This window comes from Scomber scombrus, chromosome 10 (genome assembly GCF_963691925.1).
Source record: "Scomber scombrus chromosome 10, fScoSco1.1, whole genome shotgun sequence".
NCBI classification, from domain to species: Eukaryota; Metazoa; Chordata; class Actinopteri; order Scombriformes; family Scombridae; genus Scomber; species Scomber scombrus.
The window spans coordinates 4827032-5072174 of record NC_084979.1 but is presented as its reverse complement, the minus strand read 5'-3'; the positions used below and the strand labels follow the sequence as shown (position 1 = coordinate 5072174).

At 40.2% G+C, this 245143-nt stretch overlaps 6 protein-coding genes across 9 annotated transcripts; all 6 read right to left on the bottom strand.

Moving 5' to 3' along the window:
- Positions 1–41107: 41107 nt before the first annotated feature.
- On the bottom strand, positions 41108–49344 carry si:dkey-32e6.3 (uncharacterized). The gene is made up of 6 exons (XM_062427706.1): positions 49037–49344; positions 47891–48063; positions 46633–46851; positions 43418–43578; positions 43188–43320; positions 41108–42371 (listed from the first exon to the last, which is right to left on the bottom strand). The coding sequence occupies exons 1-6, from the start codon at positions 49311–49313 to the stop codon at positions 42195–42197; spliced, it is 1140 nt and encodes a 379-aa protein (XP_062283690.1). The 5' UTR covers positions 49314–49344; the 3' UTR covers positions 41108–42194.
- Positions 49345–51496: 2152 nt separating this feature from the next.
- Positions 51497–75122, bottom strand: usp19 (ubiquitin specific peptidase 19). 4 transcript variants are annotated; one of them, XM_062426702.1, is made up of 26 exons: positions 74847–75122; positions 73364–73776; positions 67855–67983; positions 67608–67744; positions 66475–67059; positions 64701–65082; positions 64373–64529; positions 63850–63921; positions 63452–63567; positions 62576–62814; positions 62271–62463; positions 60993–61126; positions 60685–60843; positions 60387–60497; positions 60138–60248; positions 59935–60036; positions 59687–59827; positions 59466–59584; positions 59221–59364; positions 58352–58740; positions 58155–58265; positions 57756–57972; positions 57032–57184; positions 56327–56493; positions 56063–56238; positions 51497–51705 (listed from the first exon to the last, which is right to left on the bottom strand). In XM_062426702.1, exons 2-26 carry the CDS (start codon positions 73608–73610, stop codon positions 51565–51567), a joined length of 4632 nt encoding a protein of 1543 aa, XP_062282686.1. In that variant the 5' UTR covers positions 73611–73776; positions 74847–75122; the 3' UTR covers positions 51497–51564. The 4 variants fall into 4 exon arrangements, with proteins under 4 accessions (XP_062282686.1, XP_062282687.1, XP_062282684.1 ...); XM_062426703.1 differs by having other exon boundaries at positions 62576–62808; XM_062426700.1 differs by lacking the exon at positions 51497–51705 and adding an exon at positions 51815–54255.
- Positions 75123–76598: 1476 nt separating this feature from the next.
- On the bottom strand, positions 76599–132044 carry lamb2 (laminin, beta 2 (laminin S)). Its single transcript, XM_062427303.1, has 35 exons — positions 132001–132044; positions 131478–131551; positions 112038–112207; positions 111792–111927; positions 107569–107642; positions 107266–107454; positions 105659–105722; positions 101586–101788; positions 101329–101449; positions 101008–101196; positions 99396–99575; positions 98904–99016; positions 97666–97745; positions 96514–96649; positions 96044–96202; positions 95824–95951; positions 95611–95743; positions 95324–95516; positions 94102–94245; positions 93442–93673; positions 91959–92119; positions 87535–87759; positions 87190–87407; positions 86988–87084; positions 85444–85625; positions 85117–85307; positions 84729–84913; positions 83910–84151; positions 83113–83316; positions 82386–82530; positions 82092–82299; positions 81745–81886; positions 80467–80643; positions 80220–80379; positions 76599–78528 (listed from the first exon to the last, which is right to left on the bottom strand). The coding sequence occupies exons 2-35, from the start codon at positions 131506–131508 to the stop codon at positions 78392–78394; spliced, it is 5349 nt and encodes a 1782-aa protein (XP_062283287.1). The 5' UTR covers positions 131509–131551; positions 132001–132044; the 3' UTR covers positions 76599–78391.
- A 4162-nt stretch (positions 132045–136206) lies between these two features.
- On the bottom strand, positions 136207–191187 carry lamb2l (laminin, beta 2-like). The gene is made up of 35 exons (XM_062426717.1): positions 191072–191187; positions 179339–179418; positions 168586–168755; positions 163431–163566; positions 163166–163239; positions 162582–162770; positions 161729–161792; positions 161206–161408; positions 160881–161001; positions 159725–159913; positions 159065–159244; positions 158799–158911; positions 157946–158025; positions 157583–157739; positions 154727–154867; positions 152807–152968; positions 152553–152674; positions 149831–149951; positions 149057–149246; positions 148805–148948; positions 147565–147796; positions 147316–147479; positions 145724–145948; positions 145219–145433; positions 144989–145085; positions 143440–143812; positions 143164–143348; positions 142814–143061; positions 141770–141985; positions 141514–141658; positions 141169–141376; positions 139801–139942; positions 139536–139712; positions 139194–139359; positions 136207–137414 (listed from the first exon to the last, which is right to left on the bottom strand). Exons 2-35 carry the CDS (start codon positions 179376–179378, stop codon positions 137278–137280), a joined length of 5526 nt encoding a protein of 1841 aa, XP_062282701.1. The 5' UTR covers positions 179379–179418; positions 191072–191187; the 3' UTR covers positions 136207–137277.
- A 30518-nt stretch (positions 191188–221705) lies between these two features.
- Positions 221706–235707, bottom strand: si:rp71-17i16.5 (phosphatidylinositol 4,5-bisphosphate 3-kinase catalytic subunit gamma isoform). Its single transcript, XM_062426590.1, has 12 exons — positions 235486–235707; positions 233298–234490; positions 231305–231971; positions 230800–230865; positions 229728–229947; positions 226281–226375; positions 224588–224731; positions 224414–224504; positions 223729–223859; positions 223311–223422; positions 223068–223225; positions 221706–222077 (listed from the first exon to the last, which is right to left on the bottom strand). The coding sequence occupies exons 1-12, from the start codon at positions 235705–235707 to the stop codon at positions 221820–221822; spliced, it is 3357 nt and encodes a 1118-aa protein (XP_062282574.1). The 3' UTR covers positions 221706–221819.
- Positions 235708–241945: 6238 nt separating this feature from the next.
- LOC133987280 (melanopsin) lies at positions 241946–243091 on the bottom strand. Its single transcript, XM_062426589.1, has one exon. The coding sequence runs from the start codon at positions 243089–243091 to the stop codon at positions 241946–241948; it is 1146 nt and encodes a 381-aa protein (XP_062282573.1).
- Positions 243092–245143: the final 2052 nt, after the last annotated feature.

Genomic DNA, 245143 nt, shown 5'->3' with positions numbered 1-245143 from the left:
ATAAGATGTCTAAGTAGACCCTGTCTCAAGACAATCTCAAAGGTAAATGCAAGTTCCCTGTGTCCACATTTATTTAAGTGTTCATAATTCCAATGGAAGATCAAAAGTTGAAGAATTGACCTATTCTTATTAACACAGTGTACACATCAATTAAGCTCAGTAATCAGTAGTGACGACTTTCTATGATATTACTGTGCGGCGGTACCCATATAAATCATTACCTTGATCAACTCAGCCTAGTCTCTGCTGAGAAAAAGGCACCACTGGCACATCAGTTTGATATTTCTTCAAAAAGGTCTGGGAGACATGTAAAACTGTAGCTTGGCCAAGATAAGTGGATTTTTCAAGGCTGGTTCTATTGTGTCAAAGGATGCCGCTCCAGGGTTCGGGAGTTCTTTCTTCTCACCGCATTCATATTCTTGTGTATTGATGGCCAGACTGCAAGAGATGTGCTTAGATAACTATCCCCCAGCGACATTTCTTGTAAAATAATCACCTAGAACAGCTAGAAGTGTGTCACCATTATTACTGCCCTACATATTACCTTGGTGATAATTGAAACAGTATCAAAACTTGAGAAAGTACTAATAAATCCAACATTGACTTACTTTGACATATTTCAGTAAGTCCTTCAGACTTTAAAAGAAAATCAGCACGAAATGGACCTTCTTATCGTTTGAGACGAGGTCTCTTAATGAAATCTGCCAATCCCAATGTAACACATCATGTCCTTCCACATTTTAAAGAGATAGAGATTATGAAGTCAATGGAACATTAACTTCATAATCACATTGAGGACACTTTGAGGCCTAAAATTCAGATTGGATTTGAGATTTTTTAAGACTTTTTAAGGACCCATGGAAATTCTGGTCAATGTCGAAATATCTTATGAGTTTGTAAATGGCCTGTGTCGAGACTAGTACGGCATTTAATGATCTAATTGAGCTGTTGCATTATATAATACCAGTAAGTTAAAGAGTACACACTGTTCTCCTGATGCTCAGCTGCAAGAGATTATTATACGTTCTGGTTATCAGCTGTGAACGGCGCCGTGTTAGAGCGTGGATAGCAGATGTGACTGTGACCAAGACTCCCTGGGGTGCTCTGTCCCTACTAGTAACACATGCTGACAGCCTAATGCAGTGAGCTAACTACACAATGATGACTAAATGCAAGGAGTCAAACGAGTAGTGGAAGGGGGAGAAATAAAGTACATTGTCTCTTAAGGGATTGAAAATATGTAAATGTAACCCAGTGGAATGAAATGACCAACTTAAAATGCATGATTAACTCTTTCATGTAGAGTTAACATGCAGCTGATACTGTGTCCTACTCTGACTCTGAATATAGATATATGTTTACGTTAAAATCCTGCCTACAGCAGCCTTAAATATAATGAGCGCTTGAGAAAACTGTAACAATCAAGAAGGTCTATCGAATTAAATGCAACATACTAACATGGGAATACCATAATGGGCTTCGGGAGAAAGGTTGATGGATGTGTGTAGTAACAACTACAACCCCATGGGGCTCTCATCTCTGCTTGTTAGCAACAAACAATGCCAGCTAACTGCAGGTAAATTAGTCTGAGCTACAACACAATCAATTCATACATACATACATATAAGTACAGTAACCATTATTTAGTTTTGTGGGCGAAATAAGGGTTAAAGGCTAATGGATTTTGCACAGCTAATCAGATGAAGATTGAGGAGCTATGACCTAAAGTATCTGCTATGAACAGTAAAGAAAAAACATATGCAGAGCATGAAGTGAATGGCAAAAAACCCCCAATCAAATCGGCACAAATTTAGTCTACACCAGATACTTTTTTTTAGCATGAAACCAAAATAGGAAGTTTACTGTTATCCTGGGACTTGGCTTTTGTAATAAACTGGCGCACTGTACAAAGAGGAACCTCGCAGAAGTTGGCCTGAGGGTCTTTACTATGACAGGAAATATAATGATCAGCTGGGAGTCTTCCCATGAGGCAATGGGAACATCAGTGGCACGCTGATAAACATCTCCAGGGGATACTGTCACTATATTCCTACCAAAGTCATTAAGCTACTGCTGCTGCTCATGATGACGGTGAGGACAGCTGGAACGGCTGCTTTATGAAGGTATAAAAATGTCACATATGAGCAATTATTCAAAATGAAAATCGCTCAAGACTGACATGTTGGTTGACTTCAGACTTAAAACACCAACATCTTCCATGTGTAGAATCACATAGTCAATACTAGCATTTTAGCATTCAGTGGGTCAATGCAGCAAAAGAGTGATTTACTTATCAATATATCCATTGTGATTAAATGGCTTATTTTACCATAAGGACATCTCTCCCTGTAGCTTATTAAACAGCTACTTTTCAAAAACATCATTTGTAACTCAATATTGCATTAAAGGAATTGACAGGCTTTATTTTAAAAGGTACTTCAGCATAGCTAGACTGTAAAAGAGCTGTAGCTAGTCCTCCTGGCTACAGTACAACACAGAGCTGTAACCACTGATCCATAAATAAATCACGCCTGATTGCAGCTAAGCCTTTAGCCAGCAATGAGAAGTTAATTACAGGGAGGATGTCTGTGCCATTAAAAAGTTTCTGATCTAGCCTGACTGAGTGTTTCTCAAGCTTGACAAGATGACGGTATGTCTGTATGACAATGGGACACAGCAGGCAGATGTCCACAGAAAAAAAAAAAAAGTCAAAATAATTGGGATTTGAATTAGAACTCGGTGATGTTGATGTCTAAAATGTCTGGCTGTTACAGATTAGTCATAGCCAAACACGTAGGTGTAACTACATGACACAAGTATTTTAGAGCAGATCCGGAACTTGGCAAGGTGTGTTCAGAAAATGCCAACATCAATGTCTCTTTGGATTAGTGTTAAAGAGCCTTTTTGAATCTGCTTACTGCATATAAAAAAGTGAGTACACCCCTGTGCAATATTACTTATTATTAGACATGGCAGGACTTTAAATGTTTAAAATTGTACATAACTTGTATACTTGATTATTTTTCTTTCTTACTTATTAAAAGTCTCACTAGGGACTGGAGTTGGAAACTAGCTATCTCTGTATGCAGCACATCAGTGTTTCAACTTGTTTCTAATGAGTGGAAGTGATACTATGTTAACTTGCATTATCCCTATCAAATAAACTAATTAAAATAAAGTAAAATGAATAAAGGGTGAAGTGTGGGGTATTTTATTTGTGATTACAAAGAGGTTAGATGGACTTAAATGATAATACAGGCCTAAAAGTACAACCTCAATGCAGCAAAAGTGAGTGCATCAGTGGTTACACCTGTGACCATTGATACAAACATGATTGTGACTTCCAATTAATAATCGCCTGAACAAGTGATTACAGTGATTAGGAGGTACAGGAACACCCACACTACCAATAACAGAAGGCACAGTGACCCTGCTTGAAAAACGATGGCATACACAATTTGCTGTTTACGCAACCTTGCATTGAACAACTGATGGACAAGTGCGTCTAACTTGGCACGAGGATTATCTGTGGAAATTGGTGTTTCAGTGCTCAGACAGTTCAAAAGACATTGCATGAAGTCAACTTCTATGGACGACATCCAACAAGAAAACCGTTGCTCACGAAATGGCTCAAAACTGCAAGACTAAACTTTGCCAAAGAACATGAAAGACGTCTGATGAATGTTGGCAGGACAGTGTTGGTCAGACGAAACCAAAATAAATGAGTTTGGATCAGATGGGATTCAGCATGTTTGGCATGGACCTGGCCAAGACTACCACAGTGACTGCATAATGTTGATGGTGAAACCTGAAGGTCGTAGTGTGCTGATATGGGGCTGCATGTATAAATGTTACTATGAACTCAAGTTCGAATACCCAAATACTAAATGAAAAGATGACTTCTAGTCTCAAGAATGCTGGCAGGAGATGAATTTTCTAACATGGCAATGATCCAAACACACGTAGGAGTTTTTTAAAGAAGAAAAAAGCTACAACCTGTCCCCTGACCTGACTCCAATAGAACACCTTTAGAATATTTTAAAGAGGAAGATAGGGCTATAAAACCCTTCCAACAAAAAGCAGCTAAAAAGAATCATCTGTAAAGAATGACAAAACATCTCTCCACAGATTTGGGCAAGACTGGTATTATCCAATCTGTCACCAAAAATAAAGACAGGCATACAAAATATTAGAAAATAAAAGAATGGAGTCTCACTCATGAAGAATGTACTGACTTCAACCACTGATTGTATTTCCAGCTGTTAACAGTTCTTATGGAGCACTGTGTTCTCTTTCTTATCTCTATATGAAGCAATAATTAGTACGTTTGGCTCTGTTGGTAACAAAAAAATGACATTGGGTCTCCCGCAGTTAGCGTCGGCTGTATCAAACCAAATAGATAATACATGTACCTGGTACCAACAGAATTATATTAAGTCTCCCACAGCCAACTTCAGTTGGTGGTTCAGTTGGTCACAGAAATTTCTCACAAAGCATAAACCCATGAATTATGAAAACAAGTCATTAATAATTAATGTCAAACAAATTACAATTGATCAACACAGAAACATTCCAATGTAATTTTTTTCTTTTTGTGTTTATTTTTGCCCGATTCAAGATGTGTCATACTTCAATGAAAAGTCTGTTCTCACTACACTATGGGCTTCAAGTTTCCACATTACATTTGTGAAAGTTGCATAGTGGACTATGATTGGCTAGATGTGTGTAATGATGTCAGAAAATCCAAGTACATGCCTGAAACTTAGATTTAAGTTGAGCACAGAGAAACCTTTTGCCTTCAGTAGATGAATGTGAAAGCAAATCTCTACATCATTCTGCACAGAAAAGCTCAAACATCCAACTGAAGTAATTAATAAGCAAAATGCATTTTTAATGTAGGGGGACTTTAATATCCAATAAAAATACTGTTGTTTTAAACTATGGAGAGCCCCAGGGATCATGGGATTTTTTTGTGTGTAAACAGTTCACCAATCCGAGTATGATGTTTCCCAATCTGTTACCTCATTTTATTAACCTGTTTACACCAATTCCATATTATATTTGTTCTCCCACATGACCCCTGTGGGGCTCTGTACCAAACAAACACCAAAGGGTTTTTTTTGTGTTTGTTTTGTTGTTTTTATCCCTCATACTTTCCCATAGTCATATAATTCAAGAACAGAGGACAAGAGTATAGTAATAGCCAAGGAAAAACACCTGTTTGGTGCTGAGTTTTTGCCAATTCCTGTGAACAACAACTAACAGAATGGATTACTGAAAACATTAGTACCATCAAGATGTGCCCACTGGCTGCAGTCAGTGTTCAGATAAAGCCATGTAATAAACTAAAGATGGACACACTGCTAAGTTTGGCAAACTTTCTAATTCAACCAACAAGAGCACAATGTTTCTATTTCTGTGACTGATGTTTTTCACAATCACAAAAATAAAAACATGATTACTTTCAGTTTTCAGTGATATCAGTAATCTCTTTAATCCTTAATCGGAAAGTACTGAGAGCATTTTGCTTTTATTGCAAATTCTTATCATGGGAATGACTCAGAGAGAGATTTGTCTCGCTGATGTGTATATGTTAAAGAAGAAGATTTCAGGCAAAGCTGATGAGCTGATGAGATCACACTCAAGTGACTTTCCCTTGATAGAAACCCTGGTACGAGCAGTAAAAATCTCATCCTGGCTCAGGTGCGGGTGCTCGTATTCATGTTGAAAAAGGAAGGTGATGTAACAATATAGAAAAAAATGTCCCTGTATGTATGTAAATGTATAGATTCATGTGTTCTATTAATGAAAGATGAAATTGAAACGGTGATAGTGAGGAGTAAGTGGAGAAGTAAGTGGAAAAGAAAGACAGAGATTATTCAGGTGGTGAGATAATGATTGATAATAATTGCTTAAAATCAGAATGCCGGTGAACAACGCTGTGGCTTGATGGGTATCTTCACCCTGCTCATGTCTTCCAAATGTTATTTCTTCATACTAATGGGACCCAAGGTGCATCTTTAATTACAGTGCAGTGAATGATGTGAATTTCAATCGCAGATTAACTCTGAAATAACACTGAAAGATAGCAGAAGTCATGAACCAATTACAGCCTTTGAGTTACAAATGCAGCACATACATGCAGGAGCTTTTACAATCAGTACACGATGTCACAATCAATTTAAAAAATCTAATTTCAAGCCTATCAAATTGCATCAACTGGTATTTCAATTTTAGGGAGAAGTAGCTTGTCAGTTGAAATCAATAAAAGAAAGAAAAAGGAACAGGGATTGTATATTGAAGATATGCAAATCAGTTTGGTAGAAGCACAGATGACAACTGCATCTTTTAGTAGAGTATAAGATCATTGAAGCATGGCACATGATAATAAAATGTATGTAGACCTAGCAAAGATTGTAACTCATAAATCATGTCACTTCACCTCTTTTCACTCTGCCAACCTTAAGATAAAAGGTTTCACAATCTAAACTGTCCAAACACCTTCATTATTACACCTGAGTGAGAACTTGGTTGGATTTGCAGTGTATTGCGCACCAACATTTGATGAGGCCAAGTGACTGAGAGAATAGTTTTAACTCTTACATACAGTTTGGGTCAAATTTCACCCGTTTTGACATTTAACAGCTGTAAAAACAGCCCAAATATTTTTTTTTGATGTGTGATAGTAGGTGTTTTTACTCCAAAAATCAAGGTTTAATCAAACACTTATTCATCAGTCAGATTGGCTATCTGTGTTCAACATTTGGTAGACACTTTTTATGAGGGGATTCTTAGACTGGGTCAAAATTGACCTGGAACATACTGCCAGAGTGTAGAATATGAACAGTATATAAGGGTTAAGGTTGATGTGCTTTAACAAACTAGTTCACTCAATGTGTTGCCCAACCACATCTGAAGGCAAATGTGTTAGTAGTTGTTCCAGATTGCAACACTCAAAGGCAAAAAAATCTGCCACCACTGAAAAAAGGTGAGATGTAACAATCATTCAAATGGGAATAACAGCACACATTTTTTGATAGTCTATCCTCGAAGGCATTCATAGATTTGCACTTGTGGGTACACCCGAAAAACAGCAGAAGCAGTTGGGTGATGAATGAAAAAGAGAGCTTGAGATAGAAGTTCAAACCCTGCTTATATTTTCACATCAACAATCCTGGCCAATTGCTGTTGGATTGTCATTTCCGGAAAGCCACAAAGAATTGTCAGATGCGACGAATCCAAGAACCACCGACCTCTTTACTAAGCCGAGATGCCATTCCCTCTTGTACTGACGAAAAAAGTCCCACATCCAAGTCCTTTTAAGAAGCTGTTCATGTTCAACATTACCTACTTTGCACAACACGATGGAAGATGAAGGATTCTCCGATGAAATTAAATAATAGAAGAAAACCAGCTGCTTGTGTGTCCTCACTTTGCCACAGTTAGTCCTTGCTTTGCCTTTCGCGAGACGCTCTAAGTCTAAGTGACAGAAAAGGTCTACAAGCACACAGAGGAACATTTTGTTTGTGAAGTGACTCTTGTTGTTTCATCATTCATTCATAGTTACAGTAATATGACAAGCACAAAAGGTTGGAACATTGAGATATAGTTAAGAGGGTGGCCTGAGTTTGGCTTGGCGTACTTCACAAAATGTATAGATAATCCTAACCCTAGCACTGTTTAGAATATAACCATTACAAATCATTGTTCATCAAAGAAAACAAGAATAAAGCAATGAAGAGTGTTCAGAAGATGTCTTCACTGATGATGATCTCTTGGGGTTCTTTCATTAATGGCCTTAAAGTCCTCTACACTCCCAAGGTCACTGCAAGTCAAATGATCAAATCTCCCACCATCTGTCTCTTCAGAAGCTCTAATCCTCCTTTCGCCCAGCCACAGCTTCACAGCGTTCCACTTATTTTCCCAACTGCTAGCGGATTTTTAAATGAAGCAGAGCTTGGAGAACAGAAAGCAAATGCCCTGGGAAAGGCATGTACACGCTTCTTTGGACAGAGCAAGAAGCTTAGAGGTTTAGGAAGGAGGTTTAGCTATTTAAAGGAGTGCTTATGAACTTTTTGAAACTAAATAAATCATAGGAGAAGCAGGCTTTCTACTTGGCGGTTTTACAACAATATCCCAAAGGAAAGGAAGAAAGTAAAAAAAGTTGCCTGCATGCAGTTCTTACAATGAGTTTCTGGCAAATAGCTGAGATTTCCTTTTTTACTGATACCTCCTAAACCAAGCCAAAACACATGTAGTTAGGTACAATGGTGACTCTTAATTGAGTGTCTATGGAGCGCCCTGGTGGTCGAGTGGTTAGAGCGCATGCCATATAATCGCAGCGTCCCTGTTTCGAATCTGGCCAGGGACCCATGCTGCAGGTCATTCCCTTCTTTCTCTCTCCCTGTTTCCTGTTGGCCTCTCTGCCAGACTGTCTGAATAAAGGCATTAAAAACTGCCTTTTCTTTGTCCATTCTTTGGGCATGATTGGAAGACTTGGAAGATGCCAAGTCATGGTTATCTTGTCACATAATGACACTTTGGCACATGTCTCCCTGCAGGGCGCGTTCAGCTCTGTTACTTCAGGCAATTGCATGCCTTGTTGCGCTCAGCATGTTAGGCTGTAGTTTGTTGTTTTGTCTCGTTTAAAGCTGCTACAGTAAGTTAAATATGTCTTGCCTTGTCGGATTGATGAACAGCGCTTGAAACTCCCTTTTCCTCCACACCCTTCCGATGTCAGAACTAGGAGAACAATTTGGCAACTTTCTGGAAACCAGCAAACTGAGAAGCACATCCACTTAACGCACAGATTGATCAGTTGTGGAGAAGCATTTTGAAAGCATTTTGCCCTCATCTTTCAAGCTCTTTTCCCATTCCTCACACAATTTCCTCTGTCTAATCACGAATGTACTATCAAGTGCATCAGCACAAATGCCATCGAGGAAACGACTGTCTGCATTCGCCCCACGATCAAGTGCGGCAATGACACATCGGATGAACTGGTTTCATTTCAAGTTTCATACTCCAGTAAATGAGCAGAACCACGTCACTTTTACAAAGTAGTTGAGAATTAGACCACATGGGTTGCATCCACATTAACAACAAAGTGAACAAAGTACGTGTTAGTTCACATTCAGCCAAGAAACTAACACAAATAACAAAGGAGAAGGGTGAATGATACCTCATATCTAAGTTTACATAATCAGCAGGTGTACTAAAGTATTTTTATTAGGCTTGTATTATAGTATGTTAGAAAAACTGTTGTTTTCATATATTGCTGCCTGTCTATCCATGTGTTAATGACATTGTTCCTGCTGTAAAACATTAAAGATCTACGCATGTGAGCCATCAAATGGGGTAAGATCACACTGATCATAGTCATCAGAAACCAATGGAACATCAAACGCTCTGTTCAATTTATGTTATTTTCCCCCAGTGTTTGTCTTACTAATGTACCGAAGCTTTGCAGCATTAGATATTATAATGTGTGAAACACACCATCTTTTAAACATATTACGCATGCAGAGGTATTGATAGACAAGGCTAATCAGACACCCTTGAGAGACAAAGTGTCCTACGTCAGCTGACTCATGCCAGCAGATCATCTCTAAAACAAGATGAGTGCCAACCTCTAGAGACATCTTGTGCAGCAAAAAGGTCAAATATGTTTATGTTTCACTTCCCACAATTCAAAGCTGGAGAGCCTCTCCATGCAGAAACTGTGAAGTGCGTTGAGACAGGCGCATAATCACAGCAGCTGCTGTGCTTGCTTCACCCTCTGCTATGAATACTTAAAAAGCCTTTTAATTTCCTCTTAGATGTTTCATAATGGATGCTGTTTTCTAATGAACTGAACAATATATTTAAAGCCAAGCCCACCCCAATCCCCAAATAGTTTATGACAGCGTTTGACGGTGGCCTGCCACCCTCTCCTCCACCCCAGCTGGTTGCTGCAGCCCAGACCCAGTGTAAAAGTTTGATGCTGCTTGTCGTTCATAATTTAAACCTGACATGCTCTGTGCTCCAGTTTCCCAACTTCCACCTCTTCCTCCCAGTACTTTCCAGTCATATCTCGATTTAAAAGAGAACTTATTATACTTTTAATTATAACTATTCTAATTATGTTAATTAGATTGTTCAATGTTCATCTGTTTCAATCTGCAGATGTCGGTAAACCTATGGTCTCATCCATATTATTATAGATTAGCATACTAGACTAACAGTCTTACTTATTTCGGAACTGAACTCACTCCCTGCACTCGTGGCTCCGCTGTAAATGACCCCTGAGGACACAACTGAAACTGTTGGCGCCAATTCATTTAGAAAGAGCAACGGCTCAGTGTGGATCCTCCAACACTGAGCCGGCCTGCCAAGGGTGTAAATTCATAACTCAGTGAGCCAGTGATGGACAGATATTTGGGGTTATGGCCGGTCCAGCCAAAAAGAAATGTCACTAAGTAGAAATGTAGCCAAGTAGATTAAATGATGTAATGCAAACATATGTTCAACTGCAAAGTCATGAAAGTGCACTTACATAAATTGTTGTATTTGAAATACTATTTGATTTGTTCCACATCTACATAATGTTGCACTGAGGAATATGATATATGATGTTTATTAGTATAAAATTTACTGGAAGGCAGTTTTCCAACTCTAAGAACTCTTTGCTTGTTAAAGCATGGCTTAGCAATTTATAACAGATTATAACCTTGCCCATTAATGAGCTCCTGATTTCAGACAGAGGTAAACAAAAGTAGCTTCTAATTTCTAGATGACAGTCGTTGATTTTGCCTGAATGGACGACGATGGCAGATTTTATCAGCTGTACTTTAGCTAGCTGACATTGGCAAATAAGGTTAGCATTTGACTCTGTAGTTAGCTAACATTAGCAAATAATGTTAGCACTGTGGCAAATTCTTCAAGCAACATTTTATAAGATTGTGCTATGGTTCAGATGCTGAATGCACTTAAAGCTTTTTTACACATTTTTTTGTTTAGGTTAAAATGCTATTAATAAGGTAATGGCACTCTAAAATGTTAGAGAGATCCACCAGGCATAGAAATTAATCATTTTTCCATTCTCAAAAAATTCTGTGAAAACTTTGACCAATCATATCATTCGGTCCAAATCTGTTGTCTGTTGTGGATCCATGGCATTATAATACATCCATGATCCACGGAGATAGCCGTAAACAGACAGTAGCGACTGACAGTGACCGACAAAAGCCAGTGTGCTTCATTACAGACTTACAGTACCAGTCAAATGTTTGGACCCACTTTTTAAACAAAAATCAAGCAAGCACTTGTGTGTCTTCCCATCCCGTATTACCCAAATTGGCTGGGAAGCTCAATAGCATCAATCCTCTCAGGCTGCAGGACTTTTGATCAAAGACATGTTTGATCAAATGAGATGATGAGAGGGAAAAAATATCACTTTGGCTCACACAGATCTTATGTTAGTTACATAATCTGACCATGTCTGAGTACTATTGCAGCAACTGGTTATGTGAGTCTGATTCAGAGGCTCAGTCTTGGTCGATAAAAGTGTGTGTGTGTGGTTGTGTTGTCTGTTTTGGAAAATTAGTAGGTATTGTGTATGTCAGGTATGGTTTAGGGAAACAATGTATTTTCTGCTAATGAAGTATCAACTTGTGTGCCATGATGATGTTTTGTTGTTATGCACATTATGTGAACAAGATGCTAAGTGCATCTTCATGATAACAGTGAGCGGCTTCTGCCACTGTCTACATTGTTTGAATAATTATGACTTGAGTTGTGTACTGTAGCAGATTTTATTCATAGAGCTAGGGACAGAGGACAAAGTTTTTATTTTTAATGTAATGCTATATGTAAGAACATTATTCGCTGATGTTTCACTATTAGAACCATGTTTTTGGTGTCCTATAAACCCATGTGGACTTTATGATGAACAGAAACATCATATTCTGTAGCAACCAAACGGTAAATGGTAAATGGACTGTACTCATATAGCTCTCATGTACTGTTGTCACAGCTATCGGGAATAATTCGGGGTTAAGTATCTTGCCCAAGGACACATTGACATGCAGACTGGAGGAGTCGGGAATCAAACTGACGATCTTCTGATTGGTGTACGACTGGCTCTACCTCCTGAGCCACAGCTGCCCTATCATATGTGTCATTAAAAAAAAAAAGTGCAATTATACAAATTACCCATAAGCCTCAAGCAATGGGCCTTCTCTGTCAGATGACGAGCCTGACAATCATTTTCTCTATCTGGCTAGTCAGCAGGATTATGATGTCTCACTTTGCCAAGCTGTAGTCTACTCAAATCATAAAAATGTCTTTTCCCTGTTCAGGAACTACAGGGATAATATGCTCATGTGCTCCTGCTATGTTTTAACAGGTGGTACTGTTGGGTGTGTAGGTGTCATGCCATATACAAGATAATAAATACTGAGGCTCATTCAGAGCCAGCTGTCATTGCAGTCCGAGCCTGTCCGGCTAAATTCAGCATCTTCTCCTGGAATCTTACATGGAAACTATACAGACTGCATTAAAAGCCTCTAAAAAAAACTTAAGATTATCTCCTGTGGGGCTACATTAAAAACATTTGTGTTGAGCTGTTAATACTCTATGAAGTGTTAAATTGGATCCAATCGTTACACAGTGAATCATCCCTCTAACACAACCAGGAGGGTTTGATAGGTCCCTGCTTTTTTTTTTAGAATTGTCGTTCCAGCTATTTTCATTGCTTTCATCGCTCCATTCCAATATATCCCAGCGCTGCGCTAATACAATAATACTACTATTATGATATGGCTCAGGCAGATTGGCAATAACTGCTTCACTGAAGCAATATTGTGAATGCAGAGGGAACAGAACTGAGACTCCCAAATACCAGCTGAGGTACCCCTGCAACATAGTCTGGGCAATAACAATATAAGTTGGATTGAACAGTTTTATGCTGTAACATCAATGCAAGACAAACATGGCATGAATATTGATAACAAATAACATTTGTTTCAAGCAACCAGTACTATGTCAGAAAGATGAAGCCAGTATGGAAGTTGAAGGTCCACTACCACTGAAAATATGAAAATACAACTTCTGAAGGGTTTGCTTAGTAGATATCCATTAGTAATATAAAGTTGTTTGATAGGTAGGATAAGCATGACTGTAACGTATTGTAAAATAGACCATACATTTTCACCAATGACTTCACTAAGTATGATCTTTTAGTTTGACCACTTCACACAATTTACCAAGCTATCTATAGCCAAACATGATCAGCCCATAACCCCCAATGCTTAAGAATACACGTTTCTCCTTCGCCAACTTCAATACCTAACCAGCTGGTCCAAACCCTTTCTAAATAATGTAATATCACCAGAATAACCATCTTTACATCTTATTGTATGTATACACCTTCCCATTCACTTGAATGAGAAAGTTGACAGTAACAGTCAAAGAAAAACTTTGAGTGGTACTGTATATGTCAACTGCTGTAAAAACAATGAATGAATGATTGATTGATTGATTGATTAATTGAAAACTGGAACTGATTTGTGTTCTAAGTGTCCGATTGCAAAAAGTGGAAAAATGATACTATGAGATACAGACCAAAAGGCTCAGCATGGCACTTCCTTCAAACCACATCTGGGACTGTGTGCACTCTCCGCAACAATTAATGTATACATACCAGTGTCCTGCAAGTTACTGAACATTAGTACTTAGGTACTTCTCTCAAAAGTAATTGAATTACTTAGGCCTTCAAATTAAGCATTAGTATACAAGCCAGCAGTGTAAAATGAAATAGTTTCTCAGACATTGACATGACAGTAATTTCTTATTATGATAGGCCTAATTAAATACAAGTGATAAAAGTTATTGACAAAAACAGAAACAGAGTGAGGTTTATACTTTGCAACCTTACATTCACCAACTGGAGACATCTCCTTCAATAATGGTCTAGCATTTTCAGCGACAAAAAGAGAAAATAAAAAAGGTTTCCATGTATTGCTACTCAGAATGGAGAGATAATCAGCTTTCTATTGGGCACTGGACAGAGTGGCTGCATTATGTTTATTCTCCTAACTATTGGAAACCGATTTAGAGTTCCTATCCCTGTCGCTCCTGATTTGAGGTACTCAGCTACTTCAGTTTCAGCAGTGGCATTAGTGTCCTCCTCACCCTCTTCAAATAAAAAGAACCCCTCTTTTTCTCTTCAAGCACTGTGTTGTCTTGTGTTGTCCCTGGTTGCTGCTCCTACTCTGGAACATGTTTTCGGCTCTCTGCTACCAACACTTGCCTTTGCCAGGTCCTTCCGCTCAACTCCACTCAACAGTCTGAACTCGCATAGTGTGACAGCAGCCAAGAGAGCAACTTAATGTTCAAATGTGCAAATTTTGTTTAGACTGCCTGAAATAAATGACACTTAGAAAAAAAGGTTATATTATGGTATATTGCATTATACATTATAAGCATAGTTTATTTGTATAACATATACAAGACACACACAATGTATTTTAATTGAATGCAAAAGCTGGGTAGGTCTTGCACATATATTGTATTTCTTTATAGCTCGTAGGCTGTGCAGGTTGATTGGGATGTTCTTAGACAGCATACACGTATAGGTAACATCACATTTACATATACACCCATACATTAATAAAAAGGCAATTTATTAAATTAAAGATAAATGCAAATGAAAACAGCTCTTACCTGGACAATTGCATCCAGTTGGCCAACAATTGCCCGCTCCATGCAGAATGTCCAGTGCCACAGTACTCTTGGAGAAAATGATGCTACCCAGTTGTGCAAAGTATTAGTAGCCTAATTGTCAATAACATCTCCGAGGCCACCGTGGTCCGACTCATCTTATTCTGCAGCCCTGCGCAATTTTTTGGTAGCGTGCCTGTAAATTGCTTTCATTTCAGGTTTTGATGTCAGCCACTTATCCACATCAGCGCATGACACAAGGTTAAACGTGTGTGATGCGGATCTCTAAAGTGGACGTAAAGAAACTGCGTCATCGACATTGTTGGTGGAACTAATCAGCCGCATTCGCTATTGAGAGTCCAGCACTCAGGTGGCTGGTACATTAAAGCCATGACGAAATTGGAGCCCGTCTGTGACAGATGGTGTTACTTTGAAGGACGGGTCATAGGATGAGCGAATGTTATCTATCGCACTTGCAATATTGTCCTACATATGCCGACCCTTGAATCTTATCCAGTGCTGCTCTCCAATGTTGGAGATGCCTAGAAAACCTTTATGATGCACAATTTGAATGTCTGCTGGAGTAGAGATGTGCTCTAAACCCTCCGATGTCTTTTTGAGCTCAGCCTCAAAGACGGTGCACGGTTTTTTTTATAATTCTGAGAGTAACATGCCAAGTTTACAAGCCGGCACACGAAACATACAGGGGGGTCTCGGAGAGCAGTTGTCAGGATATGAAGCTATGTGAGAGATACCATTTTCCTCACATGAAACAGATTTGGTTTCAGAGTTACAAATTCAAATCTCTCATATTTTCAGTGCTTATGAATGAGTAAATGCCTAATTCCAATTATCTCTTCCACCTTTAAAATATTAGCAATGAAAAAGTAGGCATGAATGACACAGGGGGGGGAAAGTTTGTCATCCCTAACTGGCCAATATGAGCAGCAAGAACTTCAAATAAAATCCCTTTGTAAAACATCCTGAGGTACGGTGCTATATGCTGAAATGTGAATGGGGTTCTGGGCTCAGTCATCCCATTCTTCATAGAGCCTGAGTCACTGCCAGACAACAATTCAATACAGGAACCAGTGACTGTAAACAGAGGGTGGTGAGTTTCAATAGAGATCCCAGCAACTGACGTGAAAAAAAATCATTCAGTGTACCAGTGCACACACGCTGTACACATACGCACACAAAAGCAGATATTATAGACACATTCACACATATATACACATACAAGCATACTGAGCCGTATTATGCCCAGAAAAGAACAGAAAACTGTGGAGGGGATGTTCAAAGCAGAGGCAGACAGGGAGGAGAAAGAAGGAGTAGGAGAGATATGACAGAATGGCTGAAAGAAAAAAAAGATAAAGGAAGATAAAGAAACAAAGGATTATAAGGGAATAGAAGTGACAGAATAAAAATACAGGAAAGGAAGAGCGCTGGTGATAAACACAAAGTAGGGAGAGAGGACAGTCACAGTCAATGAGGCTTGCAAGAGCAAAGAAAAATGTGTTTACATGGAAATTATAGCAACGCACACTGACACTGGCAGACTAAGTGAGAGTGTTTCTCTGTAGTGCACGTTTCCCATCAGTCCCACTAAAAGCAACAGCAGGACCAGTTGGTAGAGATGCCCCTGAGGTTAACCGTCCAATCAGTCGCTCCACTACCTGTCTCCACGGAGACAGCTAAAATGACATCATCAGGGGTGGGGGGGTAACACAAACTGATAAGCGACCACGTCACCAGTGTCGTAACCCGCAGGGTACATACAGGACTGTGTGTGTGTGTTCTGTTGCTTATTTCACTTCAGTTTATGCCATTTAATCTCCTAGATTTAATCCTCTTTGTCCAGCTTTCAGTTTCTTTCTCTCCTTGTGACAACTGATTAATAATAGCTTCTAGAGAACTGCAAAGTTTGAAAAAGAAATGAAATATCTCGCTTACAAACAAAAAGAACACAAAACTACAATCAATGACATTACATAGTTAGATTGAATGATGATTCATAGTAATGATGCACTGACTAATAATAGTGATCTTCATTAGTCAGTATCATGCCAATGACTTTTATTACAACCACAGTGACTGTTATGCTAGTTCGAAACTCAGAGTGACAATTAATTGTGACTAATATTTGATTCAACAAAGAAAAGTTCAACATAAGGTTGAGCGATATGGCGAAAATATCATATCACGATATTTTCAGGCAGGATCACAATCGAAGATCTTATCATGATTCTTTTTTATGTTTGTTTACTATTTTACAAGATTTTTAAAAACATTATTCTCGATCACATAATAACAGAAATGTGTCTTAGGTTAAGGGCTCACAAACCACATAAAAACATGTATCGATGAAAGACTCACACAAAATGACATTAAAACAGAGCAGGTGTGCAAAGCTGCTGTGGATTTCACCACCAAACTGGAGATACAGTACAGTATGAGGCACTCGCCATGTAGGTTGTGTTATCTGTTAGCCTCGTGCTAGCAGAGGCAAAAACGCATGAAAATATATCAGTTTTTCCAGATACCCGGCTAGGTTTGTACATGCCCTCAGACACTGACTCTATAACCTGCAGTTAACTTCTCTCTGACGGTTTACACAGGTCGGGTTAATCAGTCTGTTTTGCCATCAGTACTGTCTCTCCACTGCTGGCGTCGTCCATCACTTTCAAATCTAGAAATGCTCCAGCACTCATGTGTCATACTAACCTGCACTAAAAGCATGACCTTTTCCTTACTGCAGTGGGATCTGACACATTTTCTAATTAATACCCAGAGGTGGACTAGTCTGAGGGGACCATGCACCGGAGCAGATTAAGTGAGGAAATGTCATAATTCCAATGTTGTGAAAACTTGCCAAATATAATGATACTAAATTGTAAACTCGCAGGAAGTATGTTCACTAATTATGTGAACTTTTGATTTTATTGATATTTTATTCCAGAATAATATACTAAAGTCCCACAATATGTTCAAGATGTCTTCAGCTCTCCCAATTTGGCTTCAACATATGGTCTACAGACTATTCATGACTCAGTATGAATTATGATGAGTTACAAAAAAGAATCACTGCTTTGTAAAACTGCTTTGTTGCCCAATTATCAACATTCATCTGTCTGCTACTAACACAAACTCTGTCTCTATTTCTAACATGCATACACGTCCAGTCCTACAGATACAAGCTGTATCCCACCTGCACAGACAAGGTGGTTCAATATTAGGCTTGTGCCTGTATTCAGACTAGGTCATCATAATTATGGACATCATCATGTCTATATATGGACTTATCATATGATACATAGACATGACCGTAAAAGGCTATTCATGTCACATTGGCTAAGCAAGCAGTGTCCTCCATTCCTCACTGTGTACGTCCTGAGTGGAGACTGCAGAAGTGAGCAGCGCTGCTTATATGGAATTAAAGGTAAATAACTCTGTTCTGGCCCTCTGTTCTGGTGTGTGTTTTTACTGAAGTGTAGGACCCACTCTCCAATCCCACCCCCCAGCCCCCTTGCATCATTATGCAATTATATTATCATTATATCAGTGGTATAAAATGATCTTCAAATGACAATAACATTGTTTATCGCGATTATTTCTGAGACAATATATCGTCCAATAAAAGTAGTTATCATGTCAGGCTTCACTCCAACTGAGGGCGTTTCTAAAATGTACTGTCCATCTGACTATAGCACGTATGTTGCTTTTGCAGTAAACTCAGCTATTGTTGTGTATCTTTGCAAAATGGAGTACACAGCAGGCTGTGCTTACCCACCTTAATCATGACACGAAACCATCTAAGAAGTAATGTGAGGAGGCATTTTGGATCCTCCTCTGTAAATGGAAAAATCTTGTATAAAAGCTAAAGCTGTTTGCTGACTTTCAAGATAAAATGTCTCAGTCGAGGCAGTGGAGGAACGGTGTTCATTCCACAACGGTGTTTAGAATAAGGCTACGATCTGAACGATGTCTGTGTTATTTCATATTAATGGCCGAACTGGAAGCCTCAGTGTGTGTGTTCAGAATGATGTTTGATTTAGCACACCATAAAAAAACAGCATGTACATACATCTGCCTGTCATGTCCATCTGTTTATTTAGTCATGCTAGACTTGGATCTTAATCTACAGCGGGACTGAGGTCATAGATCACACACGCACACGCTGGGCTACAGATAATACCAATGCATGACTGGTTTAATTGGAATAGGGAGGGGGGGGGATGCTGGCTGGGTTTGATATTTCCTATAAATCCCTATAGTTGGAGGGTTCAGAGTCTTCATGCTGCAGCTATGTGCCCAGTCGATGGGCTGCCCATCAACTATTAAATTGATGGGCAGGCTTTTATATTTATTTATTTCATTTTAACACTCTCACCCGTGCAGTAATATTGAGTGATGCGTCTCCCTGCAGAGAGGAGAGAGAGAGAGAGTGAAGCCCAGAGCTCATATTGCATCTGAAGTTTTTCTCAGAACGCAGCAGAGTACTGGTCTGGTCAGAGGTAAGACAGAGGAGACGCAGGGAGAGAAACATAGAAGAGACAGTAACTTCCGCTAAGCAACCAGGGGAAAATAATGAAGTAGGTCAGATTGCTAAAAAAAAAAAAAAAAAAAAAGGAGGGAGAAAAGATTTGGGTTGGTGGGTGATGAATAGAGAGAAGACGTATTGAGACGTTAAAAGTGTTAGAGCGGATGTGTCTGTTGTAAACATACACAGAGGTAGATCAGCAGATGTGGGAGCTGCCATCGACGGCCGTTTTTCTTCCGCTGAGACAGGTTGCCTGGTAACAAGACTTAAACAACTCAAAAATGAATAGAGCAGAAAGGTGATGAGGTTTTTTTGAAGAGGTAAAAACTCGAAAAACCTCGAAAACTTGTTTCTGCTTTATTAGATCCGACAATGAGAAGAATGACAGGACGGATGGCAGTGCGTGTGCGTGTATGTGTGTGTGTGTGTGTGTGTGTGTGTGTGTGTGTGTGTGTGTGTGTGTGTGTGTGTGTGTGCCTTTGTCCATGAAACCACGACAACAATCCGGCCAGATTAACGACCGCTTTACTGCTCTCTCACGGTCGCACAGCTCTGTCACAGGGCGCGCTCCTCTCGGCCTTACAAGCGTGTGTTTGTCGAGGAGAAGACCGACTAAATGAAGTGAACACCTGTCAGCTGATGATCAAACAGAGGCAGCTATTGTGGCTGAATGCTGCTCAGTGAGGAGTTGCACTTAGGAATACTGAACAAAGATAAAATATCAGTTATGGCAGAATATTGATTATAAAAATATAATCAGTGTTGGAGAGTAACTAGTTCCATGTAACGTAATTTAATTACAAAATAAATGTAAGTGTAATCTATTACAATTACTGATGAAAATGTTGATGATTACAAAGGAGGTTACATCTGAAGCTTTTGAGATTTTTGCTCAGGAGGGTTTTTTCCTCATTTTTTAATATTTAACATGTTACTGAATATATTAATGGCTGTTTTTAATTCTTTGAAATCATTTTTTTAAATATTTAATAAATAAATCATGACGTGGGCTTATATGGAGCACACATGGGCTTAAATGGTTTCACAGTACCAATTAAACCCTCTTTATTCATCAAATATCTTTATTTTATATTCTAAAATCTACACGAACTAATGAATACATTTTCAAATGAGAGATAAATCTTGCTTCATAAGAAATGATCTCTCTTATAAATCATGTCAGAATCCATGAAAAACAGCTGAACTTAGATTATGGTGCTTAATGGGAACACTTACCCTAACAGCTGAAAACATTGGTTAGAAAATTACAAAAGTAATCAAATCTACTAAGTTACATTACTTTGATTAAGTCACTGAAATAGTTACGTTATTTATTACATTTTAAATGGGTAACTCTTAATCTGTAACCTATTACATTTCCAAAGTAACCTCCCCAACCCTAATGATAAGGTAGAATGCATGCATCTTTCAGGCTACACTTCTGCAGCTGCAATGTGCAAATGCTGGCTTATTAAAAACGTATTATTATTAAAAGCGATTTAAAAATCTATTTAAAGCTACCCTTACCTTTGTTACATTTTGTTTAGGTTAAAATGCTATTAATAAGGTAATGGCACTCTAAAATGTTAGAGAGACCCACCAGACATAGAAACTAATCATTATTCCATTCTCATAATATTCTGTGAAAACTCTGACCAATCGGGGTCAGAGTCTCAAGCGGGGGTGGGACATAGGAGGGAGGAGGGGTTGTTGCTGTTCAAGTTTTTTCAAAGTGCTGTGTGAAATGTAAGAAAGGTAAGAGTCAGTTTAACTGCAGTGTTTCTGACCAAAATTGAAAAAATATTTTAATCCTATAAAATAAATGAATGTGATCAGCACCATAAAGAATACCCCCACAGCGACTACAATCACATAGACTGAACATCATGATATATGCAATACTGGCATTAAAATAAAATGTTTTAAAACTCTTTGGTCCATAATTTCCTGTGTTATATGTGTCAGAGACTTTTGGTCCAATCTACAGGCTACATTAGGCAGCAAACCCACCACAGAGAGCCAGTCAGGAAGATTTAGAAGAAAAACTGCGTGGCGATGAGGATGAAACAGGGCTAGCTGATTGTAAAGCAACGCAGCTCTGTGTCCAGTGTCATCTAGCTAGTGTCAGGTCTATTATATCTCTTTGTGTATTTGAAAGATGATAAGATTCACCCTCTATGTTCTGCATGAAAGGGGCCCATTAAAGGTTAGCTGCACTGGGGCCTCACCTGTTTGCATTACAATGTGATCTGTGGCTGAATGTGATCTAGATATGTGGACCACAAACTTGTAGCAACCACTGTCACAAACAGTTTATTCATGGAGACAAAATAAAGATTAGATAAAATCTTGTAGATGCTCGTTGTTGATGTTTTTCAATAATTCAAACCAGTCTGTCAGAGTCAATTTCAAAAGAAAACTTTAAAAAGTTCTAATTGTGACACACATATTTGCTTTGTAGACTTTCCTTCATGGTGTACTTAACATGACTCAACACTGGAATGCAGACACCATAATTAACCAGATCAGAGTCTAGAGTCTCTTCTGTAAAAATCACAATTTCAATATGAAAGCCCGTCAAAACAATAACTTTCCATTCTGATGAATTCATTCCAGAAGTACAAAAAGAAACTCAACCCACATTAAAGCTCTGTTTCATCATCATCTATTGTTTTTCTGTGTATTCATGCTAATACACACATCACCTTTTTTTTCTTCTTTTTTTTTTTACCACTCTACTGTTAATTCGAGCGAGCGTGTGCAGTTTTGTGTACGGAATTAAACTGGTCACCAGTCAGTGTGTCACAGCCCAGCACTGTTCTCATCTGGTTTTTTCGAACACACCAATTTGTTTAGTAATTGCTTCCCTCTGCTATCTGATTGAGATTTCCCTCCCTGCAGCTGCTGTTTCACATTTTCTCACATTCAAACATTTAACAGGCAAGAAACACTATTACTACATGGGTCTTGTTTTTGTAGTTTACGCCATGAAAAAGTACAAATAATTAGTTTATAACATCATTTCTACTCAGATTATATAAGCTACTTTATTTAGAGGTAAAAGTAAAAGCAAGTGGAGTTTAAATGTTGGTAATATTCTCTAATTGCACAGGAAAAGTGTGACTCAGGCCAGTACTGTGGGTCAAAGTTGAACCAGGAAGTCGTGCTGTAAACTGTGATGTCTGATACAACAGACTATTTACAGCAATCATTTTTTACCATTGACCTTCGTTTTGCCATCTAGATACTGGATTGCTCAACTGATCATATGACACTCCCAGATTTCAACATTTCACTTGATAAGACAACTGTAAAAGAAGCAAATGTACAAATTGTAATAAATTAGAACTACCCTTTAACTTCTAACTTAGGAATTAAACTAAAAATTTCTCATCACTCTAAAAGCCCCAGATGAGAGTTAATTCAAGAACATATCAGCAATGGCTCCTTCCACTTTATTTTACATCAAGGGGAGAGAGGCAATTAGGTTCAACCATGAGCCACATTTTCCCAGCACTGTATATTAATGGGACCGATGTTGTACAGATACAGTGAAACTCACATTTTTGATATGCTTTTGTTTGTATAAAACAGTTTTAGAGTTGTATCTGAGGGGAAATGTTGTAGCTGATGCGGACGTACTGTTATTGCCACAAATCTGTTTTGGTCAGATAGGAAAAATGATGTCATGTACTAGAGCCCGACCGATATATATCTGTCAGCCGATATTATCAGCCCATACAGACCTATCACAGACATCTGTATCAGTGAAAATGTTGTCTGATATGTGCTGATTTCTTTTAAAGTTATATAGGCAACCTTTTATGCATATTTGACCTGTTTTCTTAATTCAAATTTAACATATGCATATGTAACTGTTTTAGTCTACTGATGTCATGTTATACAATAAGGTTGTCAAACTGTAAAATATCATACCTTCATTGCTTTACATTTGAGGGATCATTACAAACAAATGTGTGTCTATCTATACTAATATCAATATATTGGCCAATATATTGATATTAGTATTTTTGTTGCTTTTATATAATTTGAAATGACATTTGCACCATTTTTTACCAAAAGTAAGACTGAATGCTGCTGAAAATGTCAAATGGTGTAACCACAAAATAATGATTAATATTAAACATGTTATCCACCTACAGTGTATTTAAGTGGACGTATACAAATAATTACTTCATTTAACGTTTTACGATTTACGTGATTCCCCAGATTAAATGTAATATTTAGTACAACTGTATTCCATTACCTTTATTTAATATAAAAAGTTATAATGTAAGATCATGCCAAACTAGTTGATATGGTGTTTTATTGAGAATTTAGCATTTTTAAGCAGGTTGAATTATTTGGTACAAAGTTTTTATGGTTACACCACTTAGACATTTTTGCCATAATCCTCTAATATATTCTCTCAAAATGGATTAAAAGCAGAAATTTTATGTTGGATCTACACACAAAGAATGTGTGCAAGTTATTCATACGTTATTTTCACATTTTAACCCCTTTAAATTTGACTAAACCACATGGACATAAAAAAACCTCATTGACCCATAAGCGTAAGGGATTTAAATGACCCATGTGTTTACATCGTTATCTACTATATTTATTAAGGGTCATGTAAAAGATTTGATGTCATTTATAAAAGGGTTTCAGTTTTTGTTAGAGGGACGAATATTTTTGTCAGAGGGCCTGATTTGGCCCACGGGTCGCTATTTGCCGACCACTGTTTTACATGATCCACCCGACCTCTTGATTGAGCGGAGACAAGACATTATGCAGTTGGTGTGTATATTTAAGTGTGTATGTAGCTACAGGACGCTTGTGCAGCATTCATGGCCAACAGCAGTACTGAGTCATGGTGGAACAGAAGCTTTAAGAGGCTTTTCACAGCGGGACAGCGCATAGAAGAGGTGGAGCTCAGCAAACTGTTTCCTTCTTCTACTCCCCTGCTTCTTTTGTAAATCTCCTCCTCTGTCCACTCTCTCCCTCACTGTAAACAGTTGTTTCCTCTTAATCCTGCTGTCCGTATCTGTCACTGTGCATCGCTCTCCCTCTTTCTCTCTCTCTCTTCCTTTGCAGCACAACGGGGCATTTGGGGACTTGCTGTGCCATTCAGCTGAATCTCCCCCCACCCAGCCCCAGTAGTTTCCCAGCAGACGCCGCTTTCTTCCTTAAATAGATAGAGAAGAAGACGCAGAGGGAGGAAGGGAAGGAGGGAGAGTAGAGACGATGGAAGACAGAGAATAAACACAGACAAGGCCAGTTGGGGGTATGGTGAGGGGGGTATGATAAGAGTAGATGAAAAACAGAGGAATGAGTGGGCTGTAGAGTAGTAAAAGAAAATCATGGGAGATGGGGGAAAAAATGTATGTGCTAAAATGATATCTTGCTGGCAAAGTGTATGTTGACTAATGTGCACTGTGGCAGTAAAAAGCACAATGTAATAAAGTAACTAACATGAGGTAAGAGAAGGATGGCAGCGCTCAGAGACGGAGATGGAGAGCAAGGACATGATATTAAAACAGAAGTAAGGCTGATAAAGTTGGCGTTACACTCGTCCCTGTGGACTTATTTAAATATAGAGACACCATTGTATTAGTGTGAATGTCATCCGTGGAGTTTCATGAGGGAGAAAAAGAGTTACATCATTCTTTTATTACAAATTTGCTTTGACCTAGTAAACGTTTACTGAAGAGTGCGGCCGAGCGTTTCTTATTTAACCAAGAACAAAGTGAAGCTGGTTTCACATGAACTCTTGCCCTTTCACAAATGTAGCACACAGCAGCTTTCGGATTTCTTTCTTCAGCTCAGACTTCAGCTTTGTTCCACCTGAGAAATGTTGCCAAAGTATGACAATTATTAACCAAACTGGATGCTGAGGAATTAACTTATGCTTTTATTTCTAGCAGGTTAGATTACTGCAAACCCAAAAAGTCTATGAAGAAACTACAACTCAACAACGCAGCCATATCAAAAAGACAATTTTAGCTGACTTGCGCTGGCTTCCTGTTTCTTTTCAAATGAATTTTAAGCTCCTTATAATCACCTACAAAGCTCTAAATGACATAGCGCCTTCATACGTCTCTGAATTTTTAGTATCGTATCCTGAGATCCTCCACAGCTGATCTATTGATCGTGCCCAAAGCGCTCCATAAACAAGGTGCTGAAGCTGCCTTCATGATTTATTAACCAAAACTGTAGAACATCATGGCCGGTGTTCTGAAAATAGAACCTACCTCTCAGAACGACCTACCTACACGATGTGCACAGTTCACAGAGGACCCACCCATAATTGTAACCTACCCTGGAGAGTCTATCTTGCCAAAGTGGATCTACAGGATAGTCTATCGTCTTGCCGAAGTGGATCAACAGGTAAATTAAATTAAATGTATAAAATTTGCAAGAAAAAACCCTGAATGTGTCTCATAAATATATGCCTGACAGTATGTGCTACCCATGGTTTAAGCACAATATAATGGGCAGTACGTCATTCTGATAGATATTTCCTACCTGACAGTATGTGCTACCCAAGGTTTTAGCACAATCTACCCATGGTTTTAGCACAATATAATGGGTAGTAGGTTATTCTGATAGATATTTCCAGCATGACAGGATGCGCTACCCTACTTGACGGAATGAGTTACCATGATTTCTTTAGGGTAGGTTATCCTGAGCGGGTAGGTCAGTTTATCAATCTTGTCTGAAAGCCTGACCTACTGGTAGGTCATCCTGAGGAGGTAGGTCAACTTTTCAGAACACTGGATCTACCATACAGGCAATCTGGGCAGGTCCCCAGGGGGCCTTGAGCAGAGAGGGGTCCTCAATGATTGGTCTGGCTCTACAAAAAATATGACACAAGACATGAGCCATTCTCTTAACGTTGGTAATTATGGTCACTGTCAGAAACCTAGTATGTCCAAAACTAAATATGGAGTTACTAGGTTTCCCTGGGACATTTTTAAAAAAGAATCTGTTTTTATCTTGTGTTTTATACTTGTTTTTATTTAGTTTCATTTTTTAAAAATCAGTTTAACTTTTATCTCTTCTTATATATATGTCTTTTTATTTTTACGTCATTACGTCACCGTATACGTCGCTGCTTTCCCATAAAGACTTGTGCCAACTTTGAGCAACAATAATACAAAGAAGAAGAAGAAACAACAACAACGATGGCAGACTACGCCTTTTTACAGCTGTTGCTCCTGGCTCGCATCCAAACCCGGCAGATACAACGTATTTGTGCCGCTCGACAGGATTGAGATGGTTGTTAGTCTTTGTTGTAAGCTAACGTTAGCCGGCATAGCACAGCTAACTCACAACGCAAATATGTATGAATTTCACCATCAGTCAAATGTTCAAGGGATAAATTCACTCCTCATCTATTCACCACTATGCGGTCTTGTTTGTTGTGGTTGGTCTCAATAACCCTGCCCATTAAGCACTGGCCCAGAACCAGCACTGGAACTGCTTTGGTGGAAAGGGGGTATTTGAGCTGCATTTTATGTATGAAAGGTGCTAAATAAATGAAGTTATTACAGTATGTTGACTATTATTAGCAGGGGATTTTCCCTGTCAGTAAAAAAAGCAAAAAGTATTAAAAAAAAGTATATTCCATTAGAGCTAGCTTCACAGTGTAGCATTCAGGCCCAGTCAAAACAATGTAGCTTGGCTAGCCTGCAACATTTAGCTAGCGCCAGTCGCACGTGTAAAATGGTGGCTGTTGTATGTGGATGAAAAGGGGGGGGGGTTGACTGTTGGAAGTCAAAGACCTCATATTTAAGTTTATGTCCTGGTTGTTCCAACAGTTATTTGATTAATTGTTCGTACCGTCTCTATTACTGCTGGAAATTGTTGCACTAATTGCAGCTAGCAGTTGTAGCTCACTAGCTGTAGCTTACTAGCTGTACTCACACATGGGCACAATCAGATATTACAATGACTTTGTACTTGTGAGCCAGAAGAGTAAAGTCCATTTAATGTCCAATACGACTGATTTGGACATTTGCGTTCACACATACAGCTCTTCCGGGTAATATCTCGACAATTTTAGGGTTGCAGTGCATGTGTGGGTTGAGATTAAATCATTAGCTGCTGTGATTCCATTGTTATTCACTTACTACTCTATTAATTATTTTTTAGACAAGATTAAAAAAAAGGCATCCAAGTTATATCCCACTTAAAGCTGGGGACAGACCTGACGATCTAAGCTACAAAGCCGTCCAACAATCCAAATGTGAATACAGCTTAACATATTTTAAGTCACTTCAGTCTGAAAGAATATTGAATGATCTCTTCAGAGGTGACAAGAACAGCCTACAGCACGTCGTTAAAGCGGCCAGTAAGATTTAAACTGATTGATGTGTCTACAATGTTCAGATAGAGAGCTATTTCAAAAGGCTCGAGTCGTTTTAGAGAGTCCCTCTTTATCCTTTGTATGGAGGCTTTGACTTTCTCCCCTCCAGATTTCCAAATGCAGATCTAACAGGGTGAGAAATTCTTTAGTCTCTTATTCCATCAAACTGTTAAATGCTCAGGATGAGTCAGCTGATGATCAGTCTTCCAGATAATTATTGGTGGGTGATGATGGGTGACCTTAGATGATTGGGTGGGACGATAATGAATGTGCTCCAGATTATGCTGTCACTGATTTATGCAGTTTTATGTGAGCTTGTGTGGTGGGATTTACTTGAATTTTACATATTGTAACATGTTTTACATTCAAGTCTATGCGGTCACATGATAACACTTCAGTCAGTTCCATTTGCAGATGAAGACAATGGGATGCTGTTGAAAAAGTGTATCTTTGGGTTGAGAATATTTTGTTGCATGTGATTTATCTTGTTCCTATGATGTCAATTGTCCAGACATACAGTACTGTGTAAAGGTTTTAGGCACTTTAGATGTTTAGATTCTTAGTCATTATGCAGTAGCATCAGGGAGGCATCTGAAAGGCCCCAAATTTATTCTACAGCATGACAACGATGCCAAAAGGCCTATCATCAGTGACAACAAGAACAAGGAGTCCTGCAACAGATGGTTTGGCCCCCACTCAGTTCTGATCTCAACATCATGGAGTCTGTCTGAGATTACATGAGGAGACAGAAGCAGCTCAGATGCCAAAATCCACAGAAGAAGAACTGTGAACAACTTTTCCAAGAAGCAGGAACAATTGACCTGCCAGGTATCTGAAAAACTGTGTGCAGGTGTATTAAAGAGTACTGCTGCTGTTTTAAAGGAAAAGCTATTAATGGCTTCTTCTTTTTTTTTAAAAGTATCCTTCATTCACTTTACTTTTAGTGCCTAAAACGTTTGCACAGTACTGTGGCCTAGCTCTGTCCAAAAGTTATAAAATCTGAATCCCAGCACCTCTGAAGCTCAATAATTAATAATGTCCTAATAATATCCTGTTTATTTAAACCATACAAAAACCAAGTGTTAAAACAGCAATTTCTATTATATGAAATCCAACAGATAGATAAATATGGATATTTTCCAAAATAAATGAATCACAACATCTAATCACAAAGCATACCTTACAATCCTTTGATTCACATATATCTCCCATCTATCAATAGCAACTAACCCAGACTTAAAAGGCCTTAATGCTTCTGCCCCTTCATTAGCAGTCTTACATTTTATTGTCCATATAACTGAAGTAATGTTTTATTGACATGGGAATTTTTTTAAGTTAGTATTCACTTGAGGTTACTTGAGCAAGGAGAATAAAGGCTGTGTTGTAAACGTCTGTATTAATAATTCCACGTGGTAGATTGCATTTTTGGGGTCTTAGAAAATCAGTTCATTATTTGGCTACGGTTTGTTCCTGCAGGGGTCAGAGTGGTAACTGAAAACTTGTAGATGGAACTGAGAGTATGAATTATGAGTGCAAAAGAAGGGGGCGGCAGGGAGATGTTGAACACTGGTTTACTCCCAAAGTCGTGTCAGGTGGCTTCAAGTACACCTTCGTCAATGCTACCTGCTGCTCTGAATTGCAATCCACAGTGTTATAGCTGATTCAATATGTGCATATTTCTTTAATTACTGTGTGTGTCAATGTTGTCATTTTCATCTTGGGGAGTTCATTGCAGACTAATAGGGTATATAGGTTTTTAACAGACACATGTGACCAAACCATTGCAAACAGCTGACAAAAAGGTACCCCTTGGACAATGGGGCAAAAATGGCTCCTATTCAGTCCTATTAGAATTGCTCGGCTGGCGCATATGCCAAAAAAAGTTTCTAGCTTCTGGGTTTGCTTCTGCGTAATACAGCCCACTGAATATTTGCAGTAGTGTTTAACTGACTTGCCCCACCTACGAGTTACCAAACAGCCCACAGACTTTAGATTGTGATGATGTCACAATTGCTTTTTTCAGCTGAAGGAACGTTTTACAAATATAAAACCTCCATGGACCAAAGATTCATAATAGAAAGGGTCATAATTGAGCTTGTCTGCTGTTCGAGGTGTCCTGTCAACAGTTTTACAGACATCTCTTTTGGTGGTCTATGGGGAAAATGCTTTTGGGCTGCACAATCCAGCTCTTGTAATACATCCATGCTGCTGAAGTACCATCAAACAAACACAAGCTGTTGGACTTTCATTCTCTGCCTTCCTTTCTTCCTGGCCCTCTAAGTCTGACCCACAGATTTCCAGTGGCTCTTAGAGGCTGCCAATCATCTCCAAGATGTGTGAGAACAGGACCTCATGGGCCAGTAATGAAGTGTCAAGGAGGTGATGGACTTAATGAGTAAGAGAGCCAAATAAGGAAAGAGAGATAGAGGGGTACAAACTGATGAAAGCAGCACTTTGCTCGCTGCATACAGAATGGCTCTGGGGCTGAATGCCAAAGAGATTTTTTCCTCACACTTCTTCGCAGAGTATCAATTAATCTGCAGTGAATTACACCGTCTGCATTACAATCATTACACTCAAAGACGGCGTGTTCTCCGTAGACGAATGTGACAGGTCGAAAAGGCAAAGACCTTCAGGCGGTCACACTTGGGTTCTTGGAGAGTGTGATAGGCCCTTTTTTTCTGACAGAAGAGTGGATTCATCAAAAATAATCTTTCACAGCTCTGGTTAGTGTGCTTATTGAGTCGAAGTCCATATTTTTTATGACAAATCTGAGTCCCCTGTGTCAACTTTTCAACCTCCCCTGATACAAGACCTCATATCAAAGCCAATGTTTCTGGTGGTAGCAATCACATGGAGCGATCGAGCAGCAATCAGTCTCCATGAGCTGCCGTATCTCGGCGCCTGTGGCAAACTTGAAATAATACCCGCTATTCCATGTGGCAGCAGTCACACAAAAGCAATCCCACAGCCGACGGCTTTGACTCTGTGCTTCTGGCAAACACAAAAGTGGAAGCAATCATACGAAATAATCAAATGACTGTGTCTCTGCTGAGCCGGATTCTCTCTGCACTTTTAAACAGTCAGCGCTGAACTAATAGCACTTTAAGCCATTACAGTAATTATTTCATTAAACCCTCCCTTTTTCCTCTACATTGCCCCCGGCGTGTTTTCCGCTCATTTGAGCCTGACACTTATTTTCCTTTAAAACATACTGCGCTGTTGTCAGTGCTTCAAGACATATGATCATATGATTTCTTTTTTCTTTGCTGCTAATCGATTATTGGTGTGCAGGTTTTTTACTGTAATTGGTTGACTCTGATTTTCTGTTTCTTTTATAATGGATCATTAAAATCAACCACAATTATTTTACCTCATACAGATGTTGGATGTCACATTCATCTACTCCTGATTGACTCAGGGTTAGAGTGAATATTTATTATTATCATTACTGCAGTGATTTTAAAACGAATAACTATACATTACTTTTCCAGATTCCCGATCAGGGGAAAAGACAGTTGTACAAATGTTTAAATGTCCCTGTTATAAAGTGCAAGAAAGAAAGACCATCCGCCCCCAAAACAGAGATCTAGTGAACATAAGAGTTCCATTACAAAAAAACAGATTTATTTACATCCTGTCTCAGATTTCAGGGCATCAAGCATGTGAAATTGCTCAGAGGAGGAGGAAGTTTTAGGAAGTTTTAAAATCACATTTACTCTCTTTCACCTTCATGGACAGTTTCCACATCACACTTGTGGAAGTTGCACATTGGACCATGATCGGCTTCAAACTAGTTATGATGTCACAAATCCTGCTCCTACATCCACGTCTTAAATTTAGAATTTAAAGGAGCAGAAATTTTCAGCAGATTAATTAAAAACAGCCTTCTCGTGTCAAACTGCACTTTCATCATTCTGCACAGTGAAGCTCAAACCTCCAAGTTAAGTAGCTATGAGTAAAACATATTTTTGAGTGGAGGAGGACTTTAAAAGCAGACTTTAACCTGGTCGAAGCAAATTTTAAGACTATTTTATCTCAGTTTTTGCTCTGTATGGAAAAACTAATTTGCAAAACAAGCATAAATATTGAAATATGCATAATGTTGTTGAAAGATTTCAAATATCAATGTGTGTTTCATCTATACTGCCCAGCCTTATCACACAAAATGCTGCATGGAGCTGGGGATCAACCACGGTCTTAGGTGAACCCTGCCAGGTTTCGGGCTTGTTATTCAAAACACACACTGCTGTTGCTGCAGGAAATAAAGAATTTGTTTTTTACCCCCAGAGGACATACCTCTGTTCCCAATATATCAATGGGATGTAAAACAACTACACACCAACATGTTTCTCCGAACTGCACTGTCTTCCAACACTACTGTAATAAGAACCCAGCAACCCCTCCTCAGCTGTACCGGGTCAATGAACCTAATGAGGGGAATCATGTAAACTATAAAATGTAATTAAACAATAATACGGCTGCTGCCATCACACATACACACACACACACATACACACCTGCCTCTGCCTCTGTGTCTTTAAGAGAAACCTGGAGCCACATGCTGTACTAAGAGCTGTTTTAATTAACATGGCAGCGGCCTGCTGACATGTGGACCGGCCTCAAGGAGGAACAGGTTCACACACACACAGTACAGTCTGCATCTTCACAGGTGGAAGATCATCATGAGGAAATGAGGTCATTACTCTTCATCTGCATCTTTTAGTCCCTTTACACCTTCCATTATAATGCATCTCGTACCCAGATATTATGTACGTATGATTAAACCTGATTACATTTACACCTGGTGTTAATATGTGTCTCCAGTGTCCACATTAAGATCTGATCTCTCTGTTCTGCTCAAACAGCCAAACGTCACATCTCCTCTCGTTTGCGCAGGTCCAAAAAAGCAAGCGGGGGAAGAAACCGTTTTGTCTTGACTCCATGCACAAGAGCCTTGATTATCCACAGCTTTCTTGCTGTTTTCTTGCAAGTAGCTTAGCTTGATAACTGGCTAGTGGCTGCTAGTGGCATTGGTTTCAAACAGTTGCATGTGATTACAAATTTCTATCCATGTAGTTGTTGTATGTGGACTGACAACACAATTGCACTTAAACTGGTGCACAATGCATCTCTGACCACCTACAGGTGTGGTTTGGCTGATTGGATAACAATCTGTCCCCAATGCATCTTGGGTGCATGTACACCTGTACTTTCATCTGATCACCCAAAACATATGTAAATGCAATTTGCAAAGAGGGCTTTTATTTCTTTCCTATGTCCTTACTTCATCTTAGTCTCATTACAATCAAAAACATGGTAATTAAAGCACCAGTGTGTATAATTTAGTGGCATCTAGTGGTGAGGTTGCAGATTGCAAACAAATGAATACCGCTCTCCTTCTAAGTAGAACCTACGACAACCACAAAACTTAAGAAAAACGTGACAGGCCTTTTCTAGAGTCAGTGTTTAGTTTGTCTGTTCAGGGCTACAAACACTGCAGTACACATGGCGAGCTCTGTGGAAGAAGATCCGCTCCCGATGTAGATATAAAGGACTCATTCTAAGCAGACGAAAACACAACAGTTATTATTTTCATGGGATTATACACTGAGTAAAACACATTTTATGAATATTATATTACATTTTTTCAAAGTCCGTTCCACTAGACACCGCTAAATTCTACACACTGCACCTTTAAACTGGAGATCTGTTCCCTGCTTTCACTGTATATTTGCTATTTTCTCTACATATATCTCGTGTGTTTTAGTCCTCTTTCCATTTCTCTCTCTCCCCCTCCCCAGCGTTGGCAGGCTGGATCTCTGAACTGTCCACTGTAAGCATTGCACTTAATCCTCTGATGGGAAAATTGGCTCAGTTCCATTTTCATCCACCAGGTTAATGTCAGTCGCTGGCTGGTGTGTGTGTGTGTGTGTGTGTCTCATATCTGTCCCACACATACCAACTTAATCGCATTTAAAGACATTTTGTACTGCACACTCATGCAATAACTCCATCCTCCAGAGTCCAGCAGCCTCATTTATAAAAGCATGTGCAGAACAAGGTCTAAACGTGTCTGCAGGAACAAGAACATTAGTATTTATCAAACACACCTTTTTTACTAAATGAATAGTGATACACATGATTTACATCCATCTGCTCGTGCACGTACGCATTCATTTACATACCGAGACGCCCCCCAGAACGCCTCGCATGGTCAATCACACCCCTCTAAAAGTGCCAGCGGGCCTTAATGTAGAGTTATATTACATGCTGTGGGAAATAGCAACTGAGACAAAGACAAAGGACATCACACAAAATGAGATAGTGCAGCGTCCCAGGAGTGTGCGTCCGTGAAGGCTTCCCAGCATACACTGCAGCAATTGTCTCATTTTTATATTGTTACTGGTGTTTTACATTGTGTTCTAAAACCTTTCACTGTTTCCACACTTTATTTGTTGTTAATTAATTAGTACACATGTCTGCAGTTAGGGTTTAAGTGGCGTGCATACATTTGCCAAGTTCTCTTTAATATTGCATAAATAGATGTTGAGAGCTGAAACAACTGGTTGCTTAATGAGCTATATAAGACTATGTAAGTCTCTCTAAATATACACCCTTTTAAATAATGAATTAGTCAGTTTAAAGATTTCTCAAGGAGAAAAAAAAACAAACAAATCCTCAGGTTCCTGCATTTCAAATATCAATATTTCTGATTTTCTCTGTTTAATGTGATTCTAAACTGAACATTTACAAGTGTTGGACTGTTGCTCAGACGAAAAAAGGACTGATGGACCTTTTCTTATGACTTGTTGATATTTTACAGACTAAATGATGAATTGATTTATCAAAATAAATAAATAACTGAAAGAATAATTGATAAAAGTTATTGTTAGTTGCAGCCCTATAGTGATTTATTGCCATTGCTTCCTCCAAAATAAAGTATTTTCAATGTTTAATAGCTGAGTAAACTGTAGGTTGCTGCAGTACTGAATGAGATAAACTGAACTATTTCATTTGATACATCTAAATAGAATGGGGACAGGGGAAACAATGACTTCACTTTATAGGTTGGTCACATAACAAATTGCAATGCCTCTGCAGTGTAATTTATGGGTTATGAATTAGATGTTTAATTGTTGAACTATTAGGGAGCAACAATGAATTATTAGTTCCTCTTGATAAGACATGAGCTCCCCTGTAAACATGGTTTGTGGGGAGTTATTGAACATATACTACTTTTACCACGCATTTCTATTTTTCTGTATCTTCATCATCATGGATCATGTATAAAGTCGGGTTATTGTTGATCTACGATCACTAATTCACTCAGTCTGTACATTACTCCACATTTACCTGCTTTGTAATCAGCATACACATATATCAGATATGTCAAAAATGTATCCCCTCTGATAAAAAAGAAAAAAAAAGAAAGAAAAGTGAGCTTCTCTGAAAGCTATGGGATAGTCCATACCATGGTGTGGTTAAATGAGTTCAAACTAACGATGCCAACATGTAACAGTTCATAATTAATGCTGATTGATCACAGTGTTATTAACAGATATCTTACAGGGAGCAGTGCTGAATAGAAACAATGAGATTATAATAATGATTTACTTATTTTAAAACAGAGATGTTCAACTTCAGGAACAACAATCTATTAAATATGAATGACAGGATGACAGTTTGTGTATCTGTCACTTAGAAACTGCTTTACCCACAATTACAGCTGGGAGTTTGTTATTAGTCTGGGTCAGGAGCGGCTCAAAATGTGTGTGAATTCTTAAGCACGTGAAGAAGCAGAACAATTAGATTCGTAGATTCGATGTCTATTATTGAGCATGGTTTAAACACAAAACTGTGTAAACATTAATTAAGCCCTAAAGCTGATGCTTTCCGGGGACAAATTACAGTCAGTTCAACAGCAGAACAAGCTTCAATTCCTAGATAGCAAACGCTACGTGCAACAAATAGGGATGCAATTAAAAGATACGAGTCACACTGTTTTCTATATATATATATATCGGCATGAAATGACCAGAAAATGATGGCATAATAGAGAAATATCAGGAAAAATAAAGTGAACAATAAGAAAAGAAAACAACAGCAGAAGTGGAGTCATTCACCCTGAGAACCAAACACATTTCTGCTGTTGTCTAGTGGAGATAGTCCAGCTTCCAGACTGTGCCTCTGCTTGTGGGCTCTCACCCGTGATTTGAACTTTGGTATAAATTCACCAAGTAAAGTAGGCGGCTCAATTGTTTTTGCAGCACAAGTTGAATGCAGGGACAAAGATCTTTAAACACTCATAAGAAGAAACGCATTTCCTCCTCCTGACAGAACTGATGGCTAATTAAAATGATTAAAGGATAAGACAAACGAATTTCATGTGCTTATGTGATTTGAAAAAACACTGTCACGCCTTTTAAATTCATCTCTTCATATCGATCAAGCCATTGTGCCAAGTAAAACATCAACAAGCTAATTTCATACATCAATAATCTCGTACTCAGACAGCCCATATGTCTTTTTGTCCCTCACTCCTTGTGCACCGGTGAAGGTGAAAGAAGCAGCGCTAACCTTCCTGGTGAGTCCTGATTGAAGGTGGCATTTTGCTGGCACGATAAGAGCTGCCACTGCACTACCCTTCACTCCTGAATCCTGCAAGACAGGCCCAGTCGCTGCATGTCAGCTGTAATCCTCATTATGCAAATTACAATCACAGCAAGTTAAGGAGCTATCACTGCAGGTCTGATAAGGGGGAGAAAAAATGTAAGCACCGACACAGGGAGAAAGCGGAAGAGAGGAAGGGAGGAGAGGTGTGCTGAACAAGTTGGAATCTGTTAGAGGAGCAAACAACCTCTTTGGTAAAAACAGACAGGGAGCGCTTTAAACTGTAGGATGCTTCTTTTCTTTAAAGAGCAGCCGCATCATTCCATAGGAGGAGGAGGAGGAGGAGGAAGAGGAGGAGGAGGACTCTCTCCACCTGGAGACACACACTCAACTCTGTGAACCCAGAGAGCAAAAAAAGTTGAGGATGCTTTAGCCCAGTGGTCTCCAACCCTGCTACTGTAGAGCTACTGCCCTGCATGTTTTAGGTATCTCCTCACTCTAACACACCTGATTCTAATAATTAACTCGTTATCAAGCAGCTGAAGCTTGTCAAAGGGTTTGATAACAGGTTCATAAATAGAAGCAGGTGTGTTAGAGTAGAGAGATACCTAAAACATGCAGGGTTGGCCATGCGTTGGAGACCACTGCTTAAGTGCAAAAAACACAGATATCTGCGCATCCAGATGTTGGGCAGCGCAGCAGATTACACCGGCTTGTCTAGAAAAAGGCGCCTCTTTCAACATCTGCATGGATTTGCCCTGAAACCTCTCCCCTAAATCCTTGAATCTGCACCAAAAATCACGCAACGCGCACGAAAAGCTCTGCACTCCATCGCCACCTTCACTCAATCCTACGCAGACGCAAAGTCTCTGCAGTTGATATCATTTCCTTATCCAAACTTACAGAAACAAAATCCATTAGATGAAGAGTCTTGTGTACTGACCTGGTGGGATTCTAATACTGTGTTTGATCCTGTTCCACCATTTTTAACGCCACATCTGCATCATTAGACTTTAGACACAAGTCCATATCTCTCCGCAACGCCCAACAACAATGAGAGCATCTCGGCCAACATAGAACATGTGCACGCAGCTCAGCACCGATACTGCATCAGACTGGCCACGATGTACCCGCTTTAAATAAACGCAGAGAGGTGGAAAGTTTGGGTGAGAGAAGTCCTTACCTCGGTGTCCAGCTGTGGAATGCAGGGTGCAGTCAGCAGTGCGTCGGAGCTCACCGGAGTAGGTCCGCGTAAATGTTTGGACACGACATCTTTAAGCAGAACAACTGGTGGGAACCTCTCTCCTAATGTGTTCCTGTTTCAGTAAAAGCATCCAGAAGAGAGCAACAGTAAGCATCGTCCTCCTTCCACTGACTCTACATCTCCCCCCCACTTCTCTTTACGTCTCCTCCCTTCGCTCACCAGTGCGCATTTACGCAATCCCGAAACATCGCCAACTCCTGCGTTCAACTGTTTCCCGCTGTCCCTCCACTATCCACCAAGTGACAACACCCGACTCAACACCTTTGTGAGTGTGATATTTCAACACACTCCCCCCCGCTGCTTATGTTCTGCTTTGGTTTCAGGTTGATCACGGCTCTAAACACCAGTGTCAGGTAAGTCCAGACTCACCTGAAGGTGAAGGAAGCTGCTTGTTAAAGTTGAGGGGGGCTCCAGAAGCTCCGCTGCTGCCCTCATGTGGATTTGAGGGAACTCTCGACCTCCACTTGAAACCACTGAAACACAGTTTAAACGGCGCTATACTGTAGAACTTCATTTCCAATGGTCATGAAAAAGCACAGATGATAAATAAGATGTTCAGTATCATAAAGGCACCTACACAAAATGATGAACATGGTACTTATGCAGTGATTCTATAGTTACCACATGTGGAACTGTGTTGTAATAATAAAAGAGAATAGGGGAGAACGGGGTTGGTTGTCACACGAGTTGTTTGTCACATTCATCAGATCTATGTCCCTAGAGGGCGCTGTTAAAACATGTTGGTACTGAACGTTTCAGTATTTAGGTGAGATGTTACTTCCAAGCTCATTTCTAGCTACGCCAAAACATGTGGTTGTTAGCTTTGCTGGTAGCAAAAAATCCCAGTTGGGGATGTTTGTTGAATTCTCTTCAGAGCTGGTTGTCACATGTTGGTGTGATATATCTAGTTCTTTCTTTCTTTAAAATAGCAAAATGAGCAGGAACTTTAGGACACTATAGGCTTCAATTACAAATTAAAAGAAAATCTATTCAGTACACGGTTTATGAGGAATTCAAAGGATAGTAAAAAGTGTGACTACCAACCCCGTTCTCCCCTATTCTAGAGGAATACATTAATCTGTAAAACGTACACATTTTATATTATGACAAAAAAGGTTTTGTTCCAGTTCCCACCCTCATCAAATGCCACCAAATGTTAAGTCAATAGCAGCAGCTCCACAATCATCCATCTCAATCAACCTGACACACACCCCCAAGACTTGTCACACGTTAATGTATCTGACCTCTGCCATCACGAAGGGGTCAATTACACAAGTGTTGCAGGAGAGTAGGATTAGAAACACCTCATCAAGACCTTCAAATGTTCCCGTCAAGGCCCCCCGTGTTGCATTTTTAATCTCATGCCAACCTACAGACGGAGGAGGCTTTTTATCTCACAAGCTCTTATCGTATATTTTTCTGCCTCCGCTCTGTATTTTCAGTCGAGGTAGCTCCAGGTAGCTGCAGGGGTGCTGATAAATGTGGTTAAGTCAAAGATGATAAGATTTGCTTTGAAATACCAGTAATAAGCATATTATAGATATTTTTAATGTTCATCAAAACACAGCAAAGCAGACTAGTTTATGTGTTTGGCCTTCTGCACCTTTTCTAATTAATCCCCAATGGATCTGACCTGGTCTCATACACATCAATCAATATCCATTTTATGGTCTGTGCACACCATACTGCACTAAAGACTAAAGAAGAGTATGATCATCCATTACTGTTAAAAAAATAGTCCCACTTTTAACTCAAATTTGTCAGAAAACTGATGATTGTGACAGGAAGAATACAAGAAATATGTCTTACATGACTGCCACCAAAATAAGTCAGATCTTTGTATGATCTCTTACAAAATAACCCCAAATTCGTATGCCACTTTCACATAAGAATTCATGCTCATGCTAAGTTATAAAATGAAAAGATGTGTAAAGTGTTGAAAACCCATATTGCTGAATATAGAACCACTATAAGATCTTAAACCATGAATTATCCAGTAGAATCATCCTATTTCCTCTCTAAGATATACTGCTTTTAAAGAGGTATCACTCCCCCAGAGAGGAGGTAACTTGGACATTTAATTTACTTAATCAAAGAATTGTAATGTAAAAATCTCTCGTAAATCAGGCATGTCCAAACTATTCCATAAAGGGCCGTGTGCCTGCAGGTTTTTGTTTCAACCAATCAAGAGCACACATGATTCGACCAATCAGTTATCTGAAGACTGAGATAATTGGTTAAATGAGTCAAGCCTGGTGTGCTCCTGATTGGTTGGAATGAAAACCTGCAGCTACATGAACCTTTATAGAACAGTTTGGACCTTCCCAACCTAAATACAAGAGGAATGCATATGGAGGCGCAGTATGCAACACTTTTTCTTACTATCTATGTATGACCTGTATCTGAAAACCTATAATAATACATTTTCCCATATATTCTGTCTATGTTAAAAGGAACCGAATCAATTTAACTTACAGTGTCACATTAATACATTAACAATCAGCGTATGTTGTGCGTTTTAGTTGTAATTATGTGAAACGACACCACGTTTAACAAAAAACCTAAAGATTTATTTAACATCAGAAAAATAAAAAGATGGAAAAAAACAAGTTTTATTCATAACAAAAACTTCAAGTTATGATGTGATGCGCATTCAAACGCAGCATAGATGGTAACCGTGTGACCTCAATGCACAGTAATAGTACAGTATATTAGGATTGCTTTGGCTCAGGTTTCATGAGTTTCAGTGTGCACACATCTCAATGCAAAGAGCTAAATTGACTTGAAATCTTACACTTAATCACAAACAGCTGTCCTCATATACAAAGTGCAAAAAAACTAAATTGCTTCAAAATCACAAAGTACAGTGATGTAGTGTACAGATCACTGAGTCCTGCAGCATTTCTCATTACTTTATAGTACTGCAGATTAATGTAACACTGCATTACAGATCTTTAAACTAACAAGTGATCTCGTTGGTGGATACAGAACTGAATAAGTTAACATACTGTGAATTCATCATTTTGCCTTGTATGAATGCAGCATTTACCGTAAAGTCTAGACTATATTTACAGTAACAAAAACTGTAATTAACAGTTTTTCCTCATTTTTCCGATACTCGGATATATCTTCTGTATGATATATTACCTTATTTGGTATAAAAGCTTTTATTCTGTGTGAGATTTTGCTGTCAGAATTAGCACCACAGCATTTTGTGTGGCATTTTTACACTTTGAAACTTTGTGCAAACGGAGATAAAGCCATCATAATCGACCGTAATCTTACCCGCCGACAACAAAGCTTTCCGACCCCGCTTTGCCTTTGCATTTTTTTCAAAGCAGCACTTGCACTTTATCTTCTTCCATAGAGCCTGAGCTCCATACACAATAACAAAAAAAAGATTACCTCTGAGTATTTCTTTCCTTTAGATTAGTGACATTTATTTGCATTCAACTGGTCTCGCTACAATTGACCTGAGGAAAACATAGCAATAAAAATCTCCCTGCAAGCATAATAAATATATATTTATATATATATATACTGAAAACCCTCAAGCTAAAATCATCATAACTTCAAATTCAATATTATTATGCTTCACACAAAAAGGTGCTTTCAAAAACATAAAAACTGGAGTAAATAACTCAGTATGAACGCTTCCCAAACCCGTGTTCAACCTAATGATACGCCTCAGTGCTCATCTGTTCTGACTAATGCAATCGTAAAGTGCCTAATGGATATGGATATCGCTCTCACCTGGTCACCGGAAATGATATGTATGGTCATAAATGTAATGTGTTGTCATTTGACATTACCGGCGATGTTAGAAGCTGTTTAAAGCTCAAAGGTTGAGCCATTACCCTGTCACCTTCTGACTGTAATGCCTTCATAATGTGTTTTACGGAGCGCTTTCGAAGTAAGTTAAGCAGTCGTACTCAGAAATCCAGATGTTGTTTCGGTCATCTGGAAATATTCAAGTATTACCTTTCAGTTGTGAGTGCATGTAAACAGTGGAGTCAACAACCGAGATAAGAAGAAATGTTTTTTCCGAAGTGCGTCGATGACGAACGAGGAGCTAAAACCCGGTGGATTCTACTCGCTAGATACAAAATGCAACCCTTCCCTTCAAGGGTTTTTTTTTTACCATATCTGACACCAATTTAAATTTCAGAGCGTTAGGGTAATTATCTTGTGATTAGTCACAGAGACTTTGCAGCAATCACAGAGTCTGGCCTGCCCACTTTGCTGCTTAATTAAATCAAAGACAATTTTTGTCTTTTTGTGGCGATGCACCTTAGGACAGCGGACTATAATCTAATTCTGAAGAGCACTTTGATTTGATCATTGCTGTCCCAGAGTAGATAATTAGACCGTGTGGTATTTAACCATTTGAGATATATTTAAATCCTATTTATCTAGCTGCCTCTAAAAGTACATTATATTTGGTTTGGAAATTGTCTAGAATATTTCATCTTTAGATAATAACTGATTCTGCTACACCTGCCTTCTTATTCAAGTAACCTTCCTCCACATGTAGCCTTCACCCAGGACTTCACCCTGTGAGTTAAATAGTTCTACCTACACTCTACTGTTCTGTTTCTGCATTGTCTGTCTGCATTGGGATTGCAGTGTATGGGTTATTGGTACCCAGAGTAGAGTTTGTCAGAGAGACAAACCGACGTACAGGAAGGTGGGGGTTGAATGGTGGGTTAGCCTGCCCCCTGCTGGAGATTCCTCTCATAGTTTTCCTGGCAGATGCGGATGCGCTCAGTGAAGTAGTTTGGGTCAGAAATGGCTCGGAGCAGGTCGTTCTGGACCAAGGTGATGTCGTAGAGTTCGGAGGTGCTGGCTGTACGAGTGTTAGCGCCACCTGGGTCCACGAAAACCTGAGATACACACACACAGAGAGAGAAAGCAGAGAGAGGGGGGTTTATATGTTATTTAGCTATTTGGAGTTCTGAAAACATCTGTATCGGAAGCTACTTTATTGTAACTGGTTACAATTCTAAGAAATGGCTGATAATTAATAATAATACCATCTCTAAATAGCCCAAGAAACTGACGGAGATACATATACACACACAACAGTTTAGAAGTAATTATACCTATCCAAACACAAATTATGATCAACTATTAATATATAGTGAGTGTTCTGATAAACCAATTGCTGTAAAGATATTTTCATAAGAACACTACAATACAGAAACACATCCATCAGAACATTATTGACTTTGACACGTCAAAAAGGTACAACTCAGTCTGTCACAATGAAGTCAACTCATTGTAGATTGCCACTAATTGGTACAGAAACCTCTTGTTCCTTTTGTTGGTTGGACATCTCATTCTCCAATCAATGGGACTTAATATTTGCCAAAGACAAAGACGCTCAATGCATAATCAATACGGCAAAGAAAGAGGGCAAGAGGTGAGAAACCCCTGTGTGTGGGCCGTCCAGTTACCACTGACAGAGTTGCAGTTTCAGCTCATATGCAGATCTAGTGCGATGCTAAAAAAATGTAAATGATCTGTTTCTAACTAACCAATCAGGATCTGATCTATGGGTATTTCAGATGTTGTCATTGAGGCTAAAATAGATCCATTTCCAATAGATGCATGTAAATGTATTAAGCAAGAAATTTAAATTATCATTGTTGTAATTTGTGCCGTTCGTATTGATGCCACTTTGAAAGAGTTGACAGTACCTTGGGTTGAACTATTGTATCTTCGTCATTCTGCCGTATGTTGTCATCTATGAAGATGTGTTGAATGTGCTGGTCGAAGGGGTCGACCCACAGCGGCTTCCCCCCGCGGATGGAGAAAGTATTACTCGCCCACCTGGACGGAGAAACAGGGAAGCAGAAAGAAATTGGATGGAGAGACGAAGGCCACAAAACCCCACATTAAATGTTGGCTTAAGGAGATTAGTTTGTACCAGTCAAAGTGGTCCTGGAAGCCTCCCAGGCCCTGCACCGAGCTCAAATACTGGTACAGGCCTCTTTCTCCGTCGCGGGTCGACACGCGGTCCTCTGCTCGGGTTAGGACGATTGCTCTCTTGTCGCAGCGGATCTTGCCCGGAGTCAAATTCACACTTAACTGAAGCAAGAAGAGTCAGAGAGAGAGAGAAAGAACAGCTCTGAACCTTTGCTGCAAGCATGAAACCAAAAGACACTGCTGGGGAATTATTTTGTCATTATTCGAGCTGCGCACTATTAGTCGACCATCCATTCATTGATAAGAAGACCAAGTCATTAGTTGGTTAATGGTGGAGAAAAAACCCTTCAAACTCCATTTGGGAACTGTGCCTTGGCAAAATAGGGCTTTTTAAGGACTTTGTCATTTAAAACGACGGATACAGGAAGTGGCAACACCTGTCTGAGGGCAACCAATGGCATAACTTCATCACTCAGTCAGTGGCCTGGTTCCTCTGGAAATAATCTGCACTTTTTTACCGGTAAACTAGGACTGGGCAATTATGGCAAAAATCAAAATCACGATGAATTGAACTTTTAACCTCGATTACGATTAAGGAACGATTATCTCCACCCTTGATGAACAATGATGTATTTTCACCGTTTCTTTTGTTTTGTATTTTACACTGCTGCCCTCACACATGAGGATCTTTAGGGAGTGAAAATAATGATGTTTTAAGGTGTGACGCTGTGTTTAATGTCTAGTTTACTTGATTAGAACTATGTAAAGATCATGGTTTGGGTTCAAATGATCACTGGAGACAAGTTTTCAAATTCCTTAAAGATATGCAACCTTTACTGTCATGGCAACAGTGAACACCACGATTAATTGACATGAGCAAGATTAAGTCGATTAGAGTTTCTAAATGTCACAGGACTGAAGAAAGTAACTCCATCTCCTTGCTAGTTGTTCTAACACATTCACTGTCATTACCTGATGGCTCGCTTTGTGTGTGCGCTTGTAAAATATAGATTTTAAAGGCTCATTATAACATTATTTGTATTTCTTTGTAATGTAGCACCATGTTAACAATGTTATACAAACATTCTTTCTCAGTCCTGGAACTCAAACCATTTTTTAATGCCCCAGGAAGTACATATTTGAATAGTTAAATTAATATGATAAACGTGTGATGAATAGTTGACTAATGGCTGAAACTAATAGGACAATATTCAGTCAATAGGGCCTCTGGAAGACCTACATTGACCTAAATTCATTATTATATCGGCAAAAAATCATAACCTTGTGCCAACTACATAAATAATAACCACCGTTCTGTAGCTTTATGATAAATAGTGAGAATACTCTACACATAAAAGCACTAATTGACACTTTGATTGTGACAGTTAAGATAGTGGATAAATTATACTTTGCTCCATACTTTAGTGTATACTATGTTGAATATAATCTAAAGATGTTGAGCCTACTAGTGGTGTTTATCCCATAACATGATGTAGATGGCAGCTCACATCCATTAACTCACACTGGGTCTGTTTTCTCATTGAAATACACACAGTGAGGAGTTACTGGTATTCTGTTATATTGTGATAGGATTGAAAGTGTTGCCATGTAAGAAACTCTACACCACCATGTTCCTGCATTTAAAATTAGTTTTAAAAAGTAACATTAATAATTGGTAGTATCTGAGTGCTTTTACTTTGAAGGAGCTGTGGTGCATGAATACTAACCCCAACGTACCTACAGTCAGAGTTTTAATGGGTACTGTTCTGTTATCTCTGTTCTCTTCACTTAAAATTGGAAATGAACCCCTAAAATGTCAGTGTTCAGCTTTACTTAGGCATCAGTCTCTAACACTTGACCTTCAGTTGCATCCGAGGCAGGAAAACAACCAACTAAGTTTCGGAAACTTCACAATTAGGCCACATGACGCCTCCGGATTGATTTTACCCCCCGCTCTCTCTCCGTCTAAACGAGTAGATGAATCGCATCTGACAGGTGACCAAGTAAGACCTCCGCTGTGATCTCCTCCTGACGGCCCCGCTGTGCCTGACAGGTTTCACTTTCTCACATCTCTTCCACTTCTCTCACTTCATCTGTCCATTTCACTCTTCACTTTTCTCTCAAAAATCAATACGTTCCACTCCAGAAAGCTAACAGGTACAAAACCCCTCTGGCAGGAGTTGGGGGGGGGGGGGGGGGGAGTCGAGGGAATGCGTACACTTGTGATTTGTGTGTATGTGTTAGGACAGAGGGTCGTGGTCTGCTATATAACCCCTATGGACCATTGTTTCAACACACACACACACACACACTGTATAATGAGGTCCCCTAAAACAGTGCCTCTCACATTTTTTCCCTCATCAAGGACCCCTAACTTGACATAAATGAGACCACAGACCCTCATCAAGTAAGCTTTTTGTATTTAGATGTATTATTGTGTGTTATTAATAGTCACAAATCCTGTCATTGTGTTACTTATGGATGGAATTATTGTGAAAATTAATTACCCCCCTCTTGTTTGTCTACCAAATAACCCCCCCAAAGGCCCCCGGACCCCACCTTGCAAGCCACTGTGCTAAAACAAGTTGAGCTACCAACTGTGAACACTGCAACCATTGATCATTTTAAAATGTTTAATTAAAAGTGTGACCAATTTGCATGGAAGATTAAAATGAAGTACTTCAAGCTGTACGTGTCACATCAAAATAGAGCATTACCTCAGAACAATGCTGGAGGGGATGAGGCTTGGTGGGAGACCACACGCATATCAGAATATACCAAAATGTGCAATATATTACATATTACCAGATGATTGGGACCATTGGTTTTTGACAGCTGCATTGATTTTTCTTTCTAAATTTTGTGCAGAATTTGGGTCGACTCTGGTTTTGTATCAAAGTAGCAGATCATCTGGCTCTCCCATGAATAATGGTTTCCCAATAGCTACATCCCCACAAGATATTTTAAAAGAAAGGCAGTGATGTGTAGATGGAGTCTGCTCAGGGACTACTGACAAATAAATAACTAATAAACAAATGCTTTATCATGGTGGCATAAGTTGTTGATTCTTGTACAAAAAAGAAAGTTGAATAAGAACACAAATAACCTGACTCTTCTGTACTACATTATGGGTGTGGTTTGATCACATTTGACTGAAATAATTCGATTTATTCATTTGTCCTGGCTCAGTTATAAATAAGTGTGATTGTATTTTACCTTCAGATCAGGCAGATCAGGGAACAGTGGATGAGCCCCTTTGCTCAGCGCTCTGGATACAGCCTTCAGCACGCGAGGTAGGTCGCTTCCGAACGTACGGAACAAGATGGCGAACTCCCTCTCTTCCTGCACCAGGTCTTTGAGCAGCTGGAAGAAGGAAGGGAGGATCCAGTGGTACAGTCGACCGTCTTCACCCTTTACCGACAGCTCTGTGTCTCCCTGTGGGGATAATACACACAGTCGGTTACACACACTGTAACTGCATTAAACGGTTAAACTGGTGTGCAGGAAGTGTAACAGACTGGACTGTAGATTGATGTAATCATGAAAAGCATCAATCAAGTAAACAAACTTACTGGCAGCATGCACAGGAAAGTATGACAGTTAAAGAGAGGCCTGGCTGAAAAAAACTAAATAGATTCAGAAATTGAAACCTCCCATAGGATTGAATCTAAGTTTAAATGTTAAATGAAACATATCTGAAATAAATATGCAGTAGTAAGGATGCAATATACACAACCAATCAGAAGTTTGGACACACTTTCTCCAAACTTTTGATTGATGTGAATGAAAGAAATTTGCACAAAAAAAAAAGGAAATCTTATTTATTACATTATTGTATCCACAAAGATACTCTGACTTTTAAACACTGATTTCCAAGCATGAAGTGAAGTCTAAAGCCAGCATGAGGTTTATTCTGACAGCTGTAAAGAAAATGGAATATCTAATGTATTTTGTTTTTCTATGAAAGAATAAAAAAAGATTTACAAAATCTTCTATGCTGTAAAGCTGCAGCTGAGATGACAATAATATGGCTTTTTAGGGAGCTAGCTGTAGTTAAAAAGAGCATTATTAGCTTGTGTGAGAAGTCGCTTGAATGGAAAGAAACTAAACTCAGTAGAACAATGTATGACAGTGCTTAACTTGTTGCATAAATCAGGTCTATGTTTGTGTATTTATGGATTTTACAGGTTAAGCAGACATGAGATGATTGCACTATTTAAATTGTCCATCCATATTTAAATTAATTCTGTTATTACAGTCAGATAAGAGCAAAAGTTAGAAGTAAATATAAGCCTTCTTGAAGTAATTTATGTTGCACTGTCCTGTCAGGCGCAACTGTTTTGTCATTGTTTTTATTCATACTTCATACCATGTAAATGTCTCGACTCAATCAGAAACAGAAATAGATGACTAATATTTATACAAGCAGTGTCTATCTGTCTTTCTTGTCCATTCCATCTTATAGGATGCTTACCTTGACGTCCTCAGGCCAGCGCAGCAGATCCAGATGTTCGTCCAGGACCCCGCGGAAACGCCGGCCAGCAGCAGAGGTGAAGCCAGGTATCCGTCCGAACTGTGAGTAGTAACTAACAGCGCCTTCACACGGTGGGAGCAGGGAGGGAGAGTCACTCAGCCATTCCCACTTTCCTGTAAAGAGGTGAGAAGTTCATGTGAATATTTTAAAATTGGGGAAAAACTAAATATTTGGCTACAGATTGCAATGAGTGGATGAGTTTGTTTCCAGGGTAGTAGTGCGGTATCCTGGTGAGACCTGTAGATGATAAACTTTAATATATCATGCAGTAGAATTCAAATGCAGTTGTGTAGTCAAATATAGTAACATACATAGCCAAATCCTGTGCAATTACACCCAGTTTTAGTTATGTAAGAGTCACTGCAACCAATGAAGAACGGCAACCTGTGAAAAATATGCATGATGATGACATTAAAAGGGGTTTAAGGCAAATTTTTGGACACCTTTGATGAAGTATTGTCACATCAGTTACGTACATCCAACACACAGATGATTCAAATGTTTAGAATAAGGTAAATAAATAAGGAAAAAACTAGAATAAGAGAAGTTTTTCAACAGTTAGTGTAAAAACTAAGTTAAAATAGATTAAAAAGTAATCAAATAAATAGAAAAATTAAATAAAATGTAATTAAAGAGATCTGGATTTAATAAAAGTTGGATTTATACTAGGTATACAGGTAGGTTTATAGGTATATGAAGATGAATATTTGAAAATTGCCCAAAAACATTTTAACGCTTCAGAAATGTCTCCATGGGGAATAGTCAATTTAATATTCACGTCTATATTATAATAAACACATGACAGAATATGACTTTAAACCTTTGACCTGGTTCAACTGTATCTGACCTGAGTCTCGTCATAAGTGACACACCAGTGATGTATTTCCTTTCAGTAACAGCTCCACTGTTTGATTGTTTGGCGGCTTGTTGCTACTCGTATGTTCAATAAAAGCAGGAATTCTGTATCTTTTAGAGGGAACTCTGCGTGTTTACCACCTCCACACCACAGGGACAATAACTTCCACGTATCACCTGACTCGACGCACCTATATAGATACTGAAAAGTGTAACAGAGTGAGAGCTCACCTTGTTGACTCATCTTCCCCCAGGTAACTGTAGTGAGGAAATAGTCCAGGGCAGCTACGGTCCCCTGACCCGTCACAGCGTCCGACACAAGTATGGTGTTATTGAGGTCGACATGAAGGACTAACTTTCTCCTCCTGTCGTTATTTGAAGCCCAAAGCCCCCGAGGGACTTTCACTGCTGGCTCCCCTGTACTGCACGCTGGCTCGGGGATATCGCTACTGTTCGTCCCGTCGTGCTCCTCAGCTCGTCGGCCGCTTTTTCCACCGAACTCCGCCATGAGAGAGAAAGCGATACAACAGACGAGTTATTAGTGTGAAAATAATTCAACTACTGAATTAACCGGCTGAGCTGTCTGACTCATGCTTATTTACTTCCTCATTCGCCAGGCCATCTTCTTCTTCAGCAAGAACATTGCAAGGCGGGCTAACGAGCGCCCCCCGCCGGTGCTGTGAAGTACTGCACATTGAAGGGATTTCCACTCTCCACACAGGCTTTAAGGCCATAAGACTTATTCTGGTTGGTTAAGCATCAGTTTGAAATTTGGGAAAGCTATGATTCTGTGTCCCCGCCAACAAGGAATATGCATCAACACTGACAATACAAATGTAATTTGGCTTCATTAAGTCAAAGGTCAGTTTAACCTGCTAAAATGCCCAGAAAATCAACCACGATTTAAAAAAATAAATTAGGAATATGTATGGTGTAAGCATATTTTTACTGATATAATACAGATACTAAAAACTACACCTTGACGCATCACCACTAAATACAAGGCTAGGTTAAAAAAATGCTTTAGTCACCTCAAGAGAAGTCTTTCTTATCGTATATATTTCTGTGGTACTGAATCCCAAACCCAAAGGTTCCTACTGATGTCATAATTCTTTACAAAAAGGTGACATATATATCTTAGATTAGGTCTTTTCATGTTTGTTTTTTTTAAAGGCAAACCAGCTGGGCAATGTGGTTTTTGGCAAGCATAACTATAATAGGAGTGCAGTATGTAGTAAGGACTATTTTTGGCAGCGGATTAATACACATTTGGGACTAATTATTTCATTGTTGGTTTTGTTCTTTTCATGGGATTTGTTGGCAGTAAAGATATATAGAATGCTGCCAAAAGTATTTTAGTTTTTATTGCTCTTGCTGGTAGCATACTGACCCACTACCCAAAAAAAACAAACTAGGAAATTAGGCTAATTACCACCAAATAGTGACGCTGGGGCATCACCATACAACCTGTGTGGTTGTAACACGTGACACCAAAGTGCAGAAAAATGGTTCATCCTGTCCAATAAACTGTAAAACACTGTTGTCAGCGTTTCTCAAAATTGTTTTTATTTATATTAACCATTTATATGTATCCACAGCAGCATTCTTAATGATCCCCACTTTATATACGCAGTTTATTACAAAGGAGGGGAGGGGTGAGACCGGACAACTCACGCAAAACAGAAATAATGAAATGTAGCAAAGATTCAAGGAGAAGGAAGGGGTTGGGGGTATGTAACAGGGGCTGGGGTTACAGCCCGTATGAACATGCAGTCATGCACATTTCAGTTTATACTGAAGCCTTTGACGATTGCATCCACAGGATCATATATCTAAACAAGTACAAAAAAAAAAAAAAGTACGCTAAAGCAACAGAAGCCAAATGAAGTTCATAAAGCGACAAAAGACCAAAAAAAAAACCCTGTGCCCTCTGTTTTTTAAAAAGTTCCCATTTTACATTGTTTTTATCAGTTGCTACAATTCCAATCCAACTTACTGAATACCTTGCCACACAAAAAAAAAAAAAAAAAAGTCAATACCTCAAAAAACACAAAAAAACCCCAAAAGATTTACACACATTACAACAATCTTCACTCAAACTCCCCGAAATTTACCCTATAATTTACCGCAGTTTGCTCGATAACGAGAATTTTAGCCAGGTCTGGTCGAGGTTAGCAGTGAGGTTTTTAAAAATTATTTTTTAGCTTCAAAACCAGACTGCAAGGTGCGTTGAAGCCTGGCAGGCACATCGCCCAACTCTGCTGAGGCAGGTTGAAGATGAACTCCTTTAGCAGCAGCTTACCGTGAGCCGCTAAACAGGAGCTCAGAGATTATGTGTGTGAGTGAATAGAGAACTACATACAGCTTGTTAAGTCTTTATCCATGGGTAAGTAGATTTATGCGACTATATATCGATGATGTGTGTGTGTTCGTGGATGTCTAGTTAGTACTGAGTACACATCTAAATGTGCGTCTGAAGGTCTTTCATAAGTGAGTGCAGTCAAGTCCACCCCCCACCCCCCCAAAAAGACCACCTCCAGATCTCCTAACATTGCACCGTTATTCTGACACCCAAGTCAGATGTAAATAAATGAGCACTGATGTGTCTTTTTTAGCTGTAGCTTCCAGCTACTCAGCTAATCTTCCTTGTGGGGTCGTTGGTCGGTTCACATCCACCTGGGACACCCCCACCCTCTCCCACCCCTCCGCCTCCGGGTCGCCAGCTCTCGTCAGGATTCCCCTTCGGTTCCGGATCGTGACTAGTCCACCTCCTCCATGTTGCTGTAGGATGGCGCAGCGCACTCTCCGGAGTGGGCGTAGAGGTCAGAGGGCACCTCCGAAGTCAACGTAGGTGGCCCTTCAGGATCCAGGTCGCTCCCGAATAGTGACTGGCTAGAGGCCTGTAAAATAAACCAGTGTTGACAATAAATCATGCTAGTTTAGTCATCAGGGAGATTTCATGGTGAAGATTAAAAAAAGAAAAAAGAAAAAAAGTGAAAAAGTCTCTGAACAGATGAACATTTTATTTCCAAAATGCTTTATATATTAGAAAGCAGCATTTTGTTTGAGGCATCTAGATACATTATTGCAGGAAGATTAAAACAGGTCATGATTTTTATTCTTATTACAGTACTTGCAACAAGTATATTACAGATAGACCATTATTTTCTCACAAAATATAGATCATGGTTTAACTTCCCAATTTACATAGCTAACACACTGTTTCATCTTCAGTCAGGTCCGTTTCTGTCAAGTTGATTTAAGGAAAACTCGACAGCGCTTCGATGTTAAAAACAAGTACAGTTTGTGCTGAAAGCTGCTTTTTCCTGTTAATCAAACTGTGCTGCTGTTTACATTGCCTACTGGGAGATTTTCATATTTTCAAGTTCTTCACCATAGTTAAACCCTTCAAAAGTAATGTGGGTTGAACTACACTTTTAGACTGACTTCAGCGTTGCATATATATCTGAATCAAGTGTACACAGTCTGTTGATGCGCTCAGCTATGCCGAAAAAGCATTTAAGGCAAAACAGGTCCACTCTGCGCTGCCTACACACCAGAATTTTTTTCCTGAGACCCGCATCACATTTACACACACACACACACACACCCACAATCACTCCCAACAGCTGCAGCAGAGCAAAGAAATTATCCATGAAACAGTTTAGTTGCAGAAAGTGAAGACGACCTTAAAAAAAACAAAAAACAGTTAAAACATTTATAATTTAACTTCTAACATTCTACCCTAAAATCAACTAGAATTTTAAAGATTTTGTATGTAATAAATAAAGAATATGTTAAAGTACTTCACAATATGGTAACTGTATTAGTTAAACATCTAAAAAGCCCCAAAACTGCCCATAATCAAGAACTCTGGTGCTTTCTGCTCACATTTAAACTCTTCTATACATTCAGAGGTGGACGGTTATTCCATAGTTATTAATCACAAACCTCTAGTTGAACTTGGCTGTGACGAGACTGCATCATCATTAAGCTTTGTCAGATTTTTTAAAAAGACAGAAAAACATGTCACCTTTTACTACAATTCACAACTCATCCTGAGAATTTCACCTCGCTATGGCTTTAAAATGGTACACAAGCAAAATACACTGACATTTCAATAACATAACATTAAAAAAAAAAAAAAAACATATTGGAGGGAAATAAAATAAAATTACATGAGCAACAAAAAACAAAAAAACACCTAAGTGAACAACAGTACATATTGCTGGCTGGAAAGAAAACGCTATTTGAAACGTGTGTTCTATTCAAAGATGGAAAAAAGGCAACAAAGATTGGTCGCACCCAAAAAAAAAGAAAAAAGATTCTCTTTCATGATACAATATTTGAAATGCATCACTCTTCGTCTCATATATACTCTCAAGAGTGTAGTGCGATAAATATAATAGATGTCTGACAGTGGCTTCATCTGTAGCTTTAGAGCTAAAGTTTCTGTTTATACTGGCATCCAATCTGTCATAATATATTGATTATCAGCATATAAGCATTTGATATTATTACTACACAACTATATAGCATATTTGACTTAAATCTCAACTAAATGTCCGCTTATTAGCTTTTTTTTTTTCTTAAGTCAAGTTTCTGTCAAACTACTGTTTCGAGGTCAAGTATGAACTATTGTGCGAGGTTAGTGTGATGAGTGTGGGTGATTAAGGCTGTCCCAGCTGATCGCCTGAGAATCGTTGTTGAAAACGTGACGCTAAAAACTGCAAACTTGTTGAAAAGCGTGCACACTTACGCGCACGCTGGAAGCAAGAGTTAATCATATATATGCATAGAGGCAATGTAGTGAATAGCTGACATTCAGGTTACAGGTACTGTGTGCTGATCCAAGCACTCTACTGTTGCTTTAACTACGAGTTTGTGGGTAAGAGTTAGGATTCAGAGGATCTTTTTGCTGTCAGTTGTTCACTTTGGACTCTCAGTCCATATGAAATAATGTCCAAAGTATTTTTAAAAAGGATCAAGTTGTCAAGTTAAAGTGTTGTAGTGTTGTTTTACTAACTGAAGATTGATGGATGACTCTCTTAAAGTGGAGCGTGTTACCATACCAATCTAAACCTGACCTGCCTTTTCTCTAGTTTCATATCTGACCTCTCTTTGTTTGATTATCACCCAACAAGTGGCTAAGCAGCCGCTGCTCATGTCCAGTTAGATTTGTAAAGAAGAGGATAAACCAAATTGACAATGAGAGCGAACGCGGCCGCCAAGGTGCCCAGAATAAAATATCGCACGCAGTCGTCGTCGGGATATTCCGACATCCTCCGCCAGCGGTTGCGTCGTCGTGCCGGCCCTTCTGCTCTGTCTTGGTCTTCTTCTCTGTTCCTCTGCGTTTGGCGCCTCCGCTGCAGCCCAGAGCGGAACAGTCCGCGGGCGCCTTCATCGAAGCCTTCCTCTTCTTCCTCCAGTTCTTGCCATATTAGAGAGGCCTGCGATTGGCGGAAACCTGGTGTCAGCTTCTGGGAAAAAGGCCTTGGTCTAACAAATACTGTGATTTACAATTTTTAGCTTTTAGATTTTTTAGCTGATCTGGCTCACAAGTTTTAAATCAACCGGGATGATTAGTTAGAGACAAGCCTTCTCAATTGATAGCTCAACGACAAAATAAGACAGTTTGAGAGGTTTTTTTTCAGAAAGAAGAAATTCACATAAGCACAAGATCATCTTCATTGTGCTCACCAAGCTCTTTCTTGCCAAACCTCATGAAAATATATCCACATTTTACTCATAATGTGTAAAACATATCAGAGGAAACAGTTGGAAGTGTATGGTGTGTTGACTTAAAGGTAACCAATGTGAAAAGTGCTCCCTTTTATAAACACTACAGCATTTCTTTCATTTCTGTAGACAGGGAAAGATCTCTCTGGATACAGAAATTAAAAATTGTACCTTAATAGAAGCAAGAGTCAGAAAGTAGAGACATCAAGAGTAAATCCTGCTCTGAAGTGTTAAATCAACTGGCCCAACCCATGAGATCCCCCCTCGGCCCACAGACTTTACATTGTGATGACATCACAGATTTTTAAATCAATTTTCTTGGCTCGAGGAAAGTTTTACAAATATGAAACCTCCATGGATCAAAAATTCATAAAAGAAAGAGTCATAATTGAGCTTGTCTGCAGTTCAAGGTGTCCTGTCGGCAGTTTTACAGACATCTCTTTTACAACTGTGGTCTATGGGGAAAATTCTTTTTGGGCCACTGGGGAGAATAAATTGGCTGATGGGCACGATCCATACCACTCGCAGTCGCCATCTTTCTCGGCTCAGCTGCCTGTTCAACCAGCAAAGAGTGACCCCTGGTGACGTGTGCTGTACACTACAACACATCGCCTCAATACAGCATCTTGATGGAAAGAGGAGCCTCTGTATTTTTGACAGTATTAAAAATGACACCTTCACAATTTCCCTGGTTTACCATAATACCGTGATACCACCCAAGTCTAATCTGTATCTAATCTTCTCAAGTCAATCACCTGTTGCAAAACACCAACACTGTGTTTTTCAGTTTGATCATCAGTCAGGTTTAAAACACCAAAAAGAAATCCTTACATGTGATTAAGAAGAAGCAGCGCACTCTGCTGAAGTTACTAAATGTCACAAGACGCTAATGCTGCCTGACAGCTGAACTTTGTTAGGTTGAGATTAAGAGACATCTCAGAGACGGATCTATCCATTATGAAGCCACTGTGCTTTAGTTATTAAGCATCTCAGAGTACACGCTCTTGTCGAGACTAATTGAGAAGAAGCGCTTGTACTTGGACGCTGTTAACACGCAGGCTTCTCTCGCAGGACTGAAAATTCCTCATTAGCGTCTGACGCATTTGACTTTGAAGTATTTGCTGAGTTCAAATATACATTTTACTTCATCTGCTTAAGGGTCTCGGTGTCTGGTGGAGTATTTGGGTTCATTTCTCAACATGGCGAGTTCACCCTCATCCTAATTGGATGTATCTACAAATTGTCAATTCACTGGTGAGCATCCCAGAACTTCACATTAAATTTCACCCTTTATACAGCAAATGTTGAACCTGTGACTGCACTGCAACACTTTACACTTCTTTTTTTCCTTTTAATGTCACCTTTAACCTTTTAAACTGAGTACTGATCACCAGAATGGTTGTGTTTGGAACAATATTGTTAAAAGGTAGGGGTCGACTTTTCGCCCGAAGGTTAAAAATAAAAGCTTGTGTAAAATCTGAGGCAGCTTCTGGTCTCTTATTAGTGCGGCGCCCTCACCTGGCTGGCAGTGGCTCCCGCGGCGGTGGGCGACTCGGCTCCGACGGGCCTGAGGAAGCGCGGCGGCCTCTCCACGGGGGAGTTTCGCCGTCGGTAGAACAGGACGTAGGCGTAGCGGGTCACCACCTGGCTCTCCTCCACCATCGTCACGGTGCTGTCGTCGAACAGACGCCAGCCTGTACGGAGAAGAGAAGGTTGGTAACGGGTTGTATAACAGAGGCGGAGTGGAGCACTTCATTCAAGCTTCATTGACTGCACACTCACCAACATCGCTGCGCTGGCTGTTCTTATCACTGGGCAGGCGAGCGTAAGCCGTGTAGTGGCCTCCTATCATTCCTCCATAGTGGTTGATGACTGCATACAAGTCATAGATGGGGGGGTGCTGCATCTCGTCCTTCTGGCCAATACAGAACTTACTCAGATCCAGGTTCCTGCAGGACAAGACAACATTATAGGCTGTAAATTCTACATTCTACTTACAGTAAAGTGTAGAAAATAAGATTTGTTTAATTTATTGCATATAAAAGAAAAAAAAACAACATAATACATGCAGAATTTTTGAGATTAGGAAAAGAGAAGTGTGTAGGAGGAGCCAACAAAACCCATAAGAGTTTGTCAGGTGGCCATCCTATATACATACAACATAAAAACCTAAGAGTAAAGAAATACAGACTAATACATACAAAAGCTAAACAAAAAAAATTAAAGTGAGGAGTTACAGGTGTAATGAGAAAGTTGACAATTTACTGATGCATAGAATATGATCATGAAAGTGGTTATTATGTTATGGTTAATTTCCTAAATGATTTTAGACTGTTGGCATTTCTAATGTGACCTGGTTGCAACAGAGAGGAGCTCTGAATCTAACTGAAAATATGAAAAAAGTTGTTGTGGAAACGGTGCGGTGGAGATTATTGGTGATAAAGATGAATAAGTATTTGATGGATGTGTTACTGTGGAGCATTTTACCTGACGGGGAAGTCGACCATGTCGTTGATCTTGTCCCTCCAGATGAAGCTCCTGAAGGAGAAGCGTTTAAGCTGGATGATCAGAACGTTGGGCAGACGCCACAGCAGCAGCTGCTTGGAGGCCTCGCGGTGTTGCTGGCACTTTGGACAGTACCTTTAAAATCAGAGAGCACATACAGACCTATGCAGTCAAAAGTATAATATATATTATTTTTTTAATGCAAAACTAACAAATATATCTTTGGGTTTTGAACTCTTGCATGGACAAAACATTTGACATTCATCATCTTATGCTATGTGAAATTGTAATGGTTGTTTTTCACTAATAAATAACATTTTATAGATTCATCCATCAGTCATGAAAATATCCAGTAGTTCCAGCCTTAAAATAAACATTTGCGCTCATTCTTTCAATTATTATCACCTTTAAATCATGATCAACAGATGTCAGCACAGTCTGTTTTGAGCTCTTTTCCTATTGTTTGCTCATATTATGTCTCACATAGAGAAAGACTCGATTAAAGTTATTTTGTAGGTCAATTTTTAGAAGTTTCTGTGTTATCATTTAAGATTTATGGAAGTTGATCCAGAGTTCTACTACGACTCTGGACAGTGAGGAATAAGCACAAAGTCAACAGAAATATAAAGATACTGTTGCATAATTTGTAACAGAACCACTTCTTGAATGCACCTCCATTATCCAATCACAAAGTAAGGATCCCTACCACGCCTCTTCTGGAGCCAGCACCTCAGGCTTTGTGAAGAGGTTGAGGCACTGCTCCAGGGTGAAGTGTCCCGCTCTGGCCGTCTCGCTCAGTGAGCCGGGGTCTTCCTCGTACTCCAGTTCCTTGGAGCTCACCAAGACGTACTCCTTTAGACGCTCGTTGTTCTTCCACACCAGCTCCAGGATGGCGTCTTCGGGGAGGTCCGCCAGCGGGTCCTCTGCAGAGGGCGAAAAAAACAGAACAATGTTGGTGTGCTGGACTTGAAGTACACAGCAAAACAGGTAATATCCTATATGGATTTTTTTTAAAACATTGAAAAACTTACTACACCTTGCAATATAATGACCAAATATGAAAACTGAATGGTTAAAAATGCAGGGAACAGAATGCTAATTGTACCTTTCTCATCTAGCCTTTGTTCCTTGTTGTTAGAATCCAGCAGAGTGATGTAGAACTGACTGGCGTGACCTGATGCTGCTTCACTTGGATGCTGGTACCCAGCTACAGCAGCTGGAAAGAGGCAGTAAGAAGAAGAGATCAGAGGATGTAGAGAGAAAAGAGTAGCTGTAAGAGAAAGACTGAAGCGTTCTTTCCACCTTCTGGCCGCACCGCCTTCTCACAGGACGTCTCTTTTTCAGCGTGGGGGTCCAGAGAGGAGGAAGCGGAGGAGGCCGGCTCAGAGAATCCTGAATCCGTAGTCCGCGTGGTGGAGAGGGAGGTCTGGGAGGAGGAGAGAGGTTCTGACTCACCAGAGTGGAGCGCTGAGGCTTGGGCGCACTCTGCCTGGGATTCGGGCGGCGCGGAGTGACTCTCCAGATCCGAGTCGACCGCTGCCCCCGTTCCGCTTCCGCCCATGGCTTCGTCCCCTGAGCCGGGACCCTCGGGAGAGCCTGCTGCCATCGGGGGCAGGTCTCCCCGGCACTGGGATGTTTCGGGGGATGTCCTGCCTGACTGGAAAGGAGGCTGGAACACGTTGACGGAAAACCTGCACAGAGAGAGATATACATTAATAACTCAAGTCAAAACCAAGTCATCTTGATCTCAAGATCTTACACATAAAATACTGCTTATATAACTTCTAAATTCTATATATATCAGCACATATTGGACAACATATACGCCAATACCAATATATCTGTGATAGGTCAATAATATGGGTTAATCAATATATCAGTGAGGCTCTACTACAGGCGGCTCTAACGTGCTTACTAATGCAGCAATGAGCCAACAAATACACAGGACAAGAAGAAGACTGTTAGCAAATGGCTGTGACCTTTACATAAAATAACTCAAGCACTTAATGAGACAACGCCGACATTTTCAAGTGCCATCCAATTTTTATAACAAGGTGTCCAAATGAGGGTGAGTCAAAGCAAATATCTTACTCAGCTCTCCTAACAATGAACTGAGTGGATAATGTAATATTTCTACATCATAATGAAGAGCAGTCGGGCTTTCTGCGTACCTGGAGAAACCCTCTAGTAGCTGGGTGAGGCGGGCGTAGGACAGTCGGGATTCTGGCACGCTGACCAGGAAGGGCAGGCCCACGTTCTCTGTGTTGGGTCGACACAGACCCTTGTGATTGGGCCAGTGTGTCCTCTGACACGCTCTATGAACACACGAGTTAAAAGGTTCATTAAAAAGTTCATACATTTCATTTGAGAACAACACAATTCCTCATTAAAAAAGCATTTTTCTAGCATCACTCACTGATTACAGTAGCCGACACGATAGCACCGGGTGCACCGCTTCAGCTTGTCCTCCTCGGACACCGGAGGCTTTAGGCAGGCGGCACACTTTGAAATGGGGATGATGGGGACCTGGAGTCTCTGTAGGGCAAACGGAGATAAAAGAAAGCACTTTTAATACATCTGTTAACACTGGATTTAAACACATGTTCCAGATTTGTTTTTTGTTTTTTTTTAAATCACCTGCTGTACTCGGAGCAGCACCACTCTTTCCTTGGCCAAGTCTTTGGAAAGCACCTCGAAACAGAACAGCGTGTCAGAGGAGGACACTCTGTCCAGGGAATGGGACGGCAGGAACATGCGCTCGAAGCGGTTCTTCCCCACCTGAGAGGGTACAAAAAATGAGTCCAATGTTCAGTCCAATCTAATCAGACATTTTTTTTTGCATTTTTTTACAGTGTGAAACGCTTAATATGCAAAATATATCTGACCTCTGCCAGTCTGAGGTTCTCTGGTTTGACCCTCACACTCCTGGAGATGGCTTCAAGGACTTCGGCAGTGCTGGAGTTCTCCTTGCTCACGCTCACCAAAAACTGACACACACACAAAAAACATATAAGTCAGATATCTTTACATATTCTTTCCAATCATTACATAGTTAAAGGAGAATAAAAGCATTTTTTAACATCTTTACCTTGATGGGTTTTTTATGAGGTTCCTTCGCAAAGTAGAAAACTGACAGCACTTTTTGTTTCTGGGGCAGGGGGACGGGCAGGTAGAGGAAGGGGTCAAAGGTGATGGACACCTGAAGAAGATAGAGGAAGGAAAGAGAGGGTTAAAGCAAGTAGATTAGTCATCACCTGAAGCAAGGTAAAAAAATAAAAAGCATTTATTATGATGTACTTTTTAGGAAAAAACATGGTGGAAAGGTATAGAGTGTTACCTTGGAGCATGTGGGGCAGACCAGCTTGGATTTGAACTGGCCTTGGAAGAGGTCTACTATAAAGGAGTCGTTTCTCATCTTGTGCCTCTGCCATGCCTCCTCCGCCACCACCTGCACCAACACACAAAAAACCCCACCACCAGACCAAAGTTAAACTACACTGTGATTGAAATAAGTGTTATTTCAGTCATAAATATCTAAGTAAAGTGTTTATTTTAAACTTTCTTTTTGTTATTTTTCACTCAACACACTACCACGGCCCGTTTCCAGGTGCCCCGTAGTTAAGAATAACACTTACTTCATCCAGCCGACCGTCGGAGTCCACAGTCTCTGTGTACGGTTTATTCTGGATGCGGTTCAAGTCCTCGTGGAGCCCGTCCAGCAAGAAAGCCATGAACTCCTGGGCATCGTGCTGGGCGTAACCTGTAAACTGACTGGCTTTACTGGCCACAATTGCCTGTGAATTGAATAAAGAAAAGGAGGAGATACTCATCATATACTCCTGGCTATATTCAGCATGAACAAGCCTCACCTAAACTGAGAGTGACTGTTGAATATTTGAGGGTCACTGACACAGAACTTCTCAGGGTTGTGATGCTTGGGTACCTTGAGTTTGGAGGGTTGGAAGGCGTGATGTGTTCCTTTCCAAAGCGCCCTGAGCAGCACAGCGAAGCCGATAGCGAGCCTGCCTCCTGTTCCCAGAGGATTATTGCAGTTGATTTCTGCCTCAAATGCTCGATCTGCAGGGACACACAACGTATGAGTGTGAGGATAATGGAAGCAGGAGTCAGAGGTGAATCAGCAGCGACACAAACTTAACCTAAATTATCTTAGAATGACTTCATGTGGATGATTATGGAGACAAGACAAAAGCAGGAGCTCCTCCTTGTGTTTACTAGTGGTTATTGCTAAATGAATGTAAGAAATATATACTACAGCTCTTGTTTGTATGTTTTAAATGTGCTTAGTCACATCTCCTATTACCTCATCCTTAACATTCCAAACATGTCAAATCCCAACATCAAACTGCCTTATTGTATTCGGTAAGTAGGTGACCTACATTTTGCTGTAATTGCTCCACAGCCTGAACTGCTTGTATTGCAGAAAGTGAAAACCTGGCTTATGAAGATAAAACTAGTGGAAGTCATTAAAGTTTCCCCTGTGGGCCACTTTGTGTCCATGTTAGCAGAACCTGAGACTATAAGTCTACAAGCAGAAGCAGCCAATATAACCAGAATTAATACAGCAGCATTACCTTTGGTTCTAAGCTCTAATACAAATTATCAACTCAACAGGGGGCTGTCTGGTCGTAGCATGAAACCATAACAACATTAAGAGTTTAATTCATGTGATTAAAATGGCTTTACTATATCCAGTCTCTAACTAATCTCAATTTATTATATTAAGGTCCAGGTGCTCCTCTGTTGCTCTGGTTTGCTGTATGAACATAATGATTAACAATATGATTATTATGATACTGTCTATTATATATAAAAATAAAGATGCCATTATTTTTATTATCATCACCACCACCATTATAATTAGTAGTATTATTATCATCATTATCATCATCGTCATTTTTATATTTATTAACATCATCATCATGATTACATTGTTGCTCAACATATAGTCTCCATTACCATACTCATTTATCATTATTATAATATCTGTACTATTATTATTATTATTATTATTATAATAAACCACAGACTTGTTAAAACATCCTACCACACACACACACAACTTGAAACATCTTTCTCTACACCATCTAACTATCTTATATTATGTCATCCGTCTGTCTATGCAATGTTATTTCACCATTAAAGTTTAAATAAAAAAAGAAAGGAGTGAGGTGCAGATACACTGTTCAAATCCAGTATTTACCGTGGAAGTAATCCCTGAGTTCTCTGGTGTTGGACAGGGACTGGATGACACTGTTCATGAAGCAGGTGTTACCCAGGTTGACCAATCCTGTAAAACCCGGCAGACAGACCTTCTTCTCCTCCTCTTCTTCATGACGCTCGTTGCTGGCAGGAGGTGCGTGGGTCATGGGCTGCACCATGCAGGTAGGCTTAGGCTGAAGACGGCAAACACACACAAAGATTTTCACCTTCACTTCTGTCTAGCAGCTGTTAAAATACATTCCTCACTCTATCCATCGCTTCCCAAAAAACCTCAACTGGACTCACCGCCGTAACAGCGGGCTCCGACTTGGTGATGGCGACATGCTCGGAGACGGTGCGAGGACCCACGGTGTCCAGGCCCCCGTCCTCCACTCTGGGCGAGGTTTTGGGAGCCTTGGGTTTCTCCTCTCCCACCCTCGGGGGCTCGTCCTTGGCCGGGAGGCTGTGCTGGCTGCTGCCTGGCTGGCTTTTATCCATGCAGGCGGGACTGGAGGGCACCGCGACTTTGGCGCCACCCACTGCACCTTAAACAGAGGAGAATGCAGCTTGTGGTTAGAAGATGAAGGTCAGATAAGGAGAATTTGGACAGAAATGAACGTGAATGTTCAATACCTTTTCATGAAGACAGATGACTTTTGAATAACATTATTAAATTCACATAATTTGGAATCATTAAAGAGGATATTTAAAGTCATTACTGTTGAGTGTGAGTGCTGATAGATCATGTGGTTTATGCTGACTTGTATGTAACCAGCTGACTGTCACTATAATTATTTCCCAGTTCCATATTCTTTCCAGGAAACTCTATGTGAAAGTATAAGGACCTGTAAAATAAACTAAAACTTCTCTTTACTCATTTTGAACCTCTTCTTTTGCCCTCAGTGGCATTCAACACAGGGTTCACACACTCTGCAGGTCACATGAGGTTAGTAGGGCAGACTGGCACTCATATCTACTTACTGGTTAAGTTACAGAGTACAAATTCCTGTCTTTGAAATCTTGTCTAAAAGCACACACACACAGTAAACACACAAATAAATAACGTAAACAGTGACAAGAGTATGACTTATTGAGACTGAGGATGTCACATTTGTCCTCATGTCACACATCAATCTATATCTACAGTATGTAGTTTGAACAAATAGAAGCTTGGCAGCAGACCTTGTGTGGCAGGGGCCTCCAGACCCCCCCAGCGCTGGCTGCGTCTCTTCTTCAGGGTGATGTCCAGTCGGGACGGGGTGAAGGAGTAGCTGCACTGTTCAGGTTGGATCAGGTTCCTGAAGCCGGGAGACAGAAAAATATACACAGTTTACATAAAAAGACAAAGAGTTCATAAAACTGTGGTCAGTGTTGCAATTTCCCACATTTATCATTTTCCAGTAATGTGACGCATGATAAGTTGTCTATAAATAAATGTTTAACTACTCACATTCAGGTCATGCATTTAAACCAATAACTAGAAACACGTCAGAAGTAAACATGAAAATTCCGCTATCCCACACTGCCCATTTATTCAATATATTTAAATGATACTACTTGAGACGACTGGCAGCACTTACCTGAGTTTGACTTGCCACTTGAAGACTGTGTTTGGTCCACAGTCTGAATGAAGCCGCAGAAAGTTGGTATCACTGTAAAAAGATAAAAGGAAGAAAAATCTCCATCATTCACTTTGTATGTTGAGTGTCAAAGTAGCATTTCCATCCTTTATATGTAGTATTGGTGCGTTCCGCTTGTACTCAGAAATTGGAATTTCAAAGTTCCCAGTCACAAATTTGTGCACTGGAATGGTCCCTGAAGTTGGAAGAACCTCACCAGACCCCAATAACCTTCCCCACTCAATAACAGTGTGAAAGTCGTAGCAAAATCTTGTTTATTAGCAGTTTTGTCTCATTTGTGTCTCATTAAATCAGTCGTACACACAGCACTGTCCAACTTCTATCAGTAGACATGTTGCTGTGCTGTTCGTATGCTCAAAATAAAGTGTAAAGCCTTTTTAATTAACTGGTATTGCTATCAATGACTAACCTGGCAACAACTAGTTTTCTAACTCCTTGAACCTTGAACCTTGTAAACTGGTACCTTGTCTGGAAGATGAGGGTGAAGTCCTGTTCCCTGAAGATGACCCGGGCTGTGTCCCTGCAGATCCCCTTCATGTAAACGTTGACCACCATCAGGTCCGTGCCCTTCTCGTACGAGTCGTTCTTCACTAACTGCAGGTTGACCATCGGCTCCGGGGCTGCAGGGAGTTATCGGAGGTGTCAAACAGGCTCATTTTAACTGCTGAATACAATCAATGCTACAAACACTGACTGACTTTGGTATTTCTACACTGTTCATAGATTGTGTGTCAATCTGGGGGTACAATTTTACAGTCAGACAATCCAACCGCAAAACCTTCTCGACTGACCTTCCTGTTGTTTCATTTCCAGAGGTGGCTCCTCTTTCGACTGGTCCCGCTTCTCCTCTCCGTCACAGCTGCCCTGCTTCTGTGTTAGACCGGGTTCAGCGGCGGTGACGGCCGGTGCTGAATCCGCCTCTCTCGATCCCGGCTGCTGGATGCAGGTGACGGCGTCCCGCTCCGATTCCTGCTCCGCGGGCTTTTTCTCCGTCTCGGAGTCAGTTCTATCTCGCTGCCTTTCCGGAGAAGCGGAGTCGGCTTGTTTGTCGAAGGTGACGGATTTGAGGCGGTCGCTGGTGCTGACGGGAGCTGCCGGTTGGCTTTCGGTGCTGCTTGTGGTTGTTTCAGACCTGCGCTCGGTGACTGGAGATTGCTTCTGCTTCTCTGGCTCCTGAATGAGAAAAGACAAAAGATATTTGACATGAGGAGAATGCTATAGTGTGCACAGTACATAAATAAGATAAGTTACCATTTAGGTAATTCTAAGAAAGGAAGCAGTTGTTTATTTGCTGTTTGAGCTTTCTAATAGTTGGATTAGTGAGTGACTGGTATTCAGCTACATTTTTGATTTACTTGGGAGAATCTACGTATTCTTCTGCTATACATTTCCTTTCCTGTAACTGTTTCACAAGAAAAGCCCGCCGGTTCATCAGTGGAAAGCTAGATTAACACGGCTCTGATGTGACTGACAGTAACCAAGATGCATTCAAATAAACCAGTACAAACAGGAACCTACATGATAAACTACACTACAAACCACAAAGATTCAATTAGAAGCTACAGAAAAAAGACTGAGAATAGCGACAGAGGTGTAAAACCAACACAGAGTTTATCTGCAGATACAGTGAGGGAGGGGGTTTGCTGTTTCTCATTATGTTTAATGAGATAAAGTCTTAGGTGTTTTGCAAACTCAGCAGAATCTTGCAGAGCCCACATAGGTCAGATGGTGTTCCTGGCTGTAGGTGTGCTGTACTTTATCATTCACAATAACACTGCTATCATTTTTAATGATAGCAAAAATGTATTCTGTTCCAACTTGCTGATATAATGACGTCATGCCCTTACACACAGCAACAACGAGCATGATGACTGAAAAAGAAACTAACATTGGTACCAGCTCTGTGGTGGAGATGTTTGTTCCAAAAAAGGGGAGTGACGCCAGTGGTGTGGAAGTGGTTTGGTTATAAAAGATAAGAAGAGCTAGTGGACTGTAACAACTAAAGGGACTAATACAGCAAAGTCATTTCACCACCTCATGCAGAAACGACCAGGAAATCCCACCAGGAGAATATCATTATTACACAAATACACTGAAATATCCTGATGTTATTTCAAATCACATTGATGGTTCCATACTGCATTCTTTGTGCGTATAATCATCATTACTTTCATTGATATTGTTATTAGTTTATTTTGATTTGATTAAGTGAGAACAAAGGAAAAAGAAGAAATTTGCCAGTAACGCTGTTATTCTAGCTGGCAACTTTAAGACACTGAATTATCCAAGTCATAATTAAAACTGCAGCTCTTGCAATGTAATTTAGAAACTACAGATTAAATCAGTCAGCTCCATTTAAATCCGATTTTGTAATTGTACTAGATTTTTTGTTTTGTCTGGTTTAGCTTCAGATAATCATAATGTACTGTGTCATCCCAAAATATAACATCTTTGATACAGGGCCTAATTAAATATAACAAATAAAGTAAATAAAAATAATAAATTAAAAAACATTAACATTCAACACAAAAGCTGGTGCGACAGATGTGTAACATCTTTTCTCACCTGAGTTTTGTTGCTATGGCTGTCATCATCAGCAGCAGCAGCAGCAGCAGCAGGTTTATGTTCCTGCTCGCTGCCTAACCTCTCTGCTTTGTTTTCTCCATCTCTGTGTTGTGTCTGTGGGCTCCGACCAGCGGGCGGGTGTGTGTGTGAATCTCTACCGTTAGCTGCTGTAGACTTGACTGTGTGCGTGTGTCTGTCAGGAGACAGTGACTTAGCCTCCGCCGCCGCAGTCTTGGGCAGCCGTGAAATGGCGCGCTTGGCGCTGGGTTCCTGAGCCTGCTGGTCTGTTTTGGTGACCGCGACGGGCTTGCTGGTGACGGTTGAGTCGTCCCCACCTCCGCTTTTCACCCCTGCGGAGGCCTTGTCGCCCGGTTTGTTTTTGAGGCAGCGCTTGACGCCACGCTCAGCTTTGCCGCCACGCCTCGGCTCGCCGTGTGCGGGCGAGGAGGGAGGCTGAGGCTGTAGTTGTGGCTGTGAGGGGGTGGGTTTGGGTTTCTCTAATGTCTGCGAGGAAAAAGGCTTCGTCTCCTGCTCCTTTATGTTTTTGGTCTCTGTGGGTGGCGCCTCCTTCTCCTTCTTGTTTGACTGAAACAGAGCAGACAAAAAAAGTAACATTAAAAGATCTGAATGCCACTTATGTGCCACTCATACGTAGGGGTGGATATTGAGAGTATTTCATTGATACTATCACTCTTACAGTCTGGTTTTGTTTAAGTAACAAAAAAACGATGAATTTAGAAAAAGTAATATAACTTCCTAATACTTTTATTGCTTCTACAACTGCAAAGTCAGTACTTAAACTCATCTCCCAAGAAACTAATCTAGTGGTTAAGGTTAGAGGTTAGGCAAGTAATAGTGATGGTTAGGGATAAATCTCCAGAAAATGAATGGAAGTCTATGTAATGTCCCCAAAAGTGACCATGGTCCGATGTGTGTGTGAGTGTGTGTGTATTGGAGGAGCTCAGCCCTGCCCTCAGTCAAAGACAGTTATCCCTACTCATAACTAACACATGATACAATATAATGCCAAAATACTACAATTAACAATACAGATGAATATACAGATGTACGCCTATCAGAACAAACAGGATCATCTGCTTCTGTGAACTTCCTTTAAGAAGTACATGCCTCACCTTTAAACAAGGCCAGGTGTGAAAGGGAATCCTCTTGTGCATAACGAGCAGCAGGAAACCTCCCTTCTCCTTGTACTGGACTCTGCTGCACGAGGCCTCGATCTCCTCCTGCAGCTGGCAGCTCCACTGCCGTCCATCTGATAGGACAACACATGCATACAGGCATTATTAGACTGATACGATCGACATAAACATCGTAATATATTCATTTGAGTTTCTGCTGCATGCGTTACTACATGCCACTTACCTGGGAAGCACACGTTGCAGTGTGTGTCGGTGAAGGTTGTGTTGATATCCTCTATCCTCTGCACCCCCTCCCCACAGCGCAGTTTGACAATCACCTCGTTGGCATTCTGCTTCCAGTCCACAAACACATCTGGAAGAAAAAAAAAAGGAACATTAAGTCACATTAAACCGAAGGAGGAAATTGAAATATGCACTTCCTCTTTCCACTATGATCATAATATTTATTACACAATCTACTGGCTGTGCAAAATTGCCGCTGTAAATCCTTAAAATATCAATGAAAAGACAAAGTAGTTGACCCCATCTGGCAAATATGGACACAGGGAAGGAAGAAATCTACAGCGCACAAGAGGAGGCGAGTACTAGCGGTGAACATACCATATATGTGCTACCCTGATAGAATATAGACACGTGTGCTGAAAAGCACCTGCTCGCACATTCACCAGGGCCCATACCACTGCACTCATGTGCTCAAGTGGGTCAGTCCGTAGCACTCATGCAATGAATTCAGCAAACGCAGAAGCAACATCTAAAATTATCTGAGCCATGCAGACTGTATGCAGAATCAACTATTACATGAAAGCAACAAAATACACTATTGAACCACACACACACTTTGAAAGGCAGATTCAAATGCAGAAAAATAATCCAACTATGAAAATCAAAGTAATCCGCTGTGATACCATTTTTCATAGTGGCCTCAGAGTTGCGGTAGTGTTTCAAAATAAAACGTCATCCCTGAAAGAGAGAGCTCCAGATTTCCCCGCTAGCCAAGAAGTGGCATATGGATCGTGCGTGCGCTCGTATTCCTATTTTGTCTACAACAACAACTAGAGAGCCGACCTCTCCTTATTCACTCAACCTCTCTCTACCTCCAGTCCCCTCCTCTCTCTCTTTCTCTCTCTCTCTCTCTCTCTCTCCCTCTCTTAATCATTCCAGGAAAGGTCACAAGCAACACCCAATCCCTTCCAGCTGGTGACAGTTGTATTGCCAGTGAAGACACGCCACAGTGTGCTCTCATGACGGACGGGACATTGTGTAGACGTTCATGATAGTAACCCCAATGCAAAAGTTCATGGACACTTATGAAGATTCACATTTATTACAGGGAGTCAAATCAGTCCTTTATATTCTTGTTGTGTTAGTACAAGAACAAATGCAAAACTATTACAATGGACTTTACATTTCTATCTCTTTTAATGGAAACTGTATTTGAATAATACGATTTTTTTCCATAGTAGTGCACATAAGGAAAGAACGATTTTACTATAATAATCATTACTGCAATGACCAACAATGGACACAACATGGCGCCATTAACACCTAATGCACCCAAGTATGGTTACATTAAAATTTGTGCACTCATCCTATTTTTAAAAACATATTCATCTATGCATTAACAAAGAGAACCCTGCCGTGTAAAACATTGATTTTAATTGTTTCCTATAGTGTTTTATATACTATCTAATGTGGGAGGTAACTACTGTGGAGGGGCCAAAGCCTAGTTAACAGCCAAATACAATTAATGCCTCATTAGAGTAAGTACGCAATAATTACATAAGTGCATTTTAAAGCAATCATAATGACTCCACTCTCAATTAAGTCTTCAAATGTACTGTAAACCCATTAGATTCATTACACCACATATGGTTAATGAAAGAATATGAGTATCAAATCTTAACTAGTATATTAATGTATACAATTTCTAATGATAATAATTTGCCTGTCAAGCCAAATCATTACTAATACCTCTAATTATAATAATAATTCCTACTGTGAGAAGTGTTTTATACTGCCTGAGGTGTGTGAGCAGAGATGGTGTTGGCAGGTATTGAGAAGGATGGTGCAGAGGCAGAGAAAAGAGAGAGAGAGTCAGGGCGATCTCGTGACCTTGACAAAGCCGAGATTCCCAGATTAGGGCGTAACACTCTCTCAGATAGTGTTACACTTCAGCCAACAACATCAGCTGAGAAACTACAGCGGCATCATAAAGCATAGATGCCCCCAAACAAAGAAGAGTGTTCACTTATAGCACTGACCAATCAAGACACAGCTTACTTCCTGTTTCCAGTAACCAATACAGCAATACATTTACCAGAAGGCCACTAAAATGGACTTACATTTTCATGAATATTGAACATTGCATTAAGGAGGTAGCCATCACTTTGTGTGTCCACTGAGTGGCGCCAGAGAACACATGGTCTCACAAGGATTAAAATAAATAAAACATCATTGTGGCATGCGCAAAAGTTTTGGGACCCTACATGGTCAGTACTTTGTTAGACCCCCTGGCCTTTTGTAGCCTGCTAAAAGTCTTTGAATTCTTACATTTTTGGGATTTCCTCCAATTCTTCCTAGCAAAAGCCTTCCAGTATTGTTGGGCCATCTTGCATGCACAGCTCTTTTTAAGATTTACCCAAAGATTTTCAATAATGTAGAAGTCAGTGGACAATGAGGTCCATTCCAAAACCTTCAGCTTGCGTCTCTTGGAAGTCGTCCATGGTAGATTTCAAAGTATATTCAGGGTCATTACACTGTTATAGAAGCCATTCTGTCTCAGCTTTGGATTTTTTTTATTTATTTTTTTACACATGGTGCAGTGGGCTTCCAGAATTTGTTGGAATTTAGCGGAATCCATTCTTCCCTCCACCTGTGCAATATTTCCTTGGCCTCTGGCTGCAACATGATAGATCCACCCCTATGCTTAACAGTTGGCAAGGTGTACTTTTCATGAGTAGTTTTATCTCCTAACATACCTTTGCTGATTGTGGGCACAGGTAACTTTTTCCTTCTACTGAAACTTCCCTCAAGGTTTTGTTTGTGCAATCATCTCTGTCACCCTGTCAACTGTTAACCACCAGTTCTATATCTGCTAAATCTTCCTGCAGGGTTTTTTAGTCAAATGCAGGTTTTGATTTGCCTTTCTGACTAGTACACATGCACTTTTCTCTGAAAGTTTCCTTGGTCTTCTAGATCTCATCTTGCCCTCCGCAGCTGTCCTAAACTACCATCTCCTAATTACATTTTGCACTGAGAAAACTGAAAGCAGACAACTCTTTCCTGTCTTGTAGTCTTACTCTGCATTGGGGACATCGATAACTTTGATTTTCAGAGTCTTACACTTAGAGGAACCCAGGGTTGCTGAGTCAGAGTATTTTTAAAGCTTTGAAACTGGCACCAGTTGACATTTCCTAATGACAACTGTTGACATGCCTCAGGCCTAACCAGCTGATTAAGGTCTGACACTTTGTCAAAAGAATCTGAGACTTTGGAACTCTTCGATGCCTGAACCTTTGCACACGCCACAATGATGTTTTTATTAATTTGTGTTCAAATGACATAAAAAGTAACTATGCATTAATGTTTGCTGAAAATATTATGTTGTTTTTATATCCTGTCCAGACTATCCAGTCTTGTTGACAGGTGTGTTGGTGGAGTGAACACATTTTAAAAAGGAAAAAGAGAACACATGCACACTGTTTTTACTTGCTCATTAAAGATACATTTTAATAAATACTATACATTGTATTTATTAAAAAGGTATATACCTGAAGAAGATGAGTATTAAACAGTATCTTTATTGAGCAAGTGAAGACAGCATACAGGTGTTCTCTTTTCCTTTTAAATACATCTTTTCAATTAAAGAAATTAACAAAATATGTTATTTGTCAAGGGGTGCCTGACCTTTTGCATACATCTGGATTGGTACTTGGATGAACCAGTGTCAGGAATATTAGTAAGGTGAAGCAACTCAATTACAGTTTTTTTTAGTTATTTCATCATTTACATCTCAAACCTGTAATGATTCCTGTAGAGGAGAAATAAATTTAGCATTTGAACACCTGTGGGGATTAGCAAGCAGATTTGTTTCTGCAACTAAGTAGCACCAAGTGTTCAGGGAGGCAGACGTGTTGGAACAAAGACACGTTTACATGTTTCTTATTCTTATTTAAAAAATAACAATAAAAATCATCTGAATGGAAACTTCAATTAATTTACATATTTTGCCACAAGTGCTACAATGAAAGGAATGAATGTGTATAGAGGAAAGCTGTGGTCCACATCCACACACACACACACACACACACACGTAAAATGCTGACTGAAACAAATATTTTCAATGATACGCACCTAACCTCCAACAATAAATATAAAGTATAGTATGCACAGAGGCCAGCTCATACAAACAAGCTTTCAGGCAGCAGCATAGATTGAAAGAACGTATTAAAATCTAAAGCAAAATAAAAATATTGCTAATCTTTCGATATAACAAGAGACTGCGTGTTTTATTTTACACAGTGGTGATCACACATGACTGTAAAATGAAACACGGTGGTGGTATGGCATATACCAAGAACTCCTCCTGAGTAACCGTACCAAAGTGTGTCTTTGTGTTATGTGAAGGATATTTTGACAGCTCAATACGGGGAAATTGCTGCATTCTCATATAAAACTATCCCAAATCATAAATGTGTCAATGAATGACAACAGGATTTACCACCAGCCATAAAACACTCAACACTGTGATCTCTGTCTAGACACATTTCTCAATAATGAACCATTCACAGGTATTGCATTAGCACCTGGGATTAATTAACTGGTTGCAGGTTTCAGTTACCTGCATTATTTACAATATGAGATCTTAATATATGGAAACTATAACTAAATAGGAGGGGTTGTTCATCCAACACTGCACAGACCTGAAATCTGAGAGCTGCAACATGTGTCAACAATGTGTCAGTTTCATTTTCATCATGCCTTAGAGCAAAACAGTGAAGCAAACAAATCTCAAGTATGTATGATGATTTGACGCCTACACAACATGTATAGAAACCTCCTCTTCTCTACCTTGAGGCTACCGTAGCCACGACTAGCGCAACACACAATCGAGTCAAGATGTTATGTGGGTGATGAAGGCGGCTTTGACAAGGAAGATGAATGCTTGGAATAAAAGCGTTTTATTGACTATGTTCATTATCTATGATATAAAACCCCTTTTCTCACACAGTCATTAAAATACAAAGTGTGCATTCTGGTAATCTATTTGCTGACTTCACTAATGTTTAGCACTGAAACTGAGAGCATTGACAAACAGAAACAAGCAATGTGCTGCTCTACATTACGCTGTCCCATGTTACATTTCCATTAGAGTTAAGTATTTAGATCCCTTTGAGACAGGGCTGTTTGTGACAGTTTACAGCCTGTCATGCTGTTAATGTGTACAATACTGCTGCTAAAACTGTCAAATGGTATTATTAACCCCTGTGCTTCCCCCTGTACTTCTCCTACTAAAAAAAACTATTTTCAAACAGGCCTCTTCACTTTAGTGTGTTTCAAACTGCAATAACTGAAATGCACAACTATATTTGCACCATGTACTACACTGAATGATGTATAATACCTATAATGTGATGTGGTTATAAGATGTTATTCCACCAGGTAACCATTTAACCCAACAAATAATCTGTTCATTCATCAGCAACAAATGTTTTATTGGTTGCCCCACTTACCTTTCTTCACCTCTGCAATAACTCCATCAGCTGCTGCTGCAGCTGCTGCTGCTGCAGCTGCTGCTGCCGCCCTCTTGGCCTCTCTGCTCTCCTGGTTTGCCCTGTCCTTCTGCTTCTTCTTACTAGTACTGGAGGTCAGCTCTGAGCTGTTGTCCCTACCACCGCCTCCCCTCTGCTGATGCTGAGACCCTCCGCGACGGCCTGCCGTCTCACTACCAGCCACGCCGCTGCCACCGCTGCTGGCCATCTTCAGGCACTTGGCACTAACAGGCCGCCCGTCCCCGGAATCACTACCGCTGCTGGGGTCTGGATCTGAGGTGTGCCTCTTCCTACCTGGCCCGGCTATCTTGGCGATGATCCTGGTCTGAAATCTCCCAGAACAGAATCAGGAAGGCTAGGAGGGGAAGGGGAACCTGAGGAAGAGAAGAGAGACAGAGACAATTATGGGGAGGAGACATTAACAGCAGTATTCATGATTGTCTTGCCTAACTATGTATCTACCAGTGAGTAAAGTTTAATAATACAAATCTGGCTTGTTTGTAACATGCACACAAACACACAGGGGCAGAGTGTTTCCCAGCTTATATGCATAACCAGAGGCGCGTTTTATCAACTTCCACCAGGTTGAATGAGAAGTAAACACTCATCTCGTCCAAAAGGAAGCACACTGCACTGACGTTAAGCCTTGTCTCGTTTCCTTAACATAGCATACATGACAAGCAGCTAGCGGAGGTAGTCAGATGACAAACAAAGGACAACGGCTAAATCAGCCATTTTTACCCGGCGACCGGTACAACACGTTAACTACAGATATGCTTGCTGTTCATTAGCCAGCTAACAAGCTTAACAACGCGGCTTCACGTCTCCAGAGTTGTTAGCATGTTAAAGTGCTACGTTAGCCAGTTGACTGCAGAGGTTCGTTTATTTTAAGGAACACGTGTTTGGGGCTGTCATGTGCCTCTCGATATGAGACACCCACAACAGTCTGTGTAGCCTTAACCTAACGTTGTTTTTAGTCATGTCAACATCATGTATTAGTAGTAGCGAATTAGCTTTAGTTAATCATATTGTATACACAACATTGATGTAGTGTAACATTGGTTGGAAGGGTAGCGAGGGGTTAATACAATCCTTGATAGGTATACTGTACACTGTATAGAAGTCAACTGTTTTGACTTCGTAGACAACAAACAAACAGATTCAGAGTGCATATTCTGCTTGTAGTTAACCGGTAAAATCACCACACCTGATCTCCAATTCCTGTCTCCTAGCAGAGCGCAAGGAAGGTGAAACAATCAAACGCTCCTTCGAGTAGCTAACGCTAATGTCATTAGCCACACACCGGCTAACGCTAGCTGGTACGAAACGGTCGATACGGCTTCCTACTGTAAACAAACAACTCAGGCGTGACATCTCGTGACATTCGACGACAACCTGCGTTTAAAACACCACATTCATATTTCATTAAAAGGAGATACTGAACTGAATTTCGATCCGTGCACACAATGGCCGAGCGGCTCCTTCTCCTGCTTCTCCCGGCGGCTAAGCTCCTTCACGGCCGCGTAGTCCACGGTGTTTCTGGAAGTTTCTCTCCTTTATCCGGGACCCATTTCGGATAACTTTGAGCAAGTTAGTTTAATGGTTCAAATACAAGACAACAATTGAAAAAAAACTCCTCAGTTTCTTGGTGTCATTCGGCCTCTGCGGGTCGGATCCTACTTTGTTTGGAACAACACACACTGCTGCCCGGCCGAAGTGCGCGCACTGGTCACTTCCTGTGCGCGTTCACGTGATCTGTAGCTCTATCTCTCGCTCCCTCCCTCTCTCGCTCTCTCTCACACCGACTCTCTCTCACACACACACACACACTCACTGACTCTCCCACTCTCTCACTCTCTCTCTCTCTCTCTCTCTCTCTTTCACACACACGCACGCACGCACGCACACACGCACACACACACACACACACACACACACACATACACAATATTGACCGTTTTACAATTTATACAATACATTCAAATCAAACTGAAACAAATAATTTGGTATACAATTATACATTATATCGTTTCTATACCCAAAGTCCTAGGGGCCTCAGACCAAGGCTCCAGAAAGCCTCTGATTGTCTGTTGGCAATTACTTTATGGTAATTTGATTAATGACAAATTTGCACATTGTGGATGTCAGCAATATGTACAATATGTACGTATGTGCCAACATGTTTCCACAACAGAGACTGTCCTCTTGTATCATCTGATATCCACTCATATGACAACACTTTATATGGCCCTTTATTTCCACAGATATTCTTTTGAACCCTCTGGTGCCAAGCCATAGCCATTATACATCATATATTTTTAGACAGGGACCCTGTCCCAAATGGCACCTGTGTCATCCCCTTAGTCTGCACTAAAGTGATGTTGACAGTGATGGTGCAGACCTGTGGTGTCCCCTGCTGTTGTTGTGTCCTTCTCCTATTTCAAACTCCTGTGGTAGAGCATGACTCCACACATCTCATCACCTGAGAAATAAATCACTTTACTTAAAACAGTCTCGCACATTTCTCTGTGTATCGTTTCATGGTTATATTTTATATCAGGGCGCCATATTGCAATAATATGTTTAAGAAATTGCTCATTTATGTTTGAACTTCACCCCTGTGAGGTGTGCAAGTGTTTCCTTGCTTTCTTTTACCTCAGCCTTTCATTGGGTGTAAAATAATATTAATGAAGGAGGTGACTGTTGATTTCAAGTACACTGAGAAAGATTATCATTATTTATTTGCGACAAAAAGCTCCCACTCAGAAAAGGCATTTGACAAAAATGATTAATTAAAACTTGTTAAATTGATCGACATACTGAACAGACACTCAGTAACAAAAGTACAAGTCCTCTGCCAACTCTGTGTCTTTGTTGTGGTGTTGGTCTTGCTCTGACCTGTCACTCTGCTCTTAATACTGTCATTCACAATGATCAGTCATTACTAAAGAGATGCATAACACCTGCAAAGCAGCTTTGTCAAAGGGCACATCAAGGACTCAACAACACAACACAAAAATAGAAAATAAGACATCTTAAATTGGTGCAGACCCTGAATGAACACATGCACAATTATAGCACTGCAAGGTTAGAAAATAAGATATATCAAGCATGGTCTTAAATAGATCCCACTGCATGTACAGTATAAATCTTGACTCTCGAAAACTTGGTCAAAGACGCCACTTCGACAAAGATGTTAAGTTATCAAACCTTTATTCACAAAACTGTACACTGTAAAACTTTACACAAGCTTCTTTTGGTATTTTTTTTTACTTTGGCAATTAAGTTCTCAAAACCATGTGGCTGCCAGCTGATAGGGGGACAGTTTGTTGGTTTGTTACATTTCCTAAAACACAAATTGTCATGCAAAGAGTACATGAGTACATTTCCAACATACTGGCATATTATAAGGCACAATTAAACACTGTATTTTACATACTGTATTGTATGTCACATCTGCAGATCTTTTATTTTATGTCACAGTATATTTGATAAACATTCACAATCTGTCCAAAGGTTGAAAAAAAACAAACAATGCCAGTGCCTTTAAAGCTAACCAATTAGCATGTTAAATCTCGTTTGTTAAATTTTTACAGAAACTGAAATGTCAATGCCAAGTTGTGGTTTTACAAGGGATTGTCTTGTACCTCTGCTGGTTGCCTGGCAACCTCCTAGGTCCAAGAAGTCAGATACATAACCTTTTAATTAGTAACATGTAGAGATGCTGGTAGGCATATTTTTTTTTAAACCTTGGACTGAGCCAGGCTAGCTGTTTCCCCCTGATTCCAGTCTTTATGCTAAGCTAAGCTAACTGTCTCCTGCCTTTAGCTTCATATTGAACAAATAAATTGGATAACCTAAATCAAATAAGTTTATCTCCTTAACGGATCACTGTAGAGTATGTTTGACTCAGCTTTTCAGGCTACACCAAGGCCTTTTATTTAACCAGTTTCATGTCAATTCATCTGACAGTTCATTTATTCACTTTGAACCAGCATGAACCTACAGTGCCATTTCACTAGCTTTACTGCTAGCTCACATTATTCCTGTGTATTATTGATGAATAGCCATCCTCCTACTCCAGGCAGAGGTGGTTTGTAGGCAGGTTTACATTTATTGGCTTAGCAGAGACAAACAACTTGATTTATTTTCACATGAAAATATAATTTGTTTCTCTGTTAAAATGTAAAGGCAGACATCATAAAAAAAATAAAAACTGAAAAAGAGAAATCCTTTGATTCCTAGCACCACAATGTGTAGGTTTTGTTTTCTGAAAATCCTAAATTTAAAAAATCCATACAAATATGTTAACACTGTTCTTCTCTTCATTGTTACTGAAAAGCCTTAAAACTATACAGAGACTAGACCTGATCATCTTAACTTTTTATTCATTTTTTGTTCTCATGCATTCAAATATTGATGTTTCCTGCTGCAAGAAGACACTGTCCACTGCAGTTTAAATGGGGTCCTAGAGATGAGCACAGCTCAGCATATGTTTCCAGTAGTAACAGAGTTAATAGAAAAATGCAAAGAAAATCGTACGACCTGCTGATTATGCAACAGAGTCCCTCTAAGTAAACAATACATGGTTAAACTACCAATAGTTGGCACTGCATTATTTCCACCCACATCTGTGTATAATTGATTGTTCTAATATATAATTTTGATTGATTGATTTATATTTAAGATACAAATTTAAACACAGATACATTTCCAGATTCATTTGAAACTTTAAACAAATATAATGTGCACAAATTAACGTAAAATATGTGATATCAGACAACCTTTATATGTTCAGTCCTTGATTTTTTTGCCATTTTAAATACTTATGTATATGAAAGACAGTGTGCACATCCTACAAAATGTGCAAAAATAATTTGAAAAACCAGCCAATCCTAATCTTTAATTAGAGTCTATTGTCGGAGTTACTGTATGTGGAAGAAACGGCAGAACGACGATGAAACCTGTTTCCATATGACATGGCACGTGTTACTGGCACGTGTTGTAGATCTGGATTTGCTTGTTGATGTCATTGAGGATGCCTTTCATCTTTCCCTCCAAGCCGTCCAACTGACGAGCTTTCCCCTCCAACTTCTTCTGGTTCTCCTCATAGTTCTTCTCTAGCTCTGTGGGAAACAGAACATTTTAGGATCGGTTACACATATACGCATTAACAGAATTTGGAGCCACTGTAAGTCATCTTGAATTACACAAATTGATCTGGTTGAAGCTATTGATCAGTAAATTCAGTAAAATAGACTGAGGGAAGACTTTGGCCTGTCTGAAACCATTTTTAACTGGTTTACCTTCTATCCCTCAGGCAGAGAGCTCTTTGCCATTGACTATTGTGAGGTTCCTCAAGGATCAAGTTCAGGGATACTACTTCTTAAACTAAATACACCTACTTTGTGGTGTCTTGCTAGAGAGACATGCTAGTTTTACATAGTTATGTTGATGACACACTGTTTTATGTGGTTGTGTCTCTTGATGTCATAGCCCTTTTTCCAGATGTATTTTACAGCTCATCCATCCATTTTCTGCCACTTATCCCAGGCTGGGTTGTGTTGGCATCCATGGGATCCCAAGTGGTTCCCATGCCAGAAGAGATATATAATCCCTCCAGCGTGTATTAGATCTGCCCCAGGGTCTCCTCCCAGTTGGACGAAAACTTTTAAAGGGAGGCGTCCAGGAGTCATCTTGACTAGGTTCACAAACCACCTCGATTGACACTTTTCGATGTGAAGGAACAGCAGCTCTACCCCTAGCCTCTCCTGGATGCCTGAGCTCCTAACGCTATCTCTGAGGCTGAGGCCAGACACTCTCCAGAGGAAACTCATTTTTGCTGCTTGTATCCGCAGTCTCATTCTTTTGGTCACCACCCAAAACTCATGACCATAGGTGAGGGATGGAACATAGATCGACTGGTAAATTGAGAGTTTCACCCTCAGGCTTAATTAGGATAAAACTGAAATATTACACTGGTTATTTATATTCTCTATGACTTCCCTTGACCCAACAGGCAAAAAACATTATCATCTCTGACTCAGAATTACACTGATGGGGTAAGTCTCAAAAACCTAGCTTTTTATGGTCTAAATAAATCTTCCTGTCATTTCTTTCTCTAAATGATACAGAGAGACTAATGCACACCATTATATCTAGCAGACTATTGTAATGTTCTCCCATCTGGTCTGATTTTAAAATTCTCCTACTTGTTTTTGATCACTTTGTGGTCTTGCACCAGCCTATTTGTCTGACATGGGTCTTTGGATTCTCTCTCGCTCGAGTCTTTTAGTTGTTCCAAAGAGCAGGAGCGGTTTTTAATTTTCATGCTACGGGCTGCTGGAGCTGCTTTTGTTTAGAATGTTTAATGACTATTATGTAATTTAGATAATGAGGCAACCTGCTCAACCCAGTATGTATACAATGTAATGCAATGCATGAATAAACAATTGAAGTGGAGCGATGTTTATACTTCTGATTAAATGTTTTACTGCCATTTATTCATTTTACTTTGTAGTGTCTTATCAATTCACTATTATATCCATTTTTCATGTGGATTAGTCTCAAATTGCTTGTTAGTCACCTGTAAAGTACTTTGAAATATGCTAATCTGCATGAAAGGCACCATACTAATACAGTTTGAGTCTAGACTTGAAACTATAGCTTCAATATTCAATTAGTAGCTGCTCTTCTTTCACTATCCATGTTGCAGGAATTGTTTCTTAATTAAAAACCAATAGTGTTCTTACTTCAACCACATAAACCCCCTTCTATCACTTCATTCACACATAAATATATAGACATGGATAAGCACCTGCTAGTCTCTGCAGCTTGTTCTGGGCATCTCTTAGTAGTTCCTTTGCTTCATCTCTGAGGCTCTCGGCCTTCTTCTTGGCGTCCTGTACAGCTTTGGCCTTGGTGTCGACCCGCTGTTGCACCTCATGGTATTTATCTGTCAGTTGGCCGTCTAGTATCTGAGAATAAAGATGGGGGAGAGTTTATTGCAGATAGTTGAGTATGCTTTTTATGAGGCACGCTCATTCAGAGACACACAGACATACCTGCTTGGCTTCCTTTGCCTTGTCTCGTGCCATGGTGGCTGTCTCTTCGGCTCTGGCTGCTGCCATGCTGTTGTTTGCACGCTTGGTCTTCAGGGCATTGATCTCCCGTCCCAGTGTGCCCAGACGGTCCATGGCCTCATTTAGGTCCTTCTCACTGTTTGATGTCTCTGACTCAATCTGAGTAAGGCATGTACAAGCAAGTGAATTCTAATCCTTCTGAAATAATATCATCTCACAAAGTTTGCTTTTGTTGGATATAAGTACCATGTTATTATTCAGGGGTGTGATCTTTAAAATGTTGTCCTGGATGTTCATGTAATGACCAACTTGTATGCATGTGATTTGAATACACATTAACAATTTTCAACATATTTTAGAAGAATCAATACAGTTCTAGCACTAGCCTGTCTACCCTTTGTTACAATATGTTGTTGTATGAAAAATTATTTGAGCCATTTGGTACCAGAAATCCTTCAAACTCTCCATTAACCAATTTTTTGGACACTTGGGATCAGTGGAAGCTGTAAACACAACATTGACGTATAATTGCCTTCTAAAATCGATATTGCGAATACATTTGCGAACAGTTGCTAATTTATACAACAAGGGCAACATTAACATTAATCCAGAGTCATGTTTCTGGCTGTTTGGTGAATGTAAGTCCAACGCTGACTCTTCTTTTAGCTATGTTTTAGTTTTTTTTTACCAATTCTTTAAAGGAAGAATCTTTCTCTTTAGCTGCTAAATGCTACATTTTACTAGCTAATTGCTTACTGTTTCAGTCTGCTGTTTGGTGCTTTCTTGCTAGTGTATAGTGGCTTTATCACAGCTTTTGACTGAGCTCACAGCTGTGTCTGAAAATGATGCTGTTGAAAGCATGTATGAGTGAACTAAAACAGTAATGTAAGGGTCATAATGCAAATAAAAGAAAAAGAACTGAAAGATGCTAAAATGCGCCATAGAGATGTAGAGTTAAGCAATCATTCTCTATGGGTTCATCACTACAAGCATCTTCTTTAGGATATACATCATTGTATCCATTGCAAATATTTAAAAAAAATACTGCTTATAACAACTAAAGTCACATTTTCACAACAGATAATAACCTAGACATCCATCACATACATCTAGTGAATGGGTAACACGTATATCACCACTTAAAACAGTGTTCTTTTGGCTGGAAAACCAACTTATAGCCTACAAATATAAATAAATGTTATTCTATTGCTCAGTTAACCTCTATTTTGCCTCATGTTTGTTGGCTTCTTTTTTGGTTACCTGTACCAGCCGGTCCTCAGTCTCCCGTATGTCATTTCTGGCTCTTTTTATGGCCTTCTCTGCTGACGTCTGAGCCGTCTTAGCATCCACCAAGGCCTGTTTCACTGTCTCTGCTGTGGTCTTCACCCCCTCAGAACGATGCCTTAACAAGAATATAGTGTTATTGATAGGACATTGTTTAACAGAGGACACATCAGCATAAAATTGACTACAAACGATTGAGAGTATATTTTAGGTAGAAGGAGGGAAGGTTCCATTATCTCATCTCCTGTATCTCTGCCGTGTTGAATGTGTGCCATTTACAGCTGCCAATGCATCTGCTTTACGCCTGACTCTATTCCAACTACCTTGCCCTCTTGGCATCCAGCAGCAGCTGTTCTGCCTTGCGGACATCATCCTGCGTCTTCGCCAAGATGGCATCCACACTGGAAAGGCTGCTAACCCGCTCTTTGATTTCATCAGCAAGATGTCGGATCTGGAGAGGTGAAGCAGGGATGGAGAGCTCCAGCACGTGGTTGGCTACTGCCTCAATACTGTCGGGGTCTGCGCCCTCCTCTGATAGAGAGACATGAAAAGTGTCGGGGTTAGAAAAAGGGTTGTTCTTCGTGAAGTTGTAAATATAATGTAGGTGTCAGACTTACGAGTGAGGAATTCTCTGATCTGTTTGATGAGGTCTCTCAGGTCATTGTTGGAGCGCTCCACTTTGTTCTTGGTGGCTGTGGCTTTGTCCAGAGCTGCCTGAGCTTTACCTTTGGCCTCCTCTGCCTTGGTCTTAGCCTCTGCCACCTGAGTGAAAGGCAGAAATGTTTATAAAGGACATTATTTACCCAAGCTATTGCCTATATTTAGTCTAGTCTTAATGTGTCTATGTGTCCCACAATGCAGCTGCATTGCCCATTCCAAACACACAGGCAGGGTAATTTCAAGAGTGTAACGTCTCCATTCTGAGAGGTTTGGTCTATGATGTAGTCTGTAGTCTAGTTTTTCAGGTGAATTACAGTGAACAACGATGGATTTGAATTAGTGTTAAACTACATTATAATATGGTCGTGTATGTAACATCATAACAAGTTCAACTCTGACAAAAATGTAATTAAAAAACACTCCATAAAGAATTGCTTTGTAGAGTCAGGAGGGAACATAAAACACTTGCAAATGAGATTCAGCCCTAGAGTCTTGCTGCATTCCATTCTGCTCTAATGAGAAGTGGACAAAAAGCTTTCTTCCAGCCACCTCTACAATGATTTTCTCCCTGTATGACTGTTTCATATTGGTGCAAGGAGGTAGCTCTAGAAAAATGTACCAGACACAGTATATGTGATATATTTGAAGTCCAAAAGTATAGTATCTCCTCATGTGTTTTCACACCTTGGTAAAGAGTCCCTCCACCTCTACCATCGCTTTGTTCAGCTCCTTGTCTGCATGTTTGGCTCTCTCCAGGGCGTTGTCAGCAGCTGCCACGGCACCGTTACAGTTCAGACCTCCACAATGACGGTTACCGTCATCATCCCGGCAACCTGCACCCCCGCACGGACTCTCCCCGCAGGGAGCATCGCCTGGAGCACCGCAAACCTGATGGGACATGTGCACAAAATTATCATAATTAAAGTGTGTATGTGTATGACTGAAACACTTCACTCCAATATATAAAATAAACATCCCATGAAAAATATCATTTTGGTAAAGACAGCATGTGAAATTGTTATAGAGTGACAAGCAACCAGCCAGCTGAAGCTATTTTTCCATTTCCATTTGGGTCCAGATACAATATACATAGATAGGCTGAAACAACTGTCCAAGTATCAAAGTGTTTATAGTGAATGCTAATTTGCAACACCTTTTCTTAGAAGGGCTTTTGTGAAAGTAAGAGATTCAAATAGTAAAAAGAGTAAAAAAAATAGGTAAATCAAATACAATACAGCACAGGATAAAAAGAGGGTAAGCAAAGTAAAACATTCTACACAGTACAATAAAATACACATGAAACCAGGATTTGGTGAGTCTCTTAAAAGTTGGGAAGACTACAGCAAAAGTTACTCCAAATTTTTGAATCTATAGACCATACATAATTGTATTAAATGATTAGTTAATTATCTCTCTGCCTTTATAAAACTGTACACATGCATGGAAACTTTATCAGAGTTCTATGAAGAACGAGATCAAACCTTCTCATTGATCTTCTTCACATCCAGGCCCTGTGATCTGGTGTTGAGATCTACCAGCGCGCGCTTGTTAGCCGCATTTTTCCGGTTGAAGTCGTCTTTCTTGGCGGTGATGAGGCGCTCGGTGCGGCGGCGGGTGTCTGCGGATTGGCTGACTGTGCTGGGCCTGGTGGTGGTTGATTCATTGGCTCGCCGCTCCGCATCACGAGACCTGTTGTAGGAGCTGCGGATGCTGTCGTACGCACCTGCAGGAAAAAGGGAGGAAGAAAAGCAAATTTTCACTAAACCCGTTGTCAGTTAGATTAAAGTGTTGTTTGGAGTAAATTTGGGGATTGTTAAATCAATATGCGTTTCTTCTTGTTCCTGCAGTTGAATGTTTAAGCTTCACTGTGTAGAATGGTGTATTGGTGCATTAACAGTCTCATTGTAAAGGGGCGGAGCCTACGAGCATGATTTGTGACATCACAACCAGCTTGGAAGCCTCCAGTTTAAGCCCCAGTGTCCAACAGTTAAACTTCTGAGATAAAGTATTTTTGCATATTCATAGATCCTGAACTTTTTAATGAGGGAGAAGGAGTATATGCCATTTTAAGGATTTTAATGTGGTAATTATACTTTTTGTTTTTAAACCACCACTTTCAAACTGAGTATTCTTACATATCTTAATACATGTCTGGAGGGGATCTTTAAGGACTACCTTTTTGAATCAGGGAAAGAGGATTAGGAATAATGATGCTTTGTGTGAAGTTTAAATGGAGCAGAATATGTAAGGGGGTGAAATATTAAATAATGCAGATGGTTAAAGACAACACTTTGTCTCACCTAGGAAGTTGGAGTTTTTTAGGATATCCAGTTGCCGATGTAGCTGGTCTGAAGTGAGGTTTAGTTCTTTGGCCTCTCTCTCCAGAGCGCTGAGCTCCTTGCTCGCCTCAGAGTTGCTGTCTTGGACGATGGTCAGGTCTCCTTCAAGTCGGTTCAATGTGTCAGTGGTGTCACCAATCTGTGTTCTACGGGACAAGAAGTTTGTTGCAGGGGATGCAAATTGTAATTCTGTTGTGAATAAAAATGTACTTTCATGGATAAATTGAGTAAATCTGCAACGGGGATGAAGTTACAGTTTCCTCAAGTGCCATTGACTTGATACTACTGAAATAGTCAGCGAGATTTTTTTTATTCAAACAACGTTAAAAGCAGTGGGATGTAATAGTACCTAAGATCTTCAATAAGCTCCATCAGAGTAGCAACGGCTGCAACAGTGGCATTGCGTGCGTTGACAATGTCCCGAGCTTGTGCCAGTTTCTCCTCCAGGTCCCTGAAGGCCTTCTCATAGGCCCCAGTAAGCCCAGTGGTCTGAATCTCATGGGCACGCTCAGCCAGAGACTTAGTACGCACTGCCAGGTCCTGGCGATGAGACAGATGATATGTATTGTGAACAGAAGGCTTACGGTTGACTCTTTGCCAATCAGAATATTGAATATTTCACATTTGGTTTTCTGCAGATTGAGGATCAGACCTCCTCCTCTACATGAAACTGCACCTGCACTATGCGATCCCAGTCCCCAAAGCACTGGTGACAGGGCTGGCAGTTGGGGAACTGGCCAGAAAAGCCTCTGGCACACTGGTCACAGCGGACACCTGACACCCCCTGCTGGCAAACACAGTGGCCCGTCACCCGGTTGCACTGAGAGGTCTCAATGCCACGCCAGTCACAGTCACAAGCTGGGAGGAGAGAAGAGGAGAACAGTTAATATGATATGACAGAACCTATAGTTAATGCATTATTTTTGCACAAGCCTAAATTCTAGTATATATGATACATTAAACATCTTGAATGCAATGAATAATTTCAAAAATGTATTTATTTTCAAAATAACTGTGTTACTCTGAAAAAGATAATATTATAACACTTTGAAAGGCACATGAATGGAAGTACAAAACTGCTTTGAAAGTTTCGCCTGGTGTTTTTTCTGGTGTAGAATATTTCCCTCTTAAAGTAGTCATTAATATATCATATAATTACTACAGTCAGCACTGGACCACAGGCGTTGCCATGGAGTCTCATCTGTATTTCTGGGGCTTAAATTTGATTTTTTTTTCTTCTTTTTTTTAAGCGGACATATCCACCTAATGTTGGCTATAAACCCACACATACACCACCTGTGCAATCTAATGCAATTCAATTTAGCAGCTCATTCATACATTTTCAGTTTTTGTCTTCTTTATATTTAGTATTGAGGGTGTAGAGTGTTTTTTGTGTAAGTGCAACTGTTCTTAACATTAACACAGCACCTCATGTGCGTATGGATAATATATTAGGAACACTTTTAATATAATGCACTCCAGTACAGCAGTAGAAGTTATGGCAGAGCTGTTGTGTTAGGTTGCATCAGATTGCAAATATTGTTCCTAATAAAATGCTCCATGAGTGTAAATCCCACCAGCTCTGCTCCACTAGAGCAAATGAAAGAACTGCGTCGCTAGCTAGCCAAACACACTTAGCAACAGGCTTTTTAGCTAGCTACCTAACTTGCTTCATAAACACCAACCAGTGCAAGTAAAGTTATACATCCCCACATACTGTGCGCTAAAGTCGTAGCATACAAGCTCTTATAACAGTAGCTAAAGCAATTTAAAGTGGCACCCCAACTTTGTTTGACGTTTTTAGTTGAAATTAAGAGAAAATATTATTGCACACACAGACAAAATGTCAAGAATGACGCAATAAAGTCAGACATATTTCTAGTCTGGTCTTTATGAAGAGAAAGGACATGTGTGTCATAGTGTCTGTGAACTTCTAATTAGCTCTTAATTGTGTATTAATAACCACAAACCAGTTGTGGAACATTGAACATAAGCTGCGTTACCTGGTTGGTAACCTGGCTCTGGTGTTAGCTAAATGTCATTAGGAGCACCTGCTGAACTCAATGTGTTCATTAACAATTCTTCTTTATGTCTTTAATGATTTTTGCACAGTTCAGAGATGTACTGAGCAGCTGGAGTTTTTTTTGTGGTGCCTCTGGTGTTCATAACAGCTACTAGACTGTTTCCTAAGAGCTTGCATTATATCTTCATGTTTCTAACCTCTGCACTGTGTGCTGGGGTCTCCCCAGTAGTTCTCCTGGCAGTCTGTGCAGGTCTTCCCTCCAAATCCATCCCGACACTGACACTGACCTGTAAACTGCATGACAGAAAGTGGAACAATAGAAATATGGCACATCAATTAGTGTCAGTGAGTATGAGAACATTTTTTCCACTTTGAGTACAATGACTTCGGTTCCCTTACCTCGTTACATGAGGAGGTGACAGAGTTGTTGGGGTCACAGGCGCACGTTTCACAACCCTTTCCACTGGCCAGGTTCCAGTGGTTGGGAGCGCAATGGTCGCATGTCAGACCTATAACATTAGGTAGACACTGGCACTGGCCTGAGGCTCGCTGGCACACACACTCCTCACGTTCCATACACTGACTGCGTTCAGTGCCCAGGAAGTTACATATACATTCTGATGGGGGACATGGGCAAAAAAGAAGCACATTGTCAGCATGGTATTGAAATCCCGTGCGTAGTTGGATCTGTAAGAAGCACATTAACATATAATAAAATGCTTTCTCGATGAACACGTTACTCACTCCTGCAGTTGCGTCGGGATGCGTCCCCGAAATAGCCGCTCTTACAGATGCCACAGTTGGGGCCTTCGCTGTTGTAGAGGCATTTCCTGCACTCTCCCTTCTGTCTGTCGCAAGCGTCCATGTCTGACATGTCTATGTTGTTGTTGCACTGGCACGGCTGGCAGCGCCCTCCCTGCTGAGAGGGGTTGCCATAGTAACCGGGGGCACATTCCTCACATCTGGCACCTGAATTGAGAGAAAAAGCAAGTAGGAAAGGATAAGTTACAATGAGAAAGGAAGGAGAATATACCATAATTGACGACTAATGGTTCTGCCAAGTGTGCATGAAGTGCCCGTAAGAATATCCAAAGCTGTTTTTAGGGTGTTGTAGCATAACATCAGTAGCATCAACATCTAATCTCTGTTTTATAATGTAATGAGAACCCTATTCATGTATAAACGGTCACCAGATTTTACCCAGACCAAGGTTAAACTGTTTTCAGTGGACAGGTCCATTGAAACAAACATGTTTAACACTTATCAGTTTTGTTAATCATCACTCAGTGGGGTTTGGTTAACCAGCTGTGATTAGGTGTTAAGTGTCATCACACCCATAGTGGATTATACATATAAGTAACCAGTGATTCCCAAACTTTAAGGCTGACGTACTCTCGAAACCTGTCAGATGAGCTACATCAACACCACCCGTAGCTCTCCAAAAGTGTTCCTTTGAATGGATAAACTTATTCAACACTTCTAATTATATAAAACTAGCACAGTGCTCATTCAAAATGTGCCTGTTTGGAACGGGCCCGACTGCCCAGCCTCCAGTTTCGTTAATTCAACCAATAGAAACATGTGTACTATTGATGTGAACGAGTTGACACACCAGTAAGAAAGAAACTAAAATTCTATTATACACAGATGTCATAAATAATAATTGCTCTAATGGTAAATAAATGTTTTTTTTGCCTTTAAAACATAAAATACATAATAGAGAGCTTTAGAAAAAAATTAGATTCTTAAAATAAAGTCAGTTGATTGTATTGGGCTCTACGATTGTTTATTTTCTGTGCCTTTCTGTTTGGATTTGAGTGTCTCGTAGTGGTGTTTCACAATGGTCACAGTCTCGGAACATATGAGACATACTGGTTTTGAACTGCTTGGGGGGGAAAGAACATGGGAGAGTCCTTCCATTCTTGATCAAAAGCTCTGTCGACTTTTATCTTTTTAGAGAATTCCATGAAATTACTTTTTTTCTGACTCGCTTATTTCGCCGACTGCAGTCTGTCATCTTGCCTCTCCCTTGTGTGTGCTACTGTGTGTATCTCACTCGCTGACTGAGTTACAATGCTTGTGGGAATGCACAAATTTGATTGGCTGAGTAGCATCTAATGAGATGATTTACAATGCGTGCAACATTTTTACCAAATCATTCTTTCTGCTCTACAATCTGTCCACACTGCAGAAGTACAACACAGTAACAATAACAGTCAGGGGGGCCACTGCAGCCTTTTCCCAGCGAGCCACTCGTTAGGCTTTTTTTCCTCTAATTGGCTCTCCTTTATGTTCCATTCAAAAGAAGAAATACCTGGCATATTTGTGTCCGGCAGGAAGGAGCGCAGAAGGAAATTAGAGAAAGAAGGAATGAGAGGGTGGGTAGGGCTGCACTGATAGAGTAAAAGTTCAAGTGCAGGAAGGATTAGATGAAAGAAATAGAAAAAAAAGAGAAAGTTAGATGGAGGGGAGGGATAAAGAGAGAGGGGAAGTAACAAGCAGGAGTGGCAGTGAATAAAAGGAGGGACATTTGTGTGGAAAGTAAATATAGTCTTACATTTTTAGAGTCAACTACCTCTGTCTTCCTGTACTTCCCTGTTTACTTTAAAGTTTAAAAGTGATGTTTGTGCACTTATTATAGCTGTATGGAATCTTTCTCTCTTTGGGAAAGAACAGTCCAACCACCTTCCAAAATCATTCATTCAGATGGGCCATTAAACCTACTCCAAGCAGAGGAGACAGAAACTGACCAGACTCAGAGTCAAGCAACACCTGCATACAAACCTTTCTCATCATTTTCTCCCTTTTTACCTTTACCTTGGTGCAAGTGTGGGACAGAAATGCTTACTACATCATTTTAGACACAATTTCTCAATAATAAATGATGCTTCTGGGTCAGGTCCTTGAATAGGGAACATTTACACAGAAATGGTTCAAATTTTAAAATGATTTAACCCTTGTTATGTTACGTTGAGCCTCACAACGTCTTGTGGTCACTTGATTTTAGGGCAAATTAGGAAAGCATTTAAATGGATTAGAGCCAGACCGATTTATCGGTCAGCCGATATTAACGGCTGATATCAACCTATTATAAATATACCAGTATCGCTGAATATGTTGTCCGATATTGTTTTTAAATTTTTAAAGTTATATAAACGGCATTTTCTGTATATTTGATCCTTTATCTGAATACAAGTTTAATATATAAATGTGTTTTTTTATTCCAATATATTGATATCGGATGTTTTTTTGCTTCCTAATACAGTATGTGTATCGCATCGGCCCAAAAATCCAGTATCGGTCTGGCCCTAAAATGGATATGATGTTTTTTTTGTTTTTTTTTGCCAAGTCTCAAGTGTCAGAGTGAAGTCAGCCAGAGTGGAGGGTAGGGTAGGTGGGAAATGGTGGAGGAGAAGCACGGGGGTCAACCATCATTACTCACGCTTAAATATGGTCGCCCCGGAGCGTTTAACAATCCCTGTGCCAGTAGAGTAGTACAAGGGAGGGAGGAAATGACACAAGTTACTATTACCAGAGCCCATCAGGAAACAGTGTTGTCACCTTGTTATGCAAGGTAGAAGATTGGAGTTTTATTATTTAACTTTTAGACCTGATCTGAAGCTTAAAAATACTGTTGGTGACTGACTCAGTGTGTCAGCTGGAGGAATCACATTTTTTCAGAGTGCAACTTGTTAGAACACTTTGCTTCACTTATGTTAGTTAACATCTAAGACTTACATACACCATATCATTTGTTTTTTTGGTTGTGGGACTGTAGTTTGTACCATTTTGGTAGAATGGCCCATATACTAACCTTTATATCTTTATAATATACTGTTTTTGAAGTTATAATGCAATCAATGCACTTAACTGTTTTATAAAAAGCAAAATTATACATTATATAGACCATTGACGTTAAATCAAATCAAATTATGACTTCTAAATGGACTTTTAATAGTTATGTTTTTGTGTCTGTTTCACTACTATTCACAGTTTATTCTATTTTTCCCAGTTATGAACAGCTTCTTTAATTCATCTGTGCATTGCACTGAGAGAGAACAGTATCCATCAACAGCACACTCAAAACTCAATGGTTTTCAGTATGCATTCTGACACTTCTGAGTATACTTAATTATGTTGCTTTTACCGTGTGAACACAATACATACTCAAAACATGCTTGGAAATAGTATGAAGTATGGAATTGGGACATAGTCTACAGCCACGTTAGCTGAATGCTAACATGTTCATAATAACAATGCTAACATGCTAATGTTAAGCAGGTATAATGTTTACCATGTTCCCCATTTTAGTTTTAGCATGTTAACATTAGCTAATGAGCACTAACCACAAAGTACAGATTGCTGGGATTGTCGTGAGTTTTGCAGGTGTTTGGTTCGGAACAAACATCTTGGTGAATAGGAAATTTAAACTTGATGAAAAATTATTACAATTCATCCTGAGGGTAACATGAATGTGATGAAATAATGACAATTCATCCAGTAGTTACCATCACTAGCTAAAATCAGCCACGCTAGATACCTATTAAGTTTGTTGTGAAAGTTTATGAGTCCATAGAGGATGAAGCCTCCAAATTTTGGTTGGGGGCTTAAGGTGTGCCACAGTTCTTTATGCATGTTTATAGGTTCATCTCAATCAATAAGGCTCTATATACTGTTAGATCAGATTTTCCTTTGATAAAACTCCAGTCTCCTAAAAACAAGACTTTACCAATATACATGTTGACAAAGTGCTCTATTCTGGTTCTCTTCATTCATTAAACTAACAGAGATCCATTGTGGTGAATGTGCCCTCTAAATAAACACACCAAAATGACATTTATGTTTTTGGATCAAAAAAGGTTTTGAAGTTATGTTTTATGGCTGAAACAATTCATATGATGAAGAGCAGCACCATGATGCTGCAGGTTTAACAGATGTTAAAAATGGCATAGGTTCTATAGAAAATTCATGAATCCTGAATCCTGAAGAATGAATGTCTACTGTGACTGCAGAGACGTATCTGACCATACCTATGATCTGATCAGATATCACTTGCAGAGGATGAAGAGAAGCAGGAGAAAAAGAAAGCAAGAAAGCAGAGAGCAAGAATTGGCGGGACAGAAGAAGAAATATAGGGACAGAGCATGATGTAATGATCATAAGCTCACCTGTGTAACCCTGGTTACAGTTGCAGATGATTTGACGGTTACGGTTGTCTTGGTAACAAGATGCGGCAAAGTGGCGCCCGCTGTTGGGCCCGTCCGGACAGGGGCACGGACGACACTGACCTATGCCCAAAACTGGGTTACCATAGTAACCATTGCCACATCTACAGAAAGATAAAGTTTACAGAGTTAAAGGTGACGCAACACAGCTTGAATGTAAGCAATAAACAACAAGAACATCACAAAATTATAATCTCTGTTGGTTTTCATGTTCAAACATACAGTTAAAAAATCATTACTAAAAACATGTGGCTCAATCATATAGGGCTGAGCTGGCAGAAGAAAGCTGCTGGATGAAGCATCCATTTGTCATGTGGTCGTGGTGATATTTGATTGACAGTTGATACTTGAGAGGGGCGTGGTTTCCTCGCCTTTCAGCAGACACACCAACAGTGTAATAACACACTTTTCTGTGGTATGTCAAACTCAAGAGATATTGTTGCTTTACACAGACTTTAACCAAACACATAAAGAGTCACAATGGGGCAGACTGTGTCCTAGTTTACAGGTGCTGATGCGATGCACTGTATTTTAGACACAAAAAAAGCAGGTGTACAAGGGGTTAAGACGGCAACCATGAACCGTAATGACCTGGGTTTGCATCTGGCAGGTGAGCCATGTTGTTTTCACTTTCCTATTATATTTCTACTGTGGTCTCTCTGATTAAGGCATTCAAATGCCCCGAAAATACAAAAAAAACCTAAAAAAAACCCATCAACGTCAAGCATTTATGCTCAAGAAATCTTGGTGACATAAAAAATAAAGATCTTGAGAGTAGATAACACAGTTTACAAAAATTTATAATATCATTAAAAGATAAACAACTAAAACGTGATGAGAGAAGAATCATATTAAATCATATTAACCCTAACCAATCATTATGTATAAGCCTCACTGAGGGCCTCTCTGGGGTTTTGAAAAGATTTCCTCGTCCCCTTAGAGGAGAGGCCACTGTAAACAAAGTGCAGTGCTGTGCAGAGGAAGCTACTTTATACTGTACACTAAACACATCTGAGCCATGTGGATTAAATGATGGAGTTAATTTGTTGTTTTCTCTGAATGTTCTGAAAAAAATAATCCTGTGTCTGTTTTATAATGTTTCCTAAATATTGGCAGTGACGGTGTACTATTACTATAACCACATACTCCAAATCCCCTCTCTCTCTAAAGACTTTCAGTCTGACTGTAAAGGCAAGACCAGGCTTGGTTACATTTGGAGCCTTGATGCATCTTATTAGAGTACTTGTCATTCTAATTTCCCATGAAGCTCACTGAATGACTCCTATATCATTAACAGTAGTGGCTTTGTGCTACTGCGTCTATTATAATTTGTCCCATTCCAGCAACACAACAAACCTTTTACCCTCCAAAGCCTTTAAATCTTTCTCTTTATACTCATGTCAGTATATGATATTTTATCCATCACCTGTCACACTTGTCTCCTCCGGTGTTGTCCCTGCAGCCGATGCAGGCTCCGTTCCTCTGGTCGCACTCGTCAGCGTGACCGTTACACTGGCAGGGTCGGCAGCTGGGGAAGCCCCAGTGACCCGCCTGACATCTGTCGCAGTGCTGACCGAAAGCTCCGGGGCGGCACTGACAGTGACCGGTGAACTTGTCACAGAGCCGAGTCACAGAACCTTCCAGACTGCAACCGCAGGCTGGACGGAGAGAGGAAAAAGAATAAGAAAGGGAGTAGGAAGAGGAGAGGAGAAGGAATCAAATAGGGAATAAATAGTTTGAGTAAAGCGGCTTTGGATTTTCAGAGACACTAGAGGGCGCCAGCAGCATAATATAGGACTAATCAGTGGCACTGCACTAAAGATGCACAGTAGAGTAAAATAAGCATATTCCACAAATGTATATCTCTTTCAGTTGTAATAATATAAGAGATGATATTCAAAGGTTACATTTTACAGTAATGCTGCTTTATAAGCTGTTATAACAATGCAATGAAATTTGAAACATAAGGTGTAAAAAGACAACCAGGTTAGGGGTGTAAACAGATGGAACATGTAATTAGTAATGAATATAGTCCATAACCCTCCTTAAACATGTCTAGATCCATCATTTCTTTTGATTTTCTCACCTATGCAGCCTGATGGTCCAAAGCCATAAGTTCCCGGAGCACACTGGTCACAACGTAGACCAATCACGTTTGGCCTGCAGCGACACTGGCCCCCGCGGACATCACACATGGAGCTGACGGACCCCTGAGGGTCGCAATTACAAGCTGGAGGAGGACAGAGAAGAACAGACATTGAGTCACTGAAACCTAATGAGAACATCCTGCACGTTAACATGGATCATAAGTCTGGGAACAAGATGAACAATTAGCCTAATGGCTAAAATCTCAGTTCTCTCCACTTCCTGTGTGAGAAAAATTGAAAAGTAGTAGTTAATGTGCCTAGTTTTTAATATTTCAAAAGACGATAAAACTGTTTCTGGACATATTTGTGGGAACAGTGTCTTAATTCTCTAATTGGGTGTCTCTCATGGTAGCCATTAACTGAGATCCAGAATTAATAAGATATGAGCTGCCAAAGTCACACTGTAGATCCTACTAACATTAAAAGAAGAAATATTTCTCTTTTTCTTCTAGAAGCCCACATAACTTTAAAGGACAGGTTCACAATTGTTCACGTCTTGTCTTAAAACAGCAGCCAGGTGTCCATATGAACAGTGAAAGAGGTTTTCCTCACTGTAATCATCCTCCTGTTCATACTGACTATTAAAAGATCTGCTTCAAATGTGCTTTCAACGGAAGTGATGGAGGACATAATCCCCAGTGTATCCACACAGTCATTTAAAAGTAGATGTGAAGCTAATATGAGGCTTCAGCAGTCTGAGTTAGTCATATCAAGTGATATCTGACACATTTACAGTCTTTTTAGCATCTTAGTGTTTCCCTGTTGAGCTGTGGTGGAAGTATAGTAACAAAAAGACTTTGGCACTAAAAAGACTGTAACGTTGAAACATAGAAGACTTGATTTGACTCATTTGGACGACTGAAGCTTCATATTAGCTTCAGATCAACTTTTAAATACATTTTTGCACTATTGTGCATGTCTTGAGGAAAAGGAGAAAGAGGAGAAAAGAATCAATGAACCAATCAATGGGGCCAAGTGAACAGTAAGTTGAAACAAATCAGAAGAACTCTCTAGAAATTCCTCATTTCAGAATCATAATAATGTTAATTGCATTGATCCAAATGATGAAGCTATGTTTCCTCCACAGAGTTACATCACCCTGCAGCCTACTTCATAGTCAATGTCATTCAAACAAGGCAGAAGTGTTTCAATTGCACTCACCCAGGGCCCCGTCGTTGATGATGGCCGACATGCTGGTCATTAGCTTAGCACAGGTGTCACTCATCAGAGGGCGAGTCACGCTCTTTGGTCCCTCGTGGCAGCGATACCGCTCATAGGTCTGCTTCCTGTTGTTGGAGGCCAGATCCCCTGCGTTGAACATCTCCATGGAGAAGTGGCGGGGCATCAAGGCGATCTGGAAGGGCAGAACAGGGATGTATGAAATATGTCCGTTTATTTATGAGTCAGATGCTTATTTTAGAGGATCGGAAATAAAGAAGTCATCTCACAGAGTCCACGAGGACGAGAGCGTTGGCCGCTCCATTCAGGATGCTGTTGGCGTCCTGGTATCGGGTGAACTCAAAGCGGAGGGTGTAAGTCACACCTCTCTCCAAACACACAGGCTGAGGAGGGATCACAAACCTGGAGCAAACAGTCAGCACACAGTTTACATTCAGTCCTTTAGTGTGTGTGTGAGTTTGCATGAGTTCGGCGCCACAAACCTGGCTCCGGCCGGCATGGAGACAATGAGTCTGTCGTCGTCTGGGATGGTGTTTCCACAGGGGCTGCTGGTAGGAATCGGACCGGGGCGGATCACTGTGATTCGCACCTCCTCCCAGTCCCGGGGCATCTGGATAGAATCATTGTTGTATGGTTAATATGCAGATTATGAAACATGGGATTATGATACTGTGATAGATGAGATCATAAATGCACAAACACCTGTGTCTCGTAGCGGATAAGCAGGTCATATTCCATGGAGTAGGGAATGTTGTCGATGTGGAACTCCAGGGTGCCACCCTCAGGTATACGGGCGAACCCAATGCCGGTCCATGTTGCTGGACGACCTGGCTGGTGCTCCCTGTATTCCAACATAGAACCCTGAGGATATGTAGATATAGTCAGGTACTGATTCAGGCATGTTTTTATATATTTCCTATTAAAACTGATAAATGGCACCAAATGTCACAACTAGGCCTGTCACGATAACTACTTTTGTTGGACGATATATTGTTTCAGAAATTATCGCGATACATGATATAATTGTGATTTGAAGATCATTTTAAGCCACTGATATAATGATAATATAATAGCATAATACAATCATGTAATTATTGTGACAGGCCGAGTCACAACTGCAGTTTTGTGAGTCAGTACAAAAGTGGGTCCATGTAGAATATGCGTTGGCTCACCTGTCCCATTTTGGCCAACTCAGCCTCATACAGGAAGTAGTCCATAGCCATGAAGAAATATCCAGACTCCACCTGCGTACACTGGCGTCCTGTCATGTGACTGCGGCAGCGACACTGGCCGCTCTCCATGGAGCAGCTACGGAGAAGAAGAAGACATAAATAGTTTTGTTACTTCACTGCTTCACTACAGTTTATATTATAGAGCCTAGCGGCAAATTCAGGGCGTCTAGCCTTTGATCAGTGATGTAAACAATTACTATTTCAATTTATACAGCAAAGCCCTTTCTACTGTAAATCAAAGATTGAAGTCTAAAATCTCCAAATGACTGTTTACTGTGACTAAAATCATTACTGTCTTATGACAACACTGAGAGAGTACAGACCCACAAGCAGCTCTGTGAGGTTGTACTTATAGGCTCAGCTGGGCTTTGAGTCAGATGTAATGTTCACTATGTTCACCTTCTTAGTTCAGCCTGTTCGCATGCTAACGTTAGATCATTCAGAGTGTTGTTACTTTTTAAGGTATTATGTCATGAAATAAAGGATTCATTAAAAAATTGAGCTAACAAAAAAAGCTAACGCAAAGTTAAGGGAACACCAGTTGTTGAGATATTAATCTGGGCTAAAGTGGTGGCTATTCGTTAGCATGGCAACACTGGGTTGATGTACATTGGTGAGGACCTATGGGATGGTTATGGGAATTGTTTTTATTGTTTGTGGTGGCCGTGATTGTGTGGTTGCAGGCAAATAGCTTTCCTTGGAAAATTAAAAGAAAAATGAGTCACAAGAAAATCACAAGTGATGTACCAAAGCTCCCAGAGCGGAGGCGTGTTGAAAGTGGTCTTCACGCATGATTTGATGACTTTTCATTCAGAGGACTGTTTCACAAAAGGGATTGGCGAGCACTATTATCACAAATGTTATCAGTGTGCTGCTTCACAAATAATAATCACTCACTCACTGCAGATACATTTGCAAGTCCTACAGTCCTCTTTTACACTCATGCATGGGTTCCAAGTGTAGTATGATGTTTCTTTTGATTAGGTCACAGTGCCAAAACGAAGATGAAAGATCTAATTTTACAAGTTGGAGCTTTGCGTGTTACAAATTCGGTGTAATGGGCCCCTGGGTTGAAGCTACATCATCACTCACTGGTTTTCCAGGGCTCCTCCGATATCACACTCGCAGCTTCTGCAGCCGTTCAGGTCGTGGCTCAGGGCCCAGTGTTCTGTCTAGAAACACACAAGGACAGGCAGAGGACAGGTTGATTGACAGACAGACAGAAACAGAAGCAACAGTATGCTCCAGACAGACATGATGCATCAGTCTCTGTGCTATTGTAGACTGCCTGAGAGGGGGAACTTCCACTGCAGTTTTAACTGTCATGACTGAGTGTGAGTCATACATACAGTATCCAGCTCTCTAATCCAATAAAACAACATTCATAGCTGTGGGGCATATCATTACTGCCCCATTCCTTTCAATTGACATTGTGAGATTTTCTTCTCCTCTAAAAACAGCTGACTTGACAGTGTGAACACGTGATTTTTTTACAGTCAGCAATTTTACTTTTTGAACTCTAATACATTTTTTGGCTGATGTATTTGGACTTTGAATTGATCTTAAATTATGACTTTTGTGGTTTCCCAATTAGAGTTATATAAGAATTTGGTCACTTTTATGCTGTTTTAGTTTGTGGTAAATACCTTCTACAGTGATACTGGTCTGTGATTGTTTGTTTTCTAACACTTGATCGCTATTTGGAAAGCCAATAAAAGAAACAGTAAAGCAGTGACGTCATCAACTTTTACTTCTTCAGTGAGGCAGATTCTTGGATATAATATTACTAAATCAAACACAGACTCACCACAATAACTCATAATGATTTTTCCACTGTTATATTACACTAATTATTTTTAATATGGGGCTTCACAGGGGCTTATCGGACGACAGGATCCACTTTCGGACCCGGTCCAGGCCTGACCATTTTAGGCCTGCTGTAACCCACACCGACCAGACGAGCCTCAAATCCCTGGGCTAAATTTAGACACAGAGCCCAGGCAGGAGCTCACATTCCTGCCTATACTATTCCTGGCTGAGTGGGTTTGGGACAAGAGGTTGAATTAGAACAGGAAGCTGATCACAACTTAGTATCTCAGGCTGCTGGGCAGGGAGGGCGAGAGAGAAATAGAAGAAAGAAACAGACAGTGATGGTAACAAGCAGCACTTATTTAGAAGTCAGATGCAGTGCTTGTATTTATATTTGATTGTGTCATGTTCAGTGTCAAGCACAGACAGAGACTAAAAGACGAAAAGAAGATGAAAGATATAATGTGAATACATGAGATTTAGCTTTTAAACCATAAAATCTCTTTGTGCCATCATCTTACCAGACACTGGTCACAGCTGCGTCCAGTGACAAGACGCTTGCAGAAGCAGTCTCCACTGACGGGGTCACACTGGGAGCTACCTGACACTGTTCCCCGATGGTCACACCGGCAGGCTGGGGTGAGGGTGGGGGGAAGAGAGAAGAGGGCAAAATGAGAAAGTCAGTTACTGAAATCAAGATTAGAGGAGAGGAGCTGGTCTAAATGTTAATTATCTCATCCTAGTCACCTTTTGTATAACTGTGTGCTCACAACAAGTCAGCTTCAGGAGCAGTTGCTAGTCAATGGTGTATTTTTGCCCTGTCTTTTGCCTCTCAGGCAATATTAAGTCTGCCCTGTCTTCTTGGTGTAGTTTTTTATGCAGACAGAGAAGAAGAATTGTTGACTTTCAGGGCTGAAAAACCTACATCCTTGCTAGTAGGCGACTAAACACAACAACCTCTGCCTTTATAACATTTCAGTGTTTGTGTGAGTTCTACCAGAGACTGTACTCACGTTGGCAGCCCTGAGGGTTGTCAGCACTCAGGCCGAAGAAACCGGTCCTACACTTGTCGCAGCGAGGCCCCTCCACGTTGGCCTTGCAGCGGCACTGACCTCCCATCATGCCGAGGGAAGGGTCGGTGTGGCTGTCGCACAACCCTCCGTTCTGAGAGCCGTCTGGGTCGCAGTCACAAGCTGCAGGGACAGACAGCACACATGAGGTTTTAGTGCATGAGAAAGTTGTAGATATTAAAAAATGAAACGTTGCACATTCACACAAGTTCACAAACGCTCAACATTCGTTTTTTTACACACACACACACACACACACACACACACACACACACACACAGACACACACACACACACACACACACACACACACACACACACACACACGCACAGTATTCTTCAAAACACAGGTCACCAATGGCGCCATCATGTGACCAATAATAACTTTTATAACTATAACTGTGTTGTTGCTAATAACTTGAAAAGACAATTCAGTGGATTTCTGTGATCAGTAATGATCTCTCAGTATGGGACACATTAATTTGAACTTTTTGCATATTCTCCTACATGTTTCATTTAATTTTCACCCATCTTGGTAAACAGAATATGAATCAGCCATCAGTTTATTTTTCATTTCAATGCCATTTTCCCCAATTGTTTGCCTATAAGCTAGTAGATGTGGTATCAGACACAAACACTGACACAACTTTTAAACTTCAACATGAATCTGCATCAAACTGGAGTAACATGAGCGCATATGAACACACAGCAAATGTGTAAAATGTGATGATTGATTTCACCTGCTGTACAGATGGTAACAACAGCACATGTACCTTTAGATTAATAACACTGAGCTTATTCAAATCTCGCTAATCTCTTCTTGTATAATACTGTATAATTCTCCAAAATGTTTTGCATATTCTCACCAGCTGTGCTACACTTCAAGCATTTTAAGAATTATGGGATATAAAATGTAAATCATGATATGAAACTCTATCAATCATGCAGTAGCAGCAGCTGGCAGCAGATTCATTTTCTCCAGAAAATGCAAATTATATACTTGGATATCGAATGATGGATAGAGTGAACAAAAACTTTACTCAAGTAAAAGTATTGCTACTTCATAATTATACTGACTCAAGTAGAAGTAAAAGTACTCATAAAAGAGAGGAGGAAAAAAACGAATCAAATAGTGAGTTACTTCATTAGATGCAATTTATTATATATTATAATGTACATCCTTGTCAGTAATTTTCAGTTATTTTTTCTCTTTTTCCCTTATTTTCAAAAAATGCATCTTTTGAAACCACTAACCTTATTACATGAATGTATTAAACACATATGTGAAGTGCATATTGTTGGTATAGTTCAGATTTTGAAGCTAAGCAATGTACTGCTGTTGGTCAGACAGCGTTTTCTTTTGGCACTACATTTAGTCAACCTTAGAACTTCTGTATTCCTACGCATGCCTCGCATTATATTATGCTGCAGATCAGCTGACCTGCAGGATAACACAGAGCAAGACAATCTAACTACCAATATTCAAGTTCATGTAACAGAGTAAACGTACTGTGCTTCTCCTCACCACTGCTGATATGAAACTCATCACACTCACCTATGCAGACTCGTGGGTCCCTGATATCCTTGATGGGGTCTTTGTAGTAGAAAGGTTTGCACATCTCACAGTTGCGTCCCATGGTGTTGTGCTGACATTCGTCACACACTCCTCCGCTGACGTTTCCCGTGGCCAAATACACCGCCATGTCGAAGTGGCACTGGTTTGAGTGGCTGTTACAGTTACACTCTAGAGAAACACATTCATTTCAAACTAATTAGAAACGCTTTATACTGCGGGCCACGGTTTTATTTAGGGAAACAATTATAAAAATAGTTGTGTATTTGATCTTTTCTTCTGTGCTTCCTCCTCTGTACTCACTCTTGCAGGCGTTGGAGTTGCGTCCCTCGGCCGGCCTCCAGGGCAGGTCGTTGTGGAAGTCCGCGCATTGCTCGCAGTTCAAACCCTTGGTGTTGTGGTTACACACGCACCTGCCGTGAACCTTGAAGAAGAGTTATGGCAATTTATAAAAAACTGAGAATCACCGCCTTTGAAATTCTGAGAGGAAATTACAGGAGGACGTTTTAAAAAAACTGCTAATTAAAGGTTTATACTGTGACTGAACCTTCATCACTCACCATTCCTTCTATATCATCCCTGATGCCGTCTATAGGGGCGCACTCGGAGGCGTGGCCGTAGCAGAAGCAGTTTCCGCGTACGACGAGCTCGTAGATGGCGTAGTAATACTTTTCTTTGATTTCAGGTCTGGGGTCTAGCAGGTTGTCTCCCAGTGTGTGAAGTTTGGTGAAGTTTACCCTCAAGTTGGTGATCTTTAGCTGGTCTGTTGGACAGAAGACACGGATAATTAAGAGAGGAACAGGATGCAGGTATGCAGTCATGTAAGGCTTCTTTACATGTGGACACTGGAGTTTAGTTCAGTGTGATATGAGGGTTGAAATGGCTTTAAAATATGGTTTAAAACAAATAAGGTAAAAAACTAACCCATAAAAAAAACCTTCCCTAAAGACAAACATACATGAGTGTACTACAAGCTCTTTTCCCCTCAGCAAGAGTCAGGGCCGGTGGAGCGTGACAGAGCTGAGTGTGTGGCAAAGCATCATGGGTGAGCAACAGTTAATGACCTGGGATGGTCTCAGTAGAAGAGAAATCAGTTTAAATCCCAAAGTCATGTGAAATGATTTCCACCTTGTAAGCTATTTCACCATATCTATAAAATACGTGCAAATAAATAGTGAAATCTTTAATTGTCTTTATGGGAATAAAAGTTTATTTACATGATTGAAATACAACACATCTATACTCATCAGACCAGTGGGCATATAGCCACAAGATTAAAGAATAGGACTTTTTTTTTTTTTACAGATTGAAGACTCAAATGCCCATGTGTACATTATCAGGTCAGTCTAAAAATGACAGTCAGGTGTTCATATGGACACTGAAAGAGGATTTCTGGCTGTCATCATTCCTCCTGTTTATACTGGCCAGTAGAAGATTCCTTTCAAGTGCACTTACAATAGAAGTTATGAGGAACTAAATGCACAGTTCGTGTTCATCTGAAGCTTATATGAGGCTTCAGCTTTCTGAGTTAGTCAAAAAAAGTGGATATCTGCCACAGTTAGAGTATTTTAAGTAAATAATTCCCTCTTGAAAATTGTGCACTTATCCTTTAAGACATTTCAGTTTGAGTCAGTGTTGTTTACATTGCCATCACTGGAGCCACACCATTAGGAAAGCTAACAGAAACCTGCAACTCCACATTTTTGAAACTGACGTGACTGTTCATCTATCTAAACCCTGTGTTCCTTTTTCTAAATATGTCTTAATCTAGAAGTGTTATCCTACAGGTCGGATGTGAAGAAGTTTGAATTTGTCAGAACACTCACATCTTGAACGTTTCCATTTTACCCTGATTTCCTCTGACAAAGCGAGCCACTGTCAAAATGTAATGTGTCACCTTCAAGTGCATTAAGGAGGAAAGTGGGGGGAAAAAATGTGGTGTTGAAATGTTTCTTCCCACATCTTGCCTCTTTATCCTCTTTATCCTATTAAACTAACTGAAGAGAGCGCACACTAGGGGGGGGGGGATACTGTATTTCCAGGGAGTTTGTGTTTTCACCCTGTCATTCTGCTGGAACAGAACATCCTCTGCTGCTACAGTTCAGCTGTTCACCAGTATCCATTACCACACACACACACACACACACACACACAAACACACACACACACACACACACACACACACACACACACACACACACACACACACACACACACACACACACACACAGTGACTAATAGTAGGTCATTAAAAAGCAATAGCTCTCTGGTTGTGGTATACTAAAATAAGTCTACACTTTGAATGTAGTGTTAAGTAAATGAGGCAGAAAATGATGTAATTTTTGTATAGTTGGTATCGCCATCATCATCAACAGGGTGATTATAATTATAATGAATATGAACATAGAGACATAACAGCTGCAGCTTGTCTTAAGCTTGTCTTAAGCTGCAGACTTGTCTTAAGTCCTCTTTACAAACTGCTCTCCTCCGGAAAAAAAGGGAAAATACCTCGGTCATGATAAGCATTTAAAAGCTTCAACCTTCCCGTCATTATAACCCTGCCGGAGGCGTTCGCTGTCCAGTTTGCGGTGTTACAATAAGATGGTTGAAATGTTTTATGGTGGGATATATTTTACTTCTAAAACTTCTGACCCCTTCCCAGCTTTGAGTTTATCTGCAGTAATAGAATCCCTCTCTGACAGACGAGAGCTAATCCCCGCAGCTCGGCCACACTGAGACACTGTCTGTTTCTCCTCACGCCGTAACACAAGACAAGGAGAACAGTGCTTCGACTCAGCCGGCAGCGACTGTGCAGCAGCCAAACAGCAGCTTTCAGCGAGGCCGAGGGCTGAACCTGAGACTGATACAGTATATGTATTTCCAGGTTTGACTGAAGGCAGCTGAGAGAGAGAGGTGGTGTCTTAGAGAGCTGTTACATAAGCTATTTTAATAGCAAGTAGCCATACAACTATGATAAAAACGTATTATAGGACAGTCAAAAGTACATTTCTAGGTGTTAGAAAATTTCACAGGATACATTTCAGATAAGACTAGAAAGGGAAACTTTGTCTCAGTATTTATTTAACAAAGACATTCATTGATGTTCTTTTGATATTCATAATCATGAAAGGTTTTTGCACAAGACACTTTGTTAATATAACACAAATATATTTGTGGTTTTAATTTCCTAATTCCTGACATATTTGATAATGTGATAAAAAAGCACTTCAACATTTGGTAAATTAGATGAGAAAATTGATGCCACTCTTTGTCATGTTGATGTTCCTATCTGACTCTCTGCAAGTAAGCACATCTTCCAAAATGTCAAACTTTTCCCATGGCCGGATTTACCATATGGGCAATCTGGGAAAGCGCCCAGGAGCCTTTGAGCAGAAAGGGGCCCTTCAATGATGAGAGAGAAAAAAGTACACTTTTGATGTTGATAGTTTTCATCACTGCCAAAAACCTAGTATGACCAAAACAAAATATGAAGCAGCATTATCTATTAGGAAGACAATAAAAGTTAGGTTGTATCGACGATTGTGTGGGGAAAATGATCAACTAGTTTTAGTGTCCAGGGGCCCCTGGGGGAACTAATCCAGCCATGACCATTCCTTTAATGAAGTTCTACTGCCAGGTATACTGTATCTGGTCGGTAACTAGTTGTAGAAAGCTGGTTTTCATTTGAAATGCTACCTCATTAAAAAATATCAGTCAGTAGAAATAATGCTTTAGAACTTTTTGTCACGCTTCCTCTCTTTATTATCAGTCAAATGATTCAGGCTACAGATTGTAAAGGTTATCAGGGCTGTGATAAGGGTTAAGGTCAATAAAAGAAGGCAAGATATTAGGTTAGCCTGCAAGGTTAAACTCAGGGCAAAAAAATTGACATTTCTCACTCTTACAACCAGTAAATTGTAAATTGTAAAAGTGATGCAGAAAAGCATGAAAAGGCTGCCCAAAAAGAACCACTTGAATGTTGATTGGATGTCATACCAACGGTCATTCAAGATATATGGATTGTTCAGCTGTGAGGGGGTCAGGGGGTCTTCACGTGGGTCAGTTATAGTGAGATATTTAACAACGGGACAAGACAACCCTTTGCTGTTGCGTTACACATCGAGCTCGGGTTTCTGGGAAAAGCTCTCATGTTCTGCCAGTCCAAACACGAGGGCCGGGACAGCGAGGCTGTGTGGGAGAGAAACAGCTGCTTTTCACATCTCTTCATGTCTTCCACACAGCGGGGCCATGTTTCACACCCCAGGGAGAAAGGCTGTTACAGTCGGTAATGTGTCACAGCTGGATGAAAAGAGCTAATTGTGTCTGCTAGAAGCTGATTAATGGTGACAAATGTGGCTATGGGTCATGAGTATCATAAGCGTTAGTATTTCATGATTTATTTGTCTTATAATTATAACAGGCCCCCAGACTTCAATGTGCTGTAGAACTCCAGCTTTTATACAGTTTATAAATTCCCTACAGGCAGAAATTAGTATTCTATACTACAAAGAAAAATCATTCATTATCCTAAACAAGGTATTATTTTTATCCATCATGAGCATTTTACATCATCTGGCAGTGAAGCAGTGTCATACACCATCAATCTGCTGTTAAAAACACAAGCATGACCTACTCTGGATGCTCGGGCTGTATGGATCCTCAATCCAGATGGCTGGATCCAAGACTCTGTAGATGATCTAGGCCAAGACATACATACATATTATACACACTCATTACATATTTTAACTATCAGAGCCGTGAAATAATAATGACATCAATACCAACATATGAGGTCAGCTGGTGCACCACAGATTGTGGAAAATCTTGGTTGTGCTTTTCTATTATTATTTAAAAGGTTCTTTGTCCTTTCGGTTGGTGTAGTGGGATTCGGCAAGGGTCTTTTTTGACACACATTGCTTTCAAGTGCAAGATCTGTTTAATTGTTAGGATAAAGATTGTTTGGAAGTCGACAATACAATGCTACTTAAGTCAAGGCTTTAATAAAATACTTGTATGTTTGGGTTAATACTCCTGTCAGTACCTCTGACCAAGGCACTGGCAAATAGAACTGGAGTTGATCCCCTGGCACAGCACTGTGGCTGGCACCGGCTCAGTGTGTGTTTATGGGATGGGTCAAATACATAGTATCGGTTTCATTTCAATGTATTTGAGTAATGAGGAAAATGCAACAAAATAGCAACTCACACAATAAAGAAATCTTAATCTTAAGGCATTTTCACACCTATAGTCCATTCGCCTCGGTTGCATTTGCTCTTTGTTTAGGTTTGGTTTTGACATGGCAAAATTTCAAGCGGATCAAATTGTGTCAACACAAGCCATGTGGGAGCTGTGTCTCCCTCTCTCTCTCTTCATTGGACATAAATCTCATGGGGTTGGCGGGCGGAGAAAGGAGGGTTTGTTTTTCTTCCGGGGTAGCTATCCAATAACAGGTTGGCTACAGGAGCTGGTTTAATCCAAGACACACTCAATGCTTCCTGCAGTTGGGTTGGATCTAAGTCCGATCAAATTGACACCACAAACAAACTCTATCAGAGTTTGTAACTGGACTGAGACTTTACCTCTTCAACAAGGTCTCAGTCCAGTTGTTTTGGTCCACACCTGAGTGCGATTGCTATGTTCAAACCTGCCCAAACGAGCCAAACCAAAGGAGTAAACCCTCCAGGGTTCGATACAACCCAACTAAACAAGGAAGGTATCAAAACGCCCTTCATCTTAAAAGGAATGGTTTCACATTTTAGGGAAATTAGCCTTTTTGCTTTCTTACCTCGCCTTAGACAAGAAGATAGATACCACTTTTGTGTTTTTACGCTAAAAATGAAGCCACTGCCTGCAGGCGATTATCTTAGCTTAGAAACAGCTAGCCTGGCTCTGTCCAACACCTCTACATTTTACTAATCAACACGTTACATCTCATTCTATTTAAAACGGAACTAAAAAAGCAACAGATTTTTAAAAAGATTCAGACAGAGCCAGGCTAGTATTTCCTCCTACGTTCAGTCTTCCCAGCTCCGACTTCCATCTTCTGAGGTAAATGGAACGCAGCGTAAGACATGAGAGTGGTTTTGATCCTGTCATCTAGCTCTTGGGAATAAAGCGAATAACCATATTACCCAAAATGTGGAACTATTCCTTGAGGTCTGCTGTAAGTATATAGTGGTATACATGTGGCCACAACCATCAATATGTCATTTTAGGTTTTTCCTGTAATCAATCACTCACCTCTCCCTCTGTGGATGGTTCGATGTCAGAATAGCGTGACTCACAGATGACGTCGTTACTGTTTCGTAAAGGACCCAGGGATACTCCTGGAAAGGTACTAGCACAGTCGTGGGAGAAGTAGCGGTAGATCTGCCAGGTACGACCGAAATCCGCCGACCGCTCAATCAGCATGGCCGCTGGACGGAATGTCTGCAAAAGAATGTTGAAGACAAAAATCCTGGAACGTATTTGCTTGCAAAATTAATTTGGCCGGTGACTAGTCGATGCAGGTCAATAAGCTGTTGACAGGAGCTTTTACCCTACCTTGAAGGTCATAATCAGGTGAGTGAAATGAAACTCTGCTTCCAGATCCAGTTGGACGAAGACATCCGACTTTCCTGGGCAAAAGACAAACAGAGAGAGTGCCATGTTGAGATGATAAGTGTATACAAAGCTAACATTTTCCTTCACAGATCATTACTGTCACTTAGCTTGTAATCATAATTCATAAACCACCTCCACTCGTTTTCCATCCATATCATCAGTTTCCGACACATGGGCGACAGAGAATAATGGCTAGCAGCGCTAAGTAAAGTAGCAACCCTGCTTTTGGCTTGGGGAATGGCATCTTGACAGGAAAAGGCATTCAAGTCTTGGCAGGAGAAAGTGTAGAGAGCATGTCGGAAAAGCCCACACACTTCCTGAGTTGTAGAGCAGCAACTAGTCTGGAGGGTCAATTCACTCTAAGGACCACTTTCAGTCTTGTTCTCTGTGTTTGGCATTATACTGTGATACAAAGCCAAGAGGACTTTTCCCATTTCTTCATAAGAAAAGCTACACCACATTACCACTACAACCAAACAACTTCTACACTGGTGATTTGCAGCAATTTCATACATACAGTACATGCCAAATAAAAACAGATTCATGGAAACTTTGCATCAGTTGCATGTTTTGCAGAAACATATGTGCCGACACACATCCATGTATCCTGGGAAACCACCTTTCTAATGTTTACGACTTGCATGTAATGACAGTGCAGATGTGTGTGGTACACCTTTACTTTCCTGAGGCATAGACTTTGAGAGCATTAGCAAGCAATGGAATGGAATGTATCCTATCCATATGGTCAATCTACCTATTAAAGCTGCATAAATCAATACTTTTATGTAAAGAATACCTCAAATTACTTATTATAGATGATTTTTTTGGCATTTATGTGACAGGTGAAAGCATACAGAGATAGGAAACATGGGTAAAGAGACAGGTAAGATATATAAAAGGGTCAGCATCTGGAATGGGTCTTGACCACTAGGTTACTGGGGCATTGCCCAAGTATCACTTTTTAATAAGGAACCCTATATATAAGGGTTTATAAGCTATCAGGGGCATGCCCAGATGTCACTTTTTTTAAATAGAAGCAAATATAAAGGATTTAGAAGCTGTATTCCATGGTGAAAGTGTACAGAGATGGGAAACGAGGGTAAAGACAGGGGTTTGACATGCAACAAAGGTCCACATCTGGAATGAGTCTAGACCAGTTTGCTACTGGAGCATGCCCAGATATCACTTTTTAATAAGGAATCCTATATAAAGGGTTTATAAGCTGTATTCAATGGTGAAAGCATACAGAGATAGGAAACATGGGTAAAGAGAGGGGTATGGTATGTAACAAAGGTCAGCATCTGTAATGAGTCTTGGCCAGTAGGCTATTGGAGTGTGTCCTGATACCACTATTTAATACGGAATCCAATATAAAGTGTTTATAAGCTGTATTCAATGGCTTTATTAATGGTTATTAAGGTATTAGCTGCTACTGAAAAGTGAAATGAAAGCTTGTTAGGCTAATTTAGTCTATTGTGTTAGCGGTGAGCCTACTAATTCTTAAATAAGGGCTTTTGAACCAAGAGTCTTCTAATAGACCCTTATTAGTCCAGGCCTTACAACCCTGTTAACCTTTGATTTTTAGAATTATAATATTTATCTAAGTGTTTATTATAAAGTGCTTAAGGCCAGGGTTTTAATGATGACTTAGCATTGGGCTCAAGTGCCTGGTTAAACAGATAATGTAAGTCGTTTCCAAAGTAGAACAGCAAATACATAGTTATAATCAAACATATAACAGCAGTTGACAATTACAGGAAGGAAAAAGATTGAAAAGAAAGTGGAGGAAGGGTGTGATATAGATAGAGCTGAGGGGGAAAGGTGGAGAAAGAGAGAGAGTGCTAAACATAGTAAGGAAGGAGCGAGAGGACAATTAAAGTGTCAGTTTTGAGTTAAGTATTCATTAGGAAAGACGTATATGCTGACTTCTAATTGAAAAGACACACATGCAAGAACACACCTGTTTTACTGTTTAGCCAACACTCACTCACAGTCCTGTGTAATGTCTGAATGTATGCATGCAATCCCAGGAAATGACCTTTTCGATTAACGAGCGCGCGCACAATCAAAGCACTGTAATCCATATCAAACAGGCCCACTGTGCACGCCATGGAAAAGCAGTAGCAACCCAGATGTAAAAATAACCACTAAACTTCCTGTCCCCCTTCTTTCGTCTGTTTCTCTCCGTTCTATTCTGGGTCAGCTGGTGCTGGACCCTGCTGTCATCAACAACACTCCATTACAGCAAAATAGCTCACAAACAGCTGAAAATGAGCCTTGTATCCATCTGGCTCCTCAGCAACAGACGTGTGCTTCACAGCCTCTCACTGCCGTGAAGATTTATGCGCGAGAGATTTATATATCAGTTTAATTTTTGTCCCTCTCCTCGTCCTTACTACTGTTCTCCCACAAGTCTCCATTATTCCCTCAACTTTCACTTTTATCTTTCCATCAGAGCTTTTTGCCTTCTCTCCTTCCCCCTCTCATCCCCTCTTTCTCTCCCCTCTGTGGAGATGCCAGAGCAGGGTTTACTCTGTTATTAAGCCCATCTGCTGCTGGTCAGAGGAGGGTGCCCACAGTGCGTGTGATGTGTGTGTGTGATGTTTGTGTGTGTGTGTGTGTGTGTGTGTGCGCTCATGTGCAAACTTAATACTGCTAAAGCTCTCTGGCACTAACAGTTGCTCCCTGGCTGCGGTTTCAATGAACTTTTAGTATCTTGTTCTTTTTTCCCCCCAATTTTTATCCCTCTTTCTAATCGCATTATTTCTTCTTCAAGATATCCTCACCTCCATCTTTTTATATCAATTCATTTCTTCTCTCTATTTCTCCATCAACCCATTCCTTTCTCAAATATCAATAGCTCTGACTATAGTATAGTAGAGGCCATATTACTACTGTTATACTCCACTGTTGGTACACAGCAGAATTAAAACATGCTGTATGAGCAGCTTCTTATGTGTTTTTAGGAGCATTTCACAATGACTTTAAGAGCTTTACTTAGGTTCAGTATGGATTTGTAGAAATGCAAATGAAAGCTGAGACCACACTGTACTAGTAACACATTCAGGCTGCTGAGAAAACCAAGTTCTACCTGGATTTTCTATCTCAAACACAAATATGAAAGTATACAGGGCTTTTTCATACATCTAACAATTTGGACATGAATGCTATCATTAACCACTCAGGGGGTCAGATGTAATGTAAAGCCTGGTAAGTTATTGTATGATTGCAGAACAGGGTTATAGATGATGTGATATTTTCGATTCTGTCATATTATTAATTGATTGGACTGTCCATCTTCCCTTTTACTTTCACACTAACAGTCATTATATTTTGAGAATAAAGTTGAACACATACAAGAAAGATATCATGTTTTGAGATATTACGAGAATATTACTACTCTGTTGTAGCGAGCAGATGAGAGCAATCTGACAGCTTTCATGTGAAAAATGGAGAATATATCTTAACCTGACAAAAAATGATAGCAGTTACATGATGAGTTAATAAGCAGACATATACTGAAGCAGTGACTGGAGTACAGCAGGGACCTGGTTTTTGGCATTTACGGCATCAGAAAGTGATTAAAGCTCAGTTGAGTTCATGTTAATGATATGAAGGGCAGCAGGAATCTACCTGTCATACAGTCTGCTGCCAATTATGTTATTGCTCTGCGGGTGGTATCTCATTTAGACTGAGATAGGGAAATTAACAAGATGTATTTGTGCCAAACCAACCACTAGTCCTCATTCTTGAGGCCTCATCTTATGGAAAACAGTTTGAAAGCACTTCTGATGAGGCATAAAGTGCAGCTGATTCCCTAAACATGACTTAATTCAGCACAATTTTAGCTCAATAGTCCATGGAGGAGATCAGCAATGAGTCATTCAATTTTTGGCATGCAAAGTTGTGGTGAATATCTTGTTTATCCTCCTCCAGCATGACATTTACCTTACTCAGCGTACTCTTTCACAACTGTAATTACTTACTCTAATCTATGAAGTGTCAGCCATCCATAAATCCATAAGATTATATAATAAATTGTATAAGAAAGTGGTATCAAATACTGTTTGTTGTCAGAACTCACTTTTCTATCCTTTCCACTGTATTAGTTTGTAATCTAAATGCACACTTTGAATAAATTGTGCATTGCGAAGTCTTCTCACCGTTCTCGGACTGCCACCAGGACTTCTTGCGGTGTGGTTTGAAGGTGGTGATTACATTCTCTATCCGGTGATTGATGGTGTTGTAGACGGGGTCGTACGGACGCCTGGAGTCACAGTCGAAACACTTCTTCTCATCCTGCACCAGGACAGGAAGAGGTCGGGGTTAGGCGGTCATAGGTGAAAGACTTCAGGGGTCAATGATACAGAATGTGGAGAAAGGACGAGGACGTGCACACATAAACTGACCTGCAGATGACTGACAATGCAGTAAGGCTCTTTCCTCCTCATCCCACATGTGGACGAGGCCTTCAGGTTCTTCTCCCTTCCGACCAGTAAGTCTCCTGTTGCCGGGTAACAGCTGCCGTGGGCACAGCCGTGGTTGGCGTCAGGCACCTGGCCGACCGCAGCAGCCAGGACTGGATAAAGGAGGGGCAGACAGGAAATTAATCAGAATGAACAGGATATAGTGATGCAGAGTGGTATCTCGCTTTAATAGAACACCCATTCATGAGCTTGTATTTGCAAATAAAGTCAACTTGAAATCAGTGTCCTAAAGGAAGAAACAACATCAAAAAGCTCTTATCGCTTCCTGAGGAAGAAAGGCTCCAGGATGGGAAAACAAAGTGCAGGAAACTCAAGAACTACATTTGTGGGTCTTAATGTTTTAGCAAAGATCTCCAAACTAGTCCATAAAGGGTTCATGTGGCTGCAGGTTTTCATTCCAACCAAGCAGGAGCACACCAGACTTGACTCATTTAATCAACTGATCTCACTCGTCAGACAGCTGATTGGTTGAATCATGTACTTTTGATTGGTTGGAACAAAAACCTGCAGGCACACAAACATCTATGGAATAGTTTGGACATGCCTGTATTAGCCAGAAGTCAATGGAATGTACTTATATAGCACTTTTCTAGTCTTTTTTGACCACTCAAAGCTCTTTTACACTACAAGTCACATTCACCTATTCACACACATTCATACACTGATGGTACAGCCATTGGAAGCAATTCGGGATTAAGTATTTTGCCCATGGACACAACGACATGTGGACCGGAGGAGCCAAAAATCGAATCGCCGATCTTCGGATTAGTAGATGACCACTCTACCTCCTGAGCCACAGCCGCCCACGAGTGTGTCTTATATCTGAGTCACATTGTTCCAGTAGTGAATCTATATTTGTGTGTTTTGAAGCGATAACAACCTCGAATAAATGCTCTGCATCAACCGAACAAACATCAAGCCAACTGAGACTTTATTGACTTGCTGATGAACATAGTGGAGAATCATGCAGCTAGAGAACCAGATGTTTCTGAAGCGTTGGTGGAGACAGTAAAAGGTAAAGGTTAAAACTTCCAATGTAAGTGACGGAGGCAAAAATCCAAGTTTATCAAAGTTTTAAAAAGTCTCGTAGAGGTCTTGCACAGCGGGCTTTTGAGGGGGGCTTATGGAGCTGGACACAGGCACCCCGCAACGACAGCTACTGCTTCTGATCAAGAGACTCATTGTTGAGACAACATGCAGCGGGAGGGAGGGGAGGATTATCTCAAGGCGACCCCGGCAGGTTAACAGGCTCCGCTGTCTGCAGGGGTCCCAAAGAGCTGACCTGACAAGGGGCCCCCAGCTAAAGGCTAAATCTAGAAACTAACCAATGCGGGTCATGTAGAGGTCAGCTGACACATACCAGCAATGGTTGGAAGTGTAAGATCTTAGAAAAATGAAGTAATTGCTGTCATGGTTAAAGCTTACAGATGGAGATGCAGCATGAATATATGTGTAGATGGGGATAGTTGTGACACAGCACCGCAGCATCGGTGTGACTGAACATCCGTGCAATGTGTGGGAGTTAAAATAAACCTTATAAAGCTTCATGACAACCGGCAGCAGCAGTCACACATTCCAGCAGACATCTTGACGGGAATTTCTCCTCCTACATGCCTCTGGGACCTGAATCTCTGTGTGAGTGTGTATGTATGTGTGTGTGTGTGTGTGTGTTGCTAGGAGGAAATTGGTATGAGGAGAGTGGAGACCCAGAGGTCCGGCTGTCAATCTGTACTCTGTCCACAACAGGTGTTTCTAATCCTCCCTCCAGTATGTGTATACGGAACAGTTAAAGCTCGACAAAACACTCTGACATCGCGGATAAATCTTCATTCATCTTTTACTGCATCAGTCTGCTTTGTATTAACACAGTCGGACACATTCACACCTTGTACACTAGAGAATCTGAGGGGTTTAGTGCCTTGTTGAAGAGAACAGAGAAGCAGCTACTGACACTTGAACGCTTTATGACATTTATTTCATATAAAAACTATCATATAAAGAAAAAATCTGTCCTGTGTAGGGCGAAACAATTTATACGCTTTCAAAGAATATCTCACTTTCAGGACTGAGGCACAATTTCTGAGAGAGTTCATGATCAGCAAGCTTTTATTATAAGACTCTTTGGGAAATGCTACCAACTATTATGGCTGACAATGGATCTATTCTTATTTTTGTTCATCATCACAGCGTCTGATTTAGTCTCTTTGTTAACCCTCATTCCTGGAAAGCGGGTAATGGTTTCAAAATGTCCCTCAATGCCTTACATTACTTTCAAATGACTGTTCGAATGCCTAAATTATAGATCTCCTCGGTAACATTGAGCACCTGAAAGCTTTTTTTGGAATCTAGATTAGGACTCCAACTCTTGTTTCCCTGGCAAACACAATAGGGACAACACATCACATGTCAGTTCAACCACTGCTGCAGTGCTGTTATATCTTAATGCAAAAAGAGCACGTAGTTAATAGCTAAAGGTTCTTGTCCCTTACCTGTAGATTCCAACTGTATCAACACATTGTAACTGACCAAATCTTGCTTCTTCTCTATAATTGAGTATCTCTGCTGTCTATAGACTGCACAATGGTGAGATTTAAGCACTTTAAAAAAAAAAAGCTGACAGGCATGAAGGGAGACTGTTGCAGTACCTGTCGGTGCCTGGATGCTCTCTGCAGGTTTAAACTCACTGATTAAGGTAGACAGAGACGGTGCATTATCACAGCCTGACACTGCTATAGATAGGGAGATGGCTGGGAACAGTGCAGAGGAGGATTTCTCATGAATACACACACACAGACACACACAAATACACAACCTTGACACACACTAGAGGAAACCTGTGTTTGCCTGGCATGTGGACAGGTCTCATGTTGGTGCCAGCCAAGTAAGTGAGCAACAAGGAGATATGCGGTTAACAACACCTACAGTATATGGAGGCTCTTACTTACTTACTTTACAATATGTGCACCAAATACGTGTGCTTGTGCACGTAGTCACATTCATTTACACTTACAGCATTACAGTATATGGGTCAATGAGGTTTTTTGTGTGTCCATGTGGTTTAGTCAAATTTAAAGGGGTTAAAATGTGAAAATTAATGTATAAATAACTTGCACACATTGTTTTTTTGTGGACCCAGCATACAATTTCTGCTTTTAATCCATTTTGAGAGAATATATTAGAGGATTATTACAAAAATGTCTAAGTGGTGTAACCATAAAAATGTTGTACCAAATAATTCAACTTGCTTAAAAACCCTAAATTCTCAATAAAACACCATATCAACTAGTTTGGCATGATCTTACATTATAACTTTTATATTAAATAAAGGTAAAGGAATAGAATTGTTCTAAATATTACATTTAATCTGAGGAATCAGGTCAATCAGGAAACACTTTATATTTTAAATATTTGTAATGATTGTAATTATTTGTATAGGTCCACTTAAACACACTGTAGGTGGATAAAATATTTAATATCATTCTTTTGTGGTTACACCATTTGACATTTTCAGGAGCATTCAGTCTTACTTTTGGTAAAAAAAATGGTGCAAATGTCATTTCAAATGATATAAAACCAACAAAAATACAAAATGTACATTTTAACAAACCTGATGCTGCTTTTAAAACTATTTTTTTAGATATTGTTGAATTGCTCATCTTGCCAACCTTTATTTGTCACTGACCCATACTCCACCATTGCTGACACTCAAATCCAACATCCTTGCACACATGCTGCAGTTTTCTAATGAATGTAAACATCATGTGTGCGCTTGTTGACTACACAAAAGACCCGAGGTGCTTAACATGTACCATTATCAGCGGCTGACATAATGACGTTGTACCCTTATCCTTTATCTGAGAAAGAGGAAGAGAGTGTGAAAAAACCACAAACAGTGCAGAGAGAAAAAAAGATGAGCATGAAAGAGAGACAGAGTACAGTGCCTTAAATAAAGACAGTGAGAAGAACCATCCAGACACAACCTGATATCCATTCAGGAAACTGTTGGCACGCACTCAAAGGTTTGTGTGTAAGTGCATGTGTGTGAGTGTGTGAGAAAGACCAGGGAGGGCTGGAGGGGTGAGGCAGACGTCTGATATGTCCCATAATCACTAGGTTTCTTGTCAGCTTTTATCTCTGTGTTTCTGTCTGTGTTTGTTTACTACGCAGGCTTCACACCTCTGCTCACAACACGAGTTGAGCTGATAACAGAGGAGTAAGCAAGATTCAACCACTGAAAAGACTAATGAAATTTAAAGTAGTAAAGTTATCATTACACAGTGAATGCACTTCATTTTTCAAAAAACGACGAAAGAAAACACATTATTTTAATTATACTTAAAGGACAGGTTCACAATTTTTCAAGTGTGTCTTAAAACAGCATTCAGGTGTCCATATGAGCAGTTAAAGAGGTTTTCCGCTCTGTAATCATTCCTCCTGTTCATCATGATTATTAAAAGATCTTTAAATGTGCTCTCAATGTAAAGTGATGAAGGACAAAATCCACAGTGGGTCCACACAGTCATTTAAAAGTAGATGTGATGCTAATATGAGGCTTCAGCAGTCTGAGTTAGTCATATCAAGTGATATCTGACACATTTACAGTGTTTTTAGCATCTAATTCCCTCTTAGTGTTTCTCTGTTGAGCTGTGGTGGAAGTATAGTAACAAAAAGACTTTGGTACTAAAAACACTGTAACGTTGAAACATAGAAGACTTCATTTGACGACTGAAGCTTCATATTAGCTTCAGATCAACTTTTAAATACATTTTAGCACAGAAGGAGGACTGTGGATTTGTCCTCCATCACTTCCATTGTAAGTGTGTTATGAAGGGATCTTCTAATAGTCAGTATGAACAGGATGAACGATTACGGCATGAACGAAAAACAGGTTTCAGTGTTCAGTTGGGTGCCTGACTATTGTTTTAAGAGAAACTTGCAAAACTGTGAACCTGTCCTTTAACAATAACATTCATGAGTGGTGTAGTTGACAGTAATAATTGGACTGATGCTTGATATAAATCAGGGAGAGCAGCAGCACACAGTGGAGGTATGAAGGTGAGATAAATAGAAGGTGTGATCTATTCTTTGGTAGACGCCTGCATTCAAAGCGCTTAACAGTAATGTGGTTAGCTAATATATATATATATATATATATATATATATATATATATATATATATATATATATATATATATATATATATATATATATATATATATATATACTTCAAGTTTAGAAGATTTAGCTATGTAGAATTTAGTAGCATCTAGTGGAACAGACTTGGAAGAAATTGAATATATGTATAAAAAGAATGTTTTAATTAGTGTTTAATCACCTGCAAATAAGAATAATTGTGTTTTCATTATCATAGAGTGAGTCCGTTATGTCTACATTGGGAGCGGGTCCTCTTCCAAGAACCCACCATGTTGCACCGCCATGTTTCTACAGCAGCCCAGAACAGACAAACCAAACAATGGCTCTAGAAAGGACCTTTTGTGTTTTTCGTGAGGTTCCACCGTAAATTCTCCTACAACACACGTGGTTTGCAATCTGCAACCTCACCGCTCGATGCCCACAAAATCCTACACACTGGTCCTTTAAGGCATCATCATATTACTAGAATTCATCCTGAGGGTGAAATTTGTACCAAATTTGGTGCCAATCTGTTGAGAAATTTAGAAGATATTTCACTCGATATATGGATATGATCTGCTGGTGGCAATGAAAACTCAGAGGATCAGTCCTTAGCGTTTATTGGCTAAGCAACATGGATATCAAGTACAATTTCGTGTCAATCCAGCCAATAGATGTTTTAGTCTGGGCTGACCAACCAACAGATCAACCAGCTGATACTAGCGTGGCTAAAAATATCAAACATCTGGACTGCTAGTAGCACAAAACCAGCAATTTGAGGCCGTGGACTCTTGATGGAAAATACAATTTCCCAATTCATCAAAACAGCTTAAGGCCTGTGGTGACTTTCCGGATGACTTGATGCCTTGACCCAGTTCAAGTGTAAAGTAGGCTGGCACTTGACCAGCACAGGCCTGATGCTACTATTCATCCCACTCAGTGTAAAGTTAAAACTGTAGCTTTGCCTCCAGAGGTGATATAGTGGTTGATTAGACATCAGAGTTTCTTTCCGTCTTCTTTTACTCTTTCTTTCCTCTGTAGCCATAAATGGAGAGGAGGCAGGGAGGAATGCAGGCTGACAGCTGAGAGAAGAGAAGGGGGTGGTGGTGGTGTCGCTGGTGTGTGCGTGCGTGTGTGTGTATGCCCAGTTCTCAGCTCACAAAGCACTGCTGTTGAGCAGGACATGCACTGCAGCCTCGCATCACAGCGCGCACCATTCAACTTGCTTAGCTCCTCGTAGCCGTACGTCACATTAAGGTTTATTATTAGCCTGCTTTATCACGTAGGGTCACAATTCCATTTTATACCACAAAGAGTGCTTTTTCTATCCATGTCGTACATCATTGTGGCAGGACGTAAAGCAGGTGACAGACTGCTTACCGTTAACCTATTCTAGGGTAGTTTAAAAAAAGGCATCGTATCGTTATACTCGTGAAAAAAGGACGGTGAAATCTGACTCGGAGCCAACAAGTCTTCCACATGAAGTAATGCGGTAACTGTCAGAGGCACTGATACAGAACGCACAGTGCAGTCTGCAGGGCATCCGACTTGCATTCCCACAAATGAAACCCCCCCCCCCCCCCCCCCCCTCCACTACACGCAATCCCCAAAGGTGAACTCTGCTTTTATTCCTGGCTTTCATCCCCCTGCCCTTTGACTCCCTCTCTGCTTTTGACCAGTTTCAGTAAGTCCACAACTAACTTGTTTGAAAAAGTTCTTCAGTTGCCAGGATGTGACTCGTCTTTCATCACCTTCGCACAATAAAGTGTGACGCATGTGATGCAGTAAAGGAAGAAGTCTCACTAACAGACAATCAGGGAAACTGACACTCAGTTTATTTGTTGGGACAGTCATAGTTTAGATTAAATCAGATTTATGGCTGCTGGCTGTAGCATCAGTTTTAACATACAAACAGAAACAAGCTTTCTAGAATTGTTCATATCACAGGGAAGCTGATTGGCCAGTCACATAACAGATCTGCGATATACTTAATAGAGAGGTGCTCAGGAAGGCCAGACAGATATCTGGAGATGTCTTCCCCCCCCCGCCCCCACTAAACACAGAGTTTGAGTTGCTTCCATCTGGCCGTCGATTCAGAACCCCGAGGCCGAGCAGGAACATATATTAGAGGTCTTTTATCCCTTATACGAGGGTTGTCAAACTCATTTTACTTCACGGTACTTCACTTGACTCTTTTCTGCAATTTTCATTCTTTGCAAACTTATCCAGTGTGTCATATCGGACCCCTTTGTTGGCCGGCCCTGGCCCGCTGGCCGTATGTTTGACACCCCTGCCTTATGCCATATAGGCACTGAATGTAAATTGAATGCACTTGTTTTTATAGACACCTTTTAACAGGTTTTAACTTGTTACAACGGTTGCTGCTGTTTCCCCCTGTTTTTAAAGGGGGACGCAGAACTTAGCAAAGGGTCAATTAAACACCTATGGGACTGATATGTTTAACAGCATTCCTCACCATAGTGTTAAAAACAGCCAGTTAATGTCATTTGTATATTATTACCTTGGAGAATGTATGATTTGGAGCCTTATGGTGGCTCAACATCTTATTAAGACACTTTCATTTATCAACCATCTACATCCATCTAATCTAAGAGTATCTAACTCCTCTAACTTCATCAGTGTGTGTATGTGTGGGTGGTTGGGTAGGGAGGAGTTCAGTGTGGAAGGGATGTGGCATCAACATGACACATTCCACAGGGACCGGCTGTGGGGGGGGGTCGGCGGAAACTAGGCAGTTTGCTGTCACATCCAACAGTGTAAACAACACAGGTAACCGAGACAAACAAATAAACAGATGGACAAGCATAGCATGGACGTTGTGGACGCACATGTGCTCAGACCGGAGGAGGGCTAAGAGGCTGTAATGAAAGTTAAACTCAGAGTAAATAAACAAAAACAAGAATCAGGATTATTAGAATAACAGCGTGTTCAGATCTAGTGTCATCTGTCCCAGAGCAGTTAGCAAGATAAGAATAGCGTCATTTTAAGACAGGCAAAGAGCTGCATAGCTGACCCCAGTGGGACTAAAAGGCAGCACAGATATGTTTAGCTCTCACCATCAGACAGCTACTTTAAAACCAGGCCAGAGAAAAGTCAACAGCCTTTTTATTTTTAACTCCTTCCGAGCTAATTAGTTTACATTCTCCCTCTGCCCTGTCTTCTCTTTGCTCTGCACTTAGCTGACGGATGGGCCGACTCCCACGGCCAAACATCCAGCTGTTCTCTTCCCTCCTCGCCTCTTTATTATCTGCTGCTCTCTCCTCCCCATCGCTCTCCTCTCCCTCTCTCTCTGCCGCGCCTCTCTCTGCAACTCGGACTCCCTTTTCTGCCCCGCTGTTCACCTCCCTCACTTTTTTGATCCTCCCTTCCTTCATCGGCGCCCAGTGCTCCGCTCATAAAGAAGATCAATGACCTTAATGTCATGTATGGTTTGAGAAAATGAGAAAAAGCAATGAGCGGGGCAGAGCCGGTGCTACTGGTGTGAAAGGTGGTGACTAGAGGCTAAAGGCTCACAGCTGGAGGAGATCCAGGAGAATTACTTTAGATATTAAAAGAAATTAAGAAACATACCTCACTGGGCACCTGATCCACATAGCATGCATACCTTGGTAAATAACTAGTTATTAATAATAGTAATAAATCCCAGAATGTAGCTATTATAGAAAAAAAAAAATATATATATATATATATATAAAATCACTATTGGAGCAGCAGTCAACTGGCAGCAGGTATTTTTCTTCACAACCTCTTCATTAATTAACAATAATTATTAATTTCTACACATTTGACAGTTGAGATGCATTGTGTCATGAGTGAATGCCATTTCCTCAAAATGACACCAGAGTGAGCTAGGATGTGTCATTTGGTAAATACAATTCTGCCATCTTCATGTCTCTTCCTCATGCTGTCTTTATGTCTCGCATCCTCGCTAGGAGGAGCTAAATCACGTTAGCCGAATTTAATTTACAGTTGCTCCGCACTGCCAGTTTGTAAGACAGATTTTTCTTTTAAAAAAGGTTCATGTCAAACGAGATACCTGGGTGATTACATGTCATGTTTGTTGCTGTGTCTCAAATCACATACTTCTGTGTAGTACACTTCTTACCAGAAATGAAGATTCGCTAGTTAGCAAGTAGCGTTAGCAAGTTAGTGTTAGCATTCACAATATCGTTCATACCAAATCATAACAGACTAAACTAAACAGCTAAATTAACCCAAGAAACCTACTGATGGCTTATATGTGACACACATAACAGTATAGTGGTGCTTACTATAAAAAACACATTTACATTTGTATAATGTGGTGATGTTCATCGTAGTTACAACATCCTCTGCCACCATTTCCTGTTTGAAACATAGACTGTATATAAGAAATGGACGTAACATCCCCGACGTCACCCATTGGTTTGTGGACTGCTGCTAGGAAGCCAATAGTATCGGATCTGAGCAGCGCCATCTTGAAAATTTCAGGTGCATGCCGGGAAAAATAAAAACACGGATTCTACCTATATGGACATCAGGAGGGGCATGAGGCGCCCTCCTGATATATGCCATACCCTGCTTTATCGTCAAATATAAAATCAGGGAGGCCAAAATTTCACAAATGAACATCATACTGCATTGAAAAAGGCTTTAAACTAGCGTTTGAGACCATAAACACATTTTGAAAACGTTTACTGAGGTTAGAAATCAAGTGAGAAGTTGGTGAATTCTCCATTGACTTGTATTGAGACGGAAGTCCTTTTGACAACAAAACAGTCGCCCCCTGGTGGCCTTTTGATATAATGCAGTTTTAAGTTACTTCCGTATTGGCATCATTTCAGAGGACCGGAACTCCACACCAGGTTTGAAAGTGGCCCCTCCACTTCTGCTACGTAGCCAAGATGGCAACCGTTGAGGGTGAGAAGTGTCCATAGTTCCACACTCAACTTTTTGACTGTTTTGAATGCACCATCCAGGTACTCATAGTGCACTTCATTTTTCCATACTTCTCAGTGTGAACGCACTTATGCACTCAAAATATTAAGAGTAAATACAGAATGCATGATTTGAGACACAGCATTTGTCAATTTCTAAGATTTGATGAAGCTCTTCCAGATCCACAAATGACAAAAAAAAATGTTGTTAAATCGGTGGAGTGTCTCTTTGAGATTTTTAGTGACATATTTTTAAAGAAACTGCATTCTAGAAGAAGGGATTTCCAATTTTTAAAGAAAGTCTGAGGATACAAATTAGCAGCCTTCTTATCATCCCATGTGAACACACTGTTTCACATGGATCCATGCTAGAATACTAGTAAATCATCAGCAAACAAAGATAAAGGCTGGCAGGACGGGCGGTAAATATGCTTCACATGTCCGATAAGAACAAACATTGTCCTGTGCGAGTTTACATCCAGCTCCGCTCTCTGCTGCCCACCTGTTCCTGATGATGTTCCATGTTTTCCTGTCCATCATGGAGTGATTCAGACGTCTCCTGGAAAAGACAGGAATGTGAGTGTCTCTTCCAGCGGGACCAGCTGCCTGCCAGGGCCGTGTCTTGTTAATCTAACAGCCTGTGTAATGGGCAGCGTCTGGCCTCGTTCACTGAGAGTCTCTGTGTGTTAGACGGCCAGGCGGGCGGTCAGTGACGAACTTATGAACAGCTGGGGAAGAATCTTGGACCAAAAATATCAAATAAATTCCGGCCATCTTGTGGAAAATGATAAGTAGCGATAAATAGTTTCTCTATGAATAAATGATACATATTTGAATAGGTCAAGCCATCATCTCTGCTCAGAGAACCATTCTTTAAAGCTTCTGATGGTGGAAAATAAAGTCCTCACTCTGAATAATGACCAACAGTGCAGCCAGAGCACTTAAAGACTATTAAGTGCAGTGGGACTTCAGTGATTGATGATTACTTGATGATTACAATGATCATATCTGTAAAATTCTGCTCTCAAGCCAGCTACCGGCCACAGAGTCCTCAACACGCTGCCTGAGGTGCAGTAAATCCACCAGACAGGACGCACACATGGCCGGCAGATGTTGGGTCAAGCGGTGTGTCTGATTTGCTCGGTTAGTGATAGTTATGGTGTTGTGTGTTTTGTCCCTGGTGCGCGGCGGCGGCTCAGAGGGGAGGCGTGCGGCGCTGAGCAGGGGAGCGGCAGATTTTGTGTTTGCGATAGGTGCTAATCAGAGCCTACGATACAGAAAATCTGGCTCCACTTAGAGAGAAAGCTCGGAGAAAACTACAGCACACATGGGATTATTAAAGGCTTGCATGTTTACAGTACGAGTGTGTGTGTGTGCGTGTGTATGTGTGTGTGTGTGTGTGTGTGTGTGTGTGCGTGTGTGTGTGTGTGTGTGTGTCTATGTGTTTGTGACCTGAGTGCTCCCCTGCCATTTATTAAGCCTTGTGATCGTCTGGCCAGTGACTGTATGTGCTTGTGCCAAATTACAAATAGCATTCTGTCTAATGACTGTTTTCCTGTGTTTTTCTAGCTGTAGTTATGTTCTCTTGCATCCACTCTTGTGTGCAAACAGTATCTAGGAAACTGGAGTGTGTCTGACTGTTAAATGTTTACATGTCAGCCAATTTACTAGCCATGGTTGGTACTATTCAACCTGTGAAAACAGTTGTGCGATGTATTCTGTGACCCTGGAGGAGATTTATCACATCTGTCATCAACCAGAGTAATCCTAGTTTGGATTTGGAGTCACATTTGCAGACTTTGGAAGATGTAGGTGTTTACCCGACAGGGAGGGTGTAATGGTGGATAGGATCAAATGTTGCAGCATTAAAAGTAAGGATATATCTGCCTCTGCTGCATTGATTTTGAGCATTCTTTTATAAACCTATCTCCAAAATCGCCTAACTTAAAGACATCAACTTCACTCAGTACTCTAGAGCTGAAGTATGAGGTACCTCAGAACCTCTTTTAGTGCTCAGACTCAAATTAAAACTTCTTTTTCAACTTCTATTTCAGCTTTCAGCAGCAATTTCTTGGCTAACCAAGCTAGTTGTTCTTCGCCAACCAGCAAATAACTTGGTCTGTCACTGGCCAATAGTTAAGTGGCTACTTGTGTGATGTGTTTCTATTTACTGTCAGTGCCCAAGTGGCTGCTAAGACCACCAGAGTGTAAATGTTTATCAGAGCTCACATCTCATCACTCATGCAAATACAAATACTGTACGTAGCACAATTAAGCTCAGATGATTTGTTGAAGTAGGAGTGGGATAAACCAAACAGTATCATGGTCAGGAGCTGAGAGGAGAAATACAACTAATTAAGTAGAGTTAGCCTATCTAGAAGCAGGTAGGTTTACTGTACATAAAAGAGACATAACAATAGTATTTTTTAAAGGTTTCGGGTTTGATTCATTTTTTAAAGAATGGAGTGTATTTCTCAAAATCTTTGATAATTGGTATGTATTTAATATTAATCTTGACAATTTAATATTTATCTTCAATGTTTATCTTCTAGCTTTCAATTGCCATTAGTGCCAAATAATGATTGGATGTGTCTTTGTCCAAATGCACCTCGGGGGTCGTAGTTAACTGCTGCCTTGACATTTTTATGTACGCAGTTTTATGCCTGAGACGTTTTTAACAAAGATCCAGATATTTCAGTTGTGAATGTTTTGTACTGGTGCTTTAACCAGGAGAGTTTAATCTTGACCCAAGCTGTAAAAGAGCTCCAACTGTAACTCACGTAATGTTGTTTGTGAGAAAAATGAATGGGACTTTCAGGAACCGAGGACGCCTGAAAAAGCACCTGATGCAGAACATCAAAAACAGCGTGGATGTAATTTAAACCCAGGCTTATCAAACACATACTGACAAGATACAGACCAACCACACGCAAGTCCACAATAGATTCACCAATGCTACCAATACAGTACATGTGAAGATGCTGCTTCAAGTAAATGTGGCACTATACAATCAACAACATGCAGTGTTTTTAGGAATTCTCATGTCAACATCATTCAAAATACAGGTGACGTGGAACATGTGTGACAGCTGGGCTGCATTTACAAGCCGAGAAGTTTTATTAGACCTGTGTGTGTGTGTGTGTGTGTGTGTGTGGGGGGGGGGGGGGTTAATTACAAGGCTGCAAGATGAAGCCAGTGCACATTGTGGCTAGAGGTCAGCTCGTCTTACCAACAACATTTTTATCTTAAATATATCAAGTAGATAATTATCACATTAATGAGATCCTTCCCTACTTCCTTCCTTCCTGTTATCGTCTCCACCTTTATCATCTTTCCTTCCTTCCTTCCTTCCTTCCTTCCTTCCTTCCTTCCTTCCTTCTTTCTTTCCTCATCCCTCCTTACACTCCAGCTTGGCACAGTATCACATTATAATTGCTGCTTGTCTGCTATTAGATAATAAAAGGTGTGAAGGTGTCTGAGAAAGCTTTTTAACAAGCTGCACAATAAAGCCTGTTATTAGACCTGGACTGTGAATTGTAGCAATAAAAGAATATAGAATAACACGTAATAAGTAAAGAGGGTGGGCGTGACACTCTCTGCATATTAAACATCGAAATTTACAATCTTTGAAAATGGAAGGGAGCATAATCTCATCCATATTTAATGTCTGTTACTCATATCAAGACTGTACTTTCATTGTGTGAATGATAATATATCTATTTTTAGATTGTATTAATGGGTTTTTTCACACTGTCTTGAAGTCAGTTAGTTCAGAGCAAATGGACAGTATTTATAATAGATAATTGCCATTTATTTAGCACATAGGCTGATATAAAGTCATGTAACGATACAGTACTGAATAGAAACAGTGGGGAACTTTTGCACACTCTAAACCCTTCACTTGAGAGAAAATCTAAATATAAAAAAGTATTTTTTTCTACATTTTTATTAAACAATATCCTCAGATTCATATACCATAAAATTGCCATTTTCTATGTCAAAATTAAAATGTATTCAAATTCTCAAATCATTCATTCTAGTTCAGTGATGTCTTTGTGGCACCGGGTGCAGTTTTAGAGAGATTTATTGCTCTACTGCAGCATTTATAAAGAGAAAGTCTTCAGTATTATAGATGCTGGTCCTCAGAACTCAACAGCTAGTATTGTTCCATAGAGTAATGACTCCTAACCAGGGGGTATTTCTGCTGTTGCTAGGGCTTACGTGCAAAGATTGTAGAGTAAAATTGTACCCAAAAAAAAGAATACAGATTTGATTTACAGTATATCTGTAACACCAGAAAACCCTGTGCTGAGAGCATGGAAATCTGATTAGAAAGTGAGCAGGAAAGTCTAAGTGAGCATTGTTTAGCTATGTAGAAATTAGCTAAAAGTTATGAATAAATTGTTAAAATAGATATCTATAATAGACAGTTGCGGATAAATAAAATGTTGGAATAGTTTACTATTAGTAGTTAGACACTTATTACTAAAGCGCTAACAAGTTGGTTAGCTAAAGCTACCGGATAAATAGATATCTAACAGTAGTTGATGAATAAAATATTGGAATAGTTTAATTAAAGTAATACATAAACAGGTGAAATTGTTAGCTGAAAGTCATAACTAAAAGGAAAATCTTCAGACACTTATTGCTAAAGCGCTAATGAGTTAGCTAAAACTACTGGATAGATATCTAAAGTAGTGGTAAATAAAATATCGGAATAGTTTAATTAAACTAAAAGATAAACAGCCTAAACTGTTGGCTAAAATTCATAACTAAAAGGATAGGCCTACCTTCTTCTGACACTTATTGGTAAAGCACTAATGAGTTAGCTAAACCTACCAGATAAATAGATATGTAATAATAGTGGATAAATAAAATATCGGAATAGTTTGATTAAACTAATAGATAAACAGCTGACAATGTTAGCTGAAAGTCAAAACTAAAGAAAGAATCTACACACACTTGTTACTAAAGCATGAGTTAGCCAGCTAGTTAGCTAGAACTACTGGATAAACAGATATCTAAAAGTAAATAAATAACTGAAATACTTTCTTAAAATGAATGGATAAATGTTTGAAAGTTCTTCTTCCACAAGTAATAATGCAAACTTGACCAAACCAACCAAGTAGAAAGTAAAATATTTCCCTCTGAAATTTAGTGAAATGGAAGTACAAAGTATCATAAAATGCTAAAGCTAACGGAAGAAAAGCACCTTAAAATTGTACTTAAATACAGTATTTTGAGTAAATGTACTCAGTCACATTTTTGTTAAAGGGCTATAGCCTACCAACTATCTGACTATGTTATGGACTATATGTGAGGAAGATAAGATCACTTTATTGGAAACTGAAAACAGTGTGTATATTTTTTAGCATGTATATTAACACACAAAATATCAGTGCACTCAGTGGAATAGTTGAAAAGGTAAAAGTGAGTGAGTTCTTGACTTGCTATACTGTCAACCATCACGCTGCTCAGCTGAAAGCACATGGCAGCACATCAGCTCCACTCAGGTTCCCTACTGTACCAGCCTCCCCATTGTTTTTAATGAGACCATCTCCATTTCCTATTCCTCCTCCTGCTGCCCCTTCATCCTCCACCCTCCCCTTGTGTCCTCCTCCTCCTCCTTTATCTCCACCTCCTCTTTTCATCCAGAAAAGCCCCTGCCAACAAGACCGGGAAACCTAACTCACCGTCCTTTCATGTAAACAAACCTGTTCCCCTTCTCTCTTTCTCTTTCTCTCTCTCCCACCCCTTCCCCCTGCGCCTTAGTCTTTATCTCCCTCTTTTTTTTCTTTGTCCCGATCCTATCCAACCCTTTCCCTCCCCTCTCTAATTTTTCAGTCTCTCTCTCACCCTCTCTCTCTCTCTCCCTCTCTCTCTGTCTCTACTGCTGGTGGTTAGTAGGCTTTACTGCTCTATTGTTCTGGTATCCGCACATTTCCGGAGGCTGACGCTTACAAAGGCTGCGGGAACACACTCTCTCACTCCCTACTGCCTGATACCAGCCCTCACCTGCCCACACACACTTACACACACACACACACACACACACACATACGCACGCACGCACATCTGAGGCGAGCGTCGGTAGTACAACTAAACCCCGTTGCTACACAAACATAAACTTGAATTACAGAGGATTTACTTTTGCCTCATGAGACAAACCACGTTCATCTTTCATGTCGAGTACTCCTTCCATCCTTCCCTCCCTTCCTTCCTTTCTTCAGAACAACAAATCAGTCGCTCCTTCAGTTGAACTTAATCGCTTCATAAAAGGTCAGGGGTCAAAATCAACAGAAGAGAAGTATTATTTTGGTATTTTGCTGTCGCCTGATGAGATTTTTGTTCAAAATTACAATAAAAAGCACACACACGCACACACACACATACACACACGCATGCATGCATGCATGCATGCACACACACACACACACACACACACACACACTTATGCATTCATTCTTCCTACAGGTCCTCCTTGCACCCCCACCCCCCACAGAAGAAGAATAGAAACAGAAAGTGAAAAGAAAAGGAGAAGAGACGAGGCACTGCTGACTCTTTTGTCCCTGTGAGCAGCCTGAGTTCATTCACTCTCTCTTTTTCTCCTTCTGTCACACACACATACACACACACACGCACGCGCACACACACACACACACACACACACACACACACAGTCACACATACATACACACACTAATTAACCCTGTCTCTGACCCGGAGGGATTTTGGAAATGACCCTTGACCTTGCAGCTTGTCCTGAGAGGTGACGGGAGTCTGAATAGACAGCTTTCCAGCAGCGTAATGACAGTGTGTGTGAGTTTATGGACACACACTTCACATCAGACGCATCCTTGTTTCCTCTTGTCCTCTTCTTCTTTCCCACCAACACACTCTCAGCTGATCCTATCTCTCTCTGTAGCTCTTTTCTTACTCATTTCCTTTGTAGAGCAGCCTTTTAAATCATCCCAGTGGTTACGAGTATCTTCTCTTATCTCTGACTTTTTACCCTTTTAACTCTGAGCCTCTTTACATTTACGATGACTACTTGTTATCTTAAAGATGGGCCAAAGAGCTTCTGACTTGAATTCTGAGGTGCCAGATAAGATTTGGGACCCGATTAGTTCTTGGAAATCTTTGGTTGAAGCAGCCAAAAACATTCAGTCCCAGTAGAAATCATCAAACGGAGACACTTGTATCAATCTAATTACTTCATGAATTCATTTTAGTTTTAATTTTTAAAAAGGGTCAGCTTATCTTCTTCTTTAAAAGCTGCAATATCCCCTGGTTCACATCCATCTATCACTGTCCCCTATCAAAAACAGGTGTAAAACGCACCAAAAAGTATGTGATGTCACCTTTTTGAGACCCATGAGAGTAACACAGAAGTAAAAAAGATATTAAGAAAATATAAAATACCTAAAATCATTCTAGCTTTGGCAGAAAATAGTGCGTGTACATGTTGTTATAAAAGATCAACTCCATGACATACAGTAATAAGCTGCTTGGAGGTATCATTTCTGTTAAAAAAGGTTCATTTTACACCCACTCCATCATCTTTAAAAGAAATCAGCAATCTGCTGGACACAAAACATCTCCTGCTTCACTGACAAGTCAAGTTTCCAGCCTAGTTTCCACAATCACATTTGTATAATTTGCCTACTGCACTATGATTGGCTCCAAACAAGTCGTGATGTCACAAATCCCACCTGAGATTTAAGACGAGCACAGAAAAACTTGCTCAGAGGATGAATGTGAAAACATCCTAATCTATTCTAGTGCCGAGCTCTGCACAGTGAAGCTCAAACGTCTGACTGAAGCAACAAGAAGAAAAACATTTGGGAGTGGAGGCGGCCTTGATGTGAAAAAAGGGAAACATTGAAAATAAAAACATAGATATTGCATTCTTATTATGCTCTCATATAAAGCCAACAGCAACAACACTGCTAGAAATGTATTAAAGTCAACAGAAAAAGTTACAATCTATATCCTAACAAGCCTTTGTGATAAAGAGCTGCTGCCAGGTGTGTGTGTGTGGGGGGGGGGGGGGGGGGGGGGGGGGGGGGGGGGGGACACCCTGGGTGCCAGCAGCAGGCACTAATAGACTTTAACTGAAAGCAGTAAGTCTATTGTCTTCTAAATCCAGGGAACAATGCATTAGGAAGACATTTTATTGAGGGTCATTACTCAGATAAATCTTTAGCTTACTGATATCTTTGACCACACACACACACACACACACACACACACACACACACACACACACACACACACACACACACCCTTTACTTGGAAGTAATGCAGGTGTGCACTAATACTGAGCTCATCAATGTTATTACCAGATGATAACAGCTGATCAGACACTGCATGGTAGAGATCTGATCTCAATCTTTTTTTAAATTTCTGTGACACACACATTCAAACATATATACACACACACATAGCACTGGACACACACACACACACACATCCAGTACTGTAGGTAGGTGTAAAGCGGGCGTCTGTATTTGCGGATTCAGCTGGGCTGTTTTAGGAGGGCCATAAACAGAGAGACACCACCCACAGAGAGACAGAGAGAAGGATGACCCCAGAGACCCGGAGGGCACCCGGGGGCCCTAAAAAAGAAACATCAGCCATCTTAACTCAGCACAGGGGGGGGGATGCAGGGGTCGACAATCCCTCCGATCAGCCTCAGCTTTTTGTATTCATAGAGAATGAAGAAGAGTGTCTTTTTTAAATATTCTATAATCGACAGTGACTTTTTGCCCAATTTTGCCGTTTGTTATTCACTTTGGAAGACTTAAATTGGTGAAAAAATGGAGGTAAAGGCTAATATTCCAGTTGACGAGGACAAAAATTGTACCAAAGTGCCGTTTCCAAGGTAATATGTGAGCACACTTCTCTCTTCCCCTGTCATTCTCGGCCAATCGGAGCACAAAGTGGTCTTTTGTGCTTTAAAATCATTTTTATCTTGAAAAAAAAAGCAAACTTCTGACAATGCTGAGATCATTCACTTGAAGGAACCCTCTAGAACAAGTGTCAAGATGTTGAGAAACTATGAAAACTCATGAAACTATCTCACCTCTGCTTCTTCTTCCACATGTTTGAACAGATATTTGATCATATGCTTTATATGCACAGAGCTTTAACGTAGCCTATATTTTCCAGACACTTAATCAAAGAAAAACTCAGTGACCTGGAGACCCGTTCATTAAATCACTTCTGAGGATTTGTTATGGAGCAGAAAACAGGGATTGACTTCAAAGCTGTCGGTGTACAGTCTACTTACCGCAGACGAGCATTGCCAGTGACGCTTGCATCTCTATGCCCGCACATCCAACACTGCTGGAGCTGCAGGCAAACCTGTGGCCGGTGTAACAGTCTGTGTCAATATATGTATAATAACACACACACACACATACACACACACATGCAGCTTACTCACAGAGTCATCTAACAAGCACTGACAGGCTATGGATTAAAAAAAAAAAAATCAAAAACAAACAGGCGACAGGTTATTCCATGCATAAGAGTTTGGTTTAGATGTTTCTAACTGGGGGTTCCCAAGGCTTTTTAAGACTCAGGGGTCTTAAAAAGGGGCCCTAGAAGTCACATTGTTATTTGAATCATCAGTATCCACAGCTTATAAAAATGTTAAACCCGGTTGATTAATATCAGATCCATAGAAACATCACTCCTCTCAGACGCGACTCATAATGTTATTAAATGTTGGTCTATCTCTCAGAAGTCTTTTAGTGTTTAAATGTGTCTAAACTCTGCAACAAGTTCAGTCAAAGCAGTGTAACACTCACCGTTAAGTCCTGTTGTAGATGTTGGCTCCTGTGTTTAATGTGTGACTCTCTTTCTCTCTGGTCCGCTCGCTGCGCAGTAGCCGGACAGAAGCGTTGCTGAGCGGCGTTACGATGCAGCGAGGAGAGACCTCTACTCCTGCTGCTCTCCGCCGGAAACCCAGAGATGGAGTCCCGGAGAGGAGCGGAGCGGCGGGGCGGGAGAGGGAGGGGAGACAGGCAGTGCTGCTGCTGCTGAAGGGAGGGTTGCGTGTTCGAATCCCCGAGTGGGTGGGTTAGAAATGTTGCATTAAATGGGGTAAAGGGATAGGAAGTTAGTTAGAGGGCATACATACAGGGTTAATGTTTTATTGCGCATTGTCCCTGTTTAAATAAAATAAAAATGACCAATTACCAAAGTTGAACGCCTTTCCTGAGTCTAACTGATTTTTAAATTAAATGTAAAACATGGTGCAGTAGTAACCAAAATACATTTGCTGTGTCTAAAATCTTGTTCTTCTGTATTTACACTTCATATTTTGAGTACATAATTGTGTTCACACTGAGAATTCACTATGAATACCTGGATGGTGCACTCAAAACACTTCTCAGCCTCAAAAGTCGCCATCTTGGCTACATAGCAGAGGTGACCTAGCTCTTTTCACACTGGAATTGGTAGCCGAGGATGTTGTAGCTATAGTGAATAACTACATTAAACAAATACATTATATGTTTTTTGCACTAAGCAACACTATACTGGTGTTACATATAAGCCATCAGTAGGTTTGTTGCGTTAATTTAGCAGTCATAATGATTTAGTACTGCTAACGCTAGCCGCTAACGCTAGCTCAGTACCGCTAACGCTAGCTCATTTCCGGTAAGTGTGCAACAGCCATGTTTGATTTGAGACTGTACACAGTATACTACACAGAAGTGTACTAAGAGAAGTATTAGATTTGAGACACAGCATGTGACTTTCAGTTCAGTCAAGACCATAGACTGTATATAAAATGGACGTAACATCCGTGACGTCACCCATTGGTTTGTGGACTGCTGCTTGGAAGCGAATAGTATCGGATCTGAGCAGCGCCATCTTGAAAATGTCATGTGCATGCTGGGTAAAAAAAAACACCTGTGAATCAATCAACCTGTCAATCACAACGTAGCCACGCCCTAATGCATACCCTGCTTTATCATCAAATATAAAATCAGGGAGGCCAACATTTCAAAAATGAACATCATACTGCATTGAAGAAGGCTTTAAACTAGCGATTGAGACCATAAACACATTTTGAAAACGTTTACTGAGGTTAGAAATCAAGTGAGATGTTGGTGAATTCTCCATTGACTTGTAAAGAGACGGAAGTCCTTTTGACACCAAAACGGTCGCCCCCTGGTGGCCTTTTGATAGAATGCAGTTTTAAGTTACTTCCGCGTTCGCATCATTTCAGAGGACCCTAACTCCCCGCCTGGTCAAGCCTCAAAAACTGGAATCCTACATTTCCCATAATGCAACTCAATAGCAGCTTTAACTAACTGCCTGTGATATACTCCAGTTTTTTCACTCAGGATTGTTCAGACCAGAACAGTGCAAGTCTAGTTTGAGTAACAGATTGTTTTTGAAGGCATATCAGACACCAAAACATCTGCACACCATCAGGCACCATGGAAATCAGATCTTTATTGTATCAGTCTCAAGGTCAACTACAGAAATGTAGCCTACCTTTCATGTTGCAAAGTTATCAAGATGATTGTCCACAGCTGTCTTACCTGATGACATCACAGTAAAGTTGAGCCTGGTTGAACTCTTTTAATCACCAAATAACCCTGCTTGTTTCTCTCCATTCAAATGCATGAGGGGGCTGCATTTTAATATACAGATGTTTTTGCAGGCTGAGAATTAACCTGCATGACAAGTAAACTGACTTTTCTTGGTGGGGTAGGCTACAATTGATAGAGTGCTCCTTTAATATAACAATATGCTATACAAGCCTTTCACAGTGATGTCAATGCAAGCCAAAAGCCAGTAAAAAGAGAGAGAACCTATTAAATCTTTGCATTAAATTTGGGCAACAACAAAGTTCTACACTCTATTGTTTCTTTACAATAATATAATTAATGGTGTAGATCATCAATCTAACATTTTTCAGGATCTGTCAGTAAGCCGATGTCATAAAGAGACCAAAACCTAAACCACAAACAGAGATGGCGTGTTCACAGATGTGGTTTCATGTAAGTTTCAGCAGGTGAATTGAACTCAAATCAAACTCTCTCTGAAAAAAACCCACCACATGTTTTCCTGTGAGCCCCTGTGCATGTTTAACTGGGAGCAGGAATGCGCGCACCCTGCTGGACGGATTAGTTTCCCTTTGATTGCACCCAATGAGAGAGCCGCGACCGCGCACACATCACATTCACACATCACACATCACACATCCCCCGGCTGCCTGCTCACACTCAAAAACATCAGCAGCCTCATTCAACAGGTGGCTGGGACCATTCCCGTTTAAGACTTCATGCTCGGTCTTGCAGTGGGAAACAAAGATCAGTTTTTTCCCCGTTATCAAACACTTTCATGTAACTTCATCCATCATATTTTACAAGTAGATCACATTCAATCTTGTGTTATATGTCCGTTTATTCATCCTCCAACATGTCTGATGTGCACAGGTGTTTGAGCCGTAGCTACTGCAGGACAAAGCCTGCTGTAAATCTCTGTCATATTACACATTCCCTGAGCTGCTGGAGGACAGCCTCTCTTTGTTAAGAGGCCAGGATCCAGTGCCAGAACCCAACATGCTTCACACTGAGAGCTACCACTCAATGAATGGAGGTAGACATAAAGTGAAAGAGTCACTGGTATGATATATATATGTACACACTACAGTATAGCCTGAAGGTTTACAGGTAATGATCTGACAACGTTAGAGGCCCAGCACACACACACACACACACACACAAACACACACACACAGGTGTTTCCAGTTGTTCTGCATAGACCTCTGCTCTGGTTGCAATTGGACAGAGCAAGGCTATGAGGTCACCAGCCTACATGGGAATAAGAAAATTAAAGGTATAAAAAGTAGTGGAAATTACTAAGTACATTTACTCAAATACATTTCAATGTTATGCAACTTTCTACTTCCACTTCACTACATTTCAAAGGCAAATATTTTACTTTTTATTCCCTTATATTTATCTGACACGTCACTAGTTATTTTGTAGAATAAAATACATATGATCAAATGCATTATTTAAGATTAAAGCAGTGGTTCTCAACTGTTTGCTGCTTTTGATAACATAAAAAAAATCTCTACATAATCAGACTTGGTGTCTTTGACTGTTTGAACCCCAGAGACGTCAAGTTTGCCAAGAATTCACACACAAAAGCAAAGACTAGAAAAATAAAAAAAAAAAACAACATATAATGAACTGAAAAATGTATGTAGCAGACATCTTCTTTCCTGCTCCATTACTCATCTCATGACCCTTTAGATTTATCATGTGACCCTTCTGAGGGGCTCTAGGTTGAGAACCACTGGACTAAACTATGTAAGCTGACTTCATTATTCATTGTCTTTTAGCTCTGTTTTTGCTCTTCACCAACTTTAGCTGCTAAGTGCCTCATTATGCCAGTTGCTAACTTTGTCCAACCGCTGTTTCGGTGTTGCACAGGAAGTGTGCAGTGGGTTTATATGAGCTCTGTTCTGGAAACAGCTGCCTGCTGCAACTGGAAACAAAGTACGACTGTTGAAGGATGCAAAAACAAAACAATGAGCTGAAAGAAGAGAGAACTCTCAGAGTTTAGAACTGCAGAGTGATTATCCTTGGTGGCTTTGTCTCTCTCACATAAAAGTAGCCAACTGTTTCCCTGTTAAAGAAATATTAGAGTAGAGACGCTGTAATTCAGTGCAGCACCATATTCTGAGGCAAATTCATTTAGCCTTTCCTCAGTAGTTAATTACTTTTAAGGCAGAAAATATTTGTATATATGAGTCATTCATTAGTTAGAAATAAAATATAAAATAGATTTGTTTAAATGATAATAATAAAAATGTAGAAAATCAATATCCTTCTCCAGTTATATCTTACTATTTCTGTTGAGAATGAAAGAGAGAAACACCAACATCTTTAAAAGACATTACATCATGTTTTAATGAAAGGACATACAATCAACACTTTTTTTGTAGTGTGTTTAGCTTTAAAAAAAATCTGCTATCAGTACTCTACCATATATTACCCTCAGAACTGTGTAGGTTTAAGCATTATGATTTTTACCCTCCATGTGATGGAAACATCAATCATGCACAGTCCACTGTACAGTCTTGAGTAGAGGTCTAACCAGCCAAATGAGTGGAAGCACATGTGTGGGTATATTATTATTTTCTTGTCATAGCACAAAAAACACAGCTGTTACTAATGACATTAATGATGTTTAGCGTCACGTACGCTATTCTAGTGAGTCTGGAATGCAGGTATCATTAATGTTATTGATCACACATTAAAAAAAGGTAATAATAGCAGGGAGTCTTGTCTGCATGAGTTGACACAGAGGGAACAGCTCATGTTTTGGAGGAGAGCACAGATTGGAGACTTGCTGAGTAAGAGGCGCCCTCTTGTGCCCACATCATCACACAATTAGGACACAAAACATCAAGAATTATTACATGAATCGAATCAAATTTATTTTTCTCCGTCCGTCATCACAACTCAGAATAAATTTTGCTTATAAGAATATTTGTGTGTATGCGTTCATACGTATTTAATCAAGAGCTTCTTTTGTAATAAAAAATAAACAAAAAAACAAATTGAATTTTAAAAAAATCACTCCGTATTACTCTTAATAGGAATGTCAGTAGCGTACTAATGTGGTCAAATTACAGGACACAAAATCTTAAAAGCACTTGTCAAAATAACAAATTTATGATACATGTATTATTGATGAAATGGATGATCATGGCCTATACAATAAAACAATATTCTCCACTGGTCATCCACTTGTTTTGATAGCTTAAAGATATAAACACCACACAGGATAGTGTTGATATCCAGGAGTCAATAAGTGGTACAGTACATGGATAGAGGAAGGCACTTCTGTGATATAACACTCGACAGGTAATGTGTAAAACTTGAAATACCAGTGACCAGCGCAGTGTCTTATTATCATGGGTGATGTCGTTTTTTTTTTCTGTCCCGGCATCAGTCACGACTCTGCTCAGGACTACAGCAGCATACGGTAAACGGGGGGGGGGGGGGGGGGGGGGGGGGGGGGGGTGAACCACGACCTCCTCTCACACACAGTTACTGACAGTTACTGTACTGCTGCACTGATTTTCGGATGTGGTCCCGCACCGTGGTAGCGTTACCATGGAGCTCCTCCAGCTCCATGCGCTGCTTCTGCATCCGCCTCTCGTTTCTCCTGAAGTTTTTCTCCAGTTCTGCAACAACAAAGAGAAAGAAAAAGCTTTTAATACTTAATTGAACCACTACATTGTGAAAAGGTTGCTATTATTATATCATATGGGGTAATTAATTAGCATTTATAGCTGTGTGTGGTTAACCATAGGAGACTGTGATTGTCAGCGGTAACAGAAAAATCCAGTGTTTATTATGGTGGTGTTCTTTATGCTTTGTATGTGAGTAGTTCGCTCTTATAATGAACTGAGCAGGTGGTATATTCCAGTTATGAAAGGAGTAGAAGGTGAAGTGGTCAGTAGGGAAGCTAGTAAGTGGCAGCTTGCTGTGGGTTATGGTTTATGTTATTTTTGTCCAATTTCCCAGGGTTCTTTTGTCGTTAATATTTCTTGTAAATCAATTTCTCTTTTTTGTGCGTATACTCCAGCCTGCCTACCTGCTTTTTTTTTTGCAACATCCAAAAGGTGCCCAAATACAATCTTCTGCCCTTTATACGCTGTGGTAGCATTACATACGAGAAACATTATGTACATTTTTGAATAAATTCTCAGATATAAAAATTGTTCTTGTCATTTTGCCATTAAAGCTATAGGAATCAACCCTGCAGTGATGTGTTCTTTAAGGCAGTGGTTCTCAAATATTCTACATAGAGACTCCTAAACTGACACGAACTACACCACAGACTACTATTTGATATTTGTTATAAGATGTTTTACACTAAATCTAAGAAGCCCATGACCAGAATAGTCATACATTCTGTCATTGTGTTACTTACTGATGGAATTATAGTCAAAATGAACTATTCCACTGTTTATGAGGGTTGTAATGGTATCTGTAGACCCTTCCTGTTGCATCACTCTAATCATTAACAGCAGTTTGCAGGCATTACACTGCTGCATGGTGTTGTGCATATAAATACTGTGTGTCACCCTGCTTTGTCAAAAAGGACACATTCATGCGTAGCCTATTCTTACTCATAATAAAAGAAGTACTGTGTGGATTGGTACATTAGTGAAGAAGAAGGAGAAGAAGAAGAAGAAGAAGAGGAAGAAGAAGAAGAAGAAGAAGAAGAAGAAGAAGAAGAAGAAGAAGAAGAAGAAGAAGAAGAAGAAGAAGAAGAAGAAGAAGAAGAAGAAGAAGAAGAAGAAGAAGAAGAAGAAGAGAATTATGCAGTTCTAAATAAAGTTAAAATACATTTTTCACGAATAGGCTAAAGGCTTAAATTTAGTTTGCATCAAGCCTGCTATGTGGACTTTGTTTCATCTGCTGCACCGCTGCTACCACAATTATGAAATGCCAAGTTTATTGTCTGTTACTGTGACCCTCATAAAAGTAATATTTTACAATTATACTTTATATAAACTCATTTGTTAAAGTAAGTCATTTGGTGATTTCTAAGCCTTTCAGTTAAACTAACTATTCACGGCTTGCGATTAAATGAACATTATACCTGCTAAACATTGTATTAGCATCTCTAAGTACAGCCTCACAGAGCTGCTTGTTTATGAGTAGCTGGAATGAGAAAACCAGCTCATTCAGAGATGATGTCAGGAATGGGGACGGTGATTGACGTCTGTGTCCAAACAGCAGCTGACACCTGTCTGTACAGCTGTGAGGAGCTATTTAAAGTGACAAATGTATCCATCGCTTGTTCTAGCAGACACTACTTATTATGTATTTATTGTGTCTGAAAACTTAAAATAGGAAAATCTAGTTAAACATTAATGTAAAAATTAACTAATCCAGACTTTAAGATAATCCAGGATGCCTTGGAACCTTTTGGGAGCCACTACTTTACTCACCCATGAGTTTTTGCATGCCCTTGTTGGCTACGTCGAGGAGGTCTTCTGCCTCCTTCTTGATTTCCTTGGCCTTCTGGTTGATGCTGTCCAGGCCTCCAGAATCCCCGCCAAGAGAGTCCACCTTCTTCTGCAGGTCCTGGTACCGTTTCTCTGTGTCGTTGAGGCTCTGTGAGATGACAACATTTGAGAGTGTGGGTTATTGTACAAAAAAAAAGGGATCTGTGTGGTGAGGTCATTTAATCAACGACTGCCATTCAGTTCAACTCAGAACTTCACTTTAGATACTTAAAGAGTTTTACAGACCATAACCACAAACACACATCATGCTGTTTGGACACTCACCCGCTGCACCGAAGTTGCCAGGTTAGTGGCGTTGTCAGCTAGCGCTTTGGCATCCTTCGCCATCTCCCTGTTCTGCTCCGTCTTGTTCTTCAGAGCATCCACGCCCATGGAGAGGTTGTTTAAACGCATCATGACGTCCATCTGCTTGTCCTCTAGCTGCGTCAGCTTTTCCTCCACCTGGAAGGCAAATGTCATACAAACAAGTGAAGAATCAAGAGAGAGATGTGTGAGATTTCTATAGAAATAAAAAAGCAGCATGCTGTACCTCAGCAGTAGCGTTCCTTGTCCTGTTCAGGTTGTTGGCGGCTTCCTTCAGGGCTGTTTTTGCTTTCTCTATGGCCTTCTCTGACACATCCAACGCCTGCTTGGTAATATCGGCCGCATCCTTCACTCCATCTGCTCGGATCCTGGACAACGGCACAAGAAATTAGACCTACGTTTTATTGCTATACTCCTCAGTAATGAGTACACATGTCATAATCGGTGTGGTAATGTGATTTAACTTAAAGGTACCTGATTTATCATTTTAACACAAAGGGCCATTGATTTTAAAATTACTGTAAAAGAGAGTCAGGACATCCATCAACAGCAATAACATCAGGAGGATATGCTATTATACAGATCAAACAGTACCTCAAATCCTTATAGTATTAATACAATACTGAGGAATGTCTTACAGTGTTAGAAACATCACACAATAATTGCATAAAGAGATTTTTGGTCACTTTGGTGCAGCAGAAACAAGCAGTAAAGACCAAAATGAAAAAGAATCACTTTTTAAGATAATGTAACTAACATGATAGCAAACATGATCATGATCCCTATTTACACATGGAGCAATATTAGCATTCATTAGCATTTCATGTGTGTCTACCAGCGCCACAGGCTGCTACATGCTCCATTATAATGTTCCCCTGATCATGGAGAGTCAGTGATTATGGCTGCAGGTCAGTGATGATGCTCTCATGGTGTTTTTGTTTGTTGTTTTATTATTATTTAATATGTCTATTATATGACAGCGTTCAATCACAGCAGTTTAGAGTATGTCCTGGAGAAAATTTTAATCAGATATTGTATCTATGCTGGTTTTAGTGTTTAGAAGATGATTAAGATGTATGCTTTCGCTGGAGGCTGACAGAGCTTGAAGATTAATCAAAGCATAATTGGAAATATCATTATGTTTTACAGGGATTAATACACAGACCCCCCACGACTCATCTTTAATCAGTTGCAGTCCCAGTTTGATAGCACCGGCTTTGCCAATAATACTGCTGCCTGTCAACAAGCCTCACTGCTTGTCCTAAGTAACATGCAGAGTGTCAGCAAGGAGGCAATACACAATTTGATTTTGGGGTGGGAGTGTGGGGGTTAGGACACATCATTATGTGTGATGCTGATGTTAGTGGAAGTGACCCATAAAATTCTGCTTTTATTTGTCCAGTCTGTGCATTTTAGATTTCTACCTCCACCTCAAATATGATGGAAGTGAATGGACTGTTCAGTAGAAAATAGCCTTCTGAAAATACCATATTGTCCCAAATATGAATATACATGATTCTATTCACGCTGTCAGTATCCTTTTCAAGTTAAATTTACGTGTGTCGAAATTCAGAGAGCTGTTAGCATCACTCACTTGGCATCTTGAGCTTTTTCCAGCAGATCCTTGGCAGTTTTGATGTGCTGCGAGGTTTGGTTGACGATCGCATCGATATTGGTGAGGTTGGAAAGGTTATCCTTAATCTGCATGATCATTTTGTCTATCATGGTCCTGTTGACCGGGAGTGTGATCGACAAGACTTGCAGAGCCACCTTCTCTATGCTCTCTGGATCTGCTCCCTCCTCTGGAGAGCACAAGCAGAGAGAACGTATCAAAAATGCAGCAAGAATATAAATCCAGGAGGATTATTTCTGCTCCTGACTTTTAGGCGGACATGATCTTCAGTTAGAATTCACTTCAGTTAAAACATCATCAACATACCAGTGAGGAAGTCTCTGATCTTCTTAATGAAATCTTTGAGCATCTTGTTGGAGTTTTCAAAGTGTTCTTTCTTCTTCTGGGCTTTCTTCACCATGTTCATAGCCTGGTTCTTCACATCCTGAGTCAGAGTGGCTATATCCTGGAGCTGGATGCAAGAAACCAACACGTAATCAAAATTAACATCACAGTCTCATAACCAGATATAAAATCTCTTGTACATTATATTCAAATAACAGTGTTTGAAAACTTCCGGCACCTTTCCGGCTACGCCATGCAGCTCCTTATTGACAGCGTCCAGAGCGTCTGTGACGTTTTGAGCGAGATTCAGCGCTGCCATAGAAGCGCTCACCGTCCCGTTACATCCTTCTCCTCCACACACGCGGTTTCTCTTGTCGTCAAGGCAACCGGCACCGCCGCATCGGCTGTCTGAGCAACTGCCGTTGGCGCTGTTGTTGCCATGACCGCCACATACCTGGATGGAGTGACAACATAAATCATCACATAGGAATACAGAAATGCATGTTTAAATAATTGTAAGACGAAAAATGTAAGAGTAGGAACAAGATCTTTTCTTCCCACAATGGTGAAAGTGAAATTCTTATATAGGTTAGCGTGTGTATTTCCTTTTTCAATGTCTTCTGTCCATGGCTGCTTTATACTGTATGAAAAGCTTCTCATTCAGTTCATTAAATTCCAGCAGCAGTTGAAGGCAGTGTGACAGCAGACAGCCATCCTCTGTGTTTACCCTCATTAAATCACATGTAATTGACGCCAGGCCTCTACAAATAACTACACACACCTGTACACACTTGAGACTGGTTCTGTCCAACTCAGTGTTCTGTTTGAAGATGCTGGATTAACAGAGTTTATCAATCTACTGCCTTTTTTTGGAAAGTGGCACTTCATGTTTTACTCTTAAAATGGATCTCTGTAGTGTCATATCAATTACAAGAAGTGACACAACTGAATTATGATATAAATGGCTACAGACAAATTATGTTATATTTATATATATATATTTTATTTTTTTAAAACAACAACAAAAAAAACACACCATATGCCTCTAGGTGCAGATTTGTGTTGTGAGAGAACAATATTATTTCCTGGAGAAGAATCTTATCATTGTTGTCTTGCTTCACTGTGATTGGTTCATCTGTTTCAGAACTAGTAACCCAGTGATTTGGCTGGCTGAGAGTGTATCTATTAGTCATCACACCCCTTAATCTATACATTTTGATATCCTTATATTATACCCTTTTGTATGTAGCAGATCTGATTGTTCATAGAAGATTTAGCCTACCTTGTCACTCAGGTGGTTGACGGTCTTGTCCAGGCCGTCGGCTTTCTGCTGCAGCTCGTCTAATGATTTGTTGTGAGCGGCCATTTCACGAAGGAACTTGTCTTTACTGGCGTCCAGCAGCTCTTCGGTGGTTGTGCGGGTTTGTTTGGACTGCTCTACAGAACTGAGAGGACCGGTCACTGAGGCGTTGCACTTCTCCTCTGCCTCCAATGATTTCTGATAATACTTCTTCACTTTCTCAAACTGATCTGTGAGGAAACAGGAGCAGGTTTTTTTTTCATTTGACAGCTTAGCAGTTTAATACCTAGTTTCAAACTGTGCGGTGACGTAATACTAGTAGTATTTTCTACCTGCAAATCCTGAGGTGAGGTAGTCATCCAGCTGCTGTTTTTTGATAGCCACAGTGGTGTTGATTTCTCTCAGCTCTCTCTCCATGTCAGTCAATATGCGTTTCAGTGCCCCCTCTTCTTCTGCTGTTGTATTTAGCTCTCGGGTGACGCCCATCAGTCGTCCATCAGTCAGTGCGATCTCCACCCTGAAACACACAGGTTGGGATGTTTTATATGCTGTATGCTGGCTTTATATACTATCTCAGCAGTTAGGTGACTAATCATCTAAATACACACCTGAGGTCATCAATGCTCTGTCCAATCAGCTGGTGGATTCTGTCGCTGTCCTCCCGACTGATCAGATCCTGTACCTGCTTCAGCTTCATCTCCAGCTCTTTGATACGCGTGTCCCCGACTCCCGGCGTGAGCCCGTTCTCCTGGATCTTCTCCACGGTGTACTGAATGTGTTCCAGGTCCCGTTTGATCTGGCACACGGCGTCGTCCCACAGTTGGAAGCACGGGTGACACTGGACGCACTTGGGGAAGGTGCCGGTGAAGCCGCGGGCGCATTCGTCACAGCGCTGCCCCGACGCTCCCTCCCTGCACTCGCACGCCCCCGTTACCCGGTCGCACTGGGCCATCTCCGAGCCCAGATGGTGGCAGTTACACTCTGAATAGAGGGAGGAGGTAAAGGAGGAGAGGGAAAGTAATAACATTGGGTTAAAAAAAAGCAATTAGAAATGATTTACTGTCTCATAATGCAACACTGAATCTGAGACAGGAAGCTAGTTTGTAGTTTAAAGGAACAGGGAGTAGATTTTGTTATGTATCTGTTATGTTTGTCCCTTTTTTGTCCCCTCCACTTTTTCTTTTTCATAACTCGACATTCTGGTGCAACAAGAGGACACTGACAGCGCACAGACAGACAAGACAGAGCAGCACAGATTAACAGCAGCACTGTGCAGCACCAAGTAATCCAAACTATCAAAGGGAAAAGTGAGAAATACACACAAATCTTTATTGTAATATATTCTCATCCCTCTCACTATCCTCTAGCCCTGTGTGCACGCAGGCAGGAGTGAGAGTGAGTTACTATGGTCACGAAGTCAGTTACTAAGTGGCAAGCTTGGTTTCTGCATTATGCAGCACTGAACAAGACCAGAGAGAGGTGGAGTGGGTCAATTTACCACAAATAATGTTCTTTTTTTCTTTTCTTTTTTTAAGTACTACATTCAACTGCTGAAGGTGAAGAGCTTCTTCACCAAGGTGAGAGGAGAGGCGTACCTGAGACTGTGTTTAAGCAGACTAGGTGGTGCAGTGCAATCCAGTCCTGCTTGCTTTACACACAGCTGGCACAGTGTGGATGCTTTCATTCATCATCTAAATATTTCAACTAAAACAATGAAACTTCCATGTTCTTTCTGTTTATTATATGTATTTAAAAGCATACATGAGGACTTTAAGATATATACAGAGGAGTAGAACAGCAGTTCAAATGTATTAATTATCCTATATTTATTGTCTGAACTAAATAAGCAGCACTACCGGTATACCAGCAGCTGCAACACACATGACATCACATCAGCTCTATTTTTACCTTCTACCATTGTCAGCATATATGGATTGATGAATATTCATATTTTTGGTGTCCTGTATGTATATTTTGGAACTTAAACTCATTTCTCTCTCTCACTCAGCTTATCTCCTCTGTTTCACCGGTTTCTCAGTTTAAAGGGGAGATATGACTCTTTAAGGTTTATAGGTAATACAACAGTAACTGTAAACAGTAAAGTCATGTTAATGAGTGCTAGCTAACTATTCTAAAAACTGTCACAAGGTGAGTTACCTTGACACTGCACCCGTGGGTCTCCCCAGTGGAACTGTTCGCACTCAGTGCACTGTTTACCCCCAAAGCCTGGACGACAGTGGCACTGGCCTGTGAACTATTGAAGACACACAGACACAGATTGACAAAGATACACGGATGGACAAATATAAATTATAGGATATAAAAATACAAATATAAACTCTATTTTTGATTTTTTTAGGCTTTCGGAGCCCTACATGCTTCCTCACCATGTTGCAGTGAGTTCCCAGAGCGTGATGTGTGTGGCAGCCACAGGGCTCACAGCCCAGGTCCTGACCATAGTTCCAGTGGTTGTGAGCACACTGGTCGCAGTTATGGCCGGCCACGTTCTCCCTGCAGGGGCAGGCTCCAGTGTTCCGGTCACAGTGACACTGTCCATCACTACAAGCAGACTGGATGGTGCCAGCAGTCACACAGGTACAGCCTGAGATGAGAAACACACAATATAAAATGGAGGAGAATTGGGTGGAGAAAACACACTGGAATTCGTAGGAAAACTAGAAAGTTTTAAGTTGAATGTGATGTAATTTTGTTGGTGTGGAGGTTTATTTGCCTTGGCAGCAACCTTTAAAGCTGAAAGCAAGTTGGTGGTAGATCACCCACTTACATTTTGGGCTACTGACCAGAATCAACTTCAGTTCTAACACCAAAGTGAACATTTCAAGAAAATAAAAGTTGAAGCAAAATGATCAAAATAATGCCATCTTCACTCACGTCTGCAGTCATGGGCCAATGCATTGCCATAGTAACCGAGTTGACAGTAGTCACAGGATGGGCCGTCAGTTTGGTACAGGCACTTGAGGCATTGGCCAGTCCTGGAGTCACATGAGTCGGGGTCCTGGGTGTCGATGTTGCCGCTGCACTCGCACGGGAGGCACTGCCCGCCAGGTTGCTCTGGGTTGCCATAGTAACCGGGGGCGCACTGGTCACAGCGCGATCCTGGGGAAGAAAAGAGAGAATACAGCATGACAATATGCTTTCAGAAACTACAATAGATGAGGTTTGTTTTTAGCTTTTTGAGATGAGCTGATGTCACTTTGTGTGCCCGCTGTCTCCTTATTGTACAATAATCATTTTAATTTAATCTTCAACCTAGCAGTGTTTTGTGTGTTATTTCATCTTTGCCTTTTGTGTCAGTTTCTTTCAGACAATTTCCACAACAACACTTAAATACAGTACACAAAACTGTACAATGAATGAGGAACAAATTCAGAAACAACCTGATAATTAATGATAAGTACATCCATAATAACTCCTAATGGAGAACTGTATAGTGGATAAAGATGTTATTAGTCCAGGCACTGGCCACAAAACTCTGTTGTAATGCACACACACACATACACACCAGTCCTTCACTGTGTGTATTTTGGTCTCCATGCCAACAATCTATGTGAATTAGTGAATGTATTTTGTTTTGTTTTGTTTTATATAAGTATTTATTTGAATTTATGTTAAAACGAAAAATAAGTTTTGTTTTTGAGTATTTATTTGATTTTTTTGTTTTTATGAAAAGGACATTTTGTTTTGTTGTTAAAATTCAAAATACATGTTATAGTTGAGTCATATATTGTATTTTTTTTACTATACACCACTGTATTGTTAAGTTGGTTGGTGGTGGATACATTGATTTGTTGTGGCTTGACCGACTAATAAACAGACCTTTGACTCATTGAAAACATTTTTTGTGGACCTTTAAGATTTGTATTTGAAGAACAGTGGCCTAGATCTTTGTTTCTATCATTGTTTTACACCAGTTTTAATTATTTTATTTAACATTTTTAATATTTATATGTTTATATAATTAAACACAAGCAACTATTGATTATGTTTGGCTCTACTTTATGTGGAGTTTTCTCAAGTTCATTTTTAAAGAAGAAATGTAAGAAATCACTAAACCACTAAAAAATACATCATGTGACAATATCCTAATCCTCCTACACATTTATTTCACAAAATACCAAAATAATTAACAGAGTGATGACATAAAGTTAGTAGCCCACTAAAGTTATTGACTCAGTTGTGGGTGTTCACATTAAGAGCACTCCCCTTACACAATCTCCAGGGCAAAAAAATACACAGTCACACACACACACACACACACGCACACACACACACACATACACACACACACACACACACACACAATTGGAATTGGCCCTGAAAAAGTGATATCAGTTGATCCCTACTTTTAAATTGCTTCTCAGTGATGCGAGACTTAAGTTGTTTGTTAAGCATTAATAATGTTAACAGATCAGTCATATAAGGCCAGTTAAAGGCAGTGCTGTACAATGTGATAAGTAACTCACCAGCGTAGCCTTGTTTGCAGTTACAGATGATCTGGTTGGAGCTGTGGTCAGCTTGGCATGTGTAGCCGTTAAAGTGGTCTGAGCCGGGGTTACCAGGGCAGGGGCAGGGCCGACAGTGTTCCCCTGAGCCCAGCATCGGGTTTCCAAAGAATCCTGTCATACACCTGAGACAAATGAAATGCGTCATTTACAATGAGTCAAAAAACAAGGGACAAAGTAGAGTACAGTCTGACACAGAGTGATTCCTACTGGTCACAGAGATGTCCTGCTGTGTAGTCCCTGCAGTCTCTACACTCTCCGGTTTGGGGGTCGCAGCTGTCTGCGTGGCCGTTACACTGACAGGGGCTGCAGCTGGGGAAGCCCCACTGGCCTGGTTGGCAGTCAGAGCACTGACGCCCAGTGGCCCCCTGCCTGCAGTGGCACTGGCCTGTAACTGGGTCACACTGGTGGCTAAACGAACCCTCCGCATGGCAGTCACAAGCTGGAAGGGAGAAGGTATTTAAATGTTTTTTCATTGGTTTTACATCATTACAGTTTGTGCTTCTTACTGGAATCAGGAACAATGATATTCTATTATTGATCTTTTTCTTGGAAAGGAGCATGTGGTCACGGTTTTGTTTTTCCAACATGAATAGCACATTTGAAGCAGACGCCACAGTTTGTGCAAATATGTAATTATATATTACTAAAAAGTTCCGCATTGGGACCAATACAAATGTGAATGCATGACCTCCAGAAAATGACTTTCTTCATGTAGAGTAGATCTGATGGATAGATAGATGTAGAGAAGTTCTGTATAAATTGTATTGATTTGACAGCATCAGTTTGAATTATAAGAACAGGCTGAAGGAAATTCAAATCTAAACCAAAATAAATGAAAATTAAAATGACACAGTGTAAGCACACTTCTCTTTGGGTGAAAAAGGATATAAATCTGAAAATGCAATCATGTTCTACAGATGGACAAATCAGAAATGCGCTACAGTATCAGGGACAGAAAACATGAAAATAATGTATGTCCTGTGTGCTCTGCCTTAGAAAATATTAGAATCTACATGTAATATACATTTTTACATATGAAAACATGGGATCTACTAGTTTATTGCACCTTAAACATCTATGAGAGGCACTTAACAAAAACAAAGCAAATCAGGTGACCGAGCAAATAGAAAAGTATTTTAGTTACTGGGCTTGAACAAGTGTACAATTCAGCTTTCTGTTACACAACTGAGTAAACTGTGATGAGATTGGACAAGGGCGATAAAGTCAGTTGTCATTTCTGATGTACAGCTGACACATGGTCAACTGTTTATACACACAGGTCAGTGAAGCTGCAACAGACTTGGCTGATGCTTTTTACTCAACGTAATTTCATTTTCTTTTACATGATTTACAAGATTCTACGAGACTGTTTCCACATCTGGTTCTGGGGTTGATTATGCCCTGATCTGTAAAAAACAATGTTACAGTATCATGTGAACAGACTCACCAGTACAGCCATTAATTCCAAAGCCATAGGTTCCTGGGGCACACTGGTCACAGCGCCGACCCATCACGTTAGGTTTACAATGGCATTGACCTCCGACCTTATTACATTCACCACTGAGGGAGCCCTGTGGGTCGCACTGGCAAGCTGGATACAACAGATTTAACAAAAGGAAGAACATATCAGCAAATAAATATCATTTAAAAAGCAGTCAGTGTGGGTTTGAAACCACATTGTGTTTCTGTGTCTACTAACCCAGAGCACCGTCGTGAATGATGGATGAAATGCTACAGATGAGTTTGGTGCACATCTCAGCCAGAGCGGGCATCGGCGTCATCATAAAGGAATCCAGGCACATGTAGCGAATCATCTCTTCCCGTCGATGCTCTGCCTCCGGATCGTCTTTGAAACCCGGAAGCTCGGTATATTTGGGGATCAGAACCAGCTATTGTGGTATAAAAAAAACAAAAACAAACCAGAGTTTAAAAAAAGAATGAATATAAACAGGCAGGGATTACTAGCCATGGAAGTGGTATTAATCATAAGAGATACAATACTGCTAACTTTCCTTAATGTGGGGAAACATAAAAATGCTACGCACAGAAAGGACAACTCAGAAAGAGCTTTGTCATAGTAGTCAATCTGCTAGATAATAAGATTTTTGTAAAGGCTATTTGACTTACAATGTGTCTTTGAAAAGGTTATTCTTTCTTCACTGGGAATTCTTTAGTCTCTTTTTGTTTCATGATTTAAATGTCTGAAAAGGTGCTTTAAAAGGATGTTTATTCACTTATTTAAAAGCCAATCCCAACCAAAAATTAATTCGACGTTTGCAATTGGATTTTCTCACCACTAGGGGGAAACATCATGGTGTGAAACCTGAAGGAACCTGCACTGAAATCAATTTAACCTCCATCATCATTTAATTAGGAGATTTTTTTTATGTCTTTTTTAATAGGGACAGCTAAAAAGCGGATTATGTGGATAATGAGGGTAGTGGTCTGACAGACTGTGTCTGTCTGAGCTCACCGAGTCTATAAGAATGAAGGCGGTGAGGTGTCTGTGTGAGACCCCGTGGCGCTGGAACCTGATGGACACCGTGTAACGATTACTTGGCTCGAAACAGAACGGCCTGGGCATCTGGATGTACCTGGAAGAACATGACACATGCAAATTCAGACTTTGATAGAAAAATACATTCATGCATGTCATTGAGACTCAATTTAAATGTTCTTTCTCCTTCCTTTTCCTTCCATCTCCCTATTTCCTTCCACCAATGGGCTCAATACTTGCTTACCTCTATTAATCTCTTATATCAAGAGGCAAGATTGACGAGACCTACAAAGTTCTAAGTACTAGATCTTGTGCTTATAATGAGTTTTTGCCAAACACTGACCAATCAGCCTTGGCTACACTTGTGTACCAATGTCAAAAACGCATACTACTGAGTTGCTGGTGATATTTTTTCTCATTTTAAAAACTGAGTTAGAAGTTTTTTGTCATATCATGTGTTTTAATCCCACATAGAGTCAAAAGGTTTAGCATCAGTGTTGAACAGAGCCGACAATACAGCAATAAGGTGGAGAAGATGAAATGGGAAGAAGCTCCACAAAAGGGTGGGTTTGATTGTTATTCATATTTTTAGTGTAAATTTGGGAATTACACTACTTTACACACACACACACACACACACACACACACACACACACACACACACACACACACACACCCACACAATATGGGTTCCTATTCCTATTGATTTTAGACTTTGCAAAAGTTAACACTGAATTTCTGCTTAACAGACACATTACATGTACTTTTAAAACAATTCTCTTAAGAATAGGTCAAAAGATAATAAAATACTAGCGTTATTTCTTCTTGTTTTATGCCTATTTACATTCATTTTCTACTTGGTGTGTCTTGCTCTTGATGTTTTGGTGCCAGGTTATTTCCTTTTCCCATGTCCTGACTTGCTGTCTGTTTCTAAAGTAAACAATGTTCACCACAGACAACACTGTTCACAACTCTCTACCTGTGTGTTTGGCTTCCACCCCTCTGCCTGTGCTCTGAGCTCACTTTGCTAATTGGCTTTGGCTGACGGACCAACCGCAGAGAACGGAAGGAGAGCTACGGTCCGCTGAGACAGCTAGATCCGGGCAGGGTCTGTCCTCTTAGTTCCAGATGAATTGAGACTATGAAAGGCTTTTCAGCAGGGTGAAACTAAACAGTCTTAATGTTGGGATTTTTTTTTTTTTCCTCCTATATCCTACTTTTTCCGGCCTCGATTTTTCCGCAGGGATGATTAACACTTAATCTCAATTGATCTGCAGTAATCGGTCTAATGTGCTCATGTTGCAACACATTAAGCTTTCAATGATACACCAGTTATTGAGATTGTGCCTACCTGAAGACCCTGTAGACATGTCTGCACTCTTATAATTACACACGTATTCATAATTCAAACCATGTTCCTTTATTTTAAGGTCAAAATACACAATTCAAGAGAAAAATCTAATACCAGACAGACTGCTAATTACTGGCTATAGGTAGGACTAGTTCAACCAGTAATATAATAGTGGTGGTGGTTGGACCACTGAATGGTTTTAACTGTCATGGAGACCAGTAGATTTATGATGACACAGCCAGATACCCACTGACATCATTTATAACATAACTACAATGATGTAAATAGCATACTGTTATTGTTTAATTCAGGCATTTCCAAACTATTCAATAAAGGGCCATGTGTCTGCAGGACAACAGCACACATGATTCGACCAATCAACTGTCTGAAGACTGAGATCAGTTGATTAAATGAGTGAAGCCTGGTGTGCTCCTGCTTGGTTGGAATGAAAACCTGCAGCCACATGGTTCTTTACAATTAGTTTGAACACTTCTGGTTTAATTGAAGGATTTTAATGGTGTTGTTCAATCAGGAAAAAAATGAGTTTATTAACAAGCCTGTACACTAAAAGGGGTCGACATGAGAACAACCAAAAGCAAATAAAAATCAAAGATGAAAAATTAAAATATATTGTGCAAGAAGTATGCTTTGTTTTTGCAGTTTACTCTTTATTAAGATCATTTCCAGCTGACTATAATCTTAATATCAAGTCATTATAATGTGAGAAGTCTGCTACATATCAGATAATTTATTCAATATAATCTTCTTCAATTTCAATACTGCTACACACACACACACACACACACACACACACACACACACACACACACACACACACAAATTAGCTAGTGTAACCATTTTAAGATGTTTTAAAAAAACTAAGGTAAGAACAACCTCAGTGAACCTGGAACACGTGTTTGAGGTTGGAAATACACATTCATTCCTTGCCAGACTGTACTTTTCTCTGCTCGGCTCCGACAGCTCTGAGCTACAGTAAACAAAGCTGCTGCCTTTCTTTTTATATCCCTGTAGCTGATTCTTACACAGGCTTTCTGGTATGTTTGCCTTCTTATCAGTGAATCAATAGTTAATAATACAGGCCTGACTCACACAGTGCACACAACAAGCCTCGGCAGGTTTTAGTGACAACAATGAAATGATGCAACTCTTCCTGAGCTATAAATCAACACAAAGACATATCCAGACTGGGAATACTTGAACAAATCCTTTAGTGACTTAATAAACATAGCGGCCTCAATCTCAGAACTACAAAGACACACACACACACACACACACACACACACACACACACAAATACATACAGTGCATACATCTGAGTTTTGGTACCTGTTGCGGTGCGGCAAGGTGACTGTGTAGAGCTGTTCAGTTGGTAGAAGGTTTCCACATCGGAGACTGGAAGGCAGCAGTACAGATGAAATACTAACTATGGCCTCCCAGTCCTCTGTGGACTACACACACACACACACACACACACACACACACACACACAAACACGCACAAAGACAAGCTTAGTTCAAAAGACTTATATTAATTAGGAGAAGAGATTGACTGTGTAGTTTGTGGTCCACACACTCACACACCTCAGGTTCGTAGCGGATCATGATGTCATACTCCATGGCGTATGGGATGTTATCGATAGTGAACACCAGGCCGGCACCGTCTTTGACACGGGCGAAACCGGGACCTGTCCACGTCACCATGTGGCTGGGAGTGTGTTCTCTGTGAACGGGTTTCACATCCGGCTGAAAGAGACAGACAGAGTTACACAAAAACGATTTCTTCTTTTACTTGATATTATACTCACATGTTCTCTCTTTGTGACCCGACTGTCTATTTTCTTGCTCTTTACTCAAATCAACTCAACTTTATTTATATAGCACCTTTCATATAAACATGCTGCCCAAATACACATAAGGAACATTTGAAATAGAAGCGGTGGAGGATGTCAGTGATCTGGCTGGAACATAAAATGAAAGAAGATCTCTGATGTAGGGAGCAGCAATGTCATTTAAAGCTTTATAAACAAGTAAAAGAACTGTAAAATCAGTTCTGAAAGACACAGGTAGCCATTGCAGTGTTTTAAGCAGTGAAGTGACGTGATCCTGGCCGCAGCGTTCAGAACCAGCTGTAGTTTTTCTTCCAGACTTTTTAGGTGATCCAGTGAAAAGGGAATTACAATAGTCTAAATCGGCTTGTAATAGAAGCCTGAATGAGTGTTTTAAGCATCTCTCTAAATTAAAAAAAAATGTTTTCATGACCTTATGAGAGAAAGAATGAAAGTCTGAAAAAGGCTGCGTCTGTGTTATCGCAACAGTTTCCTCATCACTGGTGCCAATAAAAACTACTTCCAAATTTAGGGAATTACAATTATAAATAACTTTACTTTTCCTGTTAAAGATCTGGCAGATAAATGATTTTGAATGTTGATCCCTTGTTATAATGTCACACCATCGTGATTACTGTCACGGCCTCCATTGGGGTTCAGGTTTCTGGGGTCTTGACCACACTGGACTCTAAATATCCCTGCAGTCCTACAGTACATATTCACAGCTCTTTTTTCAGCCTGACCAGTTTGATATGATGTAACTAATTTGACAGCCAAGTATTTAATTCTTCTAAGTAGCCTCAAAATTCCAGGTGGAGCACACAGCACATGACCACAATCCTTTGGAAGCTTGGAAGCTTTGGGAAATGTTGTACTGTTCATGTAAAGATGTTGGTTAGTAATGCAGTTAAAGGTCTACTGACTTCAATTGACTTTAATTCACTTACTAACATTTCAGGTGTACATCATGGATATTCATTTCCATTTTATGAGTCTTTCAGGCTAAATTGCTCTAAGGTTCTGCTCATCTGCATCAGTGCTTTCAGATCACAGGTCACCGTAATTTCAAGGGGAAGCATCATGTACATTTCCAGGTCTATTTTTATATTTGTGGAACTCTACTGTAATATCTCTCCATGGTTTACAACTCATTATTTGTCTTAGACTGGTTCTTTAAGCAGAGACTGAGGCTGTCTGTCAGACATTCTGTGGGTCAGGACACGACATAAACCAACAATAAAAGTAAGATTTCACTTCTTTTTCCAAATTCTGTAATTGAAAGTGAAACTTCAAAACTGCCTCAACAAAAAAGGCTACTAACAGATGGCTGTATGGTTATGGTATGGTATGGTTCTACTTTCTTTTCGCTGAGGCCACTAAAATAAAGTGGAAAATAAAGATTATTTTACATCTTCAGACCCACAACACCCTCAAATATACTTTCAGATATTCAAGGCCACTAAATATTGTTAAAATAAATGAAGTACTAGGTAATTTCACCTCATAAAGCCTCTAAATGTCCATAAAAGGGGATAAATCTGAGGAGGATCTCTGACCACACTTAGGCGTCAGTAAGTAGACACTGCATTATTTTAGGGCTCACAGGTCATAATAGTTGGGAACACCTTATCTACATTGATTTTTGTCCACCTGGTACCTGAAACTCTCCACTTACTGTTTGTTGAAGCTGGCGGATGCGTCTCAGCGCTGCCCGGTGCTGCTGTGAGTTGGTGACGCGGCGGTGACGTCGGTGCCTCCTCAGCTGGTTGCTGAGGTGCTGAACGCAGTCCGTCTCTGCCTGAGGCCGAACTTTGCCCTGAGAGAAGAGAGGAGAGGAGAGGAGAGGAGAGGAGAGGAGAGGAGATGAGAGGAGAGGAAAGGAGAGGAGAGGAGAGGAGAGGAGAGGAGAAGAGAAGAGAAGAGAAGAGAGGAGAGGAGAGGGGAGGGGAGGGGAGGGGAGGGGAGCAGAGGAGAGGAGAGGGTTTAATTCTATGTCAGTCATACTTTACACTTGTAACAGAAACACTTCTCATAGTCTACGGAGTTCATCCTGTACAGCTTTCTCATCCCTAAAGTAAAACGGACAGCACAAAGCAGAGAGATCCACGCTGTGCTGAAATCCCCAGTGTGACTGAGAGAAACAAAGACTGCAAGGCCGAGAGTGTGTGTGTGTGTGTGTGTGTGTGTGTGTGTGTGTGTGTGTGTGTGTGTGTGTGTGTGTGTGTGTGTGTGTGTGTGTGTGTGTGTGTGTGTGTGTGTGTGCCGCGCAGCAGTAAACGGTTGTGACAGGTCGGTATCTGCGCTACTGTCTGCTGGTTTTATGGGTCACTTCAGCTACGGAGTTTGAATTATGCACAAGAATGCAGGACTTTGACAGTATCTTCCCCAATCTGCTTCTCTTTTCTGTCCTCCAGCATGTACACACACTCCATCTCCATCCGCCATCACTTGAACACGTCGACAAACCGTCTTCACTCGGGAGCAGAAGACAACAGCCTCTCATCACACATCTCCTCATCTTCTGTGTCTTGCACTGTTGCCTTTCTACTCATAACACACCGGAGTCAATACTTGCCTTTTCCACCACATTCCTGTAGTGGTGATGTTGTAAACATGGGCTGCCTGAGCTTGCCCAGAGGGCTGAACGTGGGTGGGGGGGAAACGGAGGGGGTACGGGGTCCGAGGAGATAGACAGGCAGAGGAAAGAATGTGAGGAAAGAGAGTAGGTAGAGATGGTAGAGGATAGAGGTGCTGATGTAGGGTGGAGAAGAGAATGAGTAAGATTAGTCACTGACAGCAGGAACAGGCTTGTCATAATGGTTGTGACATGCTGGTCAGGTGGAAGCTTGAGGAGAATAGTAATATAACTATGTGTTTACCTAGATTGAAGTGGTTATGCTTGTGAAAGGAAATGGTCTTTTCCTCTAACTGACACTCTCTCTGCTCTCTCTCACGCAGCAGGTGCTAAGTGTTTCACCAGCGTGAAGCTCTTTCCGTAAATATCCAGTGGTGTCTGAATAAAGCTTTAAAAACATTCACGTAAAAGACAACTGTGTCTTCATGAGAAAACATCACTTTAACAGATAGATGGAGCCAGTATTCTGTCTGAAAAGCACTTAAGACTTACCATCCGTGCATATAGTACATTTGATGCCCAAACAAACATCCTTCAAAATCCCACCAAGAAGACTACCAGAACAAAAGGAAATATACATCTGTTATATCCATAATGATGTTCAGAGCTATCACAAGGTTAAAGCTTCTGTTGATGGTGCTGAGATATGTGTCTGTTATGCAAGGCTCATTGTATAAAGTTCACTGATCAAGGATGCAGCACAAGAGCAACAAAGATACAGCTGTCATGTGGTTGTGCTTTGTACAATGACAATAAAGACTTTCTATTCTATTCTATTATATTCTATTCTACTGATGTTGCAGCGAGAACATCAAAAAGAAAGAGAGCTTTATAAAACAGTATTGAAATCTTTTTTAAATGAGCTTTTTATCAAGGATGTTTGGGGTGAAGCCCACCTCTTACTACTGATGACGTTAAGTAAGTAATAATTTGGTCATTAATTTTCTTGCAGGGAGTTAGATGAGAACATTGATACCACTTTCTGGTGTAACTATGAGGCAAGAGCCATAAGGCCATTAGCTTAGCTTAGCATAAAGATTTGAAAGCAGAAGGACGCGCTAGCCTGGCTCCATCCAAAGCTAAAAAACTCACCTACCAGCACCTAAGGCTGTGTTGTGGTTTTACTGAAAGTTGTATAAGTGTTGCAAGCTGGAACACTTTCTTGGCCAGGTACAGTAAAGTGGTGGATATAGACCAAAATTGGGCATGAATCAAGTCAAAAATGTTGGCCTGCACGCAGAGAGTCCATGTGGATCCTTGTGGACAAGTAAAGATGGTGAATTTGGCATTTACAAGCAATATATAGATAAATCAGTTAATACATTATTTATAACACACTATAATGTAACTGTAAGCAGGTAAGACACACTATATTATATTGTGTTATAAACAATTCATTACATGTATTTATTTGGTGCTTATAAATGCTAAACAGGGTGACTTAAAGTGATGTTGTACTGCAAATTTTACATCATGCTAAACAACGATTAACCTCAACTTCCTACAGTCTTGTTAAGACATTATCATATATTATATTGTTAAGACGTTGGTATATATTATATTGTTAAGACCTTGTTATAGCTCATGAAGCCATAATCTTCCAGACATGAGAGTGGTACTGATCTTTTTATCAGAACAACCCTATTTCTTAAAGAAAAAGACAAACATGGCTGTTCTATAATGTTTATGAAAGTGTATGTGTGTTGTTTTTTTTTGTATGTCTGATTCTGACTCGATCTTCCTACCCTCCTGAGGAAGAGCAACAGCTAACAGCTCTACACCAACGCAGCAGCTCATCTTCTGTTGCTGAAGATCTATTAACAATCTGAATCCAGGAGTAACAGCGAGCTGAGATGTGAATTAATGAGCTCGGCTGAATCATAGCTGTGTTCTCACCGGCAGCGCAGAGTCACCGGGTGAGTGTCCCGTGGAGTCTTCTGCTTCGTATTTGTAGTAGTCGAGCGGAGCGCAGAAATAGCCGGGCTGCACCTCCGAACACTGTCGACCAATCAGGTGTCTCCTGCAGTCGCATTGTCCGTTCTCCATCATGCACCTTATGGAACAGAGAAGAAAACTTTCAATTGTCTTTTTATAACTAACCTTTTTTCTTCTCTCCCTTGCTCTCTGTGCTTTTCACTCAGGAATACAAAGAATGATGATGATGATGTTTCACTTCATGGTTATATGCCATACGTAGACATTTTTTTTATAAAGAAAGTATATATTAAAGTTACATAAAAAAAAATAAAAAATCTATACCTGTTGTTGAAGGCTCCGCCGAAATCACAGTCACACTGTCTGCAGCCAGCCAGGTCATTACTGAGTCCCCAGTATTCAGGCTATCAGGGATGGAAATAAACTTTAGAAACCATGATGCACAATGACATGTATCGTGTGCCTGGCATTAACATACATCTGGCTTTTACCAAAAAATCAGAACATATTAGCGTTTACACTCCAACAGATGTGTAGTCAAATGTAGCCTTGATGGTCGTTTACACTTGTATTTAGCGCTTTTGTCCTCTCAGCCGTTGTTTCTCCATTGCAGAGTAGGACCTTGATAGGACCCTCCGGACTATGAACGTGACATAATAATTCTTCTACTATTACTACTCTTCTTCTGGGTTTAAAAATTGTGCTTATTTAGGCGCTTTCTGTTGACGTCACATCCCGCTTTGAATATACCCAAATCAGCAATGAGGAATTTTTAGGGGCCGCATGGAGTACATACACTGAGGCAGGGACTCGTCTTGCCCCTGTAAAAGTTCTGGGAGATTGTCCTTTACGGGTGGTTCCTTCTATGGAGACACGTGTCAATGGTCACGGCCACTTAAAATGACTATGAAGTTCCTGCAGCCCTTATGTCAGCTTGTGTGTTTGTTTCTGCGTAATAATGTCCCTTTATCCATGTTAACAAAACTTTTATTTGCTGTCCTTGGCTGGTGTAAAGAAAACCTCCACTTGATAACACCCACCACTTGAAATGGCAAAACAGTCCATTGTGTGGTGACACAATTGCTATCCTTGCCATCAACACAATATAAAAAATATGTTCTGTTCTTTAGTTTTCCTCTTTAAATATGCTTTACTGTGACAAAGAAAAACGACTAACCAGACACTGGTTGCAGTAGCGGCCGGTGACGTATCTTTTGCAGGAGCAGTCCCCGCTGATCTGATCACACGGGGCTCCCACCATAATGATGCCACGAGGGTCACAGTTGCATGCTGATGGACACACACACACACACACACACACACACACACACACACACACACACACACACACACACAGAGTAAGAAAAGTGTCAGAAGTGCTTTAAAGATCTCCTTTTCAAGTTCCATCCCTTTCAGTTGTTGGACAGACGCGAGCATACGTACGTTGGCAACCGAGCGGGTCGTTCTGGCTCAGGCCGTAGTAACCCTCCTTGCAGTCGTCGCAGCGCATGCCTTTGACGTGGGCTTTGCAGCGACACTGTCCCGCTATCATCCCCATGTCGACGTCGGTGTGGCTGTCGCACACTCCCCCCTCCAACGAGCCGACCGGGTCGCAGTCGCAGGCTGGGGGTCGGAGGCCGGACGGAGAGCGGAAGTAAAAGGGGGGAAAAAACGAGAGGAGAGAACAAAAGGACATAAATGAAGATGTGAAGAGATAGCAGTGAGGAAAAATTAACTGAAAAGATTTAGCTTCTTGACAGAAAAAAACAACTAAAAACTGACCCTTAAAAGTGGCTGTTGTGTATGTGCAGGCAAACTGTAAGGAGATGTTCACGTGTCCTAGTGCTATTATTCTGAATTTGCATAGATTATACACAGATTTATACCACGCAGCGAGGCTATTGTGTGAAAAAGAGTCTCATATTCTTTTTAAACTAACTTCTAAAACTAAATGGAGCTTTTCATAACTTTATATGACTCAAAGATTTCTTGAACTATCTGAGTGTACTGGCAGAGTAAATATAACATATAATTGGAGCACATAAGTGGACAATCCAAAATCATGGCTAAAACACATTTTTACAAAAATAACAAATGACTCACCGACACAAACCCGTGGATCCCTGATGTCCCTGTTAGGCTCTTTGTAGTAGAAAGGTTTGCACATCTCACAGTTGCGTCCCATGGTGTTGTGCTGACATTCATCACACACTCCCCCGCTGACGTTGCCCGTGGCCAAATACACCGCCATGTCAAAGTGGCAGTGGTCTGAGTGGCCGTTACAGTTACACTCTGGAGAAACAAGCAAGATAGTGAACAAATAAGGATTAATTAATTAGCTGGACTGTGAGAAGTAACTACAATTTAAACCCCGGCAGTGGGAGAGTTGAGTTGAGTTGACCTCCAATATATATTAAATATTCTAAAAACCAACCACATCATCTCTGCTAAACCATTTTAATCCTTTAAAAGCAGCAAAAAGCAGCTTAATGAGCAGGACAGAGTGCAAACTGCTCATCTACAGGATGACATATGAATTTGTAAATATGTAATAAATTAATATTTGATAAGTTATACTCACTTGCAGGTCATGAAAGGCTTTGAATTCAGATCTCTCAAACAAAGGCCTTAGAAGATATTGTAATCTTAAATTTCATTTTAAAAAAAACCTTGAATAATTTTTCTTGCCTGCTGTTTTTTTGCATGTGCCTGTAGTCGAGAGACATTGTACACTCATTAACTTCATATAAGAGTAATGTAACAGTGGATTGTGCTGCAGGAAGCTGTTTTAAAAGTAAAGTTTCAGTCAGCATCATCAGACCAAACACTGTCAACTTAACTTAACTAATATTTATTATTAATTTGTCTTACACAGCTGACAAAAATGTAGAATAAATGCAATTAAATTCATGTAGTTAATAAATAGTCTTAGGCCTTATTATCCCTACTGGGTTTGTCATTTTTGGATCAATCGAACCAGAAAAAATGTATTAAATGACTTTCTATGTATTATTAAAAAGGTCTTGCATGCTGCAGATACTCTGAGGCCTGAGCATCCTAATTTGATGTTTTATGTCCTTCATATGCTTTCAAGGGCAGATGATGTTCAGTCTACATTATGTGAGATAGATGTTTTTTCATAAATGATAAGGAACATGCATAAAAACACTGAAAAAACCTGCCAATGCTGTGCAAGCCATGCCTAAAATGATACACTGTAATTTAAGACAGCGCCACCATCTGTGGAGCGTGTTCCCACCTCTGCATGTGTGTGGGTTCTCCACCTCGGCCGGTCTCCACGGCAGGTCGTTGTGGAAAGGACGACAGCGCTCGCAGTTCAGGCCCTCTGTGTTGTGTTTGCATACGCAGCGACCGTGGATCTGGCCAATCAGAACACAGCAAAATGATAAGCAAATAGGTTAATGTAAGCAGCGTCAGATATGAGATTATCTTGCCGTGATAATTTGTGCTAAACAAATTAGACAGGCACAAACAAGTTCTGCTCCCTCTGCCTTTTGTATGCGATAAGTTTCTGTCCCACAGATTATGTCGCGATGACAAAAGATACCATTTTGCTGACTCACCATGCCGTGTTCATGCGTGTCAACCCCTGGCACCGGGTCGCACTCTGAGGAGTGTCCGTAACAGAAGCAGCTCCCTCTGACCACCAGCTCGTAGATGGCGTAGTAATACTTCTGGAGGACGTCGGAGCGTCGGTCCAGCAGGTCGTCTCCCAGAGTGTTCAGCTTTGTGAAGTTGATACGCAGGTTGGTGATGCGCAGAAGTTCTGTAAAGGGTCAAAGAAAAAAGAAAACAGACTAATTAGGCATGATTTATGGCTGAAACTGCATTAATATGCCAACATCTTTGTACTAAATGACTGATATTAAGGTGTCCATTGTTGTTGTTGATACCTCTAAGGAAAAGCAGTTTGTTTAAACTTCAATATTACTTAAATGTCAAAATGTCAAACTTTTACTTTTTTGTCTTATCCTCAAAAATGATGTCTTATTTTACTTGTAAAAGTTAAATTCAGAGGAAAAGTATGGAGGGTGTTAAGTTTGTCTGAATTCAAATTGACTCGCTGCTAATGAAAGTGTTACTAACCTTGAATGTCCAAGCTGTAGGGGTCTTTCACATGAATGGCAGGATCCAAAACCTTATAAATGACCTTAAATATAAAACAGAGGGTTTTTTAGCAAGAGACATTTTGGGAGAAATCCTGTTAGATTTTAGGATTTGAGGAAATTTTGATCAATTTTAAAACAGGGATGTTCAAATGAAATGAAAAAATTTACAAATGCAATTTCGACAATTACAGCACTGAATGTCTATGTCAAACAGAGTAGTTTTCATTATTAGTGGATTCATATAGATGTGACATGCATGAGGGATTCACAGGAAACATTTGCTACTGCTGCTAGTTCACATTAGAAGCATTCAACATGGGGTGGCTTTTATTGTGAACAAGTCTACATTTTGTGGCAGCAGATCAGCTTTATATGGTTTATATATATTATATATTGTTAATATTGTAGCGATTAATAAAACAGAAACACAGGGCTGTGAGCTGGTGTTTCCATCAAATTTACTGAGAATGAAATGTTACAGATTATAACTTCTAAATTTTATATTATTTTGGTATTTAATAGCCCCAAACAAATGCATTATTTCCTCCTATTTGAGCGTTGATAAAAAATTAGGGTGACTAGCTGTTTTAAGAGACGATATAGCCTTTTTTTAAGATTGAAACTACACTATAAATTGCTGTTTTTAATAATTCATGTCTCCAGAAGGCAGGGTGGAAACTCGTAAAATACTGAGATATGGACTGCCACAATGTTGTTTTGTAAATAAATAAATAGATAAATAAATAAAAATCAAGACTATTGCCTGCTACATCTTCATCTCCGTACTATCAACTGTATCCTCCTAGTCCGACAAGTATTTCCTGTCTTACCTCTCCGTTAGTGGAGGGTTCGATGTCAGAGTAGCGTTCCTCGCAGATGATGTCATTGATGTGGTGCAGGCCGTTGGCGGGGATGCCTGGGAAGGTCCTGGTACAGTTTGAGGCAAAGTAGCGGTAGGGGCGCCACGTCCGTCCGAAATCAGCAGAGCGCTCGATGATCATGGCTGCAGGTCGGAACGTCTGGGAAAAAGAGAATTGAAGAATTTTTTACTTCATTTGCTACTATTTTTGGTGATTTTTTTCTTTTTAAAAAAGGGCGCAGAGATCACAGGGTGGTTTGTGTGGTGTATGTATGAAAGTTATGGATTATCTCTGTAAAATCAGTGATCAGACTGATTTATCTAGACTTTTTATTCCATGTTTGCTTCACTAACAGCAGGACAATGGTTAAAGCCGGATGGAATGCAGCCGCTGAATTTTTTGAGTGTACACAACAAACACAAAACCTAGACGAGTATGTGCCTCGACATGCTTAAAGCACATACATGAGTCACCTTTTCAAACAGAGGTCGACTAATACACACATGCACATAGCAGGCTTGTCACGTACATATGTGGAAAAAGCTTGTGCGTACCTTGAACTTCATGATGAGATGTGTGAAGTGGAATTCAGCCTCCAGGTTCAGTCTGATACTGACGCTCTCCTCTCCTGTGGAGGAAATGACTGTCAATCAATAGCATAACAATGCAACTGATGCTTTAGGCTTGTCTGCTACAGTCACTGTCTGCTTGCTTGAGTGACTGTTGGAAACCTTTTCTACCATTTTCTATAGTTTCTGATCAGAGCTGATTATGTTTTTTGAGTCCTGTTTTTACACTCAGACACACAGACTTACGCACCGTTGACAGATTGCCACCAGGTGTTGTCCTCAAATCGATCCGTGAGGTAGATCACATTTTCGATGCGGTGGCTGTTTTTGTGGTGGTACGGGTCGTAGTGGCGCCGGGAGTTACACTCAAAACACTTGTCTGATTCCTGTTGAGGTGAAAAACAAAGAGAAAATGATGTGTAATAACAGTAAATAACAGTCATTTGTAGTTTTTAAATTCCATCTCTTTCAGGTTTGTACTGAGAAGATGATAAACCATCCTCCTCCAATTTACAGGGCGTCAGTCCCTGGTGAGAGAGGAGCAAGGCCGCATTCAAATAAATAAATGAGGATTTTGATTGACAGTCAGTGTTTTTATCATTCTTCAAATCGCTCTGAAAGTGATTCTAATGATGTTTACACAAGTTTCTATGGTGTTGTAAAATGTCAATCAAGCCCATATAACAGAGCTGTTGGAGGGCTTTCATCTATCAAGCAGAAATAAAGTGGGTAACGCCCCTGTGTGCTAATACCAGTGTGAATTGGACTAAGGCCAGAGGGGACTTGATTGATTGACACAATTGACAAAAGATAGAAAAGAGAAGCCTGCCAAAAAACAAGAAGTGTCACAGCCACGCTAGCAGCTCTGTGAGGCTGTAATTAGGCGCAGTAGTACTTTGAACAATATATTTCTATAATGCTAACATGCTAACAATGGCAACCAACACTGATATTTAACTGGTGTGGAGCTTCTTGACCATTTTTTTGACACCCCTTGTCTAAACCAAAGCAGCGGACCTACCGACCCACAAAGTGGACAAACAGACCACTAGTATGACTAAGAGTCTATAATCTTAAATAGGATCTCAGTCCATTCATTCATGAACATGTCAAAATTGTAGAGTTAGTATAAATAGTAAACGTACAGTAAACACAAAATATCATAATCTCTGTGGGTGTTAGTGGGTGCCCATGGACTCATAATGGTTGCATCTGCAGCATCAATAATTAAGATAATGATTATGAAGGAAGCACACAGGGAGAGGAGAGTGGGGAAAATGCAGTTCGATGCTGAAAAGCTGACATTGATGAGGCAGAAGGCAGAGCGGGAGAAAGGGCATGGGAAAGAGACAAGAATGTGGGAGCCGAGGGCAAGAGCAAGAGCTTTTGAATGAAGGGGAGTGCTCGAAAAGTTCAAAAAAAGGAGGTTCGAGAAAAGAGAGGCGCAGGTGAGAGAATCGGGTACGCAGTGTAGAGGGGTCTCGAACAGCACAGCGGGGGCGTGGGGGACAAAGAAGGGGGCCGGCAGAGATGCTGAGAGAGGGTGAGCGAGATGGGGCCGCGAGGAGGGGAGCGGGGACGAGGGAGACGAGGGTAGGCTGGCACAGAGAAACAGTGGATTCCACCGCGGCAGTTTACTAATTAGGTTGTTGTCAGGGGCGATTAAGCTGCTAACAACAACATGGCTGTTAAAGACGCTCGGCTGAAATTTTGAAAAGAAATGCCTAAAGTGTGCTGAAGGTGGTGTGTTTCTGTGTGTGTGTTTCTGTGTGTGATTGGGTGGATGCGTGTGGATGTGCGTGACCACATGTGCACCCACTCATGTATGTCTGTGTGTAATTGAGTGTGCGTTCCTTTCCTTCGCCCACCCTCCCTAATCAAGGCATAAATCTGCCCTCAACCTCAGCACGGACCCCCGGCTGCTGAAGGGGGGCATTCCTTTCTGCACAGTAGCCCCATCCATCCTAACAACCTTTAGATAGCACTGAGTATTCTCCGCAGCTTTGTTGGAATTGAAGTTATTAAATTAAAAGCTAAAACTCTAAGCAGAATCAGGTATTTGTAAAAGCGTGACATTTTGATGAGAAAGTTGAAATTCTTGCTATATACAGTAAAATAAAAGACAGATTCTGACTGTACTCTTTTTTTTCTTTCATAGACGCTGTTAAAGCTTCATTTGGTGTTGAACTTGTGCCTCTCATGCCTATGAGACCCGACCCCCCCCCTCTACCCCCGCCTCCTCTGAGCTCTTCTTATTTATATCCCATTAGTCAGGCCTGGTCAGCTCGACCACAAGGCTTTCTGCTCCAACAATGCACTGATGTAAGTCTAATGTTGATTCGAAAACACTGCTTTGTCACACTACAACGGTGGCCTTACAAAAAAAAAAGCTACAGTCCAGCTCCCTCATTCAGTTTCCTTTCCACCTCAGTTCTAACTCTGAAACAAACGCTAACCCTAACCCTAACTCTGAAAGTGATATTTCCCTATTAATGCAGTACCTCACTTCTCCTTGTCTTTCCTTTTTCTCCATTCCCTGATTTCTTGCCCCTTCTTCTTTATCTTGTAAGCTTGTAGAGAGTTACGGTTTTAGTTCCACTCAACCAGGTGGGTCTAAAGGGCCAAACCAGGGCCTCTTTAAAGGTCTTTTAGCTCAGTTTAACAGCAGCCCCCTCTAAACACACTGCTTCTCCTGGGATACAACAGTGCATAAAAGCTATGCAATCCGATCTCACGAGGCACAAAACAACAACCCAGGAGATCCTACGTCAAACACAAATGATTGATGAACTTCTGGACATTTTAAGGCTGAGATCGTGATGTTTGGTGTGGGCGTCTGACTGAGTAGCTTCTGACTGAGCAGCAGAGCAATGGTCCTCAGTTGGATTTATGGTGTGACAGGTTGTTGTCACCTTGTCCTGCCCCCACTCCCCCCGACTCTAATAGGGGGGCCCCATACCAATCACAGGATGTCAATCATGTTCACCTGGAAGTCGGATTTACCCGCCCCGGGGCATGGAAGTGCAGGCACATACATGTAGACGCACGGAAATGCATTCATGTAGTGCAAGGGAGGTGAACGTCAACATGGTGGTGGAGCTGTCAGGAATTGTGTCAAAGAGGGCCAGGTAGGAAAAGAAGAGCAGAGGTGAAAGAGAGACTGTTACAGCATTTTGTCTCACATCACTGAGGTATGAGCTAGGGGTGCAGCACAAAAGCTGTATGTTTAACAGAAATGTCTGTATTGGGATGTCCTCTTGACAATGGGTAAGATCTGCACCAGACTCTTTTAGAAATAGTTTGTCTGCTGTTCAATGTAAAGTTATTTTCATTTACATGTGGGGAAAAAGAAAGTCTAAACTGAGACTAAAGAGTGGTAATGGATAATGAATAGTGGATGAGGTTTTAACAGAGATTTCATTACACATATTTCATTCTCTTGCTTTGAAAACTGGAGGTTGAGTATAAAATGAAAGAAGGCACAGATGAACGTAAAGTTGGTGTCTACGATGTCAAGTTTCAATCTTATGATGTTGACGACAAGATATCATTTTCCTGTCTGCTGTAAAGTCATGAAAGTTAGTGGTAGACATCCTGAGTAAGAGAGCAGGTGCTGGACCAAATAACAAATGTGTAAAAGACAATAAAAAATCCACACACTGCAGCTCCCAATGCAGGTAGATTTAATAGGAAACCATAAATGGGTGGTACCACATTTAGTACCACATAAATCATTTTGTGGTATCCTATTAAATCTACCTGCATTGGGAGCTGCAGTGTGTGGACTTCTTTCTTGCTTTTACACTGTAAAGTCATGCAAATAACATCTGTGCAACATCAGCCAGAGGATGAGAACAGTTACTATAACGACAACGATGTGAGCGTCCACACTGAGAACGATAACGTCCTGTAAACAGCTGTGTCCAGTACGCGCTGCCCACTGCAGCTGTGTCTGCAGCTAATTATTGATGAGCTGCTATACGTTGTACGGAGAAATAAAAAGAAAAGCAGAAGAGTTCAGAGGTAGGTGGTGATTCAGTGTGTTGATCAAAAGTATTTCAAACACTAGTTGCTGTGATGTTTCAGTACTTACAGACCAAACTGTCCCGCAGCACATGTTGAAACGTGGTGTGTAAGTGCCCCACAGTATGAGCGCAGATCCACTTACAAAGATCTACTAACTTTTTAAAAAATTTTTATAAACCTATTTTAATAGGGAACAAAGTTCCAGCTTATTTGCAATAAAGACCTATCTAAATAAATCACCTCTAGGTGTCCTCCTGCTCCAATTTACAGTGCGTCAGTCTGTGGTGAGAGAGGAGCAAAGCCGCATTCAAATACATAAATGAGGATTTTGATTGATCATTCTTCAAATCGCTCTGAAAGTGATTCTAATGATATCGTTCTCCTCTATCATTATCGTTGTTTTTGGTGTGTTGACTCCTCCATCCACTCGAATTAGAACGACATTTTTATTTTTATTTTTGTCTTGTTTTGTTTTGTTTGATTACTTGTTGTGTGTTTTGTTTTTGAATGTGTGTATGGTCTTGTATATATGTTATCTTTTTGTGACAGCAGAAAGCTGTGATCATATGTTGCCCTCTTGATGAGGATTTGTTTTGCTGTCTCAAAATGAAAATTAAAAATTAAAAGGAAAGTTAAGAAGAAGAACGACATTTAAAACTATACCCATTATTCTCCTCCTGTTGACTCACAAAAAGGGTCAAGAGATAAAAGTCCTGGAGCAATCAGCTCTTGAAAAGAGCGTTGATTTGCGTCTCCAGGCTGAAACAAATATGTTGTGAAGGAAGAAAGCATGTAATCAATCAATGCAAATTACAGTTTGTATATAAAGATGATTGTCACAAAGGGGGAGTACATGAGTGATGAAGGTGTGGTTGACTTGCGTGTCCACAGCTGAGGCCTGATATTGAAAAGGTGGGGGGGGGGCTTCGCTAATGGAAACCAACCGGGCTAACAAACAAACAGACGAATGAACAAATGGAGATGGAGGAGTGGGAACTGAAGAATGAAGATGGATGAATGCATGAAAGAGAGAACAAACAAACTGTAGTGTATGGTGGTGGTGGTGGTGGTGGTGGTGGTGGAGGGTGTGGCAGGGTGTTGAGAGGTGGAACGGGCAGGTGTGAGATTCAGGTTGAGTGTGCACGAGAGACTTTTAGGAACTCTGAAAATTAGTAGGTAGTGAATTACTGTACGATAATATGACACACAGGGTGCACATGAAGGACAAAATAATGTGCATGATTGTAATGTGCATGGCAGTAGTAAGAAGGTATGAATGGGAAATAATAATCACAATCAACAGTAATCAAGACTACATGCTGAATCTAAACCTGAACCTTTGTATAATTCACTGTATGTCCACGTGTGTGTATCCTCACCTGCAGATGGCTGACAATGCAGTACTGCTCTGGACCGTCCAGGCCACAAGTGGATGTGGCGGTTAGGTTAATGGCTCGTCCAATCAGGAGGTTACCTGTCGCCGGGTAACAGCTTCCCTCCGTGCAGCCATGAGGGCCTGATGGGAGGTCCTGGCCAAACACATTGAGAGCTGGAAATGGGACGGAAACGAAGAAAGAGTAAGAATAATAATTGTAATTATCAGGTTCTTGTAAAGTTCTTCAAAGTTGATCATTTCCTGTTTTAAAGCATAAATTCACTTGATTCAAGAACTTCAAACTTCATGATATTACTGGCACACAAAAGCACAGTGGGATATATCTCAAAGGACCTCTATTCTCTTTGACAATATGTGTTAAGATTTTATAATTGGTTTCTTGGTTTAACACATTTCACAGTCTAAAAAGACTTCACTCAAGTTCACCTTTTTTTTCTTTTATAAATGTTCATTTTATCATTGTCCTCCATGGCGATGCAGGGGAAGCTGTACTATACTGATAGATTGATTTTTTTCCACTGTAAAATATCCTGCTCATTACATTTTTTTAACTGTAGTGTTTGCGTATGTTACTTGTTCATGTAAATATTAACATTATAATATTAATAATGTTAAATATTATTTTAAGCTCTAGAACTATAGATATCAGTGAAATATCTACCTTAAATTATCTTCCAACAGTGGGGCTATAATCCAGAGTTCTGCTAGAGTGAGGCATGAGATGTCAGCTGTACCATTATACACAATATACCTGCAGGGGCCAAAATGTATTTTTGCCTGCGATACGTGCGTTGATTGAGACATGGGTGTGGTTTCCTCATATTATACCTGTTCACTTGGGTGCTGGTGGGAGTTTTAAACAAAAGGGGTTAGTCGGGCTCTGAAATGTTCTGTTGACCACTGTCATCATCACCATATTATCACATCGTATCACATCAGGTATTATTGTTGTCAGTCTTTTTTGTTTTTTCATTCAACAAACATAATGAACTATGTGGACGCTTCACAGATACAAGAGAGTGATCGCAATAGTACTGTAAAATCTACTGTATGTTTCCTATGAGCAATTCATATTTAGAAGAGAAAACAATAAACTTTGTGTTGAACCGCTGGTTTTACACAGCATAACTGAAAGTATTTGAGCCATGGCATCTTTACCGGTTGCCTTAGTCACCATGGCTTCACAGAAGCATGGTGGATTATAAATAGGAAGATCATTGTTGTGGTATAACTTTTAGACATTGCCTGACATCCCATAAAGTAATTACTTTAACGGACTACAGTGTGGATGAAGAAGAAGACCACTCCTGTTCCCTTGACTCTCTACTTCACCCATATAAAAGCTCTATCTGCATCACTGACTCTGAATAACAGGCCTCATCAGTGCGAGAGACACGCCAAGAGAGAAAGACTGTGATGAATAATGGTAAAACAAAAAAAAACAAAAAAACTTGCTGGATGGATTTTAAACAAGTTCATTTGAGAGGCTCAGAAAGGGTTTCAGAAATCAACAAGGCAGGGAAGAGACTGTTCAGTCCGGATATTTAGTTCAAAAAGGGGTGTAAGTTGGTGTAAAAGAAAATAAACTGAAGATGTGTTTATATTGACTGATTGTGTTCTGAGAAAGCGTGCGGTCACATGCGATATATGGAACACGAGACAATAGTAGGACTGTGTTCGGCAGCACACACAGTGATAGGGGATGAGAGATGTCGAGAGAGATCGAGCAACTTTCATCCTGTTGATCTACGGAAAACAACAGCGCAGCGACGTGTTGAGGCATGATAGGAAAGACTCGGTCTGGTGGAGATGGAATCAGAAGCATCCTCTAAAAAAAAAATGGACAAAACACTGATGGTGATTTTATGTGCCAGACTGTCATATTTTGTAGTGTTAGAAGACAGTAATTCCTGTTTTACTTGCTTCCTAATGGATGATGTAATGCAGTAGTTAAAGGTAGTTAAATCAACTTTCTTGTTTATCATCTGAGCGTGTGTCTGATATTCCTACAGTTATACACATTAATGGGAAACTCTGCTGATTTTACACATGAAAGTCTGATTACAAGCCTCTAGAGGGAGCTGTGTGAAATGTGATACATTGCCTCAAGTGATGTCACTTGAGTCAGCATTGATGGAAGTTGATGTATAAGACTATAAGTTCGAACATTTTTTCAAAAATGTGGAGTCTGAGTTAGAAAGAAATGGGATCTTACCAGACTATGAGAGTGATATGTAGGCTATAGAGGAATAACACCTTTACAAATGTATATCCCAATTTATAGTTTTAAGTAATTCAACAAGCTTATTTATATGACTTTTAATTAAATTTATATTTTTTCCATGATTTTAAACCAAACTACACTCCAAAACTGAAAACTTGTGTATACAGTACAGTACATACATTAAGTGTACAATATCTCTATTTTGTACTAGAAAATAAAATACAGTGTTTTTATGTATAATCTGTGCTAATGATTTTCCCAGTCTTCAGGGACTACAAAAAACACAAGCGCGCGCACAAACACACACACACAATGTCTATGTGTGTATTAATGTCTTGGCTCCAGTTCAAGTAAAAGATTTAACAGAGGCAGATTTACTGAATTCCTGCGAGGCATTAACAATGCCTGGCTGACATCGTTAGCAGTTCTGCTGATAAACCTGCCAGGAACATTCTGCACTATGATCCTTCAATGTCATTCCACAGCATGAATATACTGTATAGAAAATGTAAAAAAGGATAAATAGTCTCACATAATGTATAGGCAGGTGTACGCATGTATAGGGTGCACACGCACAACTGCACATAAATGGGTGAGGAGGCGAACTTGTAGACTGTAGATAAAGATCAAACACACCCTGACCAAACATAAAACATGAGGCGGGGCTGTATCTGAAACTCATGGAAGTAATGTACACAGAAATTTATGAAAGGATATGACCTCTTTTATCAAGGTATATATATAGTTTACTTAACATTTTTTTCTTTGTAGAAAAATTATAAAGCTGTCCATATTTCAACACATAATTAAACGACCACATAAGTCGATTGAACCTACAATTCAGAATGACTTATAGTAGCGTTAAATGTTGCTTTTCAAAACAAATCACTGTTAAAAAATAATGTTCTATGTGATGACAATGCTGTGGTTAAGGTCTGGTTTGGGTTAAAATGACCACTTGGAATGTATTTAGTGATTCCTTAAAGTTACGCAACCTTCGTCATCAATGACAGCAGGAAACTTAATCATAATGCTGTTTTTAAAAAAACACCTAATATCTAGAATGTCTTCTGGAATGCTTCACTTCCCTGAGTCATAATTACTGCAGCTGATAGATGGTGTAAAATAGAAGTCGTTTTTGCCTGCCTGAATTTTAGACCTATACTGTTGTGTTTATTGTGAGGAAGTGGCTGTCATATTTGTCTCTTATGAACCTGAACGTAGCACCCAGTGTACCCACCCCCTACTCAAACAATCCCTTAAAGACTACAGAAACTGATTGAGCTGTAACTGGGTTTCACCTGACCTCACTTTACAGGTATGGTATTACACAATGGGCTCACTCACTGGTCAGATAACCTGCCCCGGATGAGGCGCCATGAAAAAGTGTACATGAAAATCTTTACTGCCGTGAACAAAAGAACGGCGGTGTTTGTACTACATCTGGGTCAGTATTGTCACAGGTATTAAGAAGTTCCTGAACTTTCGAGTTCAGGAAAAGACTGAAATGCAGCTGGAGTTCAACTTGATTTGTAATCCATTACAACATTCCTGTTTCACAAGACTGCAGACGCTTGTTACAGATTTACATGAATACTGGTACTGTGTAAAAGTTTAACAAAAAAAGTTTTTTCTCTAAAATTTGTATCTTTTTTCTTGAAATATTAAAACTTTATTTTGAAAATCTGCATTAAACTTCTCTCCCTTCATTTTGGTGCGTGCTTTTGTTTTCATATCACATATACCCTTATGGTAAGTAGGACCGATCAATGTTTCTAATATAATATGATTGTCTTCAAAGCAAAGAAACTGCTGGGATAACTATTTGAAGAGAGGAAAATCTAACAAACACATTTGAATGAAAACTACCCAGAGCATGACATCAATTCACAAAAGATGTCATCAATTGAAATACACTATAATTCTGCAGGTCGCCCCTTTAGTGATTTAAGCTGGATTTGATTTGTGACTCCAAATGAGTTTGTTGTTAAGCAGCAAATCATTTCAACCCTAGTCCTGTATGATCACTAACATCCATGTGTTATATTTTCCACTCTGTCTAGGCACGTAGCGCTCAATAGTCATCATTTTCTCTCTGTGTTAATTAGTGACTGAGTCTGTGTCTTGGAATAGACCACACATGTATGGAATGTTGTTACTATAACTAATAGCTTTCTCCTATCTGTCACACTGCACTCAAACAGAAAAGAATGGTTGTGTTGATAATTACAAGGTAAAGTCATCATCTAGGCACACACACTCACATGTGAAAGAGCCTCATTTTTCACAAGATGCTTCAGACATTTGAGACGTGACAGTCGTGTTTATCCCCCCCACTCCTTTGTGGGCTGTACAACACGTATCCTTTACTCGTTTTTCACCTGCCCCAACTAGCACAGAGAACATCAGAATGTGTATTTGTGTGTGACGTATTGGTTTATTCGTGCATGCAGAAACATACTTATGTCAATGACTTATCAGGATTGACTTAACACATTTCAAGATGGGAAAATTGGTGATAATGCCATTCAGCATAACTGAGATTTCTTTTATATTTTACACAATTACAAAAGCCAGCAAGGGGATAACTGGGGAAATTGTGGATATTGCTCTAAGAGTGCCATTTAGCAAAGGCATGGCCAGATGTACCATACGGGCAATCTGGGCAAGTACCCAGGAGCCCATGAAACCTTGTCAGGCTCCACAGAAGTACGACACAAGGCTTGACTCATTCTCTTGATGTTGATAATTATGGTCACTGTCGGAAACCTAGTATGTCCAAAACACAATGTGGAGGTACAAGGTTTGTGGAACATGAAGCTTCAGTACCAAGGGGCCCCTGGGGGAACAAATACAGCCTTGAGCAAAGGTACTTCAAAACTAATGTTACTTTAAGTATTAGTAACTTTTCATTTTAATTGACAGGATTACAAAAGCCAGCAAGAGGATACATTTTCCAACAGCTTGAGCATTTTTTGAAATAAAGTTTATTTTATCTTTCTGTGACATGTAGGCAAAGAAACTTTGAAAGCGATTAGTGAGTAACTAAAGTACAGCTATTTTTAGTTTGCACAACCAAAAATATTTTGGTATGAGCTTCCCTGTTGACAGTCGATATACTCTCAGTCGAAAAGAACAGGTCTCGATCGGGTATTGATAATTATCTGCCATTTGGACAGACAGCCTTCATTTAGAGGTACTTTTCTATCCTAATAATCTAGCTGGCAGGTAGAATACTGGACATCCTTTGAGATGAACCAGAATTAGGGTTATTGCTCTCCTTGCACAGGACTACTGAAGGCCAAAAAGAAAGCAGGGTGAAGAGATGCCTGAGTGTGACTTGAAGTAAACCCAGTCCTTCAGATGTTGTCTGACACCAGGTGGTTTACCAGTGTGTGATTAGAGTGTCGGTGTAGCACGCGGCACTGTAACATACGCACACATGCACACTAATGTCACAGGTAAACACACCCTGAGGCATCCAATCCCCCATCCTGTATGCAGGTCTATGGCAGGAATGCAGGGACACAGAGCAAAATGTTATTCATTAGAGAAAAGATTCCAGGTGTCAGCGTGGTGGACACGAAGGATGCAAACACACCTTTCAGAGTTGCATGTATAGGTTACATAAAAATAATGCGTAAGCTAGAGAATGGAGGTGTATGGTTTATTTCCTATGCCTATTCCCAGTCAGGAGGTATAATACTAAATTCTTCACAATCTTACAGAAATCTTATTCAATCCATAATAAAACATTTTGTAAACATTTCAATTGGTAATGTAGCCGCAGCACAGGAGGAGACAGGAATGTAAACTAAACAAGTCAAGGTTTTTCACATGCAGTTATCAGTCTTGATAAGAAGTGGGAAGCCCTGAGTATGTCCTGGTGGTATGAATAATGTGGTAAACAAGTTGGTGTTTGAATAATTGGTGCCTGTCAGTCCCGCAGCACTAAAGTTCCTGAACCTTTGAGTAGTCGAAAAGACAAAAGTGTTAGAAAAGTGCTATATAAGTACAGTCCATTTATCATTTAACACTGCTTATTGAGTTCTATCCATTTAGAAAATTCCATCCATCCATCCATTTTCTGCCGCTAATCTGGGGTAGGGTAGTGGTGGCATTAGGCTGAGCAATGACGCACAGACACGCTTCTCCCTAGCAATGCTCATCAGCTCCTCCTGGGGGATCCCGAGCTCTTTCTTTACCAGAATGTTCCATTAAGAAAATTTCAAGAGAAAAATGAAAAACTGGTAGAGTGGCTGGTCCACTAAACACAGCTCAACGTCTACACAGGAGGACCTCGGGCTCGAGCTGCTGAAGTGTCCTTGGGCAAGACACCGAACCCCATATTGTTCCTGATGGTCAAGTCAAAACCTTTCACTGGTGTGTGAATGGGTGAATGAGCAACAAATTGCAAAGCGCTATATACAGTAAATGTTGCCATTTGCTATTTGCCATACATCTGGCTTGAAAGAAAATGTCTCATTGTCTAGTTTTGCTGTGATAAGATTTAGATTTAGTGAGATCTGTTTTATCATTGCAAGCTCTTTCTTTCAATGAATGTTGTTTGGAACACGAGTCCTTTTATTGGTTACAGGGTTGTCCTTCAACGCCAATTTGCCAATTTGCACACTGAAGGAGGTCATCTGCATAAAACGTGCGATGCATAAATAAACAATTGAAGCTTTTGCCTTTCAGCATTCAGCTCCCATCTACATAATGATGTGAGGGCATTGATTCACTGTCAATCTTAATTAATGAGCACAAACAGTTAATTACCTCGTCTTTTGGTAGAAAAAGGCATAGATAGATAGATAGATAGATAGATAGATAGATAGATAGATAGATAGATAGATAGATAGATAGATAGATAGATAGATAGATAGATAGATAGATAGATAGATAGATACTTTGTCAAAATAACCAATGAGGCACCATAGATGTGCACCCTGACCAACTGACCCATTTATTCTTTCATCCATTCATTAACATGAATTGCAGGCCAAACTAACCATTGTCGAAGCAGTTTTCCAGCCTCACACACTCATGAATACAGTATGTTCCGTTAATAATTAACACAGAGACTGACCCTGATACCGGTGAGTAGGCAAGGCAGCAAAAGCAAGTATCAGTGACTGTGTGTGGGTGGCTCATGCTTAAGGTGAGAATTTCTCTTTACGTTTGATAACATCAGTGTGAAGTCTCCTGTGAAACACAAACACAGATGCATGGGTGACTAGAGGACAAATCCAACCAGATAAAGCACATTTAATACTGGCTTTGCACTCTATGTGTGTGTGTGTGTGTGTGTGTGTGTGTGTGTGTGTGTGTGTGTGTGTGTGTGTGTGTGTGTGTGTGTGTGTGTGTACACATGTCTTTCTATCTTTAAGGGAACCTATTTCAGTTGAAAACCTGCATTGTGAGGACATTTCTGTTGTGAGGACATTTTGGCTGGTCCTCACAACTTCAAAGGGCAATTTGAGGGTTAAGACTTGGTTTTATGGTTAAGGTTAAAGTTGAGTTGAAGTTCAGTTTAGGGTAAGGGTTAGGGTTAGGGTTAGGCATTTAATTGTGATGGTTAAGGTTAGGGTAAGGGGCTAGAGAATGCATTCTGTCAATGAGTGTCCTCCCAAGGTTATCCAGACAAACATGTGTGTGTGTGTGTGTGTGTGTGTGTGTGTGTGTGTGTGTGTGTGTGTGTGTGTGTGTGTGTGTGTGTGTGTGTGTGTGTGTGTGTGGAATGACTTAAGTAACTTTCAGGAACACAATCCAGGATGGTGGACAAAAGCCATGTCCCAATTGTGTAAATGCAGATTTTTGTGTCAGTGGTTAAGGTTAGGGTAAGGGTCTGACCTAGGCAAGTAATGGTCATGGTTATAGTTAGGGTAATTCTCTATAAATACCCCCAAAAGGTTACTTAAGTAAACCTTTGTGTGTGCGTGTGTGTGTGTGTGGCCCTTTTAAAAAATACCCCTCAGCCACCAATTAACCCTGGAAGGGATCATTCTGTCTCTGATCCAGCACTGCTGTCAGTAGCCCATCATTTACTACACATTCCACAAATACCCAACATTCTAACTTTTTCCAGCCCAACCTTCAAAAGTTTCCCAAATCCTACAAGGTGACCTAATAAACCTGGGTTTGCAAGACCACAGGAGCTTTAAAATCATGAGGTCCAATGACTTGTTCTACTACTAGCAGGTACAACACATCTCCACCTCCACAAAGGAAACCAGGCTCCAATTCATAGGGATGCTTCAGTGAGGTCACATTTACTTATTAAAGTTGCAGTTTTTAAGCATCTGTACCAACAGAGACAATACTCTCTTATTAGACTGAACTGACTGTGAGAGTACATATGTTTGAATATGATAACTTTGGAAAATGTGTTTAAGGAAAAGGTCATGAACAGGTTAAGGAAATCTAGTAAAAGCATATAGGGCTCTATAGGGCTGTAATAATACAGTCATGTTATAGAGTTCTATAATTAGAGGGATCCTGATTCTGGTTTTAACTTAAGATGTATAACTCTTTGAGCACACAACAGACAGGAGCAGACAGGAAAAAAATTGAATTTGGAGTTTTATGGTGTTTAATCAGTCTCAAACCCCATTCACATTAAAACCAGGTGTGAGCATGTGATATGAGTGTACAGAACAGTATCTACAAGTGGAAAACTGTCCTTGTGAGCGAGTGTATCTGCTCTACATGGACCCTCAAGTACAAGGCTGTGAAAAGCGAGTTCAGCCCTCCCTACGCAATGGCAACTGCTCCACACTCGCTCGCTTGTCAATTCAACTTTTGACACTTTGGAGGCGGTGATCCTGAGTTTCCTGAGTTCCTGTGTTTAATGATTATCTGTTCTGAATATGTATATAAGCACTTTTCAACTCAAGGAGAGTTACCGTAAACACATTTTATACAAATTGTTTTCATTTAAAATTGGGGTGCATCTAATACACTTGTGTAGACCAGTAAAATCCAGAAAGAGGTTGGATGTGGATTTGGTTATAGGTCTCTAAAGGGCCGTCTACACTAAGTATGAGAACTATAACAATAACTACAAGTATACTAACAATGTGAGCATCCACACTTATGAACTATAGTGTCCTGTAAACAGCGGTGTCAAGCATGTGTTGCGCGCTCTTAATATACTGGTCCAGTACAATTAAGCAAATAATTACCAGACTATTAACCATTAACCCGACACACTGTTTCACTGTGTGTTTTGATTGGGTTTCAAATAAAAGTAGATTTAAAAAGTTTTGAAATAACTTGTATAAACGTATGTGTCTGTAACGAATAGTTACTGGTGCATTCAAATAAACCAGTCTTTAATAGAAAAGCATTTCCCCCCGCATGACACTCCCCTAACCCTAACCCTCAAACCGTCCACTTCCTGGTGTGTTCTGTTTCCTTAAAGCTGGAGTGAGGTACTTTCTTCTCCCCCTTCTGGCAATGAGAGTAATTACAAAAACAATGCCGATGTGTGCTTAAGTCGTAAGCTCTGCCGTAGCCTACTATGATACTGCTGTTGTGGGGGATAAATAGTTTTGAGCATCACAACCCCTGCAAGAAGACTCATTTCATTATCAGATCTGGATCCATTCTGTTTGATAACAATCGGAAAGTCTAGAAGAACCACATGATTCAATTATTTTATCCACATTCAAGTTAGCGGAGAGCTAACCAGAAGTTCAGCGGCTAGACTTAATGAGTGTTGTGTGAACTCGTTTGGAAAGGCTTCAATATAACGGATGTTCAGTTATAAACGTTCTACACTGCAGATTTAAGTAAAGACAATCCAGTGCAAACATCTGTGGTTACAGTTCAATCCTGTGATTAGAGTACATGAAATTATGATGGATTACAGCTAATGACAATGTACTGGGCGGGTTTTGAGTCTGTGAGGATTTCCTTTGGCTTTGAGTTTACTGAGGCAAAACAACAACAACACATATGACACAGAGGACATATTGTACGATCTCAAAGCCTGTTCACACCGGTTTCAGTAACAATTAACACAATTTACTGTACATGCTACCCTTCTGCTGCTGCTGCTGCTGCTAGGTTGATGGTTTTACAGTGGTTTTAAAGATCCAATGAACTTAGGAACTTATGCTAGAGAACTTAAGTTGTGTTCCGTAGTGTCACACAAAAAAACAACAAAGGAACATTTTCACATTATCAGCATTAGGGGTCAAGACTGGAACTGGAATCCTTGAGGAGGTGATTTGTAATGTATTGTGAGGAGGATAATTATTTTGACTGTTAACTACTTCTTACTAACTCATTGATCAAGAAAAGACCCCAAACTCACATGTTGGTGCACAAAATGACGTTGTTGACACTTCTGGGGTTGTTTTTTTTTTAGCAGCATCTAATACCACAACATCCTGAGTTTTTGATTGAACTGAACCAAGAAGGTGAGCGCAGGGTGAGAGCCGCCAGACAGAACAAACAGCCACGAATCAACAAACAAAACAAAAAATCAATCTGAAATTTTACTCACCCAACATGAGGAGGCTCAGAAACACAGCCATGACGGACATCGGGACGCCTGGACGTATGGACAGCAGGCTAACTGTCTGGCTGGAACAAACACACACAAATAATATGAGAGTATGTCAATAATGCTGTTATCAGATTGTCAAAGCAGATAGTTAAAGCCGCAATTGTCTTATTTGCTTACAGTAAATGTTAATATTGTTATGCCTCCCATGTGTTGTGGTAGGAGCTGGTGTTAAAACGCTACACATAACACCTTTAAATGACACAGCACAGTAGAGTAGAAGAGTCTTGAGCGAAGAGATTTCTTGTATACTCAGGCTCTGCAAACATATAGACCTGCTCACTGAATAGGACAGGACTTTGTGAATGTGTGTGTATACTTGTGTGTGAGCGCATACATTTAGAGGCGAGAACGCTCATCGTTTCTGTCACACGTTAAACCACTCTGACCTCCGAGACAAATAAAAGTGGTTACAGCAAGGCCAAGGGGGGAGAGTAAATGAAAAGAAAGGCTCTGCTTTAGAAAGTAGAATAAAAAAAAGTCCTCGAGGTCAGAGGGAGGAGAGAGCTGCTTTGTCGTCTGACAAATGACAAAGCGAACGTCTTCAACTTTAAATAATTCCTAAGGGGGAAAAACCCAAAACTTAACCTTACTCACTAATCCAGGTTTGTGATGTAAGGCAGTTCTTTGTTGGAAAGCATTTTTCACACTCAGCTTGGTAATAAGGGGTCCACGTGGCCCCGCGCTCACACTGTCAAAGGCAGGAGCACAGAAGAGGAGGGACCCCGCAACGTCTCAACATTCAGCACAATGGGTTTACACGTGTTAGACGCAAATACCATATGAACAGACGTGAACCCTGACCAATGACGCTGAAGCCTGGCTGTACCTTTGGTATTTTATAAGTTTATAAGTTTTCGTAATGATGTTAAGTGCTGTAATTAGCGCTAGGCAAGTTGAACTGCAGCTGCATGAACTGAAATATTTTTTAAAAGTGAGGCTTTTTATTTTTAGAGAGAGAAGGAAAAGTTGAGGAGAGAGTGAAAGTAAGTGAGTGGAAAATATGCCATGCGCTGTATTATGCCACAGCAGCACTTTGAGCCAAACAGCTGATCTGCGCTGTAATACAGTGCGCGGCATTAGTAGGATTACGGAAGTTCTACGGCTGAGAAAATGTAGTGCCAAAGGAAAGGGCTGTCTGACGGCGAGGTAAAGCAGTGACAGTATCCTAAATATAATGTATACTTAAATTTTTTGTAGGTGGCTTAAATATGTATTGCTGTTGGTAGTACAGTGCTTAGCTTCCGTGCCGCTACTCCTGACTGCTTTTCCAAACTGGGAGCATACCAACCCATATCTACTGCAGGTAATAAGTATAAGTACCTCTTACACCCCAACTTTAAAAAAAAAATCCAAACTATCCCTTTAAGGGTTAGCTCAGTGCGTAAGTTGTGCGCATAGTGTGTGTGTGTTCGAGAGAGAGAGCGAGAGCAAGCGTGTGTGTGACTGTGAAGTTAGCAGTAAAGTTGTGAATGTAGCAGTCTGATGTGTGTACAGTTAAGGCCATTTGTCAGTGAATAAAAGTTACACTTCCTGAACACCCAAGTCCTTGATTGCCATCTGCTGATTAAAGTGAAGAAAGTTAGCGACAACTTTGTGTTAGCAGAATATAAAGTCTACCCTGTACTCACTTAAGGTGGACTGACCATCTATTCTCATTTTAATGATGCTCCTAAACAGATAATGGAAAAATGTCTGGCTGCTGAGCCCCCTCACCCCTCACTATTGGGAACACCGCCCAACCCTAGCAGAGAAGAACTCCTAATCTATTTGAGACAAATATATTACAAGATAATGAGCTTCCTTTGTTACGTTTACTGAGCCCTAAAAGCCACTCATGCACACTACAATTATAATCATTAACAGATACAATTATTCCAATTGTAAAGATTAGTGTTTTAATGTGCCCCAAGCTATTTCCTAACATACTGAAAATCCACCTGCTGCACTGTTAAAATACTACACTACTGTTACATTTTAACAGCCACATAGTTAAGACCAGTGAGCACTAGCCTAACCTCAAACCTTCACCGCAAGACTAATCCAACCCCCCAAAAAAAAGAATACCATACAAACATATACATATATTTAAACCTTTTTCCAGCTTCATACTTACACAGCCGCAGGTCACCTCACTCTCCTCTGCACTGCCCGCTCAGAACTGCTCACTCTGTGTCTCTGTAGTCTTTTGACAGTGTGTGTGTGTGTGTGTGTGTGTGTGTGTGTGTGTGTGTGTGTGTGTGTGTAGATGCGTGTGTAGATTTCCCGTATCCTGAGTGCGCACATGTGCAGGACAGCGGGACCCACGATGTGTATATTTACGCGTGCATGCACATGTGTGCCGTGTATGTGCGGTCAGAATGCGTAAAACAAACTTGAAAGCGCAATCGACGGCGGCGGTGTAAAAACAGAGGGAACCGCCGCCGGCCAATTGGAACACAGAGTGTGTGTGTGTGTGTGTGTGTGTGTGTGTGGGACACCCCCTTACCCCCCCCTGCCTCTCTTACACTTAATTTCTCTCCTCCCCTCCCTTTCGCCCTCCCTCGCTCCCTCCGGCTCGTCACTGGGGCACTGGGGTGAACGGGCAGCTATTCTTATTCTAATTCCTCTGTCACTCTGTGGGCCACTGGCTGAAAGAAGGGGAATGGTCTCCAGGCTTTTGGAATGCACCGACCCCTTTTTTCTTCTGGACACTGAGGGGAGAGTGAAGAGCAACGAGAGGCCAGTGAAAGAGAGAGGAAAGAGAAAGCAAAGAGAGAGAGATGTTAGCGGGGTGAAATCTTTTAGTAAAAGAAGGAGAGAGCGACGGAGACACACGTTGGCTTTCTGGGGTAAACCAGGCCACACGGTGCTGCCGCCGCCCTCTCCACCTTCATGGAACTTCTACCAACAGATGAAAGCTTCACCTCGACTCTGACCGACTTCTACTTTGCTCTCTGCACTAAAACTCTTCGAGTTTAGGAGGAAGTTTCTGGACTGAAACAGCTGAAAAAGTTTAAGCTTAACTTAGTTTAACTTCTTTTGATTGAGTCACTCTTATTTAATTGTGCACAGTCACCACGTCTTAGGTGTAAATGTTGCTTCTAGACACTGTTGTAAAGGGAGAACAAAGGTGATGAACAAAACTGGTACCAGACACATGTGCGGGCCAAATCTGGCGGAGTTTCACTTTGCTCGTGTGTATGACTCAATCAGTCTGATTGCACAGGGTGAGCTGAGCCGTGGTATTAAAAAAAAAAAAAAAAAAAAAAAAAAAAGACTGAAGTGACTCCCTTTTTATGATTACAGCTGAAGATTAGAAAAGAGAAAGCGAATGGGAAAGGATGGGTGGATATTTGTGCCACTGCGTGTAAGATGTGCATGCATGTGTGTAATTCAGGGCTTGACAACAACCAAAAAAAGAAAAAGAAGAAGAAAAGAAAATGCAGGAGAGAACAAAGCAGTGTGCACAATCACAGCTCTGTGTTTGATGTGACCTTTGACCCCCCCCCCCCCCCCATCTACTGAAGGGGGGGTAGATGGAGAGATGCGGAGAGATGCGGACCAGGGCAGGGCTGGGGGGCGCTTGACATGTCACACAGCGACCACAGTAAAGTAGGAAAGTGGAGCTAGGCTTGCTGTGTATTCTTTATGTGTTAATGCAGGTATTACGTTTTAAAAAGCAACATTTTAACAAGCAAAACAAACAGGAGGAGAAGTGTCAGACTGTACTTGCTGATCCTAGTGACTTTGACGCCAGCATACTCAGTCACATCAACAAAAGATAAAGCGAAAACCTGAAGAAAGTTCGCTGTCTCCTCTACAAAGCCGAGGAATCTCACGACTGCAGTCCAAACAATCTCAGACTCCCATATCCTTTAACACGAAAACATGATAAGCCTGACTCTGCTTGTGTGTGTGTGTGTGTGTGTGTGTGTGTGTGTGTGTGTGTGTGTGTATGTGTGTGTGTGTGTGTGTGTGTGTGCGTGTGCGTGTGCGTGATTGCTTGCATGACTTTGTGTACACATCAAATTGAAGGGCTTTTCAGTCTGAGCTGCCGAACACGCTGCCAGTACGCTTACAGCTGGAGAGACTGTTGTTGGAGGTATTGTAAAACAGGGCAGGGCTGGAATTGGGATCGGATCAGTCTGATGAGCTCATGGAGGAAGTTGGCCTCCGCTCACAGAAACAGGTGACTCAGTAAGAAAAGAGCTGCCGGTACCTGTACTGATCTGAGGGGAAATATTAACAAAGCACAAGGCTTAATACACTAAAAAAGAGCAAGCAAAATGAAAAAAGGGGGATATATGTATCAAATTGCCAAACAAAGAGGCAGTACAGTACAATAAAGACTACAATTATGTACAAGACTACAATAAAAACAATAGAGACTACACTGATTCCATTTAACTCCAGTTGGCACACAGCTACAAGTGCCATAAAAATACCTGCAGCGTGCAGCAAAAAGCAGGTGACATGCATTCCAGCGTGGTTAAAAACTGACCTTTGATCAAATCACCCAACTGCAGGGACACTCAAGTCATATCTGCAGGAGAAAGACCTGTAGGAAAGTAGCACAGGACTTCGAAGAGATAGCACAGTGTTGCTCAGTAAAACTCTAAAAAGTGGCTGTTGAAAAGACAAACTGCCACCTCTGAATGCTGTCGCGCTTCTCAATAAATCTGAGTAAAATGTGGCGGATGTGAAATGAAACGCAGTGATCACCAACTCAGTGAATCTTTAGCTGCATCTGCCTTCACTCCTCAGTAGTTAGTGATTTATATGAGCGAGAATGTTTTTCAGCAACTCACAGGGATGTGATGAGATATTTCTTTCTTTCCAATGAGGTCAAAGGTCACTTCCTTTATTCAAAAAGCAATATGTTTTATAGCTACGCTAGCTGCCGGTGTGTTTAAGTTTCTTCATGTGTGTATTTCTGCCTCTTTTTCCATTACTTTCTCCCTTTCCCTACACAGGATGTCCCGACTCCTTATTACTGAAAAACTGCCAATAAAAGCAATGTTCAGTTCTTATGATAAATGTTTAAATATGGTACAGAATAAATTCAGTTAGACCTCAAAAATTAGTATATATATATATATATATATATATATATATATATATATATATATAAATATATAGACTTATCGTATGATACATGGACATGACCTTTTTTTTACCTCAATATTGCCACACTTCACATTAGCAGCTAAGAGGCTATTCATGTCACATTGGTTAAGCAAGTAGTGTCCTCCATTCCTCACTGTGTACGTCCTGAGTGGAGACTGCAGAAGTGAGCAGCGCCGCTTATATGGAATTAAAGGTAAATAACCTTTAATTAAAGGTAAGGATGCTTTTCATGCATTACCTTATTTGAACCAGTCATTTTTATTTCACAGCTTTGAGGACACCCAGGATTACAGTAGTCAAGCAGCTCTTTGTATCTGCACGTTTGAGTCATGTATTACTGTAACACACCCTCCCCAAATCAGACACATCCTCTATAAAATTATATGGTATTAAAACACCTTCTAGGAAAGCAATGTCCTACAATGTCCTTTCATCATGAACACATAGAAAGCTTGAAATTCAGCTCTTGACTTGTCTCCACAAACTTTTCAGCGAGGGTGTAATGAGGCCTCCACAGCCTACATGTACGATAGATTTCACGCCTGGATACCGACTAATATCATAAGAGCTCAAAGTAAATCATTAACTGTCCATATATGCTTAATGTGACAGAGTTTAACCATAGTGTCAAACAAGAAAACAGCTTTCCTTCAAACATTTTATTCTAATCTCCTTCATAAATCGCCATATCATCATCTGTGGAGCCAAAATGGAATCTCATAACACTGTCTGGATGTTTACTAGAACTTCTGCTGGTCTTAGTACAGTTAAAAAAAAGAAAAAAGATTAGCATCAAAGATAATTCTCTATTTCAGGACAGTAGAGAGTTAAATCTCTTGCTGTGAGATGTACTGCAGATTTTTACTGCTATCCACTCAGACTTTAATCTTTGTTCCACACAGACACACACACATCTCACAGGGTGTACATGCATTCCTGCTCATACACAAGCAAAGATGTTTGATCTATACCTGTGTGATGTCTTTCTGTTCAATCCAACAACTTCAATCTGAGTAGATCCATTCCAATGAGGGAGTCCAGTGATTTATAACAGAAATTAATCTTTAACTAAACTCAGAGGGACACACCTGCAAGGCCAACAAAAAGCTCATGAGAAGAGGCATGACCAGACAGTAGCCGGCGAGGAGCCTTTGAGGTGATCATACCGACACAATCACAGCGTTCATGTTTGGACTAGACAGCTGCAGAGACAGTAGGTGAGAGTTGGAGGTGAAAAGGGCCGCTCTGAGTTTGTGGCTCGGCGTTCAGTGGAGGTCAACAGAGTGCAGATTAGTCGGGCGGAGCTTCAGAGATGTGATTTAAGAAAATACTAATGTGGCCCAGGTACTCAACACTGTTTTTTATCCCTGTAAGGACAATTACTCAATCACTTAATCACTCAGATTAACAATTATAAATATGTACCACTTACCCATTGAAGGGAATGGGAAAGTGTACTTTGGGATACAAATTACTTTCATAGGTGAACTTGAATGCAGCATTCATCTTGCATTCCCAAATTTGACTGTACGCTTCACAAAGACATTGGTCGGATTTAAGTGAGAAAAGCAGCCGCGACACAAAGTTAGCTCTAACAGGTAGTGTCACATGAACTGTGTACCAGACCATGAATGGACAGCACAGGGTTAAGAGTAAATTGCTATGGGAACGAATCAGATCCTAATGAATTCAAAACGCTGTGAAATGAAGAGTGAACTGAATCACTCTGTAGATTGTAGATCAGTTTTCTAAACACTGTAATTCTTAGCTTCTGCTCACCGTTAGTGGTGTACATGACTGAATTTTAAGCTTGATGATTGGCTGTTTCTTACTGAAATGCACCTGTGGAATCTTAGATCATTTCTACCCCAAACTTTTTATATCCAGTCTTGTAGCTTTAACCTTTTAGTTGTTCAGATTGTTTTTAATGAAGATTTAAGACCAGAATAGTTTCATGCTGATCCAAGCTGTCGAAACGCTCAAACTGTCACATAACATTGTCTATGGGAAAAATGAATGGGATCTTTACTCCTGGAGCCAGAGACACCTGGAATAGCATTATATACCCACTTTGAACTATTTCATTCTTTTTTTCATTCAACACCATCAGTCTGGCTCATGAACTCTAACCTCATTATTGATCACAGATCCTGATAAATGATCATTAAACACACAGTAACAGTGTGAGCTGCCTTCTTCCTCACTAACTTCTGTGCAAAACTATCCACCACCTTATTCAAATCCAGACCACTAGCTGCTAACAGCTAATCCTGCACTCTGAGCTAAAATGAAGGTTTACTTCTTGAAATATTGAACATGTTCTACCTATTACCGTTGCAATTTCCTAATCAGCTCACAGTGATTCTGGTTTATTCATACTCCATTTCCCTCATTGTTGGCTTGTACTTGAAATCACCTCAATAACATTTAATTAATTAAGATTGATGCAATTAAGGAGAGCCGTGTAATTCATGTTTATTTCACCACATTCATCAGTTAACATCCAACAAGCTGATCTGAGACGTGCTTTATCTCATCCATCTGAATATGAAGCCTTTTAACGCTTGGTGAATTAGCTACATGGGGGTGGTGTTGCCAGCCTTGACAGGTTGGATATTAATGCTACCATATCACGGCATGACGCTCTGTAACATATCTGCTTGCTGCTGTTAAACAGAGACATGAGGGTTGACTGAGGTCAAAGCCATTAACCTTTTTTACTGTGAACAATTTGCACTTGGAACAAGTTATTTAAAAAGCAGGCAGGTGGGGGGACGTTTCCTGGCCATATAAAAGTTAGACGGAATATTCTGGGCCACTTTTTGAGTAACTCGTATATCAGGAAATTGCACTTCCTGTCATTGATGAGGCAGTATGTGATGTGAGGTGCTTGCCATCAGCCATTTCCAGTGTAAATTTCCTCTCTTTCTTTGTGTGTGTGTGTGTGTGTGTGTGTGTGTGTGTGTGTGTGTGTGTGGCATTGATTGCAGCTCATCAGACAGGCCGACAGACATTAAAAAAGAGAAAAAAAGAAAAGATTACGGTATTGTGAGGAGAGACAGATGATTCACTGTTGCTCTGCAAGCCAGAGACGTTCTGACATGTGTCTGTTTAATCATCTACCTATAATATAACAGCTGACACAGATCACAGAGAGATTCATATAGTTTATATGAATTGTGGCATATTGCAAATGAAATATTTCCCAGATGTCATAAACAGAAAAGCTTCACTAAACACTTTATGCAGCTAATAACAAACAACATGCATCAAATAAACGATCATGTTGGCCTAGAAAACTTTTTTCTTCTACGAAAAATGTGATTTATGGGTTTTACTAATGTGTGTAACAGTAATAAATATAGTTACAGTAGCTGATCTAAACAATATAACAACCTGCCAATTCATTTTCTTATGATTTCTAAAATATTAACTCTGCTTTCTTCAATCATTCTAACACAGCCATTAACTCTATATTAAAGCTATTAAAGTATTCATGTTTTACACAGTGAGAAGAAAATGTAACATATTGATGATAAGTGACAAAAAGTTAAAAAACAACTGATTTTCACATATTTTTGAAAATGATGATCAATAGGCCTCATTTAAATGAAATTATACCTCAATTTTGAGTTAACACCTGTCAAATTTGGAACATGGAAGGACAACAGGAGGGTTACATGATATGAATGAAGTAGGACTGCAACTAATGATTATTTTCACTATTGATTAGTCTTCTGATTATTTTCAATTTATCGATTAATTGTCTGCACTACAAAATGTCAGAATGTCAGTCCAAGCTGATGTCCTCAAATGTCCACAACCCAAAGATATTCAGTTTACTGTCATAGAGGTTCTAAAAATTTGAATATTTTCTTCATAAAAATGACTCAAAAACAGACTATCAATGAGTTGGTGATAAATTCAATAGCTGGCAACTTATCGATCAATCGACTAACTGCTGTTATATGGGTCAGTGACAAATAAGGATTGGCAGGATGAACAATTCAAAAATATGTTAAAAACTAGTTTTAAAAGCAGCATCAGGTTTTTTTAAAATGTACATTTTGTATTTGTGTTGGTTTTATGTCATTTGAAATGACATTTGCACCATTTTTTACCAAAAGTAAGACTGAAAATGCTGAAAATGTCAAATGGTGTAACGACAAAAGAATGATTAATATTAAATATTTTATCCACCTACAGTGTATTTAAGTGGACTTATACTGATTACTAAAAAAATGGTTCCTGATTGACCTGATTCCCCAGATTAAATGTAATATTTAGAACAACTGTATTCCTTTACCTTTATTTAATATAAAAAGTTATAATGTAAGATCATGCCAAACTAGTTGATATGGTGTTTTATTGAGAATTTAGTGTTTTTAAGCAAATTGAATTATTTGGTACAAAGTTTTTATGGTTACACCACTTAGGCAATTTTGCCATAATCCTCTAATATATTCTTAATAATTTCATGCTTGGCCCCCAAAAAAAGAATGTGTGCAAATTATTCATACGTTTATTTTCACATTTTAACCCCTTTCAATTTGACTAAACCACATGGACACAAAAAAGTCACTGACCATAAAGAGATCAATTTATACATTTTCATTTTTTATAAACTTAATAATTAATAGATGAAATTTAAGAAAGACAAAAATTATTCGCAATCACTCTTCGTCTGTGTTAATGAAGCTAAACGACTGGGAGGAAACTTCACTTCCACACAGGAAGAAAGAAGCAAAAGAAGAAGAGGAGACTTGAAAAAAAAAGGAAGAGGCGTAGCAGTAATCAGCCCCTCTTGTCAGCGAGTAGCAAACAAGGGCTTGATTTGTATCAGGGGAATATGATTATGAGCGTCTCAGCCTGCAGAGGCCCAGACAGAGGCTCACATATCAAAGACACACTGATACTGAACAAGGTGGAGCGGCAGCGAGAGGCCTCTGGATGTATAGATAATCTACACACACACACACACACACACACACACACACACACACACACACACACACACAGACTGAAGAACATGCTGTATCACACTTCTGAATCCTATCTTCCATTTCTGCCAAGTCTGTTCCTCTACATGCCACTAAATTCTACACACTGCTCCTTTAAATCACTTTTTTTCACTTCTTCTAAACAATATAGCATCTGAAACCTGCCAGCCACATATATATAATGTACTCTATGTCATCAAAACCAATCCAGGGTCAACTGCATCAGCAGCCACCAACCTCACACAGCCACTTCTACCATTTGGGGTCCTGAGTGACTCGTGGATCCTCTTAACCCCCCAGGTTAGAGTTGATCTCAGCAGTAGGACGAGGGGTCAGGTCCCTGAGCTGATTAAAGCTAGACTAAGCCTGCAAGGGGCCATGGGAACTTGCGCCTCCAAACACACACACACGTCTAAATACCTTGACATAGAAGAGTTGGGTAAAAAAAAAAGGCATGACAGTTTGACATTCTTGATTTGAAGAAGCATTTGTAGGACGAAGTTAATGTAGGAGAAGGTGGTTTTCAATGTCAGTATGGCAATGTTCCTGGATAGTAAGAGCTCAGAGGTAACAAGTGTGGAAACAACCCTCTGATGCTCTCTTGTTCTGCACCTGCAGCTGACATTTGAATATCATCCATTTCAGTTCAGATGGAGAATCTGAGCTCTCCTCTCCAGTAAACTACACTACCGGTTAATCTGATAGGAATGTGTGCAACAGTGTCAGAGAACCTGCCTCCCAACCACAAATGACCCACCGGTGTCAGTGAGCGAGCAGACACGCGGGCACGCACACACAAACGCCCACGCGCACACAAACACGCACGCGCACGCACACTACAAGTCATCAAGTATCTCAACCACGAAAGTTTTCAATTCCTCATCTCAATCTCTGCATTGAGTATGAGACTACTTTTGCTTGCTGTATGTCCTCATTAAGTTTTAATGAGCTGCACTTGTTGCCTTGGTTGCTTAAAGCTCACGGATATTTAAAAAAAATAATAAAAAAATTAACAAAAACTTTTTAAACTAGCACTTTTTAACATAACGATATCATTTATGGGTTATTAGCTGACCGGCTAAACCTGCAGGACATTCTTATTAGCTTAATAATTCACAATAGCTAAACTGCTACTTTTTACTTTTATTGTTTGTATTGTTTATATTGTTTTTTCAGGTTATATATTGGCACTTCTTTATTAAATTTGAGGCAACAATGTGGAGTTTGTTTACACAACACTTTAAAATGTAATACTTAGTGCTCCACTACATTAACGTGACAGCAAGCTAACCCCAAGTAGCCGAGCATAACAACGCCACAAAGTATACGCTCAAGTTGTATAAAACTATAGCAATAGCAGTAGAACTAGTAAGTTACGGGAGATATAGTGTTGTGTAGAGGTTCGTGTTTAAACTCAGTGTTCAGCAGAGCCAGCAGCAGACACTCACTGCCCCTGTAGGAGTATCATGGTAACAAACCGCGCTGCTTATTTATGCGTTATTGAGTTTAGTTGAAGTGCGGTCCCAAGAGAAATGTTAGCAAAGACGGAAGATGTAGCGCTCACCTGCTCGGTAGTTTTCAGCGGCTCCTCTCCCTCTCTCTCCCACTCTCTCTCTCTCTTTCACACTCTCTCTCTCACACACACGCACACACACACACCCAACGTCCCGCTGAGGCTGCACCGCCCGTGTGAATTCGTTCTCCGGTCTGGCAGAGGTACAGTAACAGCGGTAGAGGAGGTGGAGCCGCAAGGTGTCACCGAGAACAGCTCATTTTTCCCCCCCCGGTAAAACAAACGCAGGTAGACTCCATACATCCACAGAGCAGGACCCCACCCTTTCCAGGCCAAGCCCACTGATATGGGTAAAGATTAGGCTCACAAATTCCCCACAGTGGAAGAGTGTTCATTTTGCTCTGGACTGTTCTCTGTTAAAACGTGTGTATGAACACTTCATCCCCTCCTGAACATAAAGGACAGGTTCACTATTTTTCAAGTCAGTCCTAAGCAACAGTCAGGTGTCCAAGTGAACTTTGAAACATGTTTTTCTTGCTGTAATCATTCCTCATGTTCATACTGATTATAGGAAGATCTCTTCATAATGCACTTACAATGTAAATGATGGAGGACAAAATCCACAGTCATCCTTCTGTGTAAAAATGTATTTAAAAGTTGATCTGAAGCTAATATGAAGCTTCAGTCGTCCAAATGAGTCAAATAAAGTCTCCTATGTTTCAACGTTACAGTCTTTTTAGTACCAAAGTCTTTTTGTTACTATACTTCCACCACAGTTCAACAGGGAAACATTAAGAGGGTATTTGATGCTAAAAAGACTGTAAATGTGTCAGATATCACTTGATGTGACTAACTCACACTGCTGAAGCCTCATATTAGCTTCACATCTACTTTTAAATGACTGTGTGGACACACTGTGGATTATGTCCTCCATCACTTATATTGAAAGCACATTTGAAGGAGATGTTTTAATAGTCAGCATGAACAGGACGAATGAGTGAGGGAAACCTCTTTTGGTTCATATGGACACTTGAATGCTGGAGGCCACATTCATCTTATATACACAAGCATTTTTTCCATCATCTTTCACCAGGCAGAAAGATGGTACAATTTCCACACATGCTGCACATTTTTCAATTACCTTGACTCTTGCAATTGATATCAATGTGATTCACGCAGTATACACCATGCCCATATTTAAATGCACTAGTGAGCTGCAGCGTATTGGGCTCCATCAGCATTTACACATACAGCACCAGTCAAAAGTTTGGACACAGCTTCTCATTCACTTGAATGACAGAGTGTGTTCAGACTTTTGACTGGTGCTGGAAGTCCTTTCTTTCAATCACACAGATGCATGGTTAAAGATACAAACGACAAATGAGAAAACTTCTATTGCTGAGGAAGAGCATGATATGCAATTGAAAGATTGGGAAATGCTAGTTAGTGGAACATGAGTCAAGTTTAAAAAAAAAAAATTAAAACCCAATTTTGAAAGTGAAACAGATTGTAACTCATTTAATAACATATTTAAAAAAAAAAAAAAGTTTTTACTGATATAGTCATACATTTTCTATTATCCAACAGAGTGACTTATAGAAATTGGTCAAAGCTCAACATAACAGAACTTCTACCATACTGTGGTGTTAGTTGAAGTCTTGTGTTTAAGTCTTTTATTTTACCTGCATATAGATATATATTCAATTTAAGATGCACATTTGTCTTTATGTAAAATTTCATCTTTTGGGACCCTAATTGTCTGGGTAAATCAAGCACCTTATCACATCAACAGGTTTACACAGCATGAATTGTATTCATCCTATCCACAATGATACCGTCTGCGGTTTCCAATGTGCACGTTACTTCTTCTAATCAGTGTGATTCCTTTCCTATATGAACATGTCCCTACAGAATTTGTAGTAGTGAGAGAGCCTCGTCTTGCTTCACGAGGGGAATATATTAGGATAGCTCATCACGGACAGGATTTGTACCATGGGAGTTATCACGAGATGATGACAATCTCCATCGCCAAGCTCATTATGTGGTGCCAGCCAAGTCAACTGATGCGTATCACATATCCCCAACCAGCAGCCGCCTCATACAAGGACAGCCTCCATTGTAGGGCGATGACATGCGTGGTGTGGGCATGTGAATAATAATATAGTAAATGTATGTTTCACAGTGACCATGTTCTGTAGAGACAGATACAGGGGGAAAAAAAGAGACACCGGGAATAGTAATGTGTTCAGTTTAAGAGGGAGAAGATGAGAGACAACAGGACAGAGGAGTCAGTGTAAACTCTACCATCATGACCTAGCAAAGGTTGTGTAAGTAAAACCCAGGAATGACTGGAATCCATAATTATCAACTATTTTTTGTGCAGCTGTATTCTCCTGTTATACAAACATGGAAGTAAACAACAAGTACAAAAAAAAAACAAACCCAAACATGATAAGGCGGGTTGTTATCGAATGTCGGCCTGTTATTTAATTCTATCCTGTATATGCAAGCACCAAGGACACGCGGTGAACAACAAAAACAGGATGGGATGAGCAGCAGTGCGGCAGAAGAGTGGCAATGAGAGAATAAAAAGAATGTAAACTGATGAGGGGAAACGGAAGGAATTAAGAAAATGTGACAGAACAGCTAACAAAAAAATACATCACAATAACGAAGAAAGAGAGATAAGTGAGAATGCTGCATGGCTGGAAGGGGAGGCTGTAATTTGCTTAAAGCTATACTCTTTGGACGGGGAAACATCTGGAGACGGTGTTTCATAAACAATCTAAAAGACAGCACCTTTGTCAGTGAGGGCGGCAAAAGAAAGCTCTTTGTATTGATACATAATGATCAAGGTCTGCCCTCTAGTGAGAAAACAGATCCACGCCTACATGGCTGGTTGTGGACAGTGCAGCAGTTTTTAAAAAAAGATGAATGAATGAAAATACGCACATTGGACTTTAAATTTCTGTTATATTTTCTCTTAACAGAAATTTAAGAGAAAATTCATGAGAAATTTAAAGTCCAATGTGCATATTTTCATTAACTCCAGATGCACCAAACGTTCTTAACCACCCAAATCTGCTCTTACCCAGCTGTGCTGAATGATGAATCCCACTTGATATTAAAGTGGAGGCATGTGGCTGATTGTTTGTTATTAGCATAGGTAAATGTTTGCTCTTATCTTGATACGAGTGTCCTTGACTCATAAAATCGTCTCTTACCTATAAGAGAAGAGCAAAAGAAAGAAAACATTGGTGAATCCCAAAAAATAACAAAATAAGGTAGGATAAGGTAAGGTAAGGTATCTTTATTATTCCCCCTAGGGAGAAATTCAAAATTGACACAACAGTAGCCTTGTAATGGTGAAAGTGATTTTTTTTTTAAAAACTATATACAATAAAAAATGTCTTTGTAAAATAATCTGCAATTATATAAATATGCAATATACATAAATTCCTGATACTATATACTATAAGTGTGCAATGTTCCTGGGATTTACAAACTAAGGTTCAATGTAAAAACAGTAAAGCTGGTGTGGTTGGATGTTAAAACATTTGAATGATCCTCCAGCAGACAGAGTTTAATCTCTAACTCATATCAAAAAGAGAAAATAGTGTGACAAAAATGTAAATACATATATAATTGAAGCTTTTATGTGCTTTCACTAACAGAACCACCAAACGGCCAGTCTGTTGGTAATTTTTGACTTTCATTTTACACTAAATATCTTTTCATGATCAGCAGTTTATGACATATTTGATCATTGGCAACAAAGGAGATGAATATGAATCTTGATTTTATTTTATAAACTGTGTAAACGTATACAGGAAGTGCTCAGCACAACAGCAGCGGCATGCCGCATTGTTAATCATAAACAGAAAGAAAAAAAAAGAACAAGCAAACAAATTATTAAACTTTTTCTTTATATAGGTGTTTGGTTTATGTACCAGCCTAATGCAGAGTCTACTTATAAAGTGCTATCATGAACACAGAGAGAGAGGTTGGGGTGATTTCCACTCTTTGGTTGTCAGTGTCTGGCTAATTATAATTACCATCTGGATCCAAATGGCATCAGGGGTAACCAAAATTTTAGGAAAGATGGACCAACCTCACAAAACACACAAAGTCTGCTTGAGTGCTTGAATTTCTCTTACTGAAACCTATAAAACAGGTTCTGACAGCTGGCTTAAATATTTTGCATGTTAGGATTTGCACAATTGGCTTGTCACTAAACATGATCAATAACACATTTGATTGGAAAAGCAGTTTAGGTATTTTGATCACAGAGGCAAACTGAATGCATCACTGGATCTTCATTTGACAATATTGTGTCAAAGCAACTGAGAAAAACTGTATACTATGTATAGTTACAACCACCAACTACTACAGTAGTAAAATGAATAACTCGTATTGATTATCTATTTATGTATTATTTATCAAGGTAGAGCTGCTGTCAGTTAAAGAAGATCACAGGCCTCAGGTGCTTCCTTTGCAATCAAAATCCATTATCACCCACTATATATCCACATATGAGTGCCCTTTTGGTATCAAATGAACAGTATATTGGTAATATTATTATACAAGGTGTATTTGGAAATTAGTTTTTCTGTCTTTTCTTCTCTTTTCTTCAATTGCTTCTTCTTCATTTGTGTATATTTTCTCCATATCTTGCATTTATGTCAGTCAGTTGTGCCATCCTGCGTGAATCTAAATAGACATCACTTATTCTTATGTGCATGTTCAAAATATAAACAAATTTGTACATGACCATGCGGAGATGGTCCATAGTAACTGTGTCCTAGCAACTAATAGCTCCTACATAAATTTGACCCTAAACATTATGTAAGGGTTAAAAGGTACAATTATGTACTCTCACTTGACAAATCGTTCCATATAATGATTCATTCGGAAAATCGGATTTTGACTCTGCGCTGTAGTCAGCGGGGCTCAATGAGTCACAGCAAAGAAAAGCATCCATAGAATGTCTACAGAAATGTCAGGTTCTATAGTCGCTGTGACCAGTGGTGACATCAGTTTCACGAAGGAAAGTAGCTGTAAGTACATTTATATTGTCAGTACTCAACAAGGACTCAAGGACAAGGACTGCTCATGACTCTAAACCATAGACATGCTATGAAGACCTAAGGGAACATGACTTCATGTTATCAGGGTTAATTGAAAATGTTGGTTGAAGGACACAGATGAATTGAGCTATTTTGGAAGTTCAAGAGGGTTGAGTGACATATGCGGACTTTATAGACGGGTTTCTTGTGTACAAAAAATACTAGGTGCGTGCGCCACCAGGGGGCAAAAGACTGCTTCGGAGTGAACTGATATCAATGTAGATGCCGCATTGTTTGTAAGTTCTCGCTGACTCAACTGCAATAAGATGTAATTATATAGAAAAATCTCTTTGTCTTTCATTGCATCACAAATCAGAAAAACACTGGTTTAGCAGCTTTGTTAAGGCAGCAAAAACCACACCTCACAGAACAACACTGTGTGGCCCATAGGGAGGACTTGGGCATTGATGATGCTTGGAAAGATGTGCCTTTAATGCGAGATGTGGAAACTCTTCTAAGCACTATATATTCCATTTTCCCAAGGACATTACGCAGTTCATCAAGCTGTGTGATCACTTTCCAGTGGATGATTTGAAAGAGTGGCCTGCATTTGACATTGAAGCCCTGTGCACAGATGTCAGTTTTGATTATGGAACCACAGACATTGCGATGCTAGCAAAAAAGTATGAGACCATGGAAAAGTAACTGTGGACAAGTCGCTTTGTAGTTTCTGCCGCTAGTATTTATATTGTAAGCTTGCATTATATCATAGTTTCAATTGTCAATTTAAATGACTGATATATCTACCTAAATTGTTAAATAGCCTACTTCTTAACACTAAATAGCCTAATTATTTTACAAACAGAGTAATGTCATCATGATTATGGATTCAGAAGTGCAATTTAATGAACAGGACATAGTATACACTTCCCCCCCCCACCCCCCCCCTTCTCTACATCCCCTGTAGTTCACACCCATTACTCAGGGGTCTCTAAAATACTGACAATATAATAATCGCTCAGCCTGCGTATCGACATTATTCATTTCTCTGTTAAGTGGTAGTCAGTATACAGTGATTCATTTCAGGCATTTTCATTTAAATGCTCACATTTGTGCTGTTTTTTTGAGAGGTTCTATTTTGGCCAAGTGTTTTATTTTCTTACCTTACAGCACTACCTCAGCGAGCAGTTTTTCATTTGAAACATTTTAATTGCATGGCTCACATTTGTGCTGTTTTTTTTTTGAGAGGTTCTATTTTGGCCAAGTGTTTTATTTTCTTACCTTGCAGCACTACCTCAGCGAGCAGTTTTTCATTTGAAACATTTTAATTGCATGGCTCACATTTGTGCTGTTTTTTGTTCTCTTTTAGCCAAGTGTTTTATTTTTTTATCTTACAGCACTACTTCAGAGTGCACTGAGTAGTCAGAGCACTTATTATTTAAAAACATATTGGTTTATCTATTGAAAAATTCATTACATTAAGTTAATTATATTAAAACTAGCCCACATTTGTGCTGTGTGGACATTTGAATTCATTTTGTAGCTGTGTAGCTGTAGCATGCTGTACATGTTATTTACCTGTTTTTGTCTCAGCTGAAATAAATGTCAGCTGCTGGACCGACTGACACAGACTCGCAATTATAAAGAATCGTGATACAAATTGAATCGGCACCTTAGAATCGTGATACAATCGAATCGTGACCAAAGCATATAGTCCCACCCTTACCAGGTAGCCTTTTAAAATGACTCCCTCTCATGTGATAATCCTACACATATATACATTTCCTCCTTCACACAGCAATTACAACGGAAGATCTCCAGGCACTCAAAAACATATGTCCAGACGCTGCTTTGTTTACATCAATCAACACAGCTGCAGACTCAGACACAGACACAGCATCAGAATCTGGATCAGAAAAAGAAAGACATTTGCAGACGAGTCTGGTGATGACAGCGAAGTAGCTTTTACTGATAGTAGTCGGAGGTTGTTTGTTTAAGGTTGAAACATATTCAAATTCATTGGCTTTGTTCTCACCAGCGCTGCTTGCTGTATTCATTAACTCTCTAGCTCACTCGACCACCACTACTCTCTTTCTGGATAAACTCATAGATACATTGTGTCTCTCACCAGGCTGATGCTGACTTTGTCTTTGCGGCGTGCCGTCCTGAGCTCAGTGAGAAGGGCTCCAACAAAGAACAGGTGGAAGTGAGCGCTTAAAACCATCTACAGGACCTTCTTGCAGGAGCTGGAAGAATGTAATTGCTCATTTAGTTTTCTTCTTGTAAACTCTCAGTGTATTTAGTTTCTCTGTCTTACACATCTCATGAAGTTTCCATGTAGATTACATTATCATTGTAAGTACACTTATGTCAGATATGAGATTTACAAACTATACCTCTGTGCTAGTACAGGTAAACCATGTCCAATATTTCATTTACATGATTGTTTGCTTTATCTGTCTCTGAAAAGGTGAACATCCATTTTCGTCAGAGAAGATGTCCTTCACTGCGTTCTTTCCCTCCTCCCTGTGGCTGTGTCAGCTTAACAGAATGAATGTGAGGGTGTCCAATAAAAAAGTATGGAAGCAAAATACAAAGTGCCGACATAATCAGGAAAGGTGACTATAATTGAGTGTAAAAATATTGTGGCATTTTGTTATTATTTGTTTAATTTCAATTAGTTTTCTGTGAATGGAAGGTGGACTATAACGTGCCAGGATACATGGGGTCCTAGACTGGACTCTAGGACCCCAGTCCGTGCCAATCAGAGGACTGATTGGCACGGACTAAATTCTAAATTTGAATATATATTCGAATATTTAAAAAAAAAAATGGAGATTCGATTGTGAAAATGAATATATATAATGAATATATACTCTGGATCACAGTTATTCAACTACAAGGGAAGGCGACCTGTCTTCTTCACAACTTCCTGCGGACAACAGCCCAGACACCTGGAGTTGGGGGGAGCATCGCAGGGAGTGAGGTGGAGCCACTGCCAGGTCTGGGAAGAGTTGGCGCAAACAACTCCATCAGGGTTCGGGAGACCTTCACAGCCTTCTTCTCTGCAGAGGGAGTGGTCCCGTGGCAACCTAACATCTAGTGCACAAGCACCCCAAAAACGGCTCTTTTAAGAGCCACCCAAATACAACTATTGAGCAATGACCCTGCAAAATAACACCCACAATTTATGTATACCAGTCACTGTGCATGTAACATCAATTCATACCATACTGACATATCTGATATTATACCATTAAAATGTCTTTTCTTTACTTTAACCTTCATTTAGAAACTGGCCAGTCTACACTTCAATCTCTCATTGCACTTGAAAGAATATATGTGAAAGAATGACATGAGAAATATTAAGTCAATAAAATAAAATATATTTGTTTATATAAAAATACAAAATATAATAAAAAAAAACAAAAGTAAAACAACAACAGAAAATATAATAAAAAAGAAAAAGCAGCCTGGCTCATTCCCTCCATAGGTTGTCACCCCAGCTACTCAAGAGTTTCCAAATTTAAATTGAATGTAGTTGCTTCATAAATTAATTTATGAATTTGAAATTTAACATATTCCCTTTGCTGGGGTGGCAGCCTATGGAGGGAAGGAGCCAGGCTGCTTAGGAACTGCTCCTCTTCTCTCCAGGCAGGTGGTGGTGGTGGTGGTGGTGGCAGGGGGGCAGGTGCCCTTTGTAGACTCTTTATGAGGAGGCCCTCAATTAAACTCTCTCTCTCTTTCATCCCGACATCCATCTCCTTCCCTCTCTTCCTCTTCCTTGTCCATGCACCTGTATGAAATCAAAATCACAACATTCATTCAGTGATATAGTTTGTATAGGTTAATTTTCTATTTGGACTTGAGCCCCTACAAATAAACACAATTCAACTTTTGTACAGTACATACCACTGGCTGAAGTAGCAGCGGCAGCAGGAGAAGCAGCAGCAGCAGGAGCTGTGCCCTCGCTGTCACTCAAGGATTGATTTATAAAAGAGAAATTATTATTATTTTATGATCCAAAATTATTCTACAATAGGGGTACATATAATTTGAAATGTAATGGAAACAAATGTAACAGAAACAATACATAAAGAAATGGGTCTATTGCCTACTCAATTGAAAACTGTGACATCGATACTGCATGTGTCTGTCTTCACTTAACCAACCGTCATAAACTCCTGCTGATGGCCCTGCTTCTCCCTCACCATCTAAACTCAAAAGTGTGTTCTCTGTGGCCCCGTCTTCCTCGAACCCCCCACCCATGTTGCCACTGGTTTCTCTGGGAGTGGTAAAGGGTTCGAGGGAAGACAGGACCGCAGAGAAACGCCACTTTTTAAGAGGCCCTCCTGCCGACCTGCTTCTCCTTTCTCCTTCCCTCTTCTTTTTCAGATAGGTGTCCCTCAGCCCCTTCCACTTTTTACGACACACCTCAACTGCAAACACACACACACACACACACGCACACACAGAGACATACACTTTGTATAATTAGCATCTAACCAAATTAAATATTCAGACAATGAAAACATTCACACATAAACTGACTGGTATCCTGCCAAGCGGGACAGTCTGCTGTGCTAGTGCTAACCAATGCTAATGTTTCATTCATAGAGAAACACAGTCAGTAACGTGGTAAAACAAGCCACGGATAGTCTCAGAACTTACCAGAGTCCCACCTCTGTGCTCACTTTGGCCCATGCCTCTTCTTTCTTATACCGGTCCCGGTAGAAGACGGCAGCCGTATCATATAGGACCGGGTGTCCACACACTGCCACAATCAGCTTCTCCTCCATGTTTGTGTGCAAACTGTGTAGCTCTTGAATAAGAGACTGGTTTTCTTTTATACGTTCCCTAATAGACAGGTTATCTGTATAGAGGAGGAGTTTTCCTTTGGCATCAGGAAAGATGTGCAGGACTCCATCAAATTCACCCTCAAGCTTTCGTCTTAAATGTTTAGTGGTTGATTCCTTGACTTGGATCATTCCTTTTGAGTTCATTGAAGCAACCAGTCTGGAAGTTAGATCAGCCATTGTCATCACTTGAGGTTTGGCAAAAAAGCTCCATCCTGATGAATTGGAACAGCTCATCATATGACTGATTTACAGCAGCTTCATACTGGGCTTCAGCATCATCAGATTTATTGCAGACTAATCCTTCTTTAGAACCTTCCTCTTTTGTATAAAATCTATAGAAAGACCTGTGGCAGTGTCCCTCGGCTGCTACAAGGTCCCTACTAACAATTGCAAGGATTCTGCTGTCCTTTTTCCTTGTGGCTGCACTCCTGATCTTTGCATCAGCTCGCAGTTCTCTACACTGTACTAGTGTGTCTCTCATATTTTGTCAGAAAACTGACAAAATATGCACTCCATATCATAAGTTCTGGATGTCATTGGGGCATGTCGAGTTTCTTTCTCTTCAGTAGACCCACTAGCACATTGCTTTTCTTTATTGAGGATGCCATCAAGAACTTTCTTCATAGTGAAGATACTGCGGCACTTCCTGTGGTAGCAGATTGCCGGTATCTGTCCCTCAGGAATGTATTTTGCCAGTTCTAAAACTGGTGCATGATTACGGATCTGAGCTGCCCTGAACAGAGTTCTCCAGGAGTCAAAACTCTGAAGTGAAACCAATTTATCTCCATCATCAGAGCAGTGGACAATAAATTCCATTTGTGGTTGCTTTTGTAGTGGGCTATTCCTTACTTCCTCACCGGTGGCCATGATAAGTCAATTTTCAACTGCAATATACAATCAGAAATCATTAATCAAAATGTATCTTAACTAATGGTAACTAAATGATCAAATCATCTTAGCACATGCATTAACAACACACTGAAGGTAATTTTAGTACTTACTGATTTAGAAATACAGAACACTAGTATTTACCTTAATTGCAAGTAAATGATAATGAGCAAACAAGCATGTATCAATTATATACTTAGAGTTTACCTATGGTGTTCAAAATGTTCTGGTCTAAAGGTGCGTTCAGACAGGGCACGATGACGCGCCACAAGTTTACATGTTAAATCAATGCAAACACGCGATTAGACGCGAATGCACGCCGGGCGACGCGATACATGCGACGCGTCGATTCCGTGAAAATTCTGTAAATATGCATTTGTTGCTTGTTTGCAGCTATTAAAAGCTTAGAGTGTCCCCTTTAAAATGATACTAAACACAATATTTTTAAACATTTAAAAAATATTCTGAACCTGAGCCTAAACCAAGATATGTACCAACGTCTAAAATGCATTTTTTCCAAGGGGGAAGTTAACTTCAACAGCTGATAACCGTAATATAGCTGTGACTCAGGAAGGGTTATCATACAAAAATAATATCTACAGACATGGAGGTTTTCAAAAATTATAAGTAACCTTTGCCACCTTGAAGGTACCAACAAGTAAAATTTTGGCCTCTGGCCCATGGACTAAAAATACGTGACAGGGGCACGAGGTCTTATCACATAATTCCGTGGTGCCAACACGTAATTTGTAAAATTAACGTGTCCCTGTTATCACGGAAACAATACCAGTGTAAAGTCAATGAGGATCCTCTTTCATGGTGGACACAACCCTGGTTCAACAACATCACGCAGTGGCCGGTAGTTTATACAGTTTTCTGATCTATAAATCTTTTATGTTACCGTTATTTTAATAGTCATTTAACTGAATTTATTGTAGTGCATTAAATACTTGTTATTGTTGTCTAGAAAGCATTAAGTTGTGTGAGATATAACTCATTTTGGTGTGATCAGGTAGTTTGTATATTTATTACAGCTGGATATTCCCTTTTATTTTACTAACTATTGTCCTTTTTTATCATTTTCCCACATGAAAAATAATATATAAAATATATTTTCTTTCGTAGAAGGCTAATTCTAATTCTTATAATGTGCTAATGAATAAAAAGAGTCAGTCGTTACCACGGCAACACTGGTAGCGCATCTGTGAAATAAATCGTATTTATTTTTAAAAATTTGTATTATTTTTACATCAGGGTTGCCAACTTTGGGTACCTGGCGTGTGAGTGAGATTTTGATGCCATGGACTTAATCACACTTACGTGCACTAAACGCTGACCAGCCACCCCAGGACTTCCATCAAGGGAAATACTCACAATTTCACAATATTAAGACATATACTAACCCAATAAAGGGCACAACGCTTCATTCACTAATGAAAGTCAAAGATGTGTTGTTTCCTAAATCAAAACGGCACTGTTTTGTTGCAAGAACATACTTCATCTGCGCTTGGCTGTTTTGCATCCAATCAGACTGCTTCCTCAAGAGGCAAAGGAGGGATTTTGAAAACGATGCAGCAAGAGTGTAGTGGAGATTTGTCCGTAACATGACAATAAAATGTAAAAACAAATTATGAAAAATTATTAAATAAACTCAAAATCTCAGGAATGAATCTCAAGCTAAGGTATGTTATTATTCATGTGGGACAATGATAAAAGAAGACAATAATTAGTCAAATAAAAGGAAATATCCAGCTGTAATAAATATAACTTAATGTTCTCTAGACAACAAAAAAAAGTATTTAATGCACTATAACAAATTCAGTTAAAGTCTGTGTAAAGTCAATTCATTGATTGTGGAGATAGAGCCTTAAGCTGTTTCTCACCCTCTCATTTTTCCTGATTTTCTGAGCCTGCAAAAAAGGGCTCCCCCGTGACGTAGTGGCATACCCGCGTTACCTTGGTCCCTCCCCTACTATATAAGGCCGTGAGTCCGCTCTCCTCAGTGGTTAACCTGCCTAGTGGCGAGTTATTGTTAATATCTAACACTACTACAAGTCTACAGTTAGCCAGTTAGCTGAGCTAGCCGCCGAGCTAGCAGCTTAGCTAGCGGCAGAAAGCTCTCAGACGTAGTAGCGTCCATGTTTTCTGGTAGAGGTGGTGACTTTGATTGACAGGTGACACTTGGTAGGGGGCGGGGTTTCAGCGAACTCGGTGGTAATGCTGGATTTCATGATTCGTTGTCGAGATTCAGTTCCCGTCGGTCAGTTCAGCTGGAAGAATCGGTTCATATAGTTCGTTCAGTCGTGTTTCCGGTAAAACGTTGTTTAGCGGTGAATCATAATACACGGTTCTCAGCTCCTCGTTCTCAAACGATCGTGCTAACGGTCAACACAACGCAGTAGTTCAAAGTTAATACATAGCTGCAACTTCATGATTATGTACAATACAACAGTGGCTAATGTGTTTACACCTTCACATTAAATGTACATGTATTGAAGGTAAATAGAGAGTAGACTCCGGCTAAATCAGCTAATTTATTGTCTTTATTTTTTGTTCACTTTCAGCAAGGGCTACTAAATAAAGAAATTAAGACCCAATATGCTGACAAACATGTTTAAACGCTTGGCAGAAATATTGTAACGAACTGGGCCACACCACTGTTATGTGTGTTATTAAAAAAAAGAGATTAAGCCCAGATACTTAAGTCACTCCGTTCATATCTCTCCTGACGGTCTCGTTCAGTCAGTCACTCCGTTCATATCTCTCCTGTCGGTCTCGTTCAGTCAGTCACTCCGTTCATATCTCTCCTGTCGGTCTCGTTCAGTCAGTCGCTCCGTTCATTCATCTCAGTCGGTCTCGTTCAGTCAGTGATTTGCTCTCAAGATGCATTCATAGACACTCAGGAAAGCTAGCATTTAGCTTAACATTCGCTAACACTCGGAAATAGGGTGCTTCAACAGAACAGTATCTTTCTTGAGTGTCTGTGAACGCACGTATCTTGAGAGCGAGTGACTCAACTTACGATTGGCTGGCACTCTCAGTCCCTCTTCACCACTCTGATAACTTAACAGTGAACACAGCGAACGAAAGAACGAGAAAGAAGTGAAAAAGGGAATCAGGTCAGTTCGTGCGTTTTAAAGAGTCGTTCGTTTGATTCATTCGTGAACGGGCCATCGCTACTCAGCGGGCACTCCCACAGCGTTTGGGAGCAGAGAAAGAGGCTGACTGTTACACAACTTTGAAGCCTAATTTCATATATTTGGCGATTTTTTTAATCATTGAAATTTGGCAGGGTGGTTAACAACACACTTTTCTGTGGTATGTCAAACTCAGAACACATATTTATTCTTACTTTACACAGACTTTAAATGATTAGTAAAATAACGTTAAAATAAAAGATTTATAGATTAGAAAACAGTATTAACTACCGCCCACTGTGTGACGTTGTTGAACCACGGAATCCGTGTGTCCACCATGAAAGAGGATCCTCATTGACTTTACACTGGTATTATTTCCGTGGTGACAGGGACACGTTAATTTTACAAATTACGTGTTGGCACCATGGAATTTTGTGATAAGACCTCGTGCCCCTGTCACGTATTTCTGTGAGATCAGGTTGCATGAAGCAACTCCTGCCCTACTGTGCTGTGATTGGCTAGTACTAGCGGGCTGTGAGCCTGAGCAGCTGTCTATCAACATGATAGATAACCAACCATAATACGATCACTGGTTTATCTGGTTTTGGCGTGAGATTGAGAGTGAAAGCGTGTGTCACATGCCAGAAGCGTGAGAGTTGGCAACCCTGATTACATTTAATTGTCATTTTGAAAATATAACCGCTACATTACTTGATATTTAATAGGGAGATATTTATCCTTGTTAAGTATTTATCTCACATTTATCCCTCTGTCAGACTGGATAACCCTGCTTGAAGTAGGCTATTTTCACTGTCGATTTTATTTGTATCCTCGACATTTCCCAACACATCCACACAAAAGGGTTCTTGATACCTCAACAAAACGATGGCTAAACGTTATGATCATAGGCTTTAATTATTTTGCTTTCGATTGTGAGAAATCCGTTATAAGAGGGGGCAGTTTTGGACGATAGCAGAAGCGGCTACATTAGCCTACCCATGATCCTCAGTGACAGTTAGCATGTTGAGAATGCCAGCTGAAGCCGTAACCAAACATGTAGTCAAAATGTAAGGAGTTATGTTTGTGTCACATTAGTGAGCACGCAGTGGGACTCTCGCGAACACACACTTAATAATTTGAAGAGAAAATATTAATCAGAGCAAACAAACATCTGTCCTGTATGTCTGAACTCTGTGCACACGCTCAGTGTCTTCTCTGTGATGACAGGTTCCCGCAAGGGAGGGATTTTGAAAATAACTGATCAAGAAAGAGGGATTTTTGTTTATTTTTTTACCAAGTAAGAAAGGTGGCAGACACTATTGTTTTTTTCCTGTTTGCTTGCAGAAAATGGTAAAATAGACCAAAAGAAACTTCATGCTTGCCTGGAAAATGAATTTGTATTCCCTACTTAAGATTCATTCCTGAGATTTTGAGTTTATTTAATAATTTTTCATAATTTGTTTTTACATTTTATTGTCACATTAGCTGTTTGAAGACACTTTCCCGTATGATTTTCAGCCTGAACCAAGAAACCTAAACCAGCCATGCAGCTAATGTTAGTACTTAACAACAAAAGCTAAACTTAACGTTATAACAGAGAGCCAACGTTAAACTTTACAAACGTTAAGTAGAAGACAGACATATTTGTTGGCCAGTTTTTTTTTGGTATATACAGTATATTAATTGTCTAGGTTATTCTAACTTTAACTATCAATTATAGTACATAAAGCATTTTACAGATGCAGTCATTTAATACATGACACAGTTCTAGCCATAGCAATATATATCCTCCACTAGTTTCCATACTGTATATGTGTGCGTGGAAACAAGTCAACAAACCTCCGATGGCAATCCCTGATGGGCCTGCTGTCTCTCCCTCATCTTCGACCGACTCCACTGTCCCATCTCCCTCAACCCCCTGCCCCATGTTCCCGCTTGTTTCCCTGGGGGTAACAAAGGGATCGAGGAAAGTAAAAACCGTGAAGAACCGCCACCTCTTTCCTGTCCCTGCTGCTGCTCCACTCCTGGTCTCTCCCCCCTTTTTCCTTTCCCTCATGTAGGTGTCCCTGAGGCTCTTCCACTTCCTGCAACATACATCAACTGACAAAACACACGTAAATTAACTGTTGAATCTAGTAAACCAGTAATTTTATCCCGGGAAAGCCAGCTACGTTAACTGGGGCTATGCTAATGCTAACGTTCATAGATGCTAACCAATAGCTGCAAATAAGCAACAAATACATATTTACAGAACTTACCAGGTAATCCAGCCACCTCGCTCACTCTATGCCACGCATGTTCCTTTTTATATTTGTCTCTGTATAAAGGACAGGACGTGTCATAGAGCGCTGGGTGCGCAGTCACAGCTACTATTCATTTTTCCTCCATTTTCTCTGGTTGTTTTTTTTTTTCTTTCAGCAAGTCATCCAGGACGCGGACGTTGTGACGTTGGGAGAATCTCATCGCTGATTGGCTATCGCGGCACGGCGTCACACAAAAGTTAAACATTTTCAACTTGTGGCGCGACATCGCGTCATTGCGCTTGGTGTGAACACAGCTTTAGGCTATGACCTACTGAATCAAACTGATATTGTCTCATTAACTATGGTAAAATCACACACAGTCCTAACTTACTCATTATCCAGCTCATGTTGGCAAACACAAACATACCAGACACGAAGTGGGCGCTGAACAGACTCTCGCCGCCTTTAGGACCTTCGGGACCCCAATCCGCCCTTTTAATGGCCTGGAGCCATAATCATCTTCTTTTGGCAAACGGATGAGATCCCCTCGGGATATTATACAATTTCCATCCATCCTTTTGCCGGTTTGTGCAGTTAACAGCAACACAACTCCTTGTCATTTTCTTTTGCTGCTCTGATTAGTGGCAAAGCAGAGCTATCAGGACGCTTGGCACAGTGTGTGTTGGGTGGGTAGCATGGATGGGCTCCATAGATAATAGAGGAAAGTCAGTTTGAAGCTCATTTATCTGTTCTATCCCTGTCTAAACAAAACAACCTTCTTACCTGCTATGTACTCCATCACAACACAGAGGTCTCTCTTGGTATCAAATGCACAAATCATTGAGACGATGTAATGGTTTTGGGTATAGGAGAGGATGGCTTTCTCCACCAACACCTGCTGAATATCTTCCTCCGTGGTCAGGGTCTACCAGTTTATGATCTTCATTGCAAAAGCCTGACTGGTTTCCCTGTGGCGCACAAGGTTCACAGATCTGTACAAAAAGGAAAAGGAAACATGAGCAGCTTCTACTAGTGAACATCAGTTCTGATTTAACAAGAAACAAAAACAGTCTTCAGTATGACTTTCCTCTGTGTTTGGACTGAACTCTCTTGAGTCCAAACAGACTGTTAGAATGTAAAGAAGTCTTACTCACCCAAAGCTGCCACTGCTGAACTGCTTAATGGTGACAAAGTCACCCTCCTCTGGTTGTTTAGGTGGGGGGCAACACACTGAGCGGGTCTAAATCAAACACACAAAAGAGACAAAATCTCTGTTATCAATGAGACAACTAAATATAATAAAGTATTCACTATAAACAAAGGGATGAGTGTGTTTCTTAAAATCAGTTTGGAAAAAAGAAACATGGTTGAAATTGAAACACCTACTTCATGGAGGAGTTTCTCCAGTTTGTTCTGGAGCTCCATGAAGAACTGAGGACAGACCAGTTCTCTCTGGACAGTAGTCTCACATTGCATAGAGAGCTCCACCAGCTGCCTCTGGATGAACTTCAGAGCATATGAAGCCTGGAGCAGTCCGCTATCACTAAACTCTGCAACTGTGTTCATTTTCACTGAGACTGAACAAGGATGGAAGAAAGAATTTTAAAAATGACACACTTTGAATGGAATGAGAGCAAATTTGAAGGATTAAGCATGAAACAAAGTTTTCACTATATTAAATAAGTGAGACAATGAAAGCATGAATGTAGCTGTTACTACATCTGAAAATGATGATCAATAAAATACATGTTGGATTTAGTTAGTACAGGGTCCCCACGGGTCCTTAACATGTCTGAAAATGTTTTAAAGTTTAGTTTTCTGATATTCAGGGGCTAAAAATGTCTTAAAATATCTGGAATTGTAGGAGTTAAGGTATACATTTTATTTTGAGTGTAATTATATGTGTTCAGTTTACATTATTTATCATTATCATTATTTTCTCATTATTTTACATAAAGAAAGACGAAAGAAAGAAATACTTACTGCTGCTAGCTGCTGCTGAGGTCTCAGGATAGATATTCAACTTGTAGTTGAAGATGGAAACTGTAAATTCAGAATCAAATTGTTTGTGAGTTCTCAGTCTTGTAATACGTTTTTTTTGTCTGTAGTTTTATTGTAAACATGCTGTAGATGATCATGGAGGTCTCTACACAGTGATGAGACACATTCACATTGCTGCTTGTCTCCGACACCCTGTACACACTCCTCCTCCTCTTCCTCACAGGCCAGCACATGAAATTCCTTAAAGTCTTCATGCACCTCCTAAAAATCTCCACACATGTTTTTATTGTCAGCAGGAGGAGGAAGAGAAGAACTCAAGTCTTTGTCTTCAACAGCTGGCCTCTGTTCCTCTATGTCTCTGTTGTCAAGGAGACCACTGCCCATCTTCTCCGGGACACGGTGGAGGGATGGTGAGGGTACAGTGTAAAGGATGATGCCTAGGGCCCACCAGTCCACAGGCTTTCCATATCCGACCTTTCGTATGGTCTCTTGGGCCAAATAAACAGCAGTGCCAACTGTCTGAAGGTAGGAAACACAAAATGAGAAGAACAACGATCCAGGTTTGAGCTCAAATAAGCACAGAAGAGAAAAATCAAAGACTTACCTCTTTATCAGTGAACTCCTGCACGATCCTCCTTACTGGTGCTTTTTGAACATCTTCGACCATGTTCAGTGACCTTGATGTGGCCGGTGGAAGTGATCAACATGCTAACAGTCTTCAGTATGCCGTTTCTCTGTGTTTGGACTGAACTCTCTGTGGAGTCCAAACAGACTGTTAGAATGTAAAGAAGTCTTACTCACCCAAAGCTGCCACCGCTGAACTGCTTAATGGTGACAAAGTCGCCCTCCTCTGGTTGTTTAGGTGGGGGGCAACACACTGAGCGGGTCTAAATCAAACACACAAAAGAGACAAAATCTCTGTTTTAAATGAGACAACTAAATATAATAAAGTATTCAGTATAAACAAAGGGATGAGTGTGTTTCTTAAAATCAGTTTGGAAAAAAGAAACATGGTTGAAATTGAAACACCTACTTCATGGAGGAGTTTCTCCAGTTTGTTCTGGAGCTCCATGAAGAACTGAGGACAGACCAGTTCTCTCTGGACAGTGTTCTCACACTCATTGGAAAGCTCCACCAGCTGCCTCTGGATGAACTTCAGAGCATATGAAGCCTGGAGCAGTCCGCTATCACTAAACTCTGCAACTGTGTTCATTTTCACTGAGACTGAACAAGGATGGAAGAAAGAATTTAAAATTTGAAGGATTAAGCATGAAACAAAGTTTTCACGATATTAAATAAGTGAGACAATGAAAGCATGAATGTAGCTGTTACTACATCTGAAAATGATGATCAATAAAATACATGTTGGATTTAGTTAGTACAGGGTCCCCACGGGTCCTTAAAATGTCTGAAAATGTTTTAAGTTTAGTTTTTTGATATTCGAGGTCTAAAAATGTCTTAAAATATCTGGAATTGTAGGAGTTAAGGTATACATTTTATTTTGAGTGTAATTATATTTGTTCAGTTTACGTTATTTATCATTATCATTATTTTCTCATTATTTTACATAAAGAAAGACGAAAGAAAGAAATACTTACTGCTGCTAGCTGCTGCTGAGGTCTCAGGATAGATATTCAACTTGTAGTTGAAGATGGAAACTGTAAATTCAGAATCAAATTGTTTGTGAGTTCTCAGTCTTGTAATAAGTTTTTTTTGTCTGTAGTTTTATTGTAAACATGCTGTAGATGATCATGGAGGTCTCTACACAGTGATGAGACACATTCACATTGCTGCTCGTCTCCGACCTCCTCTACACACTCCTTCTCCTCTTCTTCACAGGACAGCACATGAAGTTCCTTAAAGTCTTCATGCACCTCCTAAAAACCTCCACACATGTTTTTATTGTCAGCAGGAGGAGGAAGAGAAGAACTCAAGTCTTTGTCTTCAACAGCTGGCCTCTGTTCCTCTATGTCTCTGTTGTCAAGGAGACCACTGCCCATCTTCTCTGGGACACGGTGGAGGGATGGTGAGGGTACAGTGTAAAGGATGATGCCTAGGGCCCACCAAACTTTATTTATGAAACTCTAACTCTACATGATTGATGACTCACTTAGCAGGTTTCAGGTCCCTGTGCACGATCCCAAAGCTGTGGAGGTATTCCAGAGCCATGGTGGTCTCCGCGACGTACATCCTGGTCATCTTCAAGGAAAAGTGCCCCTGTTCTCCAGCAAGGAGGCACAATCCCCCCCTAGAAGGACAGGAGGAGACATGTTCTCAGTGTGTGTTGGGTGGGTAGCATGGATGGGCTCCATAGATAATAGAGGAAAGTTAGTTTAAAGCTCATTTATCTGTTCCATCCCTGTCTAAACAAACAACCTTCTTACCTGCTACGTACTCCATGACAACACGGAGGTCTCTCTTGGTATCAAATGCACAAAGCATTGAGACTATGTATGGGTTTTGTGTATAGGAGAGGATGGCTCTCTCCACCAACACCTGCTGAATATCTTCCTCCGTGGTCAGGGTCTACCAGTTTATGATCTTCATTGCAAAAGCCTGACTGGTTTCCCTGTGGCGCACGAGGTTCACAGATCTGTACAAGAAGGAAAAAGAAATATGAGCAGCTTCTACTAGTGAACATCAGTTCTGATTTAACAAGAAACAAAAACAGTCTTCAGTATGACTTTCCTCTGTGTTTGGACTGAACTCTCTGGAGTCCAAACAGACTGTTAGAATGTAAAGAAGTCTTACTCACCCAAAGCTGCCACTGCTGAACTGCTTAATGGTGACAAAGTCGCCCTCCTCTGGTTGTTTAGGTGGGGGGCAACACACTGAGCGGGTCTAAATCAAACACACAAAAGAGACAAAATCTCTGTTATTAATGAGACAACTAAATATAATAAAGTATTCAGTATAAACAAAGGGATGAGTGTGTTTCTTAAAATCAGTTTGGAAAAAAGAAACATGGTTGAAATTGAAACACCTACTTCATGGAGGAGTTTCTCCAGTTTGTTCTGGAGCTCCATGAAGAACTGAGGACAGACCAGTTCTCTCTGGACAGTGTTCTCACACTCATTGGAAAGCTCCACCAGCTGCCTCTGAATGAACTTCAGAGCATATGAAGCCTGGAGCAGTCCGCTATCACTAAACTCTGCAACTGTGTTCATTTTCACTGAGACTGAACAAGGATGGAAGAAAGAATTTAAAATCATTATTTCTGTTTTAAGCACCAGTTAAAAATGAAAGACTGTAAAAGTTACAAGAGACAATTTGAATGGAATGAGAGCAAATTTGAAGGATTAAGCATGAAACAAAGTTTTCACGATATTAAATAAGTGAGACAATGAAAGCATGAATGTAGCTGTTACTAAATCTAAAAATGAGGATCAATAAAATACATGTTGGATTTAGTTAGTACAGGGTCGCCACGGGTCCTTAACATGTCTGAAAATGTTTAGTTTTTTGATATTCCAGGTCACATACACACATTTGAGAGGTGTAAAAACACCATGTCCACATTTCTTTTAGCCAGACTTTTCCTAATGTGACCCAAAATATACAAAAAAGGAAATAAAATCTTTTTTTTTTTTTTTAAATCTTTTTTTTTTTGTGCAACTGATTCACATTTTTGGATATGCAAATGATCAAATTTGACCTGTGTTTATTCAAAAATCACCATTCTTCATATTCTATAAAATGTTCTCCTGGACCATAATATAGTGATTGTGAATGTCTTTTTCCCCCCGTAAATAAACATAGAATACACTCTGTTAGCTCTCTGAAGGATTAATTAAACATTTATTAATGACTTATGGGGGGATTTATTAATGTGAATTGGTGTAGTGACTAATTATGAGTCAGAATATGAACAGAATGTGAGGGTTAAATTTCATGTTATGGAACAATAGGGGATAATGCCAATGATGGTTGTCGTCATAGCACACCCTACGCAGTTTTCTCTCTTTGGCCTGTGCCCTGAGTTTCTGTAATGTTTACTTCCCTGACTTTATGTTTAGATCAGAAATGTTGTGGTGCATGCTGATCTCTTTGTGTTTGTTCCGATTGCAAAGCAAACAACTGAACATGCTGCATTTGATCAAGCTGTGACTAGAGACTGCACAGTCAAGTTCGACCACATGACTCCAAATACTATTATGTTCTACTTTCTATCATCATTTGATGGTTACTTGAAAGCAGGAGGTATTAGGGGCATCTAGGTAGGCCACTCAGTGCTCAGTATGAGACTGGGAACAAAGTCCCATCCCTACTACTGTGTGACTCTTTTCCTTTATCTATCTCTGAGATAGTGTCTGTGTTCACAGTGTTTAGTCGGTGGCCCCTTTCAGCACAACCGATTTCAAATGGTGCTAGAAAAGTCCAATCCACTCTGAACACCAAAGGAAATCAGTGACACTGCAAGGGAGCGACGTTCACCTGCATCCCAGGAGAGTGGAGGGCTCATCATCATGGCCAAGGGAAACATAGAAACAAATCAGAACCCAGAAAACACGAGACCTCACAATGATAACCTAGCACAAATGAAACTGTCCAAGAATGCAAACCTCAAGTACACAACACCTTAAGTAGATCAAGAAAGCAAGAAAGTTCAAAGGTAGTCAAATAAGTTAAACAAAGAAAGCCAAATGATCCATAGACTTGTGTTCAGTTGTTCAGGTGTTCAGATATCTCAAAATGTCGATATCCCTGGGTCATAAAGTTGGTGTGTCATTTAATATTTAGAAAAAATGGTGGCTTCATGATTGCAGAAGACACTTGATCAAAGATTTGGATTGATTGCAACCTTTTCAATCACAAAATACATCCAAAATGGGTCGATATTGGTCTTCAAACGAAGACTTCACAATCAAGTCCATCTGAACAGCTACCTCTCTGTAACCTCTTTGTATAAACACCATGTCCTTTATTTATCCAATCTGCACTTAATGGAAAGTTTTAATGGACCTATTTTAAAAATGAGGTAACGGAAAAAGCTAATTTGCCGTATAATTATAGGAAAAAAAATCTAAACGTTCCTTAAAATAAAGGCATATTCTGTTTTGAAACCTTGCTCTCAGTTCTATATTTCCGAAGAAATGCTAGACTGAAAACAACACTTCCGATGTTCAGACTTTAGAAATGAAGAAAATATTTATCATTCTCTATTATCTTATTACCTATTTATTTTTGTCATGAAGTTTCTATGTAAAATATAATCTCTACAATAATTCTCTGATGACTGCCCCAAAAAAGGTTGTTATCTTTGTCTATATCTTTTGATTTCCATGTTTGTCTGCTACATAGGATATGCACAACCTTCAAAAAGTCTTTCATTCAGCTGAGCCTGATGGGATTGTAGGCATTTGGCACAATGGCACATACATGAAAAATCAGATTGATAAAAATGAATTCTGTGATAAACGTCGGATAAAAATGAATCTCAAATCTCCCTCTCATATTCAACTCGTGGATGAAATTAATATCAGAACTGCCCTTAATTCCTCTTTGAATGCGATTTGCACCTCATCCCTCTACTGTCTTCACAAGGGTAATGAAAATATAAGCATTCGATGACATCATTATCTTCAGACTGCGAGACCCCATGCCGTTTCCAAACAAAGTAAAACATGGAACAGTTTCATTTCTCCTACCCCAGTCTCTGCTGGTGGGTTTGACTAATAATGAACAATAAGAAATCACTCACTCAGTCTGGCCACATCCATAATTAGTAACATATATTATCCCAGCTGATTCATAATGACATACAAATGAAAGAAGCTATGAGGGTGCAAGCTCCAACGTGAGTCCAGTTCTACATATCATATTAATTTGGTGTCTAAAAGGTTGGAAGAAGAGGCACCCATTTATTGGTTTGTTGTATGTACATATGTACCTATATGGTCCATGAGTTAGACCAGATGTCGGTACTACTCAGGGAAGCAAAGGTTATTTATAATTTTTTGAAAGGATCCATGTCTGTAGGTAATATTTGGTTGAGACTCATGTTCAGGATATTTGTCCATTAAATAATATTGTGTTTGGTATCATTTTTTTTTTTCATTCAAGCCCTTTTGTGAATCTTTATGATAAGTACAGTGGTGGAGCCCTTCAAACTTTTAAGGCAAAGGCATATATAGTATATATGGGGCGGCTGTGGCTCAGGAGGTAGAGCGGTCGTCCTCCAATTGGAAGATTGGCAGTTCAATTCCCGGCTCCTCCAGTCTACATGTCTACATGTCGATGTGTCCTTGGGCAAGACACTTAACCCCTAATTGCTCCCGTTGCTGTGCCAACGGTGTATGAATGCGAGTGAATGGTTAGCTTCCTCCTGGTGTGCAGGTTGGCACCTCACGGCCAATGCCTGAGACTTGAGAGGTCTGAAATGTATTTGGTATCCATCATATAACAAGTGATTCCGCTGAAAACATCAATATATAATTGCTGCTGCAAAGACTCAAACCTGAGTCCGAGTCTGACTAATGTCAGACACGTTGCCCATTACGCCACCGTGTCCACATAATAACAGCTATTACTCTCCACTGTAGGGCTCAAATCATTTTTCCTTGCTTCTTCGAACATGATCACTTTGGGCATTTTAGAATAAAATCATGAAATATAAAAATGTCTGTGCTGACCTCTACACAGATTTTTAACAGGTTACTGGAGCTGTGTTACATCCCTTCCTGTTTGGAATGATGCTCCACAATCATCTCAGTCCCCAAGACCAACCCCATCACATTAAATAATAACTACAGGCCTATGAAACACTCTGACATCTGTGTTCATGAAGTCCTTTGAAAGACTAGTGTTGGCCCACCTGGAAGACTTCACAGAGCCTCTGCTGGATGCCCTGGTGGAAGATGCAGTCAACGTGGGTCCTCACCAAAACTTGCTGTTCCTGTCTCCACCTGTGAGCGGAGCACCAGCACACAGACCGTCGACACTAAGGCTCAGATTGCTCTCCTCACTGCTCTTCTTCCTCCATACTACCGACTGCACTTCAGGACACTTGTATGTTGAACTCCTGGAATTTGCAGACAACACAACTCACAAGCATTGTGCTGGCTGTGGAAACCTTCACATTTCTGTGATCAACAATCTCCCAGGCTCATAGAAGTGAGTCTAACACAGACATAGTCATCTAAAAGATCAAACAGAGGACGTACATTTAGCTCTCCTGTTGTCTGAATCAAACCTTTTTAGCCAACTTCCTTCCAACTTAGCAACTTTTACACATCATTTGGAAATTATGGTCAATAGGCCTAATTTAAATGAAACTGTACCTAATTTTTAAGTTAACGCCTGTTATACTACCGGGTCACAATTGACCTGAGGACAACAGGTGGGTTAAAAAAGCAAGTATCGTTCTCTGTATCCTTCTTTCATCGTCTGGTATGGATTGGCCACCAAACACATTAAGAACAAGCTGCAATGGACATTTAGGACTGCAGAAAAAGATCATTGGTGGCAGTCTGCCCACCCATTCAGGACTTGTACACCTCCTGAGTCAATGACAAACATATTTGTCACATGAAGCTGATTTTAGACTTGTAGTCAAGACCGCCTAAACCGAGACCAAGACACTACCAATACCAGAGGGTATTAAGACCGAGACCAAGGCCAAGACAGACTGAGTCAAGACCAAGACAAAGTCGAGATGAGACCGAGACGAGACCAAGACCGAGCCCAAAAAAAACAGCTAGTGAGCTAGTGTTACACCATAACTTGCATCAATTGAATAAGAGCAGCATACTGGGGTAAGGGGTTCAGTCCCAGTTTAAATTCAATTTAAGAAGGTATTATTTCAACTACAGACAGAACAATGCAGAATGCTTCTTTCTTGCCCCTGGATTGCAAATTTCTTTATGTTCCGTGAATGCAAATTTAATGATGGCGGAATTTGCTGACATTATTATTACTAGGTCTGACTGACACTGACAGCTACGACGTAAACCTAACGTTTCGCGCTGGCTACACTTGCGTCTTTTGATTGGATGAGCGCCAGTTTCTTAATCACAACAAAATACTTGTATGTCATTGATTGGTTGCATTTGAAAGGTTGCATTTGAAGGGCGTGAAAGGCGAAATGATTTAATGTTGCATTATCGAATGTTATGTTTTGTATCATGGACATTATTTGTTGCAAATCTCCCGACCACTTTGTCGACCTGAGACCGCAATACCAAGACAATGGGACCAAGACAAGACCGAGGGATCCGAGACCAAGACAAGACCAAGATCAAAGACGGTCGAGACTGTGACAAGACCGAGACCACGTAAAAGTGGTCTCGAGACATCCAACTCTAGCTGATTCTCAGAAGTGTCACCTGGTGCTTAATTACTAATGTGACAGGATTCAAATCAAAACATATTTCTTGGGTTGGCTGCTGGGTTTCCTGCCAATTTCAATTCTAATCTAGTCTGATGCCCTCAAAATATCTTTACAAGCATGCTGGTAATTATCCTTCCATTGGATCTGTAACCAAGCAATGTGGGATACCTCAGAGTATAATTGGTAATTGGTAACACGCCCTCATTGTAACAAAGGACAGTTCTTGTACACTCATGTAATCATCCTTCCTCTGTAATTGTTACCAAGCAACATGGAATAGCTCAAAGGTTTATTTGGCATTGGAAACAAGGACATTTTTCACATTAAAAAAGACACGGGGGCATCTGCTAATTATTTCTAGAGACAGAGACAGCAGGAACTTACCATGTGCAGCAAGATGTTAGTCAATGAAGTTAACTTTCAGGCATTACTGTGACCAATACCACATCTTTAGGTATTATCAATGGGTTAGAAGAAGGAAAAGAGCACAGATGCAAAAGGATCTGAAAAATTAAATGAATGATGATGATGAATATGCGGGCAAAATCAGCTTAGTTACTCTAAAAATTAGAGTAACTAAGCAAAGCAGTCCATGTGATCCTGGACCATGTGGCAGTGAGGCTGTTTGTCTGGCAGTCTCAGGAACAACAGGGCGCTGTCTCCTGTACCCCCCCCCCCCCCCCCCCCCCCGCCAACTCCTCCTCTCCCCCGAAACCCATCCCAAACCCCTCTCTTTTACCCCACTCTTATATTCACCATAACACCCCCTCCTCTTTCTACATTTTCCCCCCCTACACTGTCCTCTTTCTGCTCCAGTACTATGCATGCATGCATGTACAGTATGTGTGTTTGAAGGAATACCCTCCCACCCTTTGTTCTTAATTGTATCACAATGAGAGTGCAGGACCACGAGGTCTCTAGCTGCAGGGTAAGACAATGTTAAAGACACATCACAGCATATATATTTTTATTTAATACAGAAACAGGGCATAGAGTCTTTTCACTTTTACTTCCAAATGCATGCCCGGTAAAAACATTAAAGGGTCAGTATATGTGATTTGGTATTGTCGTTACATGAAGAAAGTAGTAGCAAGTGACAGAATTTTTAAAAAAGAAGTCAAAATTGAAGCAGCACAGCTTACGAAATCCTCCCTTTTAGTCCGTAGTATGACATAAGCTCCAAAAACACTGGATCCTACATTTCCCATAATGCAACTCAATAGCAGCTGTGAGACTATACAACCAGCACTGCTCCCAGTAAACCTCAAACCTCAGAGACATCTGGAACATGCAGGCAAAATGTCCTCAGGACCCAGAGTTGAGTACCACTGCTTTTACCACCCTACATTTATTGGGGACATTGTATTTAAAAAATAATAATAATAATAATAACATTTAAAGGGATGTTATAATAACCCAAAATGTGTATTCTTGCCTGACAATGTAAGCCACATTTTACATATTTTGTCATATTTTGTAAATATTGCTCCTTCTGCTGTGCATTATATTTGTTTTTATTTTAATGTTATTCCTGAGTGTCCCTTTAATCTTGCAAATCACTTCATACATACAGTTTTTGCATGACGATATGTGTTTTTATGTTGAATATTAGGTTCTACCATTGTCACAAAACATGCAAATAACTTAAATCACGATGTGTAAAAATGATTTTGACAACCACAACAGATTACAGGATACAGTGGCAGCTGTTGATGAATGCATTTCTTTCTCGTGGATTCTCAAGTTCTCGCACATCTCACAGAAAACCTATAATTATCTTAGACGAGTGTGACATTATGAGTACGGTCATTTATGATAAGTGTTCATGTGTGACACATTTTTTATTCTGAACATAAAAGATTAACCATTTGAAGCTCTCAAGTATACATGAAAAAGCTCTCTCATTCATATGCACACCGAGCTTGCCTAAGTGACTCTTTACATACCCACATCAGTATTTGATTATTCTCACTGCATTTGGTTTATTTCTATTTTTAAACTAAGGTCACATTACGCTTTCATTTCATATTTGCTCTGATTGCTGATTGCATATTTATGAATATTTATGCCCACGTCTCTACATCTGGCGCCGGCGTGAGCAGGCAGCCGCCCAGTAGCTCTCGCTCTTACATCTTTGTTTGTCTTTTTTAATACTATATATTTTAAATATACCAAGAGAAGGTTGGAGTGGACGATGCCATCACATGTCTACTGCGCAGGACGCATTAACACCTGGACAAGGGGAAAAGCGCTGTGAGAATCATGTTCTTTGATTTTTACAGCGCTTTAAAACACCATTCAACCCCTCATGCTAGGAGACATGGACAGGAGTCCTCTCTCCTGTCCTGTTCACTCTGTACACGTCTGACTTCGGCTACAACAAAGAGTCATGCCACATGCAGAAGTTTTCGGACGATACTGCAATAGTGGGGTGTATCAGAGATGGGCAGGAGGGGGAGTACAGGAGCCTGGTGGAGGACTTTGTGCAATGGTGCAAACTCAACCTCCTACAAGTTAACACTGATAAGACCAAGGAGATGGTTGGGGAATTTCCGTAGGTCTAAGCCCGCGCTGCTACCAGTCTCCATTGAGGGAGTCAATGTGGAGGTGGTAAGCACATATAAGTACCTGGGGGTACATCTGGACAATAAACTTGACTGGTCAGCCAATACTGACGCCATCTACAAAAAAGGACAGAGCCTGTACTTCCTGAGGAGGCTGTGGTCCTTCAACGTATGCAGCAAACTCCTCGGGATGTTTTACCATTCTGTGGTCGCCAGCGTCCTCTTCTATGCGGTGGTGTGCTGGGGAGGAAGCACTAAGAAGAGGGATGCCGGGCGACTGGATAGGCTGGTAAAGAGAACTGGCTCTGTTGTGGGAGCTGAACTGGAGAGCTTGGCTTCAGTAACAGACAAAAGGACCCTGAACAAACTGCTCACCATCATGGACAATGAAGGTCATCCACTTCACAACACCATCATCCAGCAGAAGAGCATGATCAGCTGGAGACTGTCATGCAAAACTGACAGACTGAGTAATTTATTTGTCCCCAGGGCCGTACAACTGTACAATCTGGCAATAAAAGGACCCTCACAGCCACAGCCTGGACTAAATTCACTTTAACAATTTAAATTATAAAAAGTATATTCACTAAATTCACTTTAAATTGTATATTGCACTATATTTTTATTTTTATTTTTATTTTTATTTTTATTTTTATTTTTATTTTTATTTTTATTTTTATTTTTATTTTTATTTTTATTTTATTTCTGCACTTTATCACACAGCCTCATCCTCAGACCTTGTTGTTCTTATTTTAGTATTTATTTAGTATTATTTTATTTTCTTCTTATATAGTATTTTGTATTTTGTATTTAATGTTTTTAGTATATTGTTCTTTGATGTCTTTGTGTATCAAGCTGCTGGACCCTACATTTCCCCAAGGGGATCAATAAAGTTTACATCTATCTATCTATCTATCACATTTATCCCACTGTAAACTTAACTGTTAAAGAAAAAAAAAATTGTGCCTATCTCAATTAAACTTTGAAATAATGCTGCTTGAGTCTGTAACAATCTTGCAGTGGTCTCATGGTGTTTTATTATGGGGTGTGTGCTATATGTTATGTGCAATGTGTTTTTTTTTTGTTTTTTTTACCATGGGGTGAGTGTAATATTTTATTCATATGTTGTTTTGTTCATATGTAGTCTGCTGTAACTGTGGAGGCATTCATGCATGCAGCGCCGAGTCCAATATAAATTCCCTATGGTGACAATAAAATGTATTCTATTGTATTACACACATCAGAATAGTGACATCACAACCTTCTTTTGGGGCTGAGTGTGGAGCATTTTCATTGGACAGAAAGCTAACACATTTAGGGTATAAACACAGAATCCCACTCAATGGCCTTTGGGCAGATGTGTGCAATTACATTGATCCAAATGACAGTTGTGATTGGTTACTGTGGCACACTTTCCCACCCTCTCCAGGTTACAGATCATTTGTTTGAATTTTGACCTCTTCAGCTCTTGCCCATTTCTCACTGCCAGCTATCATATCATAGAAAATGTATGGGTATGAATGGTTTTTGAACGAATGTTTGAAAAGGTGGAACACACAGAACTTCATTTAAAACTATATTTAAAAAGCCTTCCTGTAGCTCTCAAGTGAGGAGAGAGACACAGGACATTACATTTAGATACATAAACAAACAAAAACAAAAATCATGACCATATTTGAACTCTCTCCATTTCCCCACCTCCTGCTATGAGTCTATTTGATGCCTGCCACCATGTGGATCCACCAGTTAGCCTGCACGGTCCAGCCAAGCTGCTCACACAGAGCGATTTGCTGGAGGAAGTGCTCCCTGGCCTCGGCCTCGCCCTGTTCCTCCTGGAGCGCATCCCGCAGGTAGCGCATGTCCTCTGCGGCGCTCAGCTCGGGGATGCCTGTGAGCAGCATGAGGGAGAAGAGCGTGACCAGCAGGCGAGAGTGGGAGCGCAGGGAGAGGTACGCTTTGGTGCAAGTGTCCTGAAAGAAAGGAGAAAAGGACAAGAAGATAAGAGAAAAAGATAAATAAAATGACAAATATATACATTTACACAAGCTCTATGCACATACACAGGATTCATTTCCGATATCATCCATCCCATAAAGAATGGAAGGTTTGATGCAAAAAAAAGTATTTTATCAAAGAAATTGTGCACTTTCCAGTACAACAGGTTATACACTGAAAATGTCAAATGGTGATAAATGAAGAATGATAAATATTAAATATTTTATCCACCTACAGTGTATTTAAGTGTACTTATACAAATAATTAGTTTATTTAAAACATGTAAATGTTTCCTGATTAACATGATTCCCCAGATTAAATGTAATATTTAGAACAATTGTATTCCATTACCTTGATTTAATATAAAAAGTTATAATGTAAGATCATGCCAAACTAGTTTATTTGGTACAACATCTCTATGGTTACACCACTTAGACATTTTTGCCATAATCCTCTAATATATCCTCTCAAAATGGATTAAAAGCAGAAAAAAGAATGTGTACAAGTTATTCATATATTGTATATTTTCACAAATTTTTTTTTTTCTACATTTTTCTTATTTAACAAAAAATGCCACAAAGAGACCAACATTTATTGTGTGTGTATCTAAAGCCTGATATATCTTCTGTATATACTCTGTGCTGTAGAGCTAATTTGATGTTCAAAAGCTTAATAATACATCAATGAGGCCTACACTTGCACTGGATGTTCCTTAATTATTATGAATGCATCCACTGCTGTTTATTTTAACACACACCATCCTGCTCCCATGGAGACTCATTAGAGCAGCAATTCTGTAGCAGAAATTGATTCAATAAATATTTTCTGAAGGCTACTGATATGACTGATCCTTTGGACAGTAAGAAAAATATATATGTTATCTTTTAAAGGAAAGCATCAGAATAGTTACAAACTATAATTACATCCACAATTAGAGCTGTGCACACACAATCACATCTTCTCACCATGAACCGTTGAAAGTAGAGGCTTTTGCGGCCTTTGACCCTTCCCATGACATAAAGGAAGTCAGGCGTGAGGACGAACGGAACGCGCTCCCTGCTCACGCCGAGGAAGTGCTTCCTGTTACCCAGGATGTGACCGAAGTCGATGTGTAACAGATTCCCTAAAAAAATACAAGAGCATCAGTCACTACATTATATTACATTACACAAATGCAAGAATAAGTGCGGTCTCTGAACTAAGATTACCTTTGTCAGTGATCATGATGTTGTCATTGTGACGGTCTCCTATACCCAATACATAAGTGGCAACACAGTAACCAGCGCAAGACTTCACAAAGCGCTCCACAGTATTGTAGTGCTAGAGTCAAATGAGATCAAAGAAGAACAGAAAGATATTCATAGAAAATAAAGCAATGCATTTAAAAAATGATCCTTAAATTTCAAGCGGACTACACTATTTTCTGATATATTCTGATATTTCTGAAAATATTGTGGTTCCTGGGTGAAGCTTGAAATGCCTTGAGTATGTGAGAGCGCTCAAAAATTCTATCAGGGTTTGTTTACCTGCCTGTGATGCAACATGTCATTCAATTTAAAATGAAATGCTATTTATAGTAGGTCTGGAGTATGGCTTTATCTTTTTCATGTGTTCCATTTTACTTACAATTTCCTGAAGCGGGCACTTGGACTTGAGCCACTCAAACAGAGCGTCGTTTCTAAAGGCTGCATTATTTCCTCCGTGGCTCCTCTGGACGGCGGCGATGGTCACTGCGTTCCTCACAATCTCAATCATACCTGTTCAATAGAAAATGTCATTCAGTTCACATAGAATAGGAGACTAGAATTGGGGTATTTTACAGTGTCTGTACATCAAACTTTGCCCACTTACTCTCTCTCTCTCTTAATCTCTTAATTATATTCCAACATGCTTTGCCATCCTGTATTTGACTAAAAAAAAAAAGGGAACAAGCTGTTCTGATGAAGTATGCCGCAGTCTTTGAGAAAAACTCTAAACTGAAAACCAATATAAGGGGCAGGAAGCATTTCCTTGGTGGCATATACTAGGTACAATATGTACAAAGCCTGATCCTACAATATGATGTAGGAATGTCAAATAGGTGAAAAAAACAAATACCCTAAATCACTATATTAAACTATTCATGGCTAAAACCTGAATATGAAAGTGTTCCCATTGGTCCCAAGTACCAGGGCCAGAGCTACCATTGAGGACACTTCGGGAAATTGGAGATTTTGGGGGTTCTTAGTCACTTATGTTAGTTAGGCTAGTTGTATTGACTTTATAAACAGTTATTCTTCTTCTTGTTTGAACTATACGTTACTGTTCGTACCTATGTTGTGTCCTGTGGAGATGCAGCCATATGGAACAAGGTTAAGGTCCAGAGATTTCTCCTGCCAGATAGAGTCCATCAACACCAGCGTCTGCACAGAAAGAGACACACACCAAATGTAAAAACACATTCACCACAACATTCAAGCTATAAATAAATAGAATATCCCCTCACTTGAAGAACCAGCATGTCCTGTCTGAGGTCGTCCCCTTGTTTGAAGATGATTCCGATGGGTGTAGGCAAGTTGGGCGACGGCATGGGAGAGAACTCCAGCCACAGAGGTTTCTTCTTCGAGGCCATCACTTTGCATTTGTCCAGCTGGGTAAGAGAGATGTGTGTGTTACTGAGTCTTAAAAAGGCCCTCAGAACATTTATCAGCCTTTTAACTCCAAGTTATGAAGTCCTACAATAACACACACAACGTTTTCTGCCTGAGTTTGAACACCAGGTCACTGTCTGTCAAATCTGATAAGCGACACAGTCCTGATGATGCAGATTAGAGTTTTGGAGTCTTATACCTACCATGTTGCTAATATATTCATGAATATTTAATTTAACAAAGGGCAGATAAATAAAAGCAAACAATATTTAAAAGAAAAATATTTAACAAAAAAGGATTATGCATTTGTACACACGCATATTTAGATATACAGTACATGACAGTGTTGCAGATGTAGCAGGGAGCTGTTTTCAGCCGAAGGCTCTACTAAAGCCACTGTACAGTACTCAGGCAGGTGGGTCTACAGGGGGGACATGGGGAGGAGTTGCCAACCCTGTGGCGGCTATGGCTCAGGAGTGGAGGCTGTGGCTCAGGAGGTTGAACGGTCTTCCTCCAATTGGAAGATTGGTGGTTTGGTGGAAATTGGGGATTCCCGGCACCTCCAGTCCACATGTCGATGTGTCCTAGGGCAAGACACTTAATTGCTCCCGTTGCTGCGCCAACGGTGTGTGAATGAGAATGAATGGTTAGCTTCTCCCTGATGTGCAGGTTGGCACCCTGCGTGGTAGCTCCAGCCATCAATGTATGAATGTGTGTGAATGAGATGTAATGTAAAAGCACTTTGAGTGGTCGTAACGACTAGTAAAGCGCTATATAAGTACAGTCCATTTACAATAAAACTTTTCCGGCCTTTCCAAGCTCTCCATCTCCAGCCAAATTATATATTTGTATTTATATATGTATTTTTAACATTATTACATCTTTACTCTTCCATAACGTGTCAGAGGCATTTACGAAAGTTCAGCCAATCAAATGTGACTTTGTGTGAGTAACCAGCCACACTGGACATATAAAACCACACTCATAGTAGCTAACAGAGAAATATAGAGAGTTTTCATTTCCAGTACAATGTGGAAGTACTCTAATTCATTTAAAACAATCTTTGTTATCTTAAATGAATATTATTACATTACATGCAAAAAAAAAAAAAAGAACCCTAACCCTAACACTATAGTAAGTTAAATCACGCCTTTACTGACCTCTAGTGGTAGTTACGTGATTTTTAGGACACAGGTTTAAATGTGTCCTAAACCTTAAACTGCAGCTGAAGTGAATGACAGAGCAACAACCCCATGAACTGTTTAAGGATACAGCTTGTTACACTTCAAAAAAATCAAATACAAGAGTAACAAGTCGCACCAAATCGCATTGATTTGGAGGTCTTTAGTTACATAGCATGAATACTGTATGTGGTTCAAAATGATTTCTGAATTCTGTTTCATTAGAACATCAGGACCACACAAAGATAAAAAGAAAAACCTTGATGGCATTTTTTATTCAAAACACTGTCATTTAACACTAACACACAACCAGTCTGCAGTCTGCACACATACACAGTCACACACACACACACACACACGCGCTTACCAGGATCCTTCCGGCTTTGATGCGGGGGTCAAAGGGCAGCAAGAATTCATCAGGCAGATTACTGTTTTGAAGAAGCTCTTGAAGCTTCAGTGGAGCTGAAACAGCATCAAAACAGGAACACAAAGACACACTTAAGTAAATTAGATTTAGTGATGTTGCTTACCGTTACCGGGTGGATAAAAGCGTAACATTTTACATGAAGCTCCCTTAAGGCCTCCTGAATGATTTTAGCCTAGGAGCCCAACTGAGATCTTGAAAATCTCTTGTTTTTTTAGTCTTAAGAAGAACTCTGATGGTTATGTTCTTTTAAAGCTACAGAATCATCTATTTGATTTTAAATGCTGTATCAAAGGCTGTAGGCCGTATCATCATCTTAAATTCTAAAGACTTGAATACTGTATAGCCTAATTGTTAAAGTAAAAAATTAAAGTTAGTTAAAATTGTTAATTTAAAAGTTAAAATGTAATTACTGCTGGCCTAGGCATAAGGAGGTTACTTTTCCAACACATTGTGATGCATATTCATTCATGTATTTGTTCCAATAAAAATAATATTGCTAATATTTACACTTGTATTGGAGCTTTAATAGTGTCAAAGTAAATGTAATATTTATTTATTTATAAATTACCAACTTTGGAAGTAATTTGATCATCTTATGTTGTGGAGGAATGACATTTTGCATATTTCATTGATATTGATAATCTTCCAAAGTTATTTTCTGAGGGTTCCTAGGCTAAATTACAAAATAGACCCTTAAAGAAACATCATGCAAAAATGGTGCTTTTATCCGCCTGGTAACAGTCATTTTACTAAGTAACACCACTATTTAGAGATGTAACAACAAGAGGGGTTTTCAAGAATAGGATCAACTGCCAAACATGAAAAAGCCTCTTAAAGGAGAAAAGAAGCAACACCCTGGAATAATTTATATGCAAAAGTAGCTCCCTTGCTCTTACTGAGAAGATATGCATTGTAACATGATCACCTGTTCCTCTATGAGTCACTGGCTGATGAGCAGCTGGTGTGCAGCACCACTTCATATACAGGCAGGTGTCAAATTAAAGGAACAAACTAATTGAATGGACAAGGTGTTGGGCCACCATGTGCCACCAGAACAGCTTCAGTGGGCCTTACTTCTAATAAGGTGTGACCTCTACTGGAAGGATGACCACTAGTCTTATTAAAGATATTCCCTCATGGGGTTTAGATGATAGTGGTGGAAAAGGTGTCATGTCACGAACACATCAGCCTATAATCCCCCATACAGTGGGTGTTGAATTGGGTTGAGATGTGGTGAGCCATAGCATGTTTCTCATCATGTTCATACTCACACCACTCAGGGCTGCTGATTTTAAAGGAAAAAAATCAATTTTCATCAAGTCTGTCTTGAAGTTTAACCCTCCTGTTGTCCTGTCCTCGTCAAGGAAGGAAGGGGGGAAGAAGGAAGGAAAGGAGGGAGGGAGGAAGGAAGGGAGGAAGGAAGGAAGGAGGGAAGGAAGGAAGGGAAGGGAAGGGAAGGGAAGGAGGGAGGAAGGAAAGGAAGGAAAGGAAGGAAGGAAGGAAGGAAGGAAGGAAGGAAGGAAGGAAGGAAGGAAGGAAGGAAGGAAGGAAGGAAGGAAGGACGGAAGGAAGGAAGGAAGGAAGGAAGGAAGGACAGAGGAAAGAAGGAAGGAAGGAAGGTAGGAGGGAGGTAGGGAGGAAAGAAGAAAGGAGGGAGGGAGAAAGGAAAAGAGGAAGGGAGGAAGGAAGGAAAGAAAGAGAGAAGGAGGGAGGGAGGGAGGGAGGGAGGGAGGGAGGGAGGGAGGGAGGAAGGAAGGAGGGAAGGAAAGAAGGAGGGAGGGAGGAAGGAAGGACAAAAGCAAGGAAGAAAGGGGGATGGAAGAAGGAAAGAAGGAAAGGAGGAAAGGGAGAGGAAGGAAAGAAATAGAGAAGGATGGAGGGAGGAAGGACAGAAGGAAGGAAGGGAGGAAAGAAGGAACAGTCAAAACAGACAGGGTCAATTAGACCCGGGAGGAAGACACAAAGGTTAAAAGAACCAATTAAGCCAAATGAACACTGAACAAGTTTTTGTTTTTTTGGGTTGTTTTTTTCAACATTATCATTCCTCCTGTTCATACTGACCATTAGAAGATCTCTTCATAATACACTGACAATGGAAGTGACGGAGGACAAAATCCACATTCTTCTGTGCAACAATATATTTAAAAGTTTATCTGAAGCTAATATGAAGCTTCAGTCGTCCAAATGTGTCAAATCAAGTCTTCTATGTTTCAACGTTACAGTGATTTTAGTGCCAAAGTCTCTTTTTGTTACTATGTTACAAATCTCTTCACAAACTCCAGCTGGTACAGAACGCAGCCGCCCGTATCATAACCAGAACCCCCTCTATTGAACACATCACTCCTGCCCTGCAGCAACTTCATTGGCTCCCTATCAAATCCCGCATTGACTTTAAGATTCTACTCCTCACTTACAAGATCCTTCACAACCTGGCACCATCATATCTCTCTGAACTTATTCACATCTACACACCCTCCCGAACTCTCCGATCCTCCTCCGCCAACCAGCTCTTTGCCCCATCTGCCAACTTATCTACCATCATGGGGTCAAGAGCTTTTAGCCGATCTGCCCCCCGACTTTGGAACTCTCTCCCACCAGACATTTGCACTTCGGACTCTGTTTCCATCTTTAAATCCCGCCTGAAAACGCACCTATTCAGAGTGGCATACTCTGTCTCACACTAACTATGCAATCATGTTCTTTCTTACTTGTTGCACTGATGCACTTTATAGTCACATTCATATTTATTTCTTTATCTTTGCACTAAAATTTACCTGATTTTTTATTGTTTGATGTACTGTTGTCATGTTTTTGTGCTTTGTAAGGTGTCCTTGAGTGCTTTGAAAGGCGCCTTTAAATAAAATGCATTATTATTATTATTATTATTATACTTCCACCACAGCTCAACAGGGAAACACAAAGAGGGAATTAGATGCTGTGAATGTGTCAGACTAGATATGACTAACTCAGACTGCTGAAGCCTCATATTAGCTTCACATTTACTTTTAAATGACTGTGTGGACACACTGTGGATTTTGTCCTCCATTATTTATACTGAAAGCACATTTGAAGGAGATGTTTTAATAGTCAGTGTGAACAGCAGGAAGCTGTCTACTCGGGAGGTAGGTTCTAATGAAGGAAGGTTCTGAGTTGCATTATGGGATATCTAGCAAGTATAACCAGTGTTTGTTTGTTTTTTAGCTTGACCCGTAAGTGCTTAAAAATCAGGATGTGTAAGCCTCTGATTTGCTGATTTTGAACATTCTCTTTTAAACTAAATTCTTCACATGACCCCAGATTATTTGGAACTGCAACTCTAAATCACTGGAGTAGCCCTTTAATTTAAATTTGTTTTTTTTCAATCGAAGCCCTTTGCATGTTTCTCACCTGTGCTAGGGACGTCGTTTGGATAGTGTTGCTTAATGATCATAGCGACCTCCTGTAGAGCCTCCACAGCCTGGACCTGCTGGGTGAAGCTGTCGAGCATGGCCTGACCGCAGCCCAGCAGGTAGGCCTCCAGAATCACAGCCATGCGTTGGCGGAAATACGGACAACCTTCCACCTCGCTGCGGACATACCAGAAGAAGAAGTGGCCGATTCTCTTGCTCTGCAGTGAAAGAGGAGAGAGTTAGTATGGACTGCATGAACAGAAATGCCACAGTAGAGTGACACAGCATGAAAGAAGTGAGGTTAGAGGACTATTAGAAGTACTCTTTAAAGGGGAGACATGGCAACAAAATTGGCAAAATGATGTATTATTTACATCCTTATATACTAATCCTTACATAGTATGCAGGGTTGAGAAGGTTACTTTGGAAATGTAATAGGTTACAGATTACTCGTTACCTATTTAAAATGTAATAAATAATGTAACTATTTATCAAAGTAATGTAACTTATTACATTTGATTACTTTTCAAATTTTCTAACGAATGTATTCAGTGTACCGATTTCGCTCACTAAAATCTAGGGGAGATTTATACTTTTTTATAAATAAGATTTATCTCTCATTTGAAAATGTTTTCATTAGTTCATGTAGATTTTGGATTATAAAATAAAGATATATGATTAAAAAAAAGTCAAAAGTCTGGCATGGGCTTTATTGGTTCCATATAAGCCCATGTCATGATTTATTTACAAAATATTTGAGAAAAATAAAAAGATTTCAAAGAATTAAAAACAGCAATAAATATATTCAGTAACATGTTATATATTAAAAATGATGAAAAAACTCTCCTGAGCAAAATCTTAAAGGTGTGACTTCAGATGTAACCTCCTTTGTAATCATCAACATATTCAAGGTAATTATAATTTAACTACACATTTTTTCTCAGTGACTGTAACAGATTACAGTTACATTTATTTTGTCATTTAATTACGTAACGCTGTTCCGTGTAACTAGTTCCTCCCCAACACTGGTAGTATGGTATGTGTTGCAAACACTGAATATTAGGACTCACCCCCAGAGCTCTTTGGATCAGGTATCGAGCGAGGTAACTGTCATGGTAAGGTTCCACTTTGAGGGTCTGTATGAATAAACAGGATGGAGAAACTCTGTAAGTAATGTCATCAGTCTATAGTCTCAACCTCACTAAACACCTTATGTATTGATTGTATTCACACCCACATAGATGAGGAATAAAGGGACTTCCTGCTTTGTTCACAATGAACAAAAGTCATAATTCATGTGGCCACTAAAGTGCATTTAACGTTTTTCTCAGAAGTCTTATAGTAACTGGACTGACTGCAGAATGAAATTATAGTTGTAACAATATGAATCAAAATAACATAGGTCTTAAAACACAGCTATATTTAAGCTCAGTTCGTGACACATCTTCATATCTGCAATCATTGATTTTTTTTGCACCACCTTGGGGCAATTCAACAAGCTATAAACACAACACATATTATCACCACACACATTCCTATTTTGAGAAATGATTCTGGCTAGATGCAAACACATACCTGCACCAGCTGCAGCAAATACTTCAATACATCGTCATTAGACAGGCTCTCCAGTCTCTGAACTGCTAATCTTCTGACCGTCTCATCTGCAAAGTCCATGCTCAACAGCTCGAGGGCCACGGTTAAGTCCAGTTCACCTGGATCCCAGTTTCCAAGTAACCAGTGGACATCTTCAACCACTCCGCGGTTCATCCAATCTACACTTCGCAAGAATTGTGGGAGGTTAGAGGCGTAGCGGACGCTCTCTTCCCGGAATCTTCTGAGGCAAGCCTTGCTTGTGTTGAACACTGGAGATGGGGATCTTAAGGTTATATTGTCTTTTGATTGGCCCTGGATTGGTTTCAGATGCAGGGAGGAAGGATCTGGGCTGAGAAAGTTGGATGGGGGTGAGGAAGGTGAGGAGGAGGAAGGTGCAGAAGAAGAAGCAGTAGATTTGGTCGGGGAAGGTTTGGAGGTAAGGCTGGCAGAATGATCAGAGGGGCTGAAGCTGTTTGGGAGAACCACAGGGAAGCTGTAGCGGTCCAGAAGGAAGCTGATAGCCATAGAATCAACTATGTCTGGATTGGTAGCGGAGGACAGCTTGTCTGCCTGATAGGTAACAGCCTCTTCCTCCACATCAGGGTAGGACCACATGTGCAGGGTGTAGGGCCCCTGACTGAGCACAGACCTGCAGGGACAAACAAAATACATTTTTAATATCCAAAGAACAGACCACTGCATTATAATTCTGAACCTGCTCATATCTGTGAAACCTGAAATGTAAAATTCTGAAAGAAATTCAACCGACTAGTTGCTCTTTAATCAGCCATGGGGGGATTTTTGGACGGAGCATCATGCATGAAATGTATAATTTATAGCTTTGTGTAATTAAAATGAAGAAAAAAGGTCTTCAGAAATGCTCCTATTACCTGCCATGGACAGTCATCATGTTATTAGCAGTGACTCTGACTAAGAACCACACCAACATGTAACAACTACGACTAAATCAACATTTAGTTATGTTTACGCAATTTAATGTGAGGCAGGCGAGCAACTAATTATCTATCTAACCTGCTAACAGACATTAGCAGTGCACTTTTCCCTGATGACTTGTTCAACAAGCTAAGTTGCAGGAGGACGTGTTCATGTTTGTAAGTTAGATAAGAAGGAGCCTTTAGCAGGAATACTAATGTCAGTTTTTCAGAGTCTTGTGTTGTGTAACAGGATGCTATCAGGCTCAGTGTGAACATCTTCTTCCTATGTTTAAACTGACATCATAACGTTATGCAAAGATTTGATTTGCTGATAACTAACACCATTCTGTTGAATTCATGCAAAACTAAGGGACGCCATCATGAATCCAAAAAATTTCAAATAAACATAACTCCATTTTGGTTTCTGATTATTTTCTCGAAGGAGAACACCTGACAAGTGATTTACCTAGCAAATACGTATGCTACAATAGACAATGCTATTTCATTTCAGTTGGACTTTAACCCTCCTGTTGTCCTCGAGTCAAGGAAGGAAGGGAGGAAGAAGGAAGGATGGAAGGAAGGAAGGAGGGAAGGAAGGAGGGAGGAAGGAAGGGAGGAAAGGAAAGAAGGAAGGAAGGAAGGAAGGAATGAGGGAGGGAGGGAGAAAGGAAAAGAGGAAGGGAGGAAGGTAGGGGGCAGGAAAGAAAGAGAGAAGGAGGGGGGAGGAAGGAAGGGAAGGAAGGAAGGAAGGAAGGAAGGAAGGAAGGAAGGAGGGAAGGAAAGAAGAACAAAAGGAAGGAAGAAAAGGGGGATGGAGGAAGGAAAGAATGAAGGGAGGAAAGAGTGAAGGAAAGAAAGACAGAAGGAAGGAAGAAAGGCGATGGAGGAAGGAAAGAAGGAAGGGAGGAAAGAGAGAGAAAGGAAAGAAGGGAAGAAAGAAGTAACAGTCAAAACAGACGGGGTCAATTTGACCCGGGAGGACGACACAAAGGTTAAAACAAATGACAGTGTACAAAAAGACAATGATAAAAGTAACTCACCTGTGATCTATGAGGAGAAGATTGACAAAGTAGAGTTCCTTCCCCTTCCCTTTCTGCTGGTCTGGTGCTTTATTGCCTGAGGACAATGGTGGCTTTGGGTCTTTGGTTGCAGGGGAGCTGTCATTACCACTGGCAATAATTGTGAAACCCAGCTTTGCTCCACGCGGCAGATCCCTGAGGAGAACATCAAAATCAAGCCACTCATTCCACAGTACTTCGTCTGCGAAGGCCTTGGAAAGGGAAGACACTGAAGAGAGAACCTTGTTACCATAAAGAATAGAGGCTTCTACATAAACAGACTGAGGGCATTTGCTTGGAAGTTTTGGGATGTCAAAGCCAAGCAGTTTGACGCGGAGTTTTCTGTTACAGTCCCATAAGGATATCATGTAGATGTCCTCCACATCCTTCCCTTTGAGGCAGAGATCTTCATGGGAGCTGAATTGGCCGCTGAAACTGTCAACAAGTGGCCAGTCCACAAACTCGACAGTCTCCTCGACAAGCTGTGACACAGGGATCACAGACAGGTGGAGATCCTGATTGGTTTTCAAGCACTGTCGAACCCAATGGAAATCAGTGAGGGGGTAGTCTCCAGATAAAAACTCCTCCCTTCCTGAAACTTTCAATGCTAGACTATCAGAAATGATGTAATCAAATCGCTGGTCTGACATCACCCTTCTAAAAACCTTAAGGAGGACATTAGGTGTTGCGCCCAAATCAACGTGTATGCTGAAGCTGATCTGGCTCATGTAATGGAGGTTGACAGGAAGCTTTCTTTTTAGCCAGTCTAGTAAGTCGTTTGGGATAGGGGCGCATGTTACCCAAGGCTCTGTGGCATACAACTCGTAATCCCGATTCCTTAGCTCTTGTCTTCTTGGAGATGCCAGTTTCCTGCGGGTGAATGTTAGCTCACCCAGTCTGTCTGATGCTTCTTTCTCCAGGTCGTGTCCAATCAGGTAAGACAGAAACTGCTGTTGTTTCTGTTTCTCCTCTGAATCAACTGCCACCAGCGGTTTTACCACTATGTGTGCCAACAGCTGGCCAGTGTCGTCACACGACCATGGAATGTCTAGCGTCCTGATAACTTGACAGTCATCGTAGGCCTCATACCAGTCCTCTCCCCTGGCATATAGCAGAGTGTATCTCTCTGGGTCCAGTATTGCAAGTGGGTCTGGATGGCAATTCTGCTCCTGTGCCTGAAGGTATAGAAACAAACATTTGAAAAGTCTACAGTCACAGGAACCACACAACTAGAATATAAAAAAGCAGTGAAAAAGGTTTAAACAAGTCTGAGAGTCTGAATTAAATTAAAATAGGTATTGCATTACAGTTCTACTGGGGCCCATTGGTTCCAAGGCAAGAGAGAAATGGAAGGGACCAAGAAGGTACCATTTCAATGCTAACATGCCGATGCTTAGTGCAATAATGGTAATATTGTGGACGTGTAAGAGAAAAAAATGTGTTAAAAAATTGTTCATATTTGCTTGTCCATATAAAGGTTACATGAGCAACTGTGCTATATTTACTCAAAAAGCGATATTTGCAGTCAATATGAGTTATGCTGTTTTAAATCTAATGTGTTAAGCATCTTAAATGCAACATCACCTATTGCACATTGGTATGGGCTCATGTGCCGTCCCCTCTTAGTTTCGGGGCTTGAGACTGAGAGAGACAGGTATGATACCAAGGTGTTGCTCATTGTTGTTAATTGCATGGTGTAAACTGAAATGCAGATTATATTATGTAGATTAAGTGTGAGATGACAGCTCCGTGTAAACTGTGATTCTATAGTTTGTAGCTTTGTAATACTTAAATACAGCAAGTTTTGCGATCTCAACTTTGGTAGATTTTGACGTTGGCACCCCTCTGTGCTGTGCTGCAGTCTTTTATCACAGTAATATGGGAACTATACTATTCGCATCTGCACCAGATAGACTGAAGAAACTGAATATATTTACTTAACCTGGAATGTGAAAGAGGATTTAATGCATCCTCAAGACAGAAAGCTGTTTAAGTGAAAGTAAATATCTGTAATATTTACTCTGGACGAAAGTGGTGGACCGACAGATGATGTGTATATTGAAAAAAATCATCTGAGGGTTTTACCTCAGACAGAGAACAAAGAACAATGCACATTTCAAACACACTTTTGAACAACAGGACACCTGTTGTTCCCAGTGGTTTGCCCTACCTGCATGCAGATGCGTAGTCGTAGCTGGTGGACACTGCATTGAGCAGGGAGGATGACTGACACGGACCCAAAATCCATATCCACATTATAGTCCTCTTCACCAGGCTTAAACTCACAGATAAACTTCAGGTTGTTCTCAGAGCAGCTTTGAGTCAACATCCCCGATAGACAGTCTGCAGCACGTGAACCGACAGGTTGATTCAGGAGCAATGTAGGATCCATCGCTACTTATAAGAGAGCAAAACCTGAACATAAATAGTTTCTTTAAGAACTCTTTTCTTATTAATGTAACCCGTGGTAATTATTTACAGGATGGTAATATGGCATTGCCAATAATCTATGTTTATATTAAATAGATCTTAACAAATCTTTGACAGGTGCGACTCTCTTAAGATCCTGAGGTGGAGTGTGTGTGAGTCTGCACCTGTTTGACTGTTTGAGAATGTCAGTTCCCTTTCTGTGACTTCCTCATTCTTTTATATCACCATACTGAAACACCAACATCAGTAAATACCAAAACAGCATTCACTGACAATGAAAATGATTGGACTTCCTTGTTCCCTTTTTGTACAGTAGATAAAAAAATTATAATAGCCTGACATTTCTGACATTTTCATAGTGTCGCGCTTCACAACAGGCCTGTGTAATGAGCAGTTTGACAATGGTTTACTTGACAATAAACATGGTACACATTGATTTCATTCAGTCAACATTTTTATTTTTGTAAAAATGTCAAAAAAAGAGGAGATTGGTGACTTTTGCATTGCAGTTCATAATCAAACGGGTCAAAACTGTGCAGTGCTGAATGTCTCAAAGGAATGTGCCAAACCTGTTTGGGTTGTTTGGCTTGCGGTCAGAGCACAGAGCAAGTCTGAGAAGGTGCTGTCGAATGGAATGTGGATTCAATTTAAATTCTAAAACTGAAAATAGCAAAAAGTAATGCAAATTTCAATGTATAACCTATTTTAAGTGGATTACTCCTATTGCACTGTTGAGTTTTTTGATGTTTTTTTTTTTTTTACCATGGACACAATCTTTCCCTAGCCTTCACCAAGTGCTGCGAGCGCCTAAGAATAACCATACAAAATGTTTGATTATGCTTTACTTACTACAAGCAGATACTATATTGCAGTTGTTGAAGGGAAAACAAGTGAAATATGTTCTTCAGTATCAACATTTTGTGACATCATTCTTCTGGTTCACACGTTCCATATCAACACCGATCGGCGAATAGGTCGATGCTACATTCATCTGTGCCTTTTTGTATTACAGGGAAGTGCTTAATAGTGTGCAGCATGATATCTAATTGAAGTATCACTTAAATGAGGAAGTACTGTAGTTCTCCTTTGAATTCTTTACAAACTACAGGACTTAGTACACTATTTCCCCTTCAATAAGTCAGTCCCTTTTCTATAATATGACAGGCAAATGAGCATGAACTACGTGTGCCTGAATTACTGTGATGTTGCCTTAATATCATATATACATTTGTTAACAAATGCCAGCTTAAAGCAAGCGCTGCCTTGATCTCACATAAATTATATGTGACATTTATGCTGTCTGATCTGGATGACTTTGAACCCTTTGATTAATAAACCAGTTTACATGCTAATGTAACCCCTTTGAGGCTGTCACTTTGGTAAATGGTAAATTAACTGCATTTATACAGCACCTCAAAGCACTTTACACTACAACATTCATCCATACACACACACACTCATACACCTGCTATCAGGAGGAGTTTCTAAATTAAAAAATAAACCACATGGACACAAGAAAAATGTGATTGACCCATTCCTATTTAGTGTGAGGGGAAAAGATGTAGTGTTACAGTACTTTTTCATAGTGCATCAAATTATAAAGTGATCACATCATTGCAATTCTTGTAACTCAGTAAACTGTGTTAATCTAATGGATTGTGTTTTAATAGTCCCCAACCCTAACCCTAACCCTGACCCTAGAGAAGAGACTAGTCTCTCCTTTAACAAGCATGTCTGCATCTCTACAGTTATGCCCAAAGCCACCAAACTGGGTCCATCCATCCATCCATCCATCCATCCGTTTTCTGCCGCTTATCCGGGGCGGGGTCATAGTGGCCTTAGGTTGAGCAATGAAGCTCAGACACCCCTCTCCTCAGCAACGTTCATCAGCTCCTCTTGGAAGACCCCAAGGAGTTCCCAGGCCAGGAGAGATATATAATCCCTCCAGTGTGTTCTGGGTCTGACCTGGGGTCTCATCCTAGTTGGATGTGCCCAGAACTCCTCTAAACGGAGGCATCCAGGAGGCATCTTGACTAGGTGCTCAAACCACCTCAGCAGGCTCATTCAGCAGGCTCATTTTTTTTATTGTACATAATCACAAAAAAACAAAGACAAAAAAAACAAGACCAGTTTGTTACAGGGACAGTCAGTGATAGTGTCTATAATGACAATTCCTGAATGTTCTTCTGCAATTTTCTGTAATAGTCCAGGTAATATTTGTTGTTAAAATCATTTAGATAGAAATAACAACCATAAATACCAAAATTCTATACAATCATAAAAATCACAAATACCAAAAATAAAATATGAAACATAGAAACAGTTCTGGCATATAAATATAAATAAAATAAAGAATCAAATTATCACAAATGATAACATATTGCTAATAAAAAATATAAATCAAAGTAAAAACCTTATATCACACAAATATACAAATAGAACAACATACTTATAAATCAGTATTACCCATCCTCCAGCAGTGTCAACAAAGAGTCAATACAATCGTATGCAGATTGATTTTATATTATTATTAAAACGACATATTCACAGTATTTAGGTTTATTTGGTAGTGTGACTGTTTTTTAAATGTTTGGATCAGTAGGCTACCATACAAAATTAGGTGGGCTAGATTCCCCCACTACTCCTACCTCAGGCTTTCAGTGAAGAGACCTGAGGTCAACCTTCCCCCGCCCCTATCTCCATCTCCTTTAAGAGGGGTATCAAATATAGAGTACAATGAAAATGGCATTGAATCATCATTTTATATAAAATAAAAAATAAATTGTGTCTATTTTTAAATGTATTTAAGTTATTAGTCCCATCATGAACCATACTGTACTATAGGCCCCATTACTTATCATTATCTTTGTATGTATATTTATGACCTGAGTATACATTTAAACCTTTACACATCCATGTATGTAAACATGTATTCATGCACATATTGAGCCTATCCAATTCTCTCACTGTTTTGCACTTGCCAACGCCCTTCCTTTTTTCTGAGTAGTGATTATAACTGTAAGATAAATACAGTGGAGTAAAAAGTACATTCTCCTCTGAAATGTAGTGGGGTAGAGGTATAACGTTGGTGATACTCAAAAACAAATACTCAAGTAAAGTGAAAATACTTAGATATTGTACTTAAGTATAGTACTCAAACTCTCCCAGTTTGTGGGTCACAGCTCCCAGTGCTCCCATTACCACTGGCACCACTATTGCCTTTACTCCCCACATCTCTTCTAACTCCTCTAACAGTCCTTGATTTTTTTTCAAGCTTCTCGTGTTCCTTCTTCCTCATGTTGCTGTTGCTCGGTGTGGCTACATCTATCACCGCTGCCCTTTTCTGTTGTTTGTATGTCCTGTTGGTTAGTCACCACCAGTTTGAGTTTGCCAGTCTTGATCTGGAAGTCCCAAAGGATCTTAGATGGTCATTCTCAACCACCTTAGGAGGTGTCACATACATATATTTATCTCCACAGGTGCAACATCAACAGTTTATTTCCTTCAGCACGCAAAGCATCTCATAAGGCCTCCAGCAGCTTACAACTGTGATTCAAAAATGAAAAAAAAAATGTTCTGTCAAATGCATCTTTAGCTTCAAGGTTGATTGATCAATTATAGCGGTCATCCATGGACTTCCGGTTTAAGGGAAATATGGGGGGCTGGGAGAGGAAATAACAATGACAAGAATTCACAATGACTTACGCTGCTTACAGTCTATACTTAATGATAATTGCCTGATTGCAAACCATTATACGCTGCAAATTTAAGTTGTAGCAGGTAAAATAATCAAATACACAAACATAACATGATAGAAAAGTTTGAGGTAAAAGTGTTTGATTTAACAACAAATTACTGAGCCAAAACAGTCTCTCCCAGCAGCATGTTGTCGCGCGTAAGTCATCTTTTTACTTGGAATATAATCAGAGGTGGCAAAAGTACTCACATGTTGTACTTAAGTAGAAGTATACTTGTCTTAAAAGAGACTCTAAAGTAAAAGTCCTGATTCACAAGTAAAAGTAAGAAAGTACAGGCTCTGAAATGTACTTAAGTAAAAAAGTAAAACCTCACTGACTGACTCACTATCACGTGTGTTCATATGGTAGGAGTCTTCCTGCTGCTGTCATATTCCTGCACTGTCTCTGCACACATTGGGTCTGATTTACTAAAGGTTTGCGTGTGTAGAAACGTGTGCAAACTTGACATCACCAGCTGATCTACTAACGCAGCGCACAGAGGTTTGCGTCTTTCAAATGTGCAAGATAGTACGCGCTGTCCATTTAGTACGTTTGCCATAATGAATATGAATATTTAACAGACATGAAGGTATTATTTCTGACGCTAACTGCGTCTATAAATAATACCTTTGAAGGACAGGTATTAACCTGCTGCTCACTGGGCACAGATGACTTGTATCACAATGGAGACGAGGAGACGGAGGCACAATGACAGAATACGCACAGGATGGAGTTTTTCCACCTGTGTTAATAATTTTGGAGTGGGATATTTTTGGTTTTACTAACAGCATTGACTTCGTCACAAATACTCTCCCATATGTGGGTTTCTTTGGTAATATTTGTTTTTGTTATAACTCAACACCTCTTCCACTAGAACCTGATCACATTTCATTTTGCGCTTGCAGCTTTCTGCTCGTCCAAACTCTCCATAAAGACACGCAAAACCCTCATTTAAATACTGCTGTCTCCACCCCGTTGCACCTGTTTTCATTTACGCAGTTATTCACCCGCAAAACGCGCAATCTATTGCACTGTGCACGCAATTTAGTACCCACTATTTGGGATCTTAGTAAATCAGGCCCATTGTTGGGACTTCCCTTCCAATAGCGGAGCGCACACACCAAAAGGGGGAAAAAAATCTTTTATTTTTTTATTTGCACGTCATGTCTTCTTTTTATAAAGTCATCGAAGTTGAAACAAGTAACGAGCCTTTTTTAACAAGAACGTCCAGATATGTGTGATAAAATGTAGGGAGTCAAAGTAAAAAGTCGTCAGAAAAATAAATACTCAAGTAAAGTACAGATACGTGGACATCTGTACAGTGACGAACAGTAGACCTACACATACTTCGTGACTTCTCATATATATACATGAATAAATAAGTGACAAACGCAGAAAAAACCCGTAAAGCAACACTACTACACTTAAACTTACAAACAAACCGATACAATTACAGCAAAGTGTTCCCAAAAACAGCATCCACAAGCTGCCTCGATAATTGCCCGACACATTCTTTTAAAATATTGCAGCAGCAATTTGATTGTCAAAAATGTAAACGGGCATAATGACTCGACTTGCTTCTCCAATTTCCCTGATTGCATCTTCTCTTGCGTTATTGATCAAATAGATAAGGTGGCAAGGAAAAGCAGTCTCCAAAGCTTTTTGTTGTGCATATTCATTTCCAGTGTTGGGGAAGCTACTTTGTAAGCGTAGCTTGTAAAACTACATGTAGTTCAGCCTGGCAGTAGTTTGTAAAACTACAGCTAAAAAAAAGTAGCTTTAGCAACTACTTATACTCATTATAGTCATTTAACTCAGCGTTTAATAAATCAACATGTGGTGTATATGAAACTAAATATAATAGCCTACAAAAAAATTCACATGCCAGCAGAAATATGCCTCTCAACTCAGTTTTATTTTTTTAAAGAACAAAAGCTGACATGTTGGTCAACATACTGTAGGTTCACCATGTTGGGTAATCTATAAAACATGTTGGGTAATATATGTAAATCACTCAATAAAAAAATGTAATAAAAAACACAAAGAGGTAGACATATTGTAGATCGGTGTGTCTTGAACAACAATGTTGGCATGTCATGACATGATTCATGCCTTTTTTCAAAGGGAGTTCTGGAAAACAATAATAGTAAAATAAAATGTATATTATATAGGTCTTTTTTTAATCAAAAATATTTCATGTTATGAGCCAGAATTGTAGATTGTAAATTGAGTTAAACTACAAAACATGAGCCAAAAAGTAGTTGAAATACTTGACGCAGCAAAAAATATGAATGTAGTTTAACTACCAGCAAGTTACAGCAAATTGTAGTTAAGCTATGTAGTAGTTCAACTACATGTAGTTTAAGTCTCCCCAACACTGTTCATTTCCCTCCTGTTATTGTCATAAAATCAGTTTGTTCCAGTTGAATTGCATCACTTAAAAAACTTCACATTGGACTCCACCTAACCCGCTTGATCTCGGTTTTGACGCACGATGTTTCCAACTCTTATCCACTCCACTCTTTGCGCACCCTCGTTCATATTCTCAGTCCATCTCCGGAACAATTTGAGCAGCGCCATTCTCATCTCCGCGTTCCTCAGCCCGTACACAAGCGGGTTGATGCACGGTGGCACTATAAGCATCACCAGCAGGGACATATGGAGCGTGGCGGCCGTTACCGAGAGGATCTCATTCCCCTTGCGGACGCCTTGAGTTTGAGAGGACGGTGCCACCATAGCCACGGTCCCCTCGACTTCCCATAGTACGTCTGAGGTTGCTTTGAGCAGCACCGGCAGTAACTGCAGGAACAGCATGCCACAGTAGAAAATCACAGTTTTACGCGCTGTGTTGTTGACTGCGTTGAACGGCATCACTGCGTTACGCGCGACCTGGTACATCCTCATGTAAGAGAAGGCATAAACCAGAAGGCACAGCAGCAGAGTAAAGGTACCCATGATTTTCCGATAGACAGCAGAGGCGCGGGGGAAACCCATGTGCTGCTCCATCGTGTCCGGTTCGCACAGTAGCCCCCTGGTGAAATGATCATTATGTTCCTCCCCTGTGCTGTGCAGAAACACTATGTTGGCGCAGCCGATCGAGATGGCGTAAACCCAAATGAGGCTCAAGACTAACCGCAAGCGCACAGGAGTGAGGATGACCAAGTAGTGGATGGCGTGGCACACGTACAGGTAGCGCTCTAGTGCCATGAAAGTGATGGTGACGAGGCTGGAGAAGATGCTGGCGGTCCCTACAAAGTACTGAAAGTGACACCAGGTGCTGAACGCCATCGTCCGGCGTTGGACTAGTGAACGGATGACAGCAGGACCGAAGGTGAAAGACTGCACAAGGTCGCTTAATATGAGGTTTTTAAGGAGAGTGGAACGCGGCTCCCAGGAGAGATCATCCGAACGCCCGAGGCTGAACAGAGTCAACCCGTTAATCAGAAACGAAATGAGAGTCAGCAACACAAAAACACATATGAGAGCTGGGATTGCTTGTCCATATGGCAGTACGGATAGAAAAAGGCAGCTGTCAGCGTCCAGGTGCGGCTCAGTTCGGTTCTCTTCAGTGAACCAGTTGCATTGTCCGGTGCGGTTGTTCGCCGTCATCACACCTTCTGTTGGCATGTCTGTCGGAACAGTCAGTTATGTTCTAATTATCCTTTTCTTTGGCGGAGACGTTGTGTATGTTGCTGGTCTGCAGCGTCCAGCATCTCTGTCCATCTATGACTTCACACATCTACACGCGCGCGTCTCTGTGTGTGTGTTTAATAGTGTAGATTTGTGTCGTAGAAGTTTCTCTGAAGAAAAGCACAGACGACGGAGTGATGAATGTTTCTCTTTTACTCAGTACATGCCAGCATGGAGAAGGACACACATTCGTTTTGCCAAGCAACAAACAGTTTAAGCTTTTATACTGTAACTCCTAGTGGAACTTTGCAGAAGGGAAGTCATAAGGCACTAAAACACATGAACCAACCATTGAACACTGCTGACTCCCAAATTAAGTACACATAATCAATTATGTAGTATTATTATCACGTGTCTTTCCTGAGTTAAACAAAGGTCATTGTAAAAATGCCAATAGGCATTTTACAGACGTTAAGGCACACACACAACACAATGAATCCCTCATGACACATCTGGAGCGCTCCAACAAGCGCTTTTACGCAAATGTTGAACAGTTTCTAGCTTACTGTGGAGTATATCATAATTAAACATTATGACGAGGGACAGAGGTTTAAGAGAGACAAACCGATTCTCTGTCATCTATCAGCTTTTCTCTGCAGGCCAGATTTAAAAACAACAAAACAACAACAAACAAATGCTTTTTCTCATTTTTGTGCATATCTCTATTGACCAAAAAAAAAGTGTAATCACTATTTAGAAATGTACAAGTTTAGGTCCAGATTTGGGAGTTCACATCAGCCTCTTATAGACCTTTGTCATAATAGACACAATGCTTTGTGATGTTTAAGCATGTCATCTTTTTTCACTTTTCAAATGTTACCTAAGTCACTATTCTTGCATTTCTGTCTCTTTGTCAGTTCGTAGCTGATCCTGAGCATCCTAATCCTGCCTGGGAACCAATAGTCTTTCCTCAGCTGTCAACTACCACAGAAAGAGACAAGAACTGAAAATGCCCAAAAAGTGTCACTGATTCCATTCAAGTTATGAAGTCTTGAGTTGGTGAAATCTTTACAGCGCTGAATTTTTCCCATCTTGTATTAAACTCTCATGTGATCAAATTTGAGGTGTTTTGACTGATACCAAAAACACTATTTTAAAAAGTTTCACTCTGCAATGCAAAAAAATGTAGTTGGAATTTTTTTAATCAAGTTACGAAAAGGTGTAGACTGACCCCTTGTGTTATAGACTGATAACTGCAGTGCATAAGTCTATTACTTTATAAGTTGGAGGCAGGATGTATGCTGCATTGTGTAATTTCTATATTTTAAATAGGTGACAATTGTATGACTTCATTTATTGTATCGACCTCTAGGCCAAGCATACACGTTGACTTATGGTGCATATACTGAGTGAATAAATATAAATGAAGCTGTTATGCCCAGCAGCAGCTCTCACAGGCTTACAGAAACACCACAAACTCCTGATCCAATTCAAATTTTCAGGCCTTCATGTCTACATTTGAAATTCACAAATGGCTGAAATATAATGAATATAGTGCTGGAAAATCTGATTAGTAATAATTACATAACATTTACTACACTTGCCTTCTTTTTCAGGCTTTTGAGACAAACGTTAACAGCCATTCAAATCTTTCCAATATACCAGAATATATACCAGATGATTTGAAGGATTTGCAGAGGCATTACATGTAAAATGGGCACTCTTAAAGCATCATAGTGTGTGCAGTAAAGAAGGAAAGTGGGACTCTCTGTTCATTCACTGTTCACTTGTCTTGCACAATATATTTGTTTTGCTCAACTAAAGATCTTTTGGCCTCTAGCGGGATGTAACATGTGATTCAGGGGCATTCACAGTACAATTAAGGACATACAAATATGTTGTTAATCTTGGTTTAGATAAGGTACATTCAAGCTTGCTCTTAATGGAGTTAACACCACAACACAAATTACATACAGTATGTATGCCTAAAAAGCTATTTTGAGTGCTCATCTGTTTTGTATAGTCTAGTTC

Coding starts and splice junctions, on each gene's coding strand:
- lamb2 (XM_062427303.1), bottom strand. CDS start 131,508: ATGCAAGCGTCACTGGCAATGCTCGTCTGCG. Junction 95,744..95,823: donor TCCATGCCGGCCGGAGCCAG/GTTTGTGGCGCC, acceptor TGTTTGCTCCAG/GTTTGTGATCCCTCCTCAGC. Junction 87,408..87,534: donor ATCCCGACGCAACTGCAGGA/GTGAGTAACGTG, acceptor GTCCCCCATCAG/AATGTATATGTAACTTCCTG.
- si:rp71-17i16.5 (XM_062426590.1), bottom strand. CDS start 235,707: ATGGATCCTACATTGCTCCTGAATCAACCTGTCGGTTCACGTGCTGCA. Junction 231,972..233,297: donor CTTCTCCTCATAGATCACAG/GTGAGTTACTTT, acceptor TTGTCCCTGCAG/GTCTGTGCTCAGTCAGGGGC. Junction 223,423..223,728: donor AGTGCCCGCTTCAGGAAATT/GTAAGTAAAATG, acceptor ATTTGACTCTAG/CACTACAATACTGTGGAGCG.
- si:dkey-32e6.3 (XM_062427706.1), bottom strand. CDS start 49,313: ATGGCGGAGTTCGGTGGAAAAAGCGGCCGACGAGCTGAGGAGCACGAC. Junction 43,321..43,417: donor TTCCAGGACCACTTTGACTG/GTACAAACTAAT, acceptor TTCTCCGTCCAG/GTGGGCGAGTAATACTTTCT. Junction 42,372..43,187: donor ATACAATAGTTCAACCCAAG/GTACTGTCAACT, acceptor TGTGTATCTCAG/GTTTTCGTGGACCCAGGTGG.
- lamb2l (XM_062426717.1), bottom strand. CDS start 179,378: ATGTCCGTCATGGCTGTGTTTCTGAGCCTCCTCATGTTGG. Junction 143,813..144,988: donor CCCACGGGTGCAGTGTCAAG/GTAACTCACCTT, acceptor CCCTCTATTCAG/AGTGTAACTGCCACCATCTG. Junction 141,986..142,813: donor TCAACCACCTGAGTGACAAG/GTAGGCTAAATC, acceptor CACTCCATCCAG/GTATGTGGCGGTCATGGCAA.
- usp19 (XM_062426700.1), bottom strand. CDS start 73,610: ATGGCCAGCAGCGGTGGCAGCGGCGTGGCTGGTAGTGAGACGGCAGGC. Junction 60,037..60,137: donor CTCATAAAAAACCCATCAAG/GTAAAGATGTTA, acceptor TGTGTGTGTCAG/TTTTTGGTGAGCGTGAGCAA. Junction 59,585..59,686: donor TGCTGCTCCGAGTACAGCAG/GTGATTTAAAAA, acceptor TTTGCCCTACAG/AGACTCCAGGTCCCCATCAT.
- LOC133987280 (XM_062426589.1), bottom strand. CDS start 243,091: ATGACGGCGAACAACCGCACCGGACAATGCAACTGGTTCACTGAAGAG.